Here is a 227,171-nt window from a genome sequence, read left to right as displayed (position 1 = left end):
TTTATAAATGATATATAATATAGTTATTCACAAATTGAAATAATATAATGACAATTATTTTAAAATTTCGGATTTTATGACCTTCCTTGCTGCGGATCCTTTGCAGTGATATGGTTTGACTCCGTGGCTCCACCCAAATCTAATCTCAAATTGTAATTCCCGTCCGTGCGCGGTGGCTCACGCCTGTAATCCCAACACTTTGGGAGGCCGAGACAGGCGGATCACGAGTTCCGGAGTTCCAAACCAGCCTGGCCAATACGGTGAAACCCCGTCTCTACTAAAAATACAAAAATTAGCCGGGCGTGGCAGCGCGTGCCTGTAGTCCCAGCTACTCGGTAGCCTGAGGCAGGAGAATCGCTTGAACCCAGGAGGTGGTGGTTGCAGTGAGCCGACATGGCACCATTGCACTACAGCCTGGGCGACAGAGCGAGACTCCGTCTCAAAGAAAAAAAAAATTGTAATTCCCATGTGTCACGGTAGGGACTGTGTAAGAGGTGATTGGATCATTGGGGTGGATTATCCTCATCCTGTTCTTGGGATAATAAGGGAGCTCTCAAGATACCCGATGGTTTAAAAATGTGGCACATCTCCCCTCCCCACCTTCCCGGTTCTCTCTCGTTTTCCACCGTGTGAGATGTGCCTTGCTTTCCCTTCACCTTCTGTCATGGTCATGATTGTAATTTTCTTGAGGATTTTTCAGCCCTGAAGGACTATGATTCAATTAAACCACTTAAAAAAATTACGCAGTGTGAGGTATTTGTTTATAGCAGTGTGAAAATGGACTAATACATGCAGGCAGCCTGAGATTTCAAAAAGGAGGCAATCCTCTGCAGTAAAATATGAGCCACATGTAAATTTTGGATTTTCTAGTAGCCAAATGTTAAAAAGTAAAAAGAAAAAGGTGGGGCTGGGTACAGTGGCTCACACCTGTAATCCCAGCACTTTGAGAGGCCTAGGTGGTGAACGACCTGAGGTCAGGAGTTCGAGACCAGCCTGGCTGACAAGGCGAAACCCCGGCTCCACCAAAAATAGAAAAATTAGCTGGGTGTGGTGACAGGCACTTGCAATCCCAGCTACTAGGGAGGCTGAGACAGGAGAATTGTTTGATCCCGGGAGGCAGAGAATGCAGGGAGCTGAGATCATGCCACAGCACTCCAGCCTAGAGACGGAGCGACTCTGTCTCAAAATAAAAAAGAAAGAAACAGGTGGAATAACAGGTGGAATTGACTGTAACAATTTAATCAGCCCAACATATCCAAAATATTATTATTTTACTATGTGATTAGTATGTAATGGTTAATAAAGCATATACATTTTTGAAGCTAAATCTTTGAATGTACTCTTGTATTTTACCTTTCCAGCACATTGCAGTTCAGACCAGCCATATTCCAGCACTCTGTGGCCATATCAGAGGCGTTTGAACCAGAGCAACTGCATCTGGAATAGGTGCTGGGTAAAATGGGGCTGAGACCTACAGGACTGCTTTTCCATGAGGTCAGGCATTCTAAATCACAGGGTAAATAGGAGATTGGCACAAGATGCAGTTCACAAAGACCTTGCTGATAAAACAGTTTGCAGTAAAGAAGCCAAAAAATCCACCAAATCCAAGATGGGAGTGAAAGTGACCTCTGATTATCCTCACTGATCATTACGCGCTAATTATAATGTGAAAGACATTCCCACCAGCGCCATGACAGTTAACGAATGCCATGGCAACATCAGAAAGTTACCTTACATGGTCTAAAAAGAAGAGAAACACTCAGTTCTGGGACTTGCCCACCCCTTTCTTGTAAAACTCATTAATAATCCACCCCTTGGTTAGCATATAATTGAGAAATAACTGTAAGTATCCTTAGTTGAGCAGCCCACACTGCTGCTCTGCCTACGGAGTAGCCATTCTTCTATTCCTTTACTTTCCTAATAAATTTGCTTTTGCTTTGCACTGCAGACTTACCCAAAATTCTTTCTTTTCTTTTTTTTTCTTTTAGACAGAGTCCCCCTCTGTCACCCAGGCTGGAGTGCAGTGGCGCCATCTCGGCTCACTGCAACCTCCACCTCCTGGGTTCAAGAGATTCTCCTGCCTCAGCCTCTGGATTAGCTGGGATTATAGGCATGCACCACTATGCCCGGCTAATTTTTGTATTTTTAGTAAAGATGGGGGTTTCACCATGTTGGCCAGGCTGGTCTCGAACTCCTGACCTCAAGTGATCCTCCTGCCTCAGCCTCCCAAATTGCCGGAGTTACAGGCAGAAGCCACCACCCCTGGCTCTAAATTCTTTCTTATACGAGATCCAAGAACCCACTCTTCGGTTCTGGATTGGGACCATTTCTGGAAGCTTCATTTCATTGAATCACAAAGGGACGAAACTAAGGAAACCCCCAACCCAAAGGAAATAGACTGAATCACCAGTTGGCTAACTTTTTGCAAGTGGTGGCGTACCCAGGTAAAGAATGGGATTGGGTGGAGTTAAGAGTTTGCAAGTGGTGGCGTACCCAGGTAAAGAATGGGATTGGGTGGAGTTAAGAGTTTCTCCTAAGACGTATAAGATAAAAGGTCTCTTTTAATAAAAGGCAAGAATACTTGACAAAACTTGTGTTTGAGGCACAACTTCAAAAGGTTAGAGTCTTTCCTAAGATTTAGGGGGTTAGAGGCCCCTCTCAGTAAAGTCCCTCTCAGCTAAGATTAGATTTGGCATTATGGAGTGTTAACCACTGTTGTCTTTGTGATTTTTTGTTTGTTTGTTTGTTCGTTCGTTTGTTTTGAGACAGAGTCTCACTCTTGTCACCCAGGCTGGAGTGCAATGGCAAGAACTTGGCTCACTGCAACCTCCGCCTCCCAGGTTCAAGCGATTCTCCTGCCTCAGCCTCCTGAGCAGCTAGGATTACAGGCGCCCACCACCACACCCAGATAATTTTTGTATTTTTAGTAGAGATGGGATTTCACCATGTTGGCCAGGCTTGTCTCAAACTCCTGACCTCAGCTGATCCACCCACCTCAGCCTCCCAAAGTGCTGGGATTACAGGCATGAGCCACTGCACCCGGCCTTGTCTTTGGATTAATCTGCCTTGCACTTTTTGCTAATGGCTGTGGCTGACAGAATTAGGCGAGTACAGGATCATGGAACGTGGGGAGCTTTTTCCTCCCTAAAGTGGGAAACTTGAGAGCAGATGGGACTGCTGAAAAAGATTCTTTCACAACAAGAGATCACCTACACTTTTGATTCACTGCAATGCGTGGGTCTTTCTCTGGCTTTCCTGAGCTCCTCACCTTTCCTGCTCCACCATAGGCCACGCTTTTCTCTCTCTCTCTTCTTTCTCTCTCTCTCTCTCCTTCTTATCTTTTCTGTTACTCTGGGCCACCATCTTGCCCAGAGATCACATGTTGAAACTTCTGGTCAGAAGTCCCTGAAACAGGCTGGGCATGGTGGCTCACGCCTTTAATCCCAGCACTTTGGGAGGCCCAGGCAGGCGGATCACCTGAGGTCAGGAGTTCAAGACCAGCCTGGCCAACATGGTGAAAACTCGTCTCTACTAAAAATACAAAAATTAGCCAGGGTGGTGGTGGGTGCCTATAGTTTCAGCTACTCAGGAGGCTGAGGCAGGGAGAATTGCTTGAACTTGGGAGGCAAAGGATGCAGTGAACCAAGATCGTGCCACTGCACTCCAGCCCAAGAGACAGGAGAGACTCCATCTTAAAAAAACAAACAAACAAAAAAAAACCAAAGAAACAAAAAAGAAGTCCCTGAAACAAACAACAACAAAATAATGAAGTTTCCCTCTTGTTTTATGTTCTTGGGAGCTTGACCTTGTAGCCATGTGGCAGTATTTTCTCTTGGTTTCTACCATCCAGCATACAGAGATTTTGAAATTTATGTTACAGTTAACCCTAAAAATGATCTTGAGCAGTTAAAAACCTTTGCAAGCTCAAAATTGGCTGCTGGAGGCTTCTTCTGGGAGACTCCAGTGGAGACTGCTCAGTGCTGTAGCTCAGTAGCTGGGCTTTGTTGTCTCACAGTGGCAGCCTGAGTTCAGGGTTCAATTTCTGGCTTAGGAAATGAGTCCTTTCTGATTTGATAACTGTGTGAACATTTGTTGATTCTCTTCCCCTCCACGAACCGTTTTGGATTTTCCTTTCTCTGAGCTACCTTTGAAGATTCTAGATTTTGTAAAAAGTGCTTGCCACCTTTTTGAAAATACCTTGTACACTTGTGGTTAGGTTAATAACCTTAGTTAAAGTTTATTGGTTTCAGGAGGTGGAGGTTGCAGTGAGCTGAGTTTGGCCACTGCACTCCAGCCTGGGCGACAGAGGGAGACTCTGTCTCAAAAACCAAAACAAAACAAAACAGGAAACAAAAACAAAAAAGCTTATTGGTTTTGCCTGGGAGGTTATGTTAGTAAAGTTCAAAAGTCAGAAATATTGGCGGTTTGGCATGGCTAAAGTCAAGTAATAAGAGAATTAAATATTTTTTTTTAAAAAAAAGAGCATCATGGTTAAAAGTTGGCTTAATTATTATTTATTTATTTATTTATTTATTTATTTATTTATTTTTGAGACAGAGTCTTGCTCTGTTACTCAGGCTGGAGTATAGTGGTGCAATCTTGGCTCACTGCAACCTCCATCTCCTGGGATCAAGCGATTCTCCTGCCTCAGCCTCCTGAGTAGCAGGGATTACAGACACTCACCACCATACCCGGCTAATTTTTGTATTTTTAGTAGAGACGGGGTTTCACCACGTTGGCCAGGCTGGTCTTGAATTCTTGACCTCGAGTGATCCGCCTGCCTTGGCCCCTCAAAGTGCTGGGATTACAGGCATGAGCCACTGTGCCTGGCCCAAAAGTTGGCTTAATTAATTGCAGATATTCAAGCTCTAACAGCCTGGAAGTCCTTGGAAAAAACAGAGGAGGTGCCACAATAGGCATTTTGGGAAAAACTTCTGTTTTCTTCCTGAAACCCCAGGAATTGGAAGTGGATAGATCCCTCTCTAAGTCCAAGGCTCTGTTCCATTTTGCATTGCATTATCTGATGGTTTTTACTTTCCAGGATATCAGAAATTACTTCACATTATGAGAGAATTTAGATATGTAATAAGTGGTTAGGAAATATACATTTAGGGATGGCGAATGGCAGCTATGGGGGGATACTCGGCTTTTTGCACATTTGAATCAGTGAAGTGTGCTCTTGGCCACCTAGAAGATATGGAAATGTTCCCTCCCCGCACTGAGAGGTAAGATGCCAATGGGAGATGGGCTGATTCCCTCTTCTTGGGATCCAGGTTCTAGTATAAAAATAGTAGTCTTAATTTTGGAGGATCTGTTTTGCCTTCCAGCTGTGCCTACTTATTAAGCTGTAGAAACTGCTTGGTTTTTGCTTTCCTGGTCCTGTTTCTCCTAGGGATCCACCCTGAAGCCAGAGTGGTAATCCAATTAAGAAACTGACAAATGAAAAATCTTACAGGTACTTGATCTTCTTGCACTGGAAGAAGACCAGACCAGCCTGGCCAACATGGAGAAACCCCGTCTCTACTAAAAATACAAAACACATATAAATCTGTGTATTTATATGTGTTTTGTGTGCAATATGAAAGAGCTTTGATTAATTGGTTTAAAAATAATAAGAGATTAAATCAAATATTTTATTAGAAAAATAGAAACCATGGTGTATTTTAGTTTACATAACTTTAGTAATCGTTGGGAAATAAAAACTGTTTTACATGCTAGGTATGTAAAAAAAGTAAAATGTGCTTTTGGTAAAACATTAAAAGATATCATGGGAAAGTGGATTATTTTGGCCTAAATTAAAGGGTTAACAGGATTGTTTTAAGTTAGGTAAAATAGTGCTGAAAGTTTAATCAAGTTGTGAAAAGTTTGTAAAAAATTAAATCTTGTGAAAGAAATTCTCTGTGTTAACATATTGGCTAAAGTTAAAGGGGTATTCAGTTTTTTTATAAATTGAACACTGGAATAAAAGTACACTGGTTTTCCTTAGAGCACTAACCTGCTCTTTCACAAAAATTGTAAAGTATTATAAAAGGATTATAGGAATCTTACCATATGGTCAAACTGATTAAGAATGGATAGATTTGTCTATAAGATTTTATTAAGAATTAGGTTTGACATCAACTAATGCAAGGGTGAGATTTAGCTTTTTCCCATGAACAAGATTTTTATGTAATATTTTACAAATGAAACATTTTTGTCTGCCATTTTGAATAAACTGGAGCAAAAGGAAAGGAAAAAAAGGTTGTTTGGAAAGTGAAGTCTTCCCTCTATTAATGAGTAAAGGTTTTTTCCTTCTTAAAATTTTTGAGTTATCATTTTGGTTAATGAGTGATTTATGATAATCTGGAATTTGCTATTTGACACATTTTATAAAATCAAATTATAAATTATTTATTTTTCTTACCCAAATTCTTTTAGATATTAGGTCCCCTAAAGTACAAAAATGACATTTGGCTTATTTGGTATAAAAATCATACAGCAAGAATTGTCAGAAAGTACTGTCAGGCTGGGTACAGTGGCTGATACCTGTAATCCCAGCACTTTGGGAGGCCAAGGAGGATGCATCACCTGAGGTTAGGAGTTAGAGGCTAGCCTGGCCAACATGGTGAAACCCTGTCTCTACTAAAAATACAAAAAAGAAAAAAAATTGCCAGGTGTGGTGGCTGGCACCTGTAATCCCAGCTACTCAGGAGGCTGAGGCAGGAGAATCACTTGAACCCAGGAGGCACAGGTTGCAGCAAGCCAAGACTGCGGCATTGCACTCCAGTCTAGGCAACAAGAGTGAAACGCTATCTCAAAAAAAAAAAAAAGAAAGAAAGAAACCATTGTCAAATATGAAATGGTGTTTGGTTTTCCTTGGGTTGTATTTGTATAAATATGTTATTGGTATGTGTTTCAAAAAATGGAAAACTCCTATAATTCTGATATGACTTATGTATGTTATTAATAGTAATAATTGTTATGTAAAATTGTCGTATGCAACAGAAGTAACCAAAATCTCCCTGTCAATTGTGGCTTTAATAGTGGCTGTCCTAAGACTTCTTTGTCATCGACAGACAATTGTTGTCTTGTTTTAATCCTCTTTGAAAGGTGATTTATAATCAGCTATAGGATGTGGACAGGTGCTCTTAAATGCAGGTTTCTGATAAATTTGGAAATTTTGGCATTAGAATAAAGAAAAAACTTTCAGGTCTCTCACGGAGAGCTGAAATGTCCATGAATATCAAGCAGAACAGGACATAACTGCATGGAGTAAACTAATATAAGATTGAAGTAATCTTTTTTTTTACTTTGCTTAAAATATTACTGATTCTTTGTTTTGTTTTTCAGAGTCCAGGAAGCTTTTATTTTGAGCTATTTATAGCTTTTAGCAATTGAGTAAAATATACTTCTGTAAACAAAATTTGGAGCATATTTGTTTCTCTCTACCTGTTTTTCTCCAGAATTTGGAAACTATTTGTGAGTATTCTTAACTTATGGCAATATAATTTGCATAAGTGCAAAAGAGTGTTTTCTTCTGTAACAGGACACAATTGGAGAAATTAGTTATTTTGCCAAGGCTTTGACTAGAATGGCATGCCTTCCTTTAAGGAATCAAACATGACTTGTAGAGCCAATAAAGGTCCCTTGGGAAAACTGGCTTTATACCTTGTCTACACAGTCCCTGTACAGGGTTCCTAACCTGTGGTAAGTAAATAATGTCACTTCCTGACAGGCTCATGAGCCCCAAGTTATCCTATGATCTCAAAAGAGAAATTTATGCAACTCATATTTGAGGGTATAGACTCATGGCTGGGTTCAGCTTTAAAAAGTCTTATCTGAGATTCATTTCATGGAACAAGGTTTCATCAAATCCAATTTTTAAAACCTATGTAAAAATAATTATTCTTGCTGCACTTTATACAAATAATCAGGCCAAGTATAATAAAGCAACTTGGTCATACCATGATTCGTCTTTAGTAAAATGGGAGACTGGAGAGAGAAAAAAATTATGCTTTAAGAACTATGGTACATCTGTTATTAAATTCTAGATTTATCTGTTGTTTTTGAAATTTTTTTGAAAGAAGTTGAATCTTTGAATAAACCAATAACAAGTTATAAAATTGAGGCAGTAATAAATAGCCTGTTAACCAAAAAAAGCCCAGGACCATATGTTTTCACAGCCAAATTCTGCCAGAGGTACAAAGAGGAGCTGGTACCATTTCTTCTGAAGCTATTCCAAACGATTGAAAAAGAGGGACTCCTCCTAACTCATCTAATGAGGACTTCACCATCCTGATACCAAAACCTGACCCTGGTGGCACAGGTGGTAGTGCAGCATGAGAGGGAGTATGGATGGGGTTTATCTATGGGCCAGGGATTAGAGAATTCCCTGGGCAGCACACTGCCTGGCTCCATTCTCTTCATCTTAGATTTATTGGGAGGGTTTGATACACAGAGAAAGTGGAGACTCATCTCAATAAAGGGTGTGAATAGGGGACCGAAATCAAGAACCAATCTTTGGAGGAGGGCTGCTTGTATCTATCTAACTCTGAGAACAAATGCTTTCTTTTTTGTTTCTGAGATAGTTTTGCTCTTGATGTCCAGACTGGAGTGCAATGCTGCAATCTCAGCTTGCTCACTGCAACCTCCGTCTCTTGGGTTCAAGCAATTCTCTTGCCTCAGCCTCCTGAGTAGCTGGGATTACAGGTGCCTGCCACCACAACTGGCTAATTTTTTTGTATTTTTAGTAGAGATGGGGTTTCACCATGTTGGCCAGGCTGGTCTTTTACTCCTGACCTCAGGTGATCCACCCTCCTCAGCTTCCCATAGTGCTGGGATTTCTGGTGTGAGCCACTGTGCCCAGCCTGACAATGCTTTCTGACAATTCTTCCTGTATGATTTTTATACCAAATAAGCCAAATGTCATTTTTGTCCTTTAAGAGATCTAATGTCTAAAAGATATTTAGGTAAGAAAAATACATAATTTATAATTTGATTTTTAAAAGTTTGTCAAATATCAAATCCCATATTATCATAAGTCACTCATTAACCAAAATGATAATTCAAAAATTTTAAGGCCGGGTATAGTGGCTCAACACCTGCAATCCCAGTACTTTGGGAGGCCGAGGCGGGTGGATCACAAGGTCAGGAGTTCAAGACCACCCTCGCCAAGATGGTGAAAACCTGTCTCTACTAAAAATACAAAATTAGCTGGATGTGGTGGCATGTGCCTGTAATCCCAGCTACTCAGGAGGCTGAGGCAGAGAATTGCTTAAACCCAGGAGGTGGAAGTTGCAGTAAGCCAAGATTGCACCACTGCACTCCAGCCTGGGTGACAGACTAGGACTCTGTCTTAAAAAAAAAAATTTAAACAGGCAAAAACCTTTACTCATTAATAGAGGGAAGACTTCACTTTCCAAATAATCTTTTTTTTTCTTTTCGTTTTGCTCCAGTTTATTCAAAAGAGCAGACAACAATCTTTCATTTTTTAAATATTACATGAAAATCTTGTTCACAGTTTGTTAAATCTCACCCTTGCATTAGTGCACTATTGATGTCAAACCTAATTCTTAATAAAATCTTATAGGAAAATCTATCTAGTCTTAATCACTTTGATCATAAGTTAAGATTCCTATAATCCTTTGATAACACTTTACAATTTTTTGTGAAAAAGCAGATTAGTGCTCTAAAGGAAACCAGCTGTTCTTTTATTCCAGTGTTCAATTTATAAAAAAATTGAATACTCCTTTAACTTTAGCCAATATGTTAACACAAAGAATTTCTTTTACAAGATTTAATTTTTTGCAAACCTTTCACAACTTGGTTAAACCTTCAGCTCTATAATTTAGGCCAAAAGTAATCCACATTCCCATGACTTCTCGTAATCTTTTACCAAAAACACATTTTACTTTTTTCTACATACCTAGCATGTAAAACTATTTTTATTTCCCAAAGATTACTAAAGTCATATAAACTAAAACATGACTTTAGTAAAATACACCACGGTTTCTATTTTTCTGATAAAATATTTTCTTTAAGCTCTTATTATTTTTAAACAAATTATTCAAAGCTCTTTCATATTGCACACACAACACATATAAATACATAGTTGGAAGAAGAAGATCAAGTACCTTTAAGATTTTTCCTTTGTCAGTTTTTTAATTGGATTACCACCCTGGCTTTAGGGTGGATGCCTCAGAGAAACAGGGCCAGGAAAGCAAAAAACAAGCAGTTTCTACAGCCTAGTAAGTAGGCACAGCTGGAAGGCAAAACACATCCCTCCAAATTAAGACTTATTTTTATGCTAGAACCTGGATCCCAAAAAGAGAAAATTAGCCCATCTTCCATTGGCATCTTATCTCTCAGTAGAGGGAGGGGACATTTTCATATCTTCTAGGTGGCCAAGAGCACACTTCTCTGATTCAAATTTGCAAAAAGCCGAGTATCCCCCCGTAGCTGCCATTAGCCATCACTCAATGTATATTTCCTACCTAGTTATTACATATCTAAGTTCTCTCATAATGTGAAGTAATTTCTGATACTCCAGAAAGTAAAAACCATCAGACAATGCAATGCAAAATGCAACAGAGCCTTAGACTTTGAGAGGGATCTATCCACTTCCAATTCCTGGGGTTTCATGAGGAAAACAGATGTTTTTCCCAAAATGCCTATTGTGGCATCTCCTCTGTTTTTTCCAAGGAGTTCCAGCTGTTAGAGCTTGAATATCTGCATTTAATTAAGCAAACTTTTGGGCCAGGCATAGTGGTTCACACCTGTAATTCCAGCACTTTGGGAGGCCGAAGAAGGCAGATCACTTGAGATCAGGAGTTCAAGATCAGCCTGGCCAACATGGTGGAAACCCATCTCTATGAAAAATACAAAAATTAGTGGAGTGTGGTCATGGGTGCCTGTAATCCCAGCTACTCCGGAGGCTGAGGCAGGATGATTGCTTGATCCCAGGAGGTGGAGGTTGCAGTAAGCTAAGATTGCTCCACTGCACCCCAGCCTGAGTGACAGAGCAAGACTATCTCAGAAAAAAAAAAAATTACAAAAATAAGCTGAATTTTAACCATGATGCACTTTTTAAAAAAATTTGTTTATTTATTTATTTATTTATTTATTTTGAGACTGAGTTTTGCTCTTATTGCCCAGGCTGGAGTGCAATGGTGTGATCTCAGCTCACTGCAACCTCCAGCTCTCAGGTTCAAGCAATTCTCCTGCCTCAGCCAACCGAGTAGCTAGGATTAAAGGCATGCACCACCATGCCTGGCTAATTTTGTATTTTGAGTAGAGGCAAGGTTTTTCCATATTGGTCAAGTTGGTCTCAATCTTTCAACCTCAGGTGATCTACCCGCCTTGGCCTCCCAAAGTGCTGGCATTACAGATGTGAGCCACCAAGCCTGGCAAAAAATTTATTTCATTCTCTTATTACTTGACTTAGGCCATACCAAAGTGTCAATATTTCTGACTTTTGAACTCTGCTAACATAACCTCCCAGGCGAAACCAATAAGCATTTTTTTTTTTTTTTGAGATGGAGTCTCCCTCTGCCACCCAGGCTGGAGTGCAGTGGCCAAACTCGGCTCACTGCAACTTCTGCCTCCTGAAATCAATAAGCTTTAACTAAGGTTATTAACCTAACCACAAGTGTACAAGGTATTTTCAAAAAGGTGGCAAGCACTTTTTACAAAATATAAAATCTTTAAAAGTAGCTCAGAGAAAGGAAAATCCAAGATAGTTCATGGAGGGGAAGAGAATCCACAAATGTTCACACAGTTATCAAATCAGAAAGGACTCATTTCCTAAGCCAGAAATTGAACCCTGAACTCGGGCTGCCACTGTGAGACAGCAAAGCCCAGCTACTGAGCTACAGCCCTGAGCAGTCTCCACTGGAGTCTCCCAGAAGAAGCCTCCAGCAGCCAATTTTGAGCTTGCAAAGGTTTTTAACTGCTCAAGATCATTTTTAGGGTTAACTATAACATAAATTTTAAAACTTCTGTATGCTGGATGGTAGAAACCAAGAGAACATATTGCCATATGACTACAAGGTCAAGCTCCCAAGAACATAAAACAAGAGGGAAACTTCATCCATTTTGTTGTTGTTTGTTTCAAGGGCTTCTTTTCTGTACCTTTGAAGGTGAGTCTTGCTCTGTCTCCCAGGCTGGAGTGCAATGGTGTGATGTTGGCTCACTGAAACCTCTGCCTCCCAGGTTCAAGCAGTTCTTCCTGCCTCAGCCTCCTGAGTAGCTGGGACTACAGGTGCCTACCACCACCCTGGCTAATTTTTGTATTTTTAGTAGAAATGAGGTTTCACTATGTTGGCCAGGCTGGTCTTGAACTCCTGACCTCAGGTGATCCACCTGCCTCAGCCTCCCAAAGTGCTGGGATTACAGGTGTGAGCCACCTTGCCAGGCCTGTTTCAGGAACTTCTGACCAGAAGTTTCAACATGTGGTCTCTGGGAAAGATGGTGGCCCAGAGTAACAGAAAAGATAGGAAAGGGAAATACATATATGTATATATATACACATATATATGAAGGCAAGCAGATCCCTCTCCAAATTAAGATTATTATTTTATACTAGAACCTGGATCCCAAAAAGAGAAAATTAGCCCATCTTCCATTGGTGTATCTCTCTTTCTGAGAGAGAGAGAGAGAGAGAGAGAGAGAGAGAGAGAGAGAGAGAGAGAGAAGCATTGCCTATGGCAGGGTGGGAAAGGTGAGGAGCTCAGAAAAGCCTGAGAAAGACCTATGCATTGCACTGAATCAAAAGTTTAGGTGGCCGCTTGTTGGTTGTGAAAGAATCTTTTTTGGCAGTCCCATCTGCTCTCAAGTTTCCCACTTTAGGGAGGAAAAAGCTCCACTTGTTCCATGATCCTATACTCGCCTAATTCTATCAGCCACAGTCATCAGCGAAAAGTGCAAGGCAGATTAATCCAAAAACAGGGATGGGCACAGTGGCTCATGCCTGTAATCCCAGGACTTTGGGAGCCTGAGGGGGGCGGATCACAAGGTCAGGAGTTTGAGACCAGCCTGACCAACATGGGGAAACCCCATCTCTACTGAAAATACAAAACTTAGCTGGGCTTGGTGGCGTGTGCCTGTAATCCCAGCTACTTGGGAGGCTGAGCAGGAGAATCGCTTGAACCTGGGAGGCAGAGGTTGCAGTGAGCTGAGATCTCGCCATTGGACTCCAGCCTGAGCGACAAGAGCGAGATTCCATCTCAAAACAAACAAACACAAAGACAATCGTGGTTAACATTCCATAATGCCAAATCTAATCTTAGCTCAGAGGGACTTTACTGAGAGAGGACTCTAACCCCCTAAATCTTAGAAAAGACTAACCTTTTGAAGTTGCGCCTCAACCACAAGTTTTGTCAAGTGTTCTTGCCTTTTATTAAAGGGGACCTTTTGTCTTATCTGCCTTAGGAGACACTCTAACTCCCCTAAATTGGGCTACTAACCCAATCCCATTCCATACCCGGATATGCCACCACTTACAAAAAGTTAGCCAATTGGCAGTTCACTCACCTGGTGACTCTGATAGCTTCTTCACCCCAGCCTGGGTCCTCCTTTGTTAGATGGGGGTCCCAGGCTTCCTGCAGACAGAAGCCAACCACCAGCCCCACCTTGTGGGCCAGATCCCCAGCTCATTCACTTGGAAATTACTCAGGTTGGCTGGGCCATTGCCCCTCTCCAAACCCTCCCCTTCCACTTATCAGGCGACAGCCTTCCTGCAAAGCTGCCAGGCTAGGGATGAGGAAGCCTCAGTCCCCCTAGAATGGCTGTCCCAAGTGGGCAGGTGCCTGGCAGCCGCCCACCAAGCCACTGCTCTCAGCTTACTGCGTGGAGCCTGGGGCACATGTAAGGAGCAGGTGGCATGCACAGCACTTAGCCCGGCTCAGCTGGGGACAGTAGGTGTTGCACCTCGGGGACCGTGTTATGCCTGCAGGTTGGGATGGGAGCACCCTTCCCCCTGCTGGCCCCACAAACCCTTCTAGAAGAGCCACCACGTTCTTCCTGACCTTGACAGCCAGCGGCCCCACAGCCCTGGGACATCTGCCAGCATCCCTATTAGCCCACCAGGTATGAAAGCAGGGTGGGGGCAGTGGTGACGCTAGAGGGTGTCACCTTGTCGTGCCCAGCACTGGGGGGCTGGACATGAGCTCATGCACTCATACCCACACTCCAAAGTCCAGCCTCTCACTTTGGTCAAAGCTGGCCAGGAACTGGGACCTTGGGACAGAGGGGACAGATGTCTCCGTGCCGACTCCCTGCAGCGTCCTCACGGTTGGGTGTCACTTTGGCCACTGCAGGTGCCACATCAAACGCTGCGCCCAGGTGGCTCCAGCTGCGATCTTCAGGAAGCGGGGGCAGCAAAACTGGGCACTGGCCCCACGGTGACACTCACACCTGGTGACCGCTTTCCACCCAGGCACCCGTTCCGTGTCCTTGAACCCTCAACCCGCTGAACCTTTGCCTTGTGCCGGCTGAGTCTTTCTTCGCCTCGCTCTCCAGGAGCTCCGGGGAGGTGTTGGCCACAGCGGCCGCAGCCAGGCAGAGCGCAATGACGCAGGCCGAGGTGCCCAAGGCGGGGAGGGGACCTTAGCTTCTTCAACTAGTGCCCTCAACTACCGGCAGGCATGCTCCCTGCCAGGTCTGTGTATGACACCCACAGAAGGAGGGTTATGAGAGGCAGGCTGCTTATCATAACTCCAGTTCTGGGCCCCCTGGATGTGGGATAGAGGGGGACAGGCAGAGCTGGGATGTGACTGTGATGGGGATGGGTCTGTCAAGGGCTGGCTGGGAGCTCCAGCCTCCTCTCTTCTTGGTAGGGGGTCTGAGGCCCATCTGCAGCCTCTTTGACTCCTTTTATTCTGCAGAACACCCAGACTCCAGCCTTCTCATGGGAATCATAGATGCACGAGGCCCAGGGTTCTTTCGGCCTCTTCCCAACCATGTTGTTTGTATTTCCCCCATATATTTGGGGTACAGGAGGCCCTTATTATGAACTCAAATTCCACCCACGTTATAGTTAGTCCTGGGATCTGTCATCTTGGTCAGAATCTGAGAGACTGCCTCCCTACCTAGAAGAGGCCATTGGGCATCTTATCCCACATTCTGTGGACATGACCTGCTATGATGTCTGTCTACTTTGAAGGAGTGTCTAACTCGTTGAATAGAATTGAGGCCCAGAGATCTAAATGCTGTAGTCATTGAATTATGCCAAGGTTCTAGAAAAGTAACTACACAAAGTTAAGTGCTTAGTATTTCTGTGTTAAATGAAAGAATTCCAACCAGAACCTTCTTGGATATCTAAGTGGGCATGAGACCCCTTTTCCAGCACCCAGGGACCCCTCATCTGTCTATATAAAGGATGACGACAGCCGGGCGCGGTGGCTCATGTCTGTAATCCCAGCACTTTGGGAAGCCAAGACGGGCAGATCCCCTAAGGTCGAGAGTTCGAGACCAGCCTGACCAACATGGAGAAACCCCATATCTACTAAAAATACAAAATTAGCCAGACATGGTGGTGCATGCCTGTAATCCCAGCTACCCAAAAGGCTGAGGCAGGAGAATCGCTTGAATCCAGGAGGCAGAAATTGTGGTGAGCCGAGATTGCCCTCCAGCCTGGGCAACAAGAGTGAAACTCCATCTCAAAAAAATAAATAAATAAAAATAAATAAAGGATGATGACTAGCTAAAAAAATCCTTCACACTCTCTTTAAAATAGAAAACAGATTATTAATTTATCTTAATGAATAAAACATTTGCTTTCTATGTGCTCTTTTGCCTTTAACTATAGTTCACACTTTACTCAACATCAGATAATTCATACTAGAGAAATACTGTACATGTAATGGATGTAGAAAGAGTTTGATCTAAAATATAAACCTTAGAAATAACCAGAATTCATAGAGAATTCTTCCTAGGGAAACTTTTCAAATGCAATAAATGTGAAGAAGTATTCAAAAATCAAGTCTAAATAAACATCAGAGAATTTCCACGATAAAGTACAAAGGCACTAACATTTTCAAACTTTACATTAATCAAGAATGTTTAATATAGAGAATAATCTAAAGTCAAAACAATGAGATAATTTGTTTATATGGTTTTTTTTTGTTTGTTTGTTTGTTTTGAGACGGAGTCTTGCTCTGTTACCCAGGCTGAAGTGCAGTGGCGCGATCTCGGCTCACTGCAAGCTCCACCTCCCGGGTTAAAGTGATCCTCCTGCCTCAGCCTCCCAAGTAGCTGGGATTACAGGCACCTGCCACCATGCCCGGCTAATTTTTGTACTTTTAGTAGAGACGGGGTTTCACCATGTTGGTCAGGCTGATCTCAAACTCCTGACCTCAGGTGATCCACCTGTTTCAGCCTCCCAAAGTGCTGGGATTACAGGCTTGAGCCACTGTGCCCAGCCACATGTGGAATTTTATCACTGTGCTTTTTTATATGAAGCACTATAGTATTTTCACATAGCATAGTACTCGCGATATAAAAGCTCAAAAATTGTGATTCCTTGGACAGTCACTAAATCTTCAAGCAAAAACACATTTTTACATTCTTTTTACATTGATTACAAAATACCATATGAAGAATTATTTTTAATATTAACTTGTTACATACTTTGATACAGTTTACATCATTTTTATGTTCTTGAGGGAGGGAAATTAGGGTTCAGTTTATCACTGCACATTCAGGAGGCAAGTCAATCTTTTTTATTTCCTTATAAAATTAACATCTTCAAAAGCTGTTAAACAGAAGGTTATCTTAATTTTTATTGCAGTAGAAGGAAATATATTTAAAATATTTGTAGATTTGTAGCAAATAGAGACTCATTATTCAAAGGATAAATAACAATTTTTTCTTTTGTTATTTTTGCCAGTTTAAGGTAGTTGCTGCATATGTCATATAAATGTCTTCCTACCACATCAAAAATGTTGCTTTTAAAATTTTTGTTTATCAACTGAGAAGGAAGGAATTTTCTCTCTATAAGTTTCTGTCATCGAACACATCAACATCAAAAAGAATATTAGAATCCAGCATGAAGATAATGACTAATAAAAATGAGGTACATATTTTATAAAACCATTAATCAGATTTGAATGAGGAATACTTTCCATATCCTTGAAAGAAAAACTGTGGCTTGGGTTTTAAAGTTTTCTGAGAACGAAGTATTAAGATCCTATTTCTATAAGCAAGATCAGACTTACTAAGTATGCCACAACTAAGAGCTCATTCATTCATTCTATGTGTGCCACTAAATAAAGAGATTGAGCAAGTAAAAAAATATATACAGAAATTGGAACTGAAATAAACAGTGGCAGAACTGAAAAAATGTAATAGAGATGTTTAACAGGAGAATCAATCCTAAAGAAGAAAAATTCAGCAAGCTCAAAGACAGGTTATTTAAAAGTAACCAATCATAAAGTGAACAAATATACACATTTCAGAAATTTCAGAAAAAGGGAGAGAGAGGAAAAGAGATTTAAATATATAATGTCTTTAAACTTTCCAAATCTAGAGAAGAATATGAACATCAAGTTTTATGAAGCTCAAAATACCTTCAGCAAGAAGAACCTAATAAAGATTGCCCTTGAACACATTATGATTGTCAAAATACAGAGATAAAGCACAAACCTTGAAAACAGCATGAGATAAATTCTTCACATAGAAGGAAACCTTTATAATGGTATTAGTGGATTTTTCAGCAGAAACTTTGTAAGAAAACTGGGAGAACATATATTCAAAATGCTGAAAGAAGGAAAAAAACTGACAATTAAGAAGAGTTTATGCAACAAGGCTGTTCTTTAGAAATAATAGAGGTCAAGACATTCCAACATTTCAAGACAAAAAAGAAGGTGAGGGAATTTATCACGCCTCAACCTGTCCTGCAAGAAATGCTAAAAGGAAGTCTTTATATTGATATGATCAAATTTAAATAATATGAAAAATATTAAAGTATAAATGTCACTGAAAATGGTAAATACATAGTGAAATTTAGAATACTCTAATACTGTAGTGGTTTTGCATAAGTCACTTTGACCTTTAGTGTAAGATTTATAAAAAGTATTAAAAATAAAATAGCTACAATAATTTGTTAATGGACACACAACACAAAAAGTTGTAAAGTGTGACATATATAGTACAAAATGTGTGAAAGGGAGACAATTTGTAAAGTTTTTCTATGCATAGAAGTTAAATTGTCATCATCTCAAACAAGATTGTTAAGATACAAGATGTTTTATGTAAGTCTCATGATAACCACTGGGAAGAAAAAACCATAGTAGATACACAGAAGAAAAAGAGAAAGTAATTAAAGCATATAAAAAGAAAAAAAAGGAAACAAAAATTTAAGCTTGGGTGGTGGCTCATGCCTATAATCCCCGCACTTTGGGAGCAAGGTGGGAGAATAATGTGGGAGCCACAACTAAGGGCTGTGTTGGGTGTCTGCCATAGAATCCCTGTACATCAGGTGCCTAATAAGTGCTCAGGCAGGTGAGGCTCCTGGGCAGATGGGTGGGTGACCTATAGACCTGCTTGCACCTCAGTGAGCACCTCCACCAACAAATGGGCCAGGCCTCCACTTTTCTTCCTATCTGTCCCATCTCATTTGATGTGCCCAGTCACTCTTTGCGGTTGGCACTGTTTGTGTCCTATATCCACTGTCTGCAGGTGGACAGGAAAGGCTAGTGGGTGAAGAAACTCATCCAGGTCACACAGTTGGTGAAACGTGGAGCTGGGATAAGACCCAGATCACTAGACTCTAGTCAGGGAATGGCTGGTCTGAGAAAGCTGGTGCCAGAGGCATGGCCTGACCCTGCCCTGCCCTGAAGAGCAGAGCTGCTCACTCCTTCCATCAGAGTCAACTGCTCTGCCAGCAGCTGGGGAGGGAACTCCATGTCAGGCAGCTCTGCACTGGGCTGGTTTTTTGCAGTTGCAATGCCTCAGAAGAGTGCGCAGCTGAAACCAAAATGCCTAGACAAGAGCAGTGCGGCTATGTGATGGGCCTGTTGCTGGGGAGCATAGGCCCCCTCTCAGTGGCTGCAGTGGAGGCTGGCAGCTGTGAAACATTGTGGCCCACTTGCCACCTCCCCTCCTCAAAAACAGGGTGGATTCCACTGTTGGGGTGCAGGAAAGTGCCTGGTCTCCACAATTCCTCCTTGGCCTTGTGGCAGCAATAGCAGTGGCAGTAGTGACTGTGGCAGGAGCCCCAGGGTGGTCCACTGGCCTCTGGGGCCGGGCTCTCAGAAGAATGCGGGCCACAGCTGAAATGCTCAGGCAGGAGCAGGTCAGCTGCACTGTGGACTCGACACTGGGGAAGGCAGGCCTTGTGTAGTAGGACTCAGTCATCTCACAAATCTGTAGGGCTCTTTTCATTTTTCTTCAATCATTCATCTGAAATGTTGTCTTCAGATTGGTTAATTTCTAGGGCTTTGTCTTTAAGTTTATTTCTTCTGTTTCTAATCAGTTGATCCTCTCAACAGTTCTTTTTTATTATCATATTTCTATTTGGTTCTTTTATAATTTCCATTTCTCTGCTGAGATCCCACATCTGCTCAATCATTATGAGAATATTTTTCTTTACCTCCACGACCATATTTATAATAGCTGCTTTCCAATTCTTGTCATCTTATTACAACACCTTGAACATCTTGGAGATAGCTTCTGATGCCTGTTTTAGTTTTAGTCTTGTATATGAATTACATTATCCTGCTTTTTTCACACATCTCATGAATTTTAAAATTATGTGCTAGAAACTATAAATGACAATTATAGAGACTCTGGATTCTGTTATGTTTCTTGAGGATTATTATTTTTCTAGAAGAAACTTAATTTGAACTCAACTCGAATCCCTATCTCCCCTACAGTGGACAAAGCTGAAATTCTCATTCACTTCTTACCCACCCATGTAGTATACCATATGTATTACATATAAATATATTTCTATATAATTACATATCATATTTTATCAAAAATGTATTATTTTTCCTGTGAGAGTCTTGTTAAACAAGCTACTTCACTCTTACCTGAAGCCAGAAACTCAGTTTTGTTTGCTTTTTGATTTTTTTCATGAATGGAATTAGATACTATGCATGCTTTTTAATCTGGTTTCTTGTATGCAACATTGTGATATTCATTCATCCCATTGTATGTATGCATAGTTTTTTTTTTTTTCAGTAAGGAAACATTTGGTAATCTGACAGGAAAATGTAAAGACGGTTTGAAGTTAAAGTTATTCTTTAACATCTGTTTTGTTGACGAGGACTGTGAGGAGGCAATTCACCTGTGCAAGGTTACCTAAGAAAATAAGCGCTCTCATTCTAAACTTCAGAACCCAGCTGTGGATACTCTGCTGTTTTCAGGAATTAGGTACATTTAGTTTTCTCCTTGGTGGCTCCCTTTCTAACAATCCCAGGGCCAGTGCCATCCTGCTTCTACAGGTGACATGACAATTATGGGCCTGAGGGGGATGAACTCACAGTATCCTTTCCTTATAACCATGGCTCAGGGACCACAATTCACACACAGACTCACTCCAAGACTCAGCCGGGTGATTGTCTGTTTCTCAGCTTCATTATCAGTGAGTGATCAAGACTCAGGTGGGATGATGTCTGTAATTCTCTCACAATTTGTTCTTACATCTCACTGAATTATAACTAGTCAGTAGGTATTCCTAGATGAAATATTAATATTATGAATATATAAATGTATAGATCGGTGGAAGAAAATTTGAAATTATGTAATCAAGCTAGAAACCATCATTCTGTGCAAACTATCGCAAGGACAGAAAACCAAACGCCACATGTTCTCACTCAAAGGTGGGACTTGAACAATGAGAATGCTTGGACACAGGGTGGGGAACATCACACACCAGGCCCTGTCGTGGGGTGGGGGTAAGGGGGAGGGATAGCATTAGGAGATATACCTAATGCTAAATGACAAGTTAATGGGTGCAGCACACCAACATGGCACATGTATACATATGTAACAAACCTGCAGGTTGTGCACATGCACCCTAGAACTTAAAGTATAATAATAATAATAAATTATGAATCATATTTGAATTTGAATTTTATTTTCCACTTTAAAAAATTAGTACAAATTATTTTATGCATTTATGCAAATCTTTACATTTTAAGACACTCCAAATCTGCACCAATTCAGAGTGATGTAATTATACTACTTTGGGCTTAAGTTTGGAAATGCTGTAGTACATTTCTAACACTTAAGGATGGTTTGAATGATCATGTGATAAAACAAGAATTTTTTTTCATGATTCCAGAAATATCTTTTATTCCTTTAGATATATAAAACACTGTTACTTCATATTCTGTCTGATAATTCCAGTATCCGTGTCTACCTGTTGTTTCTGCTGGGTCTCATAGTGTATTGTTTTCTTGTGTTTATGAATTTTAAAACTGGATATCTCATTTTCTTTTCTCTCTTTCTTTCTTTTTTTTTTTTTCTGTAGAGATGGGGTCTCTCACTACGTTGCCCAGGCTGGTCTCGAACTCCTGGCCTCAAGTGCTGGAATTCCAGGCGTGAACCACTGCGGTCGGCCGAGATAGTCGTTCTCCTTGGAACTTGATCAACACAAAATCCTGAGACCTGGTGTGGTTGTGTTCCTCTGGGGCAGATTCTCAACCAGGGACACTTCTGCCCCCAGGGACACATTTTGACATCCTGAGACAGTTCTGGCTGTCACAACTGTGTGTGCACGCACTTGTACGTACCTGCGCAAGCTATGGCATCTCGTGGATAGAGGCCAGAGATGCTGCTCACATCCTGCCAGGAGACTGACCCGCGCAGCATTACTAGGGCGGGCTCAAGGCAGGGTCTGCATGTGCCTCTGCCAGCCACCTAGACAGTGCCAGCTGGGGCCACTTTATATTCTCCCCTCGTGGTCTGTAGGGCCACACACTAGCCTGATTGCAAGCTGTAAACTTGGAGGACCTATTTTTTTTTCTCACCTTGCATGGAACACCAAGGCTGAGAGGCATTTTTTCCGGAGGTGCCAGCCTGTCTCACATTTCCGCTTTAGCTGCGGGGTCCAGCTCTACGTGGGCGGTCTTCTGATGAAATCACCCCGGGACAGACACTGTTCTGTCTCCTGCTTCCAGTCCTGTAAAGATGCCCGGATCCCCTAGCGCACGTCAGGCACCCTCAAAGGCAGACATGGGGAGGCCCTAGTGGGCAGACCCCAGCCTGCTGATGGGGGGCTTCTCCCCGGCTGCCGCTGGCCCACCCACTGCGCTGCAGTCCACCTGGTGCTGGGGCTGTGGGGCACAGGCCTTCAGGACCCGCTCCCTTTCCCGCCCAGGAGGTCCAGGCCTGGCGTCTTTATGTCCCCTGGAAAGCCCACTCCCATCCTCAGGGTAAGAGGGCAGCTGCACGCTGGGCTGTCTTGGGCCTGTCCTGGAACACCCCTGCAGCCCGGGTGCAGCAGGGGATGTGGCTCTGTGGGGTTGCTGTGGGAAGGTTGGCATGGAGCTGGGTTCCAGAAGAGAGTTGCCGCTCTGCCTGCCAGGACCCCTCCTCTGAGACAGGGTGCCTTGTGGGACAGTGTACCAAAGTGTCCTGGGCATGAGGGGTCCCTGCTTCCCCCACACACTGACCCTGCATCGGGGGCCCTACGCCCCCCACACACTGACCCCTCATCAGGGTCCCTGCGCCCAACACACACTGACCCCGCATAGGGGGCCCTGTGCCCCACACACACTGACGCCGCATCGGGGGCTCTGTGCCCCACACACACTGACTGTGCATCGGAGGCCCTGGGCTGCAGAACCCACCCATGATGTTGCCGTGCCCCTGGTTCTGGTGGCACTGGGGCCCGCCAGGCTGGGCTGAGTAGGGGGCCCCCACCAGTGCGTATCCTAGCACCAGCGGGAGAGGGCCTGGGCAGGGGGGCAGGGAGTGACACCAAAGGGGACCTGCCCCAGCCTCCTCCTGTACCCTGGGTGTTCTCCTTTTCCTTGGCTGAGGGAAGTGGCCTCTCCCCATAGAAACCTGGGGTCAGCCTGGGCGTGGGAGGAAAGGAGGGTGAGCAGGACCCCAGACCTTGGGAATCCTGAGTCGGGGGTGACAGACTCTCCCTATGACATGCCTGGGAACTGTCTGGAGGCCCAGGCTGACCCCCCTCCTGGGGACAGGGCCCTCCGAGGGAGTCAGGCTCACAGGTTGTTTTGTGGGACTCAAAGTGGGGCAGCGTCCTGGCCAGGATGAGGAAGGCCATCACCCCGGGGTCTGCGGGAGGCACACGCAGGCCCAACTCTCGCCCACCTGGCTCCCCCATCTGCTGCAGTCAGAGTCCCTCAAGCTTGGCCGGGACCTGAAACCCGACCGCCATCCCTGGGGCTCCTCTGCCAGGCGGGCATCCCCCGCTTAGAGGCCATCCCCACCCCCTCCATCTGCTCCCGTCCGAGCGACAGCCACTTTGTCCTGGTGCCCTGGTTGAGGCGGGCGGGGGGTGGGGGAAGCTGCCCTTGGACCCGCAGGTCTCGGGCGCAGCCTCAGCGCCGCATCCGAGCTGCCACGCGCCCTCTGCTGGCCTTTGGTGGAAGTGCAGCCTGGCGTGAGCAGTTCTTTTCCCTGGAGATGGGACCCAAAGCAGCACCGCTGGAAACCAGGTATCTGGTAACTCGTGGAGGGGTCCCCCACTGTCCGCTGACAGCGGCAGTAGTAGCTGCGGACTATGCGGACTCAAGAGAGCCCCAGCCCATGTCAGCACCGGAAGCCGAAACCGAGTCAAGGGCTCAATGTGGGGGCCAGCCGGGGACAGGCCTGGGGAGCCCGGATGGCAAGGCGGGCAGGAAGGCGCCCACTCCTGAACTGCCTGGGCCTGCCGGGGGTCTCCAGCCAGAGAGGCTGGGTGCGACGAAGCGCCCGCCCTCGAAGGGCTGAGTGCCAGGCCGGCCCTGCGGGGGCCGGCTCAGCCCACACGGGAAAGATAAAGGTGGAGTCCAGAGGACCCCCATCCTGCTGGCTCAGGGCGCGGGCCTCAAATAGCTGCTTAATGAGCGCCGACTTCTGCTCCAGCTGCGTGATGCGCTCACTCTTCTCGGTCACCTCCTGGGTGAGGAGTCGGTTCTGCTCCTTCAGCATGAGGATGATCTGCTGCTGCCAGCCCGGGGACGAGGTGGACGTCAGGGCAGAGCAAGGGGGCCCGGAGGAGGATGTGGGCAGGGCCCGACCGGCACAGGCCTCAGCCAGCAGCTCCCCCAGCCACCGGGCCACCTCCTGTACCTTGGGCAGTAGCCGTCCCAGTGGGCGAGGGCTCCCCACGGCCCCAAAGTCGGCGCTGGCTCTGCTCTGGCCCAGGCGGCACTGGCGCTCCTGCACTTGTTGCAGCTGCTGCTGGTACCAATCGCGGCCCTGCGCCATCATCTCCAAACCCTGTAGCAGCACCTCCTTCTCCTGCTCCAGCTCCTTCATCTGCTTCAGCAGGCCGCAGTCCACGCCGCTGGTGATGGTGTGCCTCCGGTGTTCCCCTCGGGCACAGGGGTCCGCCGGGCATCCCCTGAATCCGCCTCCAAGGCGCTGCAGGCCGCTGCACCTGCGTCCGCGCCGGGTCTCCGTTCCAGCGCAGCGCTCTGGAACCGCTCGGGCCCCGCGGGGCACTGCGCCGCCTCGGCGGGAGCGTACAGCTGCTCCCGGCTGCGGCCCGCGCCGCTGGGACAGGCCAGAGGGGCGCGAACGCCCAGGGACAGGGGCTTCCTCTCCAGAACCGTCAGCAGATCGTCCGCCGGTGCAAACACCAGGCGCTGCGGGGGCGGAGGCGGAGGCGGAGACGGCGGCGGCGGCTGCGGCGGCGGCGGCGGCGCCTGGTCCGGGGTGCTGCCGTCGGCTGTCAGCAGCGAGGTGCGTAGGCCGGCCACGAAGCGCTGGAAGGTTAGGTAGCCGCTGGCTGGGGTCACCTGGCTCAGGCCCTCCAGCACCCCGCTTGGCAGCTCCCGCGCTTCGACCCAGAGGGACTGGATCTCTCGCAGGTGCACGCAGCCGCGCTGCCAGTCGTCCAGGATGTCTAACAGGGTGCGCAGGCTCTGCAGGAAGGCGCGCGGCAGGCCCGCCGTGCTGCGCGCGGGCGAGGCGGGAGACACGCGGCCCGGCTCGGCTGTCGCGGCCCGGGTCATGGGCGCCTGGGCTCGGTCCCCTAGTCCACCCGCGTGCGTCCCCGAGCGAACCCACCGCGGGGCCGGCCCGGCGCGCTCCCAAGACTTTCAATATACTTCACATTAAGAAGCTTTTAGTAGAGGACCATAATAAAACTACGTTTAATCCTATTATACTAATTGCTAATAGGGAGATTTTTTTTTTTTTTGCTATCACAAAACTATCTGAAAAGAACACCTTCTGCTATGTGTCTGTTATATAATTTTTATAGGATACATGAAACGTTGCATGCATGAATGTGATATTCAGCATGATGTCAGAGTGATGTGATATGACAGCCACTCAATGCATTATTATTTTTTTCCAAAATACTTCTGGTGATTGCTTTTTCCATTAGCACAAAATCTACTTCAGTTCTACAAACACCCATGATTCATACCCATGTCACCCATGATTCACCATGTCACAGTTCTGGGTGGTGAAAACTAAATGAAGGAATGCAAAAAGTGAGAACTAAATGCTTACTAAAAAAGTGTGTCCTTGGTACTATAGGAGTACAGATAATGTGCGCCCTCTACAGGGGTGACTGTGAATGTGTGCGTGTTCGCTCAACTATGTTAATTTGGTTGATCATATAATGATCAGGCTGGATGTTTAAGAATTTATATGTGATGATCAACATTAATCAAAATGAATGGATGGATTTAAAATGATAATGACGGTGATAATTTTGAATTTGAAGTAACATTGATGATGGAAGTTCTATTGGTTGTTTTTTTCAGCTACATAAAATATTTCCTATTTGCCATTAAAATGAACAGTTTCCACTTAACGTTATCATTCAAAAGTGCCTTCTTTGCCCAAGCTGATGTTGGAGTCTCCACCAACATCCTCCTCTTTTTCTCTTGTATCATGACGCTCCTTCTGGATCTCAAGCTCACTGACCTGACCACCAGTCACTTGGACCTCGTCCACATCATGATGCTGCTCACCATTGTGTTCTTGGTGTCTCAAGACCTTTTTAAGTCCCTTCATTTTCAAGATGATTTCAAGTGTAAGATGCATTTCTAGGTGAGCGGGGTGATGAGGGACTCTCCATCTGCATCACCTGCCTCCTGAGCATGCTCCAGGCCATCATCATCAGCCCCAGGACCTCCTGGTTGGTGAGGTTTAAATATAAATTCACAAATCACATTTCACATGTTCTTGTCTTCTTATGGTCCTTCAGTTTGTCCTGCAGTAGTTACATAATCTTCTACACTGTGGTTTCTTCCAATACGACTCACACCAGTTTTCTGACACTCAATAAATACTGCCTCATTTCCCCAAGGAAGTCATCATCAGCCACCTTATTTTTCTTACTCTCTCATTATCCAGAGATGTGTCCTTTGTGGGAATTATGCTGCTCTCCAGTGCATACATAGTGACTCTCTTGTGCAGGCATCAGTGGTGATCCCAGCACCTTCACAGCACCAGACTCTCCCCAAGAGTTTCTCCAGAAAAAGGCCACAGAGACCATCTTGCTGTTGGTGAGTTTCTTTGTGGTCATGTACCAGATGGATTTGAGTCTCTCATCCTACTCAATCCTGATATCAACATATGACCCAGTCGTCCTGGGTGTCCAGAGGCATGTGACCAGTGCCTATGCCACTGTGAGCCCTTTGGTGCTAATAAGGTCTGAAAAAAGGATAACTGATATTCTGCAAATGATGAGACAGAAGTATTGTATATTTTTTCTATGAAAATAATTATCTGAAAAGGAGATTCTAACATCAGTTAAATTATTCAAGTATCAGAGGATTTGATATTTTATTTCATTGCAAACACTGTCATTTTATGTAAATCATTTGGAAACTGATGCTGCCAAAGACTTGATGGATCCTTTAGTTCATTGTCCACCATGATTTCATAGCCCAGTATGTTTGCAGTTTCTTGCATTTCATTTTGATTTCTTGAACTTCATTTTAATTTTTTTCTTTTTGAAGTATATTCTTAATAACCTCATATTGGTAATAAGATTTCTCATTTATTTACTTTTGGAAATCATTTAGTGCATCCTTACTTATTCAAAATATGTTAGTGAAGTATCTAATTATTGGTTGAACAGTAACTTCTCTCAGCACTCTTACTTATTTCTCTGTTTTCTGGCTGAACACAGGCTGTGGAGACTTTGCTCTCACCTTCGTTGGTTCTCTCTTCTTTTCTCTCTCAAGGCTTTAAAGATTTTTTTCTTTTTTTTGGTGTTACGCAGTTTGACTTTTATTTCTGTTGAGTATTTTTTTGTTGGTGGTCACTTTTAATCACAATACACTTCTGCATTCAAGAGTTCCTGATATTCAGTTTCAGAAATTTATAAATATTTATTAGTATGATTTGTTACTTGTATGTAAGCTAGTGAAACCTATGTGTTTGATTTCATCTCATTTTATTCTTTGTACATGTATAGTATAATCATATTTGTATTGTGATCATTTTGTTTTTCTGTAGTTCGTTTATTTCTTCATTTCATTATTCTAGTTCATTAATCCTGTTATTAACTTGGCCTAATTTAATAATTAAACCATACATTGTATATTAAGTTTATTTAAGTTTCAGTTGTTCAATTTCTATTTGAGTCTTTGTAAAACATGCCTGCTTAGTGTGTGTGTGTGTGTGTGTGTGTGTGTGTGCGCGCGCGCGCGCGCACGTCTGTGTGTATTTGAGAAGAATCTGTCACCCAGGCTTGAGTTCAGTGGTGGTCATAGCTCACTGCAACCTCAAATTCCTGGTCTCAAGAGACCCTCTCACCTCCACCTCCCCAGTAGCTGACACTACAAGCACATGCCACTGTGCCTGGATCATTTTTTCATATCTATTTATTGTAGAGACAGTTTTTGCTTTGTTGCCCAGGCTGGTCTCAAACTCCCGGCGGCAAGTGATCCTCCTGCCTTGGCCCCCGCAAAGTGCTGGGAGTACAGGCATGAGCCACTGCCCCCAGTGCCCGCTTTAGAACTTCATGTGTTTTCAAAATTATTTTGATATTCTCTTTCCCCATTTGTGTTACTGAATTATTTTAAATATGTTTCCAATCTGTGAAGTTTATGTGATGTATAATTTCTTCTTTCCCTTTTTTGGGTAGCTTATTTTGTGTGCTTCATTACTTACAATTATAGAGATCTCACATTTGGGATGGCCCCATTTAGTAATTTTCTGTGTTTATTCCAAGGGGCAGAGTGGACGATCCTCACAGGCTTGAGGTCTTTGTAATCAGCCCTGCAATCAGAGCTGTACCTGAAGGCAGCTCTAACTTCTTGCTATCGTAACTCCTATGAATTTGCCTCTTGATTCACTTCTGGTCCTGGGAAGTTCCCGTATTTTTCTACCAGCTCTGCTGGGCAGTTTCAGAATTCTTGTAAACTTTAAATATTTTTAATTTACTACATTAAGTGACCTTTGAGAATATGTTATTCTGTACTAAAACAGCAAATGTCCACATGCATATATGAGTAAAAAATGTTACATAAATATTTTGTGTAGAACAGTGCCCCATGAGAAATTGCAATTTTTCTCATTTAAAACATCTCAATGCCCATGTATTATACACTAACATTATCTGTGAAGTATAAATATTTTCTTAATACTTGGAAGAATTTTTATGTTTTGGACAAATGTCTGAAGTGATCATGCTCCACTTTAATGCATAACTCCTGCACGTGGGCAGAATTGCTGTTTTTCTATAAAATTAAGAAACTTAATTAGTAGAGTTAAATATATAAATTCAGTCTTTTGGTTTCAGTTACAAAGCTTCCTCCTTAGCATTTCTCTGGTGCTGTAAAAGTAATCTCAGTTTGAATTTTCCATTTAACCTAGATGTCATTTAAAACAATTTTAGGGATAAAAGACTACCCATTGAGTACAGTGTACACTGCTCAGGTGATGGGTGCACAAAATCTCAGAAATCACCACGAAAAAACTTATCCCTGTAACCAAACACAACCTCTTCCCCAAAAACCTATTGAAATAAAAAATTCACATAAAAGTAAAAAATAGGGGCTGGGCGCGTTGGCTCGCGCCTATAATCCCAGCACTTTGGGAGGCCTAGGCGGGTGGATCACAAGGTCAGGAGATCGAGACCATCTGGCTAACACGGTGAAACCCTGTCTCCACTAAAAATACAAAAAATTATCCGGGCGTGGTGGTGGGCGTCTGTAGTCCCAGCTACTCTAGAGGCTGAGGCAGGAGAATGGTGTGAACCTGGGAAGTGGAGCTTGCAGTGAGCCGAGATCGTGCCACTGCACTCCAGCCTGGGCAACAGAGCAAGACTTCATCTCAAAAAAACAATAATAATAATTAAAAAATAATAAATCTGAAAGGAAATTTGCATGTGGCTACACATTACTTGTTGGTTACACTGTAATTTTTATTGTCATTTTACAGTGTTCAAGAAATACTGCTTATAGGATTTGTGACTTTGTGAAGTTAAAGACACTAATTTAGGTTTAAAACCTTGCAATAGTAAATGATTTTCTTGGTATTGGAAAATTATGTCCATCCTCTTTTTTAGTGCTCAAAAATGCTGATCCCTTTTCCACTTAATTAACTTTCTAATAAAGTTTCAAACTTTCTAATACTTAACACTCTTTATTTTTTCTATACCAGACAGTTGATTTCCATGATCATTTTAATATCAATTAATGTCATTGTAAATGTATCAATTTTTCATTTAATTGATCTCTGTGTATACATTAAACTCTTTGGTATTAAATCTATGTGTAAATGGTTTGAAATTGCACCTAACATATCATTAATTATATCTAAGCATTAATCACTCTGATTAATCCAATTTTCATCTCTTTTTACTGTTTTGCATTTACTGTGTCATTTTGTGTTTATTAAAATCTATAATTCCTTTCCTTCAAACATATTTCCAATATATGAAGTTTATGTGATGTTCAAATAGTAATATTTAGGAGGTAGTTTTAGTTTGTCATTTAGGCAAAATCAAGTTTAATGACAGTTTTCTAATTAATTTTATTCTTTGTTACCTATTTATAATATTTAAATTTAATGAGCCCATAATTATATATATACGCATATCAATGATGACTACAGTAAAACAATTTAACATATGCATGAACTCATGTAGTTTCCTTTTGGTGTCAAAGCACCTAAAGTTTACCCTGTTAAAAAATTACCAGTATATCATATAAAAATAGTAACTATAACCTTTAAACTGTACTTTAGTCCTCTAGATTCATTTATTTTATAAACTGAAATGTTGAGTTGTGTTTTTTCTCCCCCTAGTTATCATTCTGTCCTGTATCTATGTATTTACTCTTTTTAAAGATTTCATATATAACAGAAATTATGCAGTATTTTCCTCTCTCCCTAAGCTATTTCACTTAGCTTAATATCCTCCAGGATCATTTATGTTATCACAAATGGCAGTATCTTCTCCTTTTTAAAAGCTGAAAAATATTATATTATATAATGTATTATACACACACACACACACACACAAACACCTCCCCCACATTTTTTTTTCTCCACTTGTCCATCAATGCACAGTAACGTGATCCCATGGCTTGGCTGTTGGGAATGATGCTGCGGTGGGGCACGGAGAAGAGGGGAGTGCAGATATCTCTACAAGATGCTGATTTCATTTCCTGTCGACATATAATTTATAAGAGGGGTTGCTGAGCCATATGGTAATTCTACTTTTAGATTTTCAGGAAGCTTCATACTGTTTTCCATAATGGCTGTACTAGCTTACATTTCAATCAGCAGTGTACGAAGGTTCCCTTCTCTCCACACCATCACCAACACTTGTTATATCTTGTCCTTTTTATAACAGCCATCCTAAGAGATGGGAGGTGATATCCCATTGTTATTTAATCAGAAACTGTAAAATTCCTAGAAGAATACATAGGGCAAAACTCCTTGACATTGGTTCAGATAATAATTTATTAAATATGACATTAAAAGCACAAGCAACAAAAATAAAAAATACAAGTAGGAGTACATCTAACCCTAAAGCTTCTGCACAGGAGAAACCAATCAATGAAATTAAAAAGAAGCTTACGAACTCGGAGAAAATATTTGCTAACAATATATCTCACAAGGGATTAATATCAAAATACATAAGAAATCCACACAACTGAACAGAAAAAAAGAGAAACAACTCACCAAAATCTAATAACCTGATTTAAAAACAAGCAAAGAACCGGAATAGACATTTATCTTTAAAAAAAGATATAAAAATGGCTAAGAAGTGCTCAACATCAGTAATCATCAGGAAAATGCAAATCAAAGTCCTCATTTACTTTAGATTCTATACTTTATTTCACACAATAAATATGAATGCGTACAGAAGGTACAGTAATCTCCATCCTACAACAGAGGACCCTGAGACTGGTGACTCTGGAATGCATCTGCATGGAGCCGGCCTGGGGTGGGGCGGGGGGGATGATGCTGAAAAGGACAGCAGATGACGTAGAACCAGGGGCAGCGACTCACCTGGGACCCCTCAGCAGAGGAGCCTCGGTCGGTCCCCAAAGCTCAACAGCACCCTCTGGGGACCTGCTCCCTGCTGGCTTGGTCAGCACCATGGACAGAGGATAGGTGAGCGAGGCAGAGTCAGAAAAATACAATGGGAGGACAGCCAGGTGCCCTAATCCAGAGCTGCTGGCTGACAGCCCTAAGAACCCCCCTGAGGCTAGGGATGAGGTAAAGGGCCAAGCTGGCCACCTGTGGGGCCCTCAGACAACCTCATTGCCTCTGGTGCCACCCCAGCAGTGCACAGCAGCACAAGTGGACAAGGCAGGCATGTGGATGGATCTGGGGAGTCTTGCTCAGGAGCTCTGACAGGACAAGGGTAAAAAAAGGGCTACTGTGGCTGGAGAGAGGGTCACAGCCTCTGGGTCAGACACGATGGAGAAATGAGGAAAAGTGAAGGGGTGGTGGCCAATATGTAGGAGAGGCAAGTGGATGCAGGATGGTCAGAGTCCGTTAGACAGGATGGGCTCCAGATGCATCCTCGGTGTACTGGGCACTTCTCAGCCTTCCTGGAACTGAGCCTGGTGATGTGGTCACTTTTGGGGAGACTGCTGTCAGGGCCCAGCCACACACCCCTGGGCAGCACTGTCCCATCGCAGGACTGGACTTTCTCAGGTCCCATAGGGGATGCTGCCTGTAGCCCAGAAGGGGCGGCCCCATTGTGCACCCTGAGCCCCCATGGATCCTGAGCAGCCCCTGCCTGGCCCTATGCTCCCTCTGCTCTCTTGCCCCGGCCCCTCCTGAGTGTCAGCCGCATGGAGGCCCTGTCTGTCCTTTCTTCCCTATGCAGGCTCCTGGGCTGAGACCTGGGTCAGATGGGGATGGGGCTGGTTCTTCCCTGAGACCTGCTCAGGAAAGGGGACAGCCCCCAGGCTTTTTTGGACTATTTGTGGATACTTTGTTTACATTTTGAATATTAAATGTGCATCATCTTGTTGGCCACGCAGTCCTGCAGGCATCAGTGCCCTAGCTGTCCTGTGAGTCCTCATGCAGAGCAGTGCCATTATGGTCAGCCCTTGTGAATAAGTGAGTATACCCTGAAGCTGACTTCCATCTGTGTCCTGCACTCTGATCCAGCACTCTCTACGGAAATAGTTGTCATTTCCTCAGTGATGGTGTGCCTTATAGTGATGGCTGTAATGGTGAACGGCTAGTGTCATTTTTCAAATTTTGTTTTGCTTTTTCATGGTGGATAAGATGAAATTTTAGTTGTTTCAGCACCAATCCAACTTAAAAGCATCTTGGACTTTGTTTTCCCTTCCAAATTAAAAGATCAAGGCATGTATTAGACACAAGCATATTTGTTGCCTCAACTCCTCTGACACCCATATTAGGAAAAGGCCTGCCACCAAAGCCGGAAGCTGCAAACTCCTAACCCTTCTCCCAGGGCGTGGGGTCCCTTGACACCATAAAGAGCTACTGCAAGGTGCTTCTGTACTTTTTCAGCCTGGAAATGGAGGGTGAACGGCGCTGGCTCCTGCTATGAGAAGAAAACCGGCCTCATTTTCTCAGTGCCCCAGAGATCTAGGACAGGATTTCTAAATTAGAATCATCCTTAATCAGCTTGAAGATCCCCCAAGAGGCATTTGACTGGTGCTGCCATCTGTGTCCTCAAAGCAATGTTGGTGGCAGCGTCCTGTGTACACATGCAGAGCTAATACCCAAACTAAAATACTGGGTAACTGGCCCTGAAGTGCTTCCCAATCAGTAAGCCCACAGGAAAATGTTTGATTTTTATGTTTTGTTGGATTTTGGTTTGCTTGGCATATCTAAAGGTGCCTTTTCTTTTCTTTTTCTTTTTTTGTTCTTCTTTTTTTTTTTTTTTTTGCTTTCTGCTTTGTTTTATAGGACTTGTTCTAAACATGGAAAACAAGTCCAGAAGACTCTCCCTCTGACTATTACCTTTGCCCCAAGCCACCCCAAACTTTTATGCTCGCATTTTATTAAAGCAGATGCTCCCTGGAATCTCTGGGACCATTTTGAGGCATTTGAAAGCAGAATACAGAGTGGTCTCATCTCCTTCCTTAATCTTCCTGGTGGTTGGGATGTTCCACTTGTATTATAGATTTTTTTTATTACTGATGTGCTCTGCTGTATTTAAATGTGAACTTGCTTGCAAATGTGCAGATTCAATGATCTTGTTACAGATTAAATAAATTTTTATTTTGAAAAAAATTGAAAACTGATTTTCTTGAGACAAATGAAAATGAAAATACCACATATCAAAAAAATTTGAGATACAGCAAAAGCAGTTATAAGAGAAAAGTTTATAACAATAAACACCTACATGAAAAAGAAGATATATTTCTAATAAATAACCTAATATTACATCTCAAAGAACCAGCAAAACAAGAAGAAACAAATGTCAAAAAGTAGAAGGGAAGAAATAACAAAAATCCAAGTAAAAATAAATAAAATAGAGAATTAAAAATTGAAAATACAAATGATGAAGTTGGTTTTTTGAAATAATAAAATCAACACTTCCTAATAGACTAAGAAAGTAACAGAGAAGAGTCAAATAAATAAAAGTAGAAATAAAAAGGGAGAAATCACAACTGCTACCACAGACATACAAAGGATCACAAGAGACTATTAAGATCAACTGTATGTCAATAAAATGAAAAACTGGGAAAAAAATAGATAAATCTGTGGAAACATGCAACCTATCAAGATTAAATCATGAAAAAATAGCAAATATAAAAAGACAAATAATTAGTAACAAGATCAAACTAGAAATAAAAACTCTCCTCTCAAAGAAAAGCCCAGGGACTAATGGCTTTACTGTTAACGTCTGAAAACATTTAAAGAAGAATTAATACCAATACTTCTTAAATCTTTACAAAATATGAAAGAGGAGGAAATTACTGCAAACTCATTCTACAAGGCCAGTATTACCATGATACCAAAATCACAACAGAAAGTAAAACTACGGATCAATATCTCTCATGAACACAGATGCAAAAATATTTGAAAAAATGCCAGGAATTTGAACTCAACAACATTTTAAAAAGAATATTTACCATGAGAAAGCGGAGTTTATCCCAAAGATGCAAAAATGGTTCAATATAGTCATATCAATAAACAAGATTCATCATAACATAATCAAAGTCAAAAACTATATAGTCATTTCAACACATCCAAAAACATGTATTCAGTAAAATTTAGCACCGCTCATAAAGAGTTTTAAAGATAAAAACTCTCTAAAATTTCGATATTGGAGGAACATACCTCCACAAAATAAAAAGCCACATATGAAAAACCAATAGCTAACATCATACTAAATGGGGGAAAATTAAAAGCCCTTCCCCAAGATATGTAACCAGGCAAGTATGCCCACCTCTACCATTTTTTTTCAACATAGTACTTGAAGTCCCAGCCAGAGCAACTATGCAAGAGAAAGAAAAAAAGGACATCTGAATTGGTAAAAAGGAAGTGAAGTTGTTTTTGTTCACTGATGGCATGATTATGTATATAGAAAATCTTGATTCCATTAAGAAACTATTAGAACTAATACATTAACTTACTAAAGTGGCAGGATGCCAAATCAACATACAAAATAAGTAGCATTTCTATATGTCAGTAACAAAGTATTTGAAAAAGAAATTAAGAATTAAGAAAGCAATCTTATAAATAATTGCTACAGAGTAAAATAAAATACCTAGAAATAAATTTAACCAAGGAGGTGTAAGAGATCTACAATAATTATTAGGTTGGTGCAGAAGTAATTGCAGTTTTTGCTATTAAAAGTAACGTAAACAGTAATATAAAACACTGATGAAAAAAATTAACTATACCAAAAAAGCATATTCTGCCTTCATATTTGAAGAATAATATAATTAATATGTTTGCATTTTCCAAAATGATCTACATATTTATGACAATTTTCATCAAAATGTCAATGAAATTCTAGAAATCTAGAAATAGAAATAGAAAAAAAATAAAATTCAAATGAAATAAAAAAATACCAAAAATAGCCAAAGTAATCTTGAGAGAAAGAACACACACAAAGCTGGACATATCGCATCACGTGACTTCAAGACATACTACAAATCTATGGTAACAAAAACAACATGGTACTGTCAATAACAACAGACACTTAGACCAGTGGAACAGATTAGAGAACCCAGAAATAAATCCACACTAAAAAGACAGATGATTTTTTGACAAAGGTGACAAGAACACACATTGGAGAAAAATAGTCTCTTCAATAAATGATGCTGAAAAAAACTGTATATCTACATGCAGGCTAGTAAAACCAGATCCTTATTTCTTACCATATTAAAAAATCCACTTCAATGCATTAAGAACTTAAGTATACAACCCAAAACTATAATACTACTTGAAGAAAACAAATGGGGAATTCTGTATGACATTGATCTTTAAATGAAATTTTTGTATAGGACCTCAAGAGCATAGGCAACAATAGAAAATAAGGCAAGTAGATTATATCAAACTAAAAGGGTGCAAAGCAAACAAAGCAATCAACATAGTGAAGAGACAAGATACAGAATGGGAACAAACATTTGCAAACCATACAAATATCCTGAGTATATAAAGGATTCAAACAACTAACCAGCAAGCAAACAAACCACACAACAAAACAAATAATCCAATTTAAAAATGACAAAATACCTTAATAGACAGTTTTCCAAAAAAAGTGTACAAATGACTGGCAGGTTTATAACAAAATGCTCAACATTACTAACTATAAGGGAAATGAAAATTGAAGCTATAATGAGATATCCTCCCGCCCTAGTAACAATGGCTAGTACCAAGAAGACAAAATATAACAAATACACATGAGGCTGTAGTGAGAGGAAAACTCTTTGTCACTGTTGATGGGGATGTAGCTTAGTACAATCATTATAAAAAGTAGTATGGTGAGTTCTCAAAAAATTAAAAATAGAGCTAACATATGGTTCATTATTGAACTACTGTTATATAGCCAAAGTAATTAAAATCAGTATGTCAAAAAGATATTTGCACTATCAGTTTATTCCAGCACTATTCACGGTAGCCAAGAGATGAAATCAAAACGCGTCCATCAATAAATAAATATATAAAGAAAACGTGGTATATAGACACAATGGAATGCTATTTGACTTTGGAAAGGAACAAAATACTGTCATTTGTGGCAATATGTGTGAACCTAGATAATATAATGTTCAATGAAATAAACCATAGACTGAAAAACAAATACTGTATGTGCTCACTAATAAGTGGAATATAGGAAAGCTGATCTTGCAGAAGTTAAGCATAGACTGGTGTTGGCCCGGCGTAGTGGCTCACATCTCTAATCCCAGCACTTTGGGAGGCCGAGGCAGGCGGATCACGAGGTCAGGAGATCGAGACCATCCTGGCTAACACGGTGAAACCACATCTCTACTAAAAATACAAAAATTTAGCGGGGTGTGGTGGCGGGCGCCTGTAGTCCCAGCTACTCGGGAGCCTGAGGCAGGAGAATGGCATGAACCCGGGAGGCAGAGCTTGCAGTGAGCCGAGATGGCGCCACTGAACTCCAGCCTGGGCGACAGAGCGAGACTCCGTTTCAAAAAAAAAAAAAAAAAAGCATACACTGGTGGTTACCAGAGTCTGGGGATGGGTCTGGGAAGAAAAAGATTAAGGGAGGCCATTCATTGGGTGCAAAGTTACAGTCAGATAGAAAAAATAAGTTCTGATGTTCTATTACACAGTTGGGTGACTATAACAACTATGGTATAACAACGACATATATTTTACAATAGCTAGAAAACAGTAACTTGAAAGTCATTACTATAAAGAAATGATAATGGCTTGAGATAATGAACATGCTGATTACCCTAATTTTATTATAACACAATGTACATATGTTTTAAGACATTACACTATACCCTATAAATATTTGAAATTAGGGCCTGGTGTGTTGGCTCACGCTTGTAATCCCAGCACTTTGGGAGGCTGAGGCGGGCGGATCACGAGGTTAGGAGATCCAGACCGTCCTGGCCAACATGGTGAAACCCTGTCTCTACCAAAAATACAAAAACTAGCTGGGCGGAGTGGCACACGCCTGTAGTCCCAGCTACTCGGGAGGCTGAGGCAGGAGAATCGCTTGAACCCACGAGGCGGAGGTTGCAGTGAGCCGAGATCACACCACTGCACTCCAGCCTGGAGACAGAGCAAGACTCTGTCTCAAAAAAAAAAAAAAAAAAACTTGAAATTATGTGTCAGTTGTAGAATAACTTACTAACTTAAATAAATACATTTACCAATGCAAAAAATTCCAAGTTCTGGAAGCTGTGTCCTGTGTGTCTCTTGTAGAATACCTTTTCCAGTTTACCAGAATGTTTCCAACTTGGCCTTTCCCTGTATTTTCTGCTTGTCCAGAGACTGAAGATCAAATAGACATCAGAAATTAGGGTCTTTCTAGGTCTTTCTGAGCTGGCACCTGGCCTTAATCCTGTACATTTCCTGCTAGATTGTCTTAACTATGTGGGCAATTCTCAAAGATCTTATTCCCAAAGCATTGACTCTCCATTCTTTCCTGTTAGGCATTTCAGTGTGATTACTTTTTGTCCCAACGAAATCCCTTTGTCCAAGGTTATTTATTTGAAATCTTTTTTTCGTGAAGAAATTGACTGCTATAAATTTGCTGTATCTTGCATGCTTTGTTGTGTTAACATTTTTATTCATGTGAAATATTTTCCAATTCTTAAATTTTTCTTTGACACATTGGCTATTTAGAATTTCATTGCTTAATTTTCACAGAACTATGACTTACCAAAATTTCTTGATGTCATTAATTTTTTATTTTATTCCATTGCAGTCAGAGAAAATACTTTGCATTTACACAATTCTTTTAATTTTGTTGTGTATTTAATCACCTAGAGTATAGTTTATTCCGAAGAACAGTCCATGTGCACTTACTAAAAATGCCTAGCCTATTCCTGTTATGTGGATCCGACTACACACGTCTGCTAGATCTCAGTGGTTTTGTTTTCTTCCAGTCTGTTTACTCTTTGACTTGTTGACTGTTTTTTAATTCATTATTGAGAATGAAGTATTTAAATCTCTAACTGTTATTTTTCGATTATTTCTTGCTTGCTTTATTTTTGTCAGTCATATATTTTGTTTCTCTTTTCTTATTTGCATATTGGTTGACGGTTGTTACATCTTCCTAAGGAATTGACTGTTTTCTGGTCAATATTGAATGTCTCACTTTTCACCTAAATGTGGGTTTTTCTGTTTGTTTTATATTCTTTTTTTTATTATTTTTATTTATTTATTTATTTATTTTTTGAGATGGAGTTTCGCTCTTGTTGCCCAGGCTGGAGTGCAATGGCGCAATCTCGGCTCACTGCAACCTTTGCCTGCCTGGTTCAAGCGATTCTCCTGTCTCAGTGTCCCAAGCAGCTGGGATTACAGGCATGCACCACCAAGCCCAGCTAATTTTGTATTTTTAGTAGAGATGGGGTTTCTCCATGTTAGTCAAGCTGGTCTCGAACTCCCAACCTCAGGTGATCTGCCCACCTTGGCCTCCCAAAGTGCTGGGATTACAGGCGTGAGCCACTGTGCCTGGCCTAAATTCTTTTTTAATTGTGTAACTGCAACTTCAACTTTATTATGGCTGCTATTGCAAGCTTTTATTCTTTCATTTTTACACAATTTGTTTAATCGGATCCAAAGCGATTGTGCTGTAGACAGCATATACTTGTATCATATTTTTATATTCCAACAATTTCAGTTTTCCTTAATATTATTATATTTAGTATTATTTATATAGTTGAATTTATTTTTTCTATATTATTTGTTTTCTACATATCACGTGTATTTTATTTCTTTTTCTATTATTTTGCCTTCTTTTGCATTAAGAAAGCATTTTTATGTAACATTGCAATTTTAAAAATAATTTTTAATATATATTTGGAGCTACCTCTTGTTCTTTAGGGCTTCTGATATACACCTTCATGCATCAGAATCTGTTTTACATTTATAATAACAATACTAATGAGTTATACAAATGATAGTTCTATGTATTTTTATTTCTGCTTCTTATTTTGTGACATAAATTTTACACTTATTGTATCCATATATACTATAAACAACATTTTACACTTATTTTATATAATTTTTTTTAATAAGATGAGAAAAGAAGAGCAAAGATACAGCTACAAATCATTTGATATTAATCTTTTTTTCCCATTTCTGAGTTTTCTCAGTTGTTCCAGAATATTCAGCTAAATTTCTATTGCAAAACATGTTATTACTCACCTGTTTTGTTTAGTTATTGGTGAGTATATTACACGTATTTGTAATTGGTCCAACAATACAATTTTATTTATATTGTTATGCATTTTTTTAAATAATATAAGAAATAAAAAATGTATACACGATGTCTTTTATAATGACATGATTATCTTTACTGGTGCTTTTGTCATTTCATGTAGATTCAAATTATTCTCTGGTTATTTGATTTCTTTCTTTCTTCTTTCCCTCTTCTTTCTTCTTTCTTCCTTTCTTTCCTTTCTTTCCTTCCTTCCTTCCTTCATTCCTTCCTTCCTCTCTCTCTCTTTCTTTATATATATATTTTAATTATATTTAAATTCTAGAGTACATGTGCACAATGTGCAGTTTTGTTACATATGTATACATGTGCCATGTTGGTGTGCTGCACCCATTAACTCGTCATTTACATTAGGTATATCTCCTAATGCTATCCCTCCGCCCTCCTCTGACCCCACAACAGGCCCTGGTGTGTGATGTTCCCCTTCCTGGGTCCAAGTGTTCTTTCTCATTGTTCAACTCCCACCTATGAGTGAGAACATGTGGTGTTTGGTTTTTTGTCCTTGTGATAGTGTGCTGAGAATGATGGTTTCCAGCTTCATCCATATCCCTACAAAGGACATGAACTCATCATTTTTTATGGCTGCATAGTATTCCATGGTGTATATGTGCCACATTTTCCTAATCCAGTCTATCATTGTTGGACATTTGGGTTGGTTCCAAGTCCTTGCTATTGTGAGTAGTGCCACAATAAACATATGTGTGCATGTGTCTTTATAGCAGCATGAATTATATTCCTTTGGGTATATACCCAGTAATGGGATGGCTGGGTCAAATGGCATTTCTAGTTCTAGATGCCTGAGGAATTGCCACACTGTCTTCCACAATGGCTGAACTAGTTTACAGTCCCACCAACAGTGTAAAAGTGTTCCTATTTCTCCACATCCTCTCCAGCACCTGTTGTTTCCTCACTTTTTAATGATCGCCAGCCATTCTAACTGGTGTGAGATGATATCTCATTGTGGTTTTGATTTGCATTCCTCTGATGGCCAGTGATGATGACCATTTTTTCATGTGTCTGTTGGCTGCATAAATGTCTTCTTTTGAGAAGTGTCTGTTTGTATCCTTTGCCCACTTTTTGATGGGGTTGTTTTCTTCTTGTAAATTTGTTTGAGTTCTTTGTAGATTCTGGATATTAGCCCTTTGTCAGAAGAGCAGATTGCAAAAATTTTCTCCCATTCTGTAGGTTGCCTGTTCACTCTGATAGTAGTTTCTTTTGCTGTGCAGAAGCTCTTTAATTAGATCTCATTTGTCAATTTTGGCTTTTGTTGCCATTGCTTTTGGTGTTTTAGACATGAAGTCCTTGCCCACGCCTATGTCCTGAATGGTATTGCCTAGGTTTTCTTCTAGGGTTTTTATGGTATTAGGTCTAACATTTAAGTCTTTAAACCATCTTGAATTAATTTTTGTATAAGGTGTAAGGAAGGAATCCAGTTTCAGCTTTCTACATATGGCTAGCCAGTTTTCCCAGCACCATTTGTTAAATAGGGAATCCTTTCCCCATTGCTTGTTTTTGTCAGGTTTGTCAAAGATCAGACAGTTGTAGATGTGTGGTATTATTTCTGAGGGCTCTGTTCTGTTCCATTGGTCTCTATCTCTGTTTTGGTACCAGTGCCATGCTGTTTTGGTTACTGTAGCCTTGTAGTATAGTTTGAAGTCAGGTAGGGTGACGCCTCCAGCTTTGTTCTTTTGGCTTAGGATTGACTTGGCAATGCGGGCTCTTTTTTGGTTCCATATGAACTTTAAAGTAGTTTTTTCCAATTCTGTGAAGAAAGTCCTTGGTAGCTTGATGGGGATGGCATTGAATCTATAAATTACCTTGAGCAGTATGGCCATTTTCATGATATTGATTTTTCATACCCATGAGCATGGAATGTTCTTCCATTTGTTTGTGTCCTCTTTTATTTCATTGAGCAGTGGTTTGTAGTTCTCCTTGAAGAGGTCCTTCACATCCCTTGTAAGTTGGATTCCGAGGTATTTTATTCTCTTTGAAGCAATTGTGAATGGGAGTTCACTCATGATTTGGCTCTCTGTTATTGGTGTATAAGAATGCTTGTGATTTTTGCACATTGATTTTGTATCCTGAGACTTTGCTGAAGTTGCTTATCAGCTTAAGGAGATTTTGGGCTGAGACAATGGGGTTCTCTAGATATACAATCATCTCATCTGCAAACAGGGACAATTTGACTTCCTCTTTTCCTAATTGAATACCCTTTATTTCTTTCTCCTGCCTGATTGCCCTGGCCAGAACTTCCAACACTACGTTGAATAGGAGTGGTGAGAGAGGGCATCCCTGTCTTGTGCCAGTTTTCAAAGGGAATGCTTCCAGTTTTTGCCCATTCAGTATGATATTGGCTGTGGGTCTGTCATAAATAGCTCTTATTATTTTTAGATACATCCCATCAATACCTAATTTATTGAGAGTTTTTAGCCTGAAGGGCTGTTGAATTTTGTTGAAGGCCTTTTCTGCATCTATTAAGATAATCATGTGGTTTTTGTCTTTGGTTCTGTTTATATGCTGGATTCCGTTTATTGATTTGCACATGTTAAATCAGCCTTGCATCCCAGGGATGAAGCCCACTTGATCATGGTGGATAAGCTTTTTGATGTGCTGTTGGATTCAGTCTGCCAGTATTTTATTGAGGATTTTTGCATCAATGTTCATCAGGGATATTGGTCTAAAATTCTCTTTCTTTGTTGTGTCTCTGCCAGGCTTTGGTATCAGGATGATGCTGGCCTCATAAAATGAGTTAGGGAGGATTCCCTCCTTTTCTATTGATTGGAATAGTTTCAGAAGGAATGGTACCAGTTCCTCCTTGTACCTCTGGTAGAATTCGGCTGTGAATCCATCTGGTCCTGGACTCTTTCTGGTTGGTAAGCTATTAATTATTGCCTCAATTTCACAGCCTGTTATTTGTCTATTAAGAGATTCAACTTCTTCCTCATTTAGTCTTGGGAGGGTGTATGTGTTGAGGAATTTATCCATTTCTTCTAGATTTTCCAGTTTATTTGTGTAGAGGTGTTTATAGTATTCTCTGATGGTAGTTTGTATTTCTGTGGGATCAGTGGTGATATCCCCTTTATCATTCTTTATTGTGTCTATTTGATTCTTCTCTCTTTTATTCTTTATTAGTCTTGCTAGCGGTCTATCAATTTTGTTGATCTTTTCAAAAAACCAGCTCCTGGATTCATTAATTTTTGAAGGGTTTTTTGTGTCTCTATCTCCTTCAGTTCTGCTCTGATCTTATTTTTTGCCTTCTCCTAGCTTTTGAATGTGTTTGCTCATGCTTCTCTAGTTCTTTTAATTGTGATGTTAGGGCATCAATTTTAGATCTTTCCTGCTTTCTCTTGTGGGCATTTAGTGCTATATATTTCCCTCTGCACACTGCTTTAAATGTGTCCCAGAGATTCTGGTATGTTGTGTCTTTGTTCTCATTGGTTTCAAAGAACATCTTTATTTCTGCCTTCATTTTGTTATGTACCCAGTAGTCATTCAGGAGCAGGTTGTTCAGTTTCCATGTAGTTGAGTGGTTTTGAATGAGTTTCTAATCCTGAGTTCTAGTTTGATTGCACTGTGGTCTGAGAGACAGTTTGTTATAATTTCTGTTCTTTTACATTTGCTGAGGAGTGCTTTACTTCCAACTATGTGGTCAATTTTGGAATAGGTGCAGTGTGGTGCTGAGAAGAATGTATATTCTGTTGATTTGGGATGGAGAGTTCTGTAGATGTCTATTAGGTCTGCTTGGTGCAGAGCTGAATTCCATTCCTGGATATCCTTTTTAACTTTCTGTCTCGTTGATCTGTCTAATGTTGACAGTGGGGTGTTAAAGTCTCCTGTTATTATTGTGTGGGAGTCTAAGTCTCTTTGTAGGTCTCTAAGGACTTGCTTTATGAATCTGGGTGCTCCTATATTGGGTGCATATATATTTAGGTTAGCTCTTCTTGTTGAATTGATCCCTTTACCATTATGTAATGGCCTTGTCTCTTTTGATCTTTGTTGGTTTAAAGTCTGTTTTATCAGAGACTAGGATTGCAACCCCTGCCTCTTTCGTTTTCCATTTGCTTGGTAGATCTTCCTCCATCCCTTTATTTTGAGCCTATGTGTTTCTCTGCACGTGAGATGGGTTTCCTGAATACAGCACACTGATGGGTCTTGACTCTTTATCCAATTTGCCAGTCTGTGTCTTTTAATTGGAGCATTTAGCCCATTTACATTTAAGGTTAATATTGTTATGTGTGAATTTGATCCAGTCATTATGATGTTTGCTGGTTATTTTGCTCGTTAGTTGATGCAGTTTCTTCCTAGCCTTGACGGTCTTTACAATTTGGCATGTTTTTGCAGTGGCTGGTACCGGTTGTTCTTTTCCATATTTAGTGCTTTCTTCAGGAGCTCTTTTAGGGCAGGCCTGGTGGTGACAAAATCTCTCAGCATTTGCTTGTCTGTAAAGGATTTTATTTCTCCTTCATTTATGAAGCTTAGTTTGGCTGGATATGAAATTCTGGGTTGAAAATTCTTTTCTTTAAGAAGGTTGAATATCAGCCCCCACTCTCTTCTGGCTTGTAGAGTTTCTGCCGAGAGATCTGCTATTAGTCTGATGGGCTTCCCTTTGTGGGTAACCCGACCTTTCTCTCTGGCTGCCCTTAACATTTTTTCCTTCATTTCAACTTTGGTGAATCTGACAATTATGTGTCTTGGAGTTGCTCTTCTCGAGGAATATCTTTGTGGCATTCTCTGTATTTCCTGAATTTGAATGTTGACCTGTCTTGCTAGGTTGGGGAAGTTCTCCTGGATAATATCCTGCAGAGTGTTTTCCATCTTGCTTCCAATCTCCCTGTCACTTTCAGGTACACCAATCAGATGTAGATTTGGTCTTTTCACATAGTCCTATATTTCTTGGAGGCTTTGTTTCTTTTTACTTCTTTTTCTCCAAACTTTTCTCGCTTCATTTCATTGATTTGATCTTCAATCACTGATACCCTTTCTTCCAGTTGATCAAATCGGCTACTGAAGCTTGTGCATTCGTCACATAGTTCTCATGCCATGGTTTTCAGCTCCATCAGGTCCTTTAAGGACTTCTCTGCATTGGTTATTCTAGTTAGCCATCTGTCTAATCTTTTTTCAAGGTTTTTAACTTCTTTGTGATGGGTTCAAACCTTCTCCTTTAGCTTGGAGAAGTTTGATCATCTGAAGCCTTCTCTCAACTCGTCAAAGTCATTCTTCATCCAGGTTTGTTCCGTTGCTGGTGAGGAGCTGCATTCCTTTGGAGGAGGAGAGGCGCTCTGATTTTTAGAATTTTCAGTTTTTCTGCTCTGTTTTTTCCCCATCTTTGTGGTTTTATCTACCTTAGGTCTTTGATGATGGTGATGTACAGATGGGGTTTTGGTGTGGATGTCCTTTCTGTTTGTTAGTTTTCCTTCTAACAGTCAGGACCCTCAGCTGCAGGTCTGTTGGAGTTTGCTGGAGGTCCACTCCAGACCCTGTTTGCCTGGGTATCAGCAGCGGAGGCTGCAGAACAGCAAATATTGCTGAACAGCAAATGTTGCTGTCTGATCATTCCTCTGGAGGTTTCCTCTCAGAGGGGTACCCAGCCGTGTGAGGTGTCAGTCTGCCCCTACTGGGGGGTGCCTCCCAGTTAGGCCACTCGGGGGTCAGGGACCCACTTGAGGAGGCAGTCTGTCCATTCTCAGATCTCAAACTCCATGCTGGGAGAACCACTACTCTCTTCAAAGCTGTCAGACAGGGACATTTAAGTCTGCAGAGGTTTCTGCTGCCTTTTGTTCAGCTATGCTCTACCCCCAGAGGTGGAGTCTACAGAGGCAGGCAGGCCTCCTTGAGCTGTGGTGGGCTCCACCCAGTTCGAGCTTCCTGGCTGCTTTGTCTACCTACTCAAGCCTCGGCAATGGCGGGCGCCCCTCCCCCAGCCTCACTGCCACCTTGCAGTTCGATCTCAGACTGCGGTGCCAGCAATGAGCGAGGCTTCATGGGTGTGGGACCCTCCAAGCCAGGTATGGGATATAATCTCCTGGTGTGCCGTTTACTAAGACCGTTGGAAAAGCACAGTATTAGGGTGGGAGTGACCCAATTTTCCAGATGCCGTCTGTCACAGCTTTTCTTGGCTATGAAAGGGAATTCCCCGTCCCCTTGTGCTTCCTGGGTGAGGCAATGCCTTGCCCTGCTTGGGCTCACACTCGGTGCACTGCACCCACTGTCCTGTACCCACCATCCGACAAGCCCCAGTGAGATGAACCCAGTACCTCAGGTGGAAATGCAGAAATCACCTGTCTGTTGTGTCGCTCATGCTGGGAGCTGTAGACTGGAGCTGTTCCTATTCGGCCATCTTGGAAACACCCCCAGTCTTTCTTTTTTGAAACGGAGTCTCCCCCTGTCACCTAGGCTGGAGTGCATTGGTATGATCTCGGCTCACTGCAATCTCTGCCTCCTGGATTCAAGCAATTCTCCTGCCTCAGCCTCCTGAGTAGCTGGGACTACAGACACCCGCCACCACACCCAGCTAATTTTTGTATTTTTACCTAGTTGAAATCAACTCAGTTTTTGTTTACCTGGAAGGCCTTATATTGCCTTTATTTTTTATTGATAGCTTTCACATTCAGAGAATTACTTCTTGACAGTTTTTCTACAATGAGTAGACACAAAGATTTAAATAGAGTTGAAAGGCTTAGAAAAGGCAACTAAATTATGATCTAAAAAAAGGAAATGAAATTGTTTTTAAATTGAATTGAAAATAAAATTATATTTATGACAACTGATGATATGTTGGATGGGGATGCAGTGACCAGGAAGAATTAAACTTGTGGACAATAAAAGTCTGTGAGTTGTTTGGTCCTGACTTAGGCCAAATGAAGGGCATGATTTTTAGAGAATTAAAGATGTTGCATGAGAGCACAGCCATGCTGAAACTAAAGAGGCTGAGTGCCTTATAGAAACAGAAATCACTATTTTAACATACAACAATTTAACATACAATATTAGACTAAGAAAGCAAATAGGCAGTGATAATTATGATTAACTTTAGTTTTAATAGAATCGTGTTTGGTGTCACAGAAGCCAAAAAACAAAAATGGCCTTTGCTATAAAATGTGTGCTCTACTACTGAGTGTGTAAAGCACTCCTGTGAGTGGAAGCCACAAAGAAACCTGAGGGTCAGGGTGGTAGAATAACCCTTTGATACTTCATATCTAAAAAAAAAAAAAACTCTTGGCATGGACAGTTTGTATCCAAACACTCATTGCTTGAAATAGATGTGCATTTCTATACTCTATAAATGTACCCAGACAAAGTAGTGAGAGGTATAAAGCAGCCTACATTTTGCTCCCATGTCTAGTGCCCTGACTCAGAACTGTGTCCTCAGGAAAATGGAGCACTTTGCCCATTTAGGTCTGATAGAGGTGGGATTTTTCTGATTCTCACAAAGGTGCTTTTAGTCTACTTCTTACCATGAAAATCAGAGATTACTAGGGAACATTAGTGAGGGCAACCATGAATTACTTGAACCAGTAGTAATGCAGTGGAAAATCTGACATTGTGTTTTACCAATTTTGAAGGTTGGGTAATTGGGAGATCACTGTTTTGTTTATAAGAACAGACACCATACAACCCACTGGGCTGAATATACCTGGGGAAATAAGCTTACACATGGAAAAGTTGGAGCATGGCTGTTTCTAATGTATTTTCTAGGAATCAAAAAGTTTCATTTTCCCTTGATGGTTCCCTTTCTTAAAATCACAAAACCAGAGCTTGTACTATCTTTATAGTTGACGTGAAAATTATAAGCCTGGAGGGAATGGGCTGATGGCATTGCTTCCTTATAACCACATAGTGTGAGCCTCATCTTACAAACATGGACTCACTCCAAAGACTCAGCTGGGTGACTGTCTGTCTGTCAGCATTATTAACAGTGAGAGCTGAAGACTCAGGCGAGTGGTGGGATGAGGCAGAATTTTCTCAATGAAGAGCTAGGATCATTGTCTTTTCCTAATTTCAGTCATGTCTCAGTGAATCATATCTAAGTACAATAGATGATTCCAAATGAGAAAAGCAACTTTATGAATACTGATGTAATAATATATTGATCTTATAAATACTTTGTTAATTTTGTAATATTGTATTTAAATTGTAGTTGTATTTTGTTATTATACTAGTTTTTTCTCAGTTTAACTTACTGTATATACCTAGCCAAAATTTTATTTTTTGAAACATGAGAAATCTGAATTCATAAGAATTTAGTCATACTTGTTTGTTCTTTTAAAGTTGAAAACTACAGTATATTATAATGTTTACAGTCATCTCAAAGCATGATTACTATTTAATATTTTACATTAATTAGCTTTCAGTGAATAACCATAAAATTATTTTGTTTTATTGTGGTGTGGTAGCACATACAGGATTTGGTTCTGGTTACCATGAAACTGTAAACAAATATCTCCTCTTGTCATTTATCACATTTTGTAGAGTTAATCACTACATTACACATGTAAAACTTGTAATACTATACAAATTTGTAAAACAAATTCAGCTTTAGTGTATTATATTTTATTACTATGAACAGCTAATATAATAAGTTATTTTGTTTTATTAAGTCAAAACAAAATGTTCTATATATTAGTTTGGGTAACATTTATAATAATGAGAGAATAATAATCTTCAAAATTTGAAGAAAATAGCATCTTATTATTATAAAAAATTCTCCAAGTTTTGCATTCTTACAGTTTTTTCTGTAAGTTTCAAATTTGCAATTTACATATTAAAAATATATTCATGAATGTGGTCAGTATATTTTAATTTTGCTGTTAAAATGTAGAAGTTAATTTTGTCTAACTTTATTAGGAAATAATGCTTTCTAGCTCTGTGATTTTTAACATATAAAAGAGAGAAAGGAGTAAGGAGAAGTCAAAACAGAAAAGAAAAAGATAATAATGGTTGTCTAATTGTGGCTCATAAGGGCATCAAGCCCTCAAAGAAATATAATAGTACAAAATCACTATGTCTCTGAACATTAGGGAAATAAAAGCATTTCTAAATGCTTCAAATATCTGCATTTTATGTATTTAGGAAGAAAGGACCTCAACTGCTCATAGTAAGTGTACACAAAGAATAGAAGATGCGGTTTTCCCGATCACAATTTTCAACTTGGAAATATTCCTCCAAATTCAGTATTTGACTCATTTGGTAAGACAGGCCTAATCTATAATGTGATTCACAGGTGCACGATTGTACAAGACCTTTCACATTTTTAGGAAAAAGTGAGTGTTACACTTAGCTGGTATCTCCTCAGTTGAAATAATCAGAAAGAAACACTCTTCCAAAAGGATTTTAGACTTTTTCAAAATTGGTAGCATAGAATTTGTGATCAAGACCCTCCAATATTTTTCTATTGCCTACATTTAAAGTAATAATTTTCCTGCTTATTTTTTCCTCCAACGAAGCTGAGAATTAAATGTCTTGAAATTATAAATATCCGTGTCAGCAAGCAGCTTCTAGCTGCCGTCTACACTAATTTCAACTTGCAAAGAGTGGCAAATGCATTACAATCATTTGATGCATCTGATACTTACCATATTTATTATTTTAGTCTTGGTGTATTTTATAAAACTTCTTAACAGGCCTAATCTTGGTGGAAACGTTTTACTTTTCTAAATTTGCCGACCGGATTTTTCAGTTTGCCATTTATTGCCCCTTCTCCCTGGCACCTAAATTTCATAGGGCTGATAAGGCTGCTCAATGAATGTTGTAAAATGTATGATAAAAATAAGGCTTTTTCAGGAAAGATCCAAAATTGACACCCTAACATCACAATTAAAAGAACTAGAAAAGCAAGAGCAAACACATTCAAAAGCTAGCAGAAGGCAAGAAATAACTAAAATCAGAGCAGAACTGAAGGAAATAGAGACACAAAAAACCCTTCAAAAAATTAATGAATCCAGGAGCTGGTTTTTTTAAAGGATCAACAAAATTGATAGACCGCTAGCAAGACTAATAAAGAAAAAAAAGAGAGAAGAATCAAATAGACGCAATAAAAAATGATAAAGGGGATATCACCACCGATCCCACAGAAATACAAACTACCATCACAGAATACTACAAACACCTCTACGCAAATAAACTAGAAAATCTAGAAGAAATGGATAAATTCCTCGACACATACACTCTCCCAAGACTAAACCAGGAAGAAGTTGAATGTCTGAATAGACCAATAACAGGATCTGAAACTGTGGCAATAATCAATAGCTTACCAACCAAAAAGAGTCCAGGACCAGATGGATTCACAGCCGAATTCTACCAGAGGTACAAGGAGGAACTGGTACCATTCCTTCTGAAACTATTCTAATCAACAGAAAAAGAGGGAATCCTCCCTAACTCATTTTATGAGGCCAGCATCATCCTGATACCAAAGCCAGGCAGAGACACAACCAAAAAAGAGAATTTTAGACCTATATCCTTGATGAACATTGATGCAAAAATCCTCAATAAAATACTGGCAAACCGAATCCAGCAGCACATCAAAAAGCTTATCCACCATGATCAAGTGGGCTTCATCCCTGGGATGCAAGGCTGGTTCAATATACGCAAATCAATAAATGTAATCCAGCATATAAACAGAACCAAAGACAAAAACCACACGATTATCTCAATAGATGCAGAAATGGCTTTTGAAAAAATTCAACAACCCTTCATGTTAAAAACTCTCAATAAATTAGGTATTGATGGGACGTATCTCAAAATAATAAGAGCTATCTATGACAAACCCACAGCCAATATCATACTGAATGGGCAAAAACTGGAAGCATTCCCTTTGAAAACTGGCACAAGACAGGGATGCCCTCTCTCACCACTCCTATTCAACATAGTGTTGGGAGTTCTGGCTAAGGCAAGTAGGCAGGAGAAGGAAATAAAGGGTATTCAATTAGGAGAAGAGGAAGTCAAATTGTCCCTGTTTGCAGACGACATGATTGTATATCTAGAAAACCCCATTGTCTCAGCCCAAAATCTCCTTAAGCTGATAAGCAACTTCAGCAAAGTCTCAGGATACAAAATCAATGTACAAAAATCACAAGCATTCTTATACACCAACAACAGACAAACAGAGCCAAATCATGAGTGAACTCCCATTCACAATTGCTTCAAAGAGAATAAAATACCTAGGAATCCAACTTACAAGGGATGTGAAGGACCTCTTCAAGAAGAACTACAAACCACTGCTTAAGGAAATAAAAGAGGATACAAACAAAGAAGAACATTCCATGCTCATGGGTAGGAAGAATCAACATCGTGAAAATGGCCATACTGCCCAAGGTAATTTACAGATTCAATGCCATCCCCATAAAGCTACCAATGCCTTTCTTCACAGAATTGGAAAAAACTACTTTAAAGTTCATATGGAACCAAAAAAGAGCCCGCATCACCAAGTCAATCCTGAGCCAAAAGAACAAAGCTGGAGGCATCACACTACCTGACTTCAAACTATACTACAAGGCTACAGTAACCAAAACAGCATGGTACTGGTACCAAAACAGAGATGTAGATCAATGGAACAGAACAGAGCCCTCAGAAATAACGCCGCGTATCTACAACTATCTGATCTTTGACAAACCTGAGAAAAACAAGCAATGGAGAAAGGATTCCCTATTTAACAAATGGTGCTGGGAAAACTGGCTAGCCATATGTAGAAAGCTGAAACTGGATCCCTTCCTTACACATTATACAAAAATCAGTTCAAGATGGATTAAAGACTTGAACGTTCGACCTAAAACCATAAAAACCCTAGAAGAAAACCTAGGCATTACCATTCAGGACATAGGCATGGGCAAGGACTTCATGTCTAAAACACCAAAAGCAATGGCAACAAAAGCCAAAATTGACAAATGGGATCTAATTAAACTAAAGAGCTTCTGCACAGCAAAAGAAACTACCATCAGAGTGAACAGGCAATCTACAAAGTGGGAGAAAATTTTCGCAACCTACTCAGCTGACAAAGGGCTAATATCCAGAATCTATAATGAACTCAAACACATTTACAAGAAAAAAACAAACAACCCCATCAAAAAGTGGGCGAAGGACATGAACAGACACTTCTCAAAAGAAGACATTTATGCAGCCAAAAAACACATGAAAAAATGCTCACCATCACTGGCCATCAGAGAAATGCAAATCAAAACCACAATGAGATACCATCTCACACCAGTTAGAATGGCAATCATTAAAAAGTCAGGAAACAACAGGTGCTGGAGAGGATGTGGAGAAATAGGAACACTTTTACACTGTTGGTGGGACTGTAAACTAGTTCAACCATTGTGGAAGTCAGTGTGGTGATTCCTCAGGGATCTAGAACTGAAATACCATTTGACCCAGCCATCCCATTACTGGGTATATACCCAAAGGACTATAAATCATGCTGCTATAAAGACACATGCACACGTATGTTTATTGTGGCATTATTCACAATAGCAAAGACTTGGAACCAACCCAAATGTCCAACAATGATAGACTGGATTAAGAAAATGTGGCACATATACACCATGGAATACTATGCAGCCATAAAAAACGATGAGTTCATGTCCTTTGTAGGGACATGGATGAAATTGGAAATCATCATTCTCAGTAAACTATCACAAGAACAAAAAACCAAACACCACATATTCTCACTCATAGGTGGGAACTGAACAATGAGAACACATGGACACAGGAAGGGGAACATCACACTCTGGGGACTGTAGTGGGTTGGGGGGATGGGGGAGGGATAGCATTGGGAGATATACCTAATGCTAGATGACGAGTTAGTGGGTGCAGCGCACCAGCATGGCACATGTATACATATGTAACTAACCTGCACATTGTGCACATGTACCCTAAAACTTAAAGTATAATAATAATAAATAAAAAAAAATAAAAATAAAAAAAATAAAAAATAAGGCTTTTTATTAATACAATTAAAAAATTTACATTTATAAAGATTATATTTTAAATCTACACAAGGGACAATCACTATTCAAATAGTATTACTAATAAAATAAATATTACTAATAAAATACTAAAAAACTATATTTTATAATAACGATGAGGAAGTATATTTTATCAAACTTCTTTTTCTACAAATAACATACCCATCATATGCAAAACAGCTTTTGGATTCCTGTAGTTGCCTTTTTCCTTTTATACACCCTTTATCTTTGCTTCAGATGTCTGATCTAAGCTTATGTTTTTTTATGATCAGATTTTCATTCCTGGTCTGTATAATGGCGTTATTCCCCTCTTATACATGATTATTTACACATTTTGGGACTTAAAAATATTGAGAATACACTACAGTGAAAGGCAGTGTAATGAGAGTAAACTTGAGCTGCATTATGTGTTTACTGAGCGTGCTCAGGAGCTTCACCCTCAGCCCCAGCAGCCTTAGGTTGTCACTTCTAATGGCGAGAGCTAAGCTGTGCATTGAGATTTTGAAATTTTCAATGGGTCACATAGAACCAATTTTTTTTTTCACTCTGAACAACCTAAAAGCAGCATCTATGGATTTTTCCCCTATTTTGTTTCACCCAGTTTGGCATCATATTAATGCAAATTCCATAATTCTTCCATGGTGTAGTTGCTAGATTTATCAAATAACAATATAGAACACGGCTAAATTTAATATTTGGATTAATATGTTAAAGGCAATTATCAATTGTTTAGCTCTGGCAGGTGAGAAAAATTTTTGAAGATACAATCAATTCAATCATACCCTATTTGTGTGCTCTAATTTATGACAACCAAGAGTGTGACAACCAAGATTGCTGATCTTGTCTGGGATCAGCATCAATGCTCTCAAGAGCCTCAATGGAAAAAATACACCATCTGATCAAGCAGAAGATTATTCTGTTTCAGTGTGTTTAGGTTATTTACAGAGTAAGGAGAATGAATTTGAGAGCATAAACTGGATTTTTTTAGGGTGAAAAAATAAAATATTAAAATTCTTATTTATGTTATTTAATCTAATTCTTTGTCCTATATCTTCTTTTGGTGTGTGGTTCATAACATATGGGTTATATTAATAAAACTATACAGATATATAGTTAATAACTCATTATACATATATTATTATCTTATGTTCAAATATATTTTTCTAGTACTGAAATGTGATCCTTAAAATTTGGATACCATTAAGTCTTTAATTTAAAATTACTTTTTTTTTCTGATTTCAACTTGACAGCAGAACTGAACTGCGCTGATGGTGTAGATGTGTGCTGGTGGAAATCTTTCATTGTTTCCAAGATAAATGGATTTACTTATTAAAGTTTTGTAGAAAGAGTAATAACCATTTAATCAACTAGATGTTTGCTTTATAAAATCAAACATATCTGGTGGTTTTAGAGCAACTTTTTCTCAGTCACTAATTTTTGATTATTGTCCAAGGATACTCAGTGTCAACATTTTTGCACCGTCTCATATATTTTTATTTATGGAATTGTATAATGATAAGTGACCTTGAATCTGACACACTTTCATTTAAAAAAAATCCGAGTGAGTTTAATGGTGTTTCACTTTTTTAATGTCATGAAGCTAAATTGTTCTTAGTCCTAGATTAAAGTAAAATGATAAATGACATCAGAATCTTGGCCAAATAACATGAAATTGTAACTGCAAAATTGTTCTGCAAAATTTTACAAGGTGTTATAGTATTGAAGTTATCACAAGAAAACTTGAGAGAAATTATCTTTCTTATTGAAGACTAAGTATTTTTGATCTTATTGAAGATCTTATTGAAGTATTTTTTATCTTACTGAATAGTCTTATTGAAGACAGTATTCTTACTGAATACTCAGACTAAGACTTAAGTATTTTTCTAGGCATGGTAGAGTATCTCTGTATTAAGTGAAGTCTCAGGAAGAAGACCAACATGTGACTATTTTGATGCAACTTCATGGTGAAACAAAGACTTTTTTTTTTTTTTTTTGTTGAGACAGAGTCTCGCTCTGTCACCCAGGCTGGAGTGCAGTGGCGAGATCTCGGCTCACTGCAAGCTCCGCTTCCTGGGTTCATGCCATTCTCCTGCCTCAGCCTCCCGAGTAGCTGGGACTACAGGTGCCCACCACCACGCCCGGCTAATATTTTTGTATTTTTGGTAGAGATGGGGTTTCACCATGTTAGCCAGGATGGTCTCGATCTCCTGACCACATGATCCGCCCACCTTGGCCTCCCAAAGTGCTGAGATTACAGACGTGAGCCACTGCCCTCGGCCCGAAACAAAGTAATTAAAAGTAATGGCCAGGCTCGGTGGCCCACGCCTGTAATCCCAGCACTTTGGAAGGTCAGAAGTTTGAGACCAGCCTGGCCAACATGGTGAAATCTTCTCTACTAAAATAGAAAAATTAGCTGGTGTAGCGGTGAGCGCCACTTGGGAGGCTAAGGCAGGAGAATCGCTTGAACCCAGGAGGCAGAGTTTGTAGTGAGCAGAGATCATGCCACTGCACTCCAGCCTGGGCAACAGAGTAACACTGTCTCAAAAAAAAAAAAATGGTAGTATTTATTTTGTTGGTAACTGAGAGGAAAATATTAAAAAATGTGTTCTGAGATAAAGAGAAATCACATAATAAATCTCTGGGATATGAACTAAACAGAGACAGCCAGAACCATTTCTATATTATACACAGTAAATTAGGGTTTGATTAAGCAGAACAATGTCCCCCAGTCCCTCTAAGGATATTGACATCTGAATTCCAAGATATCACATTACACATTATAATTCATGACAAAGAGAATATAAGGGTGCAGATAGGATGAAAATTGCTTTATGCTGATGAAATATCATGAATTTATCATGGTGAGTCCAGTAAAATCACAAGGGTCAAAAATCATGGAAGGAAAAGTGATGATGAATAAATTGTATCAAAATGATAGATCCTGAGACTCAACTGACTATACTTTTTATTGAGTCTTTTCACATTAACATACATTTAATTCAACTGTACAAATACTATTCATTTTATATGCCTGACTGAAGTGCTAAATATAAAATGAGAACATAGAATAAGGATATGATTACTGAGATGAAGGCCAAGGTACATAAGGAATATAGATAGTATGCACCTTAGGCAAAATTGAAAATGTATTTACTATATAGAGATTCATAATAATTATATATGTATATATTTATTTGGTTTAGGAAATAGTATAGGAGATACATTATCAAGAATTTATATAAGATGGGGTTAATCAAGAAATGAGAGTAAAATAAAAATAATAATGGTAATAATTTTGAACACTGACAAAAGGACATTGATGACACAGATCTACTTTTTTCAGGTCTTCAAAATGTTTCTTCTATGTCATTAGGATGAACACACATTTCACATGTTATCTTTCAAAAGGCCTTTTGTTTTCAAGCTGGCATTGGAATCTCAGCCAACATCTTTCTTCTTCTCTGGCACATTTTTACATTCTTTAAGGATCACAAGCCTAAAAAACCATGACCTGATCATCTGTCACTTGGTTTCTGTCTACATAGTGATGCTAGTCATGGCAGCAGAGTTATTGTCTCTAGACGTGTTTGAGTCACAGAATTTTCAGAATAACTTCAGATGTAAGGCTGTGTTCTACATATACAAGGTAATGAGGGGCCTCTTGATCTGCACCACCTCTCTCCTGAGCATGCTTCAGATCATCACCATCAGCCCCAGCACCTCCTGGTTGGTGAGATTTAAACATAAAATAACATATCCTGGGTTTACTCTTTTTTTGGTCCCTCAATTTGTCTTTCAACAGTGACATGATAATCTACATTGTAGGTTTTTCCAGTGTGACCCAGATAATTCTGAATGTCAGTAAATACTGCTCACTTTCCCCAATGAATGTCACCATCAGAAGGCTGTTTGTTACTCTGTCGTTATCCAGAGATGTCTTCCTTGTAGGAATCATGCCGCTCTCAAGTGCCTTCATGGTGATTCTCTTGTCCAGGCATCAGAGGTGCTCCCAGCACCTTCACAGCACTAGCTTTTTATTAAGAACCTCCCCAGAGAAAAGGGCCACCAAGACCATCTTGCTGCTGGTGAGTTTCTTCGTGGTTATGTACTCATTGGACTTAATTGTCTCATCCTCCAAAATGCTGTTATGGGTATTCAGCCCTGTCATCGACAGTGTCCACAAGTTTGTGGTCAATGCCTATGCCACTGTCAGTCCTATGGTGCTAATCAGATCTGAGAAAAGAATCATCAGTATTCTGCCAAAGGTTCATTGGAAGTGCCATCCATTTTTAACAAGTTAGTGATAAAATTTTCTAAAAATTATTTTGTCATCATCAATTAAATTATTCAAAAACACAGAATTTGCTATCTGATTTAAGTAAAACATGTGGAATTGCACTTTTGTAATATCTAATTTTTTTTTAGATGGAGTCTCACTGTTTCGCCCAGGCTGGAGTGCAGTAGTGCGATCTCAGCTCCTTGCAGCCTTCGCCTCCCAGGTTCAAGCAATTCTTCTGCTTCAACTTCTCAAGTAGCTGGGGCATGTGCCACCATGCTCAGCTAATTTTTGTGTGTGTGTGTTTTTAGTAAAGACAGGGTTTCGCCATGTTTTCCAGGCTGGTCTTAAACTCCTGACCTCAAGTGATCAGCCCACTTCAGCCTCCCAAAGTGCTGGATTCATAGGTGTGAGCCACTGTGCCCAGCCTACCTCAATATTTTTAAAATTTGCTGGTGCTATGAACTATATGGTGTCCTCAGTTGAGTGTCCCCCATGATTGAATATTCCCAAAGCACATCTCTCACTTCTTAATTTTAATTTTACCTTTATACAGGAAAACATTTATTTTTCCTTTCTCCTCTTTTTTCTTTTTTTTTTTGAGATGGAGTTTCCCTCTTGTTGCCCAGGCAGAGTGCAAAGGTGTGACTTCTGCTCACTGCAACCTCCACCTCCCGAGTTCAAGCAGTTCACCTGCCTCAGCCTCTCGAGTAGCTGGAATTACAGGCACCTGCCACCACACCCGGGTAATTTTTGTATTTTTAGTAGAGACAGGGTTTCACCATGTCGGCCAGGCTGCTCTCGAACTTCAAACCTCAGGTGATCTGCCTGCCTCAGCCTCCCAAAGTGTTGGGATTACAGGTGAGCCACTGCACCCGGTTACCCCCCGCCGCCTCCTTTTTTTTAAATTCAAATACCATTTAAATGCTCCTTAAGAGTTCAGGAGATTCTTCCTATGACAAATCTTGTTTTCCACTAGGGGTTAGCCAGTATCAAATCATCCTTCATGGAATGCTCCCTCATGATCAAAGATAACTTTCAGGGACCTTGCCTAACTCCAAGCAGAAGGCCGTCAGATAACTAGTTAATTCATGATGCGACAAGGCACCAATCCAAGTTTAGGCTTTTAGTTATTTCACTATTGCCCCTGTGGTCTTCAGTCTCTACTCAGTTTCTCTAATGTTACCCCTTAAAGAAAAAAGTAATGTCTATTTCTGTCTCAGCTTTCTAAGAACATAAGCTGCAAGAATACTGAGTATTTATTTACCATCAGCACTTAGCTGGTGGCAATGTGCACAGAAGTGTTTACACATTCCTAAGAGAAAAATTAGAGAGCTTTCTGGAGCCAAAGTTTGGAGAGCTGTAAATCTTCCCCTGCTGTCTCTTTCCCCACAGGCAACAACAAGCAAGTCTTTCCTATCTTAAGAAAACAAAACCTGGGTGGTGGCTCACGCCTGTGATCCCAGCACTTTTGGAGGTTGAAGCGGGTGGATCACGAGATCAGATCAAGACCATCCTGGCTAACATGGCAAAATCCCAGCTCTACTAAAAATGAAAGAAAAGAAAAGAGAAGAGAAGAGAAAAGAAAGAAAGCAGGCAGGAAGGAGAGAGAGGGAGAGAGAGAGAAGAAAGGAAGGAAGGGAAAGAAAAAAAAGGAAAGAAAGAAAGAGAAAGAAGGGAGGGAAGGAAGGAAGGAAGAAGAAAAGAAGAAAGGAAACCAAACCAAACCTTCCAGGAGTAGTTAGCTCCTACCCTAACACACTGCACCATTTTACAACCAAAGTCCTCCAAATAATTGTCTGCAATCACTGTCTGTCTAAAATGCACTCTTCAATCTACTACAATTTAGGTTTTTGTTTCCACCACTACATTGAAACTATTCAAGATTCACCAACCCGACGTAGTCCCCACTGGCAAATTCAATGGAATTCCAGAATCATATATATCATATCACACATGTGTGTGTGTATATATATACATATGTGTATGTATATATATACATGTGTATATATATACATATATATGTGTGTGTGTGTGTGTGTGTGTATATATATTGGAGACAGGGTTTGTTGCCCAGGCTACAGTTCAGCGGCAGGATCACAACTGACTGCACCATCGAATTCCTGGGTTCGAGCCTCCTCCTGCCTCAGCCTCCAAAGTAGCTGGGAATGCAGGCATGCACCATCATGCCTGGCTAATTTTTAAATTTTTTGTAGAGACAAGGTCTCATTATGTTGCCCATGCTGGTCTCAAACTCCTGGGCTCCAGGGATCCTCCTGGCTCAGACTCCCAAAGTGTTGGGAGGCCCCACACCTGACTAGAATATCTTGTGATACTATTACTCACTTCTTTAGGAAACTCGCTTCAATTCTTCACTCTTTATTTCACTTACCTTTGCTGGTTCCCATGCCCACCTATAAATGATGGTGTTCCCTTTTGTGCTCTGTCCAATCTCTCCACTTGTCCACATGCTTGGCATCAACCTACACTTATTTGCTGATAACTCCCCTATCAAGACAAGATCTTTCTCCTGAATTCCAAACTCAGTCAACCACCAACTGGATATCTTCACCAGACAAAAGTCAACCACGTCTTGGCCAGGCACGGTGGCTCATGCCTGTAATCCCAGCACTTTGGGAGGCCAAGGCGAACAAATCACCTGAGGTCAGGAGTTTGAGACCAGTCTGGCCAACATGGTGAAACCCCATCACAAAAATGAGCTGGACATGGTGGCAGGTGCCTATAATCCCAGCTACTCAGGAGGGTGAGGCAGGAGAATATCTTGAACATGGGAGGCGGAAGTTGCAGTGAGCCAAGGCAGCACCACGGCCCTCCAGCCTAGGCAACAGAGCGACACTCGGTGTCAAAAAAAAACAACAAAACTCAACCATGTCTAAAAGTTATGAGTAACCTCTTCCCCATAGCTGCTTTAATCCCAATACCCACTTAATAATAACCCAAGACTCCTCTCAAAATATCCCTGTGTTCAAGACCCAAATTCAGCCACGAAGTTCAGCAGAGTCGATCTACTTAGCACCTCTTCCATCCAGCCCATGTCCTCTACTCATACTCCTTCTGCCTCAGTGCCTTCATGCAACAAATACTTATAGAGTACCTAAAACATGCTCTAGGAATGGTTAAGAAAATAAAAAAGATACCAGATTTATGGAGATTACACTCTAATGGTTGCTCTGACAAACATTTTCAGAACCTAATCTTGTATCAACTCACACCCTTACAGAATTAGTATCAGAATTGAGGGTGGCTTCCTGAGTTCAAGACCAGCCTGGTCAACATGGTGAAACCTCATCTCTACTAAAAATACAAAAATTAGCCAGGCATGGTGGCACATGCATGTAATCCCAGCTACTTGGGAGGCTGAGGCAGGAGAATCACTTGAACCTGGGAGGTAGAGGTTGCAGTGAGCCGAGATCGCACCACTGCACTCTGGCCTGGGTGACAGAGCAAGATTCTGTCTCAAAAAAAAAAGAATTGAGGGTGGATTTAAGTATGTAGCACTTCAAATCTTTCATATTGTTCTAAGTAAGCACTGTCCAACAGAATCAGATGGATTTAATATTAATAATATACTTTTGGCCAGGCACGGTGGCTCATGCCTGTAATCCCAGCACTTTGGGAGGCCGAGGCGGGGGGATCACGAGGTCAGGAGATCGAGACCATCCTGGCCAACATGGTGAAACCCAGTCTCTACTAAAATACAAAAAATTAGCTGGGCATGGTGGCGGGCACCTGTAGTCCCAGCTACATGGGAGGCTGAGGCAGAAGAATCACATGAAGAATCTCAAAAAAAAAAAGAAAAAAATAATAATAATATAATTTGATTTAAGGCAATATCAAAAATATTTACAAACTAAATACTTGATTTTTAAAAATATATCTATGAAATACAAAGCATAAGTTACAATTAATACATCTCAATTTAGATGCTATTTTTTTTTTTTTTTTTTGGCGGGAGTGATGGAGTTTTGCTCTTGTTGCCCAGGCTGGAGTGCAATGGCACAATCTCGGCTCACCACAACCTCCGCCTCCCAGGTTCAAGCGATTCTCCTGCCTCAACTTCCTGAGTAGCTGGGATTACAGGCATGCACCACCACGCCCAGCTAATTTTGTTTTTTGTTGTTTTTTTTTTTTTAGTAGAGACGGGGTTTCTCCATGTTGGTCAGGCTGGTCTCAAACTCCCAACCTCAGGTGATCCACCCACCTCAGCCTCCCAAAGTGCTGGGATTACAGGCATGAGCCACCATGCCTGGCCAGATGCTAAATTTTTATTTATTTAATTTTTGGGGTTTTTTTGAGACAAGGTCTTTCTCTGTCACCCAGGCTGGAGTGCAGTGGTGCTCTCTCAGCTCATTGCAAACTCTGTCACCCAGGTTCAAGCGATTCTCCTGCTTAAGCCTCCCAGGGAAAAATATTTTGTATTGCCTCAGTTTTCAAATGTAAATTAATTGAAATGAAATCACAAAGTCAGTTTCTTAGTTGCCCTACCCAAATTTCAAATATTAGTGCAATTTTAAGGGGCTCCTTCTAATATGAAACTCTCATTCCTTCAGGCTGCATTCTGCACCTGGCTAAACATCAACATTACCTAGGGGGGTTTTAGAAAACCACAGCCTCTACATGATTTCCTTAGGTCTGGAGCCTTGCCAAATGCTATTTCAAGCAGCCTTGCTTCAAGTCCTAGAATGCTCTTGTCATTCCACCCTTCCCACATCCAATAGCGCCAAATCACCCATTCATCTCTCAAGAACTGAACAAAGGTGACAATAAACTACGCATTTCTTAACCTGTAGGGAGATCCCCTGAAACTATTGCTATGGAATAAAAGATGAAATGCTCCTGATTATTGTAAATACAAAATTGCATGCAGGATTGTGTAAAGACAATGCCAGGTTGGACTGCCAGAACAAGCCAACAGCACGTGATGTGCTTCCCCCTGCAGAGAGCCTGTGAATGGACATGCAGTCAGGGAGGTTTCACATCATCAAGATTCCTATCCCAGAAAAGATGTTCATAGCTCTGGGAATGGAAGGCGACCCTCGTGGAGAGCCTATAAATGGACGCATGGGGGGGCGCCTGTCCATATGGGTACGATAGGGCCATAAACACCCTCATCTTGCCACGGCTCTTCTAGGCCTCTTTAGGGTTAAGGCATACTCCCTTCTGAGAATTTCTGGTCTAACCAGATGTCTAGCTTCACCTCCTGTTTCCATGGATTGTTTGTAACCAGCTTTTGTTGCAATTGTTACTGCTGATTAATATCTTGTTAATCATAGGTTATGGAAAGATTGTGTTTGTTTTAAGGCTCTGTTAGAAATTACTGACGCACACACTATATTGTAAATTCTTATCTCTCTATGCAGTACCTCTACATACAAATGTACTGTACTTCTACATACAAATGTTATGTTAAAGAATTACTTCATCCCCATGTGACCATCTCACCTCATTATCAAATGACCCTAAATCCCTCACTAACCTACCCCCGCCCTCACTAAACTTAATAATAAATGCTGGCATATCCAGTGCATTGTTGGCACTGCAGGACCAGAAGGCGGTGACTCCCCTGGACCCAGCTTTCACTATCTTGTGTGTGTCTATTATTTCTCAACCTGCCGATCTGCCTGGGAACAGAGAGCCCCGTTGCATTGCGGGCTGCTGGCCAGATCCCGCAATAATTTTGTTCCTTTTGCTCTTCAATCAAATGACCTCTCTGCTCTAGACAGCTACAAAATGCCATGGTATCTCTTTCAAATGCAAATGTCACCTTGTCATTCTCTGCTTAAGTACTTAAAAGGCTCCCCATGGTTGCAGAATAAAGCCAGAACTATTTGACATAATATGGGCTAGTTTATCTTCCCAGCCTCACTTTAACCATTCCCTATCCATCCACCTATCTATCCTCCATCCATCCACACACCCATCCAACCAGTCATCCATCCATCCATCCATGCATCCATGCATCCATCCATCCCTCCACCCATCCATCTATCCATCCCTCCCTCCATCCGTCCCTGCATCCATCCATCCATCCATCCATCCATTCACCCATCCATCCATCCATCCATCCAACCATCCAGGCAGCCATCCCTCACCCATCCACCCATCTATTCATCCATCCATCCACCCACCCACCCACCCACCCATCCATCCATCCGTTTATTCATCCATCCATCAATCCATCCATCTAACCACGTAATCATCCAGGCAGCTATTTCATGAATCTGTCAATCAGTTATGTCTACATGCCTTCTCCTGAATTCTCAACAATTTCCCATAATATATATTTTGCTATATCTCACAATTGTAGATGGGAAAACTGAGTCTGAGAAGTCTCATGTGTAGGGAACAGCACTGACTTCCTATACTGTATTAATTCCGTCTTTCTTCCTTCTTAATAAAATCCTGATCTTGTTAAAATGTCTGCCCCTCATCCACACAGCCCTCATTCCCAGTTCTAGGTATACATGGACAGCAACAAATCTAAACCAAGCATAGACAAACATTTTCTGTAAAGGAACAGAGAGTAAATATTTTAGATTTGTGAGCCATATGGTCTCTATTTGCTATGGTTTTAATGTGTATCCTAAAAAGTATGTGTTGGAAAGTTAATCCCCAATGCAACAGTGATGGGAGGTGTTTAAGTTTCGAAGGCTCCACTCTCATGAATGGATTAATGCTGATTATGAAAGGGCTTGAGGCTCTGAATTGGACCTCTTGCTCTCTCTCACACTTTTTGCCCCTTTGCCATGGGAAGATGCAGCAAGAAGAGCCTCCTTGCCAGATGCCAGCCCCTTGATCTTGGACTTCCCAGCCTCTGGAACTCTGAGCCAATAAATTTCCAGGTGCAGTAACTCATGCCTATAATCCCAGTGACTCAGGAATTTGAGGCAGGAATAATTTGAGGCCAGGATTTTCCTGACCAGTCTGGGCAACAGAGGAAGCCCCACCTCTAAATAAAATTTAAAAATTAGCTTGGTGTGGTGATGCATGCCTGTAGTTCCAGCTACTAGGAAGGCCAAGGTGGGAGGTTCCCTTGCACCTAGGAGTTCGAGGCTGCAATGAGCTGTGATCATGCCACTGCACTTCAGCCTGGGTGACAAAGCAAGACTCCATCTCTAAATAAAAGAAAAAATATATGCATTCATTACAAATTACCCAGTATCAGTTACTGTATTATAACAGCACAAAAAGGGAATAAGACGCTCTTTCCCATCTTGCAAGATGGCAGGTGAAAAAGTTGAGAAGCCAGATACTAAAGAGAAGAAACCCGAAGCCAAGAAGGCTGATGCTGGTGGCAAGGTGCAAGAGGGTAATCTTAAAGTTAAAAAGCCCAAGAAGGGGAAGCCCTATTGCAGCCACAACCCTGTCCTTGTCAGAGGAACTGGCAGGTATTCCCGATCTGCCATGTATTCTAGAAAGGCCATGTATAAGAGGAAGTACTCAGCCGCTAAATCAAAGATTGAAAAGAAAAAGGAGAAGGTTCTTGCAACTGTTACAAAACCAGTTGGTGGTGACAAGAATGGTGGTACCCAGGTGGTTAAACTTCACAAAATGCCTAGATACTATCCTACCGAAGATGTACCTCGAAAGCTGTTGAGCCACAGCAAAAAACCCTTCAGTCAGCATGTGAGAAAACTGCAAGCCAGCATTACCCCTGGGACCATTCTGATCATCCTCACTGGATGCCACAGGGGCAAGAGGGTGGTTTTCCTGAAGCAGCTGGCTAGTGGCTTGTTACTTGTGACTGGACCTCTGGTCCTCAATTGAGTTCCTCTACGAGGAACACACCAGAAATTTGTCATTGCCACCTCAACCAAAATCGATATCAGCAATGTAAAAATCCCAAAACATCTTACTGATGCTTACTTCAAGAAGCAGCAGCTGCGGAAGCCCAGACACCAGGAAGGCAACATCTTCGACACAGAAAAAGAGAAATATGAGATTACAGAGCAGCGCAAGATTGATCAGAAAGCTGTGGACTCACAAATTTTACCAAAAGTCAAAGCTATTTCTCAGCTCCAGGGCTACCTGCGATCTGTGTTTGCCCTGACGAATGGAATTTATCCTCACAAATTGGTGTTCTAAATGTCTTAAGAACCTAATTAAATAGCTAAGTACAAAAAAAAAAAAGGGACTAAGACACTGTTGCAACTATTCAACTCTGCCATTGTATCAAGAAAGCAGCCACAGAGGATATACAAGCCAATGGGTGTGATTGTGTTCCAATAAAATGTATATATGAGCCCTGAAAATTAATTTGATATAATTTCACGTCATAAAATATTATTCTCCTTTCAATTTTTTTCCAACCATTTAAAATGTAAAAACCATTTTTTGCTCATTGGCCATAAAAAAACAGATGGCGAGTTGGATGTTGTACCACAGGCTATACTTTTCCAATTTCTGGTCTAAGCTACTTAGTTGCATGGTGTCCTCCTGGCAAGGTCAGGGGAGACATATGACCTAAGGGGACCCAGTCACACTCAAGGGAGAATCTACAGTGTCCACTGTAGGTTAGAGAATAATCCCCCTTCTATTCCCAAGTCAGTAGGCCACTGGCTTTCATTGTCATCTTGACTATATTCTACTCTCAAGATGACTATGGAAGCCACTACTCTCAAGACAACTACGAAAGGGATTACTCTCAAGTTGACTATGGAATCCATTGACCTATTGATTAAGGAAGTCATTGACCCAGGCACTACTGTAATTTCCTTGTAACTGAAAGTGATCTCAGAGTCTCCTGGCTGGTGGCCTCCGGAGATGGAACCTCATGGGCCTCCCCTGAGACATGGTCAGGACAAATGAGGGCCCCATATCTTAAGTAGCGTATTAATCAAGGTCTCCCAAGAAACAGAACCAATAGGAGGTTCTATTTCATTGTTTCCTTCCTATTTCATTCATACACACACACGTTGGGGGTGGAGGAGAGAAAGAAAGAGTTTAAGAAATTGGCTCATGCAATTACAGAGGCCAGTTCAAAATCTGCAGAATAACTTGGTAGGATGGAGACCCAGGGAAGAGTTGATGTTGTAGTGTGAGTCCAAAAGCAGTGTACAGGCAGAATTCCCTTTTTCCTCAGGGCAAGTCAGTCTTTACCTGAAGTTAAGGCCAAAGTAGGAGGATCACTAAAGACCAAGAGCTCCAGACCAGCTTGGGAACATAGTGAGGCTTCATCTCTACAAAAATTAAAAAATTAGTCAGGCATGGTGGCATGCACCTGTAGTCCCAGCTACTCAGGAGGCAAAGGTGGGAGGATTGCTTGAACCCAGGACTTTAAGGCTGCAGTGAGCTATGATTGCACCACTGCTCTCCAGCTTGGGTAATAGAGTGAGACCCTGCTTCAATATCCTTCAACTGATTGGAAAAGGCCCACTCACATTATTGAGATTAATCTGTTTTGTTCAACATCTACTAATTAAAATGTCAATCTCATGTTTAAAAAACAAACAAAAGCCTTCACAGCAACACCCAGATAGAGTTGACTGGAGTCAACTCTATCTGGTACTTGAGTACCCTGGCCTAGCCAATTATATATCAGAGGTGATATATAATACTGATAGAATTATTATAAATAATAATTAACAGAGCTAATAGAATTAAGCATCCACAGGATATCTGAGATCAGGATTGATGGGAAGAATGGAAGCAGGTGCTTCCCAGCCACTAATACCACAAAACCTGAGGAACCCCATAAAAGTCCTGCCTGACTTCAGTCCACAACTGGGTTTCTTTTCTTTTCTTTTCTTTTTTTTGAGACACAGTCTGGCTCTGTTGCCAAGGCTGGAGTGCAGTGGTGCAATCTTGGCTGACTGCAACCATCCGCCTCCTGGGTTCAAGCGATTATCGTGCCTCAGCCTCCCAAGTAGCTGGGACTACAGGCATGAGCCACTCGCCCAGCTAATTTTTGTATTTTTAGTAGAGACAGAGTTTTGCCATGTTGGCAGGGCTGGTCTCGAACACCTGGCCTCAAGTGATTTGCCTGTACTGGCCTCCCAAAGTCCTGGGATTACAGGTATGAGCCACCTCACCCTGCCCACAACTGAGATTCTTAATTTCCCTCCCTAAGCTGAACTTGGTGCAGAATAAGGTTAGCACTCAGATTTTGCGATACATCTCTGGAGAGTTTATTTTAAGAAGATCAAGTGGGGTACTCCTGGGTTTCAGGATTGGTTAGTCACCCTCTCTGCAAGAACAAAGGGTGATCTGACACCCTATCTCCCTCCTGATGCACGGAGTCTGACCCCCAGAAGAAAGGGCTTGAGATTCATGGTAGAAATGATACAAATATTAACAGAGGAGGAAATTAATATAATTCTGATGTGCTGTATAATGTTCAATATTGATTTTTGACTCAACGAGACTAATTAAATGCTCTATTCCAATCAGTTGCCAAACGTACCTGCTCAATAATGTGTCTAAATTCATTAATTATTTTAACAATATTTCATTTTTAAGTTTTATTTTATCCACATGTTAACTTCATTTTACTTATGCAAATAAGAGCTTGATGGTGATACTACCAATAACTCATTATCATCCTTTGCTAAGCTAGGAAGGAATTTGTTACTTTGCAGAATATCAGTGCTTTTAACAGGAGAGTATGTAAAAGCTACACTGTCTTGAAATAATTTGCACTCACAAATTAAGTGACAAGCATAACTCTAATAGATTAACTGTATCCAGTAAAACATTTACCTTCAGAAGGGCTCCTCTGTCCTCTTCCAGGCTGAGTCTGAGGCTATCTAGGCTTAGCAAACCCTAGTGACAAAAGGAAATAGTTTTTGGAATGTTTTCTTCGGTCCATCACTGACATTTCCTGTTCATCTGGTGGAAAAGTTAAAATATTTAGTGGCGGCCAAGAGCAGTGGCTCACACTTGTAATCCCAGCACTTTGGGAGGCCAAGGTGGGTGGATCACGAGGTCAGGAGCTCGAGACCATTCTGGCTAACACAGTGAAACCCCGTCTCTACTAAAAACACAAAATAATTAGCCGGGCGTGGTGGCATGCACCTGTAGTGCCAGCTACTCGGGAGGCTGAGGCAGGAGAATCGCTTGAACCCAGGAGTTGGAGGTTGCAGTGAGCCGTGATCGCACCACTGCACTCCAGCCTGGCTGACAGAGCGAGACCCCGTCACAAAAAAAAAAAGTATTCAGTGGCACCTGAAGGGTGTTCAGGATACATTAAATATTCAACGTCTCTAAGGGAGGCCCAGCTACATTTAACATGGCAGGTTCTCTCCCAAGATCCATCCTTAAATCAATCCGAGCACCTCTGCTGAGAAGAGTTTTCTGGTGCTTTTTTTTTTTTTTTTGAGACAGGGTCTGTCTCTGTCACCCAAGTTGGAGTGCAGTGGTGCAATCATGGCTCACTGCAACCTCTGCCTCCTGGGTTCAAGCAATCCTCCCACCTCAGCCTCCCAAGTAGCTGGGACTACAGGGATAGTCCCAGGTCTTCTGGTGCTTTGGGGTTATTTATTGAAAAGATAGTCATTCACCACATGCAATGGGATTTGCAAAAATATTCTTAGGTAGAGAGGGATGGGTTGGAGGAGACATTATTTGGGTCATGTACTCTATATGGCCAGATGGACCGACTAAAATAATAATCTCATCTCCCTGAGATCTTCAAAAAGTCTCAGGAAGATGAAGTTCACTCCACTGAAAAGAGTGTGTCTAGGCAGCAGATCTGCCTGTGAGTCACGGGTGGGTCTACGATAAGGTTGCAGAGTCTCTCATTCAAGACTGGGGTTGGTGGGGGGGTCCAGAAATTTTTGGGGTAGCTTCAGGCTGAAGTGGAAAGGTTAACAGCAGAGTTCCTACACAGCAGAAAGCTACTGTGAAAACTTCCCAGAGTCTGCTGTGGGGTTGCCACTGCCTTTCTAGTAGAAACACCGCATTACCCACTTTCCCTCTTGAAGCTTGGCCTAAAGGGCCCTTGTCACTCAGATGCCCTCATTATCAGCTCCCTCTGGGTAGCACTCTATCGGGCGAAATTCACCCCCGATATTTCATGTAGGTTCTTTTCTATTTTCCCTAAGTGTCGGCCGGTCTGAGAAATAAAGAGACAGAGTACAAAAGAGAGAAATTTTAAGGCTGGGTGTCCAGGGGAGACATCACATGTCAGCAGGTTCCATGATGGCCCCTGAGCCATAAAACCAGCAAGTTTTTATTAGTGATTTTCAAAAGGGGAGGGAGTGTACGAATAGGTGTGGGTCACAGAGATCACATGCTTCACAAGGTAATATCACAAGGTAAATGGAGGCAGGGCGAGATCACAGGACCACAGGACTGGGGCGAAATTAAAATTGCTAATGAAGTTTCGGGCATGCATTGTCATTGATAACTTCTTATCAGGAGACAGGGTTTGAGAGCAGACAACTGGTCTGACCAAAATTTATTAGGCGGGAATTTCCTCATACTAATAAGCCTGGGAGCGCTACGGGAGACCAGGGCTTATTTCATCCCACAGCTATGACTATAAAAGACAGCTGCCCCCAAAGCGGCCATTTCAGAGGCTGACCCTCAGGGATGCATTCTCTTTCTCAGGGATGTTCCCTGCTGAGAAAAGAATTCAGCGATATTTCTCCTATTTGCTTTTGAAAGAAGAGAAATATGGCTCTGTTCCCCCCGGCTCACCGGCAGCCAGAGTTTAAGGTTATCTCCCTTGTTCCCTGAACACTGCTGTTATCCTGTTCTTTTTTTAAGGTGCCCAGATTTCATACTGTTCAAACACACATGCTCTACAAACAATTTGTGCAGTTAACGCAATCATCACAGGGTCCTGAGGTGGCATACATCCTCCTCAGCTTATGAAGATGATGGGATTAAGAGATTAAAGACAGGCATAGGAAATCACAAGGGTATTGATTGGGGAAGTGATAAGTGTCCATGAAATCTTCACAATTTATGTTCAGAGACTGCAGTAAAGACAGGCATAAGAAATTATAAAAGTATTAATTTGGGGAACTAATAAACGTCCGTGAAATCTTCACAATTTATGTTCTTCTCCCATGGCTTCAGCCGGTCCCTCCATTCAGGGTCCCTGACTTCCCGCAACACTCAAGGAGAGACAGATGTCCACCCTGCAGACTCAGGACCTACTTAGGGGAACTCGATTGCAAATGAGAGAAACTCATTGTGAACTAGTGTAGGCAAAGGAAGAAATTCATTGGTCCATGGGGTTCAAGGAACAGTTGTACAAATGGTAACAGCCCTGCAAGATTCATCTTACCCACTGTCCAGAAATCCTAATGCGCTGAAAACAGCAAAGAAAGAGTTTAATTTCTGCAAGGCAGCCAAGCAGAGTGATGGGAGATGTTTCTCAGATCTGCCTCCCTGAAAGCTCAGCGGCTAGGATTTTTAAGGATAATTTGGTAAGCAAGGGGCTAGGGAATGGAAACTGCTGATTGGCTGGGGATGAAATCATAGGAGTCCAATCAAACTGTCTTCACACACTCATCAATTTCTGGGTGGGGGTTTCTGGTGGGAGTCAGTTCCTGGGTGTGAATCACAGGTCCCGGTGAAGTCAGTCAGTCTTCAGAATGCAAAAGTCTGAAAAACATCTCAAAGACTAATCTAAGGGCCAAGCGCACTGGCTCACACCTGTAATCCCAACATTTTTGGAGGCCAAGGCAGTGGATCACTTGAGGCCAGGAGTTCGAGACCAGCTTGGCCAATATGGTGAAACCCCACTCTACTAAAAATACAAAAATTAGGGTATGATGGCATGTGCCTGCAGTCCCAGCTACTTGTGAGGCTGAGGCAGGAGAATCATTTCAGCCCAGGAGGCGGAGGTTGCATAAGCCAAGATGGTGCCAATGCATTCCAGCCTGCCCAACAGAGCAAGACTCTGTCTCAAAAAAAAAAAAAAGACTAATCTTAGGTTTTGACAGAGTGATGCTATCTATGGGAGCAACTGGGGAAGTTACAAGCCTTGTGTCTCTGATTAAAAAGACTTGAGCAATACAGGGCTTATAGAAAATCAAACTAAATAACAATGGCTGATTAACGTTAACTATGCCTACATTTTAGCAGAATTCTGGCCCCTTCCATTATCCTAACCTTGCAGCCTTTCATTAGTTTTACAAAGGTGGTTTCAGTCCCCCAGCAAGGAGGGGGTTAGTTTCGGGAAGGGGCTGTTATCACTTCTGTTTTAAAGCTAACAAAGACAGTCAGATTTCTCTCACTGTCATAATTATTGCAAAGGCAGTTTCAGAAACAGCCTTGAAATAGGCAGGATGGAAATGGACCTCCAAATCCTCCAGAACCAGAGACCAGGCTTCCCCTATCTTGCCATTGCTTTTCTCTGCATTTTTACTTCCCCCAGGCTCCCAGCTGCCTGGATTTCCACACGTGGTTAAAATATAGATGCCAACAGCTCCCCAAACATCAAAGTTTTAGTTACTATTAAAGAACTACAGTCAAGTGGTACCATAGTTCCAATGTGGTGGTAAAGGCATCATGCATTCAAGTATTTCAGGGAAGGAAATCATAACCTTGTTTGGGTGAAGTGCTCAGCCCTAGATGAATAAGCTGTAGCATGAGAGAGAGGAGAGGGATGAATAATGTCATAAATGAACATGGCAGCTCCATTAGGGATGGGAGAGGGTAGTTATTGCCCAAGAGGAAATTCTGATAGAGCTCCACTGCAAGGCCCAGTCTCTGCTTCCCTTGCATGGTTGTCATCCTCCAACCCTTAGATAGGGCCAAGCACTTGCTGCCTTGGTGTGTTAGTCTGTTCTCATGCTGCTAATAAAGACATACCTGAAACTGAGTAATTTATAAAGGAAAGAGGTTTAATGGGCTCACACATCCACACGGCTGAGGAGACCTCACGATCATGGCAGAAGGCAAAGGAGAAGCAAAGGCACATCTTACATGGCAGGAGGCAAGAAAGCATATGGAGAGGAACTCCCCTTTATAAAACCATCAGATCTCATGAGAATTACTCATTATCGTGAGAACAGTATGGAAAAACCTGTCCCCATGATTACTTCCACTGAGTCCCTCCCATGACACATGGAAATGATGGGAGCTACAATTCATGATGAAATTTGGGTAGGGGCACAGTCAAACCATATCACTTGATGTCCCTTACAAGCCAGAGAGGCAGTATCTTGAGTGTTTGTGTGTCCTGAGTGTAAACAGCTATAACTACCATGGATAAAAAGATAAGAACAAAAGACATTCTTCAACAAAAATGTCCCTATAAAACCATCCCAATTGTCCCCTAGAAATGATGTTTATAGTTTCTTTTTAATAAAGATAAAAATTGGCCCTCCCAGTCTTAAAACTCAAGAAAGTTACGTTTGTCTTATCTGAGTTCCTTTCTCAGGAAACCAACCATCAGCCCTCCCAGATAGAATCAAGTAGCTGAAACTCACGAGACCATCACATCTGGATAGTGAGATGCCACACCTCTCATCCATCATAATTGCCTAAGCAATTACCTGCTTTCTGTTGACCAACTTCTCTTCCTTTCCTCTCCCTAATTCCTGCTTTCCACATGATTACATTTCTTCTCTGCTGTATAAACCTCTAATTTTAGTTGGTCAGGGAGATGGATTTGTGGCTGATCTTCCATCTCCTTGACTGCAGCACTCAAATAAAGCCTTCTTCCTTGGCACTACTCATTGTCTCAGTGATTGGCTTTCTGTGCAGTGTACAGCAGAACCTAGACTGAACCCAACATGTCGGTAACACCTCGCTGTAATGTAAACTAACTTTACATAGAGAAGAGAAAGGCACCTTGGGAGTGGCTGAGCTTAGGTGTTTGTGAGAAGCTAATCTCATGGTTCAGGGCATGACTTCCACCCATTTCAAATGTACAAAGTCTAGCTTCTTGGGAAATGCTTGAGTTTCTCAGGCTGACACTGTGTGTTTGGTCATGGCATACGTACATGTCTCCTTAACACACATAGGTGCCCAAACACATGTAGTTTTTTATGGAAAGAACTTTATTTTTTTTCTACCTGAACATCTCAATGGAAAGAGCTTTGGATTAAGGAGTTCAAGATCTCATTCCACCCCTGTCTCTGCATGGGTGAGTTCAGACACATCTCTTTCTTTCACCCACTCAATGAGTTAGCCTCAAACAGGGACATTTGGAAATGCATGAGGAGGCACTGAATTGCTCCTATAACTTTAGGGAAGGGAAAAGGAGCGCTAAGGACATTGAATGGGTCAAGGATGCCAGTTGTGCAGCAACAGGAATGGGGGATTTTCTTGCCCCCATTGATAATTGTGCCCAGATTGAGAAACACCACCTGATGGCCCCTAAGGTGTCTCCATGCTGGAGAAAACAAGGCCAATGCTTCTATGACTTTCTCAAAGTTCAGAGCAGAGGAGCCTTCCACTAGGAGAGGGCAGAGTATCCAACAGGCCCATGGCATCTCAAGAGGACAAGTCTCTAGAGTAATCTTATTGGGGTCCTCCCAACTGTGCCCTTCAGTGCCAGCCCCTCAGATGTACTCAGATCTGGCTTCTGCAGAGAGCTGCCGATTTCAAGCCAACCCTCACCTCAACTGGCTCCCTCTCTGTTCTTCTCTGTCTTAATAAGGACTGCAGATCCCATGGAACACGTGTTTCCTTTGACATTCCCTAATTATGTGAATTTTATAAATTTAGTTTCTATAAAAATCTGTGTTGTTACTGCTGAAATGAGAACGGCAAGAAGTTCTGGATAGTGCCCCAAGGGGCGGATGCAGGTTCCAGTCCATTTGACTTTTCACTACAGTACTGTAAAGGCCTTTCTCTCTCCCCATCATAATATATTAGGTGTTTTGTTTTGCTTTGTTTTTCTTGTTTATTTTTATTTTTTTGGAAACAGGGTCTTGCTTGGTCACCCAGGCTGGAGTGAAGTAGTGCTATCATGGCTCATTACAGCCTTGAGCTCCTGGGCTCAAGCGATCCTCCCACCTCAGCCTCCCAAAGTGCTCAGTTTACAGATGTGAGCCACCGGGCCCAAACTGTTAAGTTTAAGGTAAGGCTGTGGTGCAGAGATGGTGAGGATATTTGATTGTCTGTGTTGACATTAAACTATTAGAGGTTGATGCTAGGAGTACAGTGTTGAGCAGACCACATGACAATATTCAGGCTTGGCAGGATAACATTCTCTGCCTGATTAATGTGACATTTCATGGAACAAATGGAAAGTGTTTACCATTCCTGCTCTAGGTGATCAATTCTCTCCAGTCTTGAAAGCCATGTCCAGGTGGAATCTGGTTTAGATGTAGTCTGAAGCAAAAGGAAAGTCAGGAAAAAAAAAAGGTAGGAGAGCCAGTCAACGTAGCCCATGCCTGTAATCCCAGCACTTTGGGAGGCCAAGGTAGGCAGATCACTTGAGCTCAGGAGTTCGAGACCAGCCTGGGCAACACAGGAAGACCCTCATTTCTACCAAAAATAAAAATTAGCTGGCCATGGTGGTACACACTTGTGGTTCCAGCTCCTCAGGGGCTGAGGCAGGAGGACTGCTTGAGCCAGAGAGGTAGAGGCTACAGTGAGCCAAGATCATACCATTGCACTTCAGCCTAAGTGACAGACGATACCTTTCTCAAAAAAACAAACAAACAAAAAAACAGTAGGAAAAGGGTGAAGGATAGATTGCCCAAGTAGAGTACAGGGTGTTCTCATCAACTGACAAGACTCCTCCTCTCCTGCAAATGGCCCAACCACAGACCACTCCAAGGCCACCCTGGAGCCTCCAGATGCTGCCCGTCTTGGCACAACCCTGCCTTCAAAGCAAGCAGGTTGTCCAGCATTGCCTGGGTGGGCTGTCTCAGTAGAGGTTCTTATTGGCAAAACCCCACTTAGTTCAGGTATAAAAGGCAGCCTGAGGCCAAGGCAGGTAGATCACCTGAGGTCAGGAGTTCGAGACCTGTCTGGCCAACATGGTAAAACCCCATCTCTACTAAAAATACAAAAATTAGCCGGGTGTGGTGGCATGGATCTGTAATCCCAGCTACTCAGGAGGCTGAGACAGGAAAATCACTTGAACCCGGGAAGCGGAGGTTGCCATGAGCCAAGATCGCGCCACTGCACTCCAGCCTGGGTAACAGAGTGAGACTCCATGTCAAAAGAAAAGGCAGCCTGAGAATCACCACGAGGGCTCACAGAAGCAAGGCTAGAGGCTCCTAGGCCAAACGCCCATGCCATATTGAATTCCAGAACCCCTTTCACAGCACAAAAAGTCCTCCCCCATAGTGGCGTGTGGGACCTCAATCCTCAGCCCTGTTCAGCTGCCCCTGAATGCTGGACACCCTTTCTCGCCCTCACCAGGAATCAATTCTGCAAAGAACCCTCTTCCTCATGTCACTGCCTGCTAAATTGTTCTCAGCTATTCACATTGGATCTGTGTCACTGTGCCCTAGTTACAAGGATGCCTGGAAACGAGTTCTTGGCTTTCGTCTTGAAGAGGCAAGTCCCAAAAGCTTGGAAATTTTTGAACATAGAAAAGGGATTCAAAAAATGCCAAAGCAGCCCAAGAAATACATCTGCTGCAGAGATTCATCCAGATTCTGAGGAGGTCACTGGGGCAGGTGTTTTCTTACATGAGGCCGGGCACAATTACAGACACTCTTTGACTTACAAAGGAGTTACGTCTGGATAAATCCATCACAAACCAAAAATATCCTACTTTGAAAGTGCATTCAGTACGCCAGACCTACCAAACATAACTTAGCCTAGCCTGCCTTAGCCTAGCATTCTGCCTAGCTCAGAATGCTTATATTAGCCTACAGTAAAATCATCTAACACCAGGCCTATTTTATAATAAAGTTACTATAAATCATTTTGAATCAAAATTCAAAGTATGGCTTGTATTAAATAAATATCACATTTGCACAATCCTAAAGTCGAAAAATTGTAAGTTGAACTATCTTAAGTAAAACCATTGTAAGTTAAACAATCATAAATGGAACTATCTTAAGTCAGCAACAACAGAAGAAGTGGTCAAGTGGGTTCCTGTCCACTTAATTCAGCAATGGCATATCCAACACCCATGGCCACTTCAAAAAGACTAGTTTCAGACAAGCACGTTGGCTCATGCCTGTAATCCCAGCACTTTGGGAGGCCAAGCCGGGCGGATCACCTGAGGTCAGGGGTTTGAGACCAGCCTGGCCAACATGGTGAAACCCCGTCTCTACTAAAAATACAAAAAAAAAAAAATTAGCCAGGTGTGGTGGGTGCCTGTAATCCCAACTACTTGGGAGGCTGAGGCAGGAGAATCACTTGGACCAGGGAGGCAGAAGTTGCAGTGAGCTGAGATCATGCCATTGAACTCTAGCCTGGGTGACAGAGCCAGACCTCGTCTAAAAAGATTAAATTAAAAAAAAAAAAAACTAGTTTCCAGTGTCTTTTCTTCTTTCCCACTGGTCCCAGGGATTTTATGTACTTCTGCTTCCTTTCAAAGGCAGCCTCTATCTACTCGATAAAGGTAAGCTACAAAATGGAACATGGACTCTTCAGGTCACCCCTTCCCACCAACAGCTCTTATCTGCAAGTGGTGCACACCATCCGTCTTCTTCTTTTGTTTTAACTGAGGTGAAATCTATGTAACAGAAAATGACTCAATTTAAAGTGTACAATGGACACATGCACAGATGTTTACTGCAGCACTGTTGACAATAGCAAAGACTTGGAACCAACCCAAACACCCATCAATGATAGACTGGATAAGGAAAATGTGGCATATATACACCATGGAATACCATGCAGCCATTAAAAAGGACAAGTTCATGTCCTTTGCAGGAACATGGATGAAGCTGGAAACCATCATTCTCAGCAAACTATCACAAGAACAGAAAACCAAACACCATATGTTCTCACTCATAAGTGGGAGTTGAACAATGAGAACACATGGACACAGGGAGGGTAATATCACACAATGGGGCCTGTCGGGGGCTAGGGAAGGGATAGCATTAAGAAAAATACCCAATGTAGATGATGGTTTGATGGGTGCAGCAAACCACCATGGCACGTGTATACTGATGTAACAAACCTACATGTTCTGCACATGTATCCCAGAACTTATAAGTATAATAAAAAAATAAAATGTACAATGCAGGGGCCTTTAGTACATTCAGAGAGTTGTGCAACCGTCCTTGCCAGCTGGTTACAGAACATCTGCATCACTTTCAAAGGAGACCCTGTACCCATTAAGCAGTCATATCTCATTCCCTCCTTCTCCCAGTCCCTGGCCACCATCGGTCTGCTTTCTGTCCCTGTGGATCTATGAATTCTGGATACTTCATATAAATAGTCTCACACAGAATGTGGCCTTTCGCATTGGCTTCTAGCACTTCATGTACGTTTTTGAGGTTCATTCATGTTGAAGCAGTTGTTTTTTTTTTTTTCCTGAGATGGAGTCTTGCTCTGTTGTCCAGGCTGGAGTGCAGTGGCACGATCTCGGCTCACTGCAAAATCCTCTTCCTGGGTTCAAGCAATTCTCCTGCCTTAGCCTCCTGAGGAGCTGGGACTACAGGTGCCCGCCACGATGCCCAGTTAAATTTTGTATTTTTAGTAGAGACGGGGTTTCACTGTGCTAGCCAGGATAGTCTCGATCTCCTGACCTCATGATCTGCCTGCCTCAGACTCCCAAAGTGCTGGGATTACAGGCGTGAGCCACTGCACCCGGCCGCAGCAGTCATTTTTATTTTGACTTATTATATTAATTTGCTCAGACTGCCATAACAGGACTACAGACTGGATGGCTTGAACAACAAAAATGTATGATCTCACAGTTCTGAAGACCAGAAGTCCAGGATCAAGGTGTCAGCAGGGTTGGGTCCTTCTGAGACTTCTCTCTTTGGCTTGTAGAAGGCCATCTTTTCCCTGTGTCTCTTCTCAACATCTTCACACTATGTGCGTGTGTCCAAATTTCACTTTGGCACAGGGACACCAGTCACACTGGATTAGGGGTTACCCAACTGACGTCATTTTAACTTGATAACCTCAGGAAAGAGACTATCTCCAAAAAGGTCACATTCTGAAATATTAGTGGTTAGGACTTTAACAGATAAATTTGTTTGCGGGGAGGGGCACAATTACACATAGCACATATCATTTCACTAAAGATTACAGGAAATAAACAGGGGCTCTCAAAATATTGCTGGCACAAAGAAGCCTGGTAGATGTTCATCCTCTAATTGCTTAAACTTGCACTGAGTTGTTACCAGAAGTCCAAATATTTCTTCTTTTTTTTTTTTTTTTTTTGAGACAGGGTCCTGCTCTGTCATCCAGGCTGGGAATGCAGTGGTACAATCACAGTGGCACAATCACAGCCTCCACCTCCCCAGGCTCAAGTAATCCTCCCACCTTAGCCTCCCAAGGAGCTGGGACCACAGGAGTACACCACCATACCCACATGATTTTGTTTATTTATTTTAGAGCTGGGGGGGGAGGGGTCTCACTATGTTGCCCAGGCTGGTCTCGAACTCCTGGACTCAAAGGATCTTCCTGCCTCAGCCTCCCAAAGCACTAGGATTACAGGCATGAGCCAGCATGCCTGGTCAGCTTCTGTGTTCTTGGAGTCCATCACCTATCTCCTTCCTGTGGTCCCTTTTCAGATCACACAGTTCTCCTTCTCTTGGAAAGCCTCATTCCCAGAAATTTCCTGATGAGACTCTTCCGACTCCTGTGTGCAACTTCCCTGCATACCAACAACCCCCTCAACTATTACGTCTCCCCAGAGAAGGTCAAAGTTTAGGCATATGGAAGGGTCCCAAGGCTGAAGGGCTGCAGTGGACATCCTGGTCCAGTGGGGGCTCTGAAGGTCCCTGACATGCAGAGGTGTTTTATTTGTATGCAAGGGAATTGCACGTAAGAGTTAGAAGAGTCTCATGAGGAAAGAGTTGGAAGAGCTTTTCTCTCTCCCAATCCTCAGGCACCTGATCTCCCACTGAGTCATAATGCAGGGTAACAAGTTCCATCAAATTAGTTAGTCCTTGCCTCTGGGAGGACCTTTCAAGAGAACTGTTCCCAGGTAAAATATTGCCAAGAAACATGGTTAACATAAGGGATCCTGAGACCAGGAGGGAGGCAGAGTATCTCATCCCAGCGGCTGAGAGTCCCCTGTGTAGTTTAGTGTGCTTTATCTCATCACAAATTTCTTTCCTTTTTCTTTCTCTTCTGCAAACACTCGGACTTTGACTGGTCCCTTCACTCCCTACTGAATGAAGGCTGGGAACAGTGGCTCCTGCTTATAATCCCTGGACTTTGGGAGGCCAAGGTGGGAGGATTGCTTGAGCCCAGGAGTTGGAAGCTGCTGTGAGCTATGATCACACCACTGCACTCCAGGCTTGGCAACAGAGCGAGACACTGTCTCAAAAAAAAAAAAAAAAATCAAAACAGATCTACCAAATGAGAAGAGGGCACAGCACAGGGAAAGAAACAACATCCCTTTTTTGTAAGGCATAACTCGATATGTGATGAGTGGTAAGCCATATGCAGCTGTCTGGGCCTCAGTCTACCCATCTGCCAAATGGGACTAATTCTACCCATTCCACATTTCTCAATCACAGTCACTCAAAACGCAAAAGGCAATGCAGAAATCACCCAAAACACAAAAAGCAATGCAGAAATAAAGATTTGCTTTCCCATTTCCCCAATTCATAGACTCTTAGATCTTATTCATCAGCCTCCTAATCTGTTGGTTTTTCAGAGACATAGATATTATTCAACTTTTTTTTTTTTTTTTTTGAGACGGAGCCTCACTCTGTTGCCCAGGCTAGAATGCAGCGGCGTGATCTCAGCTCACTGCAACCTCCACCTCCCAGGTTCAAGCAATTCTCCTGCCTCAGCCTCCCGAGTAGCTGGGGACTACAGGTGCTCACCACTAAGCCCGGAAAATTTTTGTATTTTTAGTAGAGATGGGGTTTCACCATGTTGGCCAGGCTGGTCTCAAACTCCTGACCTCAGGTGATCCTCCTGCCTAGGCCTCCCAAAGTGTTGAGATTACAGGTGTGAGACGACACACCCAGCCGGTCATTCAACATTTTTCTGATATCCTTGTTTTTAGCTATTGTGTTTTGCTGAATCAAAGCAAATTTGGTAAACATTTGTAAATCAAAGAAAATTCCTGAGGTGTGTCTCAGTCATTTTTAGAGGTCATTTCGCCAATGTTGAGGACGCAATGGGAGGGAAAAGGGAATAAAAACCACAGGAAACATTTGTAATAGATGCTTTTCTTCCAAAGAGGGTCTTGGAGACTTAAATATTTGAAGGGAAAAAGAGGCCGGGCTTGGTGGCTAACGCCTGTAATCCCAGCATTTTAGGAAGCCAAGGCAGGCAGATCACCTGAGGTCAGGAGTTTGAGACCAGCCTGACCAACACGGTGAAACCCCATCTCTACTAAAAACATAAAAATTAGTTGGGCATGGTGGGGCGTGCCTGTAATCCCAGCTAGTCGGGAGGCTGAGGCAGGAGAATTGCTTGAACCCAGGAGGCAGAGGTTGCAGTGAGCCGAGATTGCACCACTCCACTCCAGCCTGGGCAACAGAGCAAGACTTGGTCTTAAATAAATAAACAAATAAATAAAGGGAAAAAGAGTGGGCAGTAGGGGAAGGTAAAAAAAAAAAAAAAAAAGCAGGGAGGGAAAGCAAATTGAAGAGACAAGCAATTGTGTTCCTTTGAGTCTTTGATCAGCATTTACAGAATTCACATTTTACATGTGGAAAGGAAAGGGTGGAAGAATATTCAATTATGCATTCATCTTGCACTCAGTGAATCTGCATTTTTACATAAGGTAAATAAACACAAAGTACAGGAAGCAGTCAGATATGCTTTTGTCTCCGGGGCACAGAGGGATGACTTTTAGTTCTGTCCTTTGTCCCTTACCTGTGAAGACAAGTTTTTCATTTATGTTTTCAGGGTGAAATTCAACAGAACTCTTTTGGCTGGGCATGGTGGCTCATGCCTTTAATCCCAGCACTTTAGGAGGCTGAGGTAGGTGGATTGCATGAGGCCAGGAGTTGGAGACCAGCCTGGCCAACATGGTGAAACCCTGTCTCTACTACAAATACAAAAATTAGCCGGGTATGGTAGTGCACACCTGTAATCCTAGCTACTCAGGAGGCTGAGGCAGGAGAATTGCTTGAACCAGGAGGCAGAGGTTGCAGTGAGCCAAGATCACACCACTGCACTCAAGCCTGGGCAACAGAGCAAGACCCTGTCTCGAAAACAAAAACAAAAACAAAAAACCTGAACTGTTTTAGATGAAATCCAAGAAATTCAACAGAACTGTTTGTTTTCCTTTAGCATATTCAATGTCAGTAACTCATCTTTCTGGGTTTGAGATACTGAATGAGCATCATCAGTCTGGCCTCATCCAAACCCTGGTAGATTTCTCCCCCAAGAAATTTTGATGTCAAGACCATACCCTCTTCCCTGAATAATGACAGTGAAAGGAAAAGAAATCTCAGGACCACCAACTCACTAAGTGAAAGGCAAAAGTCAAGCTGGAAACTGGATCATACAAACCTGCCTCTCCCATTCTGTTCCTAAATAGATAGCTACAAAGATTTTTTTTTTAAAAGCTACACACCTCCCTCAAAATTTACCCACAAGGAAATTCCTTATGGGCCTCAAGATTTTGACCTTAGAATAGTTCTGTTGCATTTCACCCTGAAAATGTAAATTGATAGCTTATGCTTGCAGGACAAAGGATAGACCCCAAGGTCATCCCTCTGCTCACCTGAGACAAATGCATATCTGACTCTTTCCTCTGCCCCATGTTTACTTTTTTTTCATTAAAAAAAAAGAGACAGGGTCTCGCTATGTTGCCCAGGCTGGTCTTGAACTCCTGACCTCAACCGATCTGCCCACCTCAGCCTCCCAAAGTGCTGGGATTACAAGCATGAGCCACCGAGCCCAGCCGCTGTCTTGAGTTTCATGGAGACTTCAAGACACAGGCATGATTTGGTTTTTAGTTTGCTTTTTGTTTTGTTTTGGTTTTGAGACAGGGGTCTATGCCACCCAGGCTGGCATGCAGTGGTGCAATCATAGCTTGCTACAGCCTTGATCTCCTGGACTCAAGTGATCTTCCCACCTCCGCCTCCTGAGTAGCTGGACCACAGGCATGCGCTACCATGCCTGGCCAATTTTTTTATTTGTAGAGATGAATTCTCACTATGTTGCCCAAGCTGGTCTCAAATTCCTGGCCTCAAGCGATCTTCCTGCCTTGGCCTCCCAAAGTGCTGGGATTTCAGGCATGTACCACCCGCGATGGCAACATAGGCATGGCTGATTAAATCAGTGGCCACTGGTGATCAACTCAAACCTTCAGCTCCTCTCCATCCCTGGAAATCTGGGGGCAGGGGGCTGAAAGTTCCTACCCCCTAATCACGAGGTTGGTTCCCCTGGCAACTACTTTTCATTTTGAGACTATTCAGGAGTCACCAGAAATCAGTCGTCTCATTAGCATCCACAAAGACACTTACTACTTCGGAGATTCCAAGGGTTTCAGGAGCTGTGCACCAGGAAACAGTGGCAGAGACAATATATGTGTGTTTGTGTATATATGTGTGTGTATTTTTTTGTGTGCTTTTTTCTTTTACACTGTAGCTCTCAGATCTTACAAATATATATTTTTTATTATTTCATGTCTGTATTATAAAAGGAAAATAAAATCTTAGGACTTCAGACTCACTACAACCTCCACCTCTTGGGTTCAAGCGATTCTCCTGCCTCAGCTTCCAGAGTAGCTGGAATTACAGGCATGTGCCACCATGCCCAGCTAATTTTTTATTTTTAGTAGAGACAGGGTTTCTCCATGTTGGCCAGGCTGGTCTTCAGTTCTCCACCTCAGATGATCTGCCCGCCTCAGCCTCCCAAAGTGCTGGGATACCAGGCGTGAGCCACCACGCTTGGCCCAATGTTTTATGAACAAACATTTAAACTGTAATTCTGCTTTGTACCAGAATTCATCAGAAACAATCCTTTTAGCTCTGTGATTTTATTTTCTTTTCAAAATTAGCTGAACATTATAGCAAAACTAAAAGTTACAATTTTCTCCCGCCTTCCCTGAAGAAAAGCCCAGAGAGATTTTGTTTTGTTTTTTTGGGGGGAGTTTTTGAGACAGAGTTTCACTCTTGCTGCCCAGGCTGGAATGCAGTAGCTAGATCTCGGCTCACTGCGACCTCTGCCTTGTGGGATCAAGCGATTCTCCTTCCTCAGCCTGCCGAGTAGATGGAATTACAGGCACCTGCCACCATATCTGCCTAATTTTTGTATTTTTTGTAGAGGTGGGGTTTTACCATCTTGGCCAGGCTGGTTTTGAACTTCTGACCTCGTGATCCACCTGCCTCAGCCTCCCAAAGTGCTGGGATTACAGGCGTTAGCCCCCGTGCCGGGCCATCTCTTTTTCATTAATGGAAACATGTCCTAAGTACCTCATACCGTTACTTATTAAAAACATATTTTCTTTGCATACTTTTCATACAGTCGTTTCCTTTCACCCTTATTATATTTAGTAGGTCAATTATGTACATTGTTTAGAATTCTTAACACTTCCTAACTTTAACTTCCAGTGAAAATGAGGTTGTAGGGAATTGTGGACTACTTGTCATTTAACAGCATTCTCTAGTAGATTAGCATACTTATTAATACACCTTTTTTTTTTTTTCAGATGGAGTGTCACCCAATATATTACCCAGGCTGGACGGAGTGTAATGGCACAATCTTGGCTCACTGCCACCTCCGCCTTCCAGGTTCAAGTGATTCTCCTGCCTCAGCCTCCCGAGTGGCTGGGATTACAGATGTGCACCAACACGTCTGGCTAATTTTTGTATTTTTAGTAGAGATGGGGTTTTCACCACGTTGGCCAGGCTGGTCTTGAACTCCTGACCTCGTGATCCGCCCACCTCAGCCTCCCAAAGTGCTGGGATTACAGGCATGAGCCACCGCACCCAGCCTTAATATACCATTTTATGATTTTTTTCTTAGACAGGGTCTCATTCTGTCAGCCAGGCTGGAATACAGTGACATAATAACTCTTAATAAAGCCTCAAACTCTGGGGCTCAATAGATCCTCCTGCCTCACCCTTCAGAGTAGCTGGGGCTACAGGCATGCACCAGAACGCCCTGCTAATTTTTGTATTTTTCATAGAGACGAAGTTTCACCATGTTGGCCAGGCTGGTCTCAAACTCCTGACCTCAGGCTATCCACCGACCTTGGCCTCCCAGAGTGCTGGGATTACAGGCGTGAGCCACCGTGCCCGGCCTCATTTTCTTTTACTTCACTTGATTGTGCTTCACAGATATTGCATTTCTTAACATAGTTTTGTTTTATTTAAACATATAAATAATAGTTAAAACTACTGAGATGGGGTCTCGCTATGTTGACCAGGCTGGTCTTGAACTCCTGCCCTCAAGCAATCCTCCCATCTCAGCCTCCCAAAGTTCTGGAATTATAGGCATGAGTCACCATGTCTGGACCATTTCTTAACATATGAGAGGATTGTGGCAACCTGTGTTGAGTTAGGGTAGTGGCGGCGTTTTTCTAACAGCATGTGCTCACTTGGTGTCTTTGTGTCACATTTCGGTAATTCTTACAGTATTTCGAACTTTATTATTTTTTTGAGACAGAGTCTTACTCCATTGCCCAGGCTCAAGTGCAGTGCTTTGACCATAGCTCACTGCAGCCTTGACCTCCCGGCTCAAATAATCCTCCTCCCTCAGACTTAGCTGGGACAACTAGCTTGTCCCACCATTCCTGGCTAATTTTTTTTTTTGTAGAAATGGGGTCTCACTACGTTGTTTAGGCTGATCTCAAACTCCTGGGTTTCCAGCAATCTTACCGCCACCACCTCCCGAAGTGCTGGTATTATAGGCGTGAGCCACTGCGCCAGGCATTATTATTATTAATTTTTTTTTTGTTTTTAAGACAGAGTTTTGCTCTTGTTGCCCAGGCCAAAATGCAATGGCGCGTTCTCAGCTCACTGCAACCTCCACCTCCCAGATTCAAGTGATTCTCCTGCCTCAGCCTCTTGAGTAGCTGGGATTACAGGCATGCACCACCACGCCCAGCTAATTTTGTATTTTCAGTAGAGACAGGGTTTCTCCATGTTGGCCAGGCTGGTCTCGAACTCCCAAACTCAGGTGATCTGCCTGCCTCGGCCTCCCAAAGTGCTGGGATTACAGGCGTGAGCCACCACGCCCAGCCAAAAGTTAGCATTTCTACCAAGTTCCTGGGTGGTAATTATAATGGGCAAGAATGACAGTCTGAGAACAACTATGCTGGAAGATTTTATCTTGGCAGCCCCTCATCCATCTGCACGTGAGAGTACAGATCTTATTCTCTTTGAAGACCAATTTTTTTTTAAAGACAGGTCTCACTCTGTCACCCAGGCTCACGTGCAGTGGTGCAATCATACCTCACTGCAGCCTCCAACTCCTGTGCTCAGGCGATCTGCCCACCTCAGCCTCACAAGTAGCTGGGACTACAGGCACACACCACCAGGCCTAGCTAATTCGTTTATTTTTTTTGCAGATGATGAGGTCTTGCTACGCTGAACAGACTGGTCTCAAACTCCTGGCCTCAAGCGATCCTCCCGTTTTGGCCTCCCAAAGTGCTAGGATTACAGGCATTAGCACCATGCCCAGCCTGAAGACTTTTAAATGCTACCCCATTCAAGACGTGTTGAAACTCACCTATATTCAATCAGCCTGCTTTTTGCAAGTAATATAAAACAGACTGAAATACCTTAAGTCTCTTAGGCTTTGTACCCTATTGTGGAATAATGAGTGTGTCCCAAAAGTAAATCCATAATGAGGTCCCATTTTTCCTTCCTCCTTGGCTATGAAATAGACAAGAAAAAGGCAAGCTAGTCATTTCCGTCTCACTATAGCACACTCTCCTGTTTGCTTTTTGACCGTATTTGGGAGGCGGGGGCCTGATTGCTCTCCTACTTTCTAAGCACAACTTACTTTTTCTAGAAAATTCTCAATGCAACCTACATGGAGTAAGCCAGCTTCCCTCCTTTGTTTCCAATATTCTTATAATCAAAATGGCCAGAATTGGCAAGGCAACCTGAAAAAATGAGGACAGGTACGTTATCCCATGAGCCAAACTGCCACTTACACTGCATAGTCGTGAAATCGGCAGAATTCCCGATAAGCTCTCCAACCACGTATTTTCTGCGTTTTTGATCCAGACCCAGATGGTACTGCTCTGGCAGACTCTTCTGGTACTCTTCAGTGAACATCAGAGGTGGACCCTGGTATTCAAGGCAAAGAGATTCTAAGAGTCAGAAATGGCAGAATTGTAAATGTTAGATAAAAATAAAGATCCACTTGATGGTGACCAAAATATCTGTCCTCGCAGGGGGCTATAGTGACTGCAGGACTCACTGATGCTGGGGTAAAGACAGCCAGGGAATGATGTAACCCAGAATAAAAAAGGAGGTTTAAAAAAAAAAACAACCTTAATGAGCAACTGCTTTATTTATAAATGTAATTTGATATTCGCTTTACATTACTTTTCCACCTCTATCTGCTGGTACAGTCTAAAGGCTGAACTACACTACAGGTAAAAATACGTCTTTGGGCCAGGTGCAGTGGCTCATGCCTGTTATCCCAGCACTTTGGGAGGCCAAGGTGGGAGGATTGCTTGAGCCCAGGTGTTCAAGACCAGCCTGGGTAACACAGCAAGACCCCATCTGTACAAAAAACACAAAAATCAGCCAAGCATGGTGGCACATACCTGTGGTCCCAGCTACTTGGGAGGCAGAGGTGGGAGGACTGCTTGAGCCCCAGAGGTCAAAGCTGCAGTGAGCTGTGTTTACACCACTGCACTCCAGCCTGAGTGACAGAGCGAGACCCTGTCATACATACATACATGTAAAATGAAATTAAACTAAACCAGGCTGGGCATGGTAGCTCAGGTCTGGTATCCCAGCACTTTGGGACGTCGAGGCAGGAGGATCACTTGAGACCAGGAGTTCAAGAGCAGCCTAGGCAACACAGTGAGACCCAGTCCTACAAAAAGGCAAAATATTAGCCAGGCATGGGGGTGCACAGTTGTGGTTCCAGCTACTTAGGGGGCTGAGGAGAAAGGAGTGGTTGAGCCCAGGAAGTCGAGCAGTGAGCTGTGGTTATGCCACTGCACTCCAGCCTGGACAACAGAGTGAGTCTGTCTCAAAAAAAATCTTTTTTAATTAAACTAAATCAATTCGGTTATCCTAGTCATATATCAAGACCTCAATAGCCACGTGTAGCTAATAGCTACCATTTCAGACAGTGCAAATACAGAACATTTCCATCACTGCAAGGGTGTTTTTTTTAAAAAAAACAAGGTCTCACTCTGTCACCCAGGTGGGAGTACAGCAATGCAATCATGGCTGACTGGAGTCTTGACCTACTGGGCTCAAACAATCCTCCCACCTCAGCCTCCCAAGTAGCTGGGACTACAGGCAAGCACAACCATGCCCAACTCATTTTAAATTTTTTGTAGAGATGGGGTGTATGTTGTACAGACTGGTCTCAAAACTCCTGGGCTCAAGAGATCCTCTGACCTTGGCATCCCAAAGTACTAGCATTCCAGGTGTAAGCCATCACGCCCAGCACTGCAGAGGTTCTATCAGCACTGACCTAGACCCTCTCAAGAGTTTCTTAAGAATTCAGAGCTCAGGCAGGGCATGGTGGCTCATGTCTGTAATCCCAGCACTTTGGGAGGCCAAGGCAGGCGGATCACTTGAGGTCAGGAGTTCAAGACCAACCTGACCAACATGGTGGGGAAATCTCATGTCTACCAAAAATACAAAATTAGATGGGCATGGTGGCGCATGCCTGTAATCCCAGCTACTTGGGAGGCTGAGGCAGGAGAACAGCTTGAACCTGGGAGGCAGAGGTAGCAGTGAGCCAAGATCGTGCCAAACTCCGTCTCAAAGAAAAAAGAATTCAGAGCTGGTTACCTTTTCAAAGAGGATGAGCAAGCATGCATATCGATGAGCCACTTCCCCCTACTTGACTAGTTTGCAGAAGTGGCATTCTGTAATCATGATAAATTTAAGGGTGCAAACAGAACAGCACAGTCCACTGTGGGTGGCTGTTACCTGTATGTCAATGGGAGTCCCAGGAGCTGTGACAAACGAGTGTGAGCTGGCTGGGGAGGGGACGAGGGGCTGGATGAGGTTCAGGAATTCACATGTAAAAAAACCCCAAGACAAAGCAACATATCTTTGGTGAGGAAAAAAAAATGAGATGGATAAAAAAAAAATGAGAACAGGCCGGGCACGGTGGCTTACACCTGTAATTCTAGGATTTTGGGAACCCCGTCTCTACAAAAATACAAAAATTAGCTAGGCATGGTGGCGGGTGCCTGTAATCCCAGCTACTTTGGAGGCTGAGGCAGGACAATTGCTTGAGCCCAGGAGGCAGAGGTTGCAGAGAGCTGAGATCACGCCATTGCACTCCAGCCTGGGTGACAGAGCAAGACTCCATCTCAAAAATAAAAATAAATAAATACATAAATAAAGAGGACAAAATGAGTGATTAAACATGGCTCTGTGATCTCACCCATGCCCTCAAGCCCTCAACAGGTATCATATAGCACGTGCTGTGTCAGATATTGCAGAGTACCTAGGAAGCAACAATAAATAGAACTCCTTCTCTCTCCTGAGCCCACAGTCCAAAGAGAGAGCCAAAGAAATAATGACAGTGCCTGGTGAGAACGCAGGGAGAGCCAGGTTCAGGCTACAACAGGGGCAGAGCACGGAGAAGGCTCCCTTGGCCTGAGGCAGGTGAGGTAAACCTCCTCATAGAGGGGACAGCTATGAGCGTCCTCATAACTGTCCCCTCTATGAGGAGGTTTACCTCACCTGCCCCAGGCCAAGGGAGTCTTCTCCGTGCTCAGACGCTGAATAGGAATCTTGTCAGCCATGCGTTGTGTGACTCATGCCTGTATTCCCAGTACTTTGGGAGTCCGAGGCGGGAGAATCACTTGAGGCCAGGAGTTCAAGGCCAGCCTGAAAGCGAGACTCCATCTCTATAAAAAATTTTAAAAATAGGCTGCACATGGTGGTGCATGCCTCTAGTCCCAGTTACTCAAGAGGCTGAGGCAGGAGAATTGCTTAAACCCAGGAGGTAGAGGTTGCAGTGAGCCGAGATCACACCACTGCTCTCCAGCCTGGGCAACAAAGCAAGACCAACTCTGAAAAACAAACAATGAAAGAAATGTTGCCAATGGAAATGACGAGTGGTGGCAGGAATTGGTATCTACAAGACAATAAACATAACTTGGATTGGAGAGTCAGGGAGAGACTCTTAGAAGAAATGGCCCTTATGCCGAGTCAAGTTAACCAGGAGGGATAAAGGGAAGAAAAACCCAACAGAGGGATCAGTCCCTGCTCAGAGCTTCTGGCACCCACCTGAGGCCTGCACAGTACAGATTTTTTTTTTTTTTTTTGAAAGAAAGAGTCTCACTCTGTAGCCCAGGCTGGAGTGCAATGGCACGATCTCGGCTCACTGCAACCTCCACCTCCCGGGTTCAAGTGATTCTCCTGCCTCAGCCTCCCGAGTAGCTGGGATTACAGGCAATTGCCACCACTCCTGGTTTATTTTTGTATTTTTAGCAGAGACGGGGTTTCACTATCTGTTGGCCAGGCTGGTCTTGAACTCCTGACCTCAGGTGATCCACTCGCCTTGGCCTCCCAAAGTGCTGGGATTACAGGCGTCAGCCACCATGCCCAGCCTAGATTGTTGTTGAAGCCTGTTTTCCTCTTCTCTTTCCTCAGTTTATTTCTTCTTTTACACCCTCCCCCATCACTGCTCTGCCCATCCAAAGGCTGTGGCTGGCACATGATGGAACAGAATCTCCCAGCCTCAAGTTCCAAACCTGCACTATCCAACAGCCAGGCTCTCAGATGGGAAGCTTCAAAGCCTTGTGACAGCCTGGCTGAACCACTCCAGCCTGGGCAACTCCCTTCAATTCCTACCCTGAAAAACAGGCATCTCCTCTGGCCACCGCTCAAAGAAGCCTGTCTGGAAGCCTCAGGCATCCGCTCCTGGAAGCCTGAACTCTTCACTTTTGCAAAAAACGTTGTCCACCCAGTACTGCTGAGCACACCCCATGCCCCCGAGCTCTGAATTGTCCTTTGCCCAGGCTGGGACAACTTCTCAGAGCCTTCTGCCTGCTGTAGACTTGGCTCAGCCCAAAGCACTCCATGAAATTGGGGTGTGGTGTCTGTCTCAAGAAACATTTCTACAACCTCTGCTGCCTCTACCACAAGTGAAAAATCCACCTCTGAACGCTGTTAGAACTGCACGATTATAAGGAAGAAAAGGGGGCCGTGCGCAGTGGCTCACACCCGTAATCCCAGCACTTTCAGAGGCTGAGGCAGGTGGATCACTTGAGGTCAGGAGTTCGAGGCCAGCTTGGTCAACATGGTGAAACCCTGTCTCTACTAAAAATACAAAAATTAGCTGGGCACGGTGGCTCACGCCTGTAATCCCAGCACTCTGGGAGGCTGAGGCAGGCGGATCACCTGAGGTCAGCAGTCCAAGACCAGCCTTGCCAACATGGTGAAACCCTGTCTCTACTAAAAAACACAAAAGTTGGCCAGGCACAGTGGCTCACGCCTGTAATCCCACCACTTGGGAGGCCAAGGCGGGCGGATCATGAGGCCAAGAGATTGAGACCATCCTGGCCAACATAGTGAAACCCTGTCTCTACTGAAAATACAAAAATTAGCCCGGTGTGAGACTCCATCACAAAAAAAAAAAAAATTTTAGCCAGGTGTGGTGGCGCAAGCCTGTAGTCCCAGCTATTCAGGAGGCTGAGGCAGAAGAATCACTTGAACCTGGGAGGTGAAGGTTGCAGTGAGCTGAGATTGTGCCACTGCACTCCAGCCTGGCAACAGAGTGAGACTCCATCTCAAAACAAACAAACAAACAAAAATGCAAGTTAGTTGGGTGTGGTGGCACACACCTGTAATCCTAGCTATTCGGGAAGCTGAGGCTGGAGAATCACTTGAACTCAGGAGGCAGAGGTTGCAGTGAGTCGAGATCGTGCCCCTGTACTCCAGCCTGGCAACAGAGTGAGACTCCATCTCAAAAAAATAAAAAATAAGTATAAAGTAGCTGGGTGTGATGACACACATCTATAATCCCAGCTGCTTGGGAGGCTGAGGCAGGAAGATCACCTAAGCCTGGGAAGTCGAGGCTGCAGTGATCCGAGATCACACCACTGCACTGTAGCCTGGGAGACCAAAGTGAGACCCCGTTTCGAAAAAAACAAAAAAAATCAAAAAAACAGGCCAGGTGCAGTGGCTCACGCATGCCTGTAATCCCAGGTACTCAGGAGCCTGAGGCAAAATAATCACTTAAACCCGGGAAGCGGAGGTTGTAGAGAGCCAAGATCATGTCACTGATCTCCAGCCTAGGAGACACAGCGAGACCACGTCTCAAAAAAAAAACAAAACAAAACAAAGAAAAAGAAAACCACAACTTGGGTGGGTAGATATTTGGTCCCCTGAAGTGTCTGGGTATGGACGGCACTCCCATCAGGCTGGGACAGGAGGCTGGTCTCAAACAGCACAAACCCACCCCAGCCTGCCACCTGCCAGGGTCTCCTTCCCGATCCAGCCCAGGGCAGCCAGGGGGCACTCACCTGAAGTAGTAGCCGGCAGGTTCCAGGTAGGATGCAGGCTTGTTGGCCACAGACCACATCACCACGGCGGGGTGGTTCTTGTCCCTGCACACCAGTTCCTCCATCACCCACATGTGTTGATGCACAGACACATTGTTGAAAAGCTGCCTGTGGGCCAGGAGGGAAGGGACAGAGGGTCATGGTGCGGTCTGCGGGCTGGGCAGGTGGAGCGGGTGCGTGGTGGGGACTCACACCAGCACCAGGCCCACAGCGGGACACTCATCAATGACCACAATCCCATAGCGGTCACACATCTGCAGCACTTCCCCCGCGTAGGGGTAGTGGCTGGTGCAGAAGGCGTTGGCACCAAGCCAGTGAAGCAGGTTGAAGTCCTTCACCAGCAGCAGCCAGTTGAAGCCCTTCCCTAGGATCTAGGAGACAGCAGAGTGGAGTGACCCCTGCCCCTGTCGAAGCTGCACTTCCTCTGAGAGCCAGGACCCTGGAGAGCCACCCCATGAGCCCCCTCTCCAGCCCAAGCACCGGCTCCACCATGGGGCAGTTTGGAGCCATTTGCCTTATTGCCCTGAGCTGCCCTCAACTGTGGGACATACGGAAGGCAAAAGTGGAAGGTGACCAGAAGCAGCCCCAACGAGGACCCAGGAGCACAAACGCAGGTCCGCATCCTCGTGCTTGTTGATGCTGTGGAAATAAAAAGGTTTCCCGTTGATGAAGAACTGGCTCTCAGTGACAGCCACAGTGCGGATCCCCACAGGGAGTGTGTAGAAGTCAGACAAAGGCCCCAGTGACGTCTGTGCAGTCAGCCGCACCTAAGATAGCCAAAGCGCCAGGTGTGAGCACCCCGACAGCCTGAGCCCCATCCGGCCCTCCCTCTGGCAGGAAGGCCCCTCGTGCACCCCAGCAGCCGCCTTGGGCCTGCAAGCAGAGATGCAGCAATCAGAGGCTCTGCCCTTCCCTGGCTGACCCCGGGACCTGCCCTTCAAAACTGGGCCTTCCCCTTGACCAGATGAGGTGGCTCATGCCTGGAGTTCCCACGCTTTGGGAGGCTAAGGCAGGAGGATCACTTGAGTCCAGGAGTTCAAGACCAGCCTGGCAACAGAGTGAGACCCCATCTCTATAAAAAAAAAATTTTTTTTTTTTTTTGGAGACAGTCTCACTCTGTCGCCCAGGCTGGAGTGCAGTGGCGTGATCTCAACTCATTGCAGCCTCTGCCTCCCAAGTTCAAGCAATTCTTGCCTCAGCCTCCCAAGTAGCTGGGATTACAGGCATGCACCACCATGCCCAGCAAATTATCATATTTTTAGTAGAGACAGGGTTTCACCATGTTGGATGGGCTGGTCTCGAACTCCTGGCCTCATGTGATCCACCCACCTCAGCCTCCCAAAGTCCTGGGATTACAGGTGTAAGCCACCACGCCTGGCTTACCAAAACAGTTTTTTTAATTAGCCAGGCATGGTGGCATGTGCCTGTAGTCCCAGCTACTAAGGAGGCCAAGGTAGGAGGATTGCTGCAGCCTGGGAGCTCAAAGCTGCAGTGAGCTGTGAACAGGCCATTGCACTTCAGCCTGGGTGACACAGTGAGACCATCTCAAAAAAAAACACAAAAACTGGGCCTCCCACCAAGGGTGGGAAATATCAGAAAGCTCAGAGGACCACGCCTGGCCGTTCATCTGTCCTGGGCTCCTGCTGAAGCCCAGATGGGGGCAAAAGACCTCCCTTAACCAAGTTCCAAACCACCATTATCTCCAATGAGTACAGACCGGGGGGTGTTCGTGCATCAGGTAAGGCCACCAGAGGCTCCTGCCTGTACCCGGTACCTTCAGCTGGCCCTGAGTAAAGGCCCCAGTGGCCATGGCTTTGTTTTCTGCCTCCAAAAGATGCACTTCCAACTGGATCTGGTTGCTGCACTTGAGGAGATCTGGTAATTCACCAGCCCTGCAGGAGGCAAGAGAGACCAGGGCTGAGGGAGGGACATGACCTGGGCCACACAAACGGGAGTGCCCCGCAGCCACCACTCCCAGGCAGCCATTTGTTTCTATTGTTTTTTTAAAATTTTATATACATATATATATATATATATATACACACATATATGAACACACACACACACACATACATATTTTTTGAGACAAAGTGTCACTCTGTCCCCCAGGCTGGAGTGCAGTGGCGTGATCTTGGCCCACTGCAACCTCCACCTCTGGGGTTCAGGTGATTCTCCTGCCTCAGCCTTCCGACTACCTGGGATCATAGGCGTGTACCACCTCGTCTGGTGAATTTTTGTATTTTTAGTAGAGTCGGGGTTTTGCCATGTTGGCCAGGCTGGTCTCCAACAGGTTTCTCTCTATTTTGTTTTTCTCCCTGTACGAAAGGACAAGAAAAATAGGGCCTACTTCATAAAGTGCCCTCGCACTATAGATGATGTTAATCTCAATCTAACACCCTACGGACTATTTATTTCAACCATCTGCTGATGCAATACAACTTTTCACCAAAGAACCCTTACAACCCTCAACATCTACTATTGCCCTCTATATTACTGCTCCAACCCTAGCCCTTTCTATCGCCCTTCTTTTGTGAACTCCCCTCCCTATTCCAGACCCTTTAATTAATTTTAATATAGGCCTCCTATTTATTCTAGCCACATCAAGCCTAGCCATCTACTCTATTTGATGATCAGGATGGGCATCCAATTCAAACTATGCACTAATCGGTGCATTACAAGCTGTCGCCCGAACAATTTCATATGAAGTCACCCTAACCATCATCCTGTTATCAGTCCTACTGAGAAGCGGCTCATTCAATTTATATACACTCATCACAACACAAGAGTCCCTCTGACTGCTCCTACCATCATGACCCCTAGCCATAATATGATTTATCTCCACATTAGCAGAAACTAACTGAGCCCCTTCTGACCTAACAGAAGGAGAATCAGAGTTAGTCTCAGGTTTCAACATCGAATATACTGCAGGTCCATTTGCCCTCTTCTTTATAACAGAATATATGAATATTATCGTAATAAATGCCCTAACTACTACATTTTTTCTAGGAACATTACACACTATATATTCACCAAACTCTATACTACATATTTCATTACCAAGACCTTCCTCTTAACCTATTTTTATGAATTCAAACAGCATATCCCTGTTTCCGCAACGATCAACTCATACACCTCTTACAAAAAAAACTTTCTACCACTTACACTAGTATTCTGTATATGACATATCTCAATACCCATCCTAATCTCCAGCATCCCACCCCAAACATAATATGTGTGACAAAAGAATTACTTTGATAGAGTAAACAATAGAGGTTGAAATCCTCTTATTTCTAGAACTATAGGAATTGAACTCACCCCGAGAATCCAAAATTCCCCATGCTACCTATCACACCATGTCCTAAAGTAAGGTCAGCTAAATAAGCTATCTGGCCCATACCCCAAAAATGTTGGTTATACCCTTCCCATCCTAATTAACCCATTAGCTCAACTTATTATTTACCTTACTGTTTTTACAGGTACTTATCACAACGCTAGGCTCACACTGATTTTTCATCTGAACAGGCCTAGAAATAAATATACTAGCCCTCATCCCAATCTCAATTTAAAAAAAAAACCCGCTCTACAGAAGCAGTCACTAAATATTTCCTTATACGGGCAACCGCATCTATATTCCTCATAATAAGTATTCTCTTCAATAACCTGTTCTCCAGTGAACAATAAATACTATTAATCAACTTTCATCCTTAAAAATAATAACAGCTTAGTAATAAAACTAGGGATAGCCCCTTTTCACTTCTGAGTTCCAGAAGTAACCCAAGGAACTTCCCTAACATTCGGTATACCACTCCTCACATGACAAAAACTGGCCCTATTTCAATTATATATCAAATTTTTCCATCAGTAAACACGAACATCCTCCTATCTCTCTTGATCTTATCTATTATAGTGGGCAGTTGAGGAGGACTTAACCAAACACAACTATGTAAAATTCTAGCCTACTCCTCAATTATTCATATAGGTTGAATAACAGCAGTACTAATATATAACCCAAACATTACCATTTTTAACCTAACAACCACTGCATTCCTAGCACTCAGCCTGAATTCAAGCACTACAACCCTATCACTATCCCATGCCTGAAACAAATTAACATGGTCAGTATCTATAATTCTATCAATTTTATTATCCCTAGGAGGTTTACCTCCATGAACAGGATTCCTGCCTAAATGAATCACCATTCAAGAGTTTACAAAAAATAAGTCTTATTATCCCAACCATTATAGCTATCATAACTCTACTCAATCTGTATATTTACATATGCTTAGTTTACTCCATTTCAGTGACAATATTCCCCACATCCAATAATATAAAAATAAAATGACAGTTCAAAAATATTTCATATTACTTCTCCCCACACTTATCATCTTCTCTACCATCCTCCTACCAATCTCTCCACTAACACTATCCATAATCTAGAAATTTAGGTTAAGTAAGACCAAGAGCCTTCAAAGCTCTTAGCAAGTAAATTATACTTAATTTCTAAAAAATCCCTAAGGACTGAAAAACTCTATTCTGTATCAATTGAATGCAAATCAATCACTTTAATTAAGCTAAGCCCTTGCTAGATTGGTGGGACTTAAACCACGAAAATTTAGTTAACAGCTAAACACCCTAATCAACTGGCTTCAATCTACTTCTCCCGCAGTTGGGGGAAAAATGGCATACAAGCCCCAGCAGGATTCAAGCTGCTCCTTTGAGTTTGCAATTCAACATGAAAATCACCTCGGGACAGGAAAAAAGAGGCCTTGACCTCTGTCTTTAGATTTACAGTCTAATGCTTACTCAGCCATTTTACCTTTTCTCACTTCACTTATGTTCACCAACTGTTGATCGTTCTCAACCAACCATAAAGATATCAGGACATTATACTTGCTATTCGGTGCCTGAGCAGGGATAGCAGGTACAGCCTTAAGCCTCCTTATTTGAGCGGAACTGGGCCAACCAGGTACTCTACTAGGTGATGATCAAATTTACAATGTCATCATTACCGCTCATGCATTTCTTATAATTTTCTTTATAGTAATACCAATAATAACTGGAGGTTAATCCCTCTGATAATTGGCGCCCCTGACATAGCATTTCCCCGGATAAATAATATGAGTTTCTGACTCCTCCCACCCTCTTTCCTGCTATTACTTGCATCCACTATAGTAGAGGCCAGCACTGGAACCGGCTAACAGTCTACCCCGCCTTAGCAGGAAACCTAACACATGCGGGAGCCCCTGTAGATTTAACCATCTTCTCACTCCATTTGGCAGGTGTCTCTTCTATTTTAGGGGCCATTAACTTTATTACCACAATTATTAATATAAAACCTCCAGCCACGTCCCAATATCACACACCCCTTTTGGTCTGATCAGTCCTAACTACAGCAGTTCTACTCCTTTCTCTCCCAGTCCTAGCCGCCAGCATTATTATACTATTAACAGACGGCAATCTTAATACTACTTTTTTCGACCCAGCTGGTGGAGGTGATCCTATCTTATATCAGCACTTATTCTGATTCTTTGATCACCCTGAAGTCTATATCCTCATCCTACTGGGCTTCAGGATAATTTCCCATATCGTAACATACTACTCTGGGAAAAAAGAGCCATTTGGGTATATGGGCATAGTGTAGGCCATAATATCAATTGGCTTCTTAGGGTTTATCGTATGGGCTCACCACATATTTACAGTAGGAACAGATGTAGATACATGAGCATACTTCACCTCTGCTACTATAATTATTGCTATTCCTACTCATGTCAAAGTCTTTAGCTGATTAGCTACATTACATGGCGGTAACATCAAATGATCTCCCGCAATACTCTGAGCCCTGGGATTTATTTTCCTTTTTACAGTAGGAGGTTTAACCGGCATTGTACTAGCCAATTCATAACTAGATATTGTTTTACATGATACATATTATGTTGTAGCCCATTTCCATTATGTCTTATCAATAGAAGCCATATTTGCTGTTATAGAAGGCTTTGTCCACTGATTCCCCCTATTTTCAGGTTATACACTCAATCAAATCTATGCTAAAACTCACTTTGCCATCATATTTATAGGTGTCAATTTAACTTTTTTCCCCGCAGCATTTCCGCAGCCTATCCAGTATGCCTCGCCATTACTCCAATTATCCCGGTGCATACACCGCATGAGATACTATTTCATTCGTAGGCTCATTTATTTCCCTAACAGCAGTAACGCTAATAATTTTCATGATCTGAGAAGGCTTCGCTTCAAAACGAAAAGTTCTAACAATTGTGCAACCATCTACCAACTTAGAATGACTATATGGCTGTCCACCACCCTATCACACATTCGAAGAACCAACCTACATGAAGACCTAAGCGAAAAAGGAAGGAATCGAACCTCCAGAGACTGTTTCAAGTCAATCCCATAACCTCTATGACTTTCTCAATAAGATATTAATAAAATTATTTCATAACTTTGTCAAAGTTATAGGTTAAGCCCTATATATCTTAATGGCCCATCCAGTTCAATTAGGTCTTCAAGATGCTTCATCCCCTACTATAGAAGAACTACTTACCTTCCATGACCACACTCTTATAATTATTTTCCTAATTAGTTTCCTGGTTCTATACATTATTTCTCTAATACAACAAAGCTGATTCATACTAGCACTATAGATGCCCAAGAAATAAAGACTGTCTGAACTATCTTGCCTGCCATCAGCTTAATCTTAATTGCCCTCCCATCCCTATGTATTCTGTACATAACAGATGAAATCAATAATCCCCCTCTCACCATTAAAACAATTGGACATCAATGGTATTGAAGCTACGAGTATATAGATTATGAAGAATTAAGTTTCGATTCTTATATACTTCCAACAGCCAACTTAAAACCAGAAGAACTTCAACTCCTCGAATTCGATAACCAAACATCCTCTCAATAGAAATTCTCATCCGCATGTTAATCTCATCCAAAGATATCCTGCACTCATGAACTATTCCCTCATTAGGGTTAAAAACAGATGCAATCCCTGGACGCTTAAACCAATTTGCCTTAACCACTACATGACCAGGCCTCTACTATGGACAATGCTCAGAAATGTGTGGATCTAACCACAGCTTTATATCTATTGTTTTAAAATTAGTCCCATTAAAAACTTTCAAAACTTGGTCTATATCCACACTATAATCTCACTGTAAAGCTACCCCAGCGTTAACCTTTTAAAGACTTCTTCTGACAGAAATCACACCTCTCTACAGTGAATTCCTCAACGAGATACTTCCACATGACCTATTATTATTATATCAACAATCATAACTTTATTCTCGATTATTCAATTAAAACTATCAAATTTCATTTACCATACACCCGCTACACCAAAAATAATTGAAACACAAAAACATAACAACCCTTGAGAACTAAAGTGAACGAAAATCTGTTCACCTCATTTACTGCCCCGACAATCCTAGGTTTACCCGCAGCAGCACTAATCATCTTGTTTCCCGCCACACTCCTTCCAACCTCCAACTATTTAATTAATATACTCTCTAATTAATATTAATTAATTATCTAATTAGTATCATCTAATAACTATCTAATTAATATTAATATAATTAATACAAGATTGATTTCTATTCAACAATGACTAGTTCAACTTGTTCTAAAACAAATAATAATCACACATAATATTAAAGGACGAACCTGATCCCTTATACTAATATCCCTAATTCTCTTTATTGCCTTAACCAATCTCCTTGGGCTTCTACCCCACTCATTTACACCAACTACTCAACTATCAATAAATCTCGGTATAGCAATCCGCTTATGAGCAGGAACAGTAATCACAGGTTCCACTTTAAAACTAAAAACTCCTTAGCTCTCTTCCTGCAAGGCACGCCCATACCACTTACCCCTATACTAGTAATCAACGAAACCATTAGTCTACTTATTCAACCAATGGCACTAGTTGTACATTTAACAGCCAATATTACGGCCAGTCACTTACTCATACACTTATTGGAGGAGCCACACTAGTATTATCAACTATTAACCTTCCCACAGCTTCAATTACCCTTATTATTCTAATTCTATTGACCACTCTCGAATTCGCTGTGGCCCTTATCCAAGCTTATGTCTTTACGCTATTAGTAAGCCTTTATTTATATGACAACACATAATGACCCACCAAACACACACCTCTCATTTAGTCAAACTCAGCCCTTGGCCATTAACAGGGGCTCTCTCAGCTCTCCTAATAACATCTGGCCTAGCTATATGATCTCACTTTAACTCTATTACTCTTTTAACTTTAGGCCTACTAACCAATACACTGACTATATATCAATGGTGACGTGATATTATCCGAGAAAGTACATTTCAAGGCCACCATACAACAATTGTCCGAAAGGCCTCTGATATGGAATTTATTTATTATCTCAGAAGCATTTTTCTTTGCTGGATTCTTCTGGGCATTCTACCATTCCAGTCTAGCCCCAACTCCAGAACTAGGAGGACACTGACCCCCAACAGGCATTTCTCCCCTCAACCCTCTGGAAGTACCCCTCTTGCATCAGGGATTTCAATTACTTGAGCCTATCACAGCCTACTAGAAAATAATCAAAAACAAATAACTGAAGCACTACTTATCACAATTACCTCAGGTATTTACTTCACCCTCCTACAAGTCTCAGAATACTTTGAGGCTCCCTTTGCTATTTCTGATGAATTTATGGCTCAACATTCTTTATAGCTACAGCCTTTCACGGACTTCACGTCATTATTGGATCAACATTCCTCACTATCTGTCTCTTCTGCCAATTAAAATATCACTTTACATCTAGCCATCACTTTGGCTTCGAAGCTGCTGCCTGATATTGACACTCTGTAGATGTAGTATGACTATTCTTGTATATCTCTATTTACTGATGAGGATCTTACTCTTTTAGTATAAAGAGTACTACTGACTTCCAATCAATTAGTTTTGACATCTGAAAAAGAGTAATTAACCTAATACTAGCCCTAGTAATCAACACCCTATTAGCCTTATCACTAATAGTTATTACATTATGGCTCCCACAACTTAATATTTATATAGAAAAATCCAGCCCCTACAAATGCAGATTTGACCCATTATCCTCCGCCTGCATTCCCTCCCCCATAAAATTTTTTCTAGTAGCCATCACATTCCTCCTATTTGACTTAGAAATCGCCCTATTACCCTTGCCATGAGCTCTTCAAACAAACAACCTGACACTAACAATCAGCACAGCCCTTATACTAGTTATCATTTTAGTACTAGGGTTAACTTATGAATGAACTCAAAAAGGATTAGACTGAACTGAATTGGTAGATAGTTTAAGCCAAAATAAATGATTCTGACTCATTAGATTATAATAGAACATATTTACCAAATGCTTTCTATTTATATCAATATCATATTAGCATATACCATATCACTTCTGGGGATATTAACCTATCGATCCCACCTGATAGCATCCCTAATATGCCTAGAAGGAATAATATTATCATTATTCATCATAAATACCCTTATAACTTTAAATATACATTTCACCCTAGCATTCATAATACCCATTACCCTCCCAGTATTTGCTGCCTGCAAAGCTGCAGTGGGCCTCGCCTTACTAGTTTCAATCTCCAACACGTATGGCCTAGATTATGTACATAACCTAAATTTACTTCAATGCTAAAAATTATTATTCCAACAATTATACTGCTATCAATAACATGACTCTCTAAAAACTCAATAATCTAAATCAATATGACTATTCACAGCCTAATCATCAGCTTCATTGCCCTATTATTTTTTAATCAATTCAGCAATCTATTCAACTTCTCATTAACTTTCTCTTCTGATCGCTGACATCACCCCTTCTAATCTTAACAGCCTGACTACTACCTCTTATAATTATAGCAAGCCAGTACCACCTCTCCAATGAGTCACCCCTATGGAAAAAGCTCTATATTTCCATATTGATTTCCCTATAATTTTTTTTAAATTATAGCATTCACAGTCACAGAACTAATTATATTTTATATACTCTTTGAAGCTACGCTTATCCCTACCTTAATTATTATCACCCCCTGAGGTAACCAACCAGAACGCCTCAATGCAAGCTCGTATTTCTTATTTTATACACTAATGGGATCTCTCCCCCTACCTATTATACTTATTTATACTCGAAATACCTTAGGTTCACTGAACATAATAATATTTAACACCCAAGAACTATTAATTTTCTGATCCAATAACCTTATATGATTAGCATGTATTATGGCTTTTATAGTAAAAATACCCCTATACGATTTCACCTATGACTTCCTAAAGCCCACATAGAAGCCCCTATTGCTGGCTCAATAGTACTTGCAGCGGTTCTCCTAAAACCAGGCGGCTACAGCATAATACGGCTTACCCTTATCCTCAGCCTCCTGACAGAATATATAGCCTACCCCTTCCACATGTTATCCTTATGAGGGATAGTTATGATAAGCTCTATTTGTCTACGACAAGCTGATCTAAAATCACTTATTGCATATTCCTCCGTAAGTCATACAGCACTTGTTACTATGGCTATCTTCATTCAAACCCCCTGAAGCTTTACTGGTGCAATTACCCTCATAATTGCCCATGGACTTACTTTGTCCTTACTATTCTGCCTAGCAAATTCAAACTATGAGCGAATCCATAGCCGAATCATATTACTCTCTCGAGAGCTTCAAACACTACTCCCACTAATAGCCTTTTGAAGACTTATAGCAAATCTTACTAACCTTGCCTTACCCCCCACCATTAATAGGAGAACTCTGTAATGGTGGCTTCATTCTCCTGATCAAACATCACCATATGCTTATAGGACTTAATATATTAATCACAGCCCTTTATTCTTGTTTAAGTTCTTATTTATTTATTTAATTAATTTATTTATTTTGAGACAGGGTCTCACTATGTTGCCCAGGTGGGTCTCGAACTTTTGAGCTCAAGCAATCTGTCCACCTCGGCCTTCCAAAGTGCTGGAATGACAGGCATTAACCACCGCACCCAGCCTAAATTCTTTTAAATTTGGAACTGCGGCCACAAAACACTGTCAATAATCTCGCCACTGCACTCCAGCCTAGGCAACCGTGCAAGGCCTCATCTCAGAAAAAGAAAAAGATATATTTTAAAAATGAAAAAAAAACTTAAAAAATCCTTACACTCTGGGAGGCCAAGGCGGGTGGATCACCTCAGGTCAGGAGTTCAAGTCCAACCAGGCCAACATGGTGAAACCCTGCCTCTACTAAAAAAATACAAAACTAACCAGGCATGGTGGCAGGTGCCCATAATCCCAGCTACTCAGGAGGCTGAGGCAGGAGAATCCTTTGAATCCGGGAGGCGGAGGTTGCAGTGAGCTGAGATCGCACCACTGCCATCCAGCCTGGGCGAGAGAACAAGACTCTGTCTCAAAAAAAAAAAAAAAAAAAAAAAAAAAGGCAGGGTCTCCCTCTGTTACCCAGACTGGAGTGTGGTGGCACAGTCATAGCTCACTGCACCCTTGACCTCCCAGGCTCAAGTGATTCTCCTGCCTCAGCAGCTGGGACTATCAGCATGCATCACCATGCCTGGCTAATTTTTTAATTTTTTGTAGTGATGGTCTTGCTATGTTGCCCAGGCTGGTCTTGAACTCCTGGCCTCAAGTGATCCTCCTACCAGGGCCTCCTTGCAAAGAGCTGAGAGGACAGGCATGAGCCACCATGCCCGGCCCCCCGAAGCTGCCTGTTCCTTGAGCACGATGTGTAGCAAGGGGAGCTGGAGTGACAGCAGCACCGTGGGGAAGGGACAGGATTGCCACCCTGAGCTGTGTGACATTAGGCCAGACCCCTCTTCTCCAAGTGAGGTCAACCACATGGGTGATTTCGGGAGCCTGTGCCCCAGTCAGCCTGGATTTTACCTTCATAGGTAGATAGGAAACTATGAGGGTTCAGAGATGCTGGGAGAACCTTTTCCCTGGGAGAGCTTTCCAAACAGGAAACAAACAGAGCCACCCTGGGCCCCACTGAGGGAGGATCCTACCAGCACTGTCATGCTCCACGCCGGTGGTGATGGTGATGTCATCGATGTAGGTGGTAGGTGTCGTGTACAGAAGCACAGACCGCTGCAGTCCCGCGTAGTTGAAGAAGTCAAAGTCTGTGTTCTGGACAAAGTAACCCTTGGGATACCTAGGGTCGGAGGACAGTGGTTCGCTGGGCCCTTGCCCTGAGTCCCTTGACCTCAGCTCACAGGTCTCCTCAGATCCAGGTCCTCCACTCTGCCAAGGCCACCCTGTCCCTAGCAGGAAGACCACAGGGTGGGATGGGAAGGTAGGTGCATGCGGTGGAGACAAGATGGTATCCACTTGGAGGTGTTGATCATGTAGCAGATGGTCCCTGGTGGCAGGGTGGAGGGGGTGAGCGTATTATTGATGGTGATAGTGATGCAGGGGCAGGAGGACAGGGGCCCCACCTGGACCAGACTGCTGCTGTCGGCCCCTCATGCTCTAGCGTGTCGACCCCATTCACCCACTGCAGACACAGGAGATATGAGGAGGGGGCAGCAGGTTGGGGCATGAGGAGGGGCCCTGCTATCAGGCACTCCCTCACATAACCCGCAGCATGGGGCTCAGGGACCTGCCAGCCAGACAGGAAGAATGGCATCCCAAGGGTGTAGATCAGGCCACCTATCCCCCTACACAGGGCACAGCCCCCAGGGCAGGGCAGGGCCCCCCACCATCCCACCCCAGGAGACAGGCTGTAGGTGGCTGCTGGGGGTCCCATGCTGTTCAGCAGCCATGCCCACCCACCTACCCTGCCTGCTCCTGGCTGCACTGACCACAGTGGCATAGGAGTGGGCACTGGCAATCCTCAGCACCACTCTTGTGCGCAGGTGCTGGGTCCATTGCTCCGGCAGGGTCACCTCCTGTTCGTACAACACCCAGCCAACAAACTGCCGCAGCCACCAGTCCTGACAGATGTCGTTGAAGCTGGAGGGAACCAGCACGCCCAGGGTGGGGCCCGATGGTGGAGAGAAGAGCCGCGCTCACCTCCTAGGTCCCCAAAAAGATCCCGGGCCAGTGTGCTGCAGAGCTGTGCCCCCAGGCCTAGTGCAAGTCCTGACACATAGCGGGGACTCTTGGCGGAACGGACAGACAACTTGCTGAGGACAGATCAATCGCCAAGGCGGTTTGTGCACCTGGACTAGCGGGGCCAAGAGTTCCCCTTCGGAGTGGATGGGGCCCAATATCTCCCAAGACAGATGACCCACTGCCTGTCACAGGGAGGAAGACTGTTTGGGGGGATGCGGGGCTTTGCTTAGGACACTGTGAGTGGGACGCACGCAGGCACCCAGCCCTCTTCTCTCTTCCTCCTGTACTGAATGCTGCAAAGTTTTTCTAAGGGGATGCAAGCGAGGAAAACGCGGCCCAGACCTCACCCGGTCCCACTTCTCTGCTGACCATATCCAAGTCAGGAGGAAAACAGGGGTGGTGTCCTTGGCCTGATATCATGTCCTGTCCTCAACCTGAACCTTGAAAACCAAGGGACCTTCCTGCCTCAGCAGAGCTGACCTCAGGAGGTCTAAACTGTCTCCCTCCTCCCAGCTCTGTGCAGCACATGCCGCTCTGGCCAGACCAGTGTCTGTGTGGCTCATGCCTGTAATCAGCGCTTTGGGAGGTCAACGTGGGAGGATGGCTTGAGGCCAAGAGTTCGAGACCAGCCTGGGCAATGCAGTGAGACCTATATCTTTAAAAAAGAAAAAAAAATTTATTTATCTATTTTATTTATTTATTTTTTTTGAGACGGAGTCTCACTCTGTCACCCAGGCTGGAGTGCAGTCCAGTGGCTCTGTGATCTCGGCTCATTGCACCCTCCGCCTCCCGGGTTCAAGCACTTCTCCTGCCTCTGACTCCCGAGTAGCTGGGATTACAGGTGTGTACCATCATGCCCAGCAAATTTTCGTATTTTTAATAGAGACGGGGTTTCACCAGTCTGGTCTTGAACTCCTGGCCTCAAGTGATCCACCTGTCTTGGCCTCCCAAAGTGCTGGGATTACAGGCGTGAGCCACCAAGCCTGGTCAAAGTTTTGTTTTGTTTTTTTTAATAGCCAGGCGTGGTGGCCCCAGCTAACTTGCAAGCCTGGGGCGGGAGAATCCCTTGAGCTCAGAAGTTAGTATTACACCACTCTGCTCCAGCTTGGGCGACAGGGCCAAACCCAGTCTCAAAACAATTTTTAAAATTTAAAATAAACATTAAAAAGAAAGACACTGCCCAGACTCACCCTTCGTCTCGTGAGAGGGTTCGGCAGCAGCGCTTCCTTCTTCTCCCGCCTCGGCCCTCCCCAGTTCCCCCGGTCTCCCCGTCCCCCAAGCCTGCGCCCCTAAGCCCATTGACCTTTAACTTCCTGTAGGGCGCCAGCTCCGGGGCGCTCAGGGGAAGGAGCCTGCAGGGACCAGGGCTCCCCCCCTCCCACCGCCGGGCTTCCGGGCGCCTCCCGCCCCTGCCCCGCAGCTCCCGCAGCGGCCGCGGGTACCACTGCTCCTCGAAGCCCTGGCGTCGACTGTCCAAGTCGGCGCGGAAGCTCCAGAGGCCGCCCAGCTCCTTGGACTCCCGCGACGGGCTCTCCCGGGGATACAGCGTCCAGCCCTGCAGCGCCAGGGCGCAGCCACCGCCGTGCCTCGGATCACACTTTCCTCTCCACCGCTCGGCAGCCGTCTGCGGGGCTAAGAGCAGCGCCGGAGGAGCCCGGCGGGTGGGTCGCGTGAGGCGCCTGAGACCGTCCGCGCCATCTTTGCTGAGGGCGAGTGCCAGGCCTGGAGGGGCGGGCGGGGCCCCGCACTGCCCAGTGGGGCCTGCGGCTGGAACCCTGGGTTAGGCCTTTGGGGAAGTGGGACGCTCACCGTCAGCCCCGGCTAAGAAGGGCGAGGTCGGCTCCCCACCCCAACACAGGCTGGATGATCCAGGGACGCAGGCCAGGACAGAACCCCTGAGATCGTGGTATCCCCGTTTCTTCAAGGAGCACCTCCTCTTGCTTTCCACAGCAGGAATTCCAGCAGGCCCCAGCGAAGCCTCTTCTATTCCTGTCGGATGCAGCCTCTTGCATGGATGCACGTCCTTTGGATGGGGCCATAGCCTTGACCCTGGGCCTCTGGGGCCCCGACCCTAACCAAGGGGCCAGGAGCTCCCTCTTGGGGTTGCAGGCACATGAATATGCAAGGAGAGAGGCCAAGTGGCTCAAGCCTGTAATCCCAACACTTTGGGAGGCTGAGGTGGGCGGATCACCTGAAGTCAGGATTTGGAGACCAGGCTGGCCAACCTGGTGATATACCCGTCTCTACTGAAAATACAAAAAATTAACTGGGCGTGGTGGTGCACACCTGTAATCCTAGCTGCTCGGGAGGCTGAGGCAGGAGAATCGTCTGAACCCTGGAGGAAGAAGTTGCAGTGAGCCGAGATCATGCCACTGCATTCCAGCCTGGGCAACAGAGTTAGACTGTCTCAAAAAAAAAAAAAAAAAAAAAAAAAAAAAAAAAAAGCTACATACCTGTCACCCAGTTTGCCTGCTAGGAAATTCCTTGTGAGCACCAAGAATTTTAGTGACCTCTTAAGTCATCCCTCTGCTCACCTAAGACAAATGCGTATTTGTTTGCTTCCTCTGCTAGAAAAATTCAGATTCCCTGAACTAGACAAAGGCAAAAGTGATGGCTGGGGGCGGTGGCTCACGCCTGAAATCCCAGCACTTTGGGAGGCGAGGCAGGTGGATCACCTGAGGTCAGGAGTTCACGACTGGCCTCACCAACGTGGTGAAACCCCGAGCAAATTTTTTTTTTTTTTTTTTTGAGACGGAGTCTTGCTCTGTCACCCAGGCTGGGTGCAGTGATGTGACCTCCACACACTGCAACCTCTGCCTCACGAGTTCAAGCAATTCTCCTGCCTCAGCCTCCCAAGTAGCTGGGATTATAGGCACAGGCCACTACTGCCCGGCTAATTTTTGTATTTTTAGTAGAGATGGGGTTTCGCCATGTTGGCCAGGCTGGTCTCAAACTCCTGACCTCAGGTGATCCACCTGCCTCAGCCTCCAAAAGTGTTAGGATTACAGGCGTGAGCCACCACGCCCGGTGAAATCCCATTTCTACTAAAAATACAAAAATTAGCCGGGTGTGGTGGCAGGCACCCATAATCCCAGCTACTCGGGAGGCTGAGGCAGGAGTATCGCTTGAACCTGGGAGGCAGAGGCTTGCCATGAGCCGAGATTGCGCCATTGCACTCCAGCCTGGGCAACAAGACTGAAACTATGTCTCAAAAAAGATAAGAAATGGCCTAAGTGAGTATTCCTCTACCCTTCCCCCAGATGTACATTGTGTATTTGGCGAAAGTCTGATTAAAGGCTGGCATGGTGGCTCATGCCTATAATTCCACCACTTTGGAAGCCTGAGGCAGGTGGATCACCTTAGGTCTTAAGTTCAAGACCAGCCTGGCCAAGATGGTGAAACCCCATCTCTACTAAAAATACAAAAATTAGCTGGGCAAGGTGTCAGTGGCCTGTAATCCCAGCTACTTGGGAGGCTGAGGCAAGAGTATCGCTTGAACCCAGGAGTCCAAGGTTGCAGTAAGCCGAAATGGCGCCATTGCAATCCAGCCTGGGCAATAAGAGCAAAACTCCACCTCAAAAAAAAACCCAAAAAAACAAACAAAAAAAAGAAAGTCTGATCGAAGACTTAAAAGAATGCGACCGTTTGTCTCTTATCTACCCACACCTTTTTAAAATGTCTTCTTCCTTCCCCAATATCTGTCTTTTCTCCTTTAAATATTGAACCTCTCAAAGTAATCTTTGGAGAAAGATACAGACCTGCCTCCCAGGCATGCATCCTTCATGTTGGCAAAACAAACTTTTTTTTAAGATGGAGTCTCACTTACTCTGTTGCCCAGACTGGAATGCAGTGGTGTGATCTTGCCTCACTGCAATCTCGCCTCCCAGGATCAAGCAGTTCTCCTGCCTCAGCCTCCTGAGTAGCTAGGATGACGGCTAATTTTTGTATTTTTTGTAGAGACAGGGTTTCACAACATTGGCCAGGCCAGTCTCAAACTCCTGGCCTCAAGTGATCCACCTGCCTCAGCCTCCCAGTGCTGGAATTACAGGCATAAGCCATAGCGCCCAGCCCAAAATAAATTGTCTAAATTGATCAAGACCTGTCTCAGATACTTTTTGGTTTATACCTTCTGCTATGATTGGAAGCTTCCTGAGGCCTCACCAGAAACAAATGCCAACACTATGCTTCCTGTACAGCCTGCAGAACCGTGAGCAAATACATCTCTTTCCTTTATAAATTACCCAATTCCAGTTATTCTTTGAGTGCAATAAAGAAAGGACTAATACAAAGAGACTCAAGATTTCCCTTTATTTGGCCAGGCACAGTGGCTCACGCCTATACAATCCCAGCACTTTGGGAGGCCGACGCAGGCAGATTGCGTGAGGCCAGGAGTTCGAGACCATGGCGAAACCCTGTCTCTAATAAAAATACAAAAATACTAAATACCAAAATATAAAAATTAAGGCTGGGCATGGGTAATCTCAGCACTTTGGGAGGCCAAGCTGGGAGGATCACTTAAAGACAGGAATTTGAGACCAACCTGGGAAACATGATGAGATCCCATCTCTACAAAAAATAAAATTAAGGCCAGGCACGGTGGGTCATACCTGTAATCCCAGCACTTTGGGAGGCCGAGACAGGCAGATCATAAGGTCAGGAGTTCGAGACCAGCCTGATCAATATGGTGAAACCCCGTCTCTACTAAAAATACAAAAAATTAGCCGGACATGGTGGCATGTACCTGTAATCCCAGCTACTCAGGAGGCTGAGAGAGGAGACTCACTTGAACCCAGGAGGCAGAGGTTGCAGTGAGCCAAGATCGCGCCACTGCACTCCAGCCTGGGCCACAGAGGTGACTCTGTCTCAAAAAAAAAAAAAAAAAAAAGAAAAGAAAAAAGAAAAAGAAGTGGGCAGCCTGGTAGGAAGATGGGGCAGCCCTGAAAGGCTCGGTGAATGCACCAGCCTGAAGCTAACCCTCTGCAGATCTGGGATGCTGCCCTCCAAGATGTGGTACACACTGACAACTGGTGTCCCTGGTAGCTGGATCACACAGACCCGGAATCAAAGAGAGTAGAAATAGAAAAGTAGAGGCCAGGAGTGGTGGCTCATGCCTGGAATCCCAGCATTTTGGGAGGCTGAGGTGTGCATATCACTTGAGGCCAGGAGTTCAACACTAGCCTAGACAACATGGTGAAACTCCATCTCTACTAAAAATACAGAATTAGGCGGGCATGGTGGTGCATGCCTGGAGTCCCACTTACTTGGGAGTCTGAGGCACTAGAATTGTTTGAACCCAGGAGGCGGAAGGTTGCAGTGAGCCGAGATTGTGCCACTGCACTCCAACCTGGGTGACAGAGCAAGACTCTGTCTCCAAGAAAAAAAAAAAAACTGGAAAGGCGTCCTCTGAGCATCTCTTCTGGTGAACCATTTTCAGAGTTTTGGTCTCCTGCTCAGGCTGGAGTGTAGTGGCACAATCATAGCTCACTATAACCGTGAACTCCTGGGTTCAAGTAATCCTCCTGCCACGCCCAGCTAATTTTTAAAAACACTTATTTTAGAAATGGGGTCTCACTATTACTCAGTCTGGTCTCAAACTTCTGGGCTCAAATGGTTTTTTTTTTTGTTGTTGTTGTTGTTTTTTGAGATGGAGTCTTGCTCTGTCGCCCAGGCTGGAATGCAATGGCTTGATCTCTGCTCACTGCAACCCCCGCCTCCTGGGTTCAAGCGATTATCCTGCCTCAGCCTCCTGAGTAGTTGGGATTACAGGCATGTGCCACAACACCCAGCTAATTTTTGTATTCTTAGTAGAGACAAGGCTTCACTATGTTGATTAGGGTGGTCTCAAACTCCTGACCTCAGGTGATCCACCTGCCTTGGCCTCCCAAAGTGCTGAAATTACAGGCGTGAGCCACCGCACCCAGCCCTCAAATGATCTTTCTACCTCAGTCTCCCAAGTAGCTGGGACTCCAAGCATGTGCCACCATACCTGGCTAAGTTTTGTAATGTGTTCCCAATCTTTATAACATTAGGGTCTGATGGACTTAGGGGTCCCAGTTCCCAGGATCATGGTAAGCAGAATACTTTCTTTTTGTTTTTTTAATTACCTTTTTTTTTTGCCAGGTGTAGTGGCTCACATCTGTAATCTCAGCACTTTGGGAGGACAAGACGGGCAGATTGCTTGAGCTCAGGAATTCTAAACCAACCTAGGCAACACAGCAAAACCCTATCTCTACAAAAAATACAAAAATTAGCCAGGCATGGTGGCACATACCTGTAGTCCCAGCTACTCAGGAGGCTGATGTGGGAGGGTCGCTTGAGCATGAGAGGTTGAGGCTGCAGTAAGCTGTCATCACACTGCTGCATGCAGCCTGGAGGACACAGAAAGACCTTGTCTAAAAAAAATGTATATATATGGGTAGTAGAGGAGAAATAACGTTTGAAGGCCGGGTGCAGTGGCTCACACCCATAATCCCAGCACTTTGGGAGGCTGAGGCAGGCAGATCACCTGAGATCAGGAGTTTGAGACCAGCCTGGCCAACATGGCGAAACCCTGTCTCTACTAAAAATAGAAAAAATTAGCCAGGCGTGGTGGCATGCACCTAATCCTGGCTACTGGGGAGGCTGAAGCAGGGGAATTGCTTGAACCCGAGGCAGAGGTTGCCGTGAACTGAGACTGCACCACTGCACTCTAGCCTGGGTGACAGAGCAAGACTGTCTCAAAAAAAAAAAGAAAAGAAAAGAAAAGAAAAAGAGAAAAGAGAAATAACGTTTGATATGTATGGACCTAGAAGCTAATGTGTGTAAAGTAATTCCAGTCATCAGAGAAGTGCAATTATAAGCATATAATTCCATTCTTGTTGATACCTAGTTATAATGTAGCATCACTCCTAACAGAACGGCCTCAATCATTTGGTATATGCATTTTTTTTTTGTTTGCTTGTTTTAGAGACAGGGATGTGCTTTGGCACCCAGGCTGGAGAGCAGTGGCACGATCTTAGCTCACTGCAGCCTCCAATTCCTGGACTCAGGCAACCCTCCTGCCACAGCCTCCTGAGTAGTTAGACACAGGTGCGTGCCACCACACCTGGCTAACTTTTTAAAAATAGAGTTTGCATTTTTATGAGAATTATATGCACTAGAAGTTATTACAATTGTTGTGTTTATAAACAATGATAATATCTTTTCATGAAGTCACAGCCCAATGTATCAGTTCACGTTTTTTTTTTGTTTGTTTGTTCGTTTTGTTTTGTTTTGTTTTGTTTTGTTTTTTTGAGACGGAGTCCCACTTTTTCTCCCAGGCTGGAGTGCAATAGCGCGATCTCGGCTCACTGCAACCTCCGCCTCCTGGGTTCAAGTGATTCTCCTGTCTCAGCCTCCTGAGTAGCTGGGATTACAGGCATGAGCCACTGCGCGCAGCCTTCAGTTCACATCTTAGCACACCAGGAAGGCTATGTGGTTCCACAGCAAACAGACTAAAGAAACAAATGCTTCAGTAATAAAACTCCCACATATATTCATCAATATATCAATGTGTGTTGAGAAAGAATAATTTGATTACATAATTATGTAGTTTAGTACCAGTGTAGCAGCTTTTTGAGGCAGGGTCTCACTCTGTTGCCCAGGCTGGAGTGCACTGGCATCATCAAAGCTCACTGCAGCCTTGACCTCCTGGGCTCAAGTGACTGTCCTGCATCAGCCACCAGAGCAGCTGGGACCACAAGTGCACACCATCATGCTCGGCTAATTTTTGTATTTTTAGTAGAGACCGTGTTTCACCACGTTGGCCAGGCTGGTCTCGAACTCCTGACCTCAAGTGATCCACCCGCTTCAGCCTCCCACGGTGCTGGGATTACAGGCATGAACCACCACACCCAACCTACTTTTTTGTTTTTGTTTTTTGGAGACAGGATCTCAACCTGTGCCCTGACTGGAGTACAGTGGCACCACCATGTCTCACTGCAGCCTTGACCTTCTAGGCTCAAGTGATCCTCCCATCTCAGCCTCCCAGGTAGCTGAGACCACAAGCATGCACCACCATACCCTGCTCATTTTTAAAATTTTTGGTGACATTTTGGAGTCTCACTACGTTGTTCAGGCTGGTCTGTCTCAAACTCCTTGGCTCTTGTCTCAAATGCCTTGGCTCAAAAAGCCGGGCGTGGTGGTGCATGCCTGCAATCCTAGCTACTCGGGAGCCTGAGGCAGGAGAATTGCTTGAACCCAGGAGGTGGAGGTTGTGGTGAGCCGAGATCGTGCCATTGCACTCCACCCTGGGGAACAAGAGCAAAACTCCGTCTCAAAAAACAAAACAAACAAACAAAATAAATAAATAAAAATAAAAAAATTAGCCAGGCGTGGTGGCAGGCACCTGTAATCCCAGCTACTTGGGAGGCTGTGGCAGGAGAATTGCTTGAACCTGGGAGGTGGAGGTCGCAGTGAGCCAAGATCATACCACTGCACTCCAGCCTGGACAACAGAGCAAGATTCCATCTCAAAAAATTAAAAGAAAAAAAAAAAGAAAAAAAGTGAGAATTACTAAGTGCCACAAGAATGACACTAAGCCGTTCATGAGAGATCTGCCCCTATGACCTAAACACCTCCCACCAGGCCCCACCTCCAACACTGAGAACCAAATTTCCACACAACAAACCATAACCAAACCACAGGATAGGGACTATTATTATTCCCATTTCTCAAATGTGGAAACTGAGACACATGAAGGTTCAGTAACTTTTCTGACACCACAGAGCTGGTAAGATGCAGAACTGGGAATTTGACCTAATCAATCTGTTTCCAAGTGCTTATGCTGTCACTCTAAATCACTCTGCCATACTAACTCGAAAAGACTTTTCTTCTACTAATGCTATCCTAATGCTATCCCTCCCCCATCCCCCAACCCTACAACAAGCCCTGGTGTGTGATACTCTCCGCCCTGTGTCCAAGTGTTCTCATTGTTCAATTCCCACCTGAGTGAGAACATGCGGTGTTTGGTATTCTGTCCTTGCGCTAGTTTGCTCAGAATAATGGTTTCCAGCTTCATCCATGTCGCTACAAAGGACATGAACTCATCCTTTTTTATGGCTGCATAGTATTCCATGGTGTATATGTGCCACCATTAGGAGAAATACCTAATGTAAATGACGAGTTAGTGGGTGCAGCAAACCAATATGGCAGGCACATGTATACATATGTAACGAACCTGCACGTTGTGCACATGTACCCTAGAACTTAAAGTATAATAAATAAATAAATAATAAAAAGAAAAGACTTTTCTTGAGATAGTGTCATGCTCTGTCACCCAGGCTGGATCACAGTTCACTGTAGCCTCAACCACCTGGGCTCAGGTGATTCTCCTGCCTTAGCCTCCCAAGTAGCTGGGACTAAAAGCACATGCCATCACTCCCAGCTATTTTTTTTTTTTTTTTTTTTGAGACGGAGTCTCACTCTGTCGCCCAAGCTGGAGTGCATTGGCACAATCTCAGCTCACTGCAACCTCCGCCTCCCAAATTCAAGTGATTTTCCTGCCTCAGCTTCCTGAATAGGTGGGATTACAGGTACGCGCCACCATGCCTGGCTGATTTTTGTATTTTTAGTAGAGATGGGGTTTCACCATGTTGGCCAGGCTGGTCTCAAACTCCTGAGCTCAGGTGATCTGCCTGTCTTGTTTTAAAACAAAATGTTTTTAAAATTATCTGGATATAGGGCCAGGTGCAGTGGCTCATGCCTGTAATCCTAGCACTTTGGGAGGCCGAGGCGGGTGGACTACAGACGTGTGCCACCATGCCCGGCTAATTTTTTGTATTTTTAGTAGAGACAGGGTTTCACCGAGTTAGCCAGCATGGTCTCAATCTCCTGACCTCATGATCTTCCTGCCTCAGCCTCCCAAAGTGCTGGGTATACCAGTGTGAGCCACCGTATCCGGCCAGATTTTTTTTTTTTTTTTTTTGAGACAGAGCCTCGCTCTGTCGCCCAGGCTGGAGTGGAGTGGCACGATCTTGGCTCACTGCAAGCTCCGCCTCTCTAGTAGCTGGGACTACAGGCACCCGCCACCACGCCCGGCTAATTTTTTGTATTTTTAGTAGAGACGGGGTTTCACCGCAGATTTTTTTAAAATAGAGATGGGGTGTTGCTATATTGACCAGGCTGCTCTCGAACTCCTGGCCTCAAGAGATCCTCCCGTCTTTGCCTCTCAAAGTGCTAGGATTACAGGTGTGAGCCACCATGCTCAGCCCATATATATATATATACACACACACACACACACACACACGTGTTTATATCTACAGAGATGTCACTTGATATTTTAATTGCTATTTAATATTTTAATATCAATACCATGACAACAATTATCAAGCACAATATCCAATTAGAGTAACAGGCATTTCCGATCCTCTGGCCTCAGCCGCCCTCCTGCGTGGTTTTTGAGGTTAAAGGTTTTTTGGTTTTGGGGTGTTTTTTTTTTTGGCAAGGTCTAAAACTAATCTCTTAATTCTGAATGTCTTCAAAGACCGCCCTCCCCTTTGTATAAATACTTCCATGGACTGTTGTTTCATTACTTAAAATAAACTTTATTGAAGTATACATACAATAAAATGCATCATTTTAAGTGCATAGGTTTTTTTTGAGACAGGGTCTCACTTTGTGCAGTTTGATGAGGCTTAGCAAATGGATATACCTCAGTACCCACTGCCACTATCAAGATACAGAACTTTCTACTGGGTGCAGTGGCTCATGCCTGTAATCCCAACTTTGGGAGGCTGAACCGGGAGGACAGCTTGAGGCCAGGAGTTCCAGGACAGCCTGGGCAACAGAGGAGATACGTGGCTGCAATTTTTAAAAAAAAATTAGCCAGGCATGGTGGCATGCACCTGTGGTCCCAGCTTCTCAGGAGGCTGAGGCAGGAGGATCACGTGAGCCAGGAGTTGAGGGCAGCAGTGAGCTATGACTGCAAAACTGCACTCCAGCCTGGGCGACAGATCAAGATGCTGTCACAAACAAACAAACAAACAAAATTTAAGGCCAGGTGCGATGGCCCATGCCTATACTCCCAACACTTTGAGAAGCCAAGGTGGAAGCATTGTTGACCCCAGGAGTTCCAGACCAGCCTGGGCAATATAGTCATATATCATCTCTACAAAGAATATTTAAAAATTTAGCCAAGCATGTTGGCAAAGGCCTGTGGTCCCAGCTACCTGGGAGGCTGAGGTGGAAGGATCACTTAGGCTCAGGTCAGGAAGGCTGTAGTGAGTTGAGGCAGAGCCACTGCACTCCAGGCTGAGCAACACAATGAGACCCTGTCTCAATACAAAAATACAAACAAATCAACAAAAAAAAACTTTCCCTAGGCTGCTGTGGTGGCTTGTGCCTGTAATCCCAGCACTTTGGGAGGCCGAGGCAGGCTGATCACCTGAGGTCAGGAGATCGAGACCGCCCTGGACTACATTGTGAAACCCCGTGTCTACTAAAAATATAAAAATCAGCCAGGTGTGGTGGTGCACACCTGTAGTCCCAGCTACTCAGGATGCTGAGGCAGGAGAATTTCTTGAACCTGGGAGGCAGAGGTTGCAGTGAGCTGAGATCGAGCCACTGCACTCCAGCCTGGGCGATAAAGCGAGACCCTGTCTCAAAAAAAAAAAAAAAAAAAAGAAAAAAAAAAACTTTCCCATTACTCCAGGGAGTTCCCTCTGACCCCTCCCAGTCAATCCACCTTCCAGCCCTGACCCAGGCAACCACCGATCTGCTCTGTGTCACTGTGGATTAGGTTTGGTGTTTCTAGAATTTCACATCAATAGAATGATATGGAATGTTCTTTTGGGTCTGGCTTCTTCCACACAGCATGTTTTTGAGATTCATCCATTTCCTGCATGTTTCAGTATCTTGTTCCCAAGTACCGTTTTTAGCAACAGAAAACAGAACAAATTTCATGAGTATTTGAATTACACACCTTATTCAGATAAGATTATTTGAACCAATTTTATGACATGAAATGGTGTCTACCACTTTGCAGCTTCTGAAAAGAAGAAACATATCCTCTTTTTTTTTTTTTTTTTCCTTTTGAGATGGAGTTTCACTCTTATTGTCCATGCTTAAGTGCAATGACACGATCTCGGCTCACTGCAACCTCCACCTCCTGGATTCAAGCGATTCTCCTGCCACAGCCACCTGAGTAGCTGGGATACAGGCATGCGCCACCATACCTGGCTAATTTTTGTATTTTTAGTAGAGACAAGGTTTCACCATGTTGACCAGGTTGATCTCAAACTCCTGACGTCAGGTGATTCACCCACCTCGGCCTCCCAAAGTGCTGGGATTACAGGCGTGAGCCACGTGCCCAGCCTCTCTTTCTTGTCCCCCTGAAATTACCTTTCTCCCACAACATTCCCAAGCTCAGTAACAGTTTTCCATAAGCAGAAAAAAAAAGAGAGAGAGAAGGCCAAGGAGCTCAAAACCTAACATATGAAAAGGGAAAAGGCAAGAAGGGAATTACAAACAGGAGGAATGAGGGGCACATAATGTGTTTCTCGGTTTCACCTGATATAAATTTGTATCTGTAACCTGGGCAGCATAGCAAGATCCCGTCTCTACAAAAAATACAAAAACTAGCCAGGAATGCTGGTGTACACCTGTGGTCCCAGCTACTTATGAGGCTCAGGCACAAGGATCTTGAGCCCAGACTGAGGCTGCAGTAAGCTGAGATCACACCACTGCACTCCAGCCTGGGTGACAGAGTAAGACACTGTCTCTAAAAAAATAAATTAGCACGTGTTCCACTCAACTTCTGCTGGAGATGGGCCCCCAAATTTGGCCATAAACTGGCCCCAAAACTGGCCATAAAGAAGTCTCTGCAGCACCATGACATGTTCGTGATGACCATGATGCCCACGCTGGAAGGTTGTGGGTTTACTGGAATGAGGGCAAGGAACACCTGGCCCACCCAGGGTGGAAAACCGCTTTAAGGCGTTCCTAAACCACAAACAATAGCATGAAGGATCTGTGCCTTAAGGACATGTTCCTGCTGCAGATAACTAGCCAGGCCAATCCCTTTGTTTCGGCCCATCCCTTTGTTTCCCGTAAGGAATTCTTTTGGTTAATCTATAATCTGTAGAAACAATGCTTATCACTGGTTTATATGTGGGCAAATCTCTATTCAGGGCTCTCAGCTACGAAGGCTTTGAGTCCCCCGATTCCCCACTCCACACACTATATTTCTGTGTATGTGTCTTTAATTCCTCTAGCACAGCTGGGTTAGGGTCTCCCCACCTGAGCTGGTCTCGGCACCTTCTCACATCTCCCTGATTAATCTTTGAAATTTAGCAAATCCAAAATTACCACTGAGCAGGTGTGAGTGCTCACGCCTGTAATCCCAGCACTTTGGGAGGCTGAAACAGACCCTGAAATTGTGGTTCAGGGTGACCAGGCTGAGGCTGCCTTTTAAAAGACAGAACTGCCAGGTCTATGTCTTATTTGCCTTGTCATTCTAATGTATCTTTTGGTATGGAGACCAGAAAAAGAGTCTGAGTATGTGACAGCCCTCCTGCTAGACTTGGTACTATTTATACATGACTCTTAAGAGTCAAGGTAGGTTGAGAGATCTCTCTTCCTGGCAAAGCCTGAATAGGCTAGAGCACTGTGACCCTTAAAGCTTAGTTCATGCAGTCTTCAGAGGAATTTCAAAAACCACAGGATGTGGGGGGTAGAGAAAGAGCTGGTACAAATAACAAGTTGCAGGTGAAATAATTGGAGCCAGGAAGAGAACAGGACTTGCTTGGGACAATACACACACTGCCTGGGTGCAGCTGAACAGTTAAGCCAGTTTTCTGATTTGGGCCTTGTGCCATGGAATTAACAGGCCCACTTCTGTTCTGGCCTGGGTGCTGAACTCTTTGGTTCTAGAACCAAATGTGAATTCTGGACCCTGGAATTCCAGCTGGGTTTCACAGGCCACTGGAGTGAGGTTGCCCAGGTGGGCCCACAAAAGTGGCTGTGGGTGGGCTTACCTCACATGATTGGCTGCTTCTACGCCTACACTCACAAGGAAGAAGGATCTTCTTCCTCAAGGCATGCCTAGGGAAGCCTGAGGCTTATGGGAGCCAGTGAAGAAAAAAGGTGATGCCTCAGCCCAGTGCTTTTGCCCCTCCCGACTTGTGCAGCTCCAGGTACAGCCTGTGCTTCAAAAGGCTGGGGGATCTCTGGGCTGAGCTCAGGGCCCTGAGAGGGTTCTCCCCTTCAGGGACCGCTCATGCCTACCCCTCTGTGCCTACCTGACAGCTCAGCATGTCTGCTGTATGCCACCCTTATTGCCTGCTCTTGCCAAGTCCATGTCTCCCCAGACTGGCTAGGGGTACATGCTCACTGAAGCCCAGTTGACCTGTCCATCCTTCTTCCAATGCACAGCCTCAGGCAGGTGCCACCCAGGGTACCTCCTAGAATGTGATCTCGGGGGGTCACAGCCACACATTCTGCTCTTATTTATTGACTAGTTAATCATTAAGTCACTTAATGTGCCAAGATGAGTGTGGGCCTTGACACTCTTGATCTCCTTCCTCTAGTGGGGCTGCACTGAGGATTGCCATCCTGATTTCTGTGGAAAAAGCTAGCAGGTGAGGCAGGACTTAAGGGCCAGGGACAGGACAGAGCACCTAGGCTGGCCTCACCCAGGGCCCTCTGAGGCCCCATGCAGGCAGGAGGGCTCAATGGAGCTCCAGGCCCCTTTTCTAGGATGGTGCCCATGGCCCCTTCCTGGACCTCCAAGAAGGGCCCACTCTTTCTGCAACCTGCACCCACTGGTCTCTAGGAGGTGAGCACCCATTTATCTTTGTGGACATGGCCTTCTGCTTCATTTCCATTGATGTTCTCCTGGAAGAAATGCCTAGGGAATCCTGGGCCTGTGCTGGAGGTTCTCTAAGTGCCAAAGTCAATAAGAAAGTCTCAAGAATATAATTAATAGTACTTTCTGCACATTACTATCTCAGTGCTACTTTTGTGCAAAAATGTGTAAAAACAAATATTAAGATTTTTATCCTTTACATTATTTTAATTAGGTCATCATACAAACCTTTTATTTTCCTGAGATTTATTTTCATGCCAATCATTGAATTTTTGTTTTCCTCTTTGTTCAAATTGTTACCTGTTTTAGAGGCAAAATCTTAAAAATATATATGCTTCACAAATACTAACAGGTGACAGCAATTTATTTAAAATGTAATTAGATTTGTTAAATAAATAATTTAAGAAAACATAGTTTATATTACTTGTCTGAATTATTTTTACATCTTCAACTTAAAATTTTTTAGCTAGGTATGCAATTCAAAATTGACATATTTTAAAAATTATTATTTTAAAAAATCACCCAATTCATAGTCCAAAAAAATACCAATCTTACTGGATTTTACTACTAGCAGAAGCTGAGTTGCCTTAGGACCTGATGCAACATAACCACTCTATCTATATATCACCCAATTGCCCAAAATCTACCCAGAACTGAAGGCCGATTCTGCCAGTTCCTAAGAAGACAGTCTTAACACACACCCAATTTTCATTTAGGATCGTTTCCCACTTCTACCTTCTAGTAATTTCTGCCAGAACTACACTTCTGACAGCCCAGGACAGCAGGGCAGAAATAAAATCTCCTTGAGCTATAACAAATGTTTGGTTTTGTTCTTCCATATCACACAGCTTTTCTATTCTCGGAGACAGTAAGTTGAGGATGTGCTGTGTCAAGATCTAGAACCAAGGCTGGGTGCAGTGGCTCACACCTGTAATCCCAGCACTTTGGAAGGTTGAGTCGGGCAGATCATGAGGTTAGGAGATTGAGACCATCCTGGCTAACATGGTGAACCCCGTCCCTACTAAAAATGCAAACAATTAGCCAGGTGTGGTGGTGGGCGCCTGTAGTCCCAGCTACTTGGGAGACTGAGGCAAAAGAATTGCTTGAACCTAGGAGGTGTAGGTTGCAGTGAGCCAAGACTGTGCCACTGCACTCCAGCCTGGGCAACAGAGTGAGACTCCATTTCAGGAAAAAAAAAAAAAAAAAAAAGATCTAGAATCAAATCCACTTGAAATAGCTTGATAATTCTGTCTAAGCCAGAATATAGAGGAGGAAAACTAAAACCATATTTTTGTTAATCTAAATGAAAAGAGTTCAGGGCATTTTAGGCATCAATACCTGTGGAGCATACCCTTAACATCTGTCAGCAATTCCAGGTTTGAACTGCATAGAATTGGCCTCTACCTCCCCCAGTAGATGTTTAAATGTAGAAACATAATCCAAAAATTTTACAAGGTTTTCACTTAGTTTTGCTAAAATGTCCATCTCTTTATCTTGTTTCAATTGTGAGAGTCAATTGTGCAGCATGGATACGATTATACTCTCTTCATATGCAGAATGTCACCACTATAGATACTTTCAATTTTTCACCTGAGACAACAGGCTGATTTCAAAAAGAAGTTATTTCTAATTATGTAGCTTCTATTACATAGCTAGTATTACTTTTGTTGGTTTATTTCATGTATATGCCAAAATAAAATGTTCAACTCTACTTGAATAAATTGACCCAATAAATTTAATAAAATCAATTATATCAATTTTACAAAGTAAAATGATCAATAACTAAATGAAAATTGGATTAAATAGCATTCTCTAATTGAAACAAAATGTAAAATATACTAAATAACATACAATAATACACTCAGTGTGAAATTACATGTGAAAATTATTTTATGAACACCATTAAATTTTATCAGTCACTTTCATAATCTCTGAGGGGATAGTACAAATAATGTTTTCTGAAATTAGATGACAAGAAAATGATATATTATGCCTATGGTGAACAACAAGAAAACAGACAAACAAACAAAAAAAGAATTTGCAAAAGATGATTCTAAGTCAGGAGCAATAACATTTCAGATAAATGAATTTAATACAAAGCAGAGAAAACAGATTTTCTTTCAAAATCTTTGAAATTACTGGTTTGCTGGCAAGATATCAACACATGTAAAATTATCTGTTTCACTCTAATATTTTTCTTTTCTTCTCAAAATAGGTATACAACCATAAACAAATACGAATATTTTCTCTATAAATCTGTTACACTTAAAGTTTATTTTACAGTGATACATTTGTATATTTAAATTGATGTAAATCAAAACTAAAGGTCTGTACGTGTTTAGCAGACGAGAGAAGTCATATTTTCAACAGAAAAAAGTAGGATAAAATTTTGTAAATAGTTGTTCAGAATTCAGAAACATATAGCTCCATTATACTCATCTTCATTACAAACATCATAATAACCTGTAGTTACAAGAAAAACAAAAATGTTAATTTGTAGGAATCATATTCTCCAAATTATGGTAAGTTAAAGACCACTGACAAAGAAATCACTAGAGATGTTATTCCACAGTCACACAATAGTATATTGTTACCATCTGTTGACCTACAACCTTGGGTAAGATGGGATAAGTTAACATCAGTGGCAAGATACACATTCAGTGTAAAATAGCCTTAACTCAATAACAATAATTTTGGTTTATTAAAATAAATTAAGTTCATACATTGTCATTAAAAAGGCATTTTGAAACTCACTGTATTTTAATTACCTTAGTTTGCAAATGGTAAAGCAATTTCCTTCTAAAATTCAAATTGTTTCTCTTACTATGCAGAATATTATCCTAATCACTTACCACACTTCTATCACCCTGTCACTTATAATGCTGTTGTAAATCAACCACTAAGTGGCCTTTCCACTTAGAATTTCTTCATGTATCTTAGATTTCATTTCTCTTAATCTTCCATAGGAAAGTATATAAATCTTTTCATCTGATACGGAAGAACTTCTCCTAACTCTGGTGCAGCAACCATTGACCATGTTCTTTCACATAAATTCTAGAATGAAGACATAGCATCAAATGTAAGAGTTAAATTACATCAATATTTGCCTTTGAAAATAAATTATTTTAATATAAAAAAGTAGAAGGAGCTAGACTGTGTAGCTCTCACAGAGAAGAATGCAAGGTGTGCATAGATACAGCACCTTCAACTGAAACATCCAGGTACTTGCATTGGAACTAATGAAAGAAACAACTTAACTTACGGAGAATGGAGTAAAGCAAGGCAGGACAATGGGCCACCAGGGAACAACATGGAGCCAAAGGAACCTCCCCACCCAGTAAAGCAGTGAGTGCATGTGTGACCCTAGAAACCCATGATTCTCCCACAGATCTCTGCAACCTTCGGGTGAGGAGATACCCTCAGGAACCCACTTCACCAAGGCCTTCAATTTAACACACAGAGCTATGTGGAGTCTCAGCAGAGCAGCCACTGAGGCCTGTGCAGAGATTCAAGAGCCTCAGATACTCTGGCTTTCCAGGCTTCCCAGAAAAAGTAGCTGCAACTCAGCAAACAGGAGGTTATAACCTTGTACATACCCATAGGCAAGAGGCGAAATCCAGGGGGCTGAGCAGTGATGGTCTGCAGGACCCACTTCCACAGTGCCCCACAGGGTAAGAACTACTGGCTTAAAATTCCAGCCAACCATTGGTAGCAGTACGGTACCTCCCTGGGATGGAGCTACCAGAAAGAGGAGTGGGCCGCCATCTTTGCTTCTTGGGCAACTTAGCCATTCCAACCTTCATGTGTTGAAGAGCCCAAGCTGATCGGGGACAGAAAGGATCTCCTAGCACAGTACAGGCGCTCTAAAAAGACATGGCCAGACTGTCTGTTAAAGCAGGTCCCCAATCTCATTCCTCCTCACTGCAAAGCAGTTCCCAACCAGGGTCTCCAGCTACCACCACAGGTGCTCTTTGATCAGTGGAGTTTTGAATCCTCTTTGGGATACAGCTCCTAAAGGGAAGAGTGAGCGGCCATTTTTGCTGTTTGTGTGACTTAGCTGTTCCAGCCTTCTGGCTTTGAAGAGTCCAAATAAACTGGGGGTGGAAGTGGTACTTCTGCACAGCAGAGCTGTCCTACAAAAATGTGGCTAGACTGCATTCTTTCTTTTTTTTTTTTGAGACGGAGTCTCGCTCTCTCACCAGGCTGGAGTGCAGTGGCACAATCTCCGCTCACAGCAACATCTGCCTCCTGGGTTCAAGCAATTCTCCTGCCTCAGCCTCCCGATTAGCTGAGACTACTGGTGCATGCCGCCACACCTGGCTAATTTTCTTTTTTTGTATTTTAGTAGAGGTGGGATTTCACCATGTTGCCCAGGCTGGTCTTGAACTCCTGAGCTCAGGCAATCCACCTGCCTCGGCCTCCCAAAGTGCTAGGGTTACAGGCATGAGCCACTGCGCCCAGCCTACACTGCTTTCTTAAGTGGGTCCCCAGTCATGTTCTCCTCACTGGGTAAGACCTTTCAACAGGGGTTTCCAGCTACCTCCTACAGTTGCTTTGGGGCTGGAAACCGGTCTATACCTCCCTTAGATGGAGCTCTTAGAAAAAAGGGCATGCTGCCATTGTTGCTGTTTTACAGTATTCACTGGTGATAATGTTGTCAGGTACTGGAAAATCTGAGGTGACTAGAAACTGCAGTGGACACCCAGCATACTGCAGCAGCCCTTCAGAAAAGTGGCCAGACTGTTACGTGAGTGCCTGTTCTCATATATTCTCACTGGGCAAGTTCTCCAGGCCTGGGCCACTAGCCAATCATTGCCAGAGCTATTGAGCCAGTAGCAACTTCGCAACTCCCTAGACAGAGCCTCCAAGAGCAACTGAAAATATTTTTGCCATTGCCTCTGCAGTAGAACTGTCCTTGCTACCCTCAGACTAATGAAAAATCCAACACCCTAAGTGCCTTATTCACACCTCAAACGAGCTGTAGTTTACCCAAGGAGAGAGGGCCAGTCCATCCTCCATGGGTCCCACAAACTACCCACTGCTCATTACCAGTGAACCCCTAATTTGGCCAAAAGCACAGATCCTCCATCCTGGTCGGACTGCACTGAGTGATTGCTGGCCTACACGTCTCTGAGATGCAGCAACCAGAAGACAGGCAAAGAGGTGGGGCAGCAACCCAGCTCATGTGGTACCCAGAGGGTTTAGTGCAAGAGCACCTGTAGTAGAGTGTGGCCATTGACGGCCATTTCCATAGGCTCAACTTTCTCCCATAAGAGACTTTAGCCCTAGGGGAACTGTTGGACCTAATTTCTGCAGGATGGTCTTGCAAATCAGAAGAAGCTGATCCAACTGAGCACTCCTTGGTCTGCTGGCCTCTCCCAGGGATCCAGTCTGGCCACAACTGCTTACAGGGCAGTCTCAGGTACCCTAGGAGCCCATACCATAGCATCTGCACTGGTGGGCCATGCCTGACCCATGAAGAGCTCCGGCAAGGCAGCCCCTGTGACTGCACCAGCTCACATGTTTCTTCCCTATACTCCAGCTTCCCCCAAGACCATGGCAACTCCCCATATTACTTTGCTGGCACATGTCTGCAAAGGTGAGTTTGGCTTTGCTTGCCCCACCAGAAAATGGAAATGTAGTATGCCCCTGCCACTCCCAGCAATTGCTATTGTAGATGAAGCTTTGGCGGGTAGAGAGCCAGAAAGCCCCACCCTGGCCTTTGTGGTAAAACTGTGCGGAGAACAGGGTATCCTCCCACACTCTGAACAATCATTCCTTCTTGGGGGGCACAGAGAAGGCATCAAAACCTTTACTGGCCAGTATCCTGCCCCAAGCCAACACCACCTTTAGTGAAATAGCACACAGTCTCCAGCAGGTAACCCCCACTCCCCTCCCAGCTGCTTTGCTCCTGCCACTGAAGTGAATACCCAAAGACAGGCAGAAACCCCATATCCACTAGCACTCTGCAGCAGCTGTGGCACCTTAGTCCCACAGAGTGGCAGACTCCAAATCACAAGGAGCCACAGAACACAGTTGGGGCTCAATACAACTCCCCCAGAGTTAGAGTATGCAGACTCTAAGTTGTGAGCTGAGCATTTAGAGTATGCAGCCTCTGAGTTGTGAGCTGAGCATTGCCCCCTCCACCACCACAAAAAAAAAAACAAAAACAAAAAACAAAAAACAAAAAACTCCCAGGAACAAAGCCTGTTGGCTGAATCCACCTTTTACCACAATCAAATACTCAAGACCATCAAATAGGATCCAAAAAACCAAACCCCATTCAAAGTTCAGCAACTTTAAAGATACGCCCACAAAGATGAGACAAAATCAGTGCAAAAATGTTGAAAACACAAAAAGCCAGAGTGACTTCTTTCATCCAAATGACCAAATTACATTACCAGCAAGGCCTAAGATGACAGAAGCAGAATTCAGAATATGGGTAGAAGCAAACTTCATTGATCTACAAAGGTAAGTTGCAACCCAATGCAAAGAAGAAAAAAATAATTGCAGGAAGTGATGGAAAAAACAGCCAGTCTAGAGAAAAATATGGCCAACATGATAGAACTGAAAAACACAATACAAAACCTTTATAATGTAATCACAAGTGTTAATAGAAGAATAGGCCAAGCAGAGGGAAGAATCTCAGAGCTTCAAGACTGGCTTTCTGAAATAAGACAGACAAGAATAGTGAAAAAAGTATAAAGAGGAATGAACAAAACCTCCAAGAAATAACAGATTATGTAAATAAACCAAATCTATAATTAAAGAGAGTGCTTGAAAGTGATGGAGAGAATGAAAACAACTTGAAATACATATTTCGGGATACCATCCATGAGAATTTCCCCAAACTAGAGAGGCCAACATTCAAAGGCAAGAAATGTGGAGAACCCCAATAATATACCCCACGAGAAGGTCATCCCCAAGATACATAATCATGAGATTCTCCAAGGTCAAAATGAGAGAAAAAAATATGTTAAAGGCAGCTAGAGAGAAAGACCAGGTCACCTCTAAAAAGAAGCTCAGACAACAATGAACCTTGCAGCTGAGATCCCTCAAGTCAAAAGAGATTAATGGCCAATATTCAACTTTCTTTAAAAAAGAATTCTAATCCAGAAGTTCACATCCGGCCAAAGTAAGCTTCAGAAGCAAAAAATAAATATGATCGTATTCAGATAAGCAAATGCTGAGGAAATCTGTTACCACAAGACCTGCCTTAAAAGATCTTCTGAAGAAAGCCCTAAATAAGAAAAAGACTATAAACAGTCACTACAAAAACACACTAAAGTACACAAACCACTGACATGATAAAGCCACCACATAAACAAATGTGCAAAATAGCCAGCTAAGATGATCATGACAGAATCAAATCCACACATATGAATACAAACCTTAAATGTACATGGGTTAAATGCCCAAATTAAAAAACAGAGTGGCAAATAAAGAACCAAGATCTAATGGTATGCTGTAATTGAGATACCCATTTCAAATAAGCTCAAAATAAAGGGAAAAGTCTACCAAGCAAATAGAAAACAGTAAAAAAGCAAGGATTACAATCCTAGTTTCTGACAAAACAGACTTTAAATCAACAGATTTTTTTAAAAAGACAAAAAATGGCATTACATAATAGTAAAGGGCTATATATGCATCCAACACAAAAGCACCCAGTTATGAAGCAAGTTCTTAGAGACCCTCTAAGATGTTATTAAATGTTCTTCAAGTCATTACCTTTATACTACATTTGTTCAGTAGTAAGTCTCTGATGTTGAACACAATATGACGAATTGTTAAAGGCTTTTCCACATTTTTAACACTTGTGGAGCTTCTCTCTACTATGAATTGTCTTATGTCTAATGACGTGTGAGAACGAGCTCAATACTTTGCCACATTCTTCACATTTGTAGGGTTTCTCACCAGGGTGAATTCTCTTATGATTAGTAAAGTCTGAGAGCCACATAAAGGTTTTGCCACATTCTTCGCATTTGTAAGGTCCCTCTTCCATATGAATTCTCTTGTGGTTAATAAGGATTGAGGAGTAGGTAAAGGCCTTGCCACATTCTTCATGGATGTAGGGTGTCTCTCCAGTATGAATTCTCTTATGTTTTCTAAGGGCCGAGATCCACATAAAACCTTTTCCACATTCATTACATTTGTAGGGTTTCTCTCCAATATGAATTATCTTATGTTTAGCAAGGTCTCAGAACCACCTATAGCCTTTGTTACATTCTTCAGATTTGTAGGGATTCTCTCCAGGGTGAATTCTCTTTTGATTAGTCAGGTCTGAGAAACACAGGTTTTGCCGCATTCTTCACATTTGTAAGGTCTCTCTTCCATATGAATTCTCTTGTGGCTTGTAAGGGTTGAGGAGCGGATAAAGGCTTTGCCACATTCTTCACAAATGTAGGGTTTCTCTCCAGTATGAATTCTCTTGTGTTTACTAAGGGCCAAGATCCACGTAAAAGCTTTTCCACATTCATTACATTTGTAAGGTTTATCTCCAGTATGAATTACCTTATGTTTAGTAAGGTCTGAGAACCACCTAAAGGCTTTGCCACATTCTTTGCACTTGTAGGTCTGTCTCCAGTATGACTTCTCTTGTGTTTAATAAGGCTTGAGGAGCAGGTAAAGGTTTTGCCACATTCTTCACATTTGTAGGGCTTCTCTCCAGTGTGAATTCTCTTATGATTAGTCAGGTCTGGGAACCACTTAAAGGTTTTGCCACATTCTTCACATTTGTAAGGTCTCACTTCCATATGAATTCTCTTGTGTTTAATAAGGTTTGAGGAGCAGGTAAAGCTTTTGCCACATTCTTCACATTTGTAGGGTTTCTCTCCAGTGTGAATTCTCTTATGATTAGTCAGGTCTGAGAACCACTTAAAGGTTTTGCCACATTCTTCACATTTGTAAGGTCTCAATTCCATATGAATTCTCTTGTGGCTAATAAGGGTTGAGGAGTAGGTAAAGGCTTTGCCACATTCTTCACAAATGTAGGGTTTCTCTCCAGTATGAATTCTGTTATGTTGACTAAGGGCCGAGATCCACATAAAAGCTTTTCCACATTCATTACATTTGTAGGGTTTCTCTCCAGTATGAATTCTCTTATGTTTAGTAAGGTCTGAGCAACACCTAAAGGCTTTGTGACATTCTTTACATTTGTAGGGTTTCTCTCCAGTATGAATTCTCTTATGTTTAGTAAGGTCTGAGCAACACCTAAAGGCTTTGTGACATTCTTCGCATTTGTAGGGTCTGTCTCCAGTATGATTTCTCTTGTGTTTAGTAAGGGCTGAGGAACAGGTAAATGTTTTGCCACATTCTTCACATTTGTAGGGTTTCTTTCCAGTATGAACTCTATTATGTTCAGTAAGGTTTGAGAACTTTTTACAGGCTTTGCCACATTCTTCACATTTGTAACTTCTATCTGCAGTATGAATTCTCTTCTGTATGGTAAAATCTGACAACCTACAGTCTTTGCCACATTCTTCACATTTGTAGCATTTCTCTCTGCTAAAAATTTTCTTATGTTCAGTGAAGATTGAGCACAACCCAAAAGCTTTGCCACATTTATTATATTGACAGGTTTTGCTACGGGTAGCTGACAAACATTGATGAATGCCATTATAACTGCTTTTCTGCCCCTTGCAATTACCCACACGTTGGTAGTCTTTCTTTAAACGTAAAGTATTAAGGTCACAGCTTCCAGATTTTCTCAGGATCACTTTTTGAAATGAATCGTTTATGTCGTGCTCCAGCAATATCTCTGCAGTAAAATGCAAAGAGCCAGCTGAAAAAAAAAAAAGAACCACAAAATTTCTCCCTCATCAGACTTAGGTGAATACACTTTACAAATATATAATTATACAAAGCACATTAACAAGGTGACATAATAAAATACCACAGGCTCTACTTCCTTTATAGACATATAAGCTTAACAGAAATATACTGACCAAAATGCCTTTGTGAGAAGTGTAAGAACCAGTTAAGCATTTGTAGCACCTCGTGAGAAAAATGCCAAGAACCACATAGAAGTGTAATAAAAGTATTTCATATTTACCCACCACAGCCATTCTTCATCCCATGATGACTTTAAATATAGACTCCCAATTCCTGTCTTCCCCCTCCAAAAATAAATAAAACAGTGGTACATGTGTTCATGTTTCTGGCTTTTTGAGACCTTACCAAAGACTAATTTCTGTATTCCATGACAGTGTTGAAAATAAAGGTGGTATACTTTGACAGTTTCAGACAGCAGAGACACTTCAGTGTCATAGACAGAGAATGGGTATAGCAAGTGACTACAGGCAGAAGATCAAAGAAGTAAAGAAATAGAAACTGGAACAGAATTGCAAACCATCTAGAACTCTCTACTCAACAATACTAGAACACACATTCTTCTCAAGTACATATGGCACATTCTCAGAAGAGACCATACAACACATAAAAGAAGTCTCCATAATTTTTTTTTTGAGACAAATTCTCTCTCTGTCGCCCAGACTGGAGTGCAGTGGTGCAATCCAACCTCCATCTCCAGGGTTCAGGCAATTCTCCTGCCTCAGCCTCCGGAGTAGCTAAGATTATAGGCGTGCCTCACCTGGCTAATTTTGTATGTTTACTAGAGATGGGGTTTCACCGTGTTGGCCAGGCTAATCTTGAACTTCTGACCTTGGGTGATCCGCCCGCCTGGACCACTCAAAATGCAGGGAATACAGGTGTGAGCCACCACGCCTGACCCTTGTAGTTTTTACAATTAAGAATAAAACAATCATTGACTAATAACCAAAAAATAAAAAAGTAAATATACAAGTCATAAAATAGGAGTAATATTTTACACAGGCAAACAAACACATAAATAATTATAATGGCAATATATGTATGACTGATTCATATCTGACTTCTGTCCGAATATTGTTTTAATGTGTACAGAGTTGAATATTGGCATAAAAAATTATACACAAATAAAAACTAAAAGCACAATTAATTAATGACATAGCCAACTAAAACATGAGCCACTAAAATATAAAATAGTAAACAAAATTTAACAAAAAAATTAACCAAAAAATATTGAATCAACATAGTGTACTACTAAAAAATAATTATTCTAGATAGCCATGCATTTTAAATGTGACTGCACATTTATAAAGAGCACATATTTTGGTATTTTTGTTCAATTTGAACTTTTCCTACATGTTCAGAGGCTACATGGCTAGGTCTGTTACATTGGTATATTATGTACTGCAAAGTTTTGGGATATTGCTACTACTACTCAGGTAGACGGCACAGTACCCCATAGGTAGCTTTTCAGGCCTTGTCTCTTTCCTCCCTTCCTCCACTAGTGGTCTCCAGCATCTATTGTTTCCATCTTTATATCCATGTATACCCAATATTTAGCTCTCACTTGTAAGTAAGAACATGTAGTATTTGGCTTTCTGTTTTTGCATTAATTTACTTAAGATAATGGCTTTCAGCTGCATCAGTGTTGCTACAAAGAGCATAATTTTTTTTTGGCTGTGTACTATTTCATAGTGTATAGGCACCACATATTCTTTATCCAATCCACCACTGATAGGCAACTAGATTGATTTCAGGTTGTTGCTATTGAAGACAATGAAGTTTGAATCACTAGTATATAGTGACAGCAATAACATGTTATAGAAAATGCATTATAATCATTTATAAAAAGCTTTGATGAGAAAATATGATGAAATAGGCACTTAAATAATACTGGACATATTTATTATGTCATTAATATATAGCTACTATTTTTGCACAAAATGTAAAGGCAATAAGGTGACCTTTGGAAGCAAAGCATTATATTACTAAATAATATAAACAATATAAATACAGTACAATATGATATAAAATAAAATGAACAATTAGAAATAAATTTATACAATTATATAGACAAAGTCTGAGAAAAGTTGATGAAAATGCTGATAACATTTTGTATGCAGTAAACTTAGACATATAAATCAAAGATTTTAATATATGGTGTGCCTATTAATTATCTAATTCACTTTTTATATAACATATACATTTGAGTACATTAGCTCAGAACCTGTGAAATTACAGGCATAGTTGGTATACAGCAAATCAGAAAGAAAGAAAAAAATATATATAGGACACAGCCCTAGTAATCTTCATAGTAAAGAAGATAAAATTTAAAAATAATGGTTATTAAGAAAGAGGTAACAATTTCGAGTTTATTATATGCTGGACAGTGTCCTATGGTATTAGTGTTTTCATGCGTTCTGTGAGCTGAGTAGATCAAATCAACTATTCCACAGTACAGGCATTTCTCATACAGCATTTAAATTTCTAAGCTTAGTTCCTACTAAAATAAAGATACTTTCGAAGTGAAATAGATGTTTAGATTTTCTTGTACTTAATCAGATGCTTTGTACTCTGATAAAAGTTATCACTTTCATTTTCTGTATGATCAGTTGACTGGAAATTATAAAGCAGAAAACATATGACATCTGTCCCTGGCCTCTCTCAAATCTCGACCAAATCTCAATGTCTCCCCTACTCCTCTCACAGATGTCTAACATAAGGCACAAACAGATTTTTAAAAACAGCTTAACATAGTGGTCTCCAAAAATCTGCACAAATTTTCCAAATCCCTCAAAGCAACAGAAGAGCAGTTACATTATTTAGATCCTCACAGCAAAAATATGAGTTTGTCTCTCACTGTGAAGGCACCAGCAGATTATTAAATAAACTGAAGATTTAGAGAATTCAAAAGCCTAATAAGTATGCATCAAAAAATTTTCTTCCATGACAGTAAGAGGTTTTTCAAGAATCAATTCCATTGGAGAACAGCTTCCCAATCCACAATTTAAACTCTTGTTTTCTCCTTCGCCTTTGGACATTTCACATGTGTTATCTACCAAATCATTCTGAGTGTAAACTATTCTTTCCACTCTTTTCACACTCCAGTAATATTTTCTATGATGCAGAAGGTAACCAGGTCTAGCTTAAAGACTTTCCAACCCAACCTTTCTTTCCCTCAACACCAATTAGGCTAAGTAAAGCACAATCAACTCCCAGTACTACCCTCAGGAGAGATCTAGAACAGTGGGTCTGTTTAAAGTTATGAAATTATAGGAGACTGTCCAATTAATAGAGTCTGTCTCCCTTAATATGAAAATGATGGAGTAATGAGAATTATAGTTTGTATGTGCTAGAAGAAAGGTGAATGCTTGTTACAATACTAGAGGAATTGCAATGCCACAGTCAACTAGGGAAGCAAAAGATTATAGAATCTGAAAAGAAAATGAGGAAAAGTCTCTTTATCTTAGAAATTACACACAAAAATCCAAAGACAACTGAGAACATGTTTGTGAAGCACTGAAAATCTATAGCCCGGCCCATTGCTATAGCCAGTCTTTAAGCAAGTCTTTAAATATTAGATTAGATGGCTGTTTTTAAGTTTCCAAATTTCAAAAAAGGATGACATGACATAAAAAAGACAGAAAACGTACCCCACTTAAAGAAATAAATTTCCAAAACTCAATCCTTAAGAAAAGAAGATCTTTGCATTATCCGACAAAGATGTCAAAATAATGATACTAAGTATGCTCAATAACTCAAAAATAGAACAAAGAAAAAAAAGAACCCAGTAGAAATCGTGGAACAGAAAAATAATTGTTGAAAAATTTTGTAGAGTCACAATAGAATAATTGACCAGAAAACAAAAATCAGAAAACTAAAGACATGTTACTTATAAATATTGAGTCATGAAAAAAAAAAACACACAAAAAATTGAAAAACATCAACATGGAATATGTAACTTATTAGATACCATTAAGGAGACCAATATATTCATGAAAGCAGTCTTTGAAGAAGAATGCAGGGGAAAAGTCATACAGAGGTTATTTAAACAAAAAAAGGGCCTAAGAACTTCCCAAATTTCAAGGTGATGAAAAAAAAATGCTACCAATCAAGGATACTTAATCTGGGAGAAATTTACTTTAAAAAATAAGAAAAAAATAAAGACTTTCTAATATGAACAAAAGGTAAGGGTGTTCATTACCCCTAGAACAGTCTTATAAGAAATAGACAGACTTGGTGGTTCACACCTGTAATCCTAGCAACTCTGTAGGGTGAGGCAGAAGAAGAATCATTTTAGGCCAGGAGTTTGAGACCAGCCTGGGTGATACGGTGAGACCCCTTATCAAAGAAGAGACTTTTATCATAATTTTGTTTTTCAGGGAGAGGGTTTTAAAACCTGCTAGAACTAAAGATTGATTGGAGTCATTTTGAAAAGGCAGGCCCTCATTCAGGCGGCAAACTTGAAAATGCTTGGTCTTAGCTACAGACCAAGAAATGGTTCACCTATTTTGACCCACTTAAAATTCTGCAGTGACTCTATAACTATCTCCGGCTCCTTCCAGCCATAGTCAAGGAGTGGTTCTGCACATCCAGAGACCCAAAGAAAGATGCCTATTTGTGGTTACAGCAGTAGGTCTGCAGACCTTGGCCTTTACTGTGCTCTCTGAAACAGTTCAGTGACTCAGTTTCAGCACCGATAGTCACAGTTTGTGGCCAGTTCTGCCAATCTAGGTGCCCAGAGAGTGACCTGAGGAAATCCTGCCACATACTCAGTAAGAAACACACATCAGGCACACCATATGCCAAACCTACTGCAGAACTCTGCCCTAGTGCTAGCCCTACAGATCAAAGTCCTAAAGGCAATTCAGTCTGCCAAGAAATAAGACAGGATTAACAACTACCCAGGCTCCTGGTAACAAACTCACTAAAGGCAAACTCCACAACAGACCAAGAAGCAGCCATGTGACCCACGTATAACCCCTCTCCACTGCATACCCAAAAAGATTCTATCAGCTAACTGACCCAAGAGAAGATTTGTACCTGCTGAAATCAGTCTATAAAATTGGAAAATTTAGATTCAATAAATCCCCTATTAAAATTTTAGTACAATTTTTCGAAGTAATAGAAAATTCAATCTTAAAATTTATATGTAATTACAAGAAACTTTAAATAGCCAAAGCAGTTTTGAGAATTAAAAACAAAGCTAGGGGCATTATACTTTCTAATTTTAAACTACATTTGAAGGCTATTGTAATAAAAACAGGATGCTCTGTGGATAAAAATGCACACCGATATCAGTGGAGCAGAATGGAGAGCCCAGAAACAAATCATGTAAGATCAACTCATCTTTGACACTGAGCCACAGAGAACACACAGTGCAGAAAGTACAGTCTCTTCCATGCTTGGGGCTGGGAAAAGGGAATACCCAGAAGTAAAAGAATAAAATTAGACCACTTTTCTTACACTGTATTTAAAATTAACTAAATATAAAATAAGGACTCTATGACAAAATTCTTAATAATCTTAAAAGAAAACATAGTTTAAAACCTTAATATTGGTTTTGAAAATGAATTTTGGGATACAACAGAAAAGTACAGCAATGAAAGCAAATATAAACAAATTAAACTGCATCAAACTAAAACGCTTCTGCATAACCAAGAAAAAATAGTATAAGAAAACCATATCCGATAAGTGGTTAGTATCAAAAACACATAAGAAACATAAGAAACTCATATAAATAAAAGGCAACTATAATGATAATAGCAGTAATAATAACAAGATTTAAAAATAAGTCAAGGACTAAATAAATGTTAATTAATGAAAACATATAGTTGGGCAACAGGTATGTAGAAAGGTGCTCAATGTCACCAATCTGGCAGATGCAAATTAAATTCATGGTGAGATATTACTTTATACCTGTTAGGACTGCTAACACCAAAAAGAAGATTTATAACAAGTGTTGACAAGAATATATTAAAGAAAAAAAATGATGTACATTCTTGGTGATGTGTAATTTCTTAGAGACATTATGAAAACCAGTATGAAGGTTCTTTAAAAAAATTTTTAATAGTACTATTGTACAATTTAGCTATCTCATTTCTGCATATACAATAAATTTACTATCTCAAAGAAATACCTGCACCTCCATGTTCATTGAAGCATTTTTCACAATTGTCAAGATACAAAAGCAATCTAAAGTGTTTGTGGAAACTGACTGCACAAAAAAAAAACATGGTATATATACAAAACAGAATATTATTCAGCCATAAAAAATAATAAAACCCTGACATTCTACAACATGGGTGGACCTAGATGACGTTATGCCGAGTGAAACATCACAGAAACAGAAAGACAAATACTGTATGATCTCACCTCTATGGAGAATATAATAAGGTTGGACTCCTAGAAGAAGAGAGTATAGAGGTGAGTGCTAGGCCCTAGAGGTGGGGAAAGTGGGATATGTTGTTCAAATGGTACAAATTTTCAGTGAAAAGACATAAGTTATGGTAACCTAAGGTATAGCTTTATGATTATAGAAAGTAATACTGTTAGGTATGCTGAATATTTGCTGAGAGATCTTAACTGTTCTCACTACAAAAAAGTAAGTATGTAAGGTTATAAAATTGTTCATTAATTTGATTGTATTAATCATTTCATTATGTATACAGATATAAAATCAATACATTATATATAATATATAGGTATTCAATTATTATTTGTGAAAAAATTGACGTTACTGGTATTATATGTCTCTGTCATACACATTCATATATACACATGTTTATATACATACATATGAATGACACAGTCACAGTAAGCTTTATACTAAATAAAATCACAAAATGATGTCATTTAAAATAAAGATTGGGAGTTTAATATGTACTCAACAATGTTGCAAGCTCCCCAATGACACAGTATATTTAATAAATGTATGAAGTAGATACACTGAACTATATTACAGTTGAGGAATTTGGCCACATTTGCCAACATTTGTTTATATGAAAAGAATAACATTTGAAGTAATACTATTTTAGAGTTTGTTTCATTTAGGGAGATGCTTAGTGTTTTAATATAATTACTGAGTATAAATTTCTGTAAAATCACATTTGAAGCCTCCATAGAATAGAAAATTATAAAGCAGGAAGCACACATCTTTTTGTGGTGTTCCTGGGATTTCTGATCCAAATTGCAATATCACCAAAACTTCTACATTTAGACATTATCCAAAAACAGAACTTAAAAAAATGGTTTAATATAGTTTCTCAAAAATAGATACTGCTGTTTCCCCCAAGCAATGGAAAAGCAGTCAAATCACACATTTTCTTTTAAGGCATGAAAAAGACTTTATCACTGTAAACTCAAAAAACCCACAAAAAACAAAAAAAACAACAACAGCAGCAACAACAACACACATTACTGAAGGGGATGTACAGTGCTTAGAAAATTCACAAGAATGGGACAAAAAATTCCCCTATGTTAAAGCAAGAGAAAGAAATGAAGGCTTCTCAGAAACGATTTCCACTGGAGCAGAGCTTCTGGAAGCATGTTTCAAGGTCTGGCTTCCTCCTTGACATTGGGAACCGTCATTTATGTCATTTGCTTCACTCACTCCCACCTACCTGGGTGTTTGGCTACTGTCTTCTGTCTCCTCGCATTCCAAGGCTCTTTTCTTTGCTCCAGATAGGTAATCAAGTCTGGCTTAAAGATAGCAAGACCTGTTTTATTAGAAAAAAATAACATGACTCTTGCTAGGATAATCTGATTACCAATCTAGTACTATGCTCAGTAGAGAAGAGAGAACATTATAGAAGACTCTAGAAAATTAATTCCAATCTACTGTTTTGTAACAGAAACTTCAGAATATTTAGAAAGTAAATTTGTGGGTTATTAGCTCTATTACCCAGTAATATTGCATCAAAAATCAGTTGTGAAAATTGCATTTTTAGGAGTGGGTAACAATATTTTATGCTATCAAATTTCTGATATTACCATAATTTAGACTGAAATATACAGATGAGCTCAAAAAAGGGAAAGATTAATGTTAAGATGAAACATCTTAAAGATTATATTTACTACCTAAACAGATACCCAATTTTTTCTTTTTGAAGCAGGATTCTGAAACTCATTTATGCAAAGCAGAACTTCAAAAAAAAAAAGAGGAAATAAAATATTTAATGTAGAATATGAGTTGTATATTGAAGTTATTCTCACCCAAGGAGAACAGGTTTCCGTAGTTCTCTAACATCACATCCCTATACAAACGCTGCTGAGCAGAGTCCAGGCATTCCCACTCTTCTGGGGAGAATTCTACAGCCACATCCCTGAATGTTAGCACTCGCTGAAAAACAAAACATATTTACCAAGTGACCAAAGAAATAATTCTTGATTTGACATCAGGTAAAATGAGAGTAAAGAGAGCTGGTTCTGACTTATATGAGTTACTGGAGTTATCCAATAGGATACTTTCTAGCACAGAAATATTCTCTAATGTATTTTTAACTCTGAGAAAAAATGGCATAAGATCACGAAACCAGTGTATATACAATACTTTTCTTGATGATACAGTATAAAATGAAGGACATTAACACAGGCATGAACATTACTTAATGCTATATTTACATAATACAAGATGAGCTGTCTATACTTCCCACATGGAAACTTCATGGTGAGTTAAAAGCATACTTCTCAAATCTTATTGTGCATAGCAATAAACAGGAGATCTTGTTAAAAAGCAGATTTTGACTCTGAAGATCTAGGGTAAAGCTTGAGTTTTTGAATTGATAAGAAGTTTGCCAGTGGTATCATTGCTTCTGGCCCAAGGAGAATATTTTGTCAAAAATTCAGTAAGTGGCACAGCCTAGGTTTTTAGTTTATCTGACCAGTAAAGAAAGATGAGAGCCTTCACTTTCCATAGGAAGCGATATGCAAAGAGAAGGTAAGAAGAAAGAAGAGCTGTCAGATTAAATGTGGCTTAATCTTGTTTTTGCACATCACTTGATAAAACTCCTCAAGGTACCTATTAAAAATAAAGAGTATAATAATTAACTCGAGTGAAAAAATATCTGTCAGAGAGCATTTTTACCAAGTAAATAAATGAAGATCAACTATATTAAAAGAAATTTGTATCCGGTGCTGATTAACAAAGGATATGACACTACTGTGCTATGATTAACATTAACACAAAAAAGGGTCAACTTAATCTGAGCCTAGTCATGAAGAAACATCAGTTTTAAGCAAAATTTAAGCTACAAATATCTCTCATGTTCTGTAATCTCTAATGGTGTATATAAATAAGTCTTTCTCTTTTTTAGTTAAACTTTTTTTTAAAAGCTTTAAGTTCTGGGATACATGTGCAGAACACGTGGGTTTGTTACATAGGTATACATGTGTCAAGGTGGTTTGCTGCACCTATCAACCTGTCGTCGAGGTTTTAAGCTCTACATGTGTTAGGTATTTGTCCTAATGCTCTCCCTCCCCTTGCCCCCAATCCCCTGACAGGTCTCAGTGTGAGATGTTCCCCTCCCTGTGTCCACATGTTCTCATTGTTCGACTCCCACTTATGAGTGAGAACATGCGGTGTTTGGTTTTCTGTTCCTGTGTTAGTTTGCTGAGAATGATGGTTTCCAGATTCATCCATATCCCAGCAAAGAACATGAACTCATTCTTTTTTATGGCTGCATAGTATTCCATGGTGTTTATGTGCCACATTTTCTTTATCCAGTCTATCACTGATGGGCATTTGGGTTGGTTCCATGCCTTTGCTATTGTAAATGGTGCTGCAATAAACATACATGTGCATGTGCCTTTATAGTAGAATAATTTATAATCCTTTGGGTATATACCCAGTTACGGGATTGCTGGGTCAATATTTCTGGTTCTATACCCTTGAGGAATTGCCACACTGTCCTCCACAATGGTTGAACTAATTTACACTCCCAAGAACAGTGTAAAAGTGTTCCTATTTCTCCACATCCTCACCATCATGTTTCCTGACATTTTAATAATCACCATTCTAACTGACATGAGATACTATCTCATTGTGGTTTTGATTTACATTTCTCTAATGATCAGTGATGATGAGTTTTTTTTCATGTTTGTTGGCTGCATAAATGTCTTCTTTTGAAAAGTGACTGTTTGTATCCTTTGCCCACTTTTTGATGGGGTTGTTTTCTTCTGGTAAATTTGTTTAAGTTCCTTGCAGATTCTGGATATTAGCCTTTTGTCAGATGGATAGATTGCAAAAATTTTCTCTCATTCTGTTTGTTTAGTTTTTTCTGGTAAATTTGTTTGTTTCTTATAGATTCTGGATATTAGCCCTTTGTCAGATGGATAGATTGCAAAATTTTTCTCCCATTCTGTAGGCTGCCTGTTCACTCTGAGGATAGTTTCTTTTGCAGTGCAGAAGCTCTTTAGTTTAATTAGATCGCATTTGTCAATTTTGGCTTTTGTTGTTATTGCTTTTGGTGTTTTAGTCATGAAGTCTTTGCCCACGACTATGTCCTGAATAGTACTGCCTCAGTTTTCTTCTAGGGTTTTTATGGTTTTAGGTTTTACCTTTAAGTCTTTAATCCATCTTGATTTAATTTTTGTGTAAGGTGTAAGGAAGGGGTCCAGTTTCTGTTTTCTGCATATGGCGAGACAGTTTTCCCAGCACCATTTATTACCTAGGGAATCCTTTCCTCATTGCTTGTTTTTGTCAGGTTTATCGAAGATCAGATGGCTGCAGATATGCGGTATTATTTCTGAGGCCTCTGTTCTGTTCCATTGGTCTATATATCTGTTTTGGTACCAGTACCATGCTGTTTTGGTTACTGTAGCCTTGTAGAATAGTTTGAAGTCAGGTAGCATGATGCCTCCAGCTTTGTTCTTTTTGCTTAGGATTGTGTTGGCTATATGCACTTTTTTGGTTCCATATAAAATTTAAAGTACTTTTTTCTAATTCTGCAAAGAAAGTTAATGGTAACTTGACGGGAATAGCATTGAATCTATAAATTACTTTGGACAGTATGGCCATTTTCATGATACTGATTCTTCCTATCCATGAGCATGAATTTTTTTTTCAATTTGTTTGTGTCCTCTCTTATTTCCTTGCTTTAGCATCCTAGAGAGGAAGTCTCTTCTAATTATTTTTTATTCAGAACTTTCTGACTTATCCTGGGCAATAAAGACCATTCTCATTAAATGTGCATTTTTATAAGCAGTTTTGCACAGATTTAATGGAAGCTAAACAGAACATGGTCTCCTTCTTCAGTGATAACCAAGGACCTGATACAATCTCAAACAGGAATCTTGGGCATCCACACCTTTCCATGTTCAACAGCCACAAAAGGAACATTTGTAATGCTGCAGGTTATAAATTCATGGTGACAATTTTTTCACGGCTTATTAAAAGCTACAATGTGGAAAATAAAGAGAAGGCTCTGGTACACAAGAAAGAAGTATTTCTCAGAGCCCCTTGACTATCAGGAGAATAAAAAGTGGAAAAGGAGTTAAACTGATTAGGCAAGAACATCACAAGTGGAGAAGTTAACATTTGCAAGTTCTACACACGTGATATTTCAGAAGAAAAAGTGGACACAGTCTCTGACTTCAGACACATTCACCTCAGAATAAGCCATTTCTTTATTTTTCTTCTCCTTCTCTGTGATCCCTTCCAGGTGTGATTATCTGCACAAATTAAACCTGTTTCTTGAGAATATGCCTTTGAAGCATGAGCAAAACTCCTTCCCTTGAAATCACCACACTCACAGGCAGAAGGCCCTAGAATTGCAGATAAAGTCTGCCTTTGTTTGTCTTTTATCACAGGGGAGGTTTGGAACCAGTAAACTCCTAAATAAAAACCAAAATATGAGTTTCCCCTTTCCAACACTCAGTTGCCCTTCTCTGCCACAGATGCCAGAAATTTCTACTGCAGCAATGAGAATATGGGCCGCAGTGACCTGCCCCTACCAAACCTAAGCAGAGCAGTCTCTATGATCTTTATCTGGGACTAAAACTAAACTCACCTCTCGTGAAAGTATCTGAAAGCACTCGTGGTTGACCCTGGGCTCACCTTAGCCTCACATGTGGCACTTAATTCAAACAACATGGCTGCAGGGGGGAAGTGGAGCAAGATGACTAAATAGCACCCTCCAGCAACCATCCCCCAGATAAAACACCAAGTAGAATGACTATCCAAATAAGAAGCATCTTCCTAAGAACCAAAACTCTGGGGAGCGATCACAGGACCTAGTTTTAGCATCACATGAAAGAGGCACTGAAGAGGGTAACAAAGCTGTTAATTGCCAATAGCAGCCCTCCTCCATTCCCTGGAAATGCACCTTGGCAGAGGCAGAAAATCCATGGGCTTACAAAAGGGAGAGTGCAGTAATTGTGAGACTTAGCAGTAAAACTCAGTGCTGCCTGTCACAGCAGAAAGCAACATGGGGCAGAATTCAGCCAGAGCCTGCAGAGGGAGCACTCAGACTAGCCGTAGTCAGAGAGGAAGTGTCCATTTCAGTAATCAAAACTTTAGTTTCAGGTAGCCGCATCACATGGGCTAAAGCACTCTGGGGTTCTAAATAAACTTAAAAGGTAAGCCACTGGGACTGCAATTTCTGGGCAAATCCTGGTGCTTTGTGAGATGCCAGCTGGGATGGCCAAGAAAGTGCCTGCATCATCCTTACCCCAGGCACAGGCAGTGCAGTTCACAGCTCCAGGAGAAAATCTTTCTTTCTACTTGAGGAAAGGGGAGAGAAGAGTAAAGAAGACTTTGTCCCGCAGCTTGGACATCATCTCAGCCACAGTAGAATACAACATCAGAAAAAGCTCTGAGGCCCCCTTTCTAGGACTTAGTTCCTGGGTGACAGTTCTAGACATACCCTGGGCCAGAAGAGAACACACTGCCTTGAAGGGAAGGTACCAGTTCTGGCAGGATTCATCACCTTCGACCTTGAATAAACATCAGCAGTAACCAAGTAGTACTTCTTGCAGCCCTTGGGGGTTGAGGCCTAGTGCAGTGCAATCCAAGCTGTGGCAGCCATGTGGAGAGACTGCTGCTTGAGGAAAAGAGAGGGAAGAGTAAAAGAGACTTTGTCTTGAAGCTTGATTACCAGCTCAGTCATAGTGAGGTAGCAGTAACAAGATAGCTCCTGAGGTCACTGATTTCAGGCCTTGGCTCCTGGATGACATTTCTGGAACCACCCTGAGCCAGAGAAGAACCCACTGCCCTGAAGCAAAAGAAGCAGGCCCAGCAGAGTTCACCACAAGCTGACACAAGATCCCTTGGGTCCTCACTGGATATCAGCAGTAGCCTGGAAGTACTTACTGTGGGCTCTGGGTGGTGGTGACAATGGGGAATGGCTTCTTACGCTTGAGAAAGGAGAGAAAAGAGTAGGAAGGATATTGTCTCATGGCTTCGGTGCCAGCTAAGCCACAGCAGAATAGGGCACCAAGTAGATTCCTAAGGCTTCTGACTCCATGTTCTTCCTACCAAATTGCATTTTGCTACCCCCAGCCCAGGGTGGGTAAGAGCTCACTGCCCTGAAGGAAAGGATATGAGCCTGGCTTGATCCACCAACTACTGACTGAAGAGAACTTGGTTCTTGAGTGAACATCAGTAGTAGCTAGGTCACTGTGGGCCTTATGTGAGAGCCAGTCCTGTGCTGGCTTTGGGTCTGACTTAGTGTAGTCCTAGTGATGGTGGCCACAGGGGTGCTAGTGTTACACCCACTCCAGCTCCAGGCAGCTCAGCATGCAGAGAGAGAGAGATTCCATTTATTTGGCAGAATGTAAAAAAATAGAAAAAGAGTCTGCCTGGTAACCCAGAGACTCTCTTGGATCTTACCTATGACCACCAAAGTGGTACCTCTACAAGTCTGCAAGCATCACAGTGTTATTCAGGTTGGGGTGTCCCCTAATGCAGATATGACTGCAATGATCAAAGACTTAGATTACAACACTCGATTCCCTTTGAATACTTGGAAAGCCTTTCTAAGAAGGACAGGTATTAAAAAGCCCAGAATGCAAAAACTAAAATAAATACCTAACTCATTAATGCCCAGACATCAATGAACATCCACAAAAATTAAGACTATTCAGGAAAACGCAACCTCATAAAACTAAATAAGGCACTAGTGTGCAAATCCTGAGACAGAGATATGTAACCTTTCAGACAGGAAATTCAAAACAGCTGTTTTGAAAAAGCTCAGCAAAATTCAAAATAACAACAAAAAAAATAAGAAATTCGGAATCTGATCCAATAAACTTAATAAATTGATTAAAATCATTTTGAAGAATCAGGCAAAAATTCTGGTGCTGAAAATTCAAATGACATTGAAGAGTGCATCAGAGTCTCTCAACAGCAGAACTGATCAAGCAGAAGAAAGAATTAGTGAATTTGAACACAGGCTATTTGAAAAGATACAGTCAGATGAGACAAAAAAAAAATAGCCTCAAGAGGGCAATTCTAAAAGTTATGGCCTTCAAGAGGAGGTAGAGAAAAAGTTCTGGGTAGAAAGTTTATTCAAAGGGATAATGAGAACTTCATATATATATATATATATTCAAGTACAAGAAGGTTATAGAATGCCAAGTACAATTCACTTAAATATGACCACCTGAAGGTCTTTAATAATAAAACTTTCAAAGGTCAAAGATAAAGGTTTCTAAAAGCAGCAAGAGAAAAGAAACAACATTCAAACAAGCACCAATATGTTTGACCATGGACTCTTCAGTGGAAATCTTACAGTCAAGGAGATGGTGACATGACATACTTAATGTACTGAAGGAAAAAACTTTTATCCTAGAATAATACATCCAGCAAAAATATCCTTCAACCATTAAAAAAACTAACAAGCTGAGAGATTTTATTAACACCCCCAGACCTGTCCTACAAAAATGCTAAAGGCAGTTCTTCAATCTAAAAGAATAGAACATTAATGAGCAATAAGAAAACATGTGGGACAAAACTCACTGGTAATATGAAGGACACAGACAAACACAAAATTTTCTAGCACTGTAAATATGGTATGTAAACTATTCATATTTTGAGAAGACTAAAAGATTAGTCCATACTTATAATTATTAAAAAAAATAACTCTTTCTCTACCTCCTTAAGGCCATAACTCTTATATTTCTACTTTTGAGGCTTAGTTATTCAAAATACTAACTACACAAGTTTAAGACATAGACAGCATAATAAGATATAAATAGAAACGACAAAATGTTAAAAAGTTGGGAGATAAAGTTAAGCTGTATTTTTTATTAGTTTTCTCTTTGCTTGTTTGTTCATTTTTATAAGTGTTAAGTTGCCATCAGTTTAAAATAATGGGTTATAAGATGTTATTTGCAAGCCTCATGGTAACCTCAAATAAAAAAACTTATAATAGACACACATACATAAAATCAAAAAATAAAAAATAAAACACACCACTAGATAAATCATCTTTACTAAAATAAAGACAGGATAAATGGGAGAGAGAAAAGGAGAGAAAAAGAGAGAGAAGATACTACAAAACAAGAAATCAGATAACAGAATGGCAGATGTGTCTTTATTTATTAATAATAACACTGAATGTAAATTAAGTTAACTCCTCAATCAAAAGACACAGATTGGCCAAATGGGTAAAAATAAAAACGAGACCCAACAATCTGTTTCCTACAAGATACATACTTCACCAATAAAGACACAGAAAGACTGAAAATAAAGGGATAGAAAAAGATACTCCATGCAAATGGAAACAAAAAAAAGAGCAGGGATAGCTATACTTATATTAAACCAAACAGATTTCAAGAAAAAAAAAACTATAAAAAGAGAAAACAAAAGTTATATTATAAAAAAGTGGTCAATTCAGCAAGAGAATATAACAATTGCAAGTTTATATGCACCTAACACTGGAGAACTCAGATACATGAAGTAAATATTAGAGCTAAAGAGAGAGAGATCAACCCCAATACAATAATAGCTAGAGACTTCAGCAACCCACTTTCAGCAGCAGACACATAATCCAGATAGTAAAATCAACAAATAAACATTGGACTTAATCTGCACTATGGACCAAATAGACCTAATAGATATTTACAAAGAATTTCATCAAAAAGCCACAGAATACAAATTCTACACCTCAGCCCCTGGGTTATTCTCAAGGATAGACCATATGTTAGGTCACAAAATAACTCTTAAAATAAGCTCTCCCCAAATAAAATTATATCAGGTATTTTCTCTGACGATAATAGAATAAAACTAGAAATCACTAACAGAAAAAACTTTGGAAACTATACAAACACAGAGAAATTAAAATATGCTCCTGAATGACTGGTGGGCCAATACAGAAGTTAAGAAAAAAATTTAAAATGTTCTTGAAAGAAATGAAAAACATAGCTATGAATAAGTGAAAGAAGTACTAAGAAGGTTTATAGCAATAAGTGCCTACATCAAAAAAAGTTTAAAAAAAAACTCCAAATAAACTATTGATGTATCATATAGAACTAGAAAAGAGCAAACCAAACCCAAAATTAGAAGAAAAAAATAAAAATTACAGCAGAAATAAATGAATACAAAACAAAATATCAAAAGATAAACGTAATGAAAAGTTAGTTTTTTGAAAAGATAAACAAAATTTACAAAACGTTAGCCCACTGGCTAAAGATCTGGGATTCAGGTTCCCATGGTGTTGGAATTACTTTCAGGTCTGAAGGTGCCAAGTGCATTGAAAGATGGGGCTGGAATGGCTGATTGCTCTGCTGTGAAGCTATTTTTCTACAAATCTGGCTGAACTGCTCTGGAAGGGACTGTGTATCACAAATAGGCACAGAAATATTCTGCCTGCAGATTTTGGGGCAAGCCAAAGAGAGAAAAGCCTCTCTGAACTAAAGCCTTGTGCGTATCTCTGTGTTTATATCCTGTCTGGTAATTCTGTACAGTGTTTGGAAAGCATAATTAAAAACAAAATTATCTCCAACCTCAGAGACACTCTAAAATGGTAGAAGAAAATTGTTTTATTACATAATTAAACCAGAATGTGATATGCATCATAGGCAATCTGCTCAGATTACAAAAGCAGAAATAAAAATCACCATATTTAGTCTTTAAGTAGAAGACTTAACAGCATACTCTGTCATATATAGTTTATCCTAAATAAAACTATTAATTGAGAAGCCTATCTATATATTGGGTATATTCAATGAAAATTTAAATTGGCTATATTCAAAAGCAAAATAAGCTTTCCTTGGCTTCATAATATTTTATGAAGTTACCTACTGTCCAACAGAAATGTAAACCATTTACATTTCAAAGCAATGGTTTCCAGGTCCTAGAGAAAGACATTTCTAATTTAAAGAGACTGACAAAGTCCTATTTACCTATTTAAATGATTTACATATATTTAATAGAGACAAAACAAATTTACATATAAAAATTTTCTAAAATTATTTTTAAAGAGGAGAGCAAAATGTCTTTTATCTTCAAGTTGGATAATTAAGTCTGGTATTTATAATTTGTATTTGCCCTTATAACAGCCAAGTCTAAGGCCATGACCTTGAACTCATGGACATCTGATTTCCAGTAGGCATTTGAATCAGGCACCTGAGGAGTGGCATTGGGTACAATTTGTTCTCATGAAAGAGGGTTTAGTCAGGAAGTAAAGGCAGAAGAAAGATGTTATGAAGAACTGTTAATCTGAAATAATCTGAATAATCAATAAGGCCTCAACATCCAGTTTTAGAGAGTTTATTCAAGTGAAAAGCTAGAAACAGTCATCCAGGAGACAAAGGCTCTAGTGAAATGAGATGAGTGCTTCATAGCTGAAAGTTAAGTTCTTATTTCTACAGGCGAAAAACAAAGAAATTTAAGAAGACTACAAGTTTCTATACAAGGCTGGTTAAAGATTTACAAAAAAATTAATCAGTTACACTGTATTTTTTCTACCTTTTTTTTACAACTGGTTTTTCTTTCCTTTTCAACCTAAGAGTGTATTTAACATTTTCATCTTAAGACAATGCAATAGCCAGCCAGGTGCGGCGGCTCATGCCTGTAATCCCAGCACTTTGGGAGACTGAGGCAGGCAGATCACAAGGTCAGGAGTTTGACACCAGCCTGACCAATATGGTGAAACCCCGTCTCTATTAAAAATACAAAAATTAGCAGGGTGTGGTGGCATGCACATGTAATCCCAGCTACTCAAGAGGTTGAGGCAGGAGAATCACTTGAACCCGGGAGGCGGAGGTTGCAGTGAGCGTAGATCGTGCCACTACACTCCAGCCTGGGCAACTGATCGAGACTCCGTCTCAAAAAAAAAAAAGACAATGCAATAGCCATAAGCAATAGGTTAATCTATAATGAAAGTCAATAGTGAAGGGTAAAGAGGTCTTCCATGGGGCACTTCAGCCGTTTACAACACCTGACAAAAGAATACAGATGTAGACGTAGGTATAATCCATAAACAGAAAAACAAAGGTTACAGCTGCCTTGTTACTGCTGCCTGTCGTATTACCCAGATCTTGTGTTTACATTCCTTTGAGGCCTGGAATAATTTAGAATATCAAACAGCTTAAATTTTGAATTATTTAGTTTTACAGGACCTATGGGCAGGGGAAAATCCAGAGTTAGTAGAAAGACTAACTTGTGCTACACAGATGGTGGCTCAGAAAGGGTTAGGCTCTGGCTTATTTCTGTGTCTATGCAGGTAGAAGAGACTATGATCAGGTGACTCAGAAGCCCAGTTGAGTGGATGCACCAGGTTTAGGGTCTGGGGACAGGGATAAGTCTAAAGTCCTCTAGGCCCTTGTATTTGGCTGAAAACTCTAGGAGCAAAGAAAATGTAGATGCAATTTGTGAGCATGGAGATTAGTCCTAAGAGGGTTGTGAGCAAATTATTATATAGTGTGCATGTGTCCAGGTGGGCAGAATCACATACTGGTAGCTAAATGGGAGAAGGAGTCTGACCTCATAACTCACTTCCTATGTGTCCTCAGTTCCTGTTGACCTTGGGAGAAACATGGCATCACAGAACAATTTACAGTGTGACAGTCTGTGTGCACTAGAGCAGAACCTCCCTTTTCTGAGACACCTGGAGTCTCCCTTCAGCCCAGGGCCTGCCTGACACATGCTGAGTAACTCACAGGCACGCACATGTCCTTGGCTTCTGTTACTTGTTGATGATTGACCCAAGTGTCAAAAACATGAGCAAAACAACTCCATTTTCTTTTGAGTAACCCAGGGCATATTGTGAGAAGTTATTATAGCATGAGCATGAAGATGCTTTTATCCCAGCTTTGTTGGAAAATTAACAAATCAAAAACAAAAAAAGAAAATGAACAAAATCAGCAACAATGGATATGTGGTAGGAATAGATGGAAGCCTTTGACAATTATGCCATGAATCTATACTTTATTAAGTAATAAAGGAGAATATAACTGCATTAAGAGATCAGATTATGATGTTTTCAAATAGTTTGTGGGTATGTGTTTACTATGAATTTTTGTACCACAAATACCCCTGCTTTTAGGTATTTTTTTTTTTTACTTTTTTAAAAAAATCAACTTTTATTTGAAGTCCTGGGTCACATATGCAGGATGGGCAGGTTTGTTACATAGGTAAATGTATGTCATGGTAGTTTGCTGCATAGATCAACCCATCACCCAGGTATTAAGCCCAGCACCCATTCGCTGTTCTTCCTGATGCTCTCCCCGCCCCCTGACAGGCCCCAGGGTGTGTTGTTCCCCCAAGGTGTCCATGTAACTCATCATTCAGCTTCGACTTATTAGTATGAGAGCATGCAGTGTTTGGTTTTCTCTTCCTGTGTTAGTTTGCTGAGAATAGCAGCTTCCAGCTCCATCCATGTCCTTGTCAAGAACATGATCCTTTTCCTTCTTACGGCTGCATGGTATTCCATGGTACATATGTACCACATTTTCTTTATCCAGTCCACTGTTGAAAGGCATTTGGGTTAATTCCATGTCTTTGCCATTGTGAATAGATTTTTGTTTTACTTTTTAAAACAGTATACTGCCTAAGGTTAATTAAAAAATACATTGTAAAAACATACTTAGAGAGCACTGAACCTATTGAAATGTAATCATAAGTGTTTCATGCTCAACAAACTGTAGTTTAATATTTGTTATAAATAATTCTTTGGGGGCTGTTTCAACATTTCTTATCTAGTATTTTTTAAATGCTTATTACTTCAAATGAGTGCTCATAATATGGTAAAGATATAGGAGATTTCAAATAAAAAAGAACTCACAGAATTTACATGTTTTGAGGAAAATGTCATAGCTATAATTGGTTAGAATTTACACAAAGGCAGATGTCTTTATACAAACACATACAACAGAAAAGCAGAGCAAAACTGTGGTTTGCACCAGGCAAGATAAGGAAAAAAGGAGCTAAAGAAGGGAATCCTGATAAACAGTGTGGTTAAAGACTGTAAGTTTAGGTGGCCCTAGAAAGGCCTTACTAAGAATTAGGAGGTTTTAGTAATTAATAGAGAGTGACTAAGTAGTTTTGTAAAGAGTAAACAGAAAGATGTACATTTTTTGTAGGATGAAAATGTTGATGCTCCTACTAAATAAACTATTATCTAATCTATTCCAATAATTGACATATTCTTATTACTGTTACTCAGTTAACTACACTGATAAATATTTTAATTTTCAAGTCAGGATATTACTGCCTCTTAACATACTCAACAATAAAATAAATAATATGTTATTATTTCTGTTTCACAAATGAGAGCTGTGAGACACAAAGAGCCTGTGTAACTTATAAAAGTTGACTTTTTAATTGTTGGGATAAGTTTCAGGCCATTTTTAAAGCCAACTTTTTTCTCTATTAGATGTCTTTTGTCACATTCTCAGCTGTAATTTTAGAAATGTCTATATCTTCACTCCTGCTCACACTGTATTTTGATGTCACGAGTTACTATCTTAGCACTTCTTAGAATAGTGCCTGGCATATCGTACATAGCCTTATCAAACATGATTCCCAAAGGAAAAAAATAAAAACATAATTTCTACTTTTAGATGATATCAATATACCTAGCAACCCAAGAGATTCAACAAATACCAAGATTTAGCATAGTGGCAGGATATAAAATAAACCTGTTTATAAAATAAATATAAAAATCAATGCTCTATCATATTGAAATACCACTTCACACACATGACAATGGCTATTACACAAAAAACAACATAATCCCTAAAAGAGCAAGTGGTGTAAAGAGGAGGGAGAAATTAGAATGTTTTTTAACTCCTGGTGCAAATGTAAAATGGTGCAGCCACTATAAAAACAATGTGGACATTTCTTGAAAAAAACAAACATAAAATGAACATTCTTCTATTTAGAACATAGAATTATATGATCCAGCTATTTCATTACTAAATATATATCCAAAAGAATTAAAAGCAGGGGATTGAAGAAATATTCGTATGCTTGTGTTTATGGCAGCACTATTCACAATAGCCAAAAGCTGGAAGCAACCCATGTCTTCAGCAATGAATAAACAAAATGCGTTATTTACATGCAATGAAATATTATTAACCCTTAAAGGGGAAAATAAATTTGACACATGCTGAACCTTGAGGACATTATGCTAACTAAAACAAGCCATTTCCAAAAGAACAAATACTGTATGACTCCACTTACATAACTGACCGAGAATGGTAGAATTCAGAGAGAAGGAAAGTAGAATGGTGGTTATAAGACAGTGGACAATGGGAAATACATAGAGTTTCAACTTTGCAAGACAAAAAGAATTATGAACATCAATGGTGGTTATGGTTGCAAAACAGTGTGAATATACTTTATTGTCACTTTATGTACACTTTTTTTTTTTGAGATGAAGTCTCACTCCGTTGCCAGGCTGGAGTGCAGTGGTGTGATCTTGGCTCACTGCAACCTCTGGCTCCTGGGTTCAAGTGATTCTCCTGCCTTAGCCTCCTGAGTAGCTGAGACTACAGGTACACACCACCAAATCCAGCTAATCTTTGTATTTTTTAGTAGATATGGAGTTTCACCATATTGGCCAGGGTGGTCTCAAACTCCTGACCTTGTGATCCGCGAACCTCAGCCTCCCAAAGTGCTGGGATTACAGGCCTGAGCCACCATACCCGGCCTATGTACACTTAATAATGGATTAAAATAATATATTCTATGTTATGCATATTTTACAATATTATTTTTAATAATTTTCATATAGAAAACCAGTGAAAATTTAGCAAATATAATGAGGGGGAAAAGATGACATTACCAAAGCTACAATAAATACATCTAGGAGAAAATTTTAAAGAGATATGTAAAACATATAAAAGAACAACCTTAAAATACTTTAAAAGACACAAAAATCACCTAAAAATTTTTGTAACATCCTAGAGACATCAATTTTAACACAATTTTAGGTATTTAACACAATAGACAAAAAGTTGATGAATAAAGGCAGTTGGCTCATAAATTTGAAAATAATATCATAAAAATGGAAATGTACACTAAGACTACAGAGAGATATCTATTTTTACATCTCAGTTATAAAAAATTCCACAATATTCAGTGATGCTGTAAAAAACAGACAATCCTGTGCAATCAAATTAGAAGAGAATATACAAAATACCTAAGCATTAACTTTGAAGCCTGGAAACTCAATTCTATGACTATACCGTGCAACAGAGCTTTACAAACATTAAACAAATATTTCTGAGGTTATTCCCTGTGACCTTATTTGTCATAGCAAAATAACAGACAGAGCAGCTATGTTTATTCACAGGGCAAAGGGTGAATAGTCTCATGCCACCATCTATATTAGAACACTCAGCAGCTATTAAGATAGAAGAGAGAGACCTCTATGTGCCTGTAGGGAGCCTTGGTCATAGCATATCGTAAAGAGCTGTGTCAGTGTGAGGATGCGATTATAGCAAGAAACATATATTGGTCTCTACCCCAGCAAGTTTAATTCCTGAGGTTCTAAGCAACCTCATCTTTCTCTCCTTTTGAAGACAAACCTGAAGATGAGTTTTTCTTTCACTGCATAGACCAACCAGAAACTGAGGTGTGCTTTCAGACATGTGTGTGCATTGAGGGAAGGCCACCCTCACATCCAGGGCATGGCTTTCGTTGCAAGCAGAAGCCAGCCCAAAACAGCTACTTACTGAGAGAGCCTCTGCATATACTAATTCCTGCTGTACATCTGTGCCTCCCTCACAGAGCCTGGCAGCTCATGGTTAGGGTATTTATGCCCAGATGGGTGTTCCAGAACAGCCTTCTCCCCCTACTGCTTCCACCCCTGTGCTGGATACACATAATCTATTAACAATGAGAAATTAGACACAACTTTTTTATCTGATTAATGTGAGTTAACCTCTAAATAATTAGGCCCAGAGACACAGGAATGAGGAAGCAGTCATGTCCCGCCCACTCCGTGTATTAGTGTGTTTTCATGCTGCGGGTAAAGACATACCTGAGACTGGGCAATTTACAAAAGAAAAAGGTTTAATTGGACTTACAGTTCCACATGGCTGGGGAGGCCTGACAATTATGGCGGAATGCAAGGAGGAATGAGTGACATCTTACATGGATGGTGGCAGGCAAAACAAAAAAAAATGTGTGGAGGGGAACTTCTCTTTTTAAAACTATCAGATCTCAGCCCAGTGCAGTGGCTCACGCCTGTAATCCCAGCACTTTGGGAGGCTGAGGTGGGCAGATCACAAGGTCAGGAGTTTGAGACCAGCCTGACCAACATGGTGAAACCCCATCTCTACTAAAAATACAAAATTTACCTGGGCATAATGGCACACACCTGTAATCCTGGCTACTCAGGAGGCTGAGGCAGGAGAATCGCTTGAACCCAGGAGGCGGAGATTGCAGTGAGCCGAGACTGTGCCACTGCACTCCAGCCTGGGGGACAGAGTGAGATTCTGTCTCCAAAGAAAAATCAACAACAACAACAACAACAAAAAACCTATCAGATCTCATGAGACTTATTCGCTATCAGGAGAACAGCATGGGAAAGACTTGCTCCCATGATTCAATTACCTCCCACCAGGTCCCTCCTACATGTGGGACTTCCAGATGAGATTTGGGTGGGGACACAGTCAAACCCTATCATTCTGCCCCGTACCCTTCCTAAATCTCGTATCTTCACATTTCATAATCAATCATGCCTTCTCAACAGTCTCCCAGAGTCTCAACTAATTTCAGCATTAACTTAAAAGTCCACAGTCCAAAGTCTCATCCAAGACAAGGCAAGTCCCTTCTGCCTACGAGCCTGTAAAATCAAAAAGCAAGTTAGTTACTTCCTAGTTACAATGGGGGTAAAGGCACTGGGTAAATACAGCCACTTCAAATGGGAGAAATTGGCCAAAACAAAGGGGCTACAGGTCTCACGCAAGTTTGAAATCCAGCAGGACAGTCAAATCTTAAAGCTCCAAAATGATCACCTTTGACTTCATGTCTCACATCCAGGTCACACTGATGCAAGAAGTGAGCTTCCATGGCCTTGGGCAGCTCCGCCCCTGTGGCTTTGCAGGGTATAGCCCCCCTCCTGGCTGCTTTCATAGGCTGGCATCCAGTGTCTGCAGCTTTTCCAGGTGCACGGTGCAAGCTGCAGTGGATTTGCCATTCTGGGGTCTGGAGGGCACTAGCCCTCTTCTTGCAGCTTCACTAGGCAGTGCCCCAGTAGGGACTTTGTGTGGGGGCTCTGACCCCACATTTCCCTCCTGGACTGCTCTAGCAGATGTTCTCCATGAGGAGGGCCACACCCCTGCATCAAACTTCTGCCTGCGCAATCTGGCTGGGGAGGCCTCACAATCATGGTGGAAGGCAAGAAGGAGCAAGTCATATCTTATGTGGATGGCAGCAGGCAAAAAAAAAAAAAAAAAAAAAGAGAGAGAAATTGTCCAGGGGAACTCCTGTTTAAAAAACCATCAGATCTCATGAGACCTATTCACTATCTGGAGGTGTTAGGATGAGTTTCAGTGATGTGTACCAGTATCACAGGGTCTTCCCAAAAGAAAAACACCTGCAGAGACTTTTAGCTAAGCTGGAAGGTAAACATAAGCATTGCTCACCCAGCACTATAATCACCAACTCTTGGGTGACACCTTGAGGAGTGATGCTCATACACAGCACACTTAGACCTGGTACACTGCTCTGGCCATGATCACCTTTGAAAAGTTTCTAAATTATGGAAAACTGATCATCAAAACCATGCCTTTCCTTCTAGGTAACATCCCTTAGAAACATAAGCTGAACTTATGTATAATACCTATGGAGCTTCACCTTGCAAATGCCTGGGTAAATGGACCGACATGACTTCAGATGACCCCAAAATGCAATGACAAAAATGAAGGTCTTTTGACAGTTCTAAATCAATATATTTCCATGCACAATTGGAAAAGGCAGGTTTTAGAATGAAATTTAATGAAAGGCCTTCTTTCTGTTTTGCCTGGCTAAATTCTAGTAAGAGATTTCAAAGTACATTTTACAATACATACTTTAACTTTTTCCAGTCTTTTCTCAGTCTCTAGGAGACGTAAATCTTACCATGTATTTGAAATGTTAACATCCAGAGAATTAGCAAAACAGCATTCCAGCTAAGATCAAATTGGGAAAAAAAAATTGAAGTTTTTTAGACCAAACCTCAAAATTTTATTTCAGTGAATATCTCTAGCTTAGGCAAAAAACATTACCCACATAATAATTAATTAATAATGTATTTGTTTTTATTATTTTATTATTACTCTTGATCTTTTGGAGTACACATTTGTAAACTTGTCTACTCCCATAGACAGCTTTTTTTCTCCTGTTTTACCAACCATTTCTTAAAATCTTGTGTCTGGCCTTTGTGGGCAGATGGTAAGCTGAGAAGCTGAGATACTAGAAAATACGACCTGAAAATATAGATTGTACCCCATTTGCGGTAAGCTGTGCTTAGGAGAAGTTTTGATTATACCAGAGCTACAATTTTTTTTGTTCTTTCTCTGAAGTTTTAAAGTCATACAGGATTTCTTGGATTTGGCCTCATGAATGTGTTGGTTTTTAGTCACTAGTTCAGATATGCCTTCAACTTAAAATTTCAGTTTATGTTTAGAGTGTAATGGAAACTTTTGTTGCTTTGTTTGTTTAGTCTCCTCTCCAGGACTAAATAAAACTGTATACTGTGGTTTGGAAAAAAGAAAACTATTTACTCAAAAATTCCAAAGATAAATGTTCAAATATTAAATAGTTTTAAATATTTTAAATACAGCTTTAAATAGTGATCACTCTATACCTCCAATAAACAAAAATGTCCCATCTCCAAAATTTCTTCTTGATGTAAATTTTAGAAAGAAAAAGTAAAGAAATGTTTTCTATTTACGTGGGTAAAATCTAAATTTAAAAAACTTAAAAGCTCTACAGTCAAAAGTCCATTTATTTAAAATTGACAATCAGGCTATATATACATACATACACACACACACACACACACACACACACACACACACATACATATGCATACATACACACACATATTATACATACATAAATTTGAGGCCTATGGTTTTTTCATATAAGGTCTTTTGTCAACTGAATTTCTCTCTCCCTAAACTGGTATCTCTATGTGCCTGTTTCTTCTCTTGCTGACATGATTTTTGCCAAGGATAATGTAAAACTTTACTGGCTGTTTGGAAAACAAAATCTCAAACTGTCTCATCTAGAATTAATTCTTCCATTTACTTCTATCTTTCTCATCTTCCACTTAAAACCTTTTGTCACTAAGGAGGACACCTAAAGGAAACTTCTAGCAGCCTGGGACCCCTTGAAGAACACAGATAAAGCGCCACAGGCTTCTCCTTCTTTGGCAGGGTACCTGTTTTTCCTCATGAAGCCCCGGAAGTTGTGGGTAAACAGGTTTTTTTGGGGCCTGAAGCTCTACTCCCTTTTACAATGAACTCCCTCTCTAGGGCTGTTAGATACAAACATGAGTAAGTTATATTTTGGGTCTACATGTATGTATATGTCTATAAATGTGTTTGTATATTATCTACATGGTACTAAATTAAAGATAAATAAGTTTTCATGAATTAAAAAAAAAGCCCAAATATTTTTCAAGAATATGTGAATTGAGTAAATCTTTTGGCAAATATGACTAGTTTGTTGATTTAATAAAAAACAGTGTCTTCTGACTTCTCAGCGAAATATATATATATAGAAAAATATATATATGTAGAAAGTTTATTGCTTTTATAACTTGTCCAATACAGTAATACAAAAATGGATAATAGAAAGTTTAACTTCAGATGAGTGTATTAGTCTAATGTTTCATGAGATTTTACAAAAATAATTAAGAATAAATAAATAAAACAGATGTAAATGGGACAAAAGCTTAAAACTTACAATACTAATTGTTTTGTAATGTGTTTAAATAGTTTCTCAAATCTTTATGGAAACTATAATCTTAGATTGTTGCTAACCTACATTAAATAATGGCTATTCATTAAACATCTAGATTATCTCTAAATAAGATAAAATGCTAAGATATTAATTTTTAAATATAAGTTTAAGCTAAATATTTTTGGTTTCTTCACAGAAACAAAAGATATTTAGATCTGTTAGTATGTCCTATTCCACATTAAAAATGTTTCCATTTAAAATCCTATGTTTCTAAAAATTATAAAATATATATTTCTAAATGTTTACTACATGACTAATAGTTAAAATTGCTTACTTCTCAGGCTTTCACTATATATTCAGATTACTAAAAATTAAAATTCTGGCTAAGATATAATAACTAAAACTATTGTTAAGGAGAGAAACAATTTTACATACAGAGTGTACAAGGAAAATAAGATGTGTTTCTTGGTGAAAAAAATTATTTTAGAAAGAGACAAGAGGATGTGGTTTTTCTTAAAGAGAAGGCAATCTTGCTGGGTTTAGAGGTTAAAGAATACATAAAATTGAAAGAATAAAAGATAAAGAAAATGAGGTAAATTCAATGGATATATAAAGTTGGAGAAAGAGAATAAAGAAAATTTTAAGGGGTTATAAAATGTTTCTAGAAATCTTATCTTGTATGGTCAGCTGACTGAGACTGAATACATCTGTTTATAAGGTTTTCTTAAAATTAGCTTTAATAATAATATAATAATACAAGAATAAAATTTGATTTTCTTTTTTAAACAAGATTTTTATGAAGAAAAAGATTTACTTCAAATTTGTTGGAAGGAACCATATTAGATTTTCTTGGCCAATACCTGTGCCACTAAATTGAAGACCAATATCTTTTAGAATATTTGGTCACCGCCCTCTCCATACATAGCTCTGCAAAAACCCAGCACTGGACAAATTCTCTCTAACTTTCTGCAGGCTTGGCCACCAATCTGTTTTAGATGAAGATTCTGTTTGAAAAAAATCTGCTAATTATCTGCCTGGCTTTCAAAGAACACCTTCATGCATTTTATTGGAAAAAATGCTTTTGCCTTGGTGAGGTGTCACTTCCCATGAACATATGATTTAAAATATTTTTATAAGCTTAGAAAGAATTACTGATAAAATTGTTGCATCCATTGCAGCTTAAAAACAAAAAAAGCTACTGATTTACTGGCTACAATTATACTAGACAATCATATTGCTTTAGGTTACGTATTACCTGAGCAAAGATATGTATGTATAGTGGCAAATACTTTTTTATTGTGTACACATAAATATTTCCTATGAAGTAGAAATTTTTCTAAAAAATAATGAGTTGCCCACTACCACAAATTCTCCACTCTGCACGAGACAGAAACTGATGTTTTCATGAATGTTTGTAATTTACGTGTTAATCTACCACACTTTCTTGTAAAAATGTATTTATTTTTCTGCAACCATCATGAGACAGACATTTCCTCTGTCTTTTCCCAGGTAGCATTCCCAAAGCTAAGCCCTGGGATTCTGTTTGAAATCATGCTAAAACAGAACAGACCTCAGAATCTTACTACATTCACTGTGCAATACATAAAAGGTAAATGAGAATTTTTAACCAATGGAATATAAACTATTTTTTTTCTGAAATCTACCTCTTTTCTCTTAGAAAACATTTGTGGTTTTTTTTAATCTTTCAAGCTCTAATGATAAAATCCATTTTACAATTAATGAAAAACTGAAGTTGAAATAACTGAACATATATATTCAAGGCAACAAACACGGGGTGAAGTAGTGCTGACTGGAACACAGATGTTTTAGACTCATGTGTCAATCACTTGAGAGATTCTCCCACCCCCATTCTGCTCACTAAAGTACTTGATCATCACTCTCCCAAAAGACACTGCACTTGCCCCCTGTGTGGCAGATGTGTATTTTGCTTTGCAAATTTATACACGCCCTCACTAGGGTGGGTCTTTCCTATACTTTGGGACAGTTATTCTCCTTCACAAGCCTGAGAGAAACCAGAGGGCAAGATGCATTTGTGCCTTTTTCCCTCAATACCAGCACCTGATTGGTTGAGCACCAATGTGTCTGCAGAAAGGAAAGCTAGGGTTGAGAGGGAAAAAAATCTTAATGTTAAAGCAGTTAGCTTTTTAGAGGAAGGGTGTATCAGGAAACTGCTCTCAGCACGAGGGCATCCAGCTGCTCCCCTGAGAGGCTCCACCCAATACCTCAGGCTCTTCTCTGAAAGGAGATGACCCAGGGGCTAATGTTTGCTAGACACTCCAAGAGACATGGTCCTTGTGGGTATCTTGGATCATCCCCAGAAAGCTGTAATACTTGGAACCAGGAAAATACAGGAGAGTGACTGAGGACACATCACCCTGCAAAGGATCCAAAGACATGCTGGGAAGGCGCGCGTGCCTAGAGAAGATGAGAGGAGATGCGCAGAGCGTCAGGTGATTACTCTCTGCTTTCCTGTTATGTGAAATGTTCACGAACAGACGAAATTAAAAAGAGCCACCTACTGCTCTCTTAAACAAAAATAAACAATTAAAATGCCACGTCCGTTTTGAAATTAAATAAAGGACTAATAGTTGATAATGTGATCTGGACAGGGATAGTCGGCATTGGGGAATGTGGGAAAGAAATTGGAAATGTAGAATTTTCTACAGTCCCTATAACAGTTAGGCTGGGAGAAGTTTTGGATTTGAGACCCTGCTTGCCAAACATTTGAAAATTGCAGACAAAACCAAGGACCCTGTAGAGCATTAAAATAACTAAATAGCTGGCAATTAGGCTGAAATGGCCATGATGCTCTGGGATTCTGCCTAAGGAAACCTAACTACGTCGAAAGAATTTCTTACAAATTACTAACTTTGAGAAAAAAAAAAAAAACACAAAACTTAGGCTTAACCAACCACAAGCTGCCAATAAAGCTCTAAGTACATAACCAGGACATTTCCACCGGATGGGTGCAAATGCAATACATAACTGTAACCAATCAAATACTGAATCTGGTTTGCTTCCTCATACCTCTTACAAAAGCCTTTTGTTCCAAGTCTCTCCTTTGAGCCCCCAAACCATAGTTGGATATTCTCTGATTCATAAATTGCTGTTTGTGCAAATAAACTGTTTGTATTAATCGGTTCTGGCATTACTATAAATGCCTCAGACTGGGTAATTTATAAGAAAGAGGATTAACTGGCTCATGGTTCCACAGGCTGTACAGAAAGCATAACACCAGCATCTGCTTCTGGGGGGGCCCCACCCAGGAAGCTTAAAATCCTGGTGCAAGGTGAAGCAGGAGCTTGAAAAGAAGGCAAGGGGGTTGCTATACACTTTTAAATAAGAACTTCAGGGAACTCAGTCACTATCGAGAGGTCAATACCAAGAGGAATGGTGCTAAACTATTCATGAGAAATTCACGCCCATAATCCAAACACTTTCCACCAGGCCCCACCTCCAACATGGGGTATTACATTTAAATAGGAGAGTTGGGCTGGAAAACACTTCGAAACTATATCCTAAAGATGCCTCAATTTAGGCTACGACAGTGGCTCATGCATGTAATCCCGGCACTTTAGGAGGCCCGAGGGGGGCGGATCACCTGAGCTCCGGAGTTCGAGACCAGGCTGAGCAACATTGCAAAAACCCGTCTCTACCAAACAAACAAAAAACAAAACCACAAAACCAGGCGAGGTGGCGGCGCATGTCTCCCTAGTCCTAGCTACTTGGGGAGCTGGGGTGGGAGGATCATCTGAGCCCAGGAGGTGGAGGCTGCAGTGAGCCGAAATCTTGCCACTGCACTTTAGCCTGGGCACAGAGTGAGACACTGTCTCCAAAATAAATAAATAAAATAAGCCACAATTTTTAAAAGGAGAAAGGAGGGACTGGGGACCCCAAGGCCCACTGCTTCTTCCACGGAGGAACTCCAGACCCTGAATGAGGATTCTCGTCTTATGACGTCCCCGCACAATCTGGAGGAGACTCGGGATTGCGACACAGAGCTGCCCAAAAAGTCTCTGGGCTGGAAAGAAATTCGCGTTTATGGACAAAACAAGACGCTCGGGTTTTGGCTGCAGGCTCAGCTCCTAATCTGCGACGGAGGGAAGTGAGGACTGAACTGTGCCCACGGGGACTCGGAGCTGCTGCAGAGCTGACCGCGAGGCCAAGATCCCACCGCAGCCAGTTCCGACCGGATTCAAACAGCCTCTTCCCCCTTCTCGGGACACCCACTCCGCGCACTCACCATTTCCCAGCCTCCGGATGTTCCGCCTTCTTCCCTATGGATCTCCCAGTACCTGCAGGTCACAGGATAACAGGGGCTATGGTGGAGTCACCGAGGAGCTAATGGAGCGGAAGAGATGGAATAGTACAGACGGGTACTGGACTCAGAGCCTAGAAGCTAGGAGACGAAGGCCTTGCCATATTGAAGAGCCCGCCTCTTCCTCTCTAGCTGCGCACCTGATTGGGCAGTTTTCACGCTAGCACCACTGATTGGCTGGGGTTCTCCGCCCCACACATTTAGACCCTGATCGACAGGAGATGTAATGAGACACTGGGCTGAATGAGGAAAGAGTGACAGGTTTTTGCCTGCAGCATGTTCAGGCAGCGATTTCTCCTTGTGTTGGGGGCCTGGCCCTGCCTGAGGGACATTTGTATTTAACGTTGTATATAAGATTATATCACTTTCTGATTATATTTACGTGTGTGTATATCAATTTCTGAATTATAGTTATGTGTATGCTGCAGGCCCTGTCTCAGCATCCTGTCTTTCCCTTTAGTTGCAGGAGATCAAAGTCCTCCAGGAGATGCAGCTGCACCAGCTGGCTGCAGACAATTATCACCTTCAGTCTGTGAAGCAATTTTGGGTCTGCTTCCAATTAATGGAGTGTCTCAGTGAGACTGAGAGGTGAGGGCCTAGCAGATTGGTTAGTGCCACTCACCCAGACCTCCCAAAACACCCTGTTTCTTTCCCACCAAAGCTGAGCCTGCCTGAGGACCTAAACAAGCATGGAGAACGAAGATGGGACCCTAGTCAGGGATAGTGCTGGGCTGTGGGGTAAAGTCAGCTGGGTCAGTGCCTCCAGGTGTGGGAAGGAGCCGGCCTCTTCTCTAGGGCCCTGGGCAAGTCACTGCCCTCTTTGGGCCTCTGTTTTCTTATCCAAAAAATGTAGGGATGATGAGACTGAGAGGGGCTAATGATGAGCTTCAAAGGAGAAAAGAACTTTGAGAGTGCTTGTGCCTGGCTCTTCCTGAGATGATGAGAACAATGGTGACAGCTACATATAACTGAGTCCTCACAAGGCCCAGTGAGGTAGGTGGTTCCCATCACACTTTCAAGTTGAGAAAACAGTCTCAGGGAGGCCTGGCTGCATGCCCAAGGTTCCACATACAGGGAGTGTTGGAGCAGGGAGTCAATCTAGAATCAGAACTTACTGGAGATGACAGGAGCATTGGACCAGCTTACTCACACCAGTTATCCAGGATACCAGGTCAGTGTAACTGGGCATAACTGGGTGAAGGGAGCATAGTATCACTGACCTTTTCTTTGACTCTGGCAGATGAAGACATCCACGTTGGCCACCCTGGAGACGAAACCACAGAGAGGCCAGATGAGGCTAAAGCAGCAAAAAGGCAGTGTCCCTGTGATGGGGAGGAGCTCCAGGGAGTCAGAGGGAAGAGCTCCTCCCTCACAGCCGGAGGCCTCCACATCAAAAGAGCAAGGGGCCTTTCTCCCGTAGCCCTTCCCTCCTGTGGCAACAGTCCCTGAAATGCCTCTATAAGACAAATCTGAGTAAAAGCCTGGAAGAGCTGGATTTGGGAAATAGTGGGGGCAGGGACCACATAACATTGTGACTTGTAAAAATCTCACCACAGAGTTAACATGGGAACATGGGGGTTCATGTTTTTGGAGGCCAGCTAGGAGGAGGGGAGAGAGTTGGGGAGAGGCAGCTGAGTGTCTTTGGCTTTTTCAAGTGGAAGATGTAGATAGGAGGGTCCAGGAGACAGGGGATTATGAGACTTCAGGGGACAGGCCTTGAATGGACACCCAAAATTGGATACTCATCCCCATCACCACCCGATGGCACAGGGTGTTGCCTCCATCCTGGGCACATTTTCCAGTTATCTGGTGATGGGAGACCCTGCCAGAAAGGATTATATGGATGGGAGTGAGCCTGGGATGGGCAGGGCTGGAACCAGGATCCTGAGGCTTGGGAAAAGAGAATCCAGGACTACACCCTTAGATCTCAGCACTTGGCAAACCTCCTCTCATGAGAGCCTCACGGCTGCCTCTGTGAGCTGAGGCATCAGGCCCCTCTTCCCTATGAATGTTGAAGATTCCACATCAGCCGTCAGTCCCTGTTCCCAGAGTGGTGAAGCTGCAGAGCTGCCTGCTTGCAAAGCTCAGTGAGGTTTGGCCTGAGCTGGACTCAGACTCTCCCTCAGGTGGTTCCAATGGAAGGAGAGTAAACTTAGACCTCTCTAAGGGCAGGCAGCTCATATAAGCCTGAGCACTTTTTTAATGGGAGCCTCCAGTTTTTCTGTCATCAGAGAGAGTTGGGGCGGGAGGTCCCTGAGCCTCAGCTCCCATTGTTCTGTTCTTTGAACCCCAGAACCTGCTGCAGACCCAACTCCTGCTTTGTGCACATGCCCTGACCCTGGTGGCCCTGGCAGTAATGCAGTATGAAGGGAGTGGGGAGGGGACCTAGTCTAAGGGTCTAAGGGGCCTTTCTAATGAACACTGGCTGTCTGACTTCCAGGGAAATGTGAATAACACCAAAAAAAAAAAAAAAAAAAAAGGAAGGTGAGTAGCTGGGGCAACACTGGGGGAGAGTGGAGAGGTAAAACTCACAGATGCCCCTGGGGAGAATACTCTGTGTATCTAACTTATTTATCTATTTATTTTGATATAGAGTCTTGCTCTGTTGCCCAGACTGGAGTACAGTGGCATGATCTCTGCTCACTGCAACCTTCACCTCACGGGTTCAAGCGATTCTCCTGCCTCAGCCTCATGAGTAGCTGGGATTACAGGTGCATACCACCACATCTGGCTAATTTTTTATATTTTTGGTAGAGATGGGTTTTCACCATGTTAGCCAGGCTGGTCTTGAACTCCTGACCTCAAGTGATCCACCTGCCTTGGCCTCCCAAAGCGCTGGGATTACAGGCATGAGCCACTGCACCCAGCTTAACCTTTTCAGTAAATCTAAGATGCAGAGGATGGAGCCTCTGCAATCTCAGATTTAGATTCCATCCTCTGCATCTTAGATTTATTGAAAAGGTTTGATACACAGATAAAGAGACCCATCACAATGGAGGGTGTGAGTAGGGGACTGAAATCAAAAACCAGTTCCTGGAGGAGGGGCTGTCTGTATCCAACTCTGAAAATAGGTTGGGGCTGCCTGGCATTAGAGAACAGGAAGAGGCCCTTAAGAGAAAAGCCCCAGAAAACAGCCCGTTACCTCTCTTCCCCACAAGTTCCCTTCAACATTTTTCACCCAGGTCCGGTTAGTAGGAAGTTTACTCTCCTTCCATTGGCACCACCTGAGGGAGAGTCTGAGTCCAGCTCAGGCCAAACCTCACTGGGCTTTGCAAGCAGGCAGCTCTGCAGCTTCACCACTTAGAGAACAGGGACTGGCGGCTGATGTGGAGTCTTCAACATTCATAGGGAAGATTCATAGATTCATAGGCCTGAAGCCTCAGTTCACAGAGGCAGCCGTGAGGCTCTCATGAGAGGAGGTTTGCCAAGTGCTGAGATCTAAGGATGTAATCCTGGATTCTCTTCTCCCAAGCCTCAGGATCCTGGTTCCAGCCCTGCCCATCCCAGGCTCACTCCCATCCACAAAATCCTTTCTGGCAGGGTCTCCCATCACCAGATAACTGGAAAATGTGCCCAGGATGGAGGCAACACCCTGTGCCATCGGGTGGTAATGGGGATAAGTACTCACTTTTGGGTGTCCATTCAAGGCCTGTCCCCTGAAATCTCATAATCCCTGTCTCCTGGAACCTCCTGTCCACATCTTCCACTTGTCCTTCCCTTTAGCTGCAGGAGATCAAAGTCTTCCAGGAGATGCAGCTGCTTCAGCTGTCTGCAGACAATTATCACCTTCAGCCTGTGGGGCAATTTTGGGTCTGCCTCCAGTTAATGGAGTGGCTCAGTAAGACTGAGAGGTGAGGGTCTAGCAGATTGTCAGAGGGCATGGAGAATATTTGTTTTGGGCCAGCTGCCAAGAGCCTGTGGCCATGGCTCCCTGGTCAGTGTCAGGCCCTGCTGCATGATGACCCCTGGGACCCAGCACTCCAGCTGGGCAGGCACTGGGAAGGAGGCCAGGGATATGGATTCTACTAGCCTCACATCTGCCTCTGTACTGTAGCTACAACCTGCCTGCCAGCTGGATCTCTTATCCCAGTAGTCCAGCAACACCACCCTCCTGGCCATGGAGAACATGCCATGATAAATCTTAGGGAACACTGAGTGCCTGGACCAGCAGGAGGAAAGTACCTTAGAGCTCAGTGACATTTGGGCTAGGCATGGGATCCGGGTGTCAGACAGCTACACTGGGCTTCCAGCTCCACCACTGAACAGCCCTGTGACTGGGGCAGAGGACTCACTACTATGGTACTTGAGGCCCCATTGTCATAAATACAATGCACACTGCCAATTCCTTTTTCTCATTTATCTGTTTATTTATAATCACCATGTACTACTGATCTCTGTTGGTGTTTTTATTCAAAATTAATAAGCATGTGATACGTTTTTATCATTCTTCCTCATGATTTCTTTACTATATGATTCCTCTCATGTGTGGTACTTAAGAGTAAATCCATAGAAACACGAAGTAGGAGAGTGTTTCCCAGGGGCTAGAGGGAGAATAACAAGGAGCTGTTGTTTAATGGGTACAGTTTCAGTTTCAAAAAATGGAAAATGCTTTTTATACATGGAAATTATGGTAGCAAATTAATGAGTGTCCTTAATTCATGTCAACTGAAACCTTTAAAATAGTTAAAATAGTTAGTTTTATGTGTAATTTAACATCATGTATAAAATTCTTTTAAATTTTTATATATATATTTTTTAGGAGACAGTCTTGCTCTGTTACCCAGACTGGAGTGCAGGATTGTAATCATCACTTCCTGCAGCCTTGAACTCATGGGCTTAATTGATTTTTCTGCATCAGCCATCTGAGTAGCTGGAATGACAGACACATGCCACCATGCCTGGCTAATTTTTAATTTTTTTGTAGAGAGAGGGTCTCACTATATTGTCCAGACTGGTCTAAAATTCCCAGCCACAAGTGATCCTCCTACCTTAGCCTCCTAAAATATTATAGGCTGAACATGTTGGCTTATGCCTGTAATCTCAGTGTTTAAATATCTGCAGCAACACTGATGAATATTACAAATGTGATGTACAAAAGAAAGTAGATGTAAAAATATACATACTATATAATGCCATTTATGTAAAATCCAAAAAGAATATAAAATTGAAGTTTTGGCTTTCAGTAATGGTGGAGTAGCTTGTTGAACAATACTCTTACAAATAACAATGGTAAAATCTGGATACAATGTCATATATTGTTATATAGAAACACACATCTATATATCATACATAGGATATATGTACAGATAAGAACTGAATGAGAATTTTAGCTGTGCCCACTGAAAGGGAGAAGGGTATCTGAATTTGAATCCAGCCAAATTAACTCCCTCTTCAAAAAATAACAACAATCTTCAAAGGAATACAACAGAATCCAGAGTCTTTGTAAGTATTATTTATAGTTTTCAAAATACAATTTTAAAATTTAAGAGACATGAGAAGAAACACAAAATGTAATTCATGCACAAGACGAAACACAGGCATTAGAAGCTATCCCCAAAACGTCCAAGATGTTGTTATCAGCAGTCAAGTATTTGAGAGCAGCCATTAAAACTATAGTCATGGGGTGAAGAAAAAACGTTCTCATAATGAATGAATACATGTGGAATCTCAGCAAGAAATGCACATTATTAAAAAGAACCAAATAGAAAGATAATGAAATTTTAAAATAGTACTTTTAGGTTGATTCATAGATTAGAAAAAGACAGAACAATAGAAATTACTGAATCTGAAAAAAAAGAGTAAAAAAAGTTTGAAGAAAATGGACAGTCTTACCAATAAATGCGGTACAAAAGTAACAACTAATAGCTGAAAACTATTGGTCAAAACCCCCAAGTTTTGTTTTTTTTGTTGTTTTTTTTTTTTGTTTTTTTTTGAGATGGAGTCTCACTCTGTTGCCCAGGCTGAAGTGCAGTGGTGCGATCTCAGCTCACTGCAAGCTCTGCCTTCCGGGTTGACACCATTCTCCTGCCTAGTCTCCTGAGTAGCTGGGACTACAGGTGCCCCTCACCACACACGACTAATTTTTTGTATTTTTAGTAGAGATGAGGTTTCACCATGTTAGCCAGGATGGTCTCGATCTCCTGACCTCGTGATTCGCCTGCCTCGGCCTCCCAAAGTGCTGGGATTACAGGCCAAAACCCCCAATTTTTATATCCAAGCAAAGTCAACAAATCCCAGAAAAAAAATCCAAGTAAAACCATACCAAGGCCATAGGCCATATTGTGATTTAAGAAACTGGCAGGACAGGGCTTTCAATTGACTTTCTATGATTTCTAATTTTTACTATTTATAATGATGGAAAATAGGTTATTCTTGAGAGTTTTTATCTTGGAGAAAGTCTCACATATCAGGCATAGATGACTAAGGGTTATTAAAGGCAGATGACTTTCTAGCCTTGTTTTAGAGTTTTAATTTCTTACTTTGGAAATAAATTTGTTTCTTACAAATCTTATAGTAAAAATGATTCTCCAGAAAGATGTGCCCAGGATATTCTCTCCTGCTGCATCCTCCCTGCAGAGAATTAAAGCTGTGTGTACTTCAATTTCGGAAATGTACAGTATGAATTACTTAGAGTTAATTTGAAAAACTAAAAGAAAAACATGGGATGAATTAAGATATTTAAGAATTAAGATATTACTGTGATGTTCCTTCAGCAAATTACTAAAAGTGGTTCCAGAGTGATATTTAAAAATGATTATTAAAAGAGTTTCTAAGGGAGCCCTATTCAGGGCAAAAAGACATTGTACATTACCTCAGTACACAAATATTCCTAATGTTTTGTGAAGGACCAAGGGTCCTGTTTTGTCCTATTGGCCCGTATTAACACTAAGACACCTGATTCCTGGGAACCAACCTGTGTGGGAGTCACAAAAGTGGTGGATGTGGCTCCCAAAATGGCTTATTTTGGACTCCGAAAATAAGAGAGGGGTCCCTTCTCTGTGAGGCTGAGTTTCCTGACTGTACGAAGGAGTCAGGCCTTTCCCCTGTGACGTTTTCTCCTCTTTATTACAGTGGCAGGAGCATCCCTGCGAGAGGCCTGACCCAGGTGTGTAGCCCAAGCAGCCAGCCCGGAAATCCAATGGGGTGTTCTTGGGGTGCAGAGGATTTGTGACAGTCCATACACAGAAAAAGGAAAAGGTGGCTTTGAAGAGGCAAGTGCAAAGATACCAGAGATGGGGTATTGTCATTTTAGGCAGTGAATTGACGGTTTCACTTACCAGGGAGCTCCCATCGTGAGCTCCCAAAAGGCCTAACAACTGCTAGGCCCACGGGTCATTAGCTCCACCTTTACGGAGAAGCTGCACTATGCATGTCAGAAGCGGGGTAGGCAGGGATGAGGGAAAGGACGGGATAAGGAAAGAAAAGATGTGCGCTGAGCTGAGCTGCGGGAGGGTAAACCTAACTACGTAACAATGAGCAGGCTGTGAGAGGCTCCTTGCCCCTTGCAGATTTGTGAAAAATCAAACTTCCGCCCAAGAAGCCGGCATTTCAGGTAGGGGCGATGATGTCACAATCACAGGTTGAGATCTGCTGCCCAGGCCATGCTTGCTCCCCGCAGGCAGGCGAGATTTCGGAACAGCCAGGACCTCCTCCGCATGGGGGAACCGCTCTAGACGCTCAGAGGGGCGGAGTTGAAACGGGTGCCATCGCCGTACATCCTGGGAGCTGTACTCTCTTAATCGCTCCTAGCCCCTTAGTGACAAAGCGACAGTATTATTTCGCAGGGCTGGGGGCGGGCGAAGCCCTGGGGACGCGCATCATGCTGGGAGTGGTAGTCTCTTTTTTTTTTTTTTTTTTTTGAGACGGAGTCTAGCTCTGTCGCCCAGGCTGGAGTGCAGTGGCGCGATCTCGGCTTACTGCAAGCTCCGCCTCCCGAGTTCACGTCATTCTCCTGCCTCAGCCTCCCGAGTAGCTGGGACTACTGGCGCCCGCCACCACGCCAGGCTAACTTTTTTGTATTTTTAGTAGAGACGGGGTTTCACCGTGTTAGCCACGATGGTCTCGATCTCCTAACCTCATGATCCGCCCGCCTCGGCTTCCCAAAGTGCTGGGGTTACAAGCGTGAGCCACCGCGCCTGGCCTGGGAGTGGTAGTCTCTTAACCGCTCCCAGCCCCTTGTTTGCAGGACTACAGGACTACAATCCCAGCATGCTCCGGGCTCGGGGTTGGGGCACAGCCATTAGAGAGAGAGAGGCAGGGCGCTGCGCACCTCGCCGGGCATGCGGGGCGTTGTAGTCTCTTAACGACTCCCGGCTCTTTGGTCGCCTGGCTGCAGGACTACAATTCCAGCAGGCACCGGGCTCAGTGGGAGGGGCAGGGTGGTGTGGACCTGGCAAAGCAGTGGTGCCCGCTCACCACCTGCTGCCTTTCTCTCCATGGGGAGTGAGTTTGGAGAGGGATATGAGGGATAAATCTGGGCTGGACAGTGAGAAAGGTGTGACTCTTCTAAGTACACCTCGCTTTTGCCTAAATCTGGCAGGTCCCACCTCCGACTGAGCAGCTCGGTTTCCTCTCTTTATCCTTACCCGCTGGTCTTTCCATGACATCGCGCCGCCTCCAGCCCAGGGAGCCGCCTGCTTTCCTAAAGTACTACGGAAACTGGCCTGATGTCTGTCTGAGACATTGTACATTGTGCCACTGGCCTCTGCTTACTCCAGGCAGAGCTCCAGTTCAGCAGCATTTGGGAGAAATTTGCTGCCTGGGCCGCCCGTAAACAACTTGAGCTTTGCAGTGGGTAACATGGGCTGTGGTTTGGTGAAAATGTCGACCTCACTGACCCCTTTTTCGTGGAAGTGAAAGTTGAGACATGAGGGACAGTAATTATTGGCACACTGGGATCTGCTAAAAGCAGAGGAGAAAGCCCCAATATTTCCAGGCATGTGTCTGGTGGGCCATTTTCACCTACCCATTTACGGATCTAGGCCTCCAAAAAATCAACCTAAACATGATGATTGTTTTGATATTTTACACGTGTAACCATGGGCCTCATCTCACCTTAGACCTGACTGGCCAGTGTCTCAAAGACGTGGATGGTGACCAGCTCTCTCCAGAACAGATGGCGCTCCAGCTTTGTGGGAGAAACTTTCAAGGTGTGGATCACTTGGAAGTCATTTGAAACCTATGAAGTTTAACATCTCTGCTTTGGATGGAATGCTCATCACCTACAGCAGTCAGGGATGTAACTAAACTTGCTGGGACTGATGTGTTGAAATTTTTTGTCTAGATAGTGGAAACATCCAGGAGCACTTCTGCTTCCATGTAGCCTCTTAATAATTGATGTCCCTAAAATCCTATGTCCTCAGAAACAGATACTTTCAGCCAGGGCAGTGGCTCAGGCCTGTAATCCCAGCACTTCGGGAGGCCAAGGTGGGTGGATCACCTGAGGCCAGGAGTTCGAGACCAGCTTGGCCAACATGGTGAAATCCTGTCTCTACTATAAATACAAAAATGAGCTGGGCATGGTGGCATGTGCCCATAATCTCAGCTACGTAGGAGGCTGAGGCAGGAGAGTTGCTTGAACCTGGAGGCAGAGGTTGCAGTGAGCAGAGATTGCACCACTGCACTCCAGCCTGGGCAACAGAAGGAAAAAAAAAAAAAAGGAAGGAAGAAAGTTACTTTCACAAAGTTGGTACCAGCTTTCTTGTTTTTATATCTAATCTGTAAAAATCTGGCTGTTAATCTACATGAAAGTAATAGTTCATTCATGTCACACTTCCAATAGTTTCTCATTTGTGATTTTTGAATGTGGTACACTGTCAAAAAAGGGAAAACATGATTGTGACCATTGAACTCTATTACTGTACTTGTGAAGCTTATAAAGAATTTACTACTTCAGGATTAATTACACCTGGGTTCATCGTGCCTTTGTAAAGAAAGGAAGAGAAACCATGTGTCATCTATGCAGGTGGCAAGATGAGGAAGTATAGGGAGACAACAGCAGAATACTAGGGCTTTGCCCTTTTTGTTTGTTTGTTTTTTGAGATGGAGTCTTGCTTTGTCATCCAGGCTGGAATGCAGTGGTGCAGTCTCGGCTTTCTGCAACCTCTGTCTCCTGGGTTCACGTGATTCTCCTGCCTTAGCCTCCTGAGTAGCTGGGATTATAGGTGCCCACCAACACACCTGGCTAATTTTTATATATTTAGTTGAGACAGGGTTTCACCATGTTGGCCAGGCTGATCTCAAACTCCTGACCTCAGATGATCCACCCGCCTCAGCCTCCCAAAGTGCTGGGATTACAGGCGTGAGCCACCGCCTCTGGCAGTCTCTGCTCTTTTTAACAGTAGGGCCTCTAGGGACGGTCTGTGTGGTAAAGTGCATGCATCCCTCCCCAGTCCCTCAGTATTCTCGCCCTAGTCCCTGTTCCCTCTTTAGGTAATGGTGTCTGATTACTCTTGCCCACAAGTGTCAAAAGGGAATGTTGTAATGTGAGCCTATCCATCATTTTAAAATGAGGATTAATGGAGAGGAGAGTCTTTGGACCTGTGTTTAGAAGCACTGATATTTGGTGTGTGCTGTCTAACGGCAGCTATCTGAGAAGATTGGTCCTGTTGCAGCCACAGCTGCTATGCATAGAGCAGAAGCTCCTTGCAATTTGGTGTCTTCTGGTTAGATTTTGTGGCTCTGACTCTCCTCTGCTCACCCACTCCTGGTAGTATCTGCTGGCTTGCCTGGTTTGTTCCACTTCTTTCCTGTTAGGCTGTTGTGTAACTGTATTTCACAGGGTCTTTAGGGATTCTACCCTCACCAGACTAGTCACTGGACACTGGCCATGTGCTTATCTTGCTGGAGCCCCTATGCTCATTCTCTCCAGTGGAGCTGTGAAGAATTCAACTTACTTGTCAGTCATCTCATCTGGGTATTGCTGGACTGTTTAGGAAGCAGGGAATCTTGTCTTTGGTCTCATTATTATTTCTGTTGTGTATTTTGAAGTCTGATAACTTTTTTTTTCTGAGATAGAGTCTTGCTCTGTTGCCCAGGCTGGAGTGCAGTGGCAGGATCTCGGCTCACTGCAACCTCTGCCTCCCAGGTTCAAGTGATTCTCCTGCCTCAGCCTCCCAGAGTAGCTAGGACTACAGGTGCCTGCCACCACCATGCCCGGATAATTTTTGTATTTTTGGTAGAGATGGGGTTTCCCCCATTTTGGCCAGGCTGGTCTCAAACTCGTGACCTCAGGTGATCCACCCATTTTGGCCTCCCAAAGTGCTAGGATTAAAGGCAGGAGCCACTGCGCCTGGCATCTGATACTATTTTATTAATGATGTGGACCCTTGCAGTAACAGCCACTTTTAAATATTAGTGAATTTAGGCTGGGCATGATGGCCCATGCCTGTGCCACTTCACTCCAGCCTGGGCGACAGAGCGAGACTCTGTCTGAAAGAAGAAAAAAAAAGATAGTGAATTTAACTCTGGCAACAACTTGATGAAGTAGGCATAGATCCCCATTATACAGGTGAGGAAACTGACACCCAGAGTGGTTGAGTCGTTTCATTAACACCACACAAGTTTTTGGTGCATTTCAAATTGTAACCTAGAAATCTTCCTCTAGGATATCTAAGCCTATCTAATATTCTACTTTGTTTCTCACTGCCAGAGTCCCCAAAAGTACAAATCTCATTCTGACTCCATTTTCTACTTGTTGATACAAAACTGGCAAAAAAATAGCCTCATGGTGAGGGAGAAAACTAGCTGGAGGGGGGCCTTCCCTTTTCTATTTCTTACCTGTTGTGGGAAGTCAGGGACCCCGAATGGAGGGACCTGCTGAAGCCGTGGCAGAAGAACATAAATTGTGAAGATTTCATGGATATTTATTAGTTCCCCTAATTAATACTTTTATAATTTCTTATGCCTGTCATTACTGCAATCTCTGAACGTAAATTGTGAAGATTTCATGGACATTTATCACTTCCCCAATCAATACACTTATAATTTCCTATGCCCGTCTTTAATCTCTTAATCCTGTCATCTTCGTAAGCTGAGGATGTATGTCGCCTCAGGACGCTGTAATGATTGCATTATCTGTACAGATTGTTTGTAAAACATGTGTGTTTGAACAATATGAAATCTGGGCACCTTGAAATATAACAGGATAACAGCAATTTTCAAGGAACAAGGGAGATAACCATAAGGTCTGACTGCCTGCGGGGCCAGGCAGAACAGAGTCATATTTCTCTTCTTGCAGAAAGTGAATAGGAGAAATATTGCTGAATTCTTTTCCCAGCAAGGAATAGCCCTGGGAAAGGAATGCATTCCCAGGGGGAGGTCTCTAAAATGGCCGCTCTGGGAGTGTCTGTCTTATGCGGTTGAAGATAAGGGATGAAATATGCCCGGGTCTCCTGCAGTGCCCTCAGGCTTGCTAGGATTAGGAAATTCTAGCCTGGCAAATTCTAGTCAGACTGGTTGTCTGGTCTCGAACTCTGCTTCCTGTTAAGATGTTTATCAAGACAATGCATGCCCAGTGGGACATGGAACCTCATCAGTAATTCTAATTTCACCCTGGCCTTGTGATCTCACTCTGCCCTTCTGCCCTTGTAATCTTTTATTGCCCCTTGAAGAATGTGATCTTTGTGATTTACTCCCTGTTCATACCCCCCTCCCCTTTTGAAATCCCTAATAAAAACTTGCTGGTTTTGTGGTTCAGGGGGCATCACGGAACCTGCTGACATGTGATATCACCCCTGGAGGCCCAGCTGTAAAATTTCTCTCTTTTATACTCTTTCTCTTTATTTCTCAGACCAGCTGACACTTAGGGAAAATAGAGAAGAACCTACACTAAAATATTGGGGGGCTGGTTCCCCTGATACTTACCCTTGATAATTGTTAGTTTTTTTGAGTGTGCTCAAGAACTGGCAGAAGCTGGCCAGTCCTCACCTGAAAAGTATATTATGTAAAGTTAATCCACTTACTTTTTACAGGTGTGATTTTTATATCCTTTTTTTTTTTTTTGAGGTGGATGGAGTCTTGCTCTTGTCGCCAAGGCTGGAATGCAATGCCGAGATCTTGGCTCACTGCAACCTCTGCCTCCCAGGTTCAAGAGATTCTCCTGGCTCAGCTGGGATTACAGGCACCTGCCATGATGCCCAGCCAATTTTTTGTATTTTTAGTAGAGACAGGATTTCATTATGTTGGCCAGGCTGGTCTTGAACTCCTGACCTCAGGTGATTCACCCATCTCAGTCCCCCAAAATGCTGGGTTTACAGGCATGAGCCACTGTGCCCAGCCTTATCCTAGTTATTTTTCTGGGTTTTCTTTTACAAGTTCCTGCTGTGCATTAAAATACAATGCAAATATTGATGAAAATAAAACTTTTTTCCTCCTACTAAATGGTAAAAACACTTTTTTTTTTTTCAAGACAGAGTCTTGCTCGTGTTGCCCAGGCTGGAGTGCAGTGGCACGACTGCAGCTCACTGCGACCACTGCCTCCCAGGTTCGAGTGATTCTTCTGCCTCAGCCTCCAGAGTAGCTGGGACTACAGGCACTCGCCACCATGCCTGGCTAATTTTCTGTATTTTTAGTAGAGACAGGGTTTCACCATATTATCCAGGCTGGTCTTGAACTCCTGACCTCAGGCGATCCATCTTCCTCAGCTCTGAGCTACCACACCCAGCCGAGGTGGGTGAAGTTCTGGGTTTTCTTATAAAATGTCACAGGAGATTATGACACAAATATTTTATAAAGCCTTTGGGTGGTATGAGCTGTGTCATAACACAGTCCAACAAGCAGGTGAGTTTGTGACTCTCATAGGCACATCCAGCCAACAATGGTATTATCATTCTTAAACCTAGACACAACCCACTGGTGAGGTTATAAACCTCACATATGGATGCAGACCACAGTTGGAATTGTTACTGTCATATGTGGATTTGGCCACAGGTCGAAGGGGAAGTCATTTCTTGACTAACTCACAGGCACAGTGTTGTCTCTTATACTTGGACCAAGCTAGTAGAAGAGATGTTGACTCTCATTGTTAGGATTAGGAAATGGGGATGATTCTGGGTTTTTCTACACACACAAATGTCACAAAAAATCACAACACTCATGCATACAGCATAATGCCCTATGGTGGTACAGAGAGTGTCAACACAGCCCAATACAAAGTTGAGACTTATTCTCATATGCACAGCCAGCTGACAGTAAGAATTGTCACCCACACACATGGACAGATCCCATTAGTGAGGTCCTGACTTTGCCTTGTGGACAGGGTTCACAGTTGAAATTGTGACTGTCATATGCAGATCTGACCACAGGTAAGATTGTGACTCATTTCTGGACCCAGCTCACAAACATGGTGATGACTCTCATACCTGGACCCAGGCAAGAGAAAATGTGTTGACTTCTGCCTGGGCTTAGGGTAACAGGTAAGATCTTAGAGCCATACAAACAAAGTTCACAGAGCAGAATTCCACTCTCAAGCATATTATGTGAAAATCTCAGATGGTACAGAGAGTGTCATAACACAGCCAGAAACACAGAGGAAATTGTGAATCTCCTATGCATACCCAGCCAACAATAAGGATGGTCACTCTCCCATATAGACACAGCTCACTGTTGAGGTTCTGAATCTCACGCCCAGAGGCAATGAAAAGTTGAAAGTTTGACTCACGTACATGCATCTGGTCAACAGGTAGGATAGTGACTCTGAGACCAAGATTCAGCACCCTGGTGAGGCTGTGCCTATCTTATGGGAACACTGTTTGCAGTGGAGATAGAGCTCTCATGGACGGATCCTGTCCAATGTTAAGACTGTGTCTCGTGTATTTGGATGCAACTCACAAGAGGTGTTGACTGTCAGACCTAAAGCTGGGAAATATGTAGAACTGTGAAATTTATTCCTGGTCCTTCCCGCAGGTGTGATTGTGGCGTATACTTTCACACAGCACCTAATTTATTTTACTAATTTGCTTGGGCCCAGCCAACAGTTGGGACTGTGACATATACCTGGATCAAGTACCTAGGTGATGTAACTCTCCAGCCTGGGCCTTACCACAGGGTGCATTGTAACATATCTTTGGACTTTTCACCTATGTGATGTGACTCTACTTTCTTGCCTCATCTTGGCCTCCATTGGGAATTGTGACATATTGCTGGGCCCAATACCTAAGTTATGTGACTCTTCTTCGCTGCTTGTGCACTTAGAAGGGATTGTGACATATTGCTGGGCCAAGAACCTAGGTGGTGTGACTCTCCTGTCTTCAGGGGAAATTGTGACATGACTCTGGGAAATTTTCCCTGCCTTCAGGGGAAATTGTGATATGTCTCTGGGTTTATTACCTAAGTGATGTGACTCTCATCGCCTGTGTGGGCAAGCCCAAAGGGGTCATTGTGACCTATCTCTGGGCACATCACAGAAGTGGTATGGCTTTTCTCTCATTTCTGGACCCTGGTCTCAGTAGGGACTGTGACATATCACTGGGCCTATAACCTAGGTAATGTGACTCTCCTTTTCTTCCTGTGTTCTGTCCCAGTGAAGATTATGACAAATTTCTGGGCCAGTCAGGTATGTGGTATGACTCTGTGCTCTTTCCTGGGCCCCGCTAGCAGGGAGCATTGTGACATATTGCCAGGCTCAGCACCTAGGTAATGTGACTCTTCTTGCAGCCTGGGTTCTACATACAGAAGGGATTGTGACATATTGCTCAACCAAGAACTCAGATGATGTGACTCTCCTGCCTGTGCCCTGAGTACAGTGGGCATTGTGACATATCACTGGGTCTAGCACCCAGGTGATGTGACTTTAATGCCTTGTTCCTGTCCAAATGTAAAATTGTGGCATATACCTGGGTCCAGCTCAGAGGCACAAGAATGACTCTCTTACCTGGACACAGCCAGTGGGAGATATTTTGATTTCTGTAGCCAGGCTTAGGCCACAGGTAATGTCCTGGATCTCTTACATGTATAAAGTTCACAGAACATTACAACACTCAGGATGATCACAGGAAGCCCTAGAGCGATACAGAGAGTTTCTAACAGGGCCTAGCTAACAGCTGAGATTGTGACTCTCGTATGCAGACCCAGCCGACAGGCTCTTCATTCTTACACATAAACAGAGCCTACGAATGAGGCACTTAATCTCACACATAAAAACAGTTGCAAGTTGGATTTGTTACTCTCATATGTGGATCTGGTTTCCAGGTGGTTTGGTGACTCTCAAACCATGATTCAGCAGACCTGTGAGGCTGTGAGTTCCCTATCAGAACACAATCTGCAGGTGAGATTGGGGCTGTTGTGCATGGATTTTGTGCATTGTTGAGACTGTAACTCCTTTACTTGAACCCCACTCACAGGAGGGGTTGCCTCTCATACATGAAGCCAGGACTCGTGTGAAACTGTGAAACTCATTTCTGTACATTCCCAAGTGTGTGATTGGGAAATATACCTTTGCCCAGAACCTGAGTGATCTGACTCTTTCCCAGGCCCAGCCCACAGATAAAATTGTGACATATACCTGGACCACCCACCTAAATAATGTGAAACTCCTTCCTGGGCCCTGCCTGCCAAGGGCATTTTTACATTTCAGTGTGACCAGCAACCACCCAGGTGCTGTGACTCTCCTGCCTGGTACCTGCCTACAAAGAGCATTGTGACTTATTTCTGGGTTCATTATGTAGGTGATGTGACTTCATTCTACTGCTTTGGCTCTGTGCTTAGAGTGCATTGTGACATTTAGCTGGGTACTGCACCCACATAATGTGACTCTCCTGACTGAGTTCTTCCTACAGGAAGCGTTGGAACCTATCACTTAGCCTAGCATCTAGGTGATGTGATTCTCCTCTCTTGCCTGGTTCCTGCCCACTGGAGAGATTGTGACCCATTGCTGAGCCCAGGGCCAAGGTGATGTCACTCTCCTGCCTTGGCTGTGCCCATGGGGGCCACTGTGACACCTGTCTAGGCTAATAACTTAAGTGAAGCGAGTCTCCTTTCCTGCCTAAGCTCTGCCTACAGGGGGGATTTTGATATATCACTGGGCCCAACAGCCAGGTGATGTGACTCTTCTGCCAGGGTACTGCCTACAAGGGGGATTGTGACATATCTCTGGACCAGCACCCAAGTGATGTGTCTTTTCTGGTCTCTCCCTCTCCACAGGTTGTATTGTGCCATATATCTGTGTCCAAATTATAAGCACAATGATGAATCTTTTACTGGGAGTCAAGATATGTGCAGGATGGTGAAACTTATCACTGGACCTTTCCACAGTGTTATTGTCACATATACCTTTGTCCAACATGTGAGTGATTTGACTCTGCAGACTGGGTCCAGTTCACAAACAAAATTGTGCCATATACCTGGGCCAAGAACCTAATAGGTATGACTCATGTGCCTGGGCCCTGCCTTCAGAAAGATAGTGACATTACACTGCACCCAGCACCTAAGAGGTGTGATTCTCTTCTTCTACATGGGGCCTGCCCACAGCAAGACTTGTGACATATCAATGGGTGATGTGACTATCATTTTTCTTCCTGGGCCCTGCCCACATGGATAATTGTAACATATCACTGGCCCCAACTATTAGGTGATGTGACTCTCTTGTCTGGGATTTGTCAACAAAGGACATTGTGACATATTTCCTTTTTATTTTCCCAGATGGAGTCTTGCTCTGTTGCCCAGGCTGGAATGCAATGATGCAATCTCAGCTCACTGCAACCTCCATCTCCCAGATTCAAGTGGTTCTCCTGCCTCAGCCTCCCAAGTAGTTGGGACTACAGGTATGCACCACCACGCCTAGCTAATTTTTTTGTATTTTTAGTAGAGACGGGATTTCACCATGTTGTCCAGGCTGGTCTTGAACTCCTGACCTCAATGATCTGCCATCCTCAGCCTCCCAAAGTGCTGGGATTACAGGTGTGAGCCCCCGTGCCTGGTGTGACATATTTCTAAGTTCAGCACCCAAGTGCTGTGACTCTCCTGACTGGGCCCTCCCCACGAGGAAAATTGTGACATATCCCTGGGCCCAGTCCTTAGGCCACATGACCCTCTTTTTTTACCTGGGCCCAGCCCGCAAAAGTAATTGTGACATATCAGTGGGCCCAGCATCCAAGAAATATTATTCTTCTGCCTAGGCCCTGCCAACAGAAATATCCCTGCTTTTTTCATATCCCTGCTTCAGCACCAAGTGATGTAACATGTTTTCTGGTTCACACCCACAGGTGTGATTTTGACATATACCTTTTCCTAGCACCTGAGCGATTTGCCTCTTTAGCCTGGGCTAATCCCACAAATAGAATTGTGACATATACCTGGCACAGGCACCTAGGTGATGTAACTCTTGCCTTGGTGCTGTCCTCAGAGGGGATTGTAATATATCACCGGGCCCAGCACCTGGTGATGTGGCTCATGTCGTTTTCCCTGGGCCCTGCCCCAGTGGGGATTGTAAATATCTCTGGGCCCTATATTCATGTGATGTGACTCTCCTGCCTGGGCCCTGCCCACAGAGGCACTGTGACATCTCTGGGCCCATCCCTTAGGTGGTGTAATTCTCCTTTTGTGCCCAGGTGCTGCCTTCAGGAGGGATTATGACATATGCCTGGACCAAACACCTGGATGACGTGACACTCCTGCATGAGCCTTGCCCTAAGGGGATATTTTTACATGTTGGTGAACTCAGCATCTAGGTGATGTGACTCTACTCTTCTGCCTGGGCCCTGCCCACAGAGGGCATTGGAACATTTCACTTGGCTCAGCACCAAGAAGATGTTACTCTCCTACCTGGACCTCTCCCACAGGGGACACCTAGATGATATGATTTTTCTTCCTGGTTCCTGCCCAGACTTCAAATTGTGATGTATATCTGGGCCCAAAACACAGGTAAGGTAATAACTCTCATAGCTAGACCAAGACAATAGAGAGATTTTGACTTTTGTAGCTAGGCTTAGAACAATGGGTACATATTCCTGGCCCAGCTCCCAGGTGATATGACCCTCCTACCTAGTTAGTGCTCACAGGTGTGATTGTTACCTATGTTTGGACTCAGTTCATTGTGAGCATTGTGATCACTCATACCTGGACCTAGCCACAAAAAAATATGTTGACTCTTATACCTCAAAATAGGAGACTCAACCCACAAGAGGTGTTGACTCTTACACCTTTTGCTGGAAAATGTCCAGGATTGTGAATTTCTGCTATTGATTGGGTCCAGGTATGAGTTTCATTGCTGTGCCTGAGCTGAGTTCAAAATAAGTCACTATCTCACCTGTGGCTGCATCTACATATGACAGTCACAATTCCAAGTCTGGATTGCATTTGTGTATGAGACTTAGGACCTCACCAGTAAGCACTGTCTATGTGTGAGGGTGACAATTCTATCAGCTGGAAGTGCATATGAGAGTCACAATGTCACCTTTGTTCTTGGTCCTGTTATGACATTGTATCACTTGAAGGCTTTATCCAGACCCAGGACCTTGCCTGTTGCCCTAAGCCTAGATATCAGAGTCAAAATCTGTTCTCTTAGCTGGATCCAGGTATGAGAGTCAACATCTCACCAGTGAGCTGTGACCATGTATATGTCACAATTTCACCTGTGGGCAGGAACCAGACATGAGAGTCATATCACTTGGGTGCTGGGTAAGTGATACATTACAATTCTTACTTTGGGCAGGGTCCAGGCAACAGAGGAGAGACACATCACCTATATGATTGGCCCAGCGATGGGTGAAAATCCTCTCTGAGAGCAGGGCCCATTCAGGAGAGTCATATCACCTAGCTGCTTGGCCAAGTGAAATATCACAATGCACCCTTTGCACAGGGCCAATACAGGACAGTTACATCACCAGGGAGCTGGGTCCAGCTATATGTCACAATTCCTTTTGTGGAAAGTGTCCAGGCAGAAAAGCAGAGTCACATCACCTAGCCAGTGGGCCCAGAGAGATGCCACAATGCCATTTGTAGGCTGGGCCCTGGGAGAAGAATAACATCACCCAGTTCTGGGCCCAGCAATATGTTGTGATCCCAACTGGAAAAAGTTTCCAGACAAGAGAGGAGAATCACATCATCATGATGATAAGCCAAGAGATTTCACAATCCCCCCCTCTGCACATGTCCCAGGCAGAAGACCTGAATTACCTTTTTACTTAGGCCAGTAATGTCACAGTGCTTCCTCAGGGCAGGGCACAAACAAGATAGGACAGTCACATCATTAAGTGCTAGACTTAATGCTAGATATGTCATAACCTTACTTGTGGGCAGGATCCAGGAAGGAGAGATTTATGTCACCTAGGTGCTCAGTAAAGAGATATATTACAATTACAATTCCTTTGAGGGAAGTGGCCAGGCAAAATAGTCACATCACCTAGGTGCTTGGCCCAGGTATAAGTCACAAGATATCTGTGTGTTGAGCCCAGAAGGACTATCAAATTACGAAGTTTCTACGTAGAAGTGCATGTCACAGACACCTGCAGGAAGGCCCAGGAATGAGACTCCCAATTCCACACATTTTCCCACTCCAAGTGTAAGAGTCAACAACTCCTGAGACTTAGGCCCAAGTACATGAGTCACAATCTCAACAGTGGATTGCATCCTGCCATGAGAGCCCCAATCCCTTCTCTAAGCTGTGTTCCAGTAGAGGAGTCACAACATCAATGGTGTGCTGAATCCTGGTTGGAGAGTTCCCACTTCACCTGTGGACTGGATCTGTATATGAGAGTCTCAATTCCAGCTCTCAACTGCCCCTGGGTGTGAGATTCAGGACCTCAATTGTGAGCTGTGTACACATGGACATGTAACAATTTCTACTTTTGGCTGTGTGTTCATACAAGACTCAATCTCATCTGTGTTCTCGGCCCTGTTATGACACTCTTTGTACCACCCATGGGATTTATTCAATACGCATGGGTGTCATAATCCTCTGTGATCTTCATACAAGTAGAAGACCCAGGACCTTACCCATGGCCCTAGGCCTATCTATGAGAATTGACATTTTTCCTCACATTTTTAATTTTAACAAATAAGTTATTCTCCTGTCAGTTCAGATTCATCAGGACATTGAATCATATTCAGAAGAATTAAAACTGAAAGACTAATAGGTTTGTTAAAGCAATGCAGGTTGTCATACTAATAAACCCTAAAATTTCAAAGGCTTAGCAAAATAATACATTTTCTGCTTACATCACCATCCCCTTTGGCTTATTTCTGGTTAAGAGAACTTCTTTGTGATTATTCGGAGATTAGATTTTTTTAAAATTTCCTATCTGCACTCTCTCTTTCTTCAGCCAATAGATGAAAAAAGATGCAAAGAAGACACATTTGCTTTTTATGCACACATCACTTCCAGTCACTATGTTGAGCAGAGTCAGTGTGAGGACAATTGAGAATAGCAGTTTTCTGGCAGGACAGCCACTTCTCAGCAGAAGATGACACAATAAAAGTATAAATCTTTCATGGGAGGCTCACATATTTTCAGCAAATTAAGCATATGCATGAATAAAATTCTTGTGGTAAAATAAAGATGCATTTTGTTGATTCCTATGGAGCTCAGGTAATATTGGATAAAAAGCAAAAAAATTATTTGAAATAGTAATATTGTGAATGAAGTTATTCTGTCAATAGAATTAAAAATATTTTTATCTCATACTAGTCATCTTATCTATAGTTGTACAATATCAAATGCTACTTTTTATTCACAATTGTACTTCATATAATTATTCCATGTATATCATCCTTCTTCACTGTTTCAATGCCTTCTGCACTTCACATCAGTGAAAAACAAGCCAGCTAATGCCAGGAAATGGGTGTTTTGCTAGTGCTACTTTAAGAGTAATGATGAAGAGCACTTGTCTGAATTGTTCCCATGTGGCAAACACTGTGATTTGGCCCAAAGTACACACATTTCTTATGTACCTCTAAATTTACTGATGAAATAAAATTCTTAGCTAACATCATCTCATTCAAATATGTTTTATGAAATTTGGTTGACATTTCAGTGTCTCTGACTTAAATGGAATATTGAAAATGTCTATGAATCCAAACAGAGTGTTATACATGAGCAATCTTTTACTAAAAGCCTTTCTGAGGCAGAGTAAGATTCATAAAATTTCTTTATAATATAGAAGAAATGTGTTACCTATGTTTCCAGTAATCAACTCCGAACACTGAGCATCTCAGTTCCCAGTATTCACCCTGAGATATTCAGGAAAAATTGGTATCTCTGTAAGGAGACAGAAAAAGGTGTTTGGGGGAGGGTCACAATATTGCACGTAAATGCTTTCTGCAAGCACCTCTTAGGATCTTAATCTAATTGGTCTATCATTGGCATGGCTAGACAGTTACTGAATGTAGTCATACTATTTTGTTTTTTGCAGCCAATGACATCTGTTACCTATAACTTTTATACAATAACTTGCTCAGCTGAAACATGAATCTTTTGTTAATTTACCCTAAATTGAGAGACTAGATTTGCAATTTCCAATCTTTCAATGTTAAAGCAAATCAGAGAAGAGTAATGTGTGTATGTGGTATGCATTTTCTTGCCTAATTATCAAAATTCTTCTCATATTGAATTGCACACTCTAGGCAGCCACCTTAAAAATAGTCCCTCCTACTTTTTTTAGCCAGGATATTAGATTTCAAAAGGTCAAGGACTTAATAATTGGGCAAAGACAAAACCTTGCCTTTGCTTCTTGACCATTTCAAAGAGCATGGTAATTGTGCCAAGCCATTGAAAGATGTGGTTCTGATGACTTTTATTTCATTTCAAATGTTTTCTCTAATTTTTAGTCTTATTGCATTAATCTAAAAGAGAAACTACCTACATAACAATTTATGCATTCAAGAAATATTCATGTTAAGGTGTTCAAAGTTCAATATTGTATTACAGAATAGTAGAATTCTCTAAAATTAGAAAGTCAGATTATTATTATTAATAAATTCATTTTTTTTCAACATTTTCCAATGTTGAAATTAAATAATTGGGTATGCTTTTTCAGGATAAGTTCAATTCTAGGAGGACACTCAATGGTCTGCCTGGTATTTTTGTCATGAATGTAAAACTGAGTTAACAGAATGGAGCAGAAATGCTAATTTAATCAGAATGAGAATGAATTCAGCCTTATTGGTAGACTGTTGGTAGACTATTGGTATCCCAGAGGCTGATCATTTACTTCGGCTGTGTAAACATTGCTTCCTAATGCCAGTGAGCCCTTTCAACCAAGTTGCCTTTGTTTCCCATTGATGTGGTCATGTTCTGGTCTCTGTTTTTCTTAAGCTGTCCCAGATGAGGAGTGATTATTTCTTGTATTAATAAGATCTCTTCTTTTTCCTCTGCCATGAGATCCTCCTATTCTTCCTTCTGAAAGTAACATGTTGAAGGCAAAAATAGAGACAATATACAAATATATCCCTTGCCATGTGGCCACCATAAGCAGCTTACAACCTGGCTTACCTAGAAGTTTGATTAATTTCAGGGAAGCAGGGGTGTTTTTCTATGATGTGCTCTTTTTCTTAAAAACATGTCTGATTAAGTTTGGTGTAATAAAGATAATCTCTCTTATGATAAACAGAAAGCCAATACCTTTGTAACCTAATTACATGAATAATGTCCCACCACAGTCACACACATTTTCTCACACTCAGGAGAAAATGATACACAGCAGGTGTGCACTGAAGTGGGAACCTGAGGGTCATCTGAGAATTCTGCCTCTCCACCTGAATAGATTTCTAAAATAGCCTTTCAGTTGCCTTTGTTGTCTAAGTAAACACATATATCATCTGCAAATAATAATTAATTCATCTGCTTTTCAATTTTATTCATTAAGTATTTATCTTTTTCTGGCTTATATGAAGTATTTCTTATTTATAATATACATTCACATATATACATATATAACAATACAAATGTATCCATTTTCATTTTTGTTAAATTTTTAAGAATGGATGTTAAAGGTAACTTCTTTTCTGTTTGAAAGGGTTTTTATTGTTGTATTCAAGAGCATTATCTCTGGAGTCAAAGTTGCTTGTGTTTTAATACTGGCTCTGCTATTGTGAGCAAATTATTTCTCTGGCTCTTTTTCTTTCTTTGTAAATTGAGGACAATAATACCTTTGTTATTAAGTTACTGTGTCTATTAGTCCATTCTCACACTGCTATAAAGACACACCCAAGACTAGGTAAATTAAAAAGGAAAGAGGTTAATTTGACTCACAGATAAGCATGACTGGGGAGGCCTCAAGAACCTTACAATAATGGCAGAAGTTGAAGGAGAAGCAGGTATATTTTTCACTAGGTGAAGGAAAGCAGGAAAAATGACCACTTATAAAACCATCCAATCTCATGAGAACTCACTCAGTATCACAAGAACACCATGAGTATCATTCCGCCCCTGGCCCCTTCCAAATCTCATGCCCTTTTCATATTTCAAAACCAAACATGCTTTCCCAACAATCTCCCACAGTCTTATCTCATTTTAGCATTAACCCAAAAGTCTAACTCCAAAGTCCAATCTGAGAAAAGTCCCTGCTACCTATGAGCTTGTAAATCAAAAGCAAGTTAGTAACTTCCAAGATACAATGGGGGTACAGGAATTAGATAAACTCTTTCAAATGGAGGAAATTGGCCAGAACCAAGGAGGTACAGGCCCCATGCAAGCTTGAATTCCAATGGGGCAGTAATTAAATCTTAAAGCTCTGGGATGATGTCATTTGACTTCATGTCCCACTTCTGGGCCATGCTGATGCAAGGGGTGGGCCCTCATGGCCTTAGGCAACTCCTTTATGGACTGGAATTGCGTGCCTGTGGCTTTTCCAGGTGCACAGTACAAGCTCATGGAGGATCTGTCATTCTGGGGTCTAGAGTATAGTGGCCTTCTCACAACTCCAGTTGGCAGCTTCAGTGGGGACTCTGCATGAGGGCTCCAATCCCACATTTCCCTTCTGCATTGCCCTATTACAGGTTCTCCATGAGGGCTCTGCCCCTGTAGAAGACTTCTGCCTGAACATCCAGGCATTTTTATACATCTTCTGAAATCTAGGCAGAGGTTCCCAGAGCTCAACTCTTGTCTTATGTTCACTCACATGCCCAACACCACATGGAAGCCACCCAAGGCTTGAGGATTGCACTTTCTGAAGAAATAACCCAAGCTGTACCTTGGCCCCTTTTAGCCACAGCTGGATCTGGAGCAGCTGGGATGCAGGACACCTAGTCCCAAGACTTCATAGAGCAGTGGGGCCCTGGGCCTCAACCATGAAACCATTGTTGCCTCCTAGGGCTCCTGGCCTGTGATGGAAGGACCTGCCTCAGATCTTTGACATGATCTGAAGACATTTTCCCCATTGTTTTGTGTATTAACATTCAGTTCCTCTTTACTGCTGCAAATTTCTGCAGTGGCTTCAATTTCTTTTCAAAAAATTGGGTTTTATTTTCTACTTCATGGTCAGGCTTCAAATTTCCCAAACTTTTATGTTCTGCTTCCATTTTAAACATAAGTTTCTCATCTCTATCTGAGACCACCTCAGCCTGGACTTTATCATCCATATCACTATTAGCATTTTGGTCAAAAGCATTCAACAAGTCTCCAGGAAGTTCCAAACGTTCCCACATCTTTCTGTGTTTTTCTGAGCTCTCTAAACTGTTTCAACCTCTGCCTATTACCCATTTCCAAAGTCACTTCCACATTTTCAATTATCTTTATAGCAGTGCCCCAAACTCCCAGTATTAATTTTCTGTATTAGTCTGTTTTCACACTACTATAAAGACACTACCAGAGAATGGGTAATTTATTCAGAAAGGAGGTTTAATTTACTCACAATTCTGCATGGCTGGGGAGGTCTCAGGAAACCTACAATTATGGTGGAAGGCAAAGGAGAAGCAAGCACCTTCTTCACTAGGCAGCAGGAGGGAAAGCAGGAAAAACCACCACTTATAAAACCATTAGATCTTTCAGAACTCACTATCATGAGAACAGCATGGGGGAAAATTACCCCCATGTTCCAATCACCTCCCACCAAGTCCCTCCCTTGACACATGGGGATTACAATTTGAGATAAGATTTGGGTGGGATAAGATTTTACAGTAACGAATTCAATATAAGCCACAGAATATAGATTTATTTTGAGAATCTCTAAGGTTTCCAGGTTTCTTGTTAATTACCCACCTTATTAAAATAAACTTTTTTGTTTCAATATTGTTCCTCTGTTCTGAAAATGCAAACAAAGTCACACACAAACACACTCACTTGCTATATAACTTTTTTATACTTAAGGTACATCTTTTTTTTTTTTTTAAATGGTGTCTCGCTCTGTCACCCAGGGTGGAGTGCAGTGGTGCCATCTTGGCTCACTGCAACCTCTGCTTCCCAGGTTCAAGCAATTCTCCTGCCTCAGCCTCCCTAGTAGCTGGGAATACAGGAACGCATCACCACACCCAGCTAATTTTTTGTATTTTTAGTAGAGATGGGGTTTCACCATGTTGGCCAGGCTGGTCTTGAACTCCTGACCTCAAATTATCTGACCACTTTGGCCTCCCAAAGTGCTGAGATTACAGGCATAAGCCACTGCACCCGGCTGGTACATCTTTAGAGTAATACATTTGTATATGTAACTCTATGTAAATAAAAACTAAAAGCCTGTTTTTGTTTGTCAGCAGAGAGGCCACACGTACAAAAAATATATAAAACAAATTTTAAAAAATATTTAATCAAGACTCAGAAATGTATGGATATTAATTATACTCATATAATTTTTATGATCATAAATTGACCCTGTGGTTAATAATTCAATTGCACATATTGAAATGACTAAAACTATATAATGGGAATGTTTGTAATACAAAGCATAAATACGTGCTTGAGGTAATGAATACTTCATATACCCTGCTGTGATAATTAAATAATGTATGCCTGTGTTAAAATACCTCATATATGCCATTTTGTGTATGCAAACTACCCATAAAAATTTTTTAAAAATGTAAATAAGGTAAAAAAGAATACAAATTTCACCTATGAGAACAAAATTCTTCAACTTTTTTGCAGTTTAAATCCACTGGAGGGCCAGGTGTGGTGGCTCACACCTGTAATCCCAGCATTTTGCAGCACCGAGGCAGGTGGATCACCTGAGGTCAGGAGTTCAAGACCAGCCTGGCCAACGTGGTGAAACCCCATCTCTACTAAAAATACAAAAATTAGCCTGGTGTGGTGGCACGTGCCTGTAGTCCCAGCTACTTGGCAGGCTGAGGCAGGAGAATCGCTTGGACCCAGGAGGTGGAGGTTGCAGTGAGCTGAGATTGTGCCACTGCACTCCAGCCTGGGCAACAGAGCAAGACTCCATCTCAAAAAAAACAAACAAAAAACGCTGGCAAAAAAGAGATTACTAGAGATGTCATTCCCCTACATTAACAAATAGTATATTGTTACCATCATTTACTTAGAACTTTAAGTAAGATGAGACACATTAATGTTGATGGCAAATTAACACATTTTTCAAAGCACAATAGTTTTAACACATTAAAAACAACTTTATTTAATGAAAAATTAAGTTAAATTTATTGCATTTTATTACATAAAGGTACAATTGATAAACAATCTCTTATATCTCTGATGCAACAATTGATCAAATACTTTCACAAACAATGGGAAGAATCAACATTAAGTAATCTGAGACTTGAGTTACAATATTATTTGCTTTTCAGAAAATCTAAATTTTTTTTACAGAAAATGAAGCATAGCTCGAATGTAATTATAAATCTCCAAAAAAAACTACTTCTTTGAAATGTATATACTGTTATCTTTGGATCTCTTTTACATTCAACACTCTGATTTAGTGTAATGTCTGAAGTTTCAGTGCCTTCATTCTTTCTACTGTGAATATTTTGGATCTACAAAAATATTTAGTATAAACTGGTGTCTTCTAAGCTGTAGTTTTTGAACAAATGTTTTTTCACATTCATTACATGTTTAGGCTTTCTCTCAAATATAAATTCTCTGATGTTCCACAAAGTTTGAGCATCTGCTTCAGGGTTTTCCTTTAACATAAAATGCATACAATAACATCTGTAATGCCAGTAAAGGTATAACAATCCTCTTTATGTTTGTATGTTTGTCTTCAGAATAAATAGTCTTTACTTTAAAGGCCTATATTTTCCAAAAGGTGTTTTTACAGTAATCACATTTATAATGCCTTTTTTGTTTTTTTGAGATGGAGTCTTGCTCTGTCACCCAGGCTGCAGTGTAGCAGCTCTGTGTTGGCTCACTGCAACCTCCACCTCTCAGGTTCAAGCAATTCGCCTGCCTCAGCCTCCCAAGTAGCTGGGATTACAGGCACACGCCACCACACCTGGCTAATTTTTGTATTTTTAGTAGAGATGGGCTTTCACCATGTTGGCCAGGCTGGTCTTGAACTCCTGATCTCATGATCCACTGACCTTGGCCTCCCAAAGTGCTGGAATTTCAAGGGTGAGCCAACACGCCCAACCTATAATGCTATTATTAACTATAAACTTTCTGATATTGAGTAAAATGTGAGCTGATAGTAATGGCTTTTCACATTCTTTGTATTTCTACAATTTTTCTCTAGTATAAATGCTTTCCTGTGGCATAAGGTGTGAGAATTTATTAAAAGTTTTGCCACATTCTTCATTTCATATTTGTAGTTTTCTTCAGTATACATTATCTTACCTACCATAACGTGTGACTACCATTTAAAGGCCTTGCCACATTTAACACATTTCTAGTTTCTCACCAGTATGATTTCCCTTTTTTAGAAAAGTTTGAGGTATGGTTAAATGCTCTGTCACATTTTTATGCTGTAGAGTTTCTCTCCAGTATAAAATTTTTTTAATTAATAAGGATGGAAACCAGTTAAAGGCTTTGCCACATTTTTTTCTACAGTTTCAGGGGTTCTCTCCAATATCAATTATCTTACATTTATTCAGGTTTGAGGACTTTTTAAAGACATTGCCATATTCCTTATTGTAGGGTTTCTCTTAAGTATTACATCTCTTATGTATAATAAGGGTTCAAGACTAGTTAAAAGCGTTACCACATTCTTTGCTTTTGTAGGATTTCTCTCTAGAATGAATTAACAGATATTGTGTAAGGCCTGAGATGTGCTTAAAGGTTTTTTCACTTTTTTTTTTTAACCTTTCTAGGGTATCTCTAATATAAATTCTCTTAGGTTTTGGGAGGCTGAGGCAGGTGGATCACCTGAGGTTAGGAGTTCGAGACCAGCCTAGCCAACATGGTGAAACTCCATCTCTACTAAAAATGCAAAAATCAGCCAGTGTGGTGGCACATGCCTATAGTCCCAGCTACTCAGGAGGCTGAGGGAGGAGAATCACTTGAACCTGGAAGGCAGAGGTTACAGTGAGCTGAGTTTGTGCCACTGCACTGCAGCCTGGGTGACAAAGGGAGATACCATCTCAAAAAAATATTTTTTTTAAATAAATTCTCTTGGGTTCATTAAGGTTTGAGGGTTGGTCAAAGGCTTTGTTACATTTTTTTACATTTATAAAATTTTTGTCCAATATGGATTCTCTTATTTTCTATTAAGGTTTGGAACTTGTTAAAGGTTTGTCCATATTCTCTACACTTGTAGTGTTTTTTTCCAGCATAAATTATTGTATGTATTATAAGGCCTGAGGGCTAGAATTTGCCACATTATTTACTTTTGTAGGGTTTCTCTCCAGTATGAATTATCTTATGTTTAGCAAGACTTGAATGCCTCTTAAAAGCTTTGTCACATTCTTCACATTTGTAGGGTTTCTCTCCAGTATGAATTCTCTTATGTGTCTTAAGGGTTGAGGAGCAGTTAAAGGCTCTGCCACATTCTTCACATGTGTAGGGTTTCTCTCCAGTATGAATTCTCTTGTGGTCATTGAGGGTTGAGGATACGCTAAAGGCTTTGCCACATTCTTCACATTTGTAGGGTCTCTCTCCAGTATGAATTCTCTTGTGGTTAGTAAGTGTTGAGGAGCGCCTAAAAGCTTGGCCACATTCTTCACATGTGTAGGGTTTCTCTCCAGTATGAATTCTCTTATGTCTAGTAAGGTTTGAGGGCCACCTAAAGGCTTTGCCACATTCCTCACATCTGTAGGGTTTCTCTCCAGTATGAATTCTTTTATGTGTAGTACAGTTTGAGGAGCGTTTAAAGGATTTGCCGCATTCTTCACATTTGTAGGACTTCTCCTTAGTATGAATTATCTGATGTTGATTTAGGTGTGAAGGCATGCAAAACGATTTGCCATATTTTTTACATTTGAAATGTTTCTTTCCAGTATATCTTGTTTCATGTCTATTGCAATTTGAAAATTTACCAAAGACTATGACACACTTATGAGTCTGAAATATTTTGTTTTGGGTATTTGACAAACATTGCTTAACTTCATTATAACCTCCTTTGTGCACCTCACACTCACCCACACTTTTACAGCATTTTTTAAATTGTAAATTCTCATGTCCACATTTTCCATATGTTCTTGGTATTACTTTTTGGAGTGAATGTTTTATGCCCTGCTCTGGATGAAGGTCTTGGGTGAAATGAGAACACGTAACTGAAAGACATAAAAATCACAAGTTACTCCACTTACTAGACTCAGATGAATATACTTTACAAATCGAATATATAAAATTATACAAGGCACACTAGCAAAATGGCATATCAAATTACCACAGGCCATAATTCCTTCATAGATGTATAAACCTAACAAAATCATAGTGATCAAAATACCTTTGTTGGAAATTTATAGAATAAGTGTGTGCCCCATGTGAGCACAATGTCAAAAGCCATATAGAAAGAAAAGAAAAGTCTGCTACATTTGCCCAACACAGCCCTTCCTCATCCCCAGTAGAAGAACATGGTGTCTTTAATGACAGCTTTAAGTCTTCTGTGATCAAAAGTGAATGTTACAACAGCAGAAAGACTGAAGTACCATGGACAGAAAATAGGTGTAGAAAGTAGTTATTGACCAGTAATAAGAAATATGAAGAAGTCTTTTAACTGAAAAATAAATACAAAATTGCAGACAAGACACATCCTGAGAACATGTTTGCAAGACTCCCAGAATCTCTACCCAATACAATTGGTTTCAGGCTATGCCAGAAAAGAGCTGCATTATAAAGATTGTGAAAGGTAGTTTTATGTTAATGTCTAAATCTCAACCAAAGATTATAATGTATACAAAATATTTGGGCAACAAGGTCCAATCAAAAAAATCAAAATTTTCAAAAAGCAACTATAAAAATAAAGATGTATATATTAATTTTTAAAATTTAAGATAATCCGTATTTTGCTCAATGAGAAAAATGGAAAACCAGATATCAGATAAATGAGAATGTCAACAAAAGGCTTGGAATAATAAAAATAAACAATTGTGGAAGTAAAAAAGAATAAGTGAAATAATTTTAAAGTATGAAAAAAGTAATGTAAAAAATGAAGAAGCTAAACAAACAAACTAGGATATACACAAAAAGATCCATAACACATATTTAAGCAAAGTTTCAAAAGTCACAAACCAGAAGATAATCTTGGGAGCTGCAAGATAAAAGTGAGGTATTATTTATAAGCCTAGTCCTCCGAGACAACCAGTGAATTTGTCAACAGAAACCTTGCAGGTCAGAAAAGAACTGTGTTAAATGGTCAAAGGCTGAAAAAGAATCTTCATTGTGAGAATAATGTAATCAGCAAAAATGTACTACAAAATAAAGAAAAAAATAAAGATCTTCCAGAATAAACAAATGCTGAAAAAGCATATAAGCACTGCATGTACCCTAAATAAAATGCTGAAAAGAGGTCTTTCCACTTAAAATAATATGACGAAGAATATATAATCATATGAAAATACATAACTTTCTGAAAAACATGCATATATAAAAAAATAAAATTCCGTGGCATTATTGTGATGGTGCCGAAAACATTTTTAGTTATTCTTTAAAATTTGAAAGATATAAGCATAAAAATAATCATAAAACATAAAAATATACAATTAGCAATATCAATAAGAAGTATAGGGTAGATATAATGCGGACAAATTTTTCTATGCAACTGAAGTCATTTTTTTTTTACCAGTTTAAAATGTACTGTTGTAACTTTAACAGGTTTTATAAAATCTCTAATGTAGCATAAAGAAAAAAATCTTTATAGACACACAAAAGAAAATGAGTCAATTACTAGCATGAGACAAAGATTGATATTATATAATGGTAAAATGAGTCCATTTACTAGGAATCTATAACTATTATGTCTATCTATATGTATAGGCATATATAACATCACGGCTTCAAAATATATAAAGCAAATATTGACAAAAATGAAGCAAGAAATAAAATAGCAACATAAAATTATAAACATTAAGACCTCACTTTCAATAATGAATAAAAAATTTAAATAAAATATCAATTAAAAAACAGAAAGCCTGAATAACATTATACTGTGTATGAATTCATTTTGCAATGCTACAGAAAATAACCTGAGACTGGGTAATTTATAAAGAAAAAGATTTCTTTGGTTCACAGTTCAGTAGACTGTAAAAGAAGTATATGCCAGCATCTGCTTCTGGTGAGGATATGAGGAAGCTTACAATTACAGTGGAAGTCAAAAAAGAACCAAACATGTCACATGGTGAAAGATGATGCGAGTGTGAGGTGGAGGAACCAAGTTCCTTTAAGCAAGCAGCTCTCATGTGAATTAAGAGAGTGAGAACTCTATGATTACCAAGGGGATTGTGCCAAGTCATCCATAAGGGATTTGTCTCCACGATGCAAACAGCTCTCATTAGGCCCCACATCCAACACTGGAGATTACATTTCAATATGGGATTTGGAGGGCATCTACACCATATCACAAACCAAATAGGCTAAACAGACATGTACAGAACTCTCCAGTCAAAAGCAAGTGGATACACAATATTCTTATTTGCACCTGGCACATTCTGTTAGAACACATAAGTCTTAGTAAATTTCAAAAGATCAGCCAGGTGCAGTGGCTCACAGGTGTAATCTCAGCACTTTGCGAGGCCAAGGTGGAAGGATCACTTGTCCTGCAGCTGAGGGACTTGACTGTTGGAAGGAAAACTAACAAACAGAAAGGAATAGCATCCACATCAACAAAAAGGACAACCACACCAAAACCCCATCTGTAGGTCACCATCATCAAACACCAAAGGTAGATAAAACCACAAAGATGGGGAGGAACCAAAGCAGAAAAGCTGAAAATTTTAAAAATCAGAGTGCCTCTTCTCCTCCAAAGGATCACAGCCTCTTGCCAGCAACAGAACAAAGCTGGATGGAGAATGACTTTGACGAGTTGACAGAAGTAGGCTTCAGAAGATCAGTAATAACAAACTTCTCCGAGCTAAAGGAGGATGTTCGAACCCATTGCAAGGAAGCTAAAAACCTTGAAAAAAGATTAGATGAATGGCTAACTAGAATAAACAGTGTAGAGAAGACCTTAAATAACCGGATGGAGCTGAAAACCATGGCACTAGAACTATGTGACGCATGCACAAGCTTCAGTAGCCGATTCAATCAAGTGAAAGAAAGGGTATCAGTGATTGAAGATCAAATTAATGAAATGAAGTGAGAAGAGAAGTGAAATGAAGTGAGAAGAGAAGTTTAGAGAAAAAAGAGTAAAAAGAAATGAACAAAGCCTCCAAGAAATATGGGACTATGTGAAAAGACCAAATCTATGTTTGATTGGTGTACCTGAAAGTGACAGGGAGAATGGAAGCAAGCTGGAAAATACTCTGTAGGATATTATCCAGGAGAACTTCCCCAACCTAGCAAGGCAGGCCAACATTCAAATTCAGGAAATACAGAGAACATCACAAAGATACTCCTCGAGAAGAGCAACACCAAGACACATAATTGTCAGATTCACCAAAGTTGAAATGAAGGAAAAAATGTTAAGGGCAGCCAGAGAGAAAGGCCGGGTTACCCACAAAGGGAAACCCATCAGACTAACAGCAGATCTCTCAGCAGAAACTCTATGAGCCAGAAGAGAGTGGGGGCCACTATTCAACATTCTTAAAGAAAAGAATTTTCAACCCAGAATCTCATATCCAGCCAAACTAAGCTTCATAAATGAAGGAGAAATAAAATACTTTACAGACAAGCAAATGCTGAGAGATTTTGTCACCACCAGGCCTGCCTTACAAGAGCTCCTGAAGGAAGCACTAAACATGGAAAGGAACAACCGGTACCAGCCACTGCAAAATCATGCCAAATTATAAAGATCATCGATGCTAAGAAGAAACTGCATCAACTAACAGGCAAAATAACCAGCTAACATCATATGATGGGATCAAATTCATACCTAACAATATTAACCTTAAATGTAAATAAGCCAAATGCCCCAATTAAAAGACACACACTGGCAAATTGGATAAAGAGTCAAGACCCATCAGTGTGCTGTATTCAGGAGACCTGTCTCACATGCAGAGACATCCATAGGTTCAAAATAAAAGGATGGAGGAAGATCCATCCTCACCAAAAAAATGGAAAGCAAAAAAAAAGCAGGGGTTGCAATCCTAGTCTCTGATAAAATAGACTTTAAACCAACAAAGATCAGAAGAGACAAAGAAGGCCATTACATAATGGTAAAGGGATCAATGCAACAAGAAGAGCTAACTATCCTAAATATACATGCACCCAATACAGGAGCACCCAGATTCATAAAGCAAGTCCTTAGAGACCTACAAAGAGACTTAGACTCACACAATAATATCGGGAGACTTTAACACCCCACTGTCAATATTAGACAGATCAACAAGACAGAAGGTTAACAAGGATATCCAGGACTTGAACTCAGCTCTGCACCAAGCAGACCTAATAGACATCTACAGAACTCTCCACACAAAAGCAACGGAATGTACATTCTTCTCAGTACCACATCACACTTATTCCAAAAATTCACCACATAGTTGGAAGTAAAGCACTCCTCAGCAAATGTAAAAGAACAGAAATCACAACAAACTGTCTCTCAGACCACATTGCAATCAAATTAGAACTCAGGATTAAGAAACTCACTCAAAACCGCTCAACTACATGGAAACTGAACAACCTGCTCCTGAATGACTACTGGGTACATAACGAAATGAAGGCAGAAATAAAGATGTTCTTTGAAACCAATGAGAACAAAGACACAACATACCAGAATCTCTGGGACACATTTAAAGCAGTGTGTAGAGGGAAATTTATACTACTAAATGCCCACAAGAGAAAGCAGGAAATATCTAAAATCAACACCCTAATATCACAATTAAAGGAACTAGAGAAGCAAGAGAAGACAAATTCAAAAGCTAGCAGAAGGCAAGAAACAGCTAAGATCAAAGCAGAACTGAAGGAGATAGAGACACAAAAAACCCTTCAAAAAATCAATGAATCCAGGAGCTGGCTTTTTGAACAGATCACCAAAATTGATAGACCACTAGCAAGACTAATAAAGAATAAAAGAGAGAAGAATCAAATAGACACAATAAAAAATGATAAAGGGGATACCACCACCGATCCCACAGAAATACAAACTACCATCAGAGAATACTATAAACACCTCTACACAAATAAACTAGAAAATCTAGAAGAAATGGATAAATTCCTGGACACATACACCCTCCCAAGACTAAAACAAGAAGAAGTTGAATCCCTGAATAGACCAATAACAGGCTCTGAAATTGAGGCAATAATTAATAGCCTACCAACCAAAAAAAGTCCAGGACCAGATGGATTCACAGCCGAATTCTACCAGAGGTATAAAGAGGAGCTGATACCATTACTTCTTAAACTATTCCAATCAATAGAAAAAGAGGGAATCCTCCCTAACTCATTTTATGAGGCCAACATCATCCTGATACCAAAGCCTGGCAGAGACACAACAAAAAAAGAGAATTTTAGACCAATATCCCTGATGAACATCGATGCGAAAATCCTCAATAAAATACTGGCAAACCGAATCCAGCAGCACATCAAAAAGCTTATCCACCACGATCAAGTCAGCTTCATCTCTGGGATGCAAGGCTGGTTCAACATACACAAATCAATAAACGTAATGCATTGCATAAACAGAACCAAAGACAAAACTATATGATTATCTCAATAGATGCAGAAAAGGCCTTTGACAAAATTCAACAGCCATTCATGCTAAAAACTCTCAATAAACTAGGTATTGACAGAATGTATCTCAAAATAATAAGAGCTATTTATGACAAACCCACAGAAAGTATCATACTGAACGGGCAAAAACTGGCAGCATTCCCTTTGAAAACTGGCACAAGACAGGGATGCCCTCTCACCACTCCTATTCAACATAGTGTTGGAAGTTCTGGCCAGGGCAATCAGGCAAGAAAAATAAATAAAGGGTATTCAATTAGGAAAAGAAGAAGTCAAATTGTCCCTGGCTGCAGATGACATGATTGTATATTTACAAAACCCCATTGTCTCAGTCCAAAATCTCCTTAAGCTGATAAGCAACTTCAGCAAAGTCTCAAGATACAAAACCAATGTGCAAAAATCACAAGCATTCCTATACACCAATAACAGACAAACAGAGAGCCAAATCATGAGTGAACTTCCATTCACAATTGCTACAAACAGAATAAAATACCTAGGAATCCAACTTACAAGGGATGTGAAGGACCTCTTTAAGGAGAACTTCAAACCACTGCTCAATGAAATAAAAGAGGACACAAACAAATGGAAGAACATTCCATGCTCATGGATAGGAAGAATGAATATTGTGAAAATGGCCATACTGCCCAAGGTAATTTATAGATTCAATGCCATCCCCATCAAGCTACCAATGACTTTCTTCGCAGAACTGGAAAAAACTACTTTAAAGTTCATATGGAACCAAAAAAGAGCCCACATTGCCAAGACAATACTAAGCCAAAAGAACAAAGCTGGAGGCATCACACTACCTGACTTCAAACTATACTACAAGGCTACAGTAACCAAAACAGCATGGTACTGGTACCAAAACAGAGATATAGACCAATGGAACAGAACAGAGCCCTCAGAAATAACACCACATATCTACAACCATCTGATCTTTGACAAACCTGACAAAAACAAGAAATGGGGAAAGGATTCCCTATTCAATAAATGGTGCTGGGAAAACTGGCTAGCCATATGTAGAAAGCTGAAACTGGATTCCTTCCTTATACCTTATACAAAAATTAATTCAAGATTGATTAAAGACTCAAATGTTAGATCTAAAACCATAAAAACCCTAGAAGAAAACCTAGGCAATACCATACAGGACATAGGCATGGGCAAGGACTTCATGACTAAAACACTAAAAGCAATAGCAACAAAAGCCAAAATGGACAAATGGGACCTAATTAAACTAAAGAGCTTCTGCACAGCAAAGGAAACTACCATCAGAGTGAACAGACAACCTACAGAATGGGAGAAAATTTTTGCAATCTACCCATCTGACAAAGGGCTAATATCTGGAATCTACAAAGAACTTAAACAAATTTGCAAGAAAAAATCAAACAACCCCATCAAAAACTGGGCAAAGGATATGAACAGACACTTCTCAAAAGAAGATATTTATGCAGCCAACAGACATGTGAAAAAATGCTCATCATCACTGGTCATCAGAGAAATGCAAATCAAAACCACAATGAGATACCATCTCACACCAGTTAGAATGGTAATCATTAATACATCAGGAAACAACAGCTGCTGGAGAGGATGTGGAGAAATAGGAACACTTTTACACTGTTGGTGGGACTGTAAACTAGTTCAACCATTGTGGAAGACAGTGTGGCGATTCCTCAAGGATCTAGAACTAGAAATACCATTTGATCCAGTGATCCCATTACTGGGTATATACCCAAAGGATTATAAATCATGCTACTATAAAGACACATGCACATGTATGTGTATTGCAGCACTACTCAACAATAGTAAAGACTTGGAACCAACCCAAATGTCCATAAAGAATAGACTGGATTAAGAAAATGTGGCACATATACACCATGGAATACTATGCAGCCATAAAAAAGGATGAGTTCATGTGATTTGTATGGACACGGATGAAGCTGGAAACCATCATTCTGAGCAAACTATCACAAGGACAGAAAACCAAACACCACATGTTCTCACTCATAGGTGGGAATTGAACAGTGACAACACTTGGACACAGGGCGGGGAACATCACACACCAGGGCCTGTCGTGGAGTTGGGGGATGGGGGAGGGATAGCATTAGGAGAAATACCTAATGTACATGACAAGTTAATGGGTGCAGCAAACCAACATGGCACATGTATACATATGTAACAAACCTGCACGTTGTGCACAAGCACCCTAGAACTTAAAGTATAAATATATATATATATATATATATATACACACACAAACACACAAATGGGAAGAAGCACTTGAAAGGTTGCACAAAATTAATAATTTATAGAAAAATGCGAAACAAAATCACAATACAAAACAAAATTACCTTACATCAGTTAGAATGGCCACTATACATTTTTTCAAAAACACCAACTATGTTGATGATGTAAAGAAATTGAAACCTATGTAAATGGTTGAGAAAAAAGATGCAGCCATCATAAAAATATCATAAATGTCCTTCAAATAATTAAAAATGAAATTATCATGTAATACAGCAACACCATTTATGAAACTATATCTAAAATATACAACACAGTAAAATGAAGACAAAAGAAATATCCTGCTTGCATATCCCCCCACAGCAAGTATCATAACCCAGCCTCTAAATAAATAAATAAATACATACATATATAAAAATTTAAAAATGAAAAAAATTTGTAAAAAAACTTTATATTTCAAGGCTATAGTAATAAAAACAGAATGGCCTGTGTAGAAAAATGGACAACCACCAATGAAACAGAAATTACTATTCTCACACATTTTAGACATGATGCAAAAAAAATTTTATAAATAGTTTAACGTAGAGTTTCTCAAAAATATGCAAATATTAGTGTGTCCCCAAAAGCTATGGCAAAGCAGTCAGTTTGTGCAGTCCCTGATAAGCCATAAAGAAAACTCTGGCTCACACTGTGAACTTGAAGAAAGATTATTGAAGTGGAAGTAGAATCCTTAGAGAATTTAACAGCATGGGGCAGAAGGTGTCCCTATGTGAGAGCAAAAGAAAAAAATGACTCGAGCCTCTCAGAAACTCTTTCCATCGAAGCACAGCTCCCCAGACCACATTTCAAGGACTGGCTGCCTTGTTGATTTGTGTATCTCTCATCTGTGTCATCTGCTTCATTCGCTCTCACCTACCTGGGTGTTTGGCTACCATCTCATTTCTCTTTATATTCCAAGCCTCTTTATTTTGCTCCAGACAGGTAATCAAGTCTGGCTTAGAGTCAGCAATACCTGTTTTATTAAGAAAAAAAAGTAAGATAAATCTTGCTGAATTCTTTAATTACCAAACTAGTATTATGGTTAGTAAAGAGGATTTAATAGAAAATTCTAGAAAATTAAAGTTGATTCATAACAGACCTTTCTACATATTTAGAAAATATTTTAAATTTGTAAGTCCTTATTTTCACTACTCAGTACTACTGAATCAAACATTGGTGGTGGCAACTGAATTCTAAGGCGTGGGAAACGCTATTTTATGCCATGACATTTTTGGAATTGCAACTAACCTAGAGCAAAAGATACATAAGCTCAGGAAAGGGAAAAGTTCAGGTCAAGATAAAACATCGTGAAGAATCTGTTCTACACCAATGAATCCCCAAGATTTTCTTAAAATTGGAGAGCTAAAAATTATTCATGCAAAGCAGAAATTACCAAAATCATCTTAGAAAAGAGAGAAAGGCAATATATTAGGAATTGTGTATTGAAGTTTTCCTCACCCAGGGAGACCAGGTTTCTGTAGTTCTCTAACATCACATCTCTATATAAATTCTGCTGAGCACAATCCAGGCATTGCCACTCCTCCAGAGAGAATTCTATAGCTATGTCTCTGAATGTCAACAGTCTCTGAAAAAAACAAAAACAAAAACAAAAAACACTCATGAACACAGTTACCATGTGGCCATAGGCAGAGATTTGTATTTGACTCAAGTTAAAAAAGAGAGTAAAATGAAGTGGTTCTCACTTATAAGACTGACTAAAATTATTCGATAAGATAATTTTTAACACTGAAGTATTCTCTAACTCTAAGAAAAGAGAATAGCATAAGATCCACAATACCACTGTAGATTTGATAGTTTTCTGGATGATAAATTATAAAATTAAGGGCATCAACATGGACATGTCTTTTTTTTCTATTTTTCTTTTCTTCTTTTTTTTGAGACCGAGTTTCACTCTGTTGCCCAAGCTGGAATGGGAGTGGCATGATCTTGGCTCAGTGCAACCTCCACCTCCCGGGTTCAATCGATTCTCCTGCCTCAGCCTCCCAAGTAGCTGAGACTACAGGCGTGAGCCACCATGCCTGGCTGATTTTTGTATTTTTAGTAGAGATGGGGTTTCTCCATGTTGGCCAGGCAGGTCTTGAATTCCTGACCTCAGGTGATCCACCCACCTCGGCCTCCCAAAGTGCGGGACATGTCTATTTTTAAGGGCTATATTTACATCATACAGAATAAGTTGTGTTATTTCTCAGATAGAACAGTCATGATGACTTGGAAGGTACCTCTCAAGTCTTAATATGTGCAATAAACTAAACATCTTGTGCAGATTTTGTTTCAGGAGATTTGGGATAAAGTCTGAATTTCTGAATTTTTAGCAAGCTCACCAATGTTTCTAGCCTAGTAAGAATATTTTGTCAAACATCCAGTAAGTGGCAGAGTCTGAGTTTTTCCCAGTTTCTCTCACCTGTAAATAAAGAGCCTTCATTTTTAAAAGACAAATATATGCAAAAGTCATCTAAAAAGAAAGGACAGATTCCAGATTAAATGTGATGGTTTATGCACTTCAGCTAGTAAATCTCCTAAGTGTACTTAATAATTAAGAGAATAATAATTAACTCTATAGTGGAAAAAATGTCAGAGACATCGTGAACCAAGTGAATAAAATTGTTATCAACTTTATTAGGACACATTTGTATTATGTGCTGATGCACACAGGACACAACATCACTGCTGTGGTATTTCTCACCTCTCAGAAAAGTAAATGGTAATCCAAATTTAATTTTATATATATATATATATATATATATATATATTTTTTTTTTTTTTTTAAGAGACAGAGTCTCGCTCTGTCACCCAGGCTGGAGTGCAGTGGTGCAATCTCATCTCACTGCAACCTCCACCTCCTGAGTTCAAGCAATTCTCCTGCCTCATCCTCCTGAGTAGCTGGGATTACACGTGTGTGCACCACACCTGGCTAATTTTTGTATTTTTTTTTTTTTCCGTAGAGACGGGGTTTTACCATGTTGGCCAGTCTGGCCTCGAACTCCTGACCTCACATGATCCGCCTGCCTTGGCCTCCCAAAGTGCCGGGATTACAAGCCTGAGACACTGCGCCCGGCCTAAATTTAATTATAAAGAAACCATCAGTTTTATGCAAAGTCGAAGGTGCAGATAACTTCCCTGTTCTGTAATTTTTAATAGTAATTTTAAGTAGTCTTTCTTTAGCACCCTGGAGAGCAAGTATCTCCTTATAGCTTTTTCAGAACTTTCTGGGCAATACACGCCATTCTGTATAAATGAGCATTTTCTAAATCCTGTCCTGCATGGAACTAATAGAGCACACAGATGAAAACTCAACAGGACATGTTTCACTTTTCACTAATATCCAAAGACAACTGTGTTTCCCCAATAGAAATCTTGAGTATTTACACCTTCTCATGTTCAACAGCTACAATGGGAACATTTTAAATATTGCAGGTCATAAATTTGTAGTGAGAATTCTGCATGGTATACAAGAACCCAAGATGAAAAGTATGTATAGAACACCATGGCATATAGAAAAAATATTTTTTTTCAGAACGCCTTGACTATCATAAAAATAACAAAAAATAGTTGAAACAAACTCATTAGGGATCAACAGTACAAGTACAGAAGTAAAAATTTGCAAGTTCCAAACAGATGGCATTCCAAAAGGCAGAGTGGACACTGTGCTTGATCTGAGACATGTTCACCAAGAAAAAGTGATTTTTTTCTTTTCCTCCTCTTTCTCTGAAATGTATTTTCAGATAAGATGCTCTGGACATATCAAACCTGCATCTTGAGAATATGCCTTTAAAGCACAACCTATTCACCTGCTACCGCCACACACACCCACGGCAGAAAGACCGAGACTTGCAGAAAACATTCACCCATTTTTGTTGTTTATAACTGAAAAGATTTAAGAGCAATGAGAGAACAATGAGCTTCTCCATAACTATTAAAATATAAGTTTCTTTTTCCCTGCCCTCCCCTATCAGACACCAGCAATGTTCTTTACAGTAATGGGAGCATGAACCGCACTGACCTCTTCCTACCAAACTGAAACAGGGCAGGCAGTGCAGCCTTCCTTTGATGCAAAGGTTGAACTAAACTCTCCTGAATGTATCTTGAACCCCTCAAGTTTATAAATCACTTGGTAATCTTGGCCCTGCTTTTCGCAATGTGATTCTGCAGGATCCAAAAAGTTCCAGGAATGGGCTTTTTCAACAAGTCCCCTGTAAATGCTGACTGTGCTTTCCCAGACACATTATTAGCATTAGCGAGAGAAAGCAGGCACAGCAGAGTCCCTTACACCCACCACATTTGTCACAAAACAAATACATCTGGTACAAATAAAGACAACCAATCATCATGCTGAAATATTTTTTGTTGGCTTTTTTAAGTTTACAGGGACAACAGAAGACAGCAATATCTGAGTAAGTCTGCTCTTGGGAAATGTGTATGCATGTACTAAAAAAATGTTTATTAAGCAGGTACTATGTGCTCTGGAGCATGTCACAGAACACTGTGCTGGGAATAACACATAATGTGATTTAATTTTCATAGCACTCTGGGAGTTGCTACTAAGTGTTGAATAATTTTTAGTATTTAGATTAAGAGCACAGCATTTTTATTTCTTCTTATGTTTCTCTATCATTACTTTTAAAAAGAAAACGTATAGAATAATAATACCACAAAAAACATATGAAATGATACAATTACATAAAAATTGAATAATCAGCTTCGAAATGGCTATTTGTAAATAATGAAATTAAGGCAGACACAAAAAATTTTTTGAAACTAGTTAGAGCCAAAATACAACATACTAGAATCTCTGGGTTACAGCTAAGGCAGTGTTAAGAATAAAATGTATGTCACTAAACATCCACATCAAAAAGTTAGATCTCAATTTAAAAATCTATTGTTACAATTAAAAGAATTTCAAAAGTAAGAGCAAACCAACTTCAAAGCTCACAAAAGACAAAAAATAACCAAAATCAGAGCTGAAATGAAGAACGTCGAGACATAAATAGTACAAGGAGCTGGGTGCTGTGGCTCACTCCTGTAATCCCAGCACTTTGGGAGTCCAAGGCGGGCAGATCACAAGGTCAGGAGTTTGAGACCAGCCTGGCCAACGTGGTGAATCCCCATCTCTACTAAAAATACAAAAATTAGCTGGGCGTGCAGCACATGCCCATAATCCCAGCTACTCGAGAGGCTGAGGCAGGAGAATCTCTTGAAACTGGAGGGCAGAGGTTGCAGTGAGCCGAGATTTTGCCATTGCACTCCAGCCTGGGCAATAGAGTGAGACTCCATCTTAAAAATATATATATATATATTTCAACGAAACCAGAAGTTGATTCTATGTAAAAATGACTAAGATAGATAAAACACTAGACTAATGGAGAAAAAAGAAATAATTCAAATAAAAACAATTAGACTAAAAAGTCAAACAAATAAACAAACAAAAAACCAGATGCTTGTGAGGTTGTGGAGAAACTGAATGCTTATACACTGCAAGTGAGAGTATAAATTTGTTTAAACATTGAGAAAAGCAGTTTGGCATTTTTTCAAAAACCTGAAAACAGAATTACCATTCTGAATCCCACAATTGGGAATATACCCAATGAATGTAAGTTATTCTACCATGAAGACACATGCACATGTATGTTTATTACAGCACGATTCACAATAGCAAGAACCAGAAATAAACCTATATGTCTTCAGTGGTAGAGTGGATAAAGAAAATGTGTTACGTAAACACCATGAAATATGATGCAGCTATAAGGAAGAACAACATCATGTCCTTTGCAGCAACGTCAATGGAGCTGGAGACTGCTATTTTTAGAAAACTAGTGCAGGAACAGAAAATCAAATACTATATGTTGTCACTTATAAGTGGGAGCAAAATAATGAGAACACGTGGACACAGATAAGAGAACAACAGACAGACACTGAGGCCCAGTTCAGGGTGGAGGGTCGGAGGATGACGAAAATCAGAAAACAAATCTGTTGGATACTATGCTTACCACCTGAGTGATAAAATAATCTGTACACAAAAACTTCATGATATGATTTTACCTATACAACAAACCTGCACATGTACTCCTGAACCTAAAATAAAAGGTAAAAGAAAAAAAATTCGGCTGCGCACAGTGGCTCATGCCTGTAACCCCAGAACGTTGGGAGGCTGAGGCAGGCAGATCACCTGAGGCCAAAAGTTCAAGACCAACCTGTCCAACATGGTCAAATCCAGACTCTACTAAAAATAAAAAAATTAGTTGGATGTGGTGGTGGGAACTGTAATTCCAGCTACTCTGGAGACTGAAGCAGGACAATCACTTGAACCCGGGACACGGAGGTTGTAATGAGGTGAGATCACACCAATGCACTCCAGCCTGGGCGGAGAGTGAGACTCCGTCCTGCTCCCGCTCCCCCCGCCAAAAAAAAAGACACAGTTGAAAAATGCAGGCTGGGTGTGATAACTTATTCCTGTAATCCCAGCACTTTGGGAGGCTGAGGCAGGCTGATCACTTGAGTCCAGGAGTTTGAGACCAGCCTGGCCAACATGGCAAAACTGTGTCTCTACTAAAAATAAAAATGTCAGCTAGGTGTGGTGGTGGGTACCTGTAATCCCAGCTACTTGGGAGGCTGAGGCAGGAGAATCACTTGAACCCGAAAGCCAGAGGTTGCAGTGAGCTAATATCGCACCACTGCACTCCAGCCTGAAGGACAGAGCGAGACTCCCTCTCAAAAAAAAAAAAAAAAAAAAAAAAAAAAAAAAGGCCGGGCATGGTGGCTCACGCCTGTAATCCTGTAATCCCAGCACTTTGGGAAGCCCAGGTGGGTGGATCACCTGAGGTCGGGAGTTCAAGACCAGCCTGACCAACATGGAGAAACTCCGTCTCTATTAAAAATACAAAATTAGCTGGGGTGGTGACGCATGCCTGTAATCCCAGCTACTTGGGAGGCTGAGGCAGGAGAATCGCATGAACATGGGAGGGGGAGGTTGCAGTGAGCCAAGATCACGCCATTGCACTCCAGCCTGGGTAATAAGAGCGAAACTCTGTCACACACACACACACACAAAAAAAAAAAAAAGTAAGGGAAAAGCAGTTTCCTTTGCAGTGTAAAAATATTTAAACAGTAGGTAATTAGGCTGAGGTGGATTGATTTTTTTCGGTTCTCACTTAAAAAAAAAATCTAACTCAAATGTATCTCTTATGGTTGGGTGAGGTGGCTCACGCCTGTAATGCAAATGCTTTGGGAGGCCAAGATGGGCGGATCACTTCAGGTCAGGGGTTCGAGAGCACCCTGGCCAACATGGTGAAACCCCGTCTCTACTAAAAATACAAAAATTAGCCTGGTCGTGGCGGGCTCCTGTAATCCCAGCTACTCGGGAGCCTGAGGTGGGAGAATCGCTTGAACCCGAGAGGGGGAGGTTGCAGTGAGCCGAGATCGCGCCATTGCACTCCAGCCTGGGTGACAGAGCGAGACTCCCTCTCAAAAAATAAATAAACAAATACATTTCTTGTAAATTATTATATTGAAGAAAAAAATTCAGGCCTAGTCAACCACAGACTGGCAACTAATCTCTGATGACATAACCAAGGCATTTTCACCTGGATCTTACAAATAAGGAAACTACATAACTGTACCAAACCAATTACTGAATTTGGTTTCCTTCATCACGCAACTTATAACAGAATTTCCTTCAAGTCTCTCCCATGGATCACAACCCACAAATCATAGCTGGGCGCTCTATGACTCTTGAATCACACTTTGATCAAGTTCTCTAATATTTTTACAGTGACTCCCATACACCTCTAAAAGGAAAAATGGTGAACTAGGGACCCCAGGGACCACAGCTCTTACCACTTATGAATCCTGCACCCTGAGTCTGGATTCTCCCCTGATGACTTTCCCATCCCTGTACAATCTGGGTGAGATGAGGCGCTGGGAGTGCAGAGCTGCCCAGAGAGGCCTCCAGTCCAGGGCAAAGCCACTGCAGAGGAAAAAGACAGAACTCCCAGGGTCCCAGCCGCTGGCCCAGGCAGCATCTTACGGTTCGAGGGGACTAAAAGCCGAGCTGGGACAAGGAGGATTTGGGTCCTCAGACTCCAGAGCTGACTGCGAGGAAGTTTGGGTCCTGCTACAAGCCACTTTCAGCCGGTTCCAACCGTCTCCCGCCCCTCTCACGATGACAGACCCAGCACTCACCATTTCTCGGCTTCCAGGGGATCCCGGTCTTTCAGCCATAAATCTGCGAATACCTGCAGGACACAAGGCCACAGAGGCTTGGCCTCTAGGAGCAGAGAATGCAGAGCCCTGAAGAAAAGAACTGGAGCTCGGGACGCAGAGAAGCACAAAAGGACCCGCAAACTTACGGAAGCGTCCTGGTCTCTCCAGCTGCACGCCTGATTGGCCAGTTTCTAGTCCACGGCCCCTGATTGGATAAGGTTTCAGGCCCCACCCTTCATGCCTGAATGACACAATATTTGATCACTGGGCTGAAGGAAGCAAAAATAACAGGCTGGGCTGCAGCCTTTACAGGCAAGGCTTCTTCCCTGATCTCAGCCAGGCCGACACCGGAGGATATTTGCATTTAACCTTGTGTATAACGTCATATGCATTTATAAATGATATATAATATAGTTATTCATAAATTGAAAGAATATAATGACAATTATTTTAAAAATTTGGATGTTGTGACCTTCCTTGCTGTGGATCCTTTGCACAGCATATGATATAGTTTGACTCTGTGGCTCCACCCAAATCTCATCTCAAATTGTAATTCCCATCCATGTGCGGTGGCTCACGCCTGTAATCCCAGCACTTTGGGAGGCCGAGACAGGCGGATCACGAGGTCAGGAGTTCAAGACCAGCCTGGCAATATGGTGAAACCCCTCCTCTAGTAAAAATACAAAAATTAGCCAAGAGTGGTGGCGCGCGCCTATAGTGCCAGCTACTCGGGAGGCTGAGTCAGGAGAATTGCTTCAACCCAGGAGGCGGAGGTTGCAGTGAGCCTAGATGGCACCAATGCCTTCCAGCCTGGATGACAGAGTGAGACTCCCTATCAAAGAAAAAAAAATTGTAATTCCCACGTGTCAGGGCAGGGACCGGGTGGGAGGTGACTGGATCACTGGGGTGGATTATCCTCATGTGTTCTTGTGATAGTAAGGGAGCTCTCAAGAAACCTGATGGTTTAAAAATGTGGCACGTCCCCCCGCCAGCCCCAAGTTCTTTCTCTTTTTCCACCACGTGAGATGTGCCTTGCTTTCCCTTCACCTTCTGTCATGGTCATGATTTTAAGTTTCCTGAGGATTCCTCAGCCATGTAGAATTATGATTCAATTAAACCACTTTTTAAAAAAGTACGCAGTCTGAGGTATTTGTTTATAGCAGTGTGAAAATGGACTAATACATTCAGGCACCCTGAGATTTCAAAAAGGAGGCAATCCTTTGCAGTAAAATATGAGCCACATGTAAATTTTGAACGTGCTAGTAGCCAAATGTTAAAAAGTAAAAAGAAAAAGGTGTCAGGCGCAGTGGCTCACACCTGTAATCTCAGCACTTTGAGAGGCCGAGATGGCGAAACACCTGAGGTCAGGAGTTCGAGACCAGCCTAGCTGACATGGCGAAACCCCGGCTCTACCAATAATAGAAAAATTAGCTGGGTGTGGTGACAGGCACTTGCAATCCCAGCTACTCTGGAGGCTGATGTAGGAGAATCGCTTGAACCCCGGAGGCAGAGGTTGCAGGGAGCTGAGATCCCGCCACAACACTCCAGCCTGGCAACAGAGCGACTCTGTCTCAAAATAAAAAAGAAAGAAACAGGTGGAATAACAGGTGGAATTGATCGTAACAATTTAATCCGTCCAATATATCCAAAATATTGTTATTTTAATATCTGATTAGTGTATAATGGTTAACAAAGCATATATGTTTTTGAAGCTTAATCTTTGAATGTACCCTTGCATTTTACCTTTCCAGCACATTGCAGTTCAGACCAGCCACATTCCAGCACTCTGTGGCCATGTCAGAGGTGTTAGAACCAGAGCAACTGCATCTGGAATAGGTTCTGGGTAAAACAGGGCTGACACCTACAGGACTGCTTTTCCATGCGGTCAGGCATTCTAAGTCACAGGATAAATAGATTAGCATAAGATACAGTTCACAAAGACCTTGCTGATAAAACAGTTTGCAGTAAAGAAGCCACAAAAATCCACCAAAACCAGTTGCGAACAAAAGGGACCTTTGATTGTACTCATGGATCGTTACACGCGAATTATAATGCATTAGCATGTGAAAGACATTCCCACCAGCACCATGACAGTTAACGAATGCCACGGCAACATCAGAAAGTGACCTTACATGGTCTAAAAAGGAGAAAACTCAGTTCTGGAAATTGCCATCCCTTTCTTGTAAAACTCATGAATAATCCACTCCTTGGTTAGAATATAATCAAGAAATAACTGTAAGTATCCTTCGTTGAGTGGCCCACACTGCTGCTCTGCCTACGGAGTAGCTGTTCTTTTATTCCTTTACTTTCCTAATAAATTTGCTTTTGCTTTGCACTGCAGACTCACCCAAAATTCTTTCTTTTCTTTTTTTTTTTCTTTGAGACAGAGTCCAGCTCTGTCACCCAGGGTGGAGTGCAGTGGCACCATCTTAGTTCATTGTAACCGCTGCCTCCTAGGTTCAAGAGATTCTCCTGCCTCAGCCTCTGGAGTAGCTGGGATTACAGGCCCACGCCACCATCGTATTTTTAGTAGAAATGGGATTTCACCGTCTCAGCCAGGCTGGTCTCAAACTCCTGACCTCAAGTGATCCTCCTGCCTCTGCCTCCCAAATTGCCAGGGTTACAGGTGTGAGCCACCACCCATGGCTCTAAATTATTTATTGTACAAGATCCAAGAACCCACTCTTTGGTTCTGGATTGGGACCATTTCTGGAAGCTTCTTTTCAGTGAATCACAAAGGAATGATACTAAGGAAACCACCAACCCACAGGAAATAGACTGAATCACCAACTGGCTAACCTTTTGCAAGTGTTGGCATACCCGGGTATGGAATGGGATTGGGTTAGTAGCCAAATTTACGGGAGTTAGAGTGTCTCCTAAGACAGATAAGATAAAAGGTCCTTTTTAATAAAAGGCAAGAACACTTAACAAAATTTGTGGTTGAGGTGCAACTTTGAAAGGTTAGAGTCTTTCCTAAGATTTAGGGGGTTAGAGGCCCCTCTCAGTAAAGTCCCTCTGAGCTAAGATTAGATTTGGCATTATGGAATGTTAACCACTGCTGTCTTTGTTTGTTTGTTTGTTTGTTTGTTTTGAGATGCAGTCTCACTCTTGTCGCCCAGGCTGGAGTGCAATTCGACACCTCGGCTCACTGCAACCTCCACCTCCCAGGTTCAAGCGATTCTCCTGCCTCAGCCTCCTGAGTAGCTGGGATTACAGGAGCCCACCAGCACACCCAGCTAATTTTTGTATCTTTAGTAGAGACGGGGTTTCACCATGTTGGCCAGGCTGGTCTTGAACTCCTGACCTCAGGTGATCCACCCACCTTCGCCTCCCAAAGTGCTGGCATTACAGGTGTGAGCCACCGCACCCAACCTATTTTTTTTATTATGCTTACATTGGGATTATTTAGTTGCTCTTTTTCAAGTATTTCTGTGGATTAAAGTTATGTTTTTTATTTGACATCTTTTCCTTTTTCTTAATATAGAAATATATCACTATAAACTTCTGATTTAGAACTGTTTTGTGGGTTTTTTTTTTTTTTTGTATCCCAGGAGTCATTGTATGCTTTGTTTCTATTTTCTTTTTTCTCATTATACTTTCTGATTTCCCTTTGCTTTTTCTTTTGACCTATTGGCTGTCCAGGAACATGTTGTTTACTCTCCACATATTGGTGAGTTTTTAAATTCTTATTTGGCTATTATTTTCTAGTTTTTATTAAATTGTAATTTAAAAAGTTGATATAGCTGGGCACAGCGGCTCATGCCTGTAATCCCAGCATTTTGGGAGGCCAAGATGGGTGGATTACCTGAGGTCAGGAGTTTGAGACCAGCCTGACCAACATGGTGAAACCTCATCTTTACTAAAAATAAAAAATTGGCTGGGTATAGTGGTGCATGCCTGTAATCTCAGCTACTTGGGAGGCTGAGGCAGAAGAATCACTTGAACCCAGGAGGCGGAGGCTGCAGTGAGCTGAGATCATACAATTGCACTCCAGCCTGGGCAACAAGAGTGAAACTTCATCTTAAAAAAAAAAAATGGACAAATGATTAAACTAAATTTTAATTAAAAAAAAAAGATACACAAATGGGAAGAAGCATTTGAAAGGTTGCACATAATTAATAACTTATAGAAAAATGAAAAACAAAATCACAATACAAAACAAAATTCCCTGACATCAATTAGAATGGCCACTACAAATTTTTTCAAAAATACCAACTATGTTGATGATGTAAAGAAACTGAAACCTATGTAAGTTGTTGATGAGAAAAAAGATGCAGCCATCATAAAAAACATCATGAATGTTTGTCAAATAATTAAAAATGAAATTATCATATAATATAGCAATTCCATCTATGAATCTATATATATAAAGTATGCAACACAGTAAAATGAAGACATAAGCAGTACCCTGCTTGCATATCCCCCCACAGCAAGTCTCACAACCCAGCCTCTAAATGAATAAATACATGGATAAAAATTAAAAAATAAAAAAATTTAGTAAAAAAAACTTTATATTTCAATGTTATAGTAATAAAAACAGAATGGCATGTGCAGAAAAATGGACAATCACCAATGAAACAGAAACTACTATTCTCACACATTTTAGACATGATGCAAAAAAAGAATTTTAAAAATGTTTTAACATAGAGTTTCTCAAAAATATGCAGATATTTGTATGTCCCCAAAAGCAATGGCAAAGCAGTCAGTTTGTGCAGTCCCTGGTAAGCCATAAAGAAAACTTTGACTCACACTGTGAACTTGAAGGAAGATTACTGAAGCAAAAGTAGAATCCTTAGAGAATTTAAAAGCATGGGGCAGAACGTGTCCCACCCTATGTGAGAGAAAAAGAAAAAAATGACTCGGGCTTCCCAGAAACTTTCCATCAAAGCACAGCTCCCCAGACCACATTTTAAAGACTGGCTGCCTCCTTGATTTGTGTACCTTTCATCTGTGTCATCTGCTTCATTCGCTCTCACCTACCTGGGTGTTTGGCTACCATCTCATTTCTCTTTGTATTCCAGGGCTCTTTGTTTTGCCCCAAGCAGTTGATCAAGTCTGGCTTAGAGACAGCAATACCTGTTTTATTAAGAAAAAAAAAAAAACATAAATCTTACTGAATTCTTTAATTACCAACCTAGTATTATGCTTAGTAAAGAGGATATAATAGAAAATTCTAAAAAATTAATATTGATTCATAACAGAACTTTCTAAATATTTAGAAAATATTTTAAATTTGTAGGTCCTTAATTTCACTACTCAGTACTACTGAATCAAAAATTGGTGGCAGCAACTGAATTCTAAGGTGTGGGCAACGATATTTTATGCCATGACATTTTTGGAAAAAGAAAGAAAAATTTGGCGGGGCGTTGTGGCTCATGCCTATAATCCCAGCACTTTGGGAGGCCGAGGCGGGCAGATGACCTGAGGCCAGGAGTTTGAGACTAGCCTGGCCAACATTGTGAAACCCTGTCTGTACTAAAAATACAAAAATTAGCTGGGGTGGTGGCATGCACCTGTAATCCCAGCTACTCAAGAGGCTGAGGCAGGAGAATTGCTTGAACCCGGGAGGCGGAGGTTGCAGTGAGTCGAGATCACACCACTGCACTCCAGCCTGGGTGACAGAGCCAGACTCCATCTAAAAAAAAATTCCTTGCACTCTTTCCCACTCCAGCCAGGGTGGCAGAGCGAGACTGTCTATAAATAAATAAATAAATAAATAAATAAATAAATTTCTCCATCCTTTGTGGTCTTCACCAACAGCTTAAGAGAAACACTTTTTCCTGTTATGACTTAGGTGGTTTTGTATTTTCTTACTTATCACATAGCCAGATACAGACTCTGCAAATTTCCACCTGTTTCTTATAAAAGAATCAGCTAAATACTTTTCTTCAGTGGTCAAAATATTTTTAAATCAACTTTGCTTAAATTTTTCTCTTATCTCAGGGCTCCTGACCTTTGAGTACCCTCAGTCTGAGCCAACATACAACCCCATTTTCTGTCTCTCCTTAAGAACATGCTAACTTCAGGGTAAAACATTCTCTGATCTAGAATCTAATTTTGCCCCCTTATATCATACCATTCTTACTCCATCTTCTTTCTAAACTTGTTTGCTATTCTCTACGAAAGAAAGTCCTTGTCTGCCTATACACGTTGATATCCTTAAAAATCTTATACTTGACACTTTTTTCTGTTGTTGGGATTCAGAACTTCTTACCTAAATCTGAATTTGTTTTATTTTACAAAGTCTAGAAACTGCCCCAAAACAGCAACACCTTTATTTTCAGTAAGATCCTCCCAATTCCCATCTATTCTAACTCTAACTGCATCTGCCTGTGGGTCCCCAGCTTTCCTGGACTCTGTTGCTTATCTCAGTAAAAATACTTCTTCCATGGCTGGGGTGAGCAGGTTGGGACATCTGCAGGAGAGGCTCCCTAGAAAGAACTGACTAGGTCTTCAAGGTCTTCAATAACCTCCTTTTGCAGGCTCCATATTGCCCTTAGCTTGGAGTCACAGGGCTCAGGCTTTAATTTCCAAGTCAGAGATGTTCATTTAGTTTTAGAAACTAAGTGGTGATAAATCCAGAAAAATTACTGAAACGCAGTGTTTATGCAAGGGAAAAAAATTTAAGGTGCTTACATTTTATAGCTCAATGAGAAAAGCAAAAGTATTTATCACTTTCAGACAATACACATATCACTAACTTATTTCCATAACAGGATATTCAGTAAACACTTAGTAATATGAACAAACTTCCAGAAGGTGCCCAGTCCCATCTCATAAAGTTTAGCATAAAATTCAGAAATCAAGATAACAGGAACAGGAGGGTGGCTGACACCTGTAATCCCAACAATTTGAGAGGCACAGGTGGGTGGACCACCTGAGGTCAGGAGTTCAAGACCAGCCTGGCCAACATGGCAAAACCCCGTCTCTACTAAAAGTACAAAAATTAGCCAGGCATGGTGGCATGTGCCTGTAATCCCAGCTACCCGGGAGGCTGAGTCAGGAGAATCGCTTGAACCCAGAAGCTGGAGGTTGCAGTGAGCCGAGATCATGCCACTGCACTCCAGCCTGGGCAACAGAGTGAGACTCGGTCTCAAAAAAAAAAAAAAAATCATATAGGAATGTAATTGGAAGCCATAGTTTCTGAATTTCAAATCATTATAAATGATTAAATTTAAATGATTATAAATTACGCCTGTAATCCCAGCACTTTGGGAGGCTGAGGCAGGTGAATCACGAGGTCAGGAGTTTAAGATCAGCCTGCCCAAGATGGTGAAACCCCATCTCTACTAAAAATACAAAAAATTAGCCGAGAGTGGTGGCGTGCGCCTGTAATCCCAGCTACTCAGGAGGCTGAGGCAGGAGAATCGCTTGCACTTGGGTAGCAGAGGTTGCAGTGAGCCGAGATCGCGCCACTGCACTCCAGTCTGGGTGACAGAGTGAGACTCCATCTCAAAAAAAAAAAAAAATTACTGAATATTTTTCCAACTGAACACATAAAGATGTTTTTGTGTTTTGATTTACATTGAATGCAATATACAAATATATTAAGCTAAAAATAAACTATAAGTGTAAGAGAAATATAGAGGAACAAATTTCTGTGTGTGTGTGTGTGTGTGTGTGTACACTTCTTTAAATGGAAAAGAAAATAGTGGACCAAAAAAATGGTGTCAAATCCGCAATTTGCTAGCAAATCAGGAACTTCACAATGCTTAAAGTAAAATTAGTTTCTCTATTGCACACTGAACTTATTTTTCCCAAATCTCAAGTCTCCTGGGTTCAGAATCTTTCTTATATATAGTTTTGTTTATGTATACTTTTTGTTTACTTGCATATTATTCACATGAGAACAAATATATAATTTTTTTGTTCCAAAGTTTGTGAAATATTTTTACATTTTCTGCTCAGGGATTTTAAGAATGTTTTCATAAAATTTATTTTTTATTTTATTTTATTTTTTTTTGAGATGGAGTCTTGCTCTGTCACCCAGGTTGGAGTGCAGTAGTGCCATCTCGGCTCACTGCAAGCTCCGTCTCCCGGGTTCATGCCATTCTCCTGCCTCAGCCTCCCAAGTAGCCGGGACTACAGGTGCCCGCCACCACGCCCGGCTAATTTTTTGTATTTTTAGTAGAGATAGGATTTCACCGTGTTAGCCAGGATGGTCTCGATCTTCTGACCTCGTGATCCACCCGCATTGGCCTTCCAAAGTGCTGGGATTACAGGCGTCAGCCACCACACCCGGCGATTTCATAAAATTTAATGTTGCTCAGAAGTTTATTTGAAGATTTAGTTCTACAGTGAGTGAGCATATTACATTTTATTTCACTATTGCATTCCATTTTTCTCCCTTACTGATTGGAGAAAAAACTATTTAAGTCAAAATTTTCTTTAGTTAATTTTTCCTTCTATTTATTTTAAGTGACATCATACAATTTTAAAATTTTACCAGGCTGACTTTTTTTCCGGTGGAAATTTAGGATGTTTTATAAGTTATGGAGTTGTTTTAATGTTTATATAAAGTAAACAAATACAGAGGACAGTGCTGGGTGTGAAGCAGATACTCAACATTTAAGAGAAAGCTATTTTTTTTTTTTTTTTTTGAGATGGAGTCTCACTCTGTCACCCAGGCTGGAGTGCAGTGGCGCTATCTGGGCTCACTGCAACCTCCATCTCCTGGGTTCAAGCGATTCTTCTACCTCAGCCTCACGAGTAGCTGGGACTACAGGCGTGTGCCACCATGCCTGGCTAATTTTTTGTATTTTTAGTAGAGATGGGGTTTCACCGTGTTAGCCAGAATGGTCTCGATCTCCTGACCTCATGATCCGCCTGCCTCGGCTTCTCAAAGTGCTGGGATTACAGGCGTGAGCCACTGCGCCCGGCCAGCCGAGAAAACTGTTTCTATTAGAGTAATATTACATGTTTCAGGTAAGAGACTGAAACATTTAGAGTGAAGAAATAGCATTGATTGTGCATGTGGGGAGAGGACACCTGCTCTTCAACTGAATGACTGAATTTAGAAAATAAAATTCTGCTTGTTTTATTTTATAATTATCTCCAGTTTCTCACTCTCTCTTTATTTATTTATTTATTTTTATTTTATTTATTTATCTATTTTTTTTCTGAGACGGAGTCTCACTCTGTCGTCCAGGCTGGAATGCAGTGGTGTGATCTCGGCTCACTGCAAGCTCCGCCTCCCGGGTTCACGCATTCTCCTGCCTAAGCCTCCAGCGTAGCTGGGACTACAGGTGCCCGCCACCACGCCTGGCTAATTTCGTTTTGTATTTTTAGTAGAGACGGGGTTTCACCATGTTAGCCAGGATGGTCTCGATCTCCTGACCTCGTGAACTGCCCGCCTCGGCCTCCCAAAGTGCTGGGATTACAGGCCATGAGCCACCGCGCCCAGATTCTCTCTTTATTTTTATCCCCAGCTACATATGCATCAAAGCCACTTTCTTGTCTTACGGTTACAGCTTTCTCACTGCTCTCCTTACCCCATGGAATCTCACACAAGACTTTTTGCAGTTCTGATGAATAGTTTGGAATTTTTGCAATGCAATGATAAATTGTTTTTTACTGAAGAGTTTGAGGCCACTTATAGGTTTTAAATACCACATTCTGATCACTTAATTGAAGTAGTAATGCAATAGTCCAGAGGATCAGATCAAGCAGTCAGCACTGTGGCAGATGTGGAGACAGATTAAACATGATAATGGTGTCTTTCTTAGTGAGGTAGATGAGGCCTATTGAAAAAAATATATAGCAGATACGTTTGAAATATGGGGTAGAAATTGAAGTGACTTCCCTGTAATCACTCTGAGGTCTTAGGATAGCTACAAGTGGTGTCATCACGTGAACAAATGTGACAGAGATGAGACGGGGACTTGGAAAATTTTGTTAAGTTTCCCTTCCTCCCTGTCTCCCTCCCTCCCTCTCTCTCTGTCTCTCTCTCTCTTTCTTTCTTTCTTTCTTTCTTTCTTTCTTTCTTTCTTTCTTTCTTTCTTTCTTTCTTTCTTTCTTTCTTTCCTTTCTTTTCTTTCTTTCTTTCCTGTCATCCAGGCTGGAGTGCACTGGTGTGATCTGGGCTCACTGCAACCTCCATCCTCTGGGTTCAAGTGATTCTCCTGCCTCAGCCTCATGAGTAGCTGGGACTACAGGCATGTGCCACCACACCTGGAGTCTTTGTCTCCCGGATGACTGTTTCTTGCTTTTAACTTGAATAAACTCTAAAACTGAATTTTGAGCCTTTTGATTATTTTAGATTGACAGCCCTTCATAGCATTTTTCTGTCTTCTGCTTTTACTTTCTTTTTTATTTTTTAATTTGAGATGGAGTTTCACTCTTGTCACCCAGGCTGGAGTGCAATGGCGCATCTCGGCTCACGTAACCTCCGCCTCCCGGGTTCAAGAGATTCTCCGGCCTCAGCCTCCTGAGTAGCTGGGACTACAGGCACCCAACACCACACCCGGCTAATTGTTGAATTTTTAGTAGAGACTGGGTTTCACCATGTAGGCCAGGCTGGTCTCAAACTCCTGACCTCAGGTGATCCACCTGCCTTGGACTCCAGAAGTGCTGGGATTACAGGCTTGAACCACCACACCCGGCCTCTGCCTTTACTTTCTAACTAAATCCTCTTTCATACACACACGTTGTACGTAACACCATGACTCAGGTGCCTGCTTCCAATACCTACTGGAATTCAGATGTCCATGAGTTCAGGGTCATGGACTTAGACCTGGCTGTTGTAAAGGCAAATAGAAATTAGAAATAGCAGACTTAATTCTTCAACTTGAAAATAAAGGAAGAGATTTTGTTCTTCTTTTTTTCTTAAAGGATTTAACTTAGAAAACTTTGCTATGTAAATTCTTTCTCTGACTCTTTGAAATATATGTAAATCATTTTAATAGCTAAATAGGACTTGGTCAATCATTTTAACTTAGAAATGCCTTTCTCTAGGACCTGGAAACCATTGCTTTGAAATGTAAACAGCAAAAAAGATAGTACCCTATGCCACAGTTTCTGTTGGATAGTAGGTGCCTACCTTCAGCAGACACTTGACTTCAAGTTGTAAAACTATCTTCTTCTATGAAGATAAAAAAAGTTAATTTTTCTCCTGAATATAGCCAATTAAAATTTCATTGAATATGCCCAATATACAGATGGCTTTCTCAATCACCAAATGAATTTAGGATCAACTATGTATGACAATTGTGCTGTTAAGTCTATTTAAGAACAATCTTGGCAGATTTGCTGTGATGCAGATCACCTTCTGATTTATTTAATAAAACAATGTTCTTTTTCTTCTGCTATTATTGAGTGTCTCTGAGGTTGGAGATAATTTTGATTTTAATTATGTTATTCAAACACTGTACAAAATTACCAGACGGGATATAAACATATGAGGTGCCCACAATACTTTAGTTCAGAGAGGCTTTTCTCTCTTTGGCTTGCCCCGTAATTTGCAGGCAGAATATTTCTCTGCCTGTTTGTGATATACAGTCCCTTCTGGAGCAGTTCAACCAGGTTTCTAGAAAAACACCTTCACAGAAGAGCAATCAGCCATTCCAGCTCCATCTTTCAATGCACTTGGCATCTTCAGACCTAAAGATAATTCAAACACCATGGGGCCCTGAATCCCAAACAGCCTGGCTAAAGTTCTATGAATTTTGCTTATCTTTTCAAAAAAACTCACTTTACATTATGCTCTTCTTTTGTATTTCTTGTTTTATTTTCACTTGTTTCTGCTCTGATCCTTATTATTTCTGTTCTCCTAATTTTGGGTTTGGTTTGTTCTAGCTTTTCTAGTTCTTTATGATACATTAATAGTTTATTTTCATATTTGAAAACTTTTTTGTGTAGGCACTTATTGCTACGAACTTTCCTCTTAGTACTGCTTTTACAGTATCTGTAGTTTTGGTATGTTGTGTTTCCATTTTCATTTGTTTCAAATAAATTTCAAATTTTCTTCTCAATTTTTTTATTGGCCCGCTGGTCATTCAGAAGCATATTTTAGTTTCTCTGTGTTTGTATAGTTTTCAAAGTTCCTTTTGTTATTGATTTCTAGTTTTATTCTACTATAGTCAGAGAAAATAATATGATTTCATTTTGGAAGGGAATCTTTTAAGAGTTATTTTGTGGCCTACTATATGGTCTATCCTTAAGAATAATTTAGGTGCTGAGGTATAGAATTTGTATTCCATAGCTATTGGATGAAATGCTTTGTAAATATCTATTAGATCTATTTGGTCCATAGTGCAGATTAAGTCCAGTGTTTATTTGTTGATTTTACTATCTGGGTCATCTGTCCACTGCTGAAAGTGGGATGTTGAAGGCTCCAGTTATAATTGTATTGAGGTTGATCTCTCTCCTTAGCTCTAGTATTTGCTTCCAATATCTGAGTTCTCCAGGGTTGGGTGCATATATATTTACAACTGTTATATCCTCTTGCTGAATTTACCACTTTATCATGATATAATGACCTTTGTTGTCTCTTTTTATAGTTTTTGTCTTGAAATCTGTTTTGTTTGATATAAGTATAGCTATTCCCACTCTTTTTTGGTTTCCATTTGCATGGACTATCTTTTTCCATCAGATTATTTCAGTCTCTGTGTGTCTTTATAGGTAAAGTGTAAAGTGTGTGCCTTGCAGGCAGCAGATTGTTGGGTTTTGTTGTTTTGTTTGTTCGTTTGCTTGTTTTTACCCATTTGGCCAATCTATGTCTTTAGATTAGAGAGTTTAATTTATTTACATTCAATGTTGTTATTGATAAGTGAAGGCTTACTTCAGCCATTCTGTTATCTGATTTCTTGTTTTGTGCTCTTTCCTCCCTCCCTCCCTCCCATTCATCCTGTCTTCCATTTAGTGAAGGTGATTTTATCCAGTGGTATGTTTTAATTTTTTGCTTTTATGTGTTTGTGTCTGTTACAGGTTTTTTTATTTGAGGTTACCACAAGGCTTGCAAATAACATCTTATAACCCATTTCAACTAATGGCAACTTAACATATTGTAAAAAAGAACAAACGAAAAAGAAAAGAGGAAACAAATAAAAAATACACTTTAACTTTATTCCTCCACTTTTTAACTTTGTTGTTTCTTTCTTTCTTTCTTTCTTTTTTTAAGATGGAGTTTCACTCTTGTTGCCCAGGCTGGAGTGCAATGGCATGATGTTGGCTCACCACAAACTCTGCCTCTGGGGTTCAAGCAATTCTCCTGCCTCAGCCTTCCAAGTAGCTGGGATTACAGGCATGTGCTACCACGCCAGGCTTATTTTGTATTTTTAGTAGAGATGGGGTTTCACCATGTTGGTCAGGCTGGTCCCAGACTCCAGACCTCAGATGATTTGCCCTACTTAGCCTCTCAAAGTGCTGGGATTACAGGCATGAGCCACTGCGCCTGGCTTTTTGTTTCTATTTATATCTTATTATACTGTCTGTGTCTTGAACTTGCTATGGTTAGTATTTTTAATAACTTCAACAGCCTCAAATGGAAATGTAAGAGTTATGGCCTTAAAGAGGAGGTAGAGAAAGAGTTATTGTTTTTTAATAACTATACAAGTCACTATAGAATAATCTTTCAGTCTTTTCAAAATAGCAATAGTTTACACACCACATTTGCAATGCTATGAAATTCTGTGTTTGTGCACTTAATATTACCAGTGAGTTTTGTACCAGATGCTTGCTTGTAGCTCATTAATGTTTTTTTCCTTTAGATTAAAATACTCCCTTTAGCATTTTTTGTAGGACAGGCCTGATGTTAATAAAATCCGTGTGTGTGTGTGTGTCTAGAAAGGTTTTTATTTCCCCTTCATGTGTGAAGGATATTTTTGCTGGATATATTATTCTAGATAAAAGTCTTTTCCTTCAGCACATTAAGTATATCATGCCACTATCTCCTGACCTCTAAGGTTTCCACTGAAGAGTCCGCGGTCAAACATTGGTTTGTCTGTTTGAATGCTGTCTGTTTCTTTTCTCTTGCTGCTTTTAGGACTCTTTATCTTTACCCTTTGGGAGGCTATTATTAAAGGCCTTCAGGTAGTCTTATTTAAGTTAATTGTGCTTCATTTCTATAACCTTCTTGTACTTGAATATTAATATCTTTCTCTAGGTATGAGAAGTTCTCATTATCCCTTTGAATAAACTTTCTATCCTGAACTCTCTCTCTCCCTCCTCTTTAAGATCATAACTCAGAGTTGCCCTCTTGAGGATATTTTCTACATCTCATAAGCATGTTTTATTGTTTGTTAATTTTTTGTCTCCTCTGACTGAATATTTTCAAATAGTCTGTGTTCAAACTCATTAATTCTCCTGCTTGATCAATTCTGCTGTTAAGAGACTGATGCATTCTTCAATGTCATTTGAGTTTTTCAGCACCAGAATTTTGTCTTGATTTTTCAAAATAATTTTAATTAACTTGTTAAATTTACCAGATCAGATTCTGAATTTCTTTTTGGTGTTATCTTGAATTTTATTGAGCTTTCTCAAAACAGCTATTTTGAATTCTCTCTCTGAAAGGTTACATGTCTCTGTCACTAGGAATTGCACACTGGTGCCTTATTTAGTTCATTTAATGAGGTTGTGTTTTTCTGGATAGTCTTAATTTTTGTGGATGTTCATTGATGTCTGGGCATTAATGAGTCAGGTATTTATTTTAGTCTTTGCATTCTGGGCTTTTTTTTTTAACCTGTCCTTCTTAGAAGGGCTTTCTAAGTATTCAAACAAAACAGTGTTGTAATCTAAGTCTTCAGTCATTGCAGTCATATCTGCATTAAGGGACTCCCCAACCCCAGTAACACAGCAAGGCTTGCAGACTTGTAGAAGTGCCACCTTGGTGGTCTTAGGTAAGATCTAAAAGAGTTCCTGGATTACCAGGCAGGGACTCTTTTTCTCTTTCCTTACATTCTACCAAATAAATGGAGTCTCTCTCATGCTGAGCTGCCCAGAGCTGGGGTAGGGGTGACACAAGTGCCCTGTCGCCACCATCACTAGGACTGCACTGGGTGCAACTCAAAGCCAGCACAAGACTGAGTCTCACACAGGCCCACAGTGACCACTGACTAGCTACCACTGATATTCACTCAAGGCCCATGTTCTCTTCAGTCAGGAGGTGGTAAATCCTGCCAGGCTTATGTCCTTTTCTTCAGGGCAGTGAGCTTTCTTACCCACCCTGGGCTGGGGCATAACAAAATGCCATCTGGTAGCCAGAACATGGAGTCAGGAACCTTAGGCATTTACTTGGTGCCCTATTTTACTGTGGCTTAGCTGGCACTGAGGCCAGGAGACAACATCCTTCCTACTCTTCCCTTTCCTTTCTCAAGCATAAGAAGCCACTCCCTGTGGCCACCACCACCCAAAGCCCACAGCAAGTACTTCCAGGCTTCTGCTGGTATTTACTGAGGACCCAAGGGCCCTTCAGTCAGCTTGTGGTGAATTCTGACAGGCCTGCATCTCTTCCTTCAAAACAGTAGGCTCCTCTCTGGCCCAGGGTGGTTCCAGAAATGCCATTGAGGAGCCAAGGCCAAAAACCATGGACCTCAGGAGCCCTCTTGTTACTCTACTCCACTGTGGCTGAGTTGGTAACCAAGCTTCAAGACAAAGTCCCCTTTCCTCTTCCCTCTCTCTTCTTCAAGCAAGGAGTCTCTCCACATGGCTGCCACAGCTTGAATTGCACTGGGTCATACCTGAAGCCAGCACAGCTCTGGGTCTCACCCAAGCCTGCAGCAAGTACTACCTGATTACTGCTAACATTTATTCAAGGCCCAAGGGCTCTTTAGTCAGCAGGTGATGAATCCTGCCAGGACTAAGTCCTTCCCTGCAAGGCAGTGTGTTCTCTTCTGTCCCCGGGTGTGCCTAGAACTGTCACCCAGGAGTTAAGTCTTGGAATGGGGGCCTTAAAACCATTCCTGGTGCCATATTCTACTGTGGCTTAGATGGTATCCAAATTGCAAGACAAAGTCTTCTTTACTCTCCTCTTCCCTCTCCACAAGTAGAAGAAAAGAGTTTCTTCCAGAGCTTTGAGTTGCATTGCCTGTGGCTGGGCTAAGGGCAATGCAGGCACTTCCTTGGGTCACCCCAGTTGGCATCTCATAAGGCCACATGCACTTCAAGCTTTTTGACTCTGAGCCTAGCAAAGCACCAGGATTTGCCCAGGAGTTGCAGTCCCAGTGGCTTAGACTGCCTTTCAAGTTTATTTAGAACCCCAGAGTGCTTTAGCCCATGGTGGTGGGGCTACCTGAAACTCAGGTTTTGGCCACTGAAATGGACACTTTCTCTCAACTAGGGCTAGTCTGAGTGCTCCCTCTGGGGGCACTGGCTGAACTCTGCCCCGTGTTGCTTTCTGCTATGACCAGCAGCACTGAGTTTTACTGCAGAGTCTCCCAATCACTGCACTCTCCCTCCTGTAAGTGCACAGGTTTGCTCTTCTTGCCAAGCTGCTCTACCAGGGAATGGAGGAGAGGTGCTGTTGGCAATTCAAGACTTTCTTTTTTTATCATCTTCAGTGCTTTTTCTTTGATGTGCTTTTAAAACCAGATATTGTGGTCACTCCCCTGAATTTTGGTTCTTATGAAGATGCTTCTTATTTGGATAGCCATTAAATTTGGTGTTCCATCAGGGACATGATTGATTGTTAGAGGGTTCTATTTAGTCCCCTTGCCCCACTTCCCTCCTGCAGCCATGTTATTTTAATTAAGTGCCACATGTGGGGCAAAGGTGACCCCAGGGTCAATCATGAGTGCTTCCAGATACATTTGAAAGAGGTGCACTTAGCTTTAGTTTAAAACAGAGATCATAGGGACTGCTATGCATGGATTTGGTATGGGCAGGTGAGGGTGGCCCATATTCCTATTGCTGCAGCAGAAATTGCTGCCATCCCTGACAGAGGAGGGCACCTGAGTGTTGGAAAGCGGAAACTCACATTTTGGTTTTTCTATGTAAGAGTTTATTGTTTCTGAACCTCTTTACTGGTTAAATAAACTGAAAACCTAGGCTGTGCCACTTACTAGATTTCTGACAAAATATTCCCCTTGGGCCAGAAGCAATAACACCACTGGCAAACTTGTTAGAAATTCTGAAACTCAAGTTTCACCCTAAATCCAGAGTCAAAGTCTACATTTTAACAAGATCTCTTGTTCATCATTGTACACAATTAAGATTCGAGCAGTACGTTTCTAACTCACCATGAAATTTCCGTTTATTAGCTATGGACAACTTATCTTGTATCATGTAAATATAGCATTCAAAAATATACATGTCTGTGTTTGTGCCCTTTATTGTATATTTTATTATCAAGAAAAGTAATGCATCTACACTGGTTTTGTAGATCTTATGCCATCTTCTTTTCTCAGAGTTAAAGAATACAGTAGAGAATATTTTTCTGCTGGAAAGCATCTTATTGGATAACTCCAGTCACTCACATAAGTCAGAACCAGTTCTCTTTGCTCTCTGTTTACCTAATGTAAAATTGAGAATTCTTCCTATGACCATTTGCTAAATATGTTTTGTTTTTCAGGGAGTGTTGCCATTCAGGGATGTGGCCATAGAATTCTCCCCAGAAGAGTGGGAGTGCCTGGACTCTGCTCAGCAGCATTTGCACAGGGATGCGATGTTAGAGAACTATGGAAACCTGGTGTCTCTGGGTGAGGATATCTTCAATATACAATTCACATTCCACACTAAATATTTTATTTTCTTCCATTTTCTGGGAGTTTCTGCTTTGCACAAATGAGTTTCAGAATTCATCTTCAAAAAAGCAAAAACAAAAAAAGTTGGGTATCTGTTGAGGTAGAAAAAAATGTTCAAGATGTTTCATGTTAACATTAATCTTTCCCTTTTTTGAGCTGATCTGTATACTTCAGTCTAAATTACTGGTAATACAAGAAATTTAGTGGCATAAAATATTGTTACCCACACTTTAAAATCCAATTTTTACCACCAATTTTTCATTTAGTATTACTGAGTAGTAGAGCTAAGAACCCACATACTAAAAAAAATTTGTTTTGTTTTGTTTTGTTTGTTTTGAGACGAAGTCTCACTCTGTCACCCAGGCTGGAGTGCAATGGCATGATCTCAGCTCATTGCAACCTCTGCCTCCTGGGTTCAAGCAATTCTCCTGTCTCAGCCTCCCGAGTAGCTGGGATTAGAGGCTTGTGCCACCAGGCCCAGTTAATACACACACACATACACACACACACACACACACACACACACACATATATATATACACACATATATATTTTGTATTTTTAGTAGAGATGGGCTCTCACCATGTTCACCAGGCTGGTCTTGAACTCCTGGCCTCAAGTGATTCACTCACCTCGGCCTCCCAAAGTGCTGGGATTACAGGCATGAGCCACCGTGCCTGGCCAAAATTTTTTCTTAATATTCTAAAGTTCCTGTTAGGAAATAGTATATTGGTATTAATTTTCTAGAATCTCTATAATGTTTTCTCTTCTCTAATGAGCACATTACTAGATTGGTAATTGGAGTATCCTAGCAAGAATCATGTTATTCTTTTCTAATAAAACAGGTCTTGTTATTTCCAAGCCAGACTTGATTACCCTTCTGGAGCAAAGAGCCCTGGAATGTGAAGAGACAGAAGACAGTAGTCAAATACCCAGGTAGGTGGGAGTGAATGAAGGAAATGACACAAATGAGAGTTCCCAATGTCAAGGAGGAAGCCAGACTTTTACACACGGTTTGAATAGCTCTCCTCCAGTGAAAGCAGTTTCTAGAACCCTGCATTTTTTCTCTTGTTTTGACATAGAGGCATCTTTTGTCCAATTCTCATAAATTTTTTAAGTGCTGTACTTCCCCTTCAGTAAGGTTTATTTTTTCCTTTGAGTTTACAGTGATAATAAAAGTTTTAATGATAACTTAAGAATGTGTGATCTGATGGGCTTCCATTGCTTTGGGAGAAACAGTAATATCTGTATTTTTGAGAAACTGTATGTTAAACCATTCTTAAGGTTCTTTTTTTGGATAATGTCTAAATTACATGAGAGTTTTGGTGATATTGGGATTTGGTTCAGAAATCCCAGGAACACCACAAAAAGATATATGTTTTCTGCTTTATATTTTTTTATTCTACAGTGGTTTCAAACGGAATTTTATAGGAATTTATACTCAGTAATTTTATCAAAACACTAACCATCTCCCTAAATATAAGAAACTCTAAAATTACATTAATTCAAAATATTATTCTTTTTATGTAAACTAATATTGATAAATTAAAGTCCGTATACCCAAATTCCTCAATTGTAATAAGTTTGATATATTTACTCCACACATTTATCAAATATACTATGTCACTGAAGAGCTTAAAACATTGCTGAG

The 227,171-nt window shown here is 41.5% G+C and overlaps 2 protein-coding genes, 3 long non-coding RNA genes and 16 pseudogenes across 9 annotated transcripts, besides 1 other annotated feature; 15 read left to right on the top strand and 6 right to left on the bottom strand.

The window, feature by feature from the left end:
* Window positions 1–23,631: 23,631 nt before the first annotated feature.
* Window positions 23,632–25,193, bottom strand: SAPCD2P1 (suppressor APC domain containing 2 pseudogene 1; annotated as a pseudogene).
* On the top strand, window positions 25,909–26,837 carry VN1R38P (vomeronasal 1 receptor 38 pseudogene; annotated as a pseudogene).
* Window positions 55,854–67,949, bottom strand: LOC124901655 (uncharacterized). The gene is made up of 2 exons (XR_007060344.1): window positions 67,901–67,949; window positions 55,854–56,628 (listed from the first exon to the last, which is right to left on the bottom strand). It is a non-coding gene; the product is annotated as an uncharacterized LOC124901655 (long non-coding RNA).
* Window positions 56,296–57,206, top strand: VN1R37P (vomeronasal 1 receptor 37 pseudogene; annotated as a pseudogene).
* Window positions 64,405–65,321, top strand: RPL6P20 (ribosomal protein L6 pseudogene 20; annotated as a pseudogene).
* Window positions 86,280–106,520, bottom strand: GUSBP6 (GUSB pseudogene 6; annotated as a pseudogene).
* MTND1P2 (MT-ND1 pseudogene 2) lies at window positions 94,253–95,070 on the top strand (annotated as a pseudogene).
* On the top strand, window positions 95,275–96,278 carry MTND2P4 (MT-ND2 pseudogene 4; annotated as a pseudogene).
* On the top strand, window positions 96,678–98,200 carry MTCO1P8 (MT-CO1 pseudogene 8; annotated as a pseudogene).
* Window positions 98,339–98,996, top strand: MTCO2P8 (MT-CO2 pseudogene 8; annotated as a pseudogene).
* On the top strand, window positions 99,253–100,003 carry MTATP6P18 (MT-ATP6 pseudogene 18; annotated as a pseudogene).
* On the top strand, window positions 100,006–100,760 carry MTCO3P8 (MT-CO3 pseudogene 8; annotated as a pseudogene).
* Window positions 100,830–101,171, top strand: MTND3P2 (MT-ND3 pseudogene 2; annotated as a pseudogene).
* On the top strand, window positions 101,249–101,533 carry MTND4LP2 (MT-ND4L pseudogene 2; annotated as a pseudogene).
* MTND4P2 (MT-ND4 pseudogene 2) lies at window positions 101,530–102,732 on the top strand (annotated as a pseudogene).
* Window positions 106,465–106,965: an enhancer, noted in NCBI's record as "H3K27ac hESC enhancer chr7:63560238-63560738 (GRCh37/hg19 assembly coordinates)". NCBI's record gives its function as "activates a minimal SCP1, AML or CMV promoter by ChIP-STARR-seq in naive H9 embryonic stem cells {active_cell/tissue: H9 hESC(naive)}" and the evidence as "EXISTENCE:reporter gene assay evidence [ECO:0000049][PMID:30033119]".
* TRIM60P17 (tripartite motif containing 60 pseudogene 17) lies at window positions 120,250–121,269 on the bottom strand (annotated as a pseudogene).
* On the bottom strand, window positions 121,486–161,391 carry ZNF727 (zinc finger protein 727). Of its 4 annotated transcripts, none has more exons than XR_242241.4 (5): window positions 161,201–161,391; window positions 137,808–137,934; window positions 137,216–137,311; window positions 127,497–129,549; window positions 121,486–122,822 (listed from the first exon to the last, which is right to left on the bottom strand). XR_242241.4 is itself a non-coding variant. In NM_001159522.3 (4 exons), the coding sequence occupies exons 1-4, from the start codon at window positions 161,201–161,203 to the stop codon at window positions 128,276–128,278; spliced, it is 1,500 nt and encodes a 499-aa protein (NP_001152994.1). In that variant the 5' UTR covers window positions 161,204–161,391; the 3' UTR covers window positions 121,486–128,275. The 4 variants fall into 4 exon arrangements, 2 of the variants coding, with proteins under 2 accessions (NP_001152994.1, XP_016867714.1); XR_927469.2 differs by having other exon boundaries at window positions 121,486–122,231; NM_001159522.3 differs by having other exon boundaries at window positions 121,486–129,549.
* A 5,822-nt stretch (window positions 161,392–167,213) lies between these two features.
* Window positions 167,214–174,758, top strand: LOC105375317 (uncharacterized). Of its 2 annotated transcripts, XR_927572.3 has the most exons (3): window positions 167,214–168,975; window positions 170,335–170,424; window positions 174,684–174,758. It is a non-coding gene; the product is annotated as an uncharacterized LOC105375317 (long non-coding RNA). The 2 variants fall into 2 exon arrangements; XR_002956506.2 differs by lacking the exon at window positions 174,684–174,758 and having other exon boundaries at window positions 170,335–171,179.
* A 1,964-nt stretch (window positions 174,759–176,722) lies between these two features.
* Window positions 176,723–182,409, top strand: LINC01005 (long intergenic non-protein coding RNA 1005). Its single transcript, NR_039987.1, has 4 exons — window positions 176,723–176,828; window positions 177,464–177,539; window positions 178,913–179,034; window positions 179,821–182,409. It is a non-coding gene; the product is annotated as a long intergenic non-protein coding RNA 1005 (long non-coding RNA).
* Window positions 182,410–188,743: 6,334 nt separating this feature from the next.
* ZNF722 (zinc finger protein 722) lies at window positions 188,744–207,976 on the bottom strand. The gene is made up of 4 exons (NM_001396012.1): window positions 207,825–207,976; window positions 201,087–201,213; window positions 200,506–200,601; window positions 188,744–191,797 (listed from the first exon to the last, which is right to left on the bottom strand). The coding sequence occupies exons 1-4, from the start codon at window positions 207,861–207,863 to the stop codon at window positions 190,905–190,907; spliced, it is 1,155 nt and encodes a 384-aa protein (NP_001382941.1). The 5' UTR covers window positions 207,864–207,976; the 3' UTR covers window positions 188,744–190,904.
* A 10,529-nt stretch (window positions 207,977–218,505) lies between these two features.
* Window positions 218,506–226,470, top strand: LOC107986731 (zinc finger protein 736-like; annotated as a pseudogene).
* The last annotated feature ends 701 nt before the right edge of the window (window positions 226,471–227,171 follow it).

This window comes from Homo sapiens, chromosome 7 (genome assembly GCF_000001405.40).
Source record: "Homo sapiens chromosome 7, GRCh38.p14 Primary Assembly".
Taxonomy (NCBI): Eukaryota; Metazoa; Chordata; class Mammalia; order Primates; family Hominidae; genus Homo; species Homo sapiens.
The sequence above is the reverse complement of the archived record's forward strand: the minus strand, read 5'-3'. Positions and strand labels throughout refer to the sequence as shown.

Bases quoted from the DNA above. Each gene is read 5' to 3' on its own strand.
- ZNF722 (NM_001396012.1), bottom strand. From the start codon at position 207,863: ATGGCTGAAAGACCGGGATCCCCTGGAAGCCGAGAAATG. The intron at 200,602-201,086 runs GTGAGGAAAACT...TTAATAAAACAG, and splicing joins CAGAAACCTGGTCTCCCTGG to GTATTGCTGACTCTAAGCCA. The intron at 191,798-200,505 runs GTAGGTGAGAGC...TATGTCTTTCAG, and splicing joins GATGGTAGCCAAACACCCAG to TTACGTGTTCTCATTTCACC.
- ZNF727 (NM_001159522.3), bottom strand. The intron at 137,312-137,807 runs GTGAGAATAACT...CTAATAAAACAG, and splicing joins CGGAAACCTGTTCTCCTTGG to GTCTTGCTATCTTTAAGCCA. The intron at 129,550-137,215 runs GTAGGTGGGAGT...TTTTTTTTTCAG, and splicing joins GACAGTAGCCAAACACCCAG to CTGGCTCTTTGCATTTTACT.